At 43.4% G+C, this 225,512-nt stretch overlaps 1 protein-coding gene across 2 annotated transcripts; it reads left to right on the plus strand.

Moving 5' to 3' along the window:
* Nucleotides 1-42,495: 42,495 nt before the first annotated feature.
* On the plus strand, nt 42,496-205,014 carry pde4ba (phosphodiesterase 4B, cAMP-specific a; the record flags this gene model as incomplete). Of its 2 annotated transcripts, XM_084548893.1 has the most annotated exons (15): nt 42,496-42,720; nt 60,402-60,640; nt 143,680-143,874; nt 145,618-145,654; nt 145,926-145,996; nt 148,950-149,002; nt 184,318-184,430; nt 195,656-195,749; nt 198,598-198,884; nt 198,996-199,160; nt 199,801-199,900; nt 200,009-200,163; nt 200,261-200,383; nt 200,896-201,078; nt 201,169-205,014. In XM_084548893.1, the coding sequence occupies 15 exons, from the start codon at nt 42,679-42,681 to the stop codon at nt 201,646-201,648; spliced, it is 2,337 nt and encodes a 778-aa protein (XP_084405019.1). In that variant the 3' UTR covers nt 201,649-205,014. The 2 variants fall into 2 exon arrangements, with proteins under 2 accessions (XP_084405019.1, XP_084405020.1); XM_084548894.1 differs by lacking the exons at nt 42,496-42,720; nt 60,402-60,640 and adding an exon at nt 71,016-71,239.
* Between the last annotated feature and the right edge of the window lie 20,498 nt (nt 205,015-225,512).

Genomic DNA, 225,512 nt, shown 5'->3' on the forward strand with positions numbered 1-225,512 from the left:
ATCTGCAAAAAATTCAAACTGTGCAACCCCATTTTTCCCCCATTCCAGCTCTTGCCTTCCTTGCGTCTTCATTAAGTCTTTTCCCGCGGATAAAAACAAAGAAAGCAGCACTGAAACCCCATCAGTGCACCAACTTTTCTCCATCCCAGTGGCGTCTCCCATTAAAACTATATCCCACAGAGAATATTGTGACATTCACGGGGATGCACGTATATGAACATAAATACTGCGACACTCTGCTGTAAATATTTCATCAGTATATTTCCCTGGGTTATTCGCCTAATGGATTCCACACACAGTCTTGGACTTGTGTATGACTTGTGTGTGTGCTTGATTTCAGTAAAAGCATACTGGCTTGAGTGCTTACTGTAGGCTGCTGGAGTGTACATGCACCAAAGTGGTTGTTCCTATAGAAAAGTAGCAAAAGACTGAATATATGTTTAGTGTAGTGTGTGAGCTGGCTTTAGCAGATTCAGATTTTCTTGTAAAAGAGAAGAATTGAGAAGAGGAATAGCTCTTTGAAGTGTTGTGAGGGGAAAAAAATAATATTCTGATAGACATCATTTCACGTACGGGGTCTGGTTGTTTTTCCTGTTTCGCTGAACTATTTGTGTTTGCGTGCGTGCACCTGAACCTGTCAACCAATTGTCCGCTGATTGAAATAATGACTCAATCTAGCTCCAGGATACCGCCTCTCTCTTTCACTCTGTCTCTCTCTTTCTCTCAGAGTGGCGAAAAAAACAACAACAACAAAAAACGCTCCAAGTCAAATCTCGATTGTCTGCATACATGCATTTACATGAAGGCATATGCTTGTTTGTGCTTCTAAATGAGTCTCTTCAACTGTATACATAAATAAATGTGTGCGTTTTAACATTTACATTTGTGTGTTTTTGTGTGCGCGAGTGCTTGGCAGGCCCACAGACTAGCGTATATGCAAAGGTTCTGCTCCTTTATATAGACTGAGTTGGGGGAGAGATGTGGGGGGAGAAGCACTTTAGGCAAAGACTGACCCTGAAACAGAACTTGTTTACTGATGCATACGTTTTGAACCCTTTTATCTGAACTGTACATTGTACGGAGAGTCATATACACCGATCAGCCACAACATAAAAAATTTTGGACCTGGCATTCATTAGTGTGGATGTTACTTAGACATGTAGCACCCACCTAGACCAGACCAGGCAACCCCACCCCATAGCAATGACACTCCTTGATGGCAGCAGCCATCCCCAGCAGGATGCAGCCTGACACAGGCACACAAGCAAAAACGATATAGGAACAACTGAGAAAAAAAATAAAATTAAGAACAGCACAAGGTGTTGACCTGGCCTCCAAATTCACTAGATCCCAAACAAGCATCTGTGGGATGATCCACAGAGGCCCCTCCCCTCAACCCATAGGACCCAAAGCCCCCACTAACATGTCCATTCTCTGATGAGTCAGAACTGTTTGGGTCACCAGTGGAGACCTACACAATATTAGGCAGGTGGTCATAATGTTATGGCCGATCGGTGTCTATGATTATATATATTATTTATGACATTGAGCACAGTCACTCAACCCAATAAAACAGTTGCACACAAACACTATTTTAAAGTTTAATAGGCTTCAGTTCTCGTAAAGGTTGGCTATTACACTCGAGTCATTGGACAGAACGGGACATTTCTTTGCATACAACTAGTCTGACGTCTGACTGTTAAATTTCATCTTACTTTTATGGGTGAATGTGCATATGTGAATGAAATCTATGCTCTCAGCCCCATTTGGTTTTCTCCGTTGGAGTCATCGGAGCTTAAATTGATCACACAGTTGACTGTTTAGTTAATAAAAATTAAACAAAGTGCATTTCTTCCCCCACTTTCTCTTGTGTAACCTGCGTGCCTGTCAGTGGTCAACACTGCTGCTGCTGCTGAGTCACGTCTGGATATCATGCTGTGACGACTGACAGGTTAAATTCAAGAAGAGGAGTGTGAGATTCCACAGTGTGTAGGCAAAACCTCTCAGCACGCCTCGCTCACTGAGGAGAGCGAGGAGCATGGGCTTTTGAAAAACGAGAGATCTGCGTTTGGAGGGTTGTTGAAAGGGATTATACTGGTTTTATTTTACTGCTCATCTACATGTGTTTGAGGGAGTGATATGTGACGGTGATGTGTAAATAAAATAAATTCCAAATGGACTGGAGCAGCAGTTTAAAGCCCAGAAACTAAATTCACTACAGCTTCTTTTATGTAAAAAGCATGCAACTTAGATTACTCAATTGCTGATAATGAATTATTTAACAGCTTGTGTAGTGTTACAAGACATAGAGATACACTATATTACCAAAAGTATTCGCTCACCTGCCTTTACTCATTCTATGAACTGAAGTGCCATCCCATTCCTAACTCATAGAATTCAATATGATGTCGGTCCACCTTTTGCAGCTATTACAGCTTCAACTCTTCTGGGAAGACTGTCCACAAGGTTGAGGGGAGTGTTTATAGGAATTTTTGAACATTCTTCCAAAAGCGCATTGGTGAGGTCACACACTGATGTTGGTCGAGAAGGCCTGGCTCTCAGTCTCCGCTCTAATTCATCCCAAAGGTGTTCTATCGGGTTCAGGTCAGGACTCTGTGCAGGCCAGTCAAGTTCATCCACACCAGACTCTGTCATCCACGTCTTTATGGACCTTGCTTTGTGCACTGGTGCACAGTCATGTTGGAAGAGGAAGGGGCCCGCTCCAAACTGTTCCCACAAGGTTGGGAGCATGGAATTGTCCAAAATGTTTTGGTATCCTGAAGCATTCAATGTTCCTTTCACTGGAACTAAGGGGCCAAGCCCAGCTCCTGAAAAACAACCCCATACCATAATTCCTCCTCCACCAAATTTCACAGTTGGCACAATGCAATCTGAAATGTACCGTTCTCCTGGCAACCTCCAAACCCAGACTCGTCCATCAGATTGCCAGATGGAAAAGCGTGATTCATCACTCCAGAGAACGCGTCTCCACTGCTCTAGAGGCCAGTGGCGGCGTGCTTTACACCATTGCATCCGACGCCTTGCATTGCACTTGGTGATGTGTGGCTTGGCTGCAGCTGCTCGGCCATGGAAACCCATTCCATGAAGCTCTCTGCGTACTGTACTTGGGCTAATCTGAAGGTCACATGAAGTTTGTAGCTCTGTAGCAATTGACTGTGCAGAAAGTCGGCGACCTCTTTGCACTATGCGCTTCAGCATCCGCTGACCCCTCTCCGTCACTTTACGTGGCCTACCACTTCGTGGCTGAGTTGCTGTTTTTCCCAAACGCTTCCATTTTGTTATAATAGAGCTGACAGTTGACTGTGGAATATTTAGGAGCGAGGAAATTTCACGACTGGATTTGTTGCACAAGTGGCATCCTATGACAGTTCCACGCTGGAATTCACTGAGCTCCTGAGAGCGGCCCATTCTTTCACAAATGTCTTGTTTCACAGTCTGCATGCCTGAGTGCTTGAATTTATACACCTGGGGCCAGGCCAAGTGATTAGAACACCTGATTCTGATCATTTGAATGGGTGAGCGAATACTTTTGGTAATATAGTGTATGATGCTTTGGTGTTTAGTAAAGAATGACTATGACTTTAGTTTAATCTATGATAGCAATGTGGTTATTCTTACTGGAGAGGACAAACTTTATTTTCAGAAACAGTTTAGCTCCCGTTTCGTGGAACATCTAAATTCTTAAGAGGAAACCTGTAAGATTTACAACACACAGTAATATGTAGGATTAGACCAGGCCGTGCCACCATAATACATGAGGGTGAGAGGTTAAGGCCGTGCTTGGTGGTGGTGATGGTGGTGATGGGAGGAAGTGAATTCTGGATATCGGATGAAATGAAGAGTGGACTCTCGACCTATAGTTCCTTGGATTAGAAGACCAAAGCTTAATAGGGTGGAGGAGGGTCATGGCAATTTTGAACTAAAATGACAGTTTACAACTGCCGAGGAGAACGTATTTAAAATTAAACAGCACTGACATGACTGGCTGATTGAAATTGTTGTAAGATCTGAACGGATACGCTGGAAGCTACAGTATACCCGGCTGAACCCAGCTCCTTGAGTCCAAGGAGATGACAGTGGACATGAGCAAGGAGAGGAACCCTCATCAGCCACTGTTTATCAGGGAGCTTGAAGTGGAAAGGGTGAGCAGCTTTAAGTACCTAGGGGTCCACATCACTGAAGACCTCACCTGGACACTGAACACCATACAGCTGGTCGTGAAGGCTCAACAGGGGCGGTGCTTCCTGAGGAGGCTGAGGAAGTCCGGCGTGTCGCCTAAGATCTAATTATCTCCCGAACGACTACAAATTACACAAAAGTTATATAGGTGAGGGAACGATTGTATTTTATGCCAGAAATAAGGTCCAGGTTGTAAAAAACAGTAGTTCCTCTTTAACAGCTGACAGGAGTCTATGATCATGGACTAAAATCATGGATTACTCATGTCATTCATTGTCACTGTCTACATTCTCATTTCCACACTGATATTTGCACTAGTTATTTTATATTTTGTATTATATCTATCTTTTTATATTCTATTTCTAAGATTTTTTTATAAGAAGAATTTCATTGTACATGGAAACATGTGTCTACACTGTGCATGTGACAATAAACTCTTTGAATCTTGAATAGAGAATTGAGAAGAGAGAAAGAATAACAGTTGTGAATAAGTGAGGAGGAACACAGTCTTCCTGACTGAACTTGCACGCTTCATTGTCACACAGATCATGTTTTAAAGGTCCCACACGTGGGATTTTGTGGCATTTAGCAGTGAGCTTGCAGGTGCCTCTCGCCTCTCGCCTCCACCTCTGATCACGCAGGAGAAGATAAAGTAGCTGATTAAAACCTGTCCATGGGGACATCACGGCACAATATGTCGGTGTCCGTGTCTGTAGATGTATCCAGTTCTTCCAGCTTTACTTCTCTTCTAAAGTAAAGTTCTAAAGCTGAATCGTTGCTTGGTTGAGATGCATTAAAAACATAGTGTGTGTAGTGAAGAGGAAGTGTCGCTCTCGGCGGATATAGAGCAAGGAAAGGCTTTAAACTCTAGCTTTTGCAGTATTTCAAGATAAATAATGAATAAGACAATATAAATTGAGCACATATGCCAGATAAGGTCATGGCTGCTAGTACTGATTACTGTCTACTAACAGGTATAATTTGTGACCTTTATCACGTCATTCACGCGCAGCAGGAACCATGACTTGTAATCCTGGACAAACAACAACACATTTACCCACACTACCACAGCAAACTCACGACCGTGCTTGGTGCATCAGCTCGGATCAGAGTTTTTTTTTCTGAATCTGAACTGCCGTGCACATAGAAAACAAGATGAAGTCGTTTACGCGTGCAAAACAATGGATTATTGTTTTAAACCTGAGGACTGGGTGAACATGTTGCAGAGAAATCGAACATGTTTCGCTTGTCGATGTGATGTTTTATGAACACCTGAGACGACAGATGGTGAATTTGTTTTTCCACAAGGGAAAATTTTATAGCAGAGAAAGTAAATCAAGAGGAAGCACGGTACAATATTCATGGTAAACCACAAATCTGCTGCAATCAGGCAACAACAAAGTCTTTTGTCTCATTTGTGTATATGTTTTTAAGTCTCATGCGTAACATTAACGCAACTTGTTTTTTCGTTCATATTAATATCTATTTATAATGTTTGTATATTTCTTTATTGTTTGACTATCTGGACTTATGTTCATGTTTATTGTACTAACCACCACAACAAATTCCTTGTATGTGCGAACATACACCGATCAGCCATAACATTAAAACCACTGACCGGGAGAAAAAAATAACATTGACCATCTTGTGACAATTCAGTGTTCTCCTGGGAAACTTTTGGACCTGGCATTCATTGGTGTGGATGTTACTTAGACATGTAGCACCCACCTAGACCAGACCAGGCCCCCCCACCCCATAGTAATGACACTCCTCGATGGGAGCATCCATCCCCAGCAGGATGCAGCCTGACACAGGCACACACACAAAAACGCTTTAGGAACAACTAAAAAAAAACATGAAGAACAGCACAAGGTGTTGACCTGGCCTCCAACTGATCAAGTATCTGTGGGATGATCCGCAGTGGCCCCTCCACTCAACACATAGGACCCAAAGGCCCCCCACTAACAACATTCTTTTGCAGGACACCACAGGACACCCTCAGAAGACCCATGTCCATTCTCTGATGAGTTGGAGGCACAACGGAGACCTACACAATCTTAGGAAGGTGGTCATAATGTTATGCCTGCTCGGTGTATGTGGCCATTAAGAGAGTATTTGTCTTCTGATTTTGTGTTTATCTGGGCGTGATCTCCTGACAAAGACGGCAGTGAAGGACGTTTCTGTCTTTTTCCTTTTATCTGAATTATTTATTTCATGCTGGTGTTCTGTGCATGTGTACCTGTTTGCTTGTGTTTGTGTCTGTGTGTAAATTAGTGTGTGTGCACTCATGTGCATGTGTCTCAGCACCCCCTCAAACTACCAGATGGCAATGTTTCCTAATCACGCTTGTGTTACTTAAGTAGTAAATCCCCTGTTGAAAAAAATAAATAAATAACACACACAGACACTGATACACACACACTCCTGGCAGTCTTCCCATTCGCTCACCTTCTACGCGAGTGCATCTGCATACGAACGCAAAAGACGCACGCAACTACACCTCAAGCAGCAGTACCATCAAACTCATCATCAATCAAACCTCAAAACACACAGACATCTTGGGATTTGCGAGTTCTGGAGGAAATGGGTCAAGTGGGAATCAACAAAAAGCTGCGATCTATGCGTCCAATTAGAAGTAGAAAACACACCGTGTGTCGGAGCTTGAACGGACACAATCAGTCACGCACGCTGGCATCATCTCTCATCAATATGTCCAGTCCTCGTCTATCTGGGCACCCAGTGCCAGCATTTCACACTGTGAAGGGAGGGAATGGTGTCAGTGAAATGAGATCAGAGAGGAGGTTAAACAAATAAATACTCACTGCATCACAGTAGTTGTAGTATCCTTATCTCTGTACACAGCCTTAAGGTCTGCTTTGCATTTCATAATTTATAGAGATGTTGTAGTTCATCTCATCGTTGAGGTGTCTGAATTTGAAACTCAGTCAATCCACTAAGATAAGAGGGGGGTAGTGACTGAATTGATTTGCATTCACTTCTGTTTTCTAACATTTTCAATACATGTAATCCTTTTCTTCCATCTGCGGTTGAGAATAAAATGCAGCTCAGCTTCAGAATATAAATAGATTCATTTCAATCTGTTGTCACAAAGAGGAGACGCATTACATCCCGGCAAGCGCATGCCTCTCTCTTGTAAACATATCTGTTGAGTGTCTGACTTTATTCTTTTGCAGTATAGGAGAGATGATGTGATGCTGTGGAGGTAGCGTTAAATATCTCATCAGCGCGTGTCTGTTTGTGTATTTACAATCCCCGGCTCCACAAAGGAAAGGGTAATCACACATCCGTACGCCCTGCCCCTCTCCTCTTCTTGTACCGTGAACTGGATGGGACGGACTCACGCATGCCGGCTATACAATGCCTGCAAAGCCTGAGCCAGCAGGAAGCAAGTGGTTTAAATAGCTTTGTGTGTGCAGCTGTGTGTGGAGATGCAGAAGAGAAATGTGTGTGCGTGTAGTTTCTTTACAGGGGCCTTGAGGCTCAGGTTGAAAAGAAGAACGCTGGCAATTCCTCTGGGTTTGTGCTTACTAGAAAGACAGACCAAATACACTTCAGGCTCTCTGGCTTCAAGCAGATATTTCATGTTGGTTCAGTTCTTTCCGTATAAGCCGTTATATTCTGTAACAGTATGTGAGTCAGTATCAATTTCTCAGCATGACTTCATTTAAATCAGATAATAATGTTCAGAGAAATTTATTTCTTTTTAATGGTTATAGTGAAGCGGTGTCAAACACTCATTTTAGTTCAGGGGCTATGAAGAAGTACATAATGAAAATGTTTAAAGAACTGTCCTTTAAAAAAAAAAAAAACATTTTATCAACAACTTGAAATTTCTTAAGAAAAATAAGTGCACTTTCGGCGCATTGCTGCCATCAGCTGTTTAGTTCTGTGTCTCAGTGTTGTGTTATGTCCGCGACTGTGACTAGATCAGCGCAACCCCTAATAATATTATTATACATATATTTTCAAATATGTGCCAATTTTATTGAAAAATTTTCAAATTCATCCCATGGGCCGGACTGGACCCTCTGGTGGGCCGGTTTTGGCCCGCGGGCCATATGTTTGACACCCCAGTTATAGTGCCATGTTTAAAGGAACATTTTAACATTTTGGGAATATGCAGTAAACTTCAAAATCTACTATCTTCCTGATAGTTTGATGAAAAGATCAGCTCATGTCTGTGTGCTAAATGTGAGGCTAGATCTTGCAGATGATTAGCTACAGCTAAAATACACCTACCACCATCAGATCAGTGTCATTTGTACAGAACATAGACTGTATATAAATATGGACAACATGTCGCCACTTCCTTGCATTGGCCAAAATGACGCTATTTTCTCGGGGATACGGGCGGCGCCATCTGGCAAGTTTGGAGCCAGAGTCTGTGCAGTACGGTTCGAGAGTGGAGCCACCTGGAGCCGCAATAACTAAAACGAAACATATTCAAAAACTTTACTCTTGAGCATGCATCAACATTATATGAACTACCTAAAATGACAGAAACCATCCTTGACAGAAACCAAATTATTTGACGTGTATTTTAATGTTTTAGTTTGGTGCAAGTCCCATTCACTAACATGGAGGGGGTGGAGCTTATGACCTATACTGCAGCCAGCCACCAGGGGGAGCTCTACTTGTTTTGGCTTCCCTTTTGAGGAGCTGTTCCGCAGTTGTTCCATCTTTATACAGTCTATGGTACAGAAAGGTTTGTAGTGTTATGAGGATGTACTGTAACCACTTCCTGGTCATGTGCAGTGACTTCCTGGAGTATCACTTAAACAACCAGAGGAGGAATCAAGACAAAACCTCATGTAAAACCAACACAGCACATTTAGGGGTGCTTGCAGGTGTCTTATCAAACTGCTCATTCTCATTCCTGGTGTCAAGCCGTCAGTGAGCATCTGAGGCCCGAGTTTTTTACAGTGTGTCCCCCCACTGCTGCCTCGAGCTGGACCCCTGACGGTGGCTTTTCGGCCGATTAAGCATGTTGAATGGGAAGCGGCGAGATTGGCTTAGAGTACCAGCGCATGAGAAGAACAGCGGAAGTAAACAAGACAACAGAGTTCAAAGTTCACACGCAGAAGGCTCTTCTCCTTTTAATCTGAACAATCAAAGACAACAGACCAATTGATCAGTATGATTCAGGAGAACTGAGCTTTGAAAGATGCTGTGTATCTCCTCCTAGCTAATGGTAACAGTCCTGACTTTCCCTTGTGAAGGACGAATACACCGTTCATTACGCAGGAGCAGAACGTACTGTTTGTGCCAGCTGGCCACTGGTTGTAATGTCTGCCAGCGTGTTCAAGTGCAAGGTGACATCACAGTCAACCTTTTCTGTCAGTAGCTCTTCTAAGTCGATTTGGCATGTCTTTTACCTTGAATTTCCATTTAGTTTCACTTCATTATACACCCTAAAAAAAGAACAGTTTTCTGTTTGACTGGGGCTGTTATATAGATGGGCGGCACAGTGGCGAGGTGGTTAGCACTGACGCCTCACAGCAAGAAGGTTCTGGGTTTGAATCCATCGGCCGACTGGGGCCTTTCTGCGTGGAGTTTGCATGTTCTCCCTGTGTCTGCGTGGGTTCTCTCCGGGTACTCCGGCTTCCTCCCACCGTCCAAAGACATGCTGGTTAGGTTCATTGGTGATTCTAAATTGGCCGAAGGTGTGAGTGTGAATGGTTGTCTCTCTGTGTTAGCCCTGAGATAGACTGGCAACCTGTCACCCAGTGACAGCTGGGATAGCCTCCAGTCCCAGATTTTGTCAGTTGTTAAAACCAAGGGAAGGTGTCAGTCATCAGCAGCAAAAAAAACCAGCCTGGATACCGTTATTGCAACTGAAAGCACATTGTGGACGTACACGCTGATGATTTCCTGAAATGAAGATTCCCTGAAAATGTTAAATATTATTTCAGTTCACACAATAGACAGAAAGTTGGATTCATTCAGGAGTTTGTGACTGAAGGAAAGTGACTGACCTGAAGGCTTTAACAGCTCCCTCGGATTAATTAAAGGCGGCCAGCGGGAGGTCGAGCAGGTGCAGCTATTGTGCACGCGTGTGTTCCTGTGAATGCGACTGCTGACAGGTTAGAGCTTCTTGGCTTCTTGCTGAACAGCAAATTAAGGATGTTATTTCCAACTCCCTCTAAGTCAAACTGAATATGTTTATAGAGACCCTGGAAAGCAGCAACATGCAATAATGACGAGCAACAGCGCACCAGATGTACCGTTACACACAGACGCAAAATGGTCCAGTAATTGGCAGGATAATAAAGGCAGGATTTAAAAATTGGTTTTTCCTCCTTGCAACATCTTAACCACCTCATTTCTGACTGAAATTAAGCCTTAAACACATGATTTGCATAACTCTGCCTCAGTGCCAAGCACTCCTACTTGTTCGATCCTAAAGAAAATGCTTGATACTTAACACAAGAGGCTGCAAAAGGTCAACAGTGTGGCTGCTGGAAATGAGTTAAAAAAGATTTACAGTCAATAGGCTGCTGCTTTTTTTTTTCTTTTCCAAATCCTTGTTTTAATAGAAGCCTGTGCTCTTGGCGGTTTGAGGAGATTAGACATGCTTTGTAGAGGGACTGAGAGAAGTGATTTGCAAAAAACGGAAAGGAAATATCTTTGTGAGGGAGGAAAAGACAAAAACTGCTGCCATTATGAGCACTAATGTATTAATAAACTGGAATTACTGTCTCCCTGTTTATCTGTCCAGACGCTTACATGTACAGTATGTTTGTCTGGACTCATATAATATAAGGTATTAATGGACCCTTTGTATATACCGTATAATGCTGTCACTTCTATACCTTATCCTATTGGATATATGTGGGAAAATGTGTCACAGTGTGTTGATTCTGGATTCTAGCCAAAAACTTTAATTTAGTTTAATTGTATTTACATAGAGTCAATAACAATCCAAATTGTCCTACGATACTTATCCCCAGAGCTAGCCCTAAAGTGATGGAAGCAAAGAAAAACTCCCCTTAAACAGGAGAAAAACTTGAGCATAACCCAGTTCATATGGGAGGACTCATTAGATTGAGAGAGAGACTGAGAAGTAATGACATGCCATACGGTAGTAGGACATTGCTATGTGCCAGGCGGGCAGTGTATTTCCTTTGGTTCTTTTTTTCTCTCTCTCTCCCCCTCCCCTGTTTGTTATCAACTGATTCCACCTGAGAAGTCAGACGGGTCCTGCTGATTGGTTGGTTTGGCCCCAGATCATCCATTTATGACCCAGGGCCTACATTAAAAGGGATCCAGCTCCAGGATCCTCTCGGCTGCTCGGCTGCTCGCTCTCTCTACTCTACTCTCTGCTACTGTTTTATTGCTCGCATGTTCTTCTGATCTCTGTTACCTACCTTGTTTATCGTTGAGATGTGTGGACCTTTGAGTACCGTTTATGTTGGTTGTGGTGGAAAGTGTGGATTATTGGTGAGACTGGGGTACCCTATACACCACATCATGTATGTAGTCTTTTGTATAGACACACTAGGATTACTGGTTGGTGCCACCTGTATAGTTCTGCTTACAGCTTTTAGTAGAGAAGATAGTTAGGTACACCCTGGGCAGGTCGCCAGTCTATCGCAGGGCTTAGTTTTGGTATTACTTTCATTTATTTGGCATAAACACATGGTCCAATCCTTCCCCACTGTGTATGCTTTAAGCAGACTTTCAGTTCCTTTTTGTATTTAAATAAATTCTGCTAAATTTGCTTTGCGGCACAGTGGAGTGGTGGTTAGCAATGATCCCTCACAGCAAGAAGGTTCTGGGTTTAAATCCATGGGCCGACTGGGGCCTTTCTGTGTGGAGTTTGCACACTGTGTCTGCATGGGTTCTCTCCGAGTACTTCCTCCCACCATCCAAAGACATGCTCGTTAGGTTCATTAGTGATTCTAAACTGGCCGTAGGTGTGCATGCCCGATGACAACTGGGATAGGCTCCAGCCCCCCTGCGACCCTTCATGGGACAAGCGGTTACAGAAGATGAATGAATGAATGAAGTTTGCTTTACATCCAGACTCGACTTCATCGATTGTCCTGTGTTTGTCTCTAAATTCCCCTGGATCCTCCTAAGGACGCAACACAACATAAATGTGTGATACTTGGAGAGAGTAGAGTATAGAAGAGAGGTTCTCAATGCATCATAGGAAGTCCCTCAGCAGCCTAGGCCTATAGCACCATAACTATTCAGCTGCATGTTAACGCAAGGTCTGAACACGCATACTTAAACCTGATCTCTTGCAATCTTTGGATCTTAATTCAAGGTCTGAACAGGCCCTATGGAATGGCTTAGGGTCACCTGAGCAAGGCCTAACGTATAAGCTTTATCAAAAAAAATCACAATGAACTGTGACCGCAAGAATGTAATCAGTTCATCCTTGAGCCAAGGGAATGTATGAGCCACGTTAGAAGAAAATCCCTCAAGGTGTTCTGGAGAAACTGTGCATGGATTGCTGCTGCAGAGGTGTCAAAATGTAATTTGAGTCTCTTTAAATTAAAATCAAGGCTGAAAATGAAGCGAAAAGTATAAAAAAATCAAACGATAATATTTTAATATCTCCTCCTTAGGGATATTCTTTGCATCACTAAATATCAGTTTGTTCTTTTGGACTGCAGCTGCATGCGACTCTTGCACACGGATTAAAAAAGAAACTCATCACAGGACTAAAGCTTTTCAGACGGTTTTTGCCCACTGCAGACCGTGGACATACATAAAGAGATTTCCTTTTTCCTTTTGTTGGGTCATGCAATGTTAACTTCACCACACATGATTGATTATTTGCAACTGCTTGGATGGTAAAGCTGCTGGAGAAGCTTCCTTAAACGTATTCGGTTATTGTAGGTCAATAATTATGGGCTGCAGTGGATTCTATTGGACAAATATAATAAACTATATTTTTTTGATAGTGGACAATAATCCTTTTTAAGCTTTAGTATGGTTCAGTCTTTCACTATAGCTGCATCGTTTTAGATTTAAGGGTAGAATAGTAGAGTCTCTCAGGGCTTAATGGGTAGAGACAGACTGGAGACATCACGCTCTGGAGTAATCACATATAACGTGACCTGGTGGCACAGTGACACACACACACACACAGTTCTGTCCCAGATTTATTGTGGAGGACTTTAAGAACACGAGAACAAAGCTTCACAAAGGCATGATATATAAACTCACCAGAGAGTCATGTTGCCCTTTTTTTTCCACATTACTCTTTGTCTTGTCGGCGGCTGCGGCACAGAACCAAAGCGCAGATTATTTACCGCGACGTGGGAATCACTTCAAAAAGTCATGTGTAGTTACAAAAGGAGTAAAAAAAAAAATGTAGGCTGTGGGAATTCACTGAGCTCAAGCTGCTGAAGAGTTAATAATAGCTCCGGTGGTACTAATCACACTGAGAAACTAAAGGGGGATAAATTATCTTCACTGTATGTTCCCACAATCATGAGGCCGAGCAGCGTTTCACAGGTGTGTGTTGCTCTACATAGAAATGTTCAGGCAGCAGCTGTAAATTGCAAGTTATCTCATTTGTTGGAGATTGCTGGGAAATAATTATTATAACTTCACTTTCATTGACTTTTTACTGCAGCATCTTTGCTCCTGCCCTAGTTGCCACCACAGCACTGACTAAATCCCAAGGAACAAATTGGAACAATAACTGAGCAGACATTGCTTTGACGGGCAACTTATTAGATGTTACCGCGAATGTAGAGTTAGGGACACTTGAAACAAACAGCAGTCTCACTTGCATCATCCCTTCCATCAACCCTGACCTCCTCCCTCCCATGTGGATCAAGTGTCACCCCTTCCAACCACCAGAGGTCCTCTGTCTTTCAGTCTGTACCCAGTGACCTGTCTGCCAAGCCCACTTCACCTGCTCCCAATTCTCCAATCAGCTCCCTCTATATGTACCTATAGCTGTTCTCATTGACACAGTGTTTCAGACTCTAGTGGGGTTTCTTTCCTGCTTTTCCTTAAAAATCTCATTGCAGGTTTGTGTGTTAACCTGCCATCCTGTCCACAACCTCGCACAATAAACCCCTCTAAACGTGTTCCTGCCTTTGTAACAAGGCAAGTGCTCGCTTTGGTTGCATTCGCTGAAATGAATAACACTGTATCGCACGACCCTCAAGGTCACTTAACAATAAAATAACTGTGGGTCATAATAAGCTGCTCACACGGTTGACCTATGTGGTTGTTTTTCTTAATGGGAGGACAGTCTCAATTATGACTTTTTGACCAACAGTGGACCCTTTTGGTTCACGGCCCCATGTGTTTTCATGAAGAATAGGTCAGTTCTGGACCTTTAACACTGGTTCCCAGCAAGAACCAGATGCCACACTGATCTGAACGGGAAACATGGCGACACCGGTGCCATGAGTGAGTCTGTAAGTCGGCTAAACCGGTAAAAACAAACAAGCATGCTTGTGTGAAGGAACTAAAACTTTAATATCAACATGGACACTTGCTGAAGTTCTGAACGAAGTGCAGTTCTGCTGTTGAAATGCGTCTGTTCTCGCTACAGGCCGAGGTTTTGTGGTTCCTGAACAGAACTGGTGCACCAATATGAAGCAAACTGGTTCTCTATAGGCCTAAATGCCCAAAATGTCTCCTGGATCACACTCCTCCTCACAGGTCTAGCAGGTGTCACGTGTTGTACAACAGACAATGTGGAGGCAGCAGTAACTCAGGGGGAAACAGGGCTTTGTCTAGTTTCAAACCTCAGCCCTTCCTGTTCACATGTCAAAGACACTGCAACTTACATTGTTCCCAATGCATGTCAGTGAGAAAGCTATACCGATCAGGCATAACATTATGACCACCTTCCTAATATTGCATAGATCTCCCTTGTTGTCTCCAAAACAGTTGTGACTCATTAGAGAATGGACATGGGCTTTTTGAGGGTGTCCTGTGGTGTCTGGCAACAGAATGCTGTTGGTGGGGGCCCTCTGTAGATCATGTCACAGATACTTGATCAGTTTGGGATCTAGTGAATTTGGAGGCCAGGTCAACACCTTGTGTTGTTTTTCGTGTTTTTTTCAGTTGATCCTAAAGCGTTTTTGTGTGTGTGTCTGTGTCAGGCTGCATCCTGCTGGGGATGGCTGCTGCCATCAAGGAGTGTCATTGCTATGGGGTGGGGGTGGCTGGTCTGGTCTGGTCTAGGTGGGTGCTACATGTCTAAGTAACATCCACACGAATAAATGCCAGGTCCAAAAGTTTCCCAGCAGAACACTGAATTGCCACAAGTTGCTCAATGTTATTTACATCTCCTGTCAGTGGTTTTAATGTTGTGGCTTTAATGTCGGTGTATAGTCTATATCAGTTTGGACAAAAGAAACTAAATGCAGCACTCAGATGTAATGTGATGTGACACGTGTTTAAAGAGCATGCAGTCATCGCTAAAATAGACAATAAAGCAAGATTATTTACCTAGCTGCAGATGCTCTTTATGGAATATTGTGTGTAAATGAAATAAATTATAATTTCCACGACTCTAGTCATCAAGCTGAACATGTTTCAGCCCTCTGCAGATCACTGACGATATATAAAGGATGTTTTAAATATATACTGTTTAGTCGAGATTACAATCATATCATGCATTTTTTAATTTCAAGAAATATCATACAGTATTTTTTTTTTTTATGAAAATTATAATTTTTCACTAAAGTCAGTTTACGTATTATGAACAAACCATCTCTGACAGTAACTGCAGCCTAATGATGAAAGCTATGAAACATATTTAGTCTCCTTATAAGCGTATGTTTTGTAACTGACAGCTCCCTGGTCCCACAGCAGACTGACATGCTCTGATCGCCCCCCTCTTTTCTCTCTCTCTCTCTCTCTCCCCCTCCCGCTCTCTCTCTGTGTTTCTCTCTTTCCGTCTCTCAATTGGTCCGCACTCCTCGTCTGCTGCTGAGGCGGAGGGTGAGAGAGCTCATCGGAGGACAGCGCCGAGTTTCAGATAGATTTAATTCCGCGTTAAGCGTCCGACCAAACCCACCCCCCCTCTCCTCTCCAAAATCCACACACAGCGCCTCGGTCCTGGCTGGAAGGACTGGAGCTTGTGAATGGAGACACGATATGCGGCCGGGACAAAAGACAGTGATCAGTTTCCTCAACGCGTCAGTTTGGTGTCAGAGAAAAAAAAGTGGACAGTCAAGAAACATTTGGTGATGTGAAGGGAAACAAAACAACATAACACGACCTTTTTGTCTGGATTACCCTGCTCGGTGGAGTGAACATATCCCAGCACAGGATGGCGAAAGCACAGGCTGAAAGGGAATAAAGAAAAGCATTTTATTTTATTTTATTTTATTTTAGCAGCAGCAGTTTTATCTCGTCCGAGAACAACGCGCTGAAGGCGTCGGGATTCCCTTTGTCCCCACGTGTGGATGAGGTCTGAGGAAGACGCAAGGTAATCAGGACGCTTTTTGTTTTTTATTTACTTTTAACATTTGACTTCATCCTGAAAACTCTAGTGAAGGCTAACCGTGTTGCTTTTAGGATGTACTCTGTATTTTGTTGTTTAAATACACCGACAAGTTGACCCTAACGTCAAGCGTTAACCTCAGGTGTTTCTTTTATTGACAGTGGCAGCTGAGCCCCCCCAATCTAGACCTTTACATCATGTCACTCCTGTTATATCCGTGCATATAAATATAATGCATTTCAGTTTTTTAACTCTCAAATGTGTCAATTTAATATGACTTAAATGGCTGCAAGGCTACCATTTTATTTTTACTTAAAGTTAGGCTGCCACCGATCAGCCACCACATTAGAACCACTTACAGGAGAGGTGAATAACATTGACCATCTTGTGACAATTAAATGTTCTGCTCTTGGACATGGCATTAATTCATGTGGATATTACTTAGAGCACCCACCTAGACCAGACCAGACACCCCCACCACATGGCAATGACAACCCTTGATGGAAGGAGCCATCCCCAGCAGGATGCAGCCTGACACAGGCACACACACAAAAACACATAACTCAGAATAACTCAGAAAAACATGGAGAACAGCACAAGGTGTTGACCTGGCCTCCAAATTCACTAGATCTCAAACAGATCAAGAACCATAGGACCCAAAGACCCCCCCCCACTAACAGCATCCTGTTGCCAGACACCACAGGACACCCTCAGAAGGCCCATGTCCATTCTCTGATGAGTCACAACTGTTTTTGAGGCACAAGGGAGACTTACTCAATATTAGGAAGGTGGTCATAATGTTATGCCTGATTGGTGTATGTGCCGCTGATTGACAATAGACATGTTTGGGTCACATTTTTCCCAGCAGCATTGTTTTAAACGTCAGCTGCCTCAATACCTTGCAGAAAAGTGCTCATTATCCCCCAGAGTAGACATGTGCCTGAAAACGAGTGCATCATTTTATTGTCCTCTCTCAAAGCTGTCTGGTCGTAACCCTTGAACCCTGTCATCACTGAAGTGAACTGTGTATTTTTGTAAGACGATCAGATTCCTATTTTACCAAATTTAGAGAGCTGCCAAAAAAAAACAAACCTCTGCCTGTCACGGAGCTTGGCAACTTTATTTCCAGCTCTGCAGAGCAGCAGCTTTCCAGTTAAGCCGTTTCTGGACCTGAATGTCGGCAGCTAAATGTGCATTTCAGATCGTACGGGCTTATCATCTCAATGAGTGACAGACGCCGCATGCCAAGAAGCACATGTGGATATTTTTATTTATTTGAAGCGGTGAATATGGTCCTACGGAGAGCTCGTTGGGCTATGAAGTGAAATTGAGATGTTGTGATATAGGGTGTCCTGCCACCTCCGAGAGGCGGGGGACTACCAAAAGTGACACTTCCAAACCAGCAGGATTTCCTGCGTTGGGAAAGAAACTGTGAACAAATAGAAAAAAATCAATCTGCTGACGGGTTTGCTGGCAGCTCTGCTTCATTCTCCAGTGGCTTTCTTTGTTTTTCCCATTTCTCCCGCTTTCTCATGTAACCTTTTATCTGTCTCGGATTCTTCACCCTATAGATGCCCTTTCCATGCTCTCCATCCTTTTTGTTTCATCTCGTTTTGTGCCTTCAATTCTTCAACCTTTAAATCCTTCATCTGCTCTCGTACGCTTGCCAGCCTCAGCCGGCCTCTGTGTCTCCTTGTCATTCCCTCACTGGATGAGCGAACCATGAAACACTGTTCCTCCATGCGACTTGCGCCATCCAGAACCCAGCGTCTATCGATCTGTTGGCTTACGCTCCGTGTTTAAATGTGGAAACGCATTGATCCGCGAGAAGGGCCGTAAGTGGAGAGGCACCAGCTCGGTCCCACGGCACATGAGCTAATATATCTCAACTGTGTCAAGATTGACTCGTGCTATTTACACATATTAAATTGGTGTCATTATGGCACTGAAATTGGTTACACTCGCCCACTGTGAAGTTGTAATTGAGCTCTCCATAATGTGGCCTCACCGAATGCATTAAAAGTGCACGGGGTGTAGACTTAGGTTACACAGTGGGCTCTGCATGCACGATAAACCTTCTGGATATTAACCGGACTAATATGTACATTTAGTAATTTCTCACTCAGCATGCATGCCAGCCGATTAGCCCCCTCAGAATCACGTACGATGCATTCACCTAGTAGGAGGCTGCACTGCATGATCACGATACATCATTACTATTGCCTCTCAGGAGCTGATGAAAACTTGGTGGTGCATGGCTTAGAAATCATTCAGAGATGTTTTTCTATTCTCTCCCCCCATAAAGAAAGTGAGTCCATCCGTTCGCATTTTAATTTTGTTCATGGCAAGAGAGAGAGCGCGTAGGAGAACAGCACGGCTGAAAATTTTTCCGTTGGATTTAACCCGCAGTGAGTCAGTGCACACGTACGTTAAGTCCAGAGGTAGGCTTCTATGTTATTACGCCTGGGCGCTGCGATCCATTTTCCAGCAAGACCTAGCTGCCCTGTTCCCAAGGTCATGATTCACCTCTTACACATTCGATAGACGACAATAGCAGTGGGTAAATTGCCTTGCAGAGTCGGACAATGCTTTTCAGGCTTTTTTTTTTTTTTTTTTAATACGTGGCTCTCGGTGTACTTTCATGATGCAAGTCGTCTTGAAACTCACAAAACTTTTAGTTGCTGCCTTTTGCGACTGCAAGGCCTATTTGTTTTGTTTCTGTTTCTTAAGCTGGTATCATAGAGTGTCTGTTACCATAGAGTGTGACACCAGAGAGATGAATGGAAGTAAAGGGTGAAAGAGATGAGTAATGACATGCATCAAAGGTCGCTGGCTCAAACAGAAGAAGGGACAATGCAGTTCATGGTGGACGCGTTGACTGTGTCACCACTCCCTTGCATTGGCCAAACTTACGTTATTTTCGAGAGGATACGGGCGCCGCCATCTTGTGAGTTTGGACCCAGAGTCTGTGCAGTACCGTCCGAGAGTGGAGCCAAGCGGAGCTGTGATATTGGTGACCTGGTTTTTGTTTAATTAATAATGTGCTCTGCTCTACCTACACCAGTTACAAGGAAATGGTGGATTATATACTGTACTTTAGTGTTTCAGTTTGGCACAAGTCCCATCCGCTAACATGGAGGAGCTGGAGCTTATGACCTATACTGCAGCCAGTCACCAGGGGGAGCTCTACTTGCTTTGGCTTCACTTTTGAGGAGCAGGTCAGCTGTCCATATTTACATACAGTCTATGGGTCAATGCCTGAACTCTGAAGCCAGCAGGTTCCTTGAATGCACGGTTTATTTCCATAACCTCAGGTATATTTGTTAATGGAGTCAGATACATGTTTTCTTTCTTTTGGTAGAAAATACTAGTCGGGGATAAATTGCTCGTCCTACTTAAGATGCCTCTTGAGCTTTTCTACATAAAAATACCTAAAAATATATTGCATGTCAACTTCTTAGCCAAGGATGATTTTCTAGGCTTCCTCGAATGTCCCTTTTGGCGACACCTTTCATCCCACTCATCCAGCTGCACGCTTTCACACCTGGGAGCCGCACACTATCGTGACACTGTACCCGGCGAAGACTTGCTGACTCTGTCTGGTCTTTACCAGCAACAACCTGCTTTGCAGCTGCATATTCTCGCACCTCAAAGGTGTATATTTGTGCCGCGGTTTATCAAGAAACTCCGCTCTACGGGAGACATTACCGCACCTTCGTCCGCTGTTGATGAGGCTGAGGAGGAACCTGTCTTTTTCACTGTGACAAGACCAATTTAGACCTGTCTTTGCGCTGTCCAGCGCCACCAGTCTTTTCGTACGCGTCACATTCCGCTCTGTGCTGCTTTAATTACGTTTCACAGCACACTTTTTCATTCTGTGCTGCCCCCCCCACCCCCCAGTCCCTGTCATCCTGTCATTTTAATTGCAGTATGGATCATTTGAATGTGTCACTCAACAGCAGGGCTCAGCTCTGGTCTCATAAGGAATGTACTGTAATTCAACATCCGTTCAGTTAGCGTCTTGATGAGGGTTCTTGCTGTGCTTATATCTTGCAGGTAGATGAGGAGTAGCTGCAGCTAATTTGTCTCAGTGTGTGTTTTCAAGTGCTTGTTTATGTTGGCATGATTATTTTTTTTCCTCCAGAGACATTGTGACTATATTTGTCCTGCTTTTTTCTGAAAGTCGGCTTAATACTCTTGGCAGACAGAAAATGCATCTGTTAAATATCCCTTCCTCAAAGAGCTGCTTGAAAAAACTGTCAAAATGTGGGGCACGCCAACAATCCGTTATCCCTCATTTTGGGAGTTTACAGGATGACTATATTAGAGTAGTTACACAGTGCACACAAATCTGCGAAGGCTTGTGTTTTTGTTTATTCATCACATGCTTGCCGCTGGCTCATATCCGTGCCGTTTTTCTCCCGCGTCAAGGCCATGCGAAGTTTTGTGCATGAATCCTCAGGAGAGAGTGTTTCCTCTTGTGTGTTCTGCGTGATGCATGTTAATACTCTGTGCATACACTGCATTTACTTTGTGATGGTGCAGCCTAGAGGTGTTGTTGAACTTTAGAAGCAGTACGTTGGTGTCGATTATTTACGTGGGACACAAGTAATCCATCTCAGAGGATTCCTGTTCTGTGTAATGCAATATTTTAGTTTGCTGAAGGGGAAACTAGCAAATATTAAAAGAGGTAAACCAAAGAAATGTCCCATTATTAATGTCTCCATTATTTTGCAGTTTTTCCTCGGCTGGTAGGACGACAGTAGGGACCACAGTAGGGCGTGCAGTAGGTTTACATTATGTCCAGCTTTTTGTATTTAAAAAATATCTTCTGTGTGTAAGTTTAGAAGTTGAGATTTACCAGATGTTGTCATGTTTCACTGGCCTTTAGCTTGAAATAAGGAAGAATGCTGCTGCATGACTTTTTCTTTTATAGCTGTGAAGGAGTTTGCGCACCAGGAATGTATTTATTATATGCATTTTGCAAATCTGTTATCTCATGAAAACAGTTTTTGCAATAGATTTAGATCTAGTTGTCATAGCCTGGAAGCCAGGGCGCAGAATTTTAGTTTTGTTTGTTTGTTTGGTCTGGCGTTTCTCTGTAGGGAGTCGGTTACGCCCCGGCAAAGATCTGCCGAGGAGATTAAATTGTGGGCAGAAGAGTAACAGCGTAGTCATACAAATCATCTGAGTGCTGTGGACTTTACCCTGTTAACAACATGGTGGCTCTGATTGGACAGGACTAATGGCGGATGGTGATTATACAATAATTAAACCAAACTTTTCCTGTATCAGCCAAAATGTTATTGGAATAAAACCTGCAGTTCTGGTCATGGTTAAAATATCTCATGACTTGTATTTTTGACACTTTCAAATGCACTTTTGAAATGAAGGGCACAACACAAACCATTTCATGCAGGGAAAATGCACAGGGCGATGGCGTGTGCAGGCTGAAAAAATTGTTCTGAGCCAGGAGAAATAAGGACATGCATGTCAGGGCCAAACAGAGAAGAGCCAGGCGTAGCCAACATTGGAGTGGCAATTAGGCCGAGAGTCGGGGCCAAGCAGGTCTGTGAATCAGCAGGGACAGGAGATGTAGAGGACGGCGCAGCGCGGCCAGGGTCTCGGGAGCCAGGAATAACCAACCATGTATCACCGCGGGAGGCCGCAGAGGGACGGGAAAGAACATGACAAAGCAAAACTGGGCCAAAAGCAACTCGGCCGGGTGTTAATGCACGGAGAAAATACATGAACCTCAACTGAAACGGATATAAAAGGAAATGTGGTGGAGCTGATAAGAAATCTGATCAGTTCCCAAAGAGTTAATTAGGTTAATTAAAAGTTAGTTCCTGCAAAGATGTTTTGTTTTTCTCATTAAGTGATTCAGATTGATTTCACAACCATCGTCCTCCTCATGTGTCGCCTGTCATTCACCATATCGCTCCTCTCCTCTCCGGTTGCCCTTCTCCAACAGACCGTAATTTCCTTTCCTTCTTGTAGCACACATTTCTAAGTCCCTGGATCCATCCAGCCATTACTGGATCATCTTCACTGGGAAGTTTTTAGTGGCCTTTCACTCGTCTGATCGATACAGACGTGGCAGGATAATTCCCACAGCTTCACCGGCTTAATGGAATTGATATTTAATGGTGGATACATGGATACGCAGGAAGAGCAGTGGGCAGCCGTGTCTGCACATGCATTAGTTTTAGATTTGAGAAAGGATCGGGGTAAGAGGGTCGTCGGGCAACTGTAATTGCAAAAGCAGCCGTCTGAACACATTTCATGAAAGGAACCTGAACAGAAATACTTTCATTTGTCATTAACTTGTCAATAACTCACCTTAACATCTGAACGTTTTTGTTCCGAGGGGTCCAGCAGGAAGACAAATTGCATCAAAGCACTTTAAAACGTTTTAACATTGTGCAGTTTCTCATATTTTATTTTTATCTGCTGTAACAATACCTGGGATGGTAACCTTCTCACAAGCCATGACTGTAGTGTGCTCACAAGAAATGACGATGCCACAGAGACTTTTTTCATTTCTTGCAACTAAGCTCCCTGAGTCTACTGTCATACTGTACAAGTACACCGATTAGGCTCAACATTATGACCATCTTCCTAATATTGTGTAGGTCTCCCTTGTGCCTCCAAAACTGTTGTGACTCATCAGAGAATGGACATGGGCCTTCTGAAGGTGTCCTGTGGTGGTGTTAGTGGGGGCCTTTGGGCCTTATGGGTTGAGAGGAGGGGCTTCTGTGGATCAGTTTGAGATCTAGTGAATTTGGAGGCCAGGTAAACACATTGTGCTGTTTTTTTGAGTTGTTCCTAAACTGTTTTTGTGTGTGTCTGTGTCAGGTTGCATCCTGCTGGGGATGACTGAAATGCTGTTTAGTAGCAAGGAGTGTCATTGCTAAGGGGTGGGGGTGCCTGGTCTGGTCTAGGTGGGTGCTACATGTCTAAGTAACATCCGCACGAATGAATGCCAGGTCCAAACGTTTCCCAGCAGAACACTGAAGTCATATTGAAGAAGGTCAATGTTATTTACGTCACCTGTTAGTGGTCATAATGTTATGCCTGATCGGTGTAAGTATTGCCACTGGTAAAGAATTGGTTGTGAATAATGTGACAAGAAAATGACCAGCCAAATGAGTTTGAGCATCTGAAAGGGCCGTCACCATGAATATATGTGTTGCACTTGCAGAAAAACAGTCTTGCTCCAGTTTGCTGCAGGTGTTCTTGAGCTTTTTTCTTCATTTCACATGATATTCGTTCAGAGCAGTTTGCTCAGCTGCTGATGCCGTCGAAATATCCATTTTTATTCTGAGAACATATTGTCCGTTGCCTTAAGAGCTGAGCTGAAGCATGTCTTCTTGACCTCAAGTCGTTCAAAGCGTTTTGTTCGTTGCCGATCACGTTGTAGCTGACGGCTGCTAGTGGACGTTCCAGTCTGTGGTTGCCCAGGAAACCCTCCAGTACATTTCTGGATCCGAAATGTTCCTGAATGAAACCAGCAGGACTTAAAAACAGTGCTTGCTGCCACTGCTTCCTTGGGTGAACCCTCCATCTGGGTTCAGCCAACTCTCCAAGCCCTTTATGAGCATGCTGAATTTGGTGGTAGGAACCAAGGTTGTGTTCATGTCATATATCAGTTGCCTCAATGGCGTGACCTTCAAGTTGAAATTAAAGCTGAGAGTTCGTGACCAAATCTTTATATGCTAACCACGAGAGAAAAGAAAGATGACTGTAAAGACTGCAGCTTTTGGATACAAACACAATACACTGACTGAAAATGCTGTTTAGTAGCCTCTGTAATGTTGTTTTATTGCAGGTCATAAACTGTGTGTGGTCCATTTTTTAGCATCTACTTCAGACCCCCATTGATAGTCGTGTTAACTGAGTACTATTCATTTTTCTTTCTCTCTCTCCCGATCATTTTCTCGTCCCGGTATTAATTTAATGAGTGAATAAACAAAAGGACGCCCTCGCCCGCATCTCTCTCTCTCTCAGTGACTAGAAGAGTGTTGCCCTCACAGAGCCTGAGCTGACGGAGATGAATAGCCAGAAGAGATGAGCAAGATAATTGAGAGTAATTGCCATGCCGAGCAGCTTGTGTCTTCATGCTGAAACTGAGGAGTAGATTCAAGTACGGGATTGGGATTGGTTTTCTGTTTTGCATCAGCAAGAGGCATAACACAGCATTCACACGCTCGTTTGAACACAGAAGATATATATATACGAGATATTCTGCTTTAAAACACCATTAACCTTGGTGATTTTCTGTAAAATGACTTAAACTACCTGGTCAGAGATTCTTAAAAGGAGGCCTTTACCCTCTGTGATTCTGAGTCAGATTTTAGGTGAAGTCAGAGTAACTTTCTACTTTCATCTGCTCAGTTTTAAAACAGCCAGTCAAGCTGTGAACATACATCATTGTGTACAGTGAAGATCAAACACCCAGTAACGTTAATGAGGACCGCTGTGACAAGAAAGCAACAAAGCGCACGCATTAAGACAGAAGTGAAAATAACAAAAAACAAACTTATCTGTTCCAATTTTATCTTCAGTATTCACTTCTGTTTTTATCCACCCCTGTATCATCCATGTCAGTTGATGAATGTTTTATTTTGTATTTGGCACACCTGCGCTCTGTATTTGCTCCTGCAGACGAATGTAATCGAAGGTACTATGACTGCATTCAGTACTTCATAAAAAAAAAAAGCAATTTTGACTGTGTAAATGTTTGCTGCTGCAGGTTAGTGTGGATTTTCTCAGTGATTATCTGGTTTAAGGGTAATCTCTCACCGTAAATTCATGGTGTAGCTTAAGTTAATTTTGCAGCCTGCCAGTGGCATTGAGCAACTGCGCCGACCTCGGGCACTGTAATGCTTTGAGCTGATGTAATGCTCACGCTGAAAATGCTCAATATTTACCATGTTAAACATCTTGTATATCATGTGCACATGCTAACGTTTCCAAACTTGGACTAAGCTAAGTACTGCAGTATTATTTAGTGCACGGACAGTGTATTTGTTGTTCTTATAAATTCTTCCGAAAAACATTGTTTTTCTACGGGAATGGACCCGTACACTAATTTCAGGATGGTTATGTGAGGCAACCATCATGCTAACACTTCAGGCTCATACTGCGAGACAGAGACGTCGTGACCTACGCCCGTAGCCTACGCCGGTGCGAGCCATTTATACTTGTGTGCTCGTCAGTCTGGCTCACTCTGTAAAAACGTTAGTTGGTGCTGTGTCTTTTTTTCCCAGTCGGGTTAATTTCTGTTTTTACTTCCTGCTTCATTTTCCACTACTTTCAGCAATTGCGACTGAAAATTTCACCGGAATTTCGCAGAAATTTCCATGAAGACAACTCATCCAAATGTTTGTATCTCCGAACCTCCTCAGTTAACCTTTCCTCGATGTATCCCATCTTTATTGATCCAAAACAATCAGTTCGAAAATTGCGGCGATGAAGAAGCAGCCAGAAATACTAAAGCAGAAACATGCTACTACCAAACGGACCAATCACAGCTCTTGTGGTCTGCGTCACCGCTGCGTGTAGTTACGTTTCTGGGAAGGTACGTAGCTATGGCATCAAATTGACGCAGAAGCCTAAACCGCCTATTAATTAAAGCAGATATATCTCTAAATGGAACATAGCCACCATCGATGTAATTAATTACACCTCTGCCCCTTGCGTTTGTGTCAGTACGTCTGGGCAGGAGGAGTTCAACTGACTTGACCACTAATCGATATTCACTTCTTACTTGATTTAATATCCTGGTAATCAATACCGTGGGGAATTGCTCCAGATGTTGAGAGCCTCAAAGTCTGTTGTTGATAAAATGATGTGGGACGAACTTGTGTCAATATTCAGCCCTGGAGGGGTCAAGGCGAGTCTGACACTGGTCATTTTCGGTTTGAGAGCGTGAACATGCAGGTCTATAATCACTGCGGGTCAGTAGAGGTTTACGACAGGGTCACAGTAGGGTTGCTATAGGATTGCAGCAATATTTTCACCACAATCTGCTCCCATTTGAACGAAGGTTGTATCGAGCAATTCTGTTGAACTGTTTTAGATTTGGTCCTTGAGCTTCATAGAGAGGATTTAAGGTCAGAGCCCATGCCTAGGGTGTGTCCAGTTTGGTATCCTCAGGATTACTCTTATACCTTTTGAAGATGATATGTTCCTGCTGGCTTTTTCACTCTATGACCTTGAGCATGCAGTGTAGCGGATGGGATATAGGATTAGCGCCTCTAAATCTGAGACCATGGTGTTCTGCTGGAAAGCGGTTGTACACTGAATGGTATCTCAGGCAATTGAAGCTACACCTGCAGTGATACAGATGCTGTAATGGATTGTGAAGTATGAGCTCTAAATTTACCAGTATATCTACTTGAAAGAAAGCTGAAAGAATGAGAATGCAAATACAGGAAACAGACAGGACAGGGTCAGGATGAGGGGCTCAGACATCAGGAGGGAGCTCAGCCCATATCAGCTGCTCCTTCATGTTGAAAGGACCCAGCTAATGTGTGTCTGACATTTGACCGGGACCCCATCTGGACACCTGCCTGGGGGAGGTATTCTAGGCAAAAGGAAAGGTGACTGAAAGTCACCTGACGGATTATTGGAGTTAGTTTTGTAAACGTTGTAGAAGAGGCTTAAGTAAATAATGTGCATTTAAACATAACTATATTTTTTTCCAGTTAGTCTTGAGTTACACTGGTGCATAGTAAACAAGGGTCTGCAAAACAATGAGGAGATCAAACACCACTGTAGAAAACTGTGAATTTATTATCCCTTCTGACATTTCTCACTCCGCACATATGGGAGAACCCCAGAGCGGACCCTGAGTAAACGGGGAGGATTAACTATATAACCCTGTCTGTGCTGCATTCCCCTAGGATGTGCTGTAGGAACTCGATAGCAACACCTGGGATACTCCGCTTAGACTGCTTCTTCTGTGACCTCATTCTGGATGAGCAGTGGTGCATAATGACATGTCTCAAGGCGTTTGTTATATGTACTGATCAGGCATAACATTATGACCACCTTCCTAATATTGTGTAGGTCCCACCTTATGCCTCCAAAACAGTTGTGACTCATCAGGGAATGGACATGGGCCTTCTCAGGGTGTCCTGTGGTGTCTGGCAACAGGTTATTGTTCGTGGGGGCCTTTGGGTCCTATGGGTTGAGGGGAGGGGCCTCTGTGGATCATCCCACAGATACTTGATCAGTTTGGGATCTGAATTTGAGTGAATTAGGAGGCCAGGTCAACACCTTGTGCTGTTCTTCATGTTTTTTTAGTTGTTTCTAAAGCATTTTTGCGTGTGTGCCTGTGTCAGGCTGCATCCTGCTGGGGATGGCTGCTGCCATCAAAGGGAGTCATTAATATAGGGTGGGGGTCCCTGGTCTGGTCTAGGTGGGTACTACATGTCTAAGTTACATCCACACGAATCAATGCCAGGTCCAAAAGTTTCACAGCAGAACACTGGATTGTCACAAGATGGTCAATGTTATTTACATCTCCTGTCGGTGGTCATAATCTTATGCCTGATTGGTATATTTGTGTGTGTGTGTGTGTGTGTGTGTGTTTATATAGAATTACAGCTGTGGACTCTGTGGCAGCCCCAGGGATTAACCTGTGAGTCGTCTGGTGTGATTGGGTCAACATCAGATTGGTCCCATGGGCATAATCCCGTGTTGGAACACACGGTTTGTATTTGAAATAGTGTACACGTTGTGTGCAGAGATAAATAGACCAGCTTTAGCTTTAAGGATACATACAAAGCCCTGTTATCATTTTATTTTTCATTTGATTATAATTCAGTATAGTATGTGTGGGTGAACATTTACAACAGAGAGAACGTATCCCGTCTATCTCCCTCTGGCTCTGTAGTCACTCTTGTTTTTTTCACAATGAACATGGTTGGTGTCTGTGTTTATGTTCTCCAGTGCACACTCGACAGGAGTGCTGTCCTCATTTTGATTGCTTCACCCTTCATTATAATGACACTACTTGCATAAAATAGGGACGCCGGGCTAATCAAGTTTTTTTTTAATTGTCTCAAGAAGAACTTATCTGAAAGCACTTACTTTTCGTAAGCTGATTTCCCAGAGAATTTGTCAAGCAGGGGTTGGCAGGCAGACACGTGAAATTAGGCTGCGTTTGTGTGTGCGTGCACACGAACTGACGACACCGACACCAGGGTGTGAAAAAAGGAGAAGAGAGCTCCTGTGAAAGGGAAACTACAGAGAATAGAGACTTTGCTCGTTAGGAACTCCCTGAGCACTGGTTTTCTGTCTCATGCTGATGATTTCTGCGAAGAGGAAAATGAAGTCCCCAGACGGAGCGAGCCGGTCTCTGGAGCCTGCGCATAAACTGGTGATCACAGGTGTGAAGTTTCCCTGCGGCCGGTTCAACGTCAGGATTATGGACGGGGATTAGTTGTGTATGTTTCCAGTTAGTTTTGAGTTGATGAGGGTTTGGAAAACGATATGGTAGAAAACACAGACGTACAAATCGTGGGTGCAGTGAATATTTACACTGCTCTGACCTTCCACTCTTCCTCCTGGGATCGTTCTCCGGTACACGTCTCATGTGGGAGGCTCTCAGCGACTAGAGGCTGCAGAATAATGTGAAAAAGATGTTCTCGTATATAAAAAAATACTCTATGTTAATTCGTTATGTGGTCTTGCAAGAGGAAAAAAGGAATACAATTATTTTTAGGTGTAGTTTGGAGTAAAAAGGTGTAAGAAGGTGTTGTAATACAGATGCAGATGTTTGATTCTGCAAGATTTAAATGACGCTACATCAGTCAGGCATAACATTATGACCACTGACAGGAGAACTAAATTACATTGACCATCTTGTGACAATACAGTGTTCTGCTGGGAAACTTTTGGACCTGGCATTCATTCTTGTGGACGTTACTTAGACATGTAGCACCCACCTAGACCAGACCAGGTACCCCCACCCCATAGCAATGACACTCCTTGATGGCAGCAGCCATCCCCAGCAGGATGCAGCCTGACACAGGCACACACAAAAACACTTTGGGAACAACTAAAAAAAAAACATGAACAACAGCACAAGGTGTTAACCTGGCCTCCAAATTCACTAGATCCCAGATTGATCAAGTATCTGTGGGATGATCCGCAGAGGCCCTTCCCCTCAACTCATAGGACCCAAAGGCCCCCACTAACAACATCCTGGTGCCAGACACCACAGGACACCCTCAGAAGGCCCATGTCCATTCTCTGATGAGTCACAACTGTTTTGGGGGCACAAGGGAGACCTACACAATATTAGGAAGGTGGTCATAATCATATGCCTGATCGATTTATATTTGTTTCAGTCATCTGGATAGGATAATAAAAGATTATTTCATGGTCTTTTCCCTTTGCCAACAAGCGTAAAACTGTTTAACCCAGCACCTTTTTTGCTGTGGGGCATCAGTGCCACCTCATCAGCACATTATAAATGATTGTTTAATTAGTGTAAACATGTTTTACGATGTGATGATGATTTGATTAAAATTTTGTTGGGCTCAGACACCAAAATGACTCAGTCAGGTTTAACGACTTGTCAAGCTTTGGATTGAAATGACTAATCTGCTAGGGTGAGGGGGTCCCTCATTACTGTGTTTGCAGTAATAAACGCTTGAGTTAAAATGAATCATTCAGTCATTTAGTTTGGAATTGAAAAGGAACATCTGTGTCTTGTAGTCTGTTTTGTGGACCTTTCCTTCACTCTGATCTCCTCTTTGTAGTGAGGCACTTTATAGTAAATCCACCTGACTTCCTCTTTATTCCTCTCATTAGAATTCCTCCAGCCTCCGGACTACTCTGTCACTCCAGTGTGAACACATGTCGCCGCGGGGCACTCGCTGAAAAGTTTGTTGTCCTCCTTGTGAGGACAGTTTGCAAAATGAATGAATGTAATTGAGATCAGGCAACTGGTAGCATGCCTCTGTTTTATGAATGAATCCAGAGTAAACGCTAGGTCTCACGTAGCGGCGGATGTGTCGTCTGATGTTGTCTCACCCCAGGAGACGGGGTCACTGTTGAGTAGCAGTAGCAGCTTGGGGGCCACCAACTCTGCTGTTTTTGGAGGCATTTATTTATTAACTAAATGTGTGAGCTAAATGACGTTTTTATTTCATTAATTATAGTCTCTGAGTGGATGTCGTGCCAGTAACTGCTGCCAGTTTTATGGTGCTCATCTGAGGCAGTAAGAGGACATAACTATCCATGTGGTGACTCCCACTTGAGTCAAAATGTCTTGTTTATTTACTATTAAATAAAAGGAGATGTAACATTAAATCTGCCTCTACCAAATGGTGAACTCCGACACATGCACCAAATAATAATAAGTTTGTTTTTTAGCTCTTTTCTTTTCACATTAATGATTAAAAATGTTGTGCTTAAGTTGAAGCATATATTTTGGATGCCTTTTAATTTCACTTTGCATTTCCTAAGTAGATGCTGCATCCGCTCATTTCATGCCTTTCCACTGAGTCGACATGCATCAGAATGAGCGAATGGGAGTTAAGTGTCTGTCAGCCCATGATATCTTGGAGCCAGCCAGGTGTCAGGAAATCACATACACCGATCAGGCATAACATTATGACCACTTTCCTAATATTCTATAGGTCTCCCTTGTTGCCTCCAAAACAGTTGTGACTCATCAGAGAATGGACATGGGCCTTCTGAAGGTGTAAAGTGGTGTCTGGCAACAGGATGTTGTTAGTGCGGGGGGCTTTGAGAGGAAGGGCCTCTGTGGATCACCCCACAGATACTTGATCAGTTTGGGATCTAGTGAATTTGGAGGCCTTGTGCTGTTCTTTATGTTTTTTGAGTTGTTACTAAATTGTGTATGTGCCTGTGTCAGGCTGCATCCAAATTTGCTACGATATCGCACATTTATGGATTTGCACCACTTCTAACCAGCATGGGCTGAACTATCTCAACTATCATATCATGAAATCATCAATCAGTCAATAAAAAAAAAAAAAACAGTTGGAGGAAACTGATACGATAGCCACGGTACAGAAAGCTGAGGAATGTTCCTGCTCGGCTGAAACAAAGCCCAAAGGATATTTGAAACGGAATAATTCAAAAAGCAGCGAGCAGAGAAAAAGTAGCTTGTTACACATTTTAAATAATGAAGCTTCTTGCAAGCATTGAATATATATGAAGATGTTCAGATGCATGTGAATGCCTCATGAACTTCACTATTCACAGTCTCTCTCTTGTTGTACATTTAATAAAATCAAATGTCCTCAATGAGAAGTCAAATATGTAGCTAAATGTTGTATTTAATTCTTGTACTAGTGGGCTAAATATTATGCCTGTATTAAAGTTTGGGCTTTACAATGAATGGGTTTACACTGGAACTGCAGAATCTGAGAAGGATTAAACGATGTCCTGCGCATTTAATATCATGCTGTTCTTTAGTATAAGATCAAGAATCCTCAGCGGTTCCTAGAATTTGGTGAGCTGCTTCGTAGTGGCATCACAGTCTATGTTTCTCTCTCACACACACACACATCTCGAATGCAGGATGATCAAAAAACCCGTTGTGGTAAAAAAGATGTGGAGCAGTCTGGATATTTTCAGACATCACGCTGCAGGAATAGTAGTGGTTTTGGATGAGATGAAACGGCTGTGTTCTCTCTAGGCTCAGTAGTGGTAGATACGAGATCGTATAGGAGTTGTAAACGGGTTGGGATGTGGCAGGAAATGCAATCGAAAGATTTTTTAATTGTGTTACTGTTAGATTTGTGCACACACATACTATCTTATCATCTCTGCATGCGTTTTGTCTGCAGGCGTGACATGAGAGCATGACGGATCATAGTAGATGCCCCTCATTCTTGCTGGTTGCGATGTGCACGCTCCTGTTGCATTTGTTTTTCTCCACTTGCGCCTCAGATCTGTAATGGAAACGTAATTCTCTTTCTTTAGTTCCACTGAGAATTTCAAGCGCCCAGGCTGGTTTGTCGCACACTGTTTCGTTCTGGGTCATCACGACATACCGATCCTTCCTGTGGGTTTTAATTTGAAGTGAGCAACGCCGTCTTTTCAATAAAGTGCCAACACATCTTAGTTTGCCATGCTGATATTTGCACTGAACACGCACTACAGCTGAGGATGGAGGGATTGTCTTTAGTTTTGTCATGCAAGTTAGGGCTTGGCAATATGAGAAAAATAATATATACACTGATCAGGCATAACATTATGACCACCTACCTAATATCGTGTAGGTCTCCCATAGCATCAGTTTGGCCAATGCAAGGAAGTGGTGACGCGTTGTGCATATTTATATACAGTCTATGTTTTCTTTTTAATAATGCAATATTTCACATAGCTTTTATCAAAGTTATAAACAGATAACTAATTTAATTTTGTAAATTCATGATCCCGCTAAAGCAAATGTCAGAGGAACGTCAGATTTATGAAGACAGTTTTTGGGCTATTTCGGGCTGTGACATAAAGTAAATAGACGTCAGGTTACCTAAATGTGGACCTGAAGATTTGGCGGACTGAGCTGTAGCGGCTCAGATCTTGTTTCTCTTCCTCTGTCAGGCCTCCCACCAAGCCAGTCAGTCAACGGGATGGGCAGGCTGGGAGCTCGTTATCTTTGCTCTGGCAGGTTGACGCACAAACACGCCATGTTCGAGCCACCGTCCAGTGACGTCGGAGTGTGGCGGAGGTTGAGCTGTGACAAAACGTCTTGTCACATTTTCCCACGACACCTGAAATTGCTTTCCTCTGTGATTTTCGGACATGACATACCTGTGAAGTGCAGTCGGATGAATCGGTGCGAGTGTTTTCAAGTTTTGTGACCCTCGTTTTGTGTTTTCTTTGTGTAGGCCTAGATCCCCACAATTCATCTCAAGCTTCAAGTAGGGGCTTATTCAATATTTTACCAAGGCCTCATCTTTCTCTAGAAGAAATGAATGATTCAAGATGCCTACACATTACCATGAAAGCATTTGTCATGCATTTGTTGCCTGGAGCTGATAAAACCTGGAAAACTAATGAAATACTCCGTCACTGGATATTTTACAGATCCATTCAGGACTGTAACTGTGAACAGCTCGCAGATGAATTCAGAAATGTTTTCTTATGATTGATAATAAATAAATAAATAAAAAGATAAAGAACCATGACCAAAAAGGCATGAAATGGCATAATCAGAAACATTTTATTGAATGCAGGCATAACATTATGATAACATTACATACAATAACATTATTATCCTAATATCGTGTAGGTCTCCCTTGTGTCTCCAAGATAGGTCTTATAGGTTGAGGGGAGGGACCTCTGTGGATCATCCTGCTGGGGATGGCTGCTGCCATCAAGGAGTGTCATTGCTATGGGTTGGGGGTGCCTGGTCTGGTCTAGGTGGACGGTACATGTCTACGTAACATCCACACAATGCAAACGTAGGCTGACCCGCTCAGCATTAGGCAAATGTGCTTCAGAAGTCACATGAAAAAGTTTGTGATGGAGAACTCACCGTGATCACCTCTGCTACGTTTCCCATGTGACCGCAAGACAAATGGAAGCCTGTGTCTCACAGAGACTCCTCATTTTAGCAAAGCACAAGATAATTTAACTTGTCTGCAACCGCTCATTCCGCTGCTGATGGATGTGTGACTGATTTTACTGCCGTTCCATTAAGCACACATTGACACAGGCACCTCCAGCACTCTGCACATTTGCTGTAGTTTCACACTATGCATATACTCGCATAAGATTTTTATACCGAAGGTTTAAAATTTCTGTTGCGTTTGCGTGTCTTCTCTCTTCACACCTGTCTGTCCTGATGCTGTTAATTAGGCAGAAGTAAAGCTAATGAGGATGCCCCCAAAACACCCACACACCCACCACTCTTCTTGTTCGTAAGCACGCCCCGTCCCCGGAGGTTACAGCGCTAATCTGTGTTCGTCGACCGCTTTCCACGTCTGCGCCGCCGAGCACTGTTTTCAGATGTGCTCTGAAGCACAGGTTTCATCCGTACCCACTAATTATCTGCTGATGGTGAGAAGTGGAACTGATTGTCGTCCCCACAGGGATGCGTTGCTGCTGATAATTTCCTCTATGAATCACATATTCGAGACATATTTTTTAATGAATTGTATTATTCAAGCACTCGTTGTAATGAGCCCAACGATTGTCAGACAAAATATTATGAAATGTTCTCCATCCACTTTGAAACAGTGTAATGGTGAGAATGTCTGGCCGAGCTGTACATTGTGTTTAATGTGCCCAAAGTGAAGGAACTGATCTTAATATTGCAGATGCAACAAATGCATTTGAATCTCTTTTGGGAAAATTCATATATCATTTAGAATCAGAAGTTGCGGCGCGCGCCACAGTGGCGGCCACAGTGGCGGCGCGCGCGAGTGCAGCGGCTCAGGACCAACCCTCCATGTCTGACCATGCAATCTCGTTATATGATACTTGTATAATATAATGACAAATAAAGGCTCTTTATCTTTATCTTTATCTTTAAATTAGTTTCGGAAAAATTGAACGTACTTCAAACCATTGATATTTCAACCTGAGTTACTGTGTTTGATATGTTTGTACACATGAGTTATCCTTGAACTGCTTTCTCAAGCGGGGTTTATGTCTCTGCGGCATAAGTAGACTAGACGGCGTAACCTGCGCACAAAGCTGACGCCGGTGCGAGCCATTTATACTTCTGCGCTCGTCAATCTGGCTTTCACTCTGTAAAAACGGCACCCAAACTAGTCGGTGCGGTGTCTTTTTTGGCCAGTCAGGCTAATTTTTGTTTCCACTTCCTGCTTCGGTTTCAACAATGGCGGCTGAAACTTTGGCAGAAATACAACCAACAGACCAGTCAAAGCTCTTGTGGTCTGCCATGAGGTGGAGTTACATTTCTGTGGAAGTACACATCAGCTACGGCGTTAGGGTCTGGCCTGTCGCCGTAGTTTTGGCGTCAAATTGTCGCAGGATCACAAACCACCTGTTGTAGTAGCTAATTGCCTCTTAAAGGTGCCGAGTAGTAACACAATGTTGTGTCAGACCAGAAAGAGGAGTTCCAAATGTGACTTCACAGGTTTTTCCCTTTACTGCATTAAGGTGGTGTTATGTTATGTTATGGCTGTGGTGATTTTATATAATCATAATAGATCCTCAGGGCTTTAACTTTGCCCTGTCCACTCAGGCTGAAATATCCATCTGCATCAAGGGCATGAACTGTCTAATCATGTAACGTGACTGTAAGTCGTCTCCAAATGGCAACATGACCCCGTCGGCATAACGCAAGAATAATTCTGCATTTTGAAGAAGTTGCTTTAGGGTTAAGTTACTGCCGTGTCAGTTGTTTTCATTGTGAAGCCGCGTGGCTGTCAAGGTCAGTGGCAAAGATAACAAAGGCACGGCTACTGCTTTGCCGAATGCTCACAGATCTGTGCTGCTGAATTTGGAGTTCAAGATGATTCAGTTTGATGCCACAGAAAATGGCAAGAAGAACACGGTTGATTTTACTGGCGTCTGAGTTAAATGAATGAGTTGTTTTTTTCAACAACACATCACAGTAGAGAATACGTTCTGTGAGTATCACCAGCCTAAAATCCTGACAAACTGGCAAACAGCAAACCTTGCCGTTGCGTTATGCAAATCACGTCCTAAATTCCGAGCTACAATCTGCTCTGAGCAGTGTGAGAAGAGTGTGAGAAGTGTGTGTGTGTGTGTGTTGCAACACTCACAGATGTCTGCCACGTGCCAGCTTGAGTCGGGTTCGCATGGGTCCCAAAGATCAGATCAACCAGTCACCTTTGACCTTTGCATGAACTGCCAGATGGCTGCCAAACTACTTCCTCGTTTTTGATTATTCAGAACTGTACAATAATAAAAAAGCAGAAGTTGTTTACTTGGCTAAATGTCTCCACGGAGATGCTGCTGCTGCGTCTGTTAGAAAAATCATTCAGTGATCTACTGCTAGCTTATTAGCATTGCCGCTAAGGCAGCACCATCTCTTCCTCCGGTGATTCACACCTCATTCTTCAATCTCTCTTTGTCTAACCTCCGGCCTCTTCTCTTTAGTACTTTTTTTTAACCTGCTTGCTCGTAGCACTTTCACCTCATTCTCCGAAGCCCTCGCCAACTAATTTTGTCTATTTTTTCTCAGTCAGCTTTGTGTGTGTGTGGGTTTTTGCCCTCCAAATTCATTTATGCCGCTATTGAAGTTCACCTCCTTATCCCTCTATATACTGGAGGAAAAAGGAGAGAGTCATGGGTCAGAGAAGGAGCATATATTAGTACTTTGGGTCTTTTAACGACTGCCTGAATGAGCTCATTAGAAAGCGCCCAGTGACTGTGGATTCAAACTTATCTGCTGCTCTTGAATGATGAGCAACAGGGGAATTAAAGTGGGCCTAACCGTTAAGGCTGCTTTGGGTTTCATTAGCCGTCTTTTTTTTTTGTTAGCATGAGTTATTACTGAGAGAAAAAGAACTGTATTTAAAGGTTAGAAGTTAACGCAAAGTTACAGTTTGTGGAGGCAAGAGAGATGGAATTTGAAAGCTTCAGGTGAAGGGCCGAGGGACGCGTGGCGGCTGCTGATGAGCGTGTGCAGCGAGGGAGATGTTTCACATGCTGATGATCGTGTGTGGGATGTGTGTGCCCGCGCTTCGGTTTGCTTTCATTTGATTCTTATTACTCACCCAGCCGCGCGGTGTGTGGCAAGATTAGCATTGTGTTTTGTAAAAATATCATTTGCGGACTTAAAGAGTAGTCAGACAGCAGCAGCCGTGCTTTTCAAGTAAGGTTGTGTAATGTCATTGCATAATATATTTAAAAGGATATTCTCACAGTGGGTTAAGAGCAGAGGTCATTTTATTTTCGATTTGCTGTTTAAGTTGATAGATGGCAGTAATGTTTGTTATGTTATACACCGATCAGACATAACATTATGACCACTGTCCTAATATTGTCTCGCTTGTGCCTCCAAAACGGTTGTGACTCAGACTAGACGACTCAGAGAATGAACATGGGCCTTCGATCAGTGGGGGGCCTTCGGGTCCCATGGGTTGAGGGGAGGGGTCTCTGTGGATCATCCCACAGACACTTGATCAGTTTGGGATTTAGTGAATTTGGAGGCCAGGTCAACACCTTGTGCTGTTCTTCATGTTTTTTTGTTCCTGAAGTGTTTTTGTGTGTGTGCCTGTGTCAGGCTGCATCCTGCTGGGGATGGCTGCTGCCATCAAGGAGTGTCATTGCTATGGGGTGGGGGTGGCTGGTCTGGTCTAGGTGGGTGCTACATGTCTAAGTAACATCCCTACAAATGTCAGATCCACAAGTTTCCCAGCAGAACATTGAATTGTCACAAGATGGTCAGTGTTATTGACTTCTCCCGTCAGTGGTTTTAATATTGTGGCTGATCGATCTATTATAGCATGATGCAGAATGTGGGATCCAGTTCATGTGGTTCATAGCACTCATCTCATCAGTACGGTGGCCTCTTTAAATCAGTCTTTCTTTCTTGCCTCCTTACAATGACCCATTTGCATTGTTAGTGTTGTATGAGTCATTGTGATGTGCTGTGATTTGCCAAACATGTTGTATGTAACCGTTACTCCAGAGTACTGAAATGGTCTATATGTAGTTTGCAATAGACTTTTAATGCAAAACAAGTTAGACTATACGGAGTACTATTTCCGATAATATTTGCATCTTCTGTTGCAAAAGTCTAGATGTGCCGCTCACGTTTAGTTTTTTATATGATTCATTTAGTCCTTTGACAAGATCACCATACGCTCATATTAAAAAGCTGGAACCACTGAATGTTTCTTTCAGCTTGCTTGAAAATTACCTGACAGCTGCACACACCCGTGGTACCCACCTAGTTGTTTTTTCCTTATTTCGCCTAATTAAAACTCACCCGAGGAGAAGGTTATACCCTCTGTCATTCTTATTGGTTCCAATTAGTTTGAGAAGTTTTGTGACTTGCTGCAATTCCAGCACAGCTCCACTTAATTTCATATCCAAGATATCCCAATTACCGGTTTCTGTATCGTAAATGGTCTTCACCATCCCCCATCCCAACCTGTTACTTGACGACATGGAAGGTGTGATGTAAATCGGTGTAGGTGACTTTTAAGTTGCTAATATGGAAATCAACTCATCAGTTCAATTCATGGATTTTACTTTTGATCAGACCATTGATTAATGAAGCGCTTCAGCTCTGCAAGGGTTTAATTTACCTCTAATCTTCAAAGCAGATCATTCACGTGGAGCCTGGTCAGCTAATGCCCCTAAGATGCATGCACGCATATAAATCATCCACCCGCCTCCCAGCAGAACACATTATTTTCTCAGGTTTAGAAACCTGCACCTGATCATGCATTGAGAACATTTCTCAGTTAGGTTCGTACAGTTTACGCAATTTGTGGCGTTTGAGTGGTTCACCAAAATGCGTTGAAGTTACAGTCATATATCTGGACTTAAAGTGCAGACTCTCAGCTTTAATTTGAGGTTTTTTCGTGCCCAAATGGGAGGAAAGGTGCAGGAATTACGGCAGTGTCTATGCACAGTCTCCTCTTTTCAATGGTTGTAATTTCTGCCTTCCGATTTGGATGCGAACACCCTCAAATTAAAGCTGAGAGTCTGTACTTGAAGCCTAGTCTTTTTTGTGAGCACCAAGAAGCCGGCTGATTTATTTACTGCAAACTCTCTTCTCTCTTGGTAAAATCAAATGTCATTAACTTTCCACAACAACCTTTAATCTGTTCAAACTAAAATTTTGAATGCTTACTAATTAGTGCCTCATGAAAAAACTCACATTTTAGGAAAATAATAATAATTAACTGATATTTTTTCCTCACTAATGATAAAGGCTATTAATTCATCCATTCCTCCATTAATCTAAATGTTAATTTTCATTACCTGCCTTGTCTGACCCGTGGGTTAACTGCTGTCCCTGAGAATTTAATTGCAGTGCATGCATTATCAGACAGTCTATGCAATTACTACTCATTGTATTTGGTTAAAACTTTATATAATTTTTATTCCTGTTTTTCCTTTTGTCATTCTTGCATTACCTTGATCTTGTTTGTTCTGCAGGTTTCAGCGCTATGATTTTTCAGATGTTTGTGTGTATTGACTGAATACGTTACATGGCAACTGCTATTTTGGTTTTGTTGCAACAAGAGGATGCCACAGTTTGTCTTTTCTTGTCGCATCGCTTGTCAGAGGTTTAATTTATGCACCATCCAGCCAGACAGCCAAGCAGCTGCTGATGATTTAGCATCCTAATATTTCACTTTCTCCTGCGGTTCTCGACAAATGCTTCAACACATTCATAAACCAGTGCTTTAATTCATATTTGCATGCGATTCTGTGCAAAAACTGACACAATATTAAAACTCTCCTGCGCTTTATCGTACATTAGGGACCTGAGAGTAGATATTTACAGAGATCAACCGAAACATTATGACCTCTGACAGGTGAAGTGAATAACATTGATCATCTTGACAATTAACCTTGACAATCAAGGTTCTGCTGGGAAACTTTTGGACCTGGCATTCATTCGTGTGGATGTTACTTAGACATGTAGCACCCACCTAGACCAGACCAGGCACCCCCACCCCATAGCAATGACACTCCTTGATGGCAGCAGCCATCCCCAGCAGGATGCAGCCTGACACAGACACACACACAAAAATGCTTTAGGAACAACTAAAAAAAAAACAAAAAAAAAACATGAAGAACAGCACAAGGTGTTGACCTGGCCTCCAAGTTCACTAGATTCACTAGGCCCCTCTCCTCAACCCATAGGATCCTACTAACAACATTCTGTTTCCCGACACCACAGGACACCCTCAGAAGACCCAAGACCTACACAGTATTAGGAATGTGGTCATAATGTTATGCCTGATCGGTGTACATTGCATGTCTGCCAGGCTTCTAACCCGAATTAACATTCATGACCCCATTACACCAGTATCAGCCTCCTCACACGAGACCTCAGTACAGCATGTTCGATGATGAGATCACCTTTAAGGTCCTCAGTTGCCGTGCTTTTTGCTATATTTAGTCCTACACTAGTCTGTACCTAGTTTAAAATCCACACTCAGAGCCTCAGGACCATGAGACTCTTAAATTGCTATGACCATTTGAAACTGTATTGTTGTCTGCCTAGGTTTATCCAGTTAGTTGTTCCCATATCACATTGCTCCTCTCTTTTATTCTCGTCTAGTTTTCCTCATAATGAATTTTTTATTTGATGCCGCGCGTGAAACACCTTGTAATAGAGTTTTGAGAAGTGCTTTATTGTAATGCTCTATACTCATACTTGCACACCGGCAGTGCAGATCTAATTGCTCTCCAATCACACTCTGATAGCTGAAGCATTTTTTTGTTTTCTGCACGAACCATCTTTCGCTGGCACGGGGGACTCATAGACGAGAGAAACAAAACAAAAATTAGTCCAACGCGGGAGCGATCATGTTGTCCGGGTAGCTAGACACACTCTCTGTCAGTCTGTTATTTTTATGGGGCCTTTAAGAATATCTCGCACATTATAGCAAACCGGTACATCTTAGGGGGATTTTGGCGTGTCGTGCAGCAGTGTTATTGCACTGATGTATGTCCCTCAGAGGAGCAATATTGAAGGCGAGGATGAGTGCTTTGCTCTATTGTTTCTCATAGAAATGCCAAAATGAGTGAGAAAGGCACCTTCGTAAATCCAGTATTGATACATAGGGAGGAGCGTGTATGCACAAGGACAAAGTGTAACAGAAAGGGTGAAATGAACGCAGAAATATTGCAAAAGAAAATAGAAAAAATCTGAACTGTGGAATATTTAGGATTTGGTATAAGGTTAGTTTAGTTAGTTCCTTAGTCTAGTCTTAGTCTTGAAATGTAGCATTTAAATTGCAGTGGTGATTGTCCGTAAATAAGATTACTTTTGATCGTCTGTACCACAGACTGTATATAAATATGGACAAAGCGCCCCCACTTCCTTATATTAGTCAACTAGTGCTAGTTAACTCAGGGATATGGGCGGCTTTGGAGCCAGAGTCTGAGAGTCTCTGAGAGTGGAGCCACACGGAGGTGCGTTATCGATAACCCGCCCGCACAGTTGGCATGGCAACTCAGTAGTCATCATGATGTCACATCCTGTTTCTGTAGCGTCAAATAATTAACTAAACGAAACTTATATGAAACTTAAAAACGGACACTTGAGTATGCGTCAGCATTATATCAACTACCTAAAATGACAGAAACCATCCTTGAAAAAATGTATTTGACGTGTATTTTAGTGTTTTAATTCAACCCTAGTCCCACCCACTAACATGGAGGGGGTGGAGCTTATGACCTATACTGCAGCCAGTCACCAGGGGGAGCTCTGCTTGCTTCGGCTTCACTTTTGAGGAGCTGTTCCACCGTCCATCTTCATGCCGTCTATGATCTATATACCTCGCTGTAAACCAGGGGTGTCAAACTCATTTGAGTTCAGGGGCCACATACAGCCCAATTTGGTCTCAAGGGGGCCGGACTAGGAATAAAATAGCACAGTAACCAATGAATAACACCAACTCCAGATTCTTCCCTTTGTTTTAGTGCAAAAAAAAAGTAAATTATGAACACATTTATATTTAATGAACTAAGAACTACTTTCTTAAGAAAAATAAGTGCAATTTCGACACATGAGTTCTGGGTCTATGCTATGTCGTGCTATGTCCGCAGCTCTGACTAAAACAGTGCGCCCCTAGTGGACAAATTAGGAATATCAGTTACTTAATTAAATAATTGCAATTAATGTCTTCAGTGTAATTTTCACACTTGCCAAATTCATCCCGCGGGCCAGATTGAACCCTCTGGTGGGTCGGTTTAGTCCCACACACTGTATGTTTGACACTGCTGCCATAAACAAAGGTAAAACCTGTAGAATAACCTTTGTTTTTTTTTCCCTTTGTGTTTTCCAGATTTGCGTGTGAAGCTGCTGTGACTGGACAGAACGGGAGGAAGGAAAGATGAGGAAGAGCAGGAGTGTTCTCACAGTGTCTCCCAACAATGTAAGTCACCGCTTACATAATACACTCTATACACAAGACATTTATCAAACAACTTCCGACAGCACATGCCATCTCTGAAGTTTCTGTTTACCCTGCTGTAAAGAAAGAACAGAGGACAGAGTGCAAACGAGAACTCTTTAATTGATAGTGTTTGTGTCGACCTTTTATGTTAATGTTCTTCAGTTCAAAAGATACATAAAAACATTAAGGAGCTTCACTTCACTTCCCTCCCTCAGTCTGGGACAGCGATTGATTCATTTTGGAATTCATTTTGAGCATCATGAACAGTTGTGAGGCATTCAGGAGGGTGCTGAGGCAGGACAGAGGGTACAGGATGGTACATTTTGTTCTCAAAACTCTCAATTTTTCCGCTTTGTGTCGGTCTCCCTGTGATTTGACGGCTCCTCTCTGCTCTGGCTGTCTTCCTCTGCCTCCGCCGTGACTCGCTTCCCCAAAGTTTCTCTTTCGTTGTTTGTGTAGATCCCACCGTGTGCTCCGCTCTCCTGTTGTTTCAGTCTCTGATCTTTCCCTCATCACTCCGGCTCACAGTTGTTATATATGTGAACTGATGTATTGTTTACCCCCCTCGCAGGTTTGAGTATTTGCACGTGTTTTTTTACGTAGACTTTTACATCCCCGGCACTACACATCCTGCACCTTAATTTATTCTGCTACTAAACTCTGAACAAACTGCAACCTGATGGCTACGCCGACCAAATTAAATGTCAGGACATCCAAATATTTGGTCAAAAGAAAAGAAAGTCGAATAAAATTGTTATCATGACATACACCGATCAGCCACAACATTATGACCACTGACAGGAGAAGTGAATAACATTGACCATCCTGTGACAATTCAGTATTCTGCTGGGAAACTTTTGGACCTGGCATTCATTCATGTGGATGTTATTTAGACATGTAGCACCCACCTAGACCAGACCAGACATCCCCAATCCATAACAGGATCCCATGCAGGATGCAGCCTGACACAGGGACACACACAAAAACGCTTTAGGAACAACTAAAAAAAATACATGAAGTACAGCACAAGGTGTTGACCTGGCCTCCAAATTTAGTAGATCCCAAACTGATCAAGTATCTGTGGGATGATCCACAGGGGCCCCTCCCCTCAACCCATAGGACCCAAAGGCCCCCCACTTTTTTTGTAGTGACGTAGTGATGTTTCCTTTGCTGACATCTAAGTGAGTAATGGCACCTGCTGAAGATGATAATACCAAACAAACATGGTAACGCTACTTGGGTTTTATTTTTTCAATCTTCAACATGGAACAGATCACATTGCTTTGTAAATTTAGCAAAAAGTTTATTAAAACTAAACATAGCAGCAGGGTACATTTGTAGAAGCAACTGAACAAAAATCATTCATCATTTCTGTTTCTTTGTATCATGCATTACTTATGCATATAGTTTTATTAAAAAAAAGGTTTTTGAATCATGTTTTTTTTTTGTTGAGATTATCTCGACAGAGTAAGATAAATAATAAATCGACTCAAAAGAAATCGAGATTTTATTTCCTCGGCACACTGCCCAGCCTCTAATAATGTCGTTCAAACTAGCTCCACCTAGGGTGACCACCCGTCCCGCGTAGCGCGTGCGCGCACAGCGTTTGAAGCCCAATTCATGCGTCCCGCAAATTGAGACCGTGTCACGCATAATCATTAATCAATACTTGCTCAAAAAAAAAAAAAGTTGGTCGCTCTATATCCTCGAGCCCCAGGCAGCCAAACGAACAGTACTTGACAGTTCAACACGCTACTGCCCCACCCACCCCTCAGTTGAACTGCTGATTAGGTTGTTGTCAACTTTTTTGTTGTCATGACAGCACACGCACGTGCATACTAGACACACTAGGAAGGAACTTTTAGATGCGCACAAAAATGGAGAAAGAGACTGAGTCTGAGGCACCGCCATCATCAATCAAAAAGAGAAGGTGTGGGTACAACAAAGATTGGGAAAATGAATATTTGTGGCTGAAAGGTGTTGAGGGGGATACCGAGAGGGCTTTTTGTGACTTTTGCAAAACGTCCTTTTCCATCGGACATGGAGGGGAATACGATGTCAAACGACACAGCCGCCTGCCTTTACTAACATGCAAGTTCACCATCCTTCCTCCCCCTTCTCGTTCCGTGAACCTCTGGAGCTGTGAGTTAAGACTTTTTTTTAACTGTTCCTGTGGTGTTGAGCAACTACAATTCCTGTTAATCCTATAATTTCATATTATAATTTATTTAAAGTGAATAAATTGTAATGAAAAATAAATAAAATTAAATAGCTTAAGTAAAACGTAAGTGGAAATGCATCTGTCAACTCATTCATTGTTCAAAATATTATGAATCTTTATTTAGAAAAAAAAATACACATTGGTTGCCCTATTCATGAGCATACATCAGCAATTACGCATGTTTAGGAGAATAGGGCATTATTAATATACCATGTAAGGTGGTATGTGCTAGAAATGGGTAAACCACTATCAGTGAGTCTGCCCGTGGGGTGGGGGCACCGCCGCGCCAGGCAGTGTCCCACATTGTCCCTCGGAAACATACCCCTTGTCCCCCCTTGGGCTTATTAGCAGGTGGTCACCCTAGCTCCACCTTCAGCAGATTCATTCATAAGACTCTGCTCACTATTAATAATCTATTATGTCAAATATTTTAATATATCAGTCAGATGGATTAAACCAGTCCTTTAAAAGTAACATTACTTGCAATAGAGTTTTGTTTGTTTGTTCTTTTACACTGCTGTATTGGTACTTTCTCTTCCTAAGAGTGGGAATAGTTCCTCCACCACTTTGTAAACTACAGGAACAGATCAAGGTCACGGCAAATGCTGAAATACCTCAAATGATGTATGAGGCAGAAATTCCAAGCACCACGGCGAAAGTCGCGTCCCTTCAAAGCTCCGCAAGTTTGCCACCGCACTCCATCCTCTTAGAATTAAATGTAAAACACTTTTGCAAATCACTTGCATTTATATGTAGGACACAGGCTCATGTTTAGCACCTTTACATTTCACACAATGTGCTTATGCTGTATAGATATGCAGGTCCGTTTTGCAGGGGCTGTGGGTGTTTTTTCTCAAACAGACCCTCACTGAAAGTGTGGGTGTGCATTACTCACTCTCTGTGTCTCTCCCTCTCTCTCTCTCTCCCTCTCCCTCCATGCTAGTTTCAGCAATGTGTGCTTTGTTGCTTCATTTCAATTGGTTTACCCTGTTTCCGCTTTCTTTTTACTCTCTTTACCCTTGACTTGTAGCCATCATCTTGGGCCTGTGTTCCAGTTACACTTTCAGCATTTGCCAAAAATCCACCCAGTACTGTGACTGCAGTGGTCTGCGCTTCTCAAGTCAACACAGCTTTTGGTGTCTGACTTGGCGACCGCATCAGAGCCTGAGGCGTATCGCGGCACGGCGACAGGTTTTGGATAAGGGTGTCTGGGTGCGTAAATATTGTCCTAATGATAGCGGTTGAAATGGTAATTTAATGGAGGAGGAATATGAGCACGGGCAAGTGAATGGCTGGGAATTTGCTCTCCACTTTGCAGATGTAGCAGTTCAGTAAATTCACAATGGCACACCTTATATGCCAGACTTGAATGCCTGCTACTATAGCGCTGATGTCAATTTGTAAGTAGCTCCAGGTGATGGTGTGTAGGATCTCAGTGTGATCTTTTGGTTCTTGTGTAGAGGAGTAAAAGAAAATGGGATTTCTACTTCAGAGATGAGTTGAAAAATGGATTTTGGTGTTTATGAATGGTTGGATTTAGGGCTAATCTCGACATATAATGACATAAAGCAAAGATTAAAAATGTGTAGTTCCTCTTTAGAATAAGAATAGTTCATGTATTTAGGAATTTTTCGGCAGGCAGTTAGGAGAAAATTAAAGAGACTTACAGGCAGTTTAGTCCTCTGGGTCAATTTGACGGCGTAGCTACGGCGACAGCGCAGACCCTAATGCCACAATTCTCCACATTATTGAATAGGATCAATAACGATGGAATACACTGTGTTCAGTAAACATCTGCACAAACAAAAATGTAGAGGATACTCATCCTTTACTATTTCTTGGTTGCCCTGGCAACCATTCCATGCTGAATAAAAGTGTCTGGGTGATGGGTAACTGTTGCAGGTCAAGTATTGATGATGAACAAATGACATGAACTAATATTAATTAGTGACTTGCGTGTGTGTGTGTGCGTGTTCACAAGATTGGTCGGCTATTGCCATCTGCTTGTAGCCTTTATGCAAAGCTTTACTAATGACCTTCTCACATCCAGTGTTGGACTTAACGCCTGACATGAAAGCGGTGTTGATCTTATCATTTGATTGTAAGATTTTTCCTTTTAAAGTACCTGAACTATTGATATTGAAAAGCAGTCATGTCCTAAAACCAGGCAAACTCTATGAAGGTTCCTTACACACGATGTTTGAATGTTTACGACAGAATTCATCTTGTTTTTTTGTTATGTGCATGTGTGTGTTTGTGTGTGTGTGTTTAGCCAGGTACAACAAAGCCTGTGTGTTTACCGTCTATGTTTCAGTGAAAGTGCTTCCTGAATCAATGAGGTTAAGTGTGTTAAGGTAGGACGTGCTTATTGGATTTCTGTTGGTTTAGCCGGCGATGCTTCGCTGGGATTAGAGCTCGGTGTTAAGCGTGAGCAGATATGCCAGCGAGTGTTTGCGTTAATGGTTTGTCCCATCGAGAAAATGACATTTGGATTGGATTGCTGTGGTGTGTTGTGTTTGTGTGCAAGTGATGGTGATTAGCGTCTGTTATGCTCAGGGAGTGCATTTGACTCCAGTCTCGGTACGGTATGTTTGTGTGTGTGTTTCTGTGTTGCTGGTGTGGCTGTGGACACTTTAACTAACATATCTATTCCTCCCCAGACCTAATGACCTCATTCCCATGCGTGTCACAACAAACTAGCTCTGATCTGATCAGCGTGTCTCTGTCTTTCCACGTGTGCACGGATGGTCTCCGGTACTCGAATGCGCTTGAATGCACGCCACCATTTGTATGTGACTCTGCATATTTTATATGTTTTGAATTCATTCCCCAACATTCTATGTATGTGTGCACACACATACTTAAAGATGATCTGAGTATTTTTGCCAGTTCACATCTCACTCCCATCAAGTCATTCAACACCCTGTAAATATAGGCTATAATTAAACCTTTAAACCTTAAAGTGTCTTTTCAGTAATGTCATTAACTGAGTAAATACTTTTTTTGAATTAGAAACTGCGTTTTTATATAAATGCTTCTAAATGCAGTGACCTTGGAAAGCATGAATGTATTTTAATTTCTGTGCTCATTTTAAATGAGATGCTGTCACCATGATGAATCGATTAATTATTAAGCAAGATTTGTGAATGATGGACTCAAGCTGCAGCTGCCATTTCAAAGCCACATATCAAATGATGTAAACTCCTAAAATGTCAAATCTGATTTTTAAGTATGTGTCGATCTAAAGATCTGGTGTAGGAACAGTGAAGCTTGCAACTCTTCACTTCCTGGTGGCTTCTTTATGTGTTGGATGTTATCTCTACGTTCATGAGAGTGTGCCTTGAAGTTTGTTTTCCCTCTTAAAAAATTCATCATCATCATTTTGAAAAAAGTTTATTTCTAAGAGTAGTTTTACTCTTATAACTCTGTTACATACTCTGCAAGAAAAGTTCTCGCAACTTGTTCTCGACACATCAACCGGGCAGAATTTGTTTCTCCTGTGGTGTCCGGTTACCATTCTGTGATTGGTCAGAAAGTAGAAGTGGGCGTGGTTAATGAAGAAACACTAGTGTCCACTCTGTGAGCTTCCAGATGCTAATATCTCTCCTGGGTAGAGATCAGCATACAGTGAATGAACAGCATGATCTGACGGACACAGACGTCAAAACGTCTGGTCGACACCTGAAAATAACAAGAAAAGAGCCTCTCGTCGTCCGTCTCCTCCATCTCCCACAATGCTTAGCGTGTGTGATGTACGCTGCAGTGGGAGGGCCCTATGAGGACTTCCCCAGAGTTCGGCACTCGAGTTTCTCGTATAAATTGCTTGGCCAAAATTAATTTTGTTCTTGTTCTTGCAGCCCTGGGAGCGAGAACAAATTTCTCGCTTCTCAAGGAGTATGCAACAAGCTTTACTCTGCTACTCGACTAGTTTTATTTATTATTTTTATTACCATGTATTCTCCACATTAGATAAGCTAATGCTAAAATAGAAGACTCAGAGCGACCATTTCGGAGCCCTAAGAGCCGACTCTTAAAGGGGAGCGGAGCCAAAACAGTCGAATCTTTGCAAAAAGCTGGACCTCCCATCACAAACATAAAGACGCCGCCAGTGGATCTACCACATGATTGCATTTCATCTCTGCTGTGTGTGAAGAGTTTGCGCCGCCATGCCATAACAGTTCTTGTGTGGTCACGTGGGGAAATAGTGAGATTTGGAAATTCTTGTTTCTTGTGCCTTAATTTGTTATTTTATAAAGATGTTATTTGTTTTTATTAATTTTTTTTTCACATTTGGCAACACCAGAATTTGCATATTATTTTTCTATTTTTGTCTGATTACATCATTTCTAAAAAAATAAAAATAAATCAGACGTTACAATCAAACAGTTACTCAGTACTTGAGTCGTCTTTTCACCAAATACTTTTTTACTCGCTAGTCTACCCGCCTCTGACCGTAACAGCTTCTACAAATTACTGATAAACGGTGTTTTGATGGTGATATGGATACCAAGATAAATTTTCAAAGGCAAGAACAAAAAATGTTGCTCGGGGTTTGTTTGCAGGTTTTGTTTTCATCTGTGTGTGTGTTTTTTTCACACGTAACCTCTCTTGTTGCTTCTCCCTGTCAGTTTTCCAGCTCTCTTCCAATTCGCTCAGCTTTTTTTTTTTTTTTTCCCCTCTTCCTGTGTCATGTACTGCTCTCTTGCCCTCTCCCCGTTCTGGCTGTCGGGCTTGTATGTACAGAGAGCGAGGGTCTCTGTACATACAAGCCCAGTCGGGTGTAGCATCTGTTCATTTTCCGCTTAGATTGCCTTGGAAGATGAGGGTTGGATTTTAGCCTGCAACACTTTACCTCTCCCTTATTCCTGTCCATTCATTCGTCTCTCTTCTTAAATGGCATTTTCATCCAGTGTCCCTCCACTGTTTCTACATCCGTCTTTACATACAGCGTTATCTCACCTCCTGTATCAGGAGTCTTATCAGGAAGGAGTGATGGCTGTTGCCACAACATCATTAGCTCTTCTCCTGTGGAACCTTGGGACCTCTTGGTCTCTTCTTGTCGGTCTGTTGGCTGGCACAGTTTTGCGCTCATGCCATATCCTTCTCTATTACATGGACAGTGTAATAACACGTAACCGTGAACGCAGTCAGGTTAATTCAGCTCTTCATCTCTTTCATTTCCTTACCTTCCACCTAAATTGATCCTGGAAGTGAAAGAGACTAGGAGCGATGTAGTGACACTAGACCGTGAAATGTTACTGAGCTTGTTTCACTCAGAAACACTTGGCGTGGGAAATATACAAGAGCGTAACCTAGGCAACCACATCCTGGAACGTCCCCTAGTGACCGTCGGCTGCAAACCGATAGCCGAGGAGTCTTAATACTGAAAAGTACTTTTGAAAACTGAGTTTTTTTTTTTTATATTCCATCATCTACGGATCATTTCTTTTCAACACACATGATGGCTTTCCAGAAGCCCAAGATGATGTCTTAAGATGTCTTTTTTTTACTCTTAGGTTTTAACAATATTCAGTTTCATTTCAAAGAAAAGCCGCAAATCGTTGCATGTGAGGAGCCGGAACCAACAAATGTGACCGCCGTCATAGAAGGGGATTATGTCCAATCTTTAGGCAAAAAATATTATATTTCTCATATTTATAATATGCATATAGACCCCTACCCAAGCCTCCCATCACAGCCAGCATCTAGCCTTATCTGTATGCAGTAATACAGTATCTGTTTGTTTCTTTAGTTTAGCTGCGTTTGACACAGTTGCACATTGAAGCTCCTGCTCCGCTTTGAGATGCGTGTAGTGGTGGGCATAGCAGTGGACCTGAGTTCAAGATGTTTACAGACTTACTCACGCGATAAATAAACCAACTGTCTGTCTAGAATCTTTATATATAGATAGACTCGGATATCTCACCAAAAGAATATGTCCTAGTGGGATGTCTAAGTTTAAATGAGTCTGATCTAAATCTTACCTTACCACGGAGCTCATTTTGAGGATAACCCACAGGCTGACATCTTAAAAATAAATAAAAATCTGAACGAGGCAGTATTTTGAACGACGGCTGCAAGATCCGGCTCCCTTCAAAGAGCATTAATCCCATCTCTAACCAGTGCTGCATGTTAGCGTTACAGCACATTGCCCGAAATGTAATGTGTCAAAAATGACAGACAGCCTTCAGATTTTTGTTTCATTCGTCAAAATAGTCTCTGTGTTTGTCCTTATTTGTTACGTCTCCTCGTCTTTCCCCATCTCGCCGAAATAAAATCACAAACTGTCCGCGCAAATATACCAAATAAATGAAGCAGAAGTAATTTGAAAACGGCCTTCAGCGAATTGCACCCAGCGCTTTATTTTTTTCCCTCTCTCCTCCGACAACCTAAATTTATCACGCGTCACGCATTTTTGCCACCGAGACGGAAAGTAGGCAATTTGTTTTATCTCTTGTCTGAGACACAGGGTTCAGGCCATTTCACAGTGATAAAGAAAAAGATGATGATAAAAAAGAGAGGAGGGATAATAATTCACCAAACGGTTTTATTAATATCCTGTTTCTCTGTCAGCCTCAGAGGAATATTCCATCACTTTTCAGCGGCCCATAAATCCAGCCGAACGTTATTAGTCCTGAAATGGCTTTTGATTCAAAGACAACAACGCCGTCTCTGTTTATGCGCGGAAATCTATTTGTTATATCTGCTAATTTTAATCTTTCGGCCATTAACGCTTGCATAATTACAAAACTCAAGCTTGGGGGGAGGGGGCATTGGATTCAGTGCGTTCATCCTAAATACAGCAAAACACACAGTCACTAAATCAAGCCATGAGTTTGTTATATTCATCCATCAAAAATGCAAACCATGTGATTTTTTTTTGCACGTACACATTGTTTTTTTTCTAGAAAATACACGGTGCTGTACAATACAAGATGCATGTGCACATTGCCCCAAGCTATGCTCAGCTGTAGATGAATATGTCTTATTTCATACAATACTAATCAGCCTCTTTCAGTTGCACTCCTCCCTTCCTCCCTCCTCTTCACATTCATATTATTTGTATTGTCTTCAGGTACCCACCCCCTCCCCTCCACGCTTCCTCGCTGCCTTACTCACCCCCCCCCCCCCCCATCCCCAGCTGTTCCCGCGTTCCGCTGTCGGACCTTTGTCCCCTCCCGTCCCCTTACCGCCACCCCTTCCCTGTCTTCTCTCTCTCTCTCCCACTCCTCCTCCTCCTCCTTTCTAACTGATGGGAAGCAGGTGTTGTATTCTCAGCTCATCCCTTCACATCCTCCCTGTTGCTTTGTTGCCTTGGTGTCAAAGTGGCAAGAGTGCAGAGGGATTTGTGCGTCGGCGGCGGCGAGTGAGAAATGGGTAGGATGCCAAGGATGCAGTCAGATAAAACTTGCAATGACACCAATACAGTGCATGTTTAAGAAAGCAGGTATTTGACAAGTAGTGGTGGGGGTTTATTGTCCATGTAGCACAGTGGGAAAGCAAAGGTCGGTTTTGTCCTTGACTGGCGCTAATAAGTGAAACAAGATAGGTGGAAGAAGTTTTAAAAAAAGGTTTTGGAAAAAGTATCTCAGTTTAAAGTCATAGGCATAACCTGTGGTGGGTGGCTGTATTTAGTCAAGTAGTTGGTGGTAAAGCAGAAGACAATACACCAGATAAACCCATATACACTGATCAGGCATAACATTATGACCACCTTTCTAATATTGTGTAGGTCTCCCTTGTGTCTCCAAAACAGTTGTGACTCATCAGAGAATGGACATGGGCCTTCTGAGGGTGTCCTGTGGTGTCTGGCAACAGGATGTTGTTAGTGGGGGACCTTTGGGTCCTGTGCGTTGAGGGGAGGGGCCTCTGTGGATCATCCCACAGATACTTGATCAGTTTGGAATCTAGTGAATTTCAGGTCCAAAAGTTCCCCAGCAGAACACTGAATTGTCACAAGATGGTCAATGTTATTCACTTCTCCTGGTCAGTGGTCATAATGTTTTGGCCAATCGGGGGCAACGATTATAACTCCCTGATCACCAGTTGAACCAACACCGACACTAACAAACACTGACATTCAGGCATGTTCACAAAGCTCCTGCACCCCTGAGCAGAAACTTCTTGGAGGGGTAACATTTATGGGAGGAGGTTGGGGTGGATGGTGGGCATGATATTTGAAGCATTTAATGTAAAAGACATTTCCCGTTTCAAAACAACAGGCGGTGTAATTTACTGTGACCACAGCCTTGTTTGTGTAACTGCAACGAGGAAGGATCCAAACCACGATCTTTCCCCAGACCTAACCAAGTAGTTTGTGGCATATCTCCTTCCACTTATGCATTCCTGTGGTCATTTAAGGTGAAGCTGTTATAGAAGGAGAAAAATTATTGCTAAACAAAACCATTGCCGTTTACAGCGGACTGTCCTGTGGACCTTTTTGTCATGTTATAAAGACACGATCCTCCTCCCTGCTTTGTTTCTTTTTGTAAACACAGGTGACTTTGTGTTTCTCTGTCGAGGATCCTCATAAATCACGAGGCAGCAGAAGGTTGCTTAAGGTTGCTGCTTCTTTATCTGGCAAGGAATCCCAAAAGGTCATAACGAATGTGTGTTGTGTGATTTGGGATAAATTTAGTGTTGTTCAGAGCACTAAGGTACATTATTGTCTCTATATTAATCAAACCCGGTCCCAGCAGTCAGGTCACAAGGCCTGGGACTCTGTGTTTTTTTTTTTTTTTTTTTATGTGTGTGCTCAGGGAGGTGAATACACTGCGTTGTCATTTGTAGGATCTACGTGAGACTAATGCGTGTGTCACCGTTTTAGTACTCAGTGGTCTCAGGGAAATAAAAAAAGGCCACGGAGGTTGTGCTGCAAATGGGCTAATGGACTTCTGTGCCTGATCATTGTCCCGCCTCAGACACACCAAGTGCACAGATACAAGCCCCTCACATGCGCACACATTACCGGCAGCTGAGGGTCATCTAAGGATAGCAGGGTGTAGGAGGAATGGGTGAAAGCCTAGAAACTTAGGTTATACTGTGGAAAACTGTTTCAGTGACAGATTCCTATGTAATATGGACCAATTATTTAAGATGGGCTTTTTGCTTTTTATTTTTATTTTTTTATGCTGAAGTATCTGCATGTGCCTCATAGAAACTCCTGGTAAAATCATCAGTCCTCATTCGAAGCGATTCACTCGTTACCCATCTCCATGTAGCTGTGGACACTCCGGGCTCTGGTTGCTTTGGTTTGTTTTAATACACCCATCAGGCATAACATTATGACCACCTTCCTAATATTGTGTAGGTCTCCCTTGTGCCTCCACAACAGTTTTGATTTATCAGAGAATGGACATGGGCCTTCTGAGGGTGTCCTGTGGTGTCTGGCAACAGGAAGTTGTTAGTGGGGGGGCTTTGAGGGGAGGGGCCTCTGTGGATCATCCCACAGATACTTGATCAGTTTGGGATCTAGTGAATTTGGAGGCCAGGTCAACACCTTGTCCTGTTTTTCATGTTTTTTTGAGTCGCTTGTAAACTGTTTTTATTCTCGCTGCATCCTGCTGGGGATGGCTGCTGCCATCAAGGAGTGTCATTGCTATGGGGTGGGGGTTCCTGGTCTGGTCTAGGTGGGTGCTACATGTCTAAGTAACATCCACACCAATGAATGCCAGGTCCAAAAGTTTCCCAGAAGAACATTCAATTGTCACAAGATGGTCAATGTTGTCTACTTCTCCCGGTCATAATGTCGTGGCTGATCAGTGGAGCGTTACAGTAGAAATGAGTTGTTTCTGTAAATATGAACTTCCAGCAACTGCTACTGAGCTGACTCATGTTTAATAAGGATGTAAACTGGAAGATTTGAAATTAAAAATAACAAAACCTACCTTACAAAAACTTACAAAAAAAAAAAAAAAAAGAAACTGCAATGGTCTTGTGCTCTGCGTGGGAGACGTGAAAGGTCCCAAATAAAAGCTCTTGAAAAGCTGTGTGCAGCTCTGCAGTGGAGGTAGGAAAAGTGTGTTAACGCAAAAAAACCAACAAAAAAAACTCTCCTTCCCTTCACGATGGTGCGTTTAGCAACGTGTCAACTGGTCCTTAAGGTCTTAACTTAATCTTAAGACGGACTCAATAATAGATTTACAGTTGGCAAGAGGAATCTGTTATGAGAAATATGTATTATGAATGAGTAAAGTAACTCAAGTTGTTGTCAAACTTCTGTGTCCATGACTGTCTTTTCTCACAATAATAAGTGATTGAAACCCTGGCCATAGCTCTCAGTCTAGTGACTCATTCGACCGGATGAATTGGCTCGATTTGCTCGTAGCTCACAGCGTTTTTTCGTCACTCAGCCCATCAACTCTCTTTCTACCTTACAATTTGGTGAAAGAAGAAAAGAATAATACAGCCTTACATGAAGAGAAAGGGGAAATGACTCATTCACTCAACACTTCTTCTTGGAATCATGTCGTTTTTCAGACTTCCTATAACTGACAGACTGTGATTCATGTTGTTGGGCTGAGATCTGATTTACCATGACGGTCTGTGTGTTGATTGTATGTGCTCCTGTTTTCTCTCATATCTAATACCACCAGAGCTTCGTCCTTTCTTTGTTTCTTTCTACTCACTGATCTGCAGCACAGTTCTTATCGCCACCATATCTCAGTTTGACTTTGTGTTTTTTTTTTCCCCAGAGGTGTCACAGAGAAGTATTGTTGTCTCTTCTTCCTTACTCACGCCTCGTGTGCTCTTAAGGCAAATATCCTTCAGCAGCATTTGAAGAAGATTCAGCAGAACTTGTTGATAACACAGATCGGTTTTCACTGCTTTGTTTTTCGGTACATCGATGGTTATCATGTGTTTATGTTCTTCTAAAGAACAGTTTTCACACTGATTTGTCTCCAAGGCTCTCACAGCGATGTGTTCCTTTCTAGGAAAAGGAGTCAGAATGATGGATTGTTTTTAATTATTACATTACCTGACTGAAATGTGGAAGCTTTTTTGATTAAAAAAAGAGAGAGAAAGAGAAAGAAAACTGTGCTTAGGGTGAAATAAATCATCATGGAAGCAGATCTAACTATTGGGGTGGAATGGAGCTTGGCATTAATTAAATGTAGTACAAGTTGACGCCACTAGAGGGCAGTAAATACTACAGAGGAGCACAGGTATACTGAGGAAGAAAGGCAGTCTTCTTCTATTGGTAGGGGATTATTTATTTATTTATTTATTTATTTTTTTAAATAATAGATAATTATTTGTTTTCCAATTATTCATTTGTAGATTTACACCAATCAGGCATAACATTATGACCACCTTCCTAATATTGTGTAGGTCTCCCTTGTGGCTCCAAAACAGTTGGGACTCATCAGAGAATGGACATGGGCCTTCTGAGGACATCCTGTGGTGTCTGGCAACAGAATGTTGTTAGTGGGGGACTTATGGGTTGAGGGGAGGGTCCTCTGTGGATCATCCCACAGATACTTGATCAGTTTGGGATCTAATGAATTTGGAGGCCAGGTCAACACCTTGTGCTGTTCTTCATGATTGTATTTTTTTAGTTGTTCCTAAAGTGTTTTTGTGTGTAAGCCTGTGTCAGGCTGCATCCTGCTGCCATCAAGGAGTGTCATTGCTATGGGGTGGGGGTGCCTGGTCTGGTCTAAGTGGGTGCTAGTCTAAGTAACATCCACACCAATGAATGCCAGGTCCAAAAGTTTCCCAGCAGAACACTGAATTGTCACAAGATGGTCAATGTTATTTACTTCTCCTGACAGTGGTCATTATGTTGTGGCTGATCGGTTTACATATTAATATTTCGTTTATTTTCTACCAATTCATTAAGAGACATTTTCTCTTCATGTACTGAGATGAGAAATCTTTTACAGCCTTGCTGCAAGAAGCCTCCTCAACAAACGGGTGTGACTGATGGATTCATTTCCTAATCCCACAGGAAAACTGGTTCGCAGAAACTATTGAACATGCCCAATAATAATAATAATAACATGAATGGAAAGACACCGTCCACACACGGCAGACACCCAATTTAAGTGTAATTCGTTGAGAAAAGAAAGTGCTGCACACCAATCTGCAGAGCTTTTAGAAGTAACAGGACTCCAATATAAGGTAACCGGACAAGGCCACCAGACTGAGGGAAGTTATGTTTCTGCTGAATGCAAATCACAGAAGAGCTTCATACTCAGCGGGTGATTTTGCATTTTGTCTTCATCTAATACAATATGGCTGGAGGCGATGAGTGCGAGAGGGTCGTGTTGAGGCGCTGCTGACGTGCGAGATACTGAACGGAGCATTCAGTGTCTTTGGTTTGCCATTAGCACAGCTTGAGCAGTCCGAATCTGTCGGGCTCCAGGAAGCCCCGAGGGGGGAAGAAAACAAAAAACAAGTCACCACCCACACAGCTAAATGAACATGTACAATGAAGTGAGGTGGTAATGGTTCCATCACGATCGCTGGCAGTGTGTAGTTAGTTGGGTAATTTCACAGAAGCCACAAGTAGAAACTGTCCAAGAAGAGCTGTCGTGGGAGGCTGTATTTACTGGAAGGGGTATTTACTACTGGAGACCCAGGAGGTTTTAAGCTACAAAAAAAAAAAAGGATTCAGTGGAAATATTTTCCCGGCACTACCACCAACTCTGACTACCTAGGCCTCTCCAGTACAGGCCTCATAGTAAAAGAGACTCCTACAGTAGGACACAAGGGTTATATTTACTGCGTGTCACTTCCTACACTATCAACAAGGAGTGGAGTTTCTCTTTTGAGAGAGAATGACATCACCGTGGCAACCGCTGACAATCTTAACATCATTTACATCAGTCACATCGATTATTCGACCCAGTTGTTTGGCAATTCAATCCCCGTCTTCTCCAGATGCCTTGAGCGAGACACTGAACATGGAATTGCTTCAGATGGAAGCCAAGCTCCTCGTATGGCAGCTCTACAGCTTGACACATTGAGAAACGCTTTAAAACGCTTTGAGTGTTGTTTTTTTTTTTTTTAAGCGACTGTTTACCATAAATATCTGAAAACAGTGATAGTTTTCCATCACGGTTTCTTAAAGCCCAGGTTGGATGTATAAACAACCAGTCAACCAAATCAGAAAAGAATATGAGACTTTTACACCAATCAGCCTTAACATTAAAACCACTGACAGGGGAAGTGAATAACATTGACAATAATTCAATGTTCTGCTGGTTAACTTTTGGACCTGACATTCATTCATGTGGATGTTACTTAGACATGTAGCACCCACCTAGACCAGACCAGACCAGACACCCCCACCCCATAGCAATGACACTCCTTCATGGCAGCAGCCATCCCCAGCAGGATGTAACCTGACACAGGCACACACACAAAAACACTTTAGGATAACTAAAAAAAAACATGAAGAACAGCACAAGGTGTTGACCTGGCCTCCAAATTCACTAGATCCAAAACTGACCAAGTATCTGTGGGATGATCCACAGAGGCCCGTCCCCTCAAAACCATAGGACCCAAAGGCCCCCCGACTAACAACATTCTGTTACCAGACAGACACATAAGGAAGGTGGTCATAATGTTATGCCTGATCGTTGTAGCATATTGTCGTAACAAAGAGTTTAAAAAAACGTATTTATCTTCGAGTTGTTGATTAATTTCCTGCCAATTATTGAAAAACTAAATAAAATAAAATGCAGAAAATATGGTAAATTATTTCTTTATTCTTGACTGAAGCTGGTATAAAAGCTATTTGGACTAAAAAATTGACATCACACAAACTTACATATTCTCTTCTTTTCTAAATACGGTTTAGATCGGTTCAAACATGATCGACAAACATCGACGCCTCATAATTTGTCTGTGTTGCAGGATAATTTGCTGTCACTGTGGGTGCGCTGGGTAAAATCCACACTTTCCAGGTGCAGGTGATTTCCCCACGCGTTTCTGTGTCGCTCGGCGCATGATGTTGCTGAGCTGCCTTTATAGTTGCAGCTATTTTAGCTTCAAACCTGAGTTCCCCAAAATAAACAACATGCATCTTCGACGGGAAGGGTGTAAGAGATTTGGGAACGGAACAGGAGGAATTTACCGTATAAATTTAGGGATAACTGTGGGAGAACAAGGAACTGTGAATAAAAATGTGTGCCTCCTTGTTGAGAATGTGTACGAAAGCTTTTCTTTTATTCTCATCAAACACTGAGCATAATCGAGTGTATCCGCGATGGTTGACAAATGGAGGATTGCAGAACTGTAAACACAAGCTGATGAACCAGAGACGAGCGGCGGAGACTGATGAAAGGTCACCGAGTCACTCATCAGCGTCGTGTCTTACACGTGGATGTATGTTGTTTTTGTGTCCCAACACATGTTCCATTTTTCTCCTCCTGCCTCTTGCTAATTTGCGCTTGTCAAGATTTATCATACCCTTCAGACTTGCATGTAAATTAGACTGTGCAGCTGAGGGTTATTTATGCCCGGCAATTAGTTTGTTACAGACAGCAGAGGCTAACAAGACAAATTAAGCCAGTAAATAAAGTGGCAGAGTCGAGGCTTCAGGACAGAGACGGTTTAAGAAAAGATAACATCCCAGAATCATGTGGGACTGAAACTCATTTTATTAACAGTCAAAGGTTTTGTTTGTGATTTAATTTCTTTTGTGTTTATTTTTAAAAGATCCCTGACAGCAAAGGTTGAGGTAAGTGAAAAGAGCATCCAAGCATCTGGTTATGTAATGTGAATAAATGTTTAATAAACTGATGGATAATTAGGAAGACGGTGTTTTCTGCTCTTTGAAATATGGAACTCGAGTTCTTATTTTATGGACTAGCTTATGGCGCCACTTAGTGGACAAACAGGTGCTTGAGTGGGAAGGAAAGGCTGTGATTTGTTAATCAGACATAACATTATGACCACCTTCCTAATATTGTGTAGGTCTCCCTTGTGCCTCCAAAACTGTTGTGACTCATCAGAGAATGGACATGGGCCTTCTGAGGGTGTCCTGTGGTGTCTGGGGGGTGGGGCCTCTGTGGATCATCCCACAGATACTTGATCAGTTTGGGATCTAGTGAATTTGGAGGCCAGGTTAACACCTTGTGCTGTTCTTCATGTTTTTTTTTTTAGTTGTTCCCAAAGTGTTTTTGTGTGTGCCTGTGTCAGGCTGCATCCTGCTGGGGATGGCTGCTGCCATCAAGGAGTGTCATTGCTATGGGGTGGGGGTGTCTGGTCTGGGCTAGGTGGGTGCTACATGTCTAAGTAACATCCACACAAACGAATACCAGGTCAAGAAGTTAACCGGCAGAACATTGAATTGTCACAAGATGGTCAATGTTATTTGCTCTTCCTTTCAGTGGTCATAATGTTATGCCTGATCGGTGTATATAAACTGTTCGTATATATCTTACACATACTTCGTCCATCACCTCTTCATTTTCTTTCTTTCTCTTCTCAGGACAGCAAGGAGCCTCCAGACTGCTGCCTCAGCGAGTCTTTCACTTCTCCTTCCTGCACTCTGGGGGTCGACCTGCGCCGGGGCCGCCGACGCTTCTCGGGCAACCTGCAGCTACCCCCGTTGTCATGGCGTCAGAGCGAGAGGTCACGGACCCCCGACGAAGAGATCATGGCAAGGCCAACCTCCCTGCCGTTCGGAGCCCCTCCCAGGATAGACATCACACCTGTGGATCCTGAATGGTGAGCAAGATAAAAATGTTCTTGAAAGGTCAGCATGATGGACATGGCACATGGTTTTAACAACAGTTGGTTTTAATGAGAGGGCATTTGCCAAGAAAAACATTGTTACTTAAAAGAACTTTAGGTTTCTTATCCATCACGTGAAACTGTCAGAAAGGCGTCTTACGAAACTCCACTCTGCATCTGCCCTCTGCATTTGTGCAGCAAACATTCAAGTGGGAGAGGAATTCAGGTAAGATGTTACAGCTGAACTCAAAACAGTTGGAAAAATAGTTTTTATAAATTACTGAATAGCATCCAAGTTACATTTTGGTGATGAACTGAGGCTAAACGCTGTCGGGATTATGGTGAAACACATATTTTTCAGTGAATGAAGTGCAATGGAGCACTATGAGGTGGTCAGGGTGGATGATGGGCGTGTCAAACCCATCAAATTCAAACCATAGACTGTATAAATAACACCTCCCTGCATCAGTGACTGATCTTTCATGTCGCGTTCACCCCGAGTTGAAAGTGACACTGCCTCGTTTCATTATTTATGCACCTTGCCTTCAGACAAAGTGCATCCACAAACACACCGGGCACTTGTTCACAGCAAGAAGCACAATGTGCAGTTTCAGATAACACACACGGCAAGCGGCCAGGTCTAGGTGGGAAGCCACTCGTCCAGTTGGGTCAAATGCAGATGCGCTATTAGTAATTTAGCTAATCAGTCCCGATTGGCGCCGTGCTTGAGTGCCCTGTGTGTGATGTTGATAAAAGAGAGAGGCCGTTGAGAAACACTTTGATAAGAGGTGCCAAGTGTTTTATTCTTTAGATTAGTGCTGGAAAGGGTGGCGCTAATCAGCAATGGTTGGCCCCGCACTCAAGTGAGTCTGTCTTTACTGTACAGACACGTGTGTGTCTGTGTCCTCTCGTACAGTAACTAGCAGCAATAGTCTAGACATATGTAGGACATGATTCTGTGACAAAGATATGTTGATGTCCAAGAGCAGATTTACACTTATTACTAACGATTGGTTGGTGGCATATGTCTGTGACTCATTTTAGAAGCCATATTCACATTTGATATTTTTTTATGGCAGAAAAAATATTTAACAACTTATTAGATTATACAATTTGTCACTAAAATTGACTTGCCAAGAAAGAAAATTAAAAAATATGGTATGGATATGTTAGAGTGCTGTTTATGGAGAAATGACTGAATGGTTCAAAAGCTGCAATTTCTATCACGGCCACAAGAGTGCAGTGTGATCATGCCTGAATGGATGCACGCAAACAGACCACAGGTTAAAGGCTGTTTCCATGTAGGGACAATGATACGACTTACACCAATCAGGCATAACATTATGAGCACCTTCCTAATATGTAGGTCTACCTTGTGCCTCCAACTAATTAAAGAATGGACGTGGGCCTTCTGAGGGTGTCCTGTGGTGTCTGGGGACAGAATGTTGTTAGTGGGAGTCTTTGGGTCCTATGGGTTGAGGGGAGGGGCCTCTGTGGATCATCCCACAGATACTTGATCAGTTTGTGTTCTAGTCAACACCTTGTGCTGTTCTTCATGTTTTTTTTTAGTTGTTCCTAAAGTGTTTTTGTGTGTGTGTTCCTGTGTCAAGCTGCATGCTGCTGGGGATGGCTGCTTCCATCAAGGAGTGTCATTGCTATGGGGTGGGGGTACCTGGTCTGGTCTAGGTGGGTGCTACATGTCTAAGTAACACCCACATGAATGAATGCCAGGTCCAAAAGTTTCCCAGCAGAACATTGTATTGTCACAAGATGGCCAATGTCATTTACTTCTCCTGTCAGTGGTCATAATGTTATGCCTGATCAGTGTATATTGTATGGAACAGTTATCAATCTTTTTGACTGATAGGTGCTGATGACAGTTGAAGCTCTATATTCCTCTGTATAAGCTATATATTGACACAAAGGTGGAGTTTTCTGAGCTGTCCTGCTTACACTCATTTTAAGTGTACTGCCTGCATATACCAGGATGCATTACACCCAAGCATCTGATCTGACTAACAATTGTCTCTCAGTTCTTACAGAACTTACCCATCTCTTGGAGATGCATGTTTCAAGCCCAGTGTGGTGGCAGGCTCTCAATGCAAAAAGTAATAAAGATTCTTAAAGTAATTTAAGTCACAGTTTGACTCGAAAAAATAAGATAAACTGATACTTTATCTGGATAAAAAAATCATTGCAACTTGTGCAGATGTTTGGTGTCAGCACAAGTGTCCAACCAAAACACATTTTAAAATCCTTGGCAGTGTAATGATTCTGTTTCTGTTGACACGGGAAACCAATTTGAGCAAACGCACCCCGTGTCGCCGTAGGCTCCGGGCAGCTCAGTTTCTGGGCTGTCTCTCTGCTGGCCGTGTTCACTTGCAAGGCTAATGCAGCTGCAGCCTCGAGCTGTCTCTGCTGTATCGCTTCCCGCTTGCTCTCTGCTGCAAAAAATAAATACGCTGGCTGTCTATCAGAGTCAGCCGATACGTCGTTAAAGGCATTCTCGTCCGTAATATCCTCTGCACTGCCTAAACGGCTTAAAGTTCTTCTGAGACCCAGTGACGTCACAGGTTTCTGGGAGAACAACAGATTTTGATTCTGAGCCCCCGATACACAGAGAACATTATTTATTGAAGCGGACAAAGGGTTGTAAATCTGTGGTGCTCTTTTAAGAATATATTGTTTATTTTATTCAAAACTATTCTGAACACACTGTATTTATTTGATTTAATTTATTTTTACAGGATCTGATGATTCAATTTTTTTTTTTTTTTCTGTTAACAGCGAGTTTATTGGTGGCAGTACAGGCTGCTCTGGCAACCACAGACTTTATAGCAGGTGAGGTGTGTGTCAGTAATCAGTAACCCTGGTGATAGACACAAACATGTTTCCCTTATGTGCTTTTCCCTTCCGGGCTCTTTTCTCCTTTAGAAAACACACCGTGCCTCCTTCAGGCATCACTGCTGCTTAATGTTATGGTCAGCAGAACCTTCTTAAAGGTCCTCAAGTCTGATTGCTCTCTCCTGATTCCTTGAGCCAGTAGATATATATGTGTGTGTGTGTGTGTGTTTGTGTGGTGAATATGTTTCTATATCATCTTCCTGTAACACAGTTTAAATCATCTCCTTGTTCCCTCCCTTGATCCCTGCTTGTCGTATTTGCATTTATTTTCGCAAGTTCGTCAGTGTTTGGAAGGAACAGAGGGGAGCAAGAAGTTATTTTGGGATTCAATTATTTTTCCTGCTGATGTACACAGTTGTTTCTGAGCTCAGAGTGCCTCATAGATTGATTGTTGAAGCTGTGTGTGTGTGTGTGTGTGTGTGTGTGTGTGTGTGTGTGTGTGTGTGTGTGTGTGTGTGCGCGTGTGATCGTGCCACTGCTTGAGAAAAGCCTGTGCTGCTGCAGAGGGGAACTGCGGGGTGAATACCAAAGACTGAAAATCTGCACGTACAGTATATTTGTGTGCTTATTTAACTGTCTAGACTATATCTTATTCAGAGATATTAAGTCTTAGGCCAGATGATGCGTCTACAGTATGTGCACACTAAGAATCAGATATATGGCTGGTAGGTCTCTTATGACATGGCATGATTACATAATTAAATGCATTGTGCTTGTTACTTCATGTGCAAGTTGAAGGCAATCTTTCATGGACTTTAGGCATCTGAATAGTAGGAAAGAACACAGCATTTAGTTAGCAATGGAAAAGTTTTCACAACTACAGTATGTGTGCTTGTAATGTAAATGAAAATGGTCAGTTTTGAAGCTCAGTGTGCGTGGCACCGGATGTTGACATCTTGGCAGTGAATGACTATTTCCCGACTTATTAAAAATGGGGCTGTAAACATATTTATTTCATTTGACTATTGAGATTCATGCAGATTAACCATAGACTATAAAGACGGACCGCAGAACAGCTCCTCAAAAGCGAGGCCAAAGGAAGTAGAGCTCCCCCTGGTGGCTGGCTGCAGTATAGATGTGACCTATACTGCTCCACGACTTCCATGTTTGTCAATGGGACCTGGGCCAAACTAAAACACTAAATTACACATCAAATATATTTTTTTTCAAGGGCGGTTTCTGTCATTTTAGGTAGTTAATATGATACCGATGCATATTCAAGCGGCCATTTTTCTAAATTGACACTATGGAAACAGGATGTGACCTCATGATGACTACCAGTTGCCATACCAACTGCTCTGTAAAGGGGTGCTGCAGGATTGTGAGAGTTGGAAAAAGTATTTCCAACATTTTGTTGTAACTGGTGGAGGTAGAGCAGAGCGCAGTATTAATCTGGAGGAAGTGTGGATGGGTCATCGATAACGCGGCTTCATGTGGCTCCACTCTCAGGCAGTACTGCTCACACTCTGACTTCAAACTTGCAAGATTTTGCTGCCTGAGTCCCCGTGGAACTAGCATCAGTTTGGCTAATGCAAGGAGGTGGGGACGCATTGTTCATATTTCTATACAGTCTATGGAATTGACTTGCTGTAGGAGCCAGCTTCAAATGGCCATTCAGTGAATCACACTGGCTTCATTTTTCAACGCTGAAGTTTGCCGCTTGGCTCTGCCCTGCTTTGCATTACTGTCACCCAAATGAAGCTCTACAGTGGCCCCTAAGTGACAGCAGGAAATCTGGTGTGGAGGGCTGTGTGTAAGGGGCCGTGCACGTATGTAAAAACCTTATGGTACAGTCGGCCCACATCACGATTCTCATTTATTTCCGTTATAGAACAGGGCAGGACGCGCTTGCTCCTGGCTGTGAGCTGACTGTATTCTTTGTAACCATTTGGAGAAGCCATACAATCAGCAGGGAAGGGATGCCGCCTGACTGCAGTGAGTGCTGTTTAATGACCGAGGTTACTAATGCAATCAGATTCTGTATTTTAAACAGCTCTGTGGACTGCTGTTGTAAGCCCATTAGCCGCGCTAGCTCATGTTTACAACTCTCTCCAGCTATTTCCTGATCCCCCTTAAATTTGGCCACAGTACGGAAATGTCTTTTATTCCAGTGTTTACAAATGGCAAAAACAACTCTAGCGGATGTTGACTGATAAAAGGACAATGCTTTAAGGATTTATTGTGCTTGTACACGCACCAAGATGTTCTTTAAACCTCTATGTAGTCAATATTTCAGCATTTCTTGTTGTAATTTTGTAATAATCTGTTAAAATCCCCAAAATATTACAGGAAGACACGAGTACAATCTAGCAAATGGTCAGCACTACACTAAGGTCTATGAAAAGATTTATTTAGTTTTTACTGTAGTTTCATTTTAGGTTTGTTCTCGTACACTGAATATGCACAGATCCTCCTGGAGTACTGTACTAATAGATTCAAACCAGTGTACCAGTAGTGATGTATGGTGCTAAAAGTTCTGAGTGTGAATGAAATTTGCCTTCTCAGATATCTCCCTGGACCCGATTTAAAACTATATTTGGACATGCTTTTCAGCCAGGGTCAGTACGACACCGGTCAGATAAGGAGCTGTCTGCACTCGGTGTACTTTCTTTCCGCGGCGGGTGCGGCGTTCAGCGCTGCCCTCTCCGCTGGTGTTCCAGACGACTCTGGGTGGGTGTTAGCAAATCAACGCAGCCAGAAGGCACAAATTGGATGTTTCACTTTTTTAGCAAGCACGGAGACAAAAGACAGACAAATTAGACATAATGGTTGTATATGTGTTATCGTGCGTTTCCCAGAATTCAGTACCTGGCATGGGGTCCATGTAAAAAGGGCTCTAAATCCACAGAAAAAGGGTAATGACGCTCAACTCCACTCCAGATAAACACCAGCTGTCAACCACATCCAATATTTCAGCATGATTTTGGAAGATAATAGCATTCAGATAGTGCTTGGCTAAATAGTATAAATATGTAGAAGCCGTCTCTTCTACATATTCATCAGCTTTCAGAAGCGTTTGGCTCAGTGTCAGAGAGAGAAAGAGAGAGAGAAAAAAAGTATATTTACCTGAGCTACTGTCCTGTCCTGGTAGATTTTTGTTGCACGGCAATCCGCTCATGTGTGAGCGTGGATGTGAATTCAACCGGAGGATATTTTGGCCTGTTAAGCTGTGAGCTGACAGAAAGAAGTGTTTTTCTTCTTAACTGTCTGCTTGTACTGTACTCAAACATCCAAGGGAGAAATCCGTAGCTGCTGTCGCTCTTTGTCTGTTATCCAGGACTGTACACAGAAGAAATATCAAGACCTAAATCCCTTTTGCTAACGTTTCTTTTTTTCTTGTTTTATTTATACGTATTGTATGTAATTCACACGGATAAACTTGGTTCTATTCTTGGCACTTAACTGCTTGTGTCTTTCATCTCTCTGTTTTTTCTTCGTGGACCTTTGTGAGTCTGTTAATCTAGGCCACGATGCAGGATTGTTTTTCACTTAACCGGGAGAGAAGGGAGTAAGGAAGACAGTGTTTTTGCTAGAGATGCTACATTAAGAGCTCTCATCCCGAGACGTAAATCCATCCCGTGCAGCCCTCCCACCGCCAGCTCCATATTAACCCCACACTCACGGTGACACACGAGCGCCCCTTCCTTCTCTTCCAACTCTCCTCGAGTCCTGAGGATGATCTCGTCACCTGGCTCAGGATTTTATCGCTGGAGGCCGAAGAGTAAGGCAACGTGGGGCAGGCTGGCTTTCTGGCACGTTGTGAAATAATGGAAAGTGACAGAAGGAGGTTGGAGGGGATTGGAGGCTTATAGATTTTTTTTTTTTTACTCTCTACTCATTCAGCAAGGTAAAGATATAAGAGGCGTTTGCCAGGATTTTAATGAATGAAAGCAGTTACAATAACACTGATTCAAATCCACAGTGCTTTCCAAAATCAACGTTTATGGTGCACAAGTGTTAACAACAAAGATTTGATTTATTGACTATTTTATTCAATCAGTTATTGAAAGATATCACACTCTTGTTGTGATGCGAGAATAATGCTTGTTTACTGGGTCTCAGAAGCCAAACAGACATGCTGTATACCTCAACCCCAGTTACTGTTTTAGCAGATCCCAATATCGAGGTCCAACTTGATCCGGGAACATAACGCACCAGTGAAGAGCTGACAGAGCTTCACGGCTGGCTGCAGGAGCTATTGTCCATCTCACTTCTTCCTGTGCTGTGACCGTACATTGTGCACTTTCATTCGAGCCCTCGAGCACGGAGGGTTTAACATTTAGTTAAAATGGTCCGGTCCACTCTAATTCGGTCCCTTTCAGTCTTTCTTTCTGGAATTCGTCCTCTGCCCCTTCTCATTAGTGCATTGTCATCCCTCTTTTGTCCCCGTTCTCAGTGATGGAGATATAATCACTAATAAGAGCCAGCAATGATATTTGAAGCTTTGCCTGGATTCATAGTTCCCAGAGGATACAACCTCAGTGATCTTATGGCTTTTCCGTTGGCACCACCAGCGAGTTGACTTACCTTTAATGAATCGTCTAAACAAATACCAAATTTTCATGAAACCTGGTGAAGATGTTTGGTGCCCAGAAGATGACCTCTAACAATGTTTTTCACACTAGTACTCTACTTGTGACTCCAGCAGGGTTTTGTGGCATGTTTTGACATCTGATGAAACGATAGCATGACATTAGTAATCCATTTGACATTTCATCTACCTCCACCAGGTAAAAAAATGTCAGTGTGAACCATTTTTGGGTTATTTTTTGCCAAATTCAAGGGTTACATCAAATGAAACTAAGATGGTGAACATGTTAAGCATTATACAGTTATGAGATTGGTCTTTTTCAAGAAATGCATATATCATACTCTTTAGACAAGTTGTTTTTCTGCTGATTCGTGACCGCAATCAGTCAAAAGCTCTCTTTAGAATCTCACGGTCGACTCTCGATGACTCTCGAAGCAACTGGAGACTCCCTATGGTTCAGTGGTGGCTAGCAATCCCCGGAGAATACATCCGTGGTTTCTTCTTTGTTGGTGTTGGAATTGCAACTGTCCACATGCCGGTGCATCAAGTTACAAAGCCACTGAAGTGTCTCGTCCGCAGGCTGGTGCCTCTGTGTTGTTTGCAACCTTGTTTGCACCTCACCTGAAGGATCCAAGGTTTGAATGAAGATTAATGCATTTCCCTTTATGTTATCCTTTGGGTCCTGTGGGTTGAGAGGGAGGGCCCTCTGTGGATCATCCCACATATGCTTGATCAGTTTGGGATCTAGTGAATATGGAGGCCAGGTCGACACCTTGTGCTGTCCTTCATGTTTTTTTTTAGTTGTTCCTAAATCGTTTTTGTGTGTGTGCCTGTGTCAGGCTGCATCCTGCTGGGGATGGCTGCTGCCATCAAGGAGTGTCATTGCTATGGGGTGGGGGTGCCTGCTCTGGTCTAGGTGGGTACATGTCTGAGTAACATCCACATGAATGAATGCCAGGTCCAAAAGTTTCCCAGCAGAACACTGAACTGTCACAAGATGGTCAATGTTATTTACTTCTCCTGTCAGTGGTTTTAATGTTGTGGCTGATTGGTGTAAATTTTAGGTTAGGTTATTCCTACAACCAATCACCAACCAGTATTGGATTATACTGGGATTTATTAGTCAGCTCAAACATACTAGCTAGTTATTTAATGTTTTTTGCTTGCTATTATGCTTTGACAAGTATTAAATTTGTGTGTTTGCTGGTAAAACCAACATTATTTGTACTGGGGAATGCCATGCATCCATTCACTGGCACCTCACATTACTACAAATACTATCTTCTTTATACACGAGCTTGTAAAGACTGTTTTCAAAGGGATTCTTGGGGAAAATTTAGCGAGAAAGCTCTCCGAGGCTCAGCGGCTCAGAAGCATCAGTGACTCACAACCACAACAAATCAGTCCACGGAGCAGACGGGCCAGCGCTCACATTTCCAATACTCGTCACGCTGCCATTCTGCCTCTTCTGATGTTCCTTTTGAAAATTTCAACATCATCTTCTGTGTCTCTCTCTCTGTACCTTCAGGGGATGGCCCCTCTTCTTTTTTTTTTCCCCTCCCGAGCCCTTTGTGTCGGTTAGATGCATTTCTGGTGTTTATCCGTCTATTCATTCTTTTTTCCCTCTTTTCATAGTGTGGTGATCTCATGGTTGGGTTTATGTCATTCAGGCGGAATTATGGGCGGATAAAAGTCTGCCTGTGTCAGATTACAATGACATTTTTGGACTAATGTTGTTTCCTAAATACAGAAGTTTACAGTATGTTCGGGCATAAATGCTTTACAGTGTTTATTTGAATGAGTTAACCTTTGAGCAGTGTGTATGCTTCTCTTCACTGATGCCTATTAAGCTGTTTGCATTTGTCTCCCTTCCAAATTGCATTTTTCTTTTCGCATATATATATATATTTCTTGGCCCATGCGCACCATTTGCCTGCTTCACTAAAGGTCACAACACCATCAGCAACATTGCCACAAATCCCGGTTAAACAAAAAATAAATAATAAACCCCACAACCTGTTACTGTGCCTGCCTGCTTGTCGTCACAACCACCACCAGCCAATCCCTTGCGAGGGGGGCGTGGCCTGCGGTCGCTGCGTGCCTGCTCTGAGCTCCTTGTGTATATTCTGAATGAAACGGCAAGTGAGGCATTAGCGTGCTCCGCTCCGCTCACCGCTCACTGCTCACCGCTCTGACTGCACGAGTGAAGGGGAATCTGACTTGAGGCTCAGCATAGTTGGAGTCACTCTGTGCCACACCGGGAGTGCCTTTGGGAGAGGTGGGGGTTGTTTGCACAGAGAGGAGGTCAGTCAAGCAGTGGTTGATGGTGGGAGAGGAGGAGGAGGAGGAGAGCAGTTTCCAGCCCTTTGAATCTTTCATAAGGGAGATCCTCCAACATTAGGCTGCCTGGATGGACTGAGAGAAAGAGTTGCCGCTGAGGTGTGTGCACATAGCGGGCACCGACAGTGACAGCAGAGCGAGAGGGACACGGGGGAGAAGGAGGGGGCACTGGGGTGTGCACTTTACAGAGAGCAAGACCAGGAGAGAGGAGAGGGGAGAAAATCGGTGTTGAGGAAGAGGAATTCTGTACGTGACCCTGCTGTCGAAGCTCCTCAAAGAGCCTCTGAAGAACAGCGGACAATAAGGAAAGCCTGAGGCATGAGCCAGAGAAAAGAGAGAGGGAGAGGGCACGACGGCTGGCTGGTCATTCCCTAAATCCGTGAATCAAGGGGGAAAGGAGGGGAGTAAAGAAAGCACAGTTGCAAAGCAGCCCAAGCAACTAAAAGGGTATGTGTGATATGGCCTTCTCCTGCAAGAATTCAAGCTGGTGAAAACTTCTCCAGTCAGTTGTATGTGTCTGGCTAGCGGGACTGAATTTGTACAGAAATTGGCAATTTGACAGTGACCATCAAGGTCTCAGCCCAGACTTCAGGGATGTCATCCAACGAGCTGAGCGTTGACATGGACTCGTGCATCCGGACATTCAAGGAGCACATGCATCTGGAGCTGGAGCCCCCCAAGATGCCAGGCGTGGTGGGGGGGAAGAGGGGAGCCACGTCCCCGAAACTGTCCCCGAGGAGCTCCCCCCGCCTCTTTCGCAAGCTGATGGTCAACAAGAGCATCCGACAGAGGCGGCGCTTCACTGTAGCGCATACCTGGTAAGGCCCGTTGGCGAACGGTGTCGGAGAAGGAGGAATTAGGAGGGGGTGACAGAAAATGAGCAGGCTATGACGGATGTGAGACAGAATTAAAGTAATGGTGGGGGGGAAACTGGAGATGAGAGACGATGTGGATCACGGGAAGATGGGAAAGAGACATAACTGGGTTAAACTGGTGGGGAAGGATGAGAGCTCTCGCAAGGAAGAGTGGGTGGGTGAGAAAAAGACAAGGGGGGGGGGAAGGGTGAGAGCTGGCATTTAGACCAACAGAGCAATTTATTTAAAGATGGGGGTAAGGAGGTTAAACAGAAGAGACGTAGAGAGAAAATATTGCAAGAAAAAACTGAAAAACGGTGATAAAAGGCTGTTAAAGGAAAATCTGGTGGTGGTGGGAGTTGGGGTCAAATGTGTCACAAGGCTGTGGCGTGGGGATTTGTCAGTGGGTTTGAGGATCCCCCATCCTCCATTTTGATGTAGTGTACCTCTGCTCCTGTACCTGAAATTTGTGTGTGTTTGTGTGTATGCACATCGGCCCTTGTTTTGGGCGGATGCTGATGCAGGGAGTGTCAGGTGCGTTACACAACCCTTCATTTCTTAACCTTCTTGGTTCGTGAAACCCTGCGACCCAAACAAATGGACGCCCGCGCAACACAACGCAAGCTCAACACAAAACCCGTTTAAACATCGCAAAATACACAATCTGGTTCCGCTCACGTATTGGTGTATCTCCTAGACGATGGCGGTGGATGTAGACGCTGTAATTCTAATTTACTCAATTCAACAAGGAGCACAGGCTCAAGCTATATAATAACATACCCACATATTCACTTTCCCCCCATATTATCTGTTTTCCGCCCCATCCCCCACCCGTTCCTCGAGTCTACCCCTTTGCTTTTGCAGCAGTTAGACACTTTAGGAGATGTGAAGGGAGGGCTTGCCGTGTTATGCAATGTATGGATTAGAGGGAAAGAGCCGCCGCAGTTTGACTGCGAGAGCTCAAGGTGACTCGTTTTTGTTTAAATAAGGCCGTGGACGACACGTGCTTATTTATTTTTTTTCCCCCTTTTAAACCCAAGACGTTCGTGAGGGTGAACGTCTTCAAAGGCAGGGATTGCCACGTAACCCTCAAGCACGAACCACACAGCTCTCCAGTCTGAGGTAACATGATAAAGCAGGCTTGACACCGCTTGCATGGGGTGGGTCAAAAAAAAAAAAAAAAAAATATCTTGTAGGACAGGAACACAGGAAGAGAAGGAATTAAGATATGAATCTGCTCCGGTGGGTTATGTCTACACGCTGAGCTGTTTGTGTGATGAAAAAAAAGATAATGTGTTGTTCGTTATGTGCTCGTGTCATGTTTCTGCAGCCATAATTGTGATCATTGTGAAGGTACATACATATGTTCAAATGCATGACATAATGTATGTGCATGTGGGTGATTTTAGATGCAACATAATGCATTTGTAAATGCAAGAGTTCCTTCTTCTTTCTCTCCCCCTCCCTGAATGTGTCTCCTCCCTCCTCAGCAGCAGCCAGAATGTGGACTCATGTCTATTTATCTCATCTCTCTCTCTCTCTCTTTCTATCTCTCTCATTGTATGGCCCGTTTCAGAGCAGAGCGAGAGATTTGTGGGGGTTGGGCGGGTACAGGGGCAAAACACCAGAGGCAAAAAACAAGGAAAACGGTAATGGAGTAAGTGTCCTTTGCCTTGTTTGTTCCCATAAATCCGCAGCGTACGGGTCCAAATGGTCCAAATCCAGGGAGCTAACGACACCTGTAACACTCATCGCAGCCATTAACCACCGGCCCATCCCATTAGCAGCCAAGTTCACGATAACGTGCCCTTGAACGAGACACCGAGGTCTTACTTATGATAATGCTGCTCCGAGAGTAGGAGGTAAAAAAGCTAAAAATGGAAACAGACGTAGCAAGAAAGAGCCCAAAGGGAAGAAGTCATGTCACCTCCAAAGATGAGGCGTGGCAATTAGGATGGCAAGGAGAGAAGAAAGAAGATAATTGCAGCTGACAACCAGGACCAGGTGGTTTCAGCTCAATTTCATGCTTTTTTTTTTTTTTTTTTTTTTTTTTTTTTTTTTAAATCGGGTGCACATAATATTTTAGGATGCGGTTATGAGTATTCAGCAATGATTAATCACAGCACTCTTTGCTTTTATCCCATGTCACTGCTGTGTACTGCCCCAGAATCACCTGGAAATCCTTCAGGGTATTACTTTCCGGCTTGATTGTCTCCCCCACCTGTGCCAGACCTTGGGGAAGTAATGGAAAAAAACAAAAAAGAGGATGATGAAATCGGCTTTGTCCCGGCCCTTATTCTATTAGACGAACATTATTATCATGATAAATTATACCCTGTTATTAGTTTTCACTCGGATGTCTTAAACAAATAGACACCAGTTGTGTTTCTGAAAATAGTTACTCAATTGCTTCCCTCTTGTTGTGAGGAACTGTCACCTGAATGTGCAACTCCCGTCGGTTTAACAGCTTCTTAGTGAGTTTCAACAGCTCTTATTTTCGGACACAAAGGAGGGAAGAAGCCCCCTGTATACTAACTGGCAAAGATGTATTTAGCAACTAGCTGGTGAACGTTATGGTGGAGCAATTAGCAGCTAAAGATCCAGAAGGTTCCCCCAGTAGGCTTGAACACAGAGATAATCCAGGATTTAAATTTAAGCATGACACCAAATGGATCGTAATATTGCGAATAGGCAACTATTTTCTAACAAGTTTGTTTAATCAACATGAAAGGTGATAAAATGTGTTCTTAAAATGTTGATCTTTCTTGACCCAGACAATGGAGAGATGGTAGATGGACGGATTGGTGGACGGATGGATGGCTTTTATTGTTTCATAATGGCAAATTTGTATTCACAATCCACGCATGGTAATCACAAACACACGGTGGCATTCTGCTGATCTGAAGGTCAGGTTAGAAATCCCATCTGTGCGTGGGTTTTTACAGGAAGCGGGAAGATCATGTTGATGTATAGGGCCTGTTTGAAAAGCTCCTCCAGGGGTCTTTAATGAAATGTTAAACCTAAAAAGAAAAAAAAAGAAAAATGTGAAAAGTAAAAGCAGCATTTAAAATCAGAAAATGAATCACTGGCTTAGAAGGATCAAGTTTGCAACTTGATCCTTCTAAGCCAGTGAATACATCGCATTGTATTTGTCTTTGTGTACACTGATCAGTCATAACATTATATTCTAATCCTAATATTGTCTAGGTCTCCCTTGTGCCTCCAAAACAGTTGTGACTCATCAGAGAATGGACATGGGCCTTCTGAGGGTGTCCTGTGGTGTCTGGGAACAGAATGTTTTTAGTGGGGGCCTTTGGGTCCTGTGGGTTGAGGGGAGGGGCCTCTGTGGATCATCCCAAGGATAATTGATCAGTTTGGGATCTAGTGAATTTTGAATTAAAGAGTTTTTGTGTGTGTGTCTGTGTCAGGCTGCATCCTGCTGGGGATGGCTGCTGCCATCAAGGAGTGTCATTGCTATGGGGTGGGAAGTACCTGGTCTAGTCTAGGTGGGTGCTACATGTCTAAGTAACATTTACACGAATGTCAGGTCCAAAAGTTTCCCAGCAGAACATTGTATTGTCACAAGATGATCAATGTTATTCACTTCTCCTGTCAGTGGTTCTAATGCTGTGGCTGACTGGTGCACACAGCAACTTTAAACACACACACACACACATGATCTGCCTCAGTATTGCTTTTGAACCTGGAGTATTCTCACTTCACTAGATGAGACTAGTGCGTCACAGACATCCTGAGTTTATTAGGATTTTCCAGCCAGCCAGACACGCACGTCCCACCTTTCTTTCATTACTCCCTGACCTTCTCTTATTTTCTGTTCAAAGCCTGATTTTTTTATTTTCCACTGTCTGGAGATCTAAATGAAAATCTGTTATCAATCAAAACACGTAAACATGAGTTGTCCAAATTCTCGTGTGATCAATTATAAACGTCATCCTTCGCGGTAGCCTTGCCTATCAGTGCGGTGGACCTAGTGGCTGGTGAACTCCTGACCCACTGGCGCTCAGACAATGACTCCTCTGTTTGAGGTGCTCAGCTGTTCCCATGCATCTTTCTCGGTCCGTCTCGGTCCTTTACGTTCTCTTTGTCCATCTCTGTGTGTGTCTTTCCTAAATTTCACTCTTTCTGTCTGCCTCTTTCTTTGCATGACTCTGTCTGTCTGTGTGTTTTCCCCCTTTTTTTTCTTCTTGTCTTTCCATGTCTGTCTTTGTTTCTTTTGTAGGCGCCCCTCTCCTTTTTTTTTTTTCCTTTTTTTCTGTGTCTTTCTGTCTTCCTCTCTTTTGCGCTCCATAGCACCACATGATGTAAATGTTTGATGGCTGGGTCGAGGCGTATGACTGCTCTGTTTTCCACTCACACAAAAAGCACATTAAGGAGAGCGAGAGAGAGAGGGGGGAGAGAGGGAGATTGGAGGGAGGTAAGACACAGCCATGGGAACTGGAAGAAGGGAGGAGAGGATGGGAAAATGGAACCAAAGAAGAAGTCCTCAACGAAAACTTTTAATATCGAATAAATGTCGCGAGCAAATGTATACGTTCCGCTCTGAGCTGCTAAATAACACTTAAAGGAAGCGCATCACACTTTCAGATCTGTGAAATGCAAATCGCTTAAGGCTGTTTATCTACAGCTACAGTAGAAAAAGAGTAGAGAGAGATCGCTCAGGATTACGCCGAGCACTCCTCCCGTGTGTGACGTCCATGAGATGCTTTCAGGGGGGTGAGGAGATACTTGAGACGGCTGGGGGGACAGATAAAGAGGTGGAAGGAAGGAAATGCACATGTAGTGTATGTAGAAACAAGAGAGAGAGGGAGAGAGAGATGGATGGATAAACAGAAAAAAAGAAAAGAAAAACAGGCCTCATCTACCAGAGCTGTGTCACCCTGGCAGAAACAAATGGAGGTTGCTCTCCACAGAGGGGTATTTACTTTCGCTTAAATGTCAACCCTAAATATCCATCTCGCCGCACTATTCCATCCAGCACTCCGTCTGCTATTGATTTGTTTCTTTCTCTACTTGCCTCTGTGACTCACCCAAAATCATGTTTATACGAACGTCAGGGCAGTCTTGACGTGATTATTGTTGCTGCTGCAGTCGGTGTGTTTACGCCAACTGCTCACTCGAGTAAGAGACGGGGGGGGAGACAGACGGAGAGACAAAAGAGACATCGTTTCATTACCAGCCAAACCGGCGCTTAAATTGAATTTAAATATTGCCGCATTAAAACGTGTTATTTCGGCGCCGAAATTAGCGCGAATACTCTCGTTTCATTTGCCTGAAGAGTCTTGTTTGTTCATTATTCTCACTTTGTGTGTTGCTATTATGCAATTTCCTGCAGCTCTGTGGGAATCTTGGCCACTGTGTCACATATTGCCCCGATGAACTTTATTTTTTTTCTTGTATCCATTGTCTGCGTTTTCAGACATGGATTTAGAATCTCACTTTTTTGTGGAGGCAGGATAAATTACGTAAGCTGTGGCGCCCCGTTACAGAGGACTGACGGGGCAGTGTCAAAGATCTCCATTATTCCAATCTTTATTTGACATCAGACAAAGGGGAGGCTATTTGATTTAGCCAGTGTGCTGTGCTGCCTCTAAATGGAGCTCGTGAGAAAGATGTGGAAAGTCGCGAGCACAAAAACGCTTGCAGTTCAATTGTTAACTGCCGTATCAGCTGCAGTGCTTCCTTCAAATGGGGTCGTGTTTGCGTGTTCGCGATTAAAGCCTATATGAGCACGCCCCCTCTTGCGGTATTCGGCTAATATTTCGTAATCGGTTGTGTAGAGAGTTTCTTTCAGCTCATGAGCTCACAGTTACGACATGGAAAGTCGTGCGCACAAGGAAAATCCCGCAAACGACCGGGTGACTTAAAGTTGGAAATGCTAAAGCTTGCGACCTCTGACCTCTTTTCCAAACATTTCCCCTCGCAAGCTTGCGAATAGAACAAGTAGGAGCTTGGATAGACTCTTCTTGTTGGTGTAAACAACCCCCGTGTGAAGGCGCCAGATCTTTAGCGCTTGCTAACGTTTGCGAGCTACCTCATCCCGCTTTAAAGCAGCTGTTTTTTTTTTGTTTCTTTGTATTCAAGAAACGGCATATTAACTAAAGCGAGTGAAAGATTATGCAAATTTGGGGCGTACGTAGGTAGACTGTAATGATCAGACGGCAAAGAAAACGCTAAAGGCCAGCATTAAAAGGCACGCGAGCTGAAAGCGTTTAATAAAGCATGACGTGCCGAGGAGTTCACGGACGTGTTTTTATTTTGACAGATGGAAAAACCTGGCATAGAGACTTTCACTCTTTCGGTTACTCCGATGTTCACCTGCGACGTCTCTGCTGGCTTGTCATTTCCCATTTCTCTCACTTGTTTCCCTGTTGTCTCACTACCCTCACAAATGTTAAAAAAAGGGCAGAAAGTGGCAGTGCAGTGTGTGTTGATTGCTTTTATTCATCAAAACTGGACTTTCTATGTAAAAAAAACAAACAAACTTACTAGTTCTTCCCTATATACCAAAAGGATTGGTTTCTCCTTCCACGTAACAGTGAAACAGCCACACCAGACCCTTTTGAGTCACTGATAAAACTGGTGATGTGGGCGGTGATTCAGAGGTCTGGAACCAGTCTTCCTCCTCCTCATCCTCCTCATCCTCCTCCTCCTCCTCTTCGTTCGCTCACGCTGCATGACTCGGTTCAGCACCCTCCATCTCTCCATCTCTCTCCCTCCTGTCTCCCTGTACCGAACCAGCCGAGCAGAAACTTAACTATCACGGATGGGTGAAGGAGTGCGGTTGTTCGGGGCTGTGTATGTGCCGTGCATCTCTCCTGCTGTCGCTAACGAGTCCGTGTGCGTTTACCTTGGCCATGATTGGGTTAGAGGTGGTGAACATTAGTGGCACGTATGGGTGACCGGTTTCACTCCCTGTTTTTTTTTTGTTTGTTTTTTTCTTTTTAAACCTGTTGAGACACATGGCCCACGTGAATTCTCAAATTTCTCATTTTAATCTGATAATTGCTCAGTATTGACATTATTTTCCAGGCTGTAGGTTTACACCCAGACCCACCATTAATAAGACAACATAAGGGAGTCCTCATTAAGAGATATTTAAAAGAAACAAAAGCTTGGTGTTAATACTACTCAGATCCTTGATTGGTTCAAGCCGTCTTTAAGGCAGCATGCATGGAGTGGTAAAGAGCTGGTGGTAAGGTAAGTACTTGTTCCACTGGGATGTCCCGGTGGTTGCTTTAAGCACATATTGTACCGTGTACTTTCACTGCTGTCAGTTTGTATTGAATTGATGAAGTGTAATGCTTATAGCATCATAGCATTTCCCCCCTTTGGCACTTTGCTGTATGTGGTCCACAAACACAGCGATGCCTTGACTATAGCAGTGTAGTCAGTCATTCATTGTGAGCAGAAAATACAAATTGTTGCAGCATGAAAATATAATAGAAACATACACCGATCAGGCATAACATTATGTTATCCTGATATCGTGTAGGTCTCCCTTGTGCCCCTTCAAAAAAGTTGTGACTCATCAGAGAATGGACATGGGCCTTCTGATGGTGTCCTGTGGTGCCTGATCTGGTCTAGGTGGGTGCTACATGTCTAAGTAACATCCACATGAATGCCAGGTTCGAACGTTTCATAGCAGAACATTGTATTTTCACAAGACGGTCGATGTTATTCACTTCTCCTGTCAGTGATCATAATGTTGTGGCTGATTGATGTATTGTGCGGTTTGCCAGTGGGATTCATAGTACTGAACTTATTTTAAATTAAAGGAATGCCTTCTGTTAATCAAAATGATTAATGTCATGTCATGCTGCTTAATATTAAGAATCATGCAAAGATCACTTTGGTTTTATTGTTGTCTTAATAGAAGCACATTACTATATACATATTGAACAGTATGTAAAACAGTGGCTTTCCCTATTCAGGCGCTGGAGCTCCAGGCACTTATGGGTTCTCTGGAAACCATGCGGTTCTTAGCGCTGGGACTCAGTAAACATCAGTAAAGCCATTTGTCTTTCTAATGTTCCGTGTGCATCCCCTTTCCTCCCTCTCCTCCGCCTCTCTTTCCTCTAACCCCTTGCCCCCATCCTTCTTGCCATTTAGCCTCCAACGATGTTGTGACATTTGTAATGATATTTGGGATCATTTGCAGCTGACATTCTCAATCATTTGCATGTTTTATAATGCTGCCCAAATTACAACTTTGGAAAATGTGAGAACAAGGGTGCTGGGAAAGCTGCGTCTTCTTTTAGTTTTTTGTCAAGCCGTATCTGTTTTAAGTTAGGAACTAGTAATTTAGACATATTTTATTATTTTTTTTTGTTTGTTTCTGGAGACACAAAACAGAATCAGCAGGAGGGAATAAAACAAAAAAAGAATGAGAGCAATTAGCTGCCTTTTCAGTTCAGAGGCAGAGAATGGGATTAATGTGGAAGGACCATACGTGCATTCATGCAGTGCTTATTAGGAGCTACTGTGAATTCTGTCATTAACATATTACTCACTGTGTGACTGAGTGTGCATGTGCTTATTTGCAACACGCTCGCTGGCCTGAGTGCATACCTTTGTATTTTATATGTACACTACAGCTGTCTCGTTAACCTATAATTCATAACAGTGCACGTCTATGACGGTGTGCATTGCGTGCGCTGGTGTGTGTGAAGCAGCCGAATATTCTTCTAGTCCCGTCGAGGAAGCACAAGCGTGCATTAATAGCAGCGAGCTCTGAAGCACCATTTGTATGAGCTGAAGTAAGCAGAGCGCAACAGTACATTTCCTTTCTGCCTCGTCTCCGTCTGCCCGCTCTAAGAAAGAAGCAGCAATTATTCGCCACTTGATTGCTGTCTGTCACATTGACTGAAAGCAATTACAGCAGCATGCTATTTTTTATTTTTTTCCAGCGGGCAACAATGTGCAGCTATGCAGAGGGGAGGCAGAGCTGCACATCGTGCTTTATCTTATCGAATGAATGCAGGCTTGCTGCATCTGAAAACTCAAGTTGGTTTTGCAGATGTTATTCAGAGGTTGTTTCAGCTGAGCAGGAAATAATAAAGAAAGAGCCATGACGTAAACTTGGAAAACCATTAAAAGTTTCATCTTGATGGTAAATCCGAAAACTGATTCTAATGATTTAGCACCAGCGCAGCTGAACTAACAACCCTTTAATTTAGATTTTAATTAATAATACAAATGAGGCAATGAAAAATGGAGCCAGTTTTTAGTTTATCAGCCAGAACAGTCCAGCAATGAGTCACGAAGGTTACGACGTTCAGCCTTAGAGAGCTGGTTCTGTTTTTATAATCTTTGTGGTGCTGTTGAATTGCATTGCCCCGAGAGATGGTTTTAATAATTAGCCTGCCTTCATCGGGACAGAACTCTGATATTTCGCGTATCCCTGAGTGATTTCTTATTTTGATCCGGGAATTTGGTGAAAGGCTAACGACCGGCTACGAGAAACCTGCTCGTCTGGCAGCAACAGCAACCAATTAAAAGATGCCTTTGGAGTCGCGGCCGCATGAAAGAGTTCGGGTTTACCTCATGGCTGAGCAGCACTTAGCTCGAGGAACATGTAAGAGATGGAATTGGTGAAATTTCTTTCCTTGAAATTATTCTTTGAGTCCTGCAGATGAAAGCTGTCACAGCTAAAGACATTACTTACTAAAATATGTCTTGCCATGGGAAACTTCACCAAGAGGCTATGACTAATAAACAGGCTGTCCATGTGCATACCAAACATGTCTGTGATTTGAGTTCATCTCTCCGAGAACAACCCCAGTAATGTTTTTACACACTTCAACCACATTGTGCTTACTGCAATAACCATTATCATCACCTGATTAAAAAATGCAAACAAAAAAAACTTGGCTTATAATTGGATTTGAATCGGACGTGACAAAAATCTATCTAATTTTCGCGGTCCAAGGAAATGGTGTCTGTTGACTGTCTGGCTCCGAGGCACCCAGTCTGAATCACAGTCTTCTGGTACAATGAGATTCTCTGTGCAGCTGTCTGATAAACACGATTCTGTCACACGTTGTCATGTATTAATCGCTGCTGCCGTCACCGCTATCTGCCCGTTCATTTTCCTCGCCGCCGATGCTTTCGTTACCGCCGCTGCTCCTTCTTTACTTACTACCCGTCGGCGTCTTTTGCGCGTATCAGTACAGAGCATGTGTGGGAATGTGCGTATACATTTTACCAGCAGTGCATCTACATCATGTCCATCTGTGCCATCTGAGTGTGTGTGAGTGTTGTCTCCTTGACTCAGTGTCACCACGGTCCAATGGGGAAACCACCACCCACACACTTGCCGATGTGCAGTGTGAGATGCAGTGTGTGTCTGTACTTGTACCAATCATGTTTTGGGGACATACATTTATGGACGCAGTCGTATTGTGGAGACCAGCCTCACCTTTGGGAACAAAAAGTAATCGCCCCATTAGGAAATACACCAAGCAATAAATCATTCACTTTTAGTAAGAAGACTGTTTAAGGGTAGGGGAGGGCTGAGGAAAGGATAACCCTATCCTTAGGGTTAGGCTAAGTCAATGCAATGTTCTCTGACGGGATGGAAACATGACTGTGTGTATGCACGTGTGAGGCATGCACATTGATGTGAATAAAACTGGTCTTGTTGAGAGGCTGAATGGTTTAGTATTAGTTTGTGCTCAGGGATAAAGGGATTTGTGTGCACTGTTGTGTACTTGTCAGAGAAAACACACAGAAAGCCAAGGGGATTATTTAGAGGGGGGGGGGGGGAAAGAGCAAATAACAGATATATTGGAGTTTGGTCTCAGAAATATCCAATGTCATAATGTGTTACTTTGATGATGTACCGACATTGAAGAGTCGAGATTTTGTATAGATCCTTTAAGGTTAACAGAGCAGAGGCTACCGTTATCAGCATAAAAGATGGGATTTGTGACTCTTTGAAGGGAGCCGGATTTTATAGATCCATTCAAAAGAATGGCTCACTTTGATATTTATTTATTTTTAAGATGCCAGCCTGGGGGTAACTTATTTTATCCTTGAAATAACCACTGTGATTGGGTAAGATTTGGTCGCTGACCGGGAATCGGACCCACTGCTATGCTCACCACTATACCATCTCCGTCGTCAACACTGTCTCAAAGCAAAGCAGGAAAAAAGAACGGCTCGCAACTGCGACTCGAGTCCCGCTGTTCGTTTTAAATAGCTCCTCAATAGATTTGGTTCATTCGCAAATGTCACAACTGTAATCAACATGTCATCTTGCTTTGTTGTAAGGTGCCAGAATTGTAAGGTTAATAGCTCCAAACCTAAATTTTGTTGTATACCAGCTTCCACTCCGAATCAATAAGACAGGAGAAACCTGTGGTTAAACGCGATAAAACGAAAGGATTGGACCGAGGCGATCATCAAAAATAAGTAGTTAAGTTCATGATTGACAAATATAAGATGTAGGTTACTTACCAAGCCATGCTAGTCCAGTTAGCTGTCCAGACGTAGTCGTTAGTCCGGTTCACAAGCCTGATACATTTTTGTTGTCGGGCCTTACCGCTAGCTTGGCAGAACTTCGGCTTGCGCAACACAAAACTGTTAAATCTTTATGTTATGTTAAGTCTTGTTCATGACTTTGTTGAAGGCATCTAAGGTGTGTTGCGTTGCACAGTACCTAATCCTTTCATGATCGTCCATCCGTCGTGTTATTGAGTGTGGGTCGACCAATCTTGTCCCGTCGATTAACTTTTTCAAGTAACACTCACGGTCCTGGAGATTGAGTGACTCGACATATTCAGATAAAGCAAACTCATGTTTTCTTCGACAATTGTCAAAAACAACCCTACACAAACTGCTTGTCAGAGTTAACTAACGTATTCCTGTGGATTGTTTTGCCTCCAGCTAAGCCCCGCCCACTAAAACAATCATGTTTACTTACAGAAAGGGGTCTATAGCAGTTTAATTGGCATTATTAGAGCCGCCATTTTCTGTCACACCTGTCCAGATGAAAGATATATTATATTTACTATGGCACCTTTAAAAAGATGTAATGTATCTTTAAAGCCTTCATAGTTTAGTGATGACTGATTTGTGTTGATATATAGATGTAAGATTATCCTTCTTTTCCCTGTACTCTTATGGACTGTGTGCCAGATCAATTTCAGTACACAGACTGACATAGACTGAACGTTTTAATGGCCATACTTGCTCAAGCTCCAAAGACAGAACATTTTTATTTTATTGTAGCTTGTTAATATACTTTGTTTGCAGCCGACTGTCAAGTATAATGGGCTACAAAGAAAACAATAGATTAATCAATTTCATCTCACGTAAATTAATGTTTTGGTTTACAATCTTTTACCGTCTCTGTAAGCACAGATCATCATCTGTGTCTTGTCTCTGAATCATGACACTGTCGTCTATCTTTATCTGCGATAAGTAGGATATTCTTGAGGATATTCACGCTGTAACTATCTACACCTTTTTATTAATATGTATGATATACAAGCACATACAGTGAGATATTCAGACACGGAAAAAAATATTTATGTATTCAGAAATCAAAAAAAAGGTGTAGATGTTATTTTAAGCTAGTAGGAAAAAAAGGGCAATTTCTCTTTATCTGTACACAAACCTGGCGGGGATCTTTAAATAAAATGCAAGCTGGCATGTTTCATAGGAATAGATCCTGGAATAGACTTCCCTTGCATTTACGTGCAACAATTTGTTTTGAGCAAGTATAGCCACTACATTTGGTTTCTGAAATGTTGTAGACGTGCTTGCACGCTGGGCAATCATAACCAATACAAGTCTCTTGACTAGGTATAAAGTATAGTTCCATTTTGAAACATCTAAGCAATGAGCCAAAACGTTTCACAGCAGGATTTCACCCAATTTGTTTTAATTTTTCCCCAAGCCCCAACACTCCCCTCTCTTTTACTGCTACAGGAAATTGCTGCTTTAAAGAGTCCTTTTAAATTCTAATCTTAGAAAAATGTCTTCCAAGTTGTGTTATACTTCCAAGCAGATTTTTGTTTTCTTTGTCCTGCACAGTCTTGTTTTCTCCATTTGTACCAATTCAACATTATCAGATAACCCCTACAGGATGCAGTAATTTCCGAGCGTTTTGGATTACAGCTACGTGGCTGTGTGCCTGTTTGTTTGCCTTATCTGCAGGGGTCGCGTGTGTGTTTGTGTCATTCCAGTCTTTGGTTTAGCTTTAGTTTAGTTTATGAGCATCAGTCTAAAACGTCACATTGAGGAACCAACGCTAATTTGCCTCCATCTGCTTTGTTTGCTGCATGCTTGTGCTTTAACTAATAGAGACCTGAGGGTCACATAGTGCCATTTGGTCAGTGTTTATCCATGCTGGGATGTTGGCAGCTAAATACTGGCACTGCATTCCCATCCAAGAGTCACCCCCATCTCTTCTGTCTCGTTCCTGTTCTCCTGTTCTTTTTCAGACAGTTGCAACCAGTAACTGAGTGGGTAGGTACTAGGGGTTGCGCAGACTAGTCGACTGGTCGGTTTGTTGACTTTCCATGGTGGTTTAAGCATCACGTCGACTGATCACTGATCATGAGACAGTGGAGAAGACAGGTGAGGAGCCCAGTGGGTCATTGCAGCAGACTAGCAGCGGTTCATCAAGTGTGTGGAAATACTTGACTAAAGGTGGAGCCCATACTACCGTGACGTGTCAGTCCTCAAATACAACAAAAGTACTACTGCAATGCATCTGAAAAGCTATCCGCTAATGTTAGCAGAGGAACGGTTCTGCTGGTGAATGTCATTGTCAACATTATTAGACTTTTAGCTGCAGTCCATGGAGATAGCTTCAGAGAAATTAACACGGCATCCCATCTTACAAAACGCTGTGGAGTACTGTTAAATGCTATTGATGGTGCTGACTTGCAGCCTGTTTTTATACAGGCTATACATGTCTGCAGCACACAGTGTGTAGCACATCAGCCTGCCCAGTCTTCATGGAATCCTGCAGTTATCCACTCCTACCTGAATGAACAATTCTCCAACCTGCCTATGATTCCTCTTACATTTTCAAACTGTCATGTAACATCATCAGTTTGTATCATAAGATTCCACATGTACGCTTTAGTCAGATATGTGTATCTATGACAGATGTATGTTTATCTTGCTGTTCTCTTCTCTTCTCTCTTTGCTGTTCTCTTCTCTCTTTCTTCTGTCTGTACCCGGCTGGCCTTAGGCAGATGGGTCCCTCCATATGAGCTGGGTTCTGCTCGAGGTTTCTTCCTGTTAAAAGGGAATTTTTCCTTGCCACCGTTGCCTTCAGGCTTGCTCTGGGGGTTTCAGGCCGGGTTTTTGTAAAGCGTCTTGAGACGATTTGTATTGTTATTGACGCTATATAAATAAAATTGAATTGAACTGAATTGAATGAGTTGTTTGTTCTCAACATATGTATTCACGTCAAGAATATGGATTTCATTGTTGCAAAGCATCATTATACTTTATACTGTGTTTTTATCAGTGACGTCATCAGCGACTAGTCGGTGTCACCTTGACTTTCATCGCATAACAGTCAACTTTAAAAATCTGAAGTTGTGTAGCCTCTAGTTGGTACCCATGGGTCTGTTAATTTTGTCAGATCGCCCTTGGCTACTCTGAAATTAGCAAGTGTCCCACGTCACATCGACCCACCCTGAGCTTTCCTGTCCCCAGAGGCAACAGTTTGTGCTGATGTTCATGTTTCAATCTCAAAGGCTGGGAAATTCAGCTGCCTTTTGATTAGGGATCTAATATGGAGACTCCAGAGGGCAAAGACGTCTCGCATATGAACAGGCACGCCAGGGTTTTACCACATGAGACACGCTGACGTAACATTAGTTAAATTTTCAATCACACAGACGTATTTTAAACATTATTCAACATTGGCTTTTGCATTAATCTTTGTGCGGGATCTGCTTCGTCGAATCCTTTTAACTTCATGTCTAATTCTGTCTTTCGTCCAAACCATTTTCCACCTGCCTTCCCTCTCCCTCTCTCCCTCTCCCTCTCTTGCTCAATCATGTCCGTCCCATGATTAAGGCTCAGTTTGCCTTCAGACCATTTCTGTTCATTATCCCTGCTCTCCAGCAGGGTCTGTTTAGTTAGTGTCACATTGATTTATACACTCACAAACTGTGAGAGGCCTTCTCATACATCGGTCTCACTTCCTTAATGACCCTGGCGCCCTTCACCCTAAATGAAAGCGGCAGTACGAGTGGCACCCTTTTTTTTTGCTATATGTTTTAAGTGAATAGAGCAAAGACAGACTGTTGCATTATTATTCTTTTTAATTTCATTTTTTTTTTTGTCTTTTCTTTGATGAAGAAACAATAAACAGAACATGCATGGATATTTTAGGAATTTACATTTTCGATCACCAGTGATTACACGGCCAAAAGTCTCTTATTTGTGTGTGTGCGTATTTATTGAAGTATCTCTCGCTATTATAATACGCATTGCTAACAACATATGCAATATTTCCAGTTACCTATATGACCTAACTTTAGCCATAGTACTTCCATTCATAGCCTGATGCTGTGCGCCTTTACAACGTTTCTGGGTTACAAAAAGAAATCTGTCAGATTCTGTGTTTAATTTGTGTTCGTAGTAATAATAACAAGGTGATGCGTGTTAGTCATCCACATTCACAGATCTGGTTCACTGAGAGTACAACCAGGGAGAGACAGAAAGATGAATGCTGTGCTGTCCCTGGGTCTTTCTTTATTGGCCACCATTGCTCTTACGTGAATCCTGCAGAAAAAGACCTCTGAGATTAAAAATGTGCTGCAAGAGTTGCATTTATCTCTGTTGATTCTGAATTATTCACTGTTCAAGCTGCTTTGCTCCGGGGATGGGAATGCTGGTTGCTCACCCATTCATTCATTCAGCTGCTTTAACTGAGATTAAAATATTTCAACGTCCTACTACATGGACTTACATTTACATTTTCTTGCATTCTAATTTTTGCAGAATGAATCGTAATGACTATGGTCACCTGACTTTCATTCTAGCACAGCCATAAGGCTTCAAAGCAAAACGTCTCAATAACTATGAGGTAGATCGCCATGAAATTTGGCGCAGACATTCATGTCTCCCTTTAGAGTGATAAGCAGTGGCTTCGGTGGTCCTCCGACGCTGGGTTCAGAGAGGTTGAGCAGTAGCGCCTCTGCTCACACCACATGCTAATGTCTCTGAACCAGTCCTCAAGCGATTCTGCTCCTGTACTCTACGCAGCTGATAATAACCTTATGAATTTATAATGTAAAGCTTTTATGCGTTCTTGAATAACAACTGCACATGTCACACTTTTGGAGCGCCTTCAATAAGCATTCAATAATTAAAAAATCAGCTGAACTGAATTGAAACTGGATAGCGTTGGCCAGCGTGGGATGAATATTTCCTCATTTGCCATAATTGGAGGATTTATAACCTACATAATAAATCATTTACGTTATTAATAATAGATTACAATTATGTCTTCTCACTGGATTCACTGGTGGTGCTTAGAGAAAGTAGACTAGATTGCTTTAGATTGCGAGCTGACAACCGGTCTCGGGAGCCCAGTTGTGGGCTGCACTTACCAGGGCTTCGCTGTTCTGTCTGAAGCTGGGTTAATTCTTAAGTAGCTGGTCAAAACATTTAATTTGTCCTGTAAATTTCAATTAATTAGCACCAAGTTTACACATTCACAGCCTTGTTGTGTGTGTGTGTATACACCGATCACACACAAGATTAAAACCAGAAGAAGGAGAAGTGAATAACATTGATCATCTTGTGACTTTTGGACCTGGCATTCATTCATGTGGATGTTACTTAGACATGTAGCACCCACCTAGACCAGACCAGGCACCCCCAACCCATAGCAATGACACTCCTTGATGGCAGCAGCCATCCCCAGCAGGATGCAGCCTGACACAAGGTGTTGACCTGGCCTCCAAATTCACTGGATCCCAAACTGATCAAGTATCTGTAGGATGATCCACAGAGGCCCCTTCCCTCAACCCATAGGACCCAAAGGCCCCCCACTAACAACATCCTGTTGCCAGACACCACAGGACACCCTCAGAAGACCCATGTCCATTCTCTGATGAGTCCCAACTGTTTTGGAGGCACAAGGGAGACCTGCACAATATTAGGAAGGTGGTCATAATGTTAATGGTCACGACAGATCAGGGCCCTGCATCACTTGCTAAGCTTTGGAGTTCTTCCTCCCTCTTGAGGTTATTTTCTTACAATTTTCACAGACAATCTGATATAAGTTAATCAACACAGACACTGTTTGCATGAAACTGAAGCATTTCGGCTTGGCTTATTCTCCGCCACCTATAGCGAATAGTGAACTGAGTTAGCCCTCACATTAGTTCTGGGGAGTAAGTGGACAAGCTCGTTAAAGTCAGGAGGGGAGCTTTCCGTCCGCTGTAGCTCTCCACTCGATGGAAACATCATAACTCAGCGGCGTGTGGCAGAGACTTCGTACAGAAAAACATTCCAGTGGGGCGGCGGCGACACACACAGAGATACGCAGTCATACATGCGTTTAAACACATTCATCCTTGATCTACACTCTACACTAAGACAAACACACACACACACACACACACACACACACACACACACACACACACACAGAAAGTACACCCACATTGATGGTAGCAAGGGGAAATATATGGAGTAGAAAAATACATTTGGAGCTTCACAGAGAAATTAATGAGAAATACATTCCAGCAGAGCCCTGAAAACACACGCACACTACCACCACCACCCAAATTTTAATTGGTATGACAAACGGCTGGGTGGAATAATATTTCACAACATGTGGCCTAGAAAGTCCAGCAATAATTCCCCCCCCCCCCTCCGTATGTTTTCACTTTTTCTCACTCCCTCATATTCAAGGTAAAAATGTCAAGGGCACGTGTGTCGTTATAGGTCGACAAATCCAAATTCAGGAGAGAAACGTGACCTTTTATCAGGACTGATGGGAAACGTTGGATCGATGGTGTCTCCCCCCCGCCCCGCTATTTAAAGATCCACGGTGCACAGCCCGCTTGTTTACAGCACGTTCAGACTAAACAGCTTCCACTGACATTAGTTGGCCTCTTGAACACGCCGCACATTAATCAACGTTGCCCAGGTATACCTAACATTAGTCCTGGTTTCTGTACATCTGTAGCAGATTTCATATGAGGAGGAGCCCGCGTGTCTAAGACCAGTCTTTGGAAAAACACAACATCTAAATTTGGCTGATTCCAGTCCCTGTGTGTCTCCTCTGCCAGTTAAGCTGGCTGCAGGATCTCAGCATGCACGGTGGCCATATGGATGCAGTTAACCTTTGTTCCTCTGTTTAAATATTAAATTGTACAGTTTTATCATTGCTTAATCTATGTCGAGATATCAGATGTTGAGTTATTGTGAGAGCATAATTTGTTGCCCAAGTAACCCCTTGCTAGCATTTAAAAAAACTCTATATATACATTTAATAAAATGGTCACTTAGTAAATGTTGAATATACACCGATCAGCCACAAGATTATGACCAGAGATGATGGCAGAAGTATAACATCGACCGTCTTGTGACAATTCATTGTCCTGCTGGGAAACTTTTGGACCTGGCATTCATTGGTGTGGATGTTACTTAGACATGTAGCACCCACCTAGACCAGACCAGGCCCCCTCACCCCATAGCTATGACCCTCCTCGATGGCAGCAGCCATCCCCAGCAGGATGCAGCCTGACACAGGAACACACACAGACAAAAACAGTTTAGGAACAACTCAACATGAAGAACAGCACATGGTGTTGACCTGGCCTCCGAATTCACTAGATCCCAAACTGATCAAGTATCTGTAGGATGATCCACAGAGGCCCCTCCCCTCAACCCATAGGACCCAAAGGCCCCCCCACTAACAACATTCTGTTCCCAGACACTGAAGGACACGCTCAAGGGAGACCCACACAATATTAGGAAGGGGGTCATAATGTTATGCCTGCTCGTTGTAAGTGCAGAACGTGCAGGGAGAGGAGCAGGGCTAATGAGTTTTTGCACTGAAATCGTTGCTACAAGTATTTGGACGTATCCTCAAATTCAAAGAAAGAATGGGAAGCAGTACAAAGGCAGCTACAAGAAACAAGCCCACTCGCTCTGTGTGCAACTCTCCGGGCAGCTACCTGCTCTTTTCACCCACCGGCTCAATCTGACATTACGCAGACTTTGTACCGAGGGGAACAGGTCGAGCAAAGTCTCGTCCGTTGCCTCACAGCTCCCACAGGTGATGTCCAGAAAATGTCAGGACTGCGGCGGATGTGCTAAAGGGGGATTGTGATCGTTTAATAAATGTCGATATAATGCTTAAAATCTGTGAATAACTAAAGTATACATAAAGTGTTGCCATGGCAGTGAAGTCCCAGTTGCATCTTCACCTGCACTGGAGTCTGATAACACTGGTAGGTGGAGATATTCTCTTTTTCTTTTTTTCCCTGACTCCTGGCACTGGTCTCTCATTTATTTTCTGCTATCTCTGTGCAACCGTTGATCTGTTTCTCTCCCTCTCTCTCTTTTTTTTTTTTTTTTTTTTAAAATCTCTTCCTTTCCCCGTTCGGCTCCCCATTATCTCACCGACTGACCGCAAGTCTTCCAGGAGTTCTACCACTTTCTTTGTTTCTACTCTTGCATGTAACCTTTCAGGTTATTCCAGGAGGCACTTAGCTCTGAGCCAGCGAGCCTGGCATTTGAAGGTCAATCGTACAGAACCACAGAGGAGCCATGAAGCACTATTCGGACTACAGAGCGGACAGAAATTAATCCATTATGTGTCTCAGTAATGCGAGGAATCAAACACCAATCAGACACTGAGATGCTTTGTGTTCTGAATACCGTAATCTGCTGTCACACACTAACCGTGTTGCTCAGTGTCGTCTCAAGGTTGCAGGCAAAAATTGCGAAACAGCAGATTGATGGGAGATTGGGAATGCAGGAGCTTTTATGGTGGCATGCTTTTGTTTTTCTTTTTTTACAAAGTACTGCCAGTTTTCTTTTTCTTTAGCCGTGTAACATCATCAACGCCTGAGCTTTCTCGATGCTTTGGCACCAAACAAAGTGACGGCCATAAGGAAGTCGTGGCACGTCCTGCTCCACGTGCGTGTGTACCCGTAACTCGGAGACGATAATCTCAAAAGCCGTCAATTTTATTCATATCCCTCTTTAACGTCCTCCCCTACAACCAAGCTGCGCTCCAGATTGACTTTCCGGGCTGACGATGATCAAATGCATGCACATCCCCGCGTTTTTGAGTTCTCTAAATTGTCTGTTCTCTGTGATTTGAGTTTATCGATTATGCCTCTGGCTCCAGACTGCATTGCAAAGCTTTGACCTCCTGCAACCCGTGAGGACATCCTCACAAAAACCCAACTGAAACACGTACAAAAGGAAAAGTTTCATGTTTTGGAGGGTAGCTAAGCACCAAGACGGAAAACTGGGAAGCCCCAAGTCTGTCTCTGTATCCCAGTTTAACCTTTCACAGCATTTAAAGGGTCCTGTTTAACCATTTTTATCTCATTTGTTCAATCTAAAGTTGTCAAATCTAATTTGTGGCAGCTAAGACGCCAGGAAGTATCATATTTGGCACTACTGTTAGGGATGATTAATTTAACACTTCAACATCTATAAAGAGTTTTTAGGTGGATGCGTCTTCGTGTGATTAGTTCGTCCGGTCAGACGCTGATCCAGACCGTTTCTCTGCATGCCCCGCGAGTATTTACTCTGCCACAACTGACGGGGATAATTAAATCCTTTCTCTCTTATTTTCCTCTCCTCTCTGCTTATTCCTCGCGACACTCCTCCTCCGCTCCTGTCTGTTCGCGTTATGCACATTGCTCCCTTTTCTTCTCACCCTAGTATTTTCTCGCGGCCGGCTCGGCTCTCATGCCGCTGCTGTTCGTGTGTGTCACAGGAGCGGCAGAGTGGCATTGTAGTCATCGCTAATTCAAAGCAAACGTCGGGCCTCTGTTTTCCTCTCTGATGTGTGATTGCATCCATTATTCACGCGTATTCGCCAAGATATTTCTAATTGCTGCTGGCGTAAACGTGTCTAGAAGAATAAACCCTGCTCATCTTGCTGTTGGTGGGTGATAGTCCAGTCAATTTTTCCTGGATTACCTTATTTTATGCAAAGGCGTCCTAAATTGGAGTTCACCAATTTGACAAGGCGAATGGCCGCACAGATGCTCCAAAGACAAACAACGCAAGAATGCCTTTCCATTTTGAAGAGAGATTAAATAAGAGCATTTAAGAGGAGACCTCTTGTCTCTTCTTCCACTCGACTCCCAGAGTTCACTCAGACTGCTGGAGAGTTTAGAAAAACTGATTGCCACTCTCAAACGCATTACGTGCTTCTACTCTGCGACGGAGCCGAGACGTTTCACGTGTTCTCCCACTTTCCCACTCCATTTCCTTCCCCTTGTTCCCTCTCGGCTACAATAGGCTCCCTCCCCTGCATCGCCTCTCACTCCAATCCATCAGCACAATGCGCTGGCTCGATCTGTTCATCGACTTCTTGTCGTGCATGCTGCCTAATAACAGTTATCTTAATTGAAATCAATAGGGGGATATAGAATTGACTGTGGCCAAGAGGGACTGGGAGGAGGTGGTGGTTTCTTTCTCCGCCGCCGCTCTCTTCGTGCTAGCCTATCGCACAAGTGAGTGTTATGGCCCACGGATGAATTCAGATCAGAATCTAAAATTATTATTAAGTATTATTCATGGCTGAAGAAAGTTTAGCTTATTTGAGCTTGTTTTCTTTCTCTCTCTATCTGTTGTCGTTGGTAGCTGACAGAAGAGACAGACAGGAAAGATGGGAGGGAGGCGTGATGACATGCGACCAAGGTTGCATGCCAGATTGCCGGGTACACAGAATGCGCCTGAGTCATCTGAGCTGCCACGACACCAGCAAACCCCACGGTTTATAGCGGTTTCTTTCGGCTCCTGTAGGATTATCAGTATTATTTAAATACTCCGCAGGGTAGATGTGGCGCTCATTACAGCCACTTTCCTACTTTTTATGAAAAGGGAATTACAACATAGCCCTTTGCACCAGCATGTATTTACACAAGGGGTTTACTGATTTCTGGTATACAGCGTAATGTCTTATTTCTATATATTACAGATGCATGCTTTATATTTAAATTTGGAGCTGTTGCTAGTATGACGATCCATAAAACTGTCCAGAAACATCAACCTCCTTATTTTTCAGCGTCCACAAAGCTGAATTGGATTTTTCTGCTAGAATAAACCTCAGTTAATGCAGCAAACATAATTTGTCCCAGTCACAAATACCATCATCCTCATCTCCATAATGTCTCTGAGTGACCAGTGACCAAGTTAATATACAATTTGATGGTATGGATATGTGCCACGGTCCAAACCAAACTGCAGTTTATATTAGACCCCTAGTTTGTGTATGTTCATTGTCTCGTTCTTGCTTTGAATCTGAATCCTACATTTTAAACGCCAGCTCTTTAAACATCTGAATTTATTTCCATCGAAATTAGGAAATCCGCCTTGCAGATTACTCACTGTCTTTCATGCCACAGGTGGCATGAAAGGAGGAGGATCCGCTTCACGACTTCATCACCTCTTCTCTTTGACTTTTGCTTCCATTGTTGCCATTTTCTTGTGGCGATTTCACTCTAAAACCCCTTCATAGCCTCTTTATAATTTGAAGTGTGACAATTTGTGGCCATAGACTGTATATAAATATGGACATTGTGTCTCCACTTCCTTGCATTGGCCAAACTGACGCTATTTTTGCTGGGGATACAGGCGGCGCCATCTTGCGACTTTGGAGCCAGAGTCTGCACAGTACGATCCGAGAGTGGAGCCACGTGGAGCCGCGATATCGATGACTTGACCAACACTCACTCTGGTTTTCGTTTAATTAATACTGAGCTCTGCTATACCTCCATCAGTTACAAAGAAATGTTGGGTTATACACTGTACTTATTTATTTAATTATTTTTCGTACGGTATTTTACGGTATCACTTCATGGGGTGGTTGGCATGGCAACTTGTTGGAAACCTGTTTATAACATCAAATAACTAACTAAAACGAAACTTATCAGAAAAATGGACACTTGAGTATGCGTCAGTATAATATTCACCACCTGAAATGACAGAAAGCGTCCATGAAAAAAACGTATTTGTCGTGTGCTTTCGTGTTTTAGTTCGGCCCAAGTCCCATTCACTAACATGGAAGAGGCGGAGCTTATGACCTATACTGCAGCCAGACACCAGGGGGAGCTCTACTTGCTTTGGCTTCACCTCTGATGTTTGTGGCACTACAGGGATGTTGGTCAGTGGTCCAAAATCTGCAAATTCTACACAAACTCTATGACTCAGCTAGTGGGAAATTTCAAATATGTGGATAAACGGATCTGATGAACGTCGGGTCAAAACTAATTAAATTAGTTAAACGTGCAAGGTTGTGCGTAGGACGCTGCAGAGCCCGTGTCGGCTGCTCTGTACAAGGTGTTAATGACTGTGCGGGGTGGCGGCGAGCTGGAGGCATCTGGGAAGCGCGCAGAGGTGATAATAAAAGTGTAATCGCTATCCAGGCGCAGGCAGCGAGTCGGCACTTATCTTTACAGTAAAGTAGACAGGAAGAATCCCCCTCTCACGAGTATGGCAGTGACACTGATATTTTTTGTTGTTGTTCCATTCACTGCTTTTAATAATCTCCCTAAATTTGTATTTTCCATCAAGAATTTATGGAGATCAAGGTTGAATGGCGCCGAAGAAGTTGTTAAAAAGCCTCGACAAAATGCATTAGCCCGAGCTTCTAGTCAGGTCTGACAGACTAAACATAAACTTCCTTCTTAATCATAGCTGCCTGTTCCTGTAATTATAAGATTGTAGAGTTTCAAAATGTTTCTCATAATTGCCAGTCTTTCCGTTAAGCCCAAAACGTACAATTTGCATATTTCTTTTATTGCTTTCATTGAGATTTTACCTCTCTCTCCATATGGTTGTCAACCTGACAGCAGGAGCCTTTAATTATATATTTTTTTTAATTAAATAAAGATAGCTTTCTTTGCTTCTTTGACTACACTGTCTGCCACAAGTCGTGTAATTTTAGTGGGATGAAGATTTGATCTCCTGTTTGATATTGCTTCTGTCACACCATGATTACAGACCACTGGTACATTATAGATGGCTAAGCTATACGCTATACATAAGATATAGTCAGTCTGTAACCACTGAACTCAAAAGCATAACTGTTCTTAGCCATGCTATAAAATAAAAACATAAAGGAGAATTTCCAAATATGGAAACATTTATCATATACTATCTACACCAATCAGCCACAACATTAAAACCCCTGACAGGAGACGTAAATAATATTGACCATCTTGTGACTATACAATGTTCTGCTGAGAAACTTTTGGACTTGACATTCATTCGTGTGGATGTTACTCAGACATGTAGCTGCACCATCCACTTAGATCAGACCAGGCACCCCCACCCCATAGCAATGACACTCCTTGATGGCAGCAGCCATCCCCAGCAGGATGCAGCCTGACACAGGAACACACACAAAAACGCTTTAGGAACAACTCAAAATAACATGAAGAACAGCACAAGGTGTTGACCTGGCCTCCAAATTCACTAGATCCCAAACTGATCAAGTATCTGTGGGATGATCCACAGAGGCCCCTCTCCTCAACCCATAGGACCCAAAGGCCCCCTCAGAAGGCCCATGTCCATTCAGTCACAACTGTTTTGGAGGCAACAAGGTAGACCTACACAGTATTAGGTAGGTGGTCATAATCTTATGCCTGATCGGTGTATCACAAGACCCGAATGATACAAATGGGCATCCGGTTCTGACAAGTGAGAACAATGCGTGAAATAGAAAAGATGAGCGTAATAGCCCATGCGGAATAAGTATCAAATTTTGATAAATGGAAAAAACGCCTGAGCAGTTTTCAGATGATAAAGATTATTTTATTGAGAAACAGCCTTTTTAGCCTGCTCTAACTACTCTATGAGAGGGAGTTTTCAAGCCAAACAAAAGCATTAATGTGGACCACAAATGGGCCACTGCTATCTGTGAATGGGATCTTATTTGCTGATGGATCAGAGTCAGTCATCAAGGCACATATCACCATACAAATACGCCGAGAGTAAATTGTTGCACACCCACAGTCCAGTTAAAGCTGTGTTCTCCAATAAATGCTCATGTGGAGCACCGTTTTTTTTAGGATATTAAACTTGATGTGTGTCTCTTCGTGTGAACCAACGGTTTTTAATTGTGTAAGACACATGTCTGACACATGCTAGGAGCCCAGCAGCTAATTAAAGGCTAGCGTCCTGTTTACATAATGAATGGAAATCACCCAGTTCACTGTTTAACAACAAACCTGGTTACAGCAAAGATTAGATTCTTGTGTTATACGATGCGAGCTATTGTCCTATTGCATGAAACTGTGTTGCATGTGATTACATTAACACTCGCACAAAGAGACACGTGCGCATGTTCAAGTGTGGCCATTTATCTACTGTATGACAGCCAGCCTTCTTCTTGCCCTTTCACTCTGTGTCTGTCTGGCCCAGTTTCTTTCTTTTTTTTTTCCTTCAAAAATACAGTCTGGAAAAGTGTACAAGGACACTCCAAGTCCTGTCTTTACCTATCTCTCTCGCTCTCTTAATGTGCAGCTTCTGTCAGCCGTGATGCAGGATGTCACCGTGATTTGGTCTAAGTAAAGCCGTAGGGGGCGGTTATGCCAGCATGAGGAGGCGCTCGCTCACCTGATTTGCTCGTATTTTCATTGTCAGTTAGTTTGCAGATTATTCTCTTGCTGAGTTTGGGTCTAAAATATCTGAAAACTCTAAAAAAAAAAAAAAAAAAATGGCATTTGCCAGGTCTAATTTCCGATCAAATCTGCAGCTTTTCACACTAGGCAATAGCAGCCAGTGAATCTTGGATAAAATGAGAATGAGGCAGTTAAATTACATATTAAAATTGTAGCTTATTACATTTTCCTCATTAGACTAAAACCATTGGCCGTATGAACCATAGGCAATATAAAGCTGGACAACGGAACCGCTCCTCAAAAGTGAAGCCAAAACAAGTAGAGCTCCCCCTGGAGGCTGGCTGTAGTATAGGTCATAAGCTCCACCCCCTCCATGTTAGTGGATGGGACTGGAGGAAGTGTGGTCGGACCATTGATATCGCGGCTCCATGTCGCTCCACTCTCGGTCCGTACTGCGCAGACACTGACTCAAAAGTCGCAAGATGGCGCCGCCCGTATCCCCGGGAAAATAGCGCCAGTTTGGCCAATGCAAGGAAGTGGAGACGCACTGTCCATATTTATATACAGTCTATGGTATGAACATTGTATACACCCTCATTTCACGTTAATTCACAAATAATAAACCTTTTTGCATTTAACTCCATGCAAAAAGGTTTATTCCTTTAAGAAAACTAAAGACCACCTGTATGAAACTGGCCCGTTATCAGCCGCTTTGCATAAATGTACCCTGAGCATGTTGATCTTTCCATCTCCACATATTTTCCTGCAACATATATATTGTGTGCAGTGTATGTGTGTGTTAATGGTGTAATGAGGCGTGAAATCGGACGCGGCTGGTCCCGAGCGGCCGTGAATGGAGGCTTGGTTGTGTCACACAGGGCCTATAGACTGCTCTAGACACTAACTGCTCTGTCACTGTGTGTCGCCCAGGGGGGTGTTGGGTGGAGCATGACATAAAGTGCGGGTCAGGGAGTCGTTTTCCATACCAAAAAACGTATATCTGTATCCTTAATAAAATATCTCGCAGGGAACCATTTTCACCCTCCAGCACTCACTCGCAGAGACTCTCTTTCCGTGTCCTCTTTCCATCACTTCTTCCTGTCTCTCAGAGTGACAGGTGACAGTGATGTGTGGTCACCGAGGATTTAGGTGAGGGGACTGCTGGTTTCTGCACTGCTCTCGGCCATCCTTTTCTGTCTCTACTCGGGCGGCCTTAGGCAGATGGGTCCCTCCATGTGAGCTGCTCAAGGTTTTTCCTTGCCACCGTCGCCTTCAGGCTTCCTCTTGGGGTTTCAGACCGGATCTCGTAAAGCGTCTTGAGACAATTTGTATTGTTATTGACGCTGTATAAATAAAAATTAATTAGATTGATTGTGGCCCTTGGAGGAAGAAAAGGAGCCTTTTTTCTGTTTGTCTTGGTGACTGATGTGGATGCCGTTGCCTGCATGACGTCTACGGCGGTGAAATGCCAAGGGTGGGACTGTCTCTCCTTTTTTTTTTTTTTTTTTTTTTTTTTAAATTCTGGCCACGGAGACTGCTGCTCGGTCTCCATGGTAACGAAAGGAGCAGAAACCATGGGATTAAGCGTGTGTGTGTGTGTTGTGTTGGGATGGGATAGATGGACGTTAATAGCGGGTGATGTGTCATGATAACAGGTTGTCAGGTTGTGTCACCCAGCTGCCAGGTCATGATGTGCACCCCTATCAGTTAGTTTTTAGAAGCTTGTACATTTTTTGCTTTATTTAAATCAAAATCAAACTGAAAATCGAATTAATTAATCATCCCACAGATACTTGATCAGTTTGGGATCTAGTGAATTTGGAGGCCAGGTCAACACCTTGTGCTGTTCTTCATGTTTTTTTTTTGTTTTTTTTAGTTGTTCCTAAAGCGTTTTTGTGTGTGTGCCTGTGTCAGGCTGCATCCTGCTGGGGATGGCTGCTGCCATCAAGGAGTGTCATTCCTATGGGGTGGGGGTGCCTGGTCTGGTCCAGGTGGGTGCTACATGTCTAAGTAACATCCACATGAATGAATGCCAGGTCCACAAGTTTCCCAGCAGAACATTGTAATGTCAAAAGATGGTCAGTGTTATTTATTTCTGATCGGTGTACATTCAAGCTTTCCAAAGACAAGATGTTAAATGCATTTTAGAAATGACAGTTTAGCGTAGTACTCTTTCGAGGGTGCTAAGCCCACACATGCTCCCTGGCGTAATCCTAATGCCTTGTTAAACTATAAGAAGCTTTGACACACTCCAGTCAGTTGTGCTCCAGACGATTTTTCTTCAGTTTTGACCCAAATTTATGTCTTCACACAACAAAAAGTTGATAATCACTCAAATGACAATTCCACATTATCCAGTTCCTTTGTTGATTATGCTATATCGTCCTGCATTAGCCCGAGCATTAGCTCAAATAAAATCTGAATCTGAGTCATCTGAATCATCTGTGCTTCTTAGAACTTTACAAATCCGTTTGTGTGAATATTTTCAGCACATCTTCTTCTTTTTGTCGTGCTCATTTTCTTTAGCCGTCATTTCTATTATTCAGCAGCGCGGAGTGTCTTAAATTTGCAATGTGTATCTGTGTGGAACAATGATTTCACTCCAACAGACGTGAATAGTCATCTACAACATAAAATAATAAAAATAAATAGTCAGTCAGTCACGAGGAAAATGAATTTACGCGTTTGCGAACCGAATGGAAAATGAACTCGACGTAACCCGCATTACTTTGACTTGCCTTCATTTCCTGGAGAATTACTCTGCTGCTTCCCTCAGCCCCGGTCTAACCTTAAACACACATGTTGACCTTTAAGATTTACTGATTTACATTTTCACGTCTCGCTCCTTGTCCCCGTGAGGCAGACAAATCCCTCGGATGTTTGAAACAGGTTTAGCTCCCCACACCGTGAGGAATACTCGGAAAAAGAAAAGACACACAAACGCAATTTCCTGACTCACCCCTCAATAGCAATCTTCCGACTCTTTGATCATTGGAGGAAATTGAATTGGGTAGTTTGGCCCTTGTTCCTCGTGTCCAAACAAAATGGCCACCGCGGTTAGTGTTTCCGGATCAAGAAGCAAAATGATTGACTGGACGGCTTATTGGGGGAATTTAAAAGTAAAATAAAGGTAAGGGATTCAAGAATCCTATATGTTATATGCAAGAAAAAACGAGTGACAATGTATGCACATGCACCGAATGGGCATTAACATTATGACCACCTTCCTAATCTTATAGATCTCCCTTGTCTCCAAAACAGAATGTTGTGGGGGGGCTTTGAGTCCTATGGGTTTAGGGGAGGGGAGGGGCCTCTGTGGATCATCCCACAGATACTTGATGAGTTTGGGATCTAGTGAATTTGGAGGCCAGGTCAACACCTTGTGCTGTTCTTCATGTTTTGTTTTGTTTTTGAGTTGTTCCAAAACCGTTTTTGTGTGTGTCCCTGTGTCAGGCTGCATCCTGCTGCTGCCATCAAGGAGTGTCATTGCTATGGGGTGGGGGTGCCTGGTCTGGTTTAGGTGGGTGCTACATGTCTACGTAACATCCACATGAATGAATGTCAGGTACAAAAGTTTCACGGCAGAACATTGAATTGTCACAAGATGGAAAATGTTATTTACTTCCCCTGTCAGTGGTCATAATGTTACGGCTGATCCGTGTACCTCCTCTAAATGTTTGCTTGCCAGCTTATGTGACTATTTATTTCATGTTTAGGATGCAACGTATAAAATATAGGGACCATTTATTGAACGTGACGTGCTGCTGCAGAGTTAAATCACTCGGTGTACAGCTGTGTTTCTCGCTGTATGTTTTAATGCATCGCTAAAAATAATTTTGAATACAATATTCATGATGTGACAATAATTACGTAACATCGAGTGTGCATTATTGATGAAAGCGGAGAGCTGGAGCACTTTTACGCTGTTACGTCAGCCAGGAGCTATTTTTAAATGAGACGAAATTAAGAATCACCGACGACGTCGACGATGATAACTCGCACTGAAAACTTGAACCATGTGGTAACATGATCATAGTTTCAGAGCCGGCAAACGGGACGGAATGACTCACTTGATAACACTTTGACCTCCTTGCAAAGATATATTTTTGGTTCTGCACAGATAGCCCCCAGTACGCGGAGTTCTTTCTGTACTCGAGATAGTTTCTAATGATTAGCTCATAGTTTGCCGAGCATTGCTCATTTTGGTGGTGCACCTCTCTGACTCCCTTCGCCCCAGGGGGATCCCGCAGACTCCACTTTTACAGCTGCTGGCCTAGAAAAGTCACACCAGGCCCGGAATGAATTATAACGCTGCAAATCTTGGCTACCTCACGATCTGGGCTGCCGGTGCCTGCGAGAGCGTACACATGAGTATATGTGCTGCTCCTGCTGTCGGTTTAAGGTTAACCTGTCTGCCAGCACCTCGTGTCAAGTGTGTGTGGCCTAAAAGCCTCCCTGTAGCTGCGTGCCTCTCCTTGCCTTGCTGGCAGCCGGTGCATGGCGCCGGGGCCGCTGCCAGTACTCGCCATCTGCCAGCGTCCTTGCAGCGCTCCGTGTGAGGAGTCCAGGCGGAGCAAAAACAACAACAGACCCTTGTGGAACGCTGTAGCGCGCACTCACATCGCATGCGGGCAAACTCTGGTCCGTGCAGACATCTCACGGACTCTTCTCGCACCTCTCGCTCATCAGCATGCAGCGACTGTCGAGAGCAACGCAACTGGAGAGGACACGGTTGACTGAGGAGCCCTAATTGTCTAATGACGTTTAATAACGACAATGAGTAGTTATCCGAGGGTCATGGCAGTGATTAGATTAGTTAAGATCATTTCTGCGCGGCAAAGAGTCTCGCTTTCTCACAAAGTCTAAACTGAACTTGTGACGCACAGAAGCCCATGATATTTCAGCAGAAGGCTAACACTAAATCAGCAACGCAGAACCGCAGAAGAATCGATTTGAAGCATAGCAGACGAAATTGAGCACAGAGGCTGATAGGAAACAAAGACTTCCTCTTATCTGCCATGAATAGCTGGGAACGTTAGTGGTTCAGTAGCTCGTAGTAAACCGGGAGGAGGACAGCAATCCGCTTCCTGCCGCCAGGGAGACAAAAAGAGATGAGCTTTTAATTACAGACTTGTTTACTGTTGTCATTTTTATCACTTAAATATGCCCCTGAGGTGTTCCCCGTGTCTGTCTCTCTGACTTCATCTGTCATTACGAACCACTCAGCCAGGCCGGGCGCTGCATCTGGGGCCGCAGCAGACAGTGCTCGCCTCTGGGCTGGGTTTTACAGTCTGGGGTGGTATACAGGCATGTTTCTGTGCAAAAAAAAAAAAAAAAAGTGAGTGAGTAATATGCAACCAGATCTGGTAAACAGCGAATATGGCAGACTGTAAGATCATCTGTAGAGGTGCCCGTACTCCTCATGCTCCATTACCGCTGTCGGGCTTAAAAGTTTCTGTCTCACTTCTTGTCCAACAACAAGACCGACCACCTGCAGCAGCAATGACTCATGCATGTCTTCTTGATATGACAGATTTGAAAATATGTGTTTGAATAAATGTACTAACATGGATCTCTGTTGATTTACGAGTTCTGTAATGGTCGGTCTCCTCGTCAACTGAACTCATGAAATGAAATAATTAACCTGTTAAATGCAATTTATGAAACACAGCCACAGACATAATAAATCATATGTAAGTACTATATGTGGGGTTGTCCACATACACTAATCAGGCATAACATTATGACCACCTTCCTAATATTGTGTAGGTCTCCCTTGTGCCTCCAAAACAGTTGTGACTCGTCAGAGAATGGACATGGGCCTTCTGAGGCTGTCCTGTGGTGACTGGCAAAAGCATGATGTCAGTGGGAGCCTTTAGGTCCTATGGGTTGAGGGGAGGATTCTCGCAGATACTTGATCAGTTTGAGATCTAGTGAATTTGGAGGCCAGGTCAACACCTTGTGCTGTTCTTCATGTTTTTTTTTGTTTTTTTTTAGTTGTTCCTAAAGCGTTTTTGTGTGTGTGTCTGTGTCAGGCTGCATCCTGCTGGGGATGGCTGCTGCCATCAAGGAGTGTCATTGCTATGGGGTGGGGGTGCCTGGTCTGGTCTAGGTGAGTGGTACATGTCCAAGTAACATCCACATGAATGTCAGATCCAAAAGTTTCCCAGCACAACGTTGTATTGTCACAAGATGGTCAATGTTATTCACTTCTCCCGTCAGTGGTTTTAATGTTGTGGCTGATCGGTTTGTTAATCTAGCGGCCGCATGCGAAGGCGTTCTTCTTCTAACTCAACAGGCTCTTTTTCAAATCACATCACACAGCTGTTCATCCCGTCTCTGCAGCTTGTTGCTTATCAAAGATCTCAAAGTGATTTATTTTGTTTATTCGATTCAGTGAAATTTGTTTTTCAGCTTTATTAAGACCTGTGGATGTCAGCGAGTGAGGCGAAGGGAATTATTCCAACTGAATAAATATTTGGTAAAAAAAAAATCGAACAATAACCACGAGACTACGGCTCATCGTAAGCTATTAACAGACGTTAATGACTCTGCTTCTACCGTGGCTAAAACAGCCATTAAGCGCGTCGCACATTCATGGCGCGGCCGGTCGGAACATTTTATACGAGCCGACCACATTATGTTTTTATGTGAAGCCCCTTTCTCCACTCTCTCCCAGCTCCACTAAATCTTTCTGTTTTTGTCAGCGGTACTCTCGGCTGTAACATATTGTTGAGTTCACAGTGCAGAAGTTGACATAAACATTTAGTTTGCCTCACATAGCACTGATTTACTCCAGTTTTTCCTCGCCAGGACACCTTCAGCCTGACATAATGGCTGGTTATTACATTTGGGCTGTGTTATCTAGTGAAGTGCTGCTGGACCTTGCCTGCCTGTCCTCGTAAAAAACAGCCTTTCAGAGGTCCACATTCGGGTAATCAAATCAAACTCCCTCGCAGCAATGAGGCCATTTTCAACCTGCTGTCCGTATTTTCTTCACGCTCCTAATGTCACGGATACAGGTGATGGTGAGAGGCAGTCAGAGTGTGTGTCAGGCTGCCACTGCCTGTTAGACGAGTACACTTCTTCTTCTTTTTCTTTTTTTTTTAACGTGTCAATTCCTTTTAAATTTGAGTCTTCCCAGCTGCTCACTGGAAGCCGTTTTTAAGAGACATTCAACATGCTCTAGAGCGACAAAACATGTTCTCGTTCCCCGTTGATCTGTGTTAAAAGCACTTTTCTTTCGCGGCTGCACCTCTTTCCCTTGTTTAATTAGAACAAACCAAGCGCGAAGAGTGTGTTTACGCACCGTGGGTAGTGCCACTGTGGCTATTAATGAGGACGGCGGATTGTCTCGCACACACCGTCAAGTCCCGTGGCTGGAGTTTGGCTGTTCGGGGCCGTTAATCTATCGCCACTTTATCTCCGTGTCTCATTAAAGCTCAGAGAGGCTGCAGAGAACGGGGCCGTTTTAAATTGCTTTTTTTTCTGTAATTGATTCTGCTGCATCATGGCACAAAACGTGTCTGAGGATTGCGCCGTCTACCCCGGCGCGCTATGGATTTTGAGGGACGGCGAGAGCATAAATCCAGCCTCGTTGTGCGGCTGTTTTTGTGCCAGACTAAGTGCCGCCCCAAGGTGCTGCGTAGCTGCTGATTGTGGCTGTGTGTGGGCAATTCGTTAGACATCATTAAATGAAGAGAGAAAGTCACAACTTATTTGTGTCCGTCATGCCTCACAGCTTTGTGTCTGTTAACAAATGGACATTATGTGCAGTAACTGAATTATGAGTGATAGGGTTCAATCCTCTACTGCTGTATATATGTAGCAATAAATGATAAAATACTGCTACTTTGGTTACCACTGAGAGCTTTTAGGAGACGGGATTACTAGCAGCATCTTGCAAAAGTGAAGCCCAACAAAGTTTGTGTCCGAACCTTGTTAGGATGGAGCTTAGAAATCTGCGCCACTCATCTCTGCGTCGTGCTGATGCAGTATGTCGCATTAGCGTGCATCTCGATCCATTTCGGGCTTGTTAGACAGCGGTGTCGGTGCCAGCCCCGCAGCTGCCGTAGTGACTGGGACTGTGCTTGTTTGATAATTTATCAGAGCCTGCGCTGTGAAATGAAGGCAGGGCAGACCAGAGGTGGCTCGGCTCTGCAGTCGCTCTGCAGTGAGAGTGACTCAGCTGGGCGAGCTTTAGGGAAGATGGCATTTATTTATTTATTTATTTTTTAGCACCTCTTTCTGATCTCCCACATGCCTTTCAGTCTATTCTGGACCCTTTTTCTCGCCCAGCCTATCTGGAGGTCCCTTGCTTCCTTTTTTTTTATCTGCTTACTATCACATTTAATCCCTCTGCATTCATTTATCCTCGTCTCTCTTTCCCAAATTTTTTTCCCCCTTTCCCCTTCATTCCTTCAAATCACTGATTCCTTGCCACGTAGGGCTTAAGCCTTTGATGCAGGCTGCGAGGAAAGCTGCTGGGACGCCGTTGAAAAGCGTGCAAACTTATGTGCAGCAGCAAAGACCTGAAACAATCCTCTAATGCCAACACAGAGCCGTTCCACCACTGGGCTCGTTGGGATGATCTCCTCTCACAGAATCCCCCTGTTTTCAGAATGAGTAGGTGTGAATGCCGAATTGCCGTATGGTCGGGACACGTGTGATGGTGCCACACTGTGTGGAACAAATCACCAAAGTCAGTGATTCAGTGACAGTGTGAGAGGATGCTGTCTAAAAAGCCTTCCTTCAATTAATGTAATTTTGAGTTCCCGTTCGTCCCCTCTCTTACTGCCGAGAACAGTCCCTGAAAAGTTGCACAAACAACAAGCGCTCCCCCTATTAAATAATGGAGCATGAGAAATCCTGGAGGGTAAGGTGAGCAGCCAGAGAAGATGAGTGAGTGACAGAGAGGAGCCATGAGAAGAGTGGATGAGAGTGCAGGAAGCGTATGAGAAACGGAGAGGTGGAGGATGAGTGAGGAGCAGACAAGGGGGGGGGGGGGGGGGGGTGAAAGAGGAGAAAGAGGCCTGTTCTCTTGTGTGCTGATGCTGCTAAAAAAAAAAAAAAAAAAAAAAAAAATGGCCCTCCTTTGTCATTTGTAAACCAGTATGACGTAGGTTTACTTCCAGACCGCTCCCATGTGGTGCCGGTGTCTAATAAATTACATGGCTCTCTGTCAATGCGTCTCAGGGGCCGGTTGTGAGATAGAGGAGCCAGTGTGTGTGATAGAGAGACGGGCTATGTGAGTGTTTGTGTGCGTGTGTAGAGAGGAGAGGCTGGAATTTGATTCCTAGACTCAGGTTGCAGACCATGCAGTGTGTGTGTGTGTGTGTGTGTGTGTGGGTGTGTGTGTGTGTGTGTGTGTGTGTCTGCACCTGGGGGGGAACACAACAGCAGCGTAGAAAGAAGAGCCCTCCCTCCCTACTTCCCTGCGCACAGGATGTACACGCAAACACACATAGGTCCCTTTACATTGGTGTCGCCACTGATATCACTGGTCCATAACAGAGGATACCCTGGCTGGCCTGCAGCCATCGTATTCTCTGGCCCAGACTCATGTAGGTTAATGTATGCTCGTCGCAGCTTCATTGTTATTGTACAAACACAGCGGCTACCTGGTGTGCACAAACAAGGTAGAGTGCTGGGCACTGTAAAGCCTCCTATTTTGCGAGAAGCTGTTTGGCACAATTAAACATTTTATTATCATGTAATGCACACAGATCGTGCATAACATTATGACCACCTCCCTAATATTGTGTAGGTCTCCCTTGTGTCTCCAAAATGGTTGTGATTCATCAGAGAATGGACATGGGCCTTCTGAGGGTGTCCTATGGTGTCTGATAACAGGATGTTGTTCGTGGGGGGCCTTTGGGTCCTGTGAATTGAGGGGAGGGGCCTCTGTGGATCATCCCACAGATACTTGATCAGTTTGGGATCTAGTGAATTTGGAGGCCAGGTCAACACCTTGTGCTGCTCTTTCTTTTTTTTTTTTTAGTTGTTCCTAAACCGTTTTTGTGTGTGTGCATGTGTCAGGCTGCAGGCTGCATCCTGCTGTGGATGGCTGCTGGGGGTGGGGGTCTGGTCTGGTCTGGTCTGGTCTAGATAGGTGCTACATGTCTAAGTAGCATCCAACTGAATGCCAGGTCCGAAAGTTTCCCAGCATATATTGGATTATCACAAGATGGCCAATGTTATTCACTTCTCCTGCCAGTGGTCTTAATGTTGTGGCCGGTCTGTGTAAATAGTATATAATAAACGCTTCCATTTTGCAAATTCTTCTTTTGCTTAATGTTTTTTTTTATAGCATGACTAAGTAAAGTTGAATGTCATTGCTTGGAATTGGGGCTCGAACACTGAGCGCAACTTGAGAACCCAAGAAGGAAAGTGTAAAGCTAAAGGAGTCCAATGGTTACAGACTGGAGGATGGACTGACTACAGTTTCTGCTCTGTACGCCAAAAGCCGGGTGTGAAATGGGTTGTGGAAGCCAAGACCAGTGTCTCAGGGAGGGGTGCATCAGGCGATACCTCTAACTTTGACTAGAGACAGGAGAATCTGAGCATTCATTCATTCATCCTAGAAGCCTCTGTAGTAGTAGTAGTCAAAAACATTTGCAATAAGGTCGCATACTGTACATAGCTAGCTTATTATACATGTAGCATGTCGATAAAGGCTGAAAAGTTTGCGCAGCCTTCATTTGAGCAAGGCAGGGTATAATAAGGTTTGGCGAGCATGGATTTTCTCTTAAGCTTTTCCGACAACCGGTTTGATGTACCCAGCTTAAAAAGGTTGACTCAGAGAGGTGGTCAAGCGCAATGCAGCCCTTGCTATCCGAGTGCTTCCTTGCTTTTAAGAAAGGCCTGCAGGGTGTGCTCCAATTATCGAGGCATCACGCTGCTCAGTCTCCCTGGGAAAGCTTATCTTCAGGGTCCTGGAAAAGGAAGCTCCAGCTGCTCGTCAAAGCTCTAAATTATCTGGAGGCGCGAATGTGTTGTTTGTGTGTTTGCCCTGGAAAAGACCTGCCTTTGCCGGATGTGCGCTCTCTATCCTTACAGAGCGTGAATTAATACATAAAACTGAAGGATCGATCGATATGTTTACGGCAATAAAAAGGGATAGCGGTTGAAAAATAAAAAGGCCGGGGCCCGTGTTTAATGTGAAAATGGCCAATAATGCAATATGAATTATATATATACCATGCCATCTCAGATCGCTGAGGCTCTAAGTGCTGTTGCTCTCCTCCGAGCAGACAAGACAAGCAATACCTCTACGAAAGAAACGATGGGAAGGAAGTAAAATCCCAAATGGCCCATTTATTTGTTGTTATTTCTGGGAGGCAAACTCAGACAAGACAAAAATAGGCCAAGAGCCTTGGTTGGAAGCGATCACACGCTCATCTCGGAGACAAAGAAGCAGGAGCTGCACGCAAAAACATATGCACAAAGTGATGCTGATGTATACTGACAGGGAATGAGATAATAGCATGCACGATAAAGAAAAAAAAAGACAAATTAGACAGCAGGGAACTGAGAGATAATCAGAAACGGACTGGAGGGCAAACTTGGAAAACAAAAACAGCAAATAGAATATAGGAATTTGGGAAAGGAAAGAACAGATACCCAGACAAAACAGAAAAGACGTGTCTGTAATTGGGAAAGTAACATCGGGGGGAAAACGGAAATGGGGGGGGGGGGGGGTACAAAAGGGAAAAGAAGGGACACTGCGATGGAAAGGAGATACAGGAAGCTATTTGAAGCACAGCTTTGTTGAAACCGTCACGGCCATGGCAACCAGGCAGCAATGTTTGCTAGCAACTGCGTGCGTCACTCTGACACACACTGATAAATGCGCACACCTAGTGAGAACGCACACGCCCGCACATGCCATACACAGACTGAGACGGACGGACACACACTTGGTCTCCAACGCATGCGGAGACGGTATATGTGTGAAAAGAGACGGGCGTCGACACGCGCGGGACCGCGGGGATAATTGCATAGTACATCATTACGCGAGTTGTGGTGATGTCACTGGTGGCTTTTGTGGTATTTGTACACGTGAGGGCTTTACGTCTGGTTATAATGGATTTAATGCATCAGGGCTTCACTGGGATTCTGGCTCAGAATTTCGTAAATAAATATTTCTATATCTCTAGTCAGTTTGACGACTTCACCGCTGTGCCATGGCGCTTTAAGCATCATGTCGACTAGTCGCCGATCACGTGACAATGACAATAACAACGCAGATGCCACGAAAAACCACTTCTTTTTTATTTTCTAGTCCAATACCAAACTTCAAATACCAAAAAGTACCCAATGCCACCCTTTTGTGTTCATATATGTGCCTAATAGCTCATTGAATTCATTTCCCATACTGACTAAGAACATTTTAACCGGGATGGAACGAGAGTATAGATTTTGTTTTGGGCGTTGATGCTAAAGGTTTCGTGTCGCTGCCTTGCCAAGCATAATTCAAAGTCGGCAAAAGTGAGAGCGGAGATGGATCAATGCGTCCCCCCCGTGGGGAGCCCTGAAGAATCAGAGCCCACAGGTCGATGCCGGGGTGGTGGTGGGCCGTGACATGCATAGGCAGCCGCGGCGGTGGCAGCAAGCTGAGCAGCATCTTTTTCTCATGTTTTTTTCTTTCAGTATGTGACCTGACAGGAGGAGTAATACGAAGGGAGTCATAAATAATACCTTAACCCGGAAAGCTTCTAATTCCCACATTAATATGTACCGCTGGGATTTAAATGCACTCACTTGATTTGCTGTGTGGTTATGTTCGCTCAGATGAAAAAGGGCTGCCATTGAATTTCCTTCACTGTCGTAATACTCTATTTAAAGGTAAAAAAGGGTGAATAATACCCTGGCCTAAATTGTGCATTCAAGTGTCTGTGTGGGTTCTCTCCGGGTACTCTGGCTTCATCCCACCGTCCAAAGACATGCTCGTTTCTCTGTGTTGGCCCTGCGATAGACTGGAGACCTGTCCAGGGCGTACCCAATGACAGCTGGGATAGGCTCCAGCCCCCCCTGCAACCCTTCACGGGACAAGCAGTTATAGAAGATGAATGAATGAAATTGTGCTTTAAGGATTATACCGTAATATCTGTTGATGGAAGCATTTTCATTCACTAAATGCCGGGTCATAGTGCCCCAAAGTCCTCGCCTCCATTACATTATGATTTGCTGGTGAATAGGGTCTCTTTCATTTGTCTTCTTAATATTGTGAAATATAATCTTCTAAATCCTCCAAATCCATAACTTTTTGAGCAAATATAGGGTAGTGGTTTCAGATGCGGGACTTCCACCTCAGTAAAAAGGAGACTTGACTTTTTGTGTGCTTGTGTTTGACATGAAAATAACATTGACTGGTCCACAAATAGCAATTGTAAAGTATGTTACAAACTTATCGGGCTAGCTTACACAATCACTTATTTACTAGGGATGTTCTGATTGGTATTGGGAGATCGGTGTCGGGGCAGACTCAGGCATTTTTTAAATGATCGGATCGGAATGTTATTTTAGGTCTGCCACAAACCAAAACCAGGGAGTCGGGCTTAAGATTTGCCATGAAACTGTCTCTCACCTCAGAACTTATGCCTCTGTGTGTTTTCCTCTTTCATGTGCGGAGGATTTCACATGTCAGTAGTTTTTTAAATCATTATGTGTTGTTTCTTTTTTGTCTGTAATCTGTGTAGTTGTCGAATATTCAGCCCGGGCAATATTTTCTTTCGCTGCCTGTTTTGTTTCAAGTTCAAAGATGTGTGTGTGTGTGTTTGTGTGTGTGTGACTGCATGGGTGCATATGAGTTAGCTGAACTTTGAATCACACTCCATCTGTGAGTCTTTAGCTGTAAGCAGGAGGTACAGCTCTCGACTACAGGGGGGATGGAGAAAGAGTGATTTGCTTTAGAATTTGGGAGCCCAGTGGCAGGTTTTGAGTTGCAAACACGCAATGTGGAAACGCTGTGTGCGGTAAAGTTGTCACTTCCAGATGCATTGCTCTTTAACACGCTCCTGTGCACGGATAAAACAGACTTGTTTTATACACGTGAAGGAACGTGAAGGAAATACACGTGAAGCCTGAAGAAGCGTCTTCATCATAGGCAGTATAGAGATGGACGACCAGAGCAAGTAGAGCTCTCCCTGGTGACTGGCTGCAGTATAGCTCATAAGCTCCGCCCCCTCCATATTAGTGGATGGGCCAAACTAAAACACTATAATACGCGTCAAATAAGGGTGTAACGGTACACACAAGTCACGGTTCAGTACGTACCTCGTGTGGGGGTCACGGTTCGGTATTGTGCTCCACACTCTCCATTACTTTTCTTCTTCGTCTGTTTTTCTTCTTCTGTAGGCTAATGATGTTTGCTAGCAGCTTTTAGGCTCATTACCGCCACCTGGATTGAAGTGAGGACTCGACTTTTTCTTTTTTTTTAATAGGCTACTCACTCAGGCTTATTCGCTGTATGACTGCATGCACCGAACCGTGACACCCGTACCGTGACACCGCGGGACGAATACATATACCGTTACACCCCTAGCGTCAAATAATTATTTTTTCAAGGATGGTTTCTGTCATTTTAGGCAGCTAATATAATACTGATGCATGTTCAAGTGCCAATTTTTTGGATAAGTTTCATTATGTTATTTGATGCTATAGAAACAGGATGCGACATAATGGCGACTACCAGATGCCAAACTAATCAAAGACCACATATTGTAGCTACCACCACACACCACTCCGTTTCTGGGCTTTAAGTATTAATCGAAACCCACGTCAGTTTTAATGTGAATTACTTTTGACCCGTCAGTCAGTTCATCTAACACAAAAAGCCTTTCCCTTTCCTCCCATAGAAATTTACCCAAAGAGCCGTTTCCTGAGCGAAACCCTACACTGAAAGCCGTTGAGAGAGAAAAAAAAAAGGGCCACGTTTCAAAGGAAACAATGGCCGACCGCACGGAGCCACGAGTCAAGTGCTGTTGAACCCACTTGTTGCTAGGCAGTTTCGCACGCTGTTTCATCGAGGGGGACTTTGAATGGACTGGCGAAGTGGGCGCTGATGTGGGAACAGATTTTGTATTCAGCTGCAGGTGTTTGTGCTTTCTGAATGCTATTTGATACGTGCAGTCTCAAGTGTCAAGCTGCACATCATCCAGTAGTGTGTCGGCCTTTTTTTTTTGAAACACGCCGGTCTTGGTGTGCCTGTGTGTGCTGCTTTTTGAAAAGTGCGGATTGTGTTCCTCGGTGTGGGATGGAGTCGTCGCCATAGTGCTAATCGGGTTCATACTGTGTGCCGTTGTTGAGTGTAATCAGACCCTGCGTAGGTTCTATCAGCATGTACTGTAAATTGAGACAAACATGACTGTTGTGACACAGAGAGTGATATATAAAGGAAGTGGTCGAGTAATCCGAGGAGGGAAACCAATGAGAGTGTGATTCTATTTGCAGGTTGTTGCCAAAGGGGGTGATTACTGTTGGGCTGCTATTTGATTAAAAAGACTTCAACTGGCATTACACGACACCCGCTGTAGGCTAAGGTGAGCTAGGCATTGCAAGCTGAGGGCCTATACTGTTGTAGCCGGTTAAAAATTGATGACGCATTCTTGCTCTTTCACTGAAACGGATAAGAGCGTCTTACAGCAGCTTGTCACTACGCTGAGGCTCAGTTACAGCGTTATCAAATCTACAATCTTGTGCACGTTGTTGCTGCAGCCTAGATTAAGGCCGGCCTGACTTGAAGTTGGAACAAAGGCAAAGGTGGGGTTGAATCTAATGATTCTTCCAAACTGAAGTTGGATATATTGCAAAAATCCCAGTTAACTGAAAAAACAGTAAATTTGAATACTTTGATAAAGGACATTGGATTGTCCAGCAGAGATGGCCCATATAGGTGTATGTACGCCATGGTTACACAGGGCTGGAGGGGGGGGATAGAGATCATCCATGAAATGTGACCTGTACGTGGTCCAGCAGACGTGAACACAGGCTAGAATGAAGAACAAGCGTCAATTTCAGCAGGACAGGGACAGGCAAAGACCTGAAACATGCATCTGGACTCTCGGAAGAAAACTGTCACGGAGCTGATCCCCTGAATGACATAAAGTCGCAGGATTATAAATGTTTTTCCTTTTGATATTTTGCCTTGTCTTGTTTTTTTAACTTCTGACCTTTATTTTGGATGACTCACTCAGATTTTGGAAGCGCTGCAAATATCCTGCACTTTCCCGAAGGATGGAGTTTTTCCGTGTCATCCAATTTTAAAGCCTGCTGACCTGAAGTACCTGGGAGGTGATTGGAGTGAGCGCGAAGGCTGATTATTAAAACCAGGAGCAAGTGTGTTATTTTAGAATATCTGAAGTTGTCCGATGGCCGTCCACAGCGGGATCCCGGGATGTGACGCCCATGCCGCTACCTAAGAAGATTGGTCCAGTAATACCAGTCTTGCACTTTCGTCATCGATGAATCAAACCAAGTAAGTTATTGAGCTGAGACTCGCAAAGAACAGAAAACAAAACATGCAAGAGATAGATTTTTGATCACAAGCGTAACCCGAGATGACGACGATGAGGAGTTCGCCCAGGCTTCAAGTACCCATCGGCCCTTTCTGCCTCCGCCGTCACTCCTGGGTTTGGTATGTGCAGACGAAGAAAAAAAAAAAAAGAAAGCGGGGACCCGGCTCGGTTGCCGCCGCTTCTCGCGGTGTGGGCGGATGTGTTAGGTTGATTTTGTGTCGGCCTGAGAGTGTGTGCTCGACGTTGCATCCCTCTCTCATCGAAATTACATTGACGTAGAAGAGTTTTTCTGCTTTTCTTACTGAATGAAACATCATTTACAAATGAAACACAGAGGCTGCAGGAGCTAGGCTTCCCCCCCCCCCCCCCGAGTCCTGATAGGGGTTAGATTTGCTCAGCAAAAGTAATTTAGTTGAGGCGTTGCATAAACGCAGCCATAAAACATTTAATAATCCTAACTGGATATTAAATTACAGGAGAATTTTGGTAAAAAGTAAATGAAATCTGTTGTTAATCCACATTTTATTGGTAATTCTCATACAGTATCAACATGTAAACCTAGAATGCCGCCTAGAATATTTTCTAGATGGCATTATGTTTCCTCTAAAATACATTTACAGTTGAATATTAGTTTGACACTGTGCATCATTCTCATTAGACTCGGCCCTTTGTAGTGGAAGCTCGGCGGTGTACTCCGTGCAGATCACTGCTGGAAATTGCTGATAACACTTTCAGCTGCAAGAAAATCACCTCAGTGCATAGGAGGAAGAGCCGTGGTGTGAAAGTTGCCCTTTCCTGGTTCTCCACCGCCTTTACCCTCCCCGCTGCATCTGCCTCTCTTTCCTTTCTCCACGTCGACGCGCTAATTCGCAACTGTCCCTTTGTTCTTCTCTCCGTATTTGTGTTTACGGCTCCTAATACGGGTCTGAACAACACATTTACAGAGGGTGCTCGGGATGTACCGTAAGCTAGCCTTAATCCTGCAGTAAGTGTGTTTCTGCTTCTCAGGTTGTCAGAGTGAAATATGATACCCCAGGGTTTCATCGGCAAGAGAAACATTTCCTCCAAGGGGCTTTTAGTGGCAATCTAATTTTAGATTTCTGTAAAAGCTCGTGTACCAGAATTCACTTTTCTTTTTTTGGATAATTACCCTAACTCTTGCCTAAAGCAGGAGTAGTTATATCTTCTCTGTCACAGAAACGTTTTTATTCAGACTCCATCCTTCGTTTAGGTGCGGGTTCAAACGTGAAGCCCTTAAAACGTGTTCTGAACAAGTCTATGTCGATCTGCCAGCTCAGAGATTTCGTAAACGTTACTCATTTATTCTCCTTTAGCTATGAACCTGACGCGAGTCGTGCTTTTGAACCACTTTGCGGGTCATCACTCCTACGGATCCTATAGCCTGACAGGTGGAGATGGACGAGATAAAAAAAAAAAAAAACAGTTGTTGGAAGAGATGTTGGAAGCAAGAAGGAGAGTAGAACCGGTTCACGTGGGGCCCGTTATCTGACTCTCTGTTCTTATGTTAGGATCAAGGCCTCTAACCCTAGCCACAAGCCGTGCACCATGTTCTCAGCTTTAAGTATTCTCACCACAACACACACACAGGGGTGCGTGGAAAAAGAAAAGTACTTAAAAATAACCCGGGGACATAAACAATACCAGATAATAAATGGATGTGACGTGCTTGGCATAAAGCGGTGACGTATTTGCGTGGTTTTCTGTGCAGCGTGTGAAGCAGCTCTAAATAATTAAATGTGACCATTGAGGAAGTGAGGGGAACTCCTTTGTCTCAGTGAATAATATTTTTATTTTGGCTGACCATGACCAGATGCTACATGCACTGACGACATCACTGAAGCAGGCTATCAAACAAAGACATTTCTACCAAGTAAAGTAACTAAGAAAACACCGGTGTCATGCAAGTTGCTTAAAATGTAAAGAATGAATCTTAAAATAATTGCATTAATTGCTCTTTAGTTACTCACCCACGTGAATGCAGGCTTGCCAGTGGCTAACATTAGACTACACGTGAGTTACACACATTTGGAGCTGATGGTAGGTTCTTAATTCATGTTTTTTTGTGGACGCTAAACGCGTCACACCATCTCCAAACACCATCCGTATCCTGCACCAAGTTAGCACTCTCTGCAGCAGAATCTCCACAGGATGGACGAATGAGACAAGACTGGTGCCTTCATCAAACTCTCAGGAAACTCTCAGGAAAGCTCTCATCATAGCGGGATTTGAAGGTCAGAGGACCCTCTCGAGAAGGTGAAATCATGATGCATTCTCATGCTTCTTGGATGGTCTCATTTCCTGAGTTGGGAAGTCGTTTTTCCAATCGTGCTGGGTTGTTGTGCTTGGAACGATGAAACAGTTTGGACACTATGAACAAGATGTGGTTGCGACATGCTGTGTCTTAGTGACGGCAGAGGAAACTGATCAGGGGAGTCACGACTTTATAGCAGTCAGTATGTTCACCGATCAGGCATACCATTATGACCACCTTCCTAATATTGTGTAGGTCTTGACTCATCAGAGAATGGACATGGGCCTTCTGAGGGTGTCTTGTGGTGTCTGGCAGCAGAATGTTGTTAGTGGGGGCCTTTGAGTCCTATGGGTTGAGGGGAGGGGCCTCAGTGGTTCATCCCACAGATAATTGATCAGTTTGGGATCTAGTGAATTTGGAGGCCAGGTCAACACCTTGTGCTATTCTTCATGTTGTTCCTAAAACGTTTTTGGGTGTGTCCCTGTGTCAGGCTGCATCCTGCTGGGGATGGCTGCTGCCATCAAGGAGTGTCATTGCTATGGGGTTGGTGGTACCTGGTCTGGTCTCGGAGGGTGGTACATGTCTAAGTAACATCCACATGAATGAATGCCAGGTCCAAAAGTTTCCCAGCAGAACCTTGTATTGTCACAAGATGGTCAGTGCTATTTACTTCACTTGTCAGTGGTTTTAATGTTGTGGCTGATTGGTGTATGTCATCATGAAAACAAAATCATGGTGTTAGGTATTTGTGAGAAAGGGATTTGAAGCTTGCAGCCGACAAAACTATCATTTGCCAGGTTTAGGTTAAATCACTTGAGTGCTATGTCCGCCACATTTCTTTGTACCTATTTAACCTTTAACCTTTATAGGAGTTGGTAGTACAAATACATAATTTGAATTGAATGTGTAAGCTGACTGTCTATTCTATTAGCTTGCTACCTTGGATAGATTTATAAATTTATTTTTCCCGTTATGACATTTTTATTAAATAAAAATGAATGCAATGGAAAACAAAACGCATGGGAAAATCATCTTTTGACTAATTCTCCAGCTTTTGCGTGACGCCCCACGTCACAGAAGCTTCCCGGCCCGCCAGCGTTGACAAATAAATGTCACTTTAAGTAGCGAACAAGAGAACCCAGCAAAATGTCAAAGTAATTGCGTGTTGCTGGGGTTTGTGAAAAGTAATCACCTTCCAGGAAAATGTTCAAAATAACACATTACTTGTTACCGCGAGGTCCATTCAGGAGCTGTGGTGAAGCTTTCCAACGTGACACACAATCTTCCTCAGCCAATCGCCCTGGTCATGAATGTGCTACGTGCTGAAGCTTCGAGCCAGGATTGATGAACATTTTCTGCTGAGGAAGGTCATATGATACATTTAAAATCTCCAGGACAGCTACAGATGCAATTTGTAGCCTTAAACATACACTAATCATTCACAACATTATGACCACTGACAAGAGAAGTGAATAACATTGACCATCTTGTGACAAGTCAATGTTCTGATGGGAAACTCTTGGACCTGGCATTCATTCGTGTGGATGTTACTTAGACATGTACCACCCACCTAGACCAGACCAGGCACCCCCACCCCATAGCAATGACACTCCTTCTTGGCTTCCACAACCCATTTCACACTCGGCTTTTAGCAGAAACTGTAGTCAGCCTGTCCTCCAGTCTGTAACCATTGGACTCCTTCAGCTTTACACTTTCCTTCTTGGGTTCTCAGGTTGCGCCCAGTATTTGAGCTACAATTCCAAGCACTGACATTCAAAAGCATAACTTTACTTAGTCATGCTATTAAAAAAAAAAACGTTAAGAAAAAGGAGAATTTCCAAAATGGAAACATTGATCATACTCTATACTATCTACACTGATCAGCCACAACATTAAAACCACTGACGGGAGAAGTAAATAACATCGACCATCTTTTGACTATTCAATGTTCTGCTGGGAAGCTTCTGGACCTGGCATTCTTTCGTGTGGATGTTATTTAGACATGTAGCACCCACCTAGACCAGACCAGGCACCCCCACCCCATAGCAATGACGCTCCTTGATGGCAGCAGCCATCCCCAGCATGATGCACACAAAAACAGTTTAGGAACAACTCAAAAATAACGTGAAGAACAGCACAAGGTGTTGACCTGGCCTCCAAATTCACTAGATCCCAAACTGATCAAGTATCTGTGGGATGATCCACAGAGGCCCCTCCTCTCAACCCATAGGACCCAAAGCCCCCCTGTTACCAGACACCACAGGACACCCTCAGAAGGCCCATGTGCATTCTCTGATGAGTCCCAACTGCTTTGGAGGCACAAGGGAGACCTACACAATATTAGGAAGGTGGTCATATTGTTATGGCGGATCAGTCAGTACATCAACATTTAATTTTAAGTTGAGAGAGTTAGTTTTCTACAAATACAATAAAGATAGTCTTTGATCGGTGTAAGTGAATAATTAGTGACTGATCATTAGAGGTAAGACAGATCTTCATTTTTTTTTTCTGTCTTTTTGTGGTGAAATTGTGTTTTCCTGTTCAGTTTTTGCTGGCAGTACATGCTGGTACTGGTGTTACGCTGTGCGCTGCTTAAAATTCACACTTTTTTTTTCTCCAGAGTTTGCCCCCTGGTTATCACCACGGGGGAGAGCGGCTGACGTCAGATACGCTGGCGCCAGAGGAGCACTAACTCTGCGAAGGGATTAGGTTAATCACAGGGGGGTGGGGGAGTGACTGCAGTGCCCTCTTTTTTTTCAGAGAGGGGAATTAGATTTCTACAGAAAGCGATAGAGAGGGCGGAAAGCGGTGTTGTGGCAAGACAGACACCCGTGGGTCTTAAATGTATCCCCCTATCTGACGGCCGTGGCGTCGTGGCAGCTTGTAGAAGGGAAGAGCTTATTATCTCTCTTCTGTCAAGCCTCTTTGCCTCTCTCCTCTATTTGGTTGGATGCCACTGGAACCTATAAATGATACGTTTAGATTGATGCGTCGTTCATGAATAAGCTCCAGAGAGCTCAGAGATTTTACGCCGTTCACACGTCAAGGTGAGGTTTCCGTGGCAACTCAGTGATTGCCTTACCTGTGACGCTGGAAATTTAAACAAGCAATAAAGACATGCTAGCAATCGCCGCTGAAGTGTCGCTACACGTGAAGTCCCGTCCAGTTTTACTGTGTATGTTTAACCTGTGGGATGCCCTGCCACTCTTTACCAGATTCAGGAAGGAAGGGGCCGTCGCCATGGCTACAGATTGACACCTTTTGCGTGGTAATTTGATGCGCTGATTGCTGTTTTGTTGCACGAGACCGGTTGCTCCCTACTGTTCATTTAAGAGTGGCAACAAATTAAAGCTTGATCAGGCTTGATTATGATATCATGTGATCACATAATAACGAACCAATTCGATTTAAGTCAGTCAAATGACTTTCGCTGACCTGAAAAGGCAAAATTAACTTTTTTTTTTCCTACTTGTTTATTTAACATTCGTCACTATTAACAGTAATTTATTTCTCTGTGGCTCCCAGTGCCCTGCTGTTGTGATATTAAAAATGAAATCGTTTGCCTGGGATGCTAGCAGAGAAAAATCAGGGCTTAAAGTGGAATTTTAAGCTCTAACAAATCAGATTAGTGTTGATCAGGGGATAGCAGAGTGTTTCGAGTCGATGCACATCCACTGTTGGGGCTTTTTAGAATCCGTATTCATGACTTGGCTTCACAACCGGTGGCCTCTCCACCGCCCCCTTCCACTGGAGCGGGCTCTGGAAGTTGCTCACGATGAGCTGCGATTTTATTACCACTGTTCTCGAGCTCCACGCATCAGTTTCTCTGAGGCTGATGAGAGTGCAGGGATTTCTGGGGATCATTCGCACCTCGATGTCCTCAGAGGTCAAAGGTCGATTGTTAGGAATTCATGTGCAATCAGCGAAGACCGTGCCAGTTTAATCCACTTTCTCTTTTCATGCTGGTTTTCTTCCACTTCTACCGAAATCTCGATCTCGACGCGTGCTAAAAATGGCTGCACCTCCTTCCTTTCTTCAGCCACTCCTCTGGTGATCTTGTCTTCCTACCAGTCTGCCCCTACGAACCCCACGTCTCTGCTTCTCTTCTCTCGGTTTATATTTAAATAGCTTTCAGGGATCGTGCCTGTCGTTTGATCCTGATTCGATATGAGCCGGCTTTCACGTCTGAGGTGAAGCTGTGAAGCCTGTCAGGTTCTTTCAAACACATCTGAGACTCCACTCTCTGTCTTTCTTTGTGGTTCGCTGAGACAATAAGTTGTCTTGTTTTTTTTTTTGTTTTTTTTTGTTTTCCTCATCTGCTCTGTCATATCGATTCAAACCGCGCGGCCGAGCCAGAGGAGCGGCGACAACTTGACAGGCTACGTTTAAGCTGTCGAAGGATGGATGCCCGGTTGATGTTTAATTACGGCTCTCTGCTTTAATGTGAAATGATGAATAAAAAATAAAAAGACCGCGTGAACAAGCTTTTTTTTTCGTTCTTAAATCCAAAAGTAGAAAAAAAAAGAGCTTAAGGAGCTAATTGGAGTAACCTGCATCGTGATTCATCAATAGATAGATTCTTGTGGCGTGATTGAGGGTTTGCAGACATGCACACATGAGTTCTCCACACCCTCCTATCACCCTAATTCATAATTATGGGTGTGTATTATTGTGGGATCGCTATCACTTCCCCTACAGCGCGGCGAATTACTGCAGAGCCATTATCCCTATCATTTTGATCCGGCATTAAGTAATATTCCAAAGAACTACGCTCGTAAAGTGTGCAATGCTGGCAGTCAGTTCTTTTCCGGAGGGCATGGCTCATCTTGAACGCCACAGCGAGTTTTGTGCCTTGCCCTATAACTGGAGGCCAGTTGCAATGAACGCACTGCCATCTTGTGGATGCTGATGCTTACAGCCCGCAAGCCACGGAGGCCTTGTTTGTTTTTCAGGGGAGTGAAATGGCGCCCTCTGGTGTTCAGAGAGGGGTACCGTATGGTACTGTTCCCCTCTGAGATCCAGGAGGTAAAAAGAGGCCAGAATGAAGAATATCTACTTTAATCGGGGAGTTGTATAAAAAAAAATGTTTGAGAATAAAAACAGGTGAGCCGGCTGAGAGTAGATACTACTGACAGGTTTTTCAACACCACATCTGACAAACTATAATTAGAAGTATTTGTTTTGTTGCCAAGGTTGTGTTTTGGTTATGGCACCGTGTCTTAGCTTGACGATTGAGTTTCATTTATTTTATGAGCAAATGAAAGGGAGCAGACACAAAGCATATAAACACAATCAGACAATTTACACAAGGTACTGTGGGGGTTTTTTTTTTAGTTTTTTTTTTTTTAAGGTTGCTATTTGCACCGATCACGTATAATGACCACCTTCCTAATATTTCTCAGAATTGCATCTACACACGAGGGCCGCAGAGACAGCACAAAGGGAACTACGAGTACGGTTACTGGACGACTTGGACTTCCTGATTTTACCGCAACAAGTTGCTTTAACGCGTTAAGGAAGTAGAAAAAGTGCGATCAACAAAGGTTACCTACCTCTACAGAGCTCAACATCACGCTGCATCGCACTATACACCGATCAGGCATAACATTACGACCTAATATTGTGTAGGTCTCCCTTGTGCCTCCAAAGCAGTTGTGACTCATCAGAGAATGGACATGGGCCTTCTGAGGATGTCCTGTGGTGTCTGATGTTAGTGGGGGGCCTTTGGGTCCTATGGGTCGAAGGGAGGGGCCTCTGGATACTTGCTCAGTTTGGGATCTAGTGAATTTGGAGGTCAGGTCAACACCTTGTGCTGTTTTTTTTTTTTTTTTTTTTTAGTTGTTCCTAAACCGGTTTTGTGTGTGTGTCTGTGTCAGGCTGCATCCTGCTGGGGATGGCTGCTGTCATCAAGGAGTGTCATTGCTATGGGGTGGGGGTGTCTGGTCTGGTCTAGGTGGGTGCTACATGTCTAAGTAACATCCACATGAATGAATGCCAGGCCGAAAGGTTTCCCAGCAGAACACTGAATTGTCACAAGATGGTCAATGTTATTTGATTATCCCGTCTCCAGTCATAATGTTGTGGCTGATCGTTGTATGTAACTGTTTTCACTACAAGAGTCTCTGGTTAACCTTGTCAGATGTATTTGGATTTTTGGGTCCTTGAGTTTGACAGGTTACGCCTTGAAGCTTAAAGCAGGCGTCTCTCTAATGTTAAAAGTGGTTTGACTGCGTGATGCCACTAAATTATGCAAGACCAGAGAATTAGAGAGGGTGTTTTTTTGTGAATTTTATTCTTATTTAAATATCAAAATTATCTATGACTTTACTTGTTTGATTAAAAAAAAAAAAAAAAAAAATGAACAGGTTTCAGTATTTACTGTCAGTTCCGTCGCGTATCACAGACGATTCCCTTCTAGGTTCAACCCTCCGGGATCATTAAGGAGGAATGTCGTCGCGTTTGTCGAGCGGTCTACACACAGCCCCGTGGCTACCATATCTTCCACTTCTCCCGTCCTTTGTGTTTGATAAGCAACTTGGCGAGCTCCAGTGTGGGAACGTGGTGGTGATTCAGTTCTGATCTCTGTTGTTGTAAGGTTCTGTCTTACATGCCATCATTCTGATTCATGTTTCTAACAAGTGATAAGGAATGAAGCATACGTGTCCCGTCAAGACGGCAGTTGGTAGAAACACATCCAGATTCGGGAGGGTTTTTCCTTTGGATTTTCATAAGACTAATTTTCACTGTAATTAAAGAACCGTAAACGTGCTGAGGAAACTGTCGTCTGGTGACGACCAGAAACCATTACACAGATTTTCTCCTTCTGCACTAAGATGTGCCTTAAATCTTGATTTAGTTAAAGTTTAATTGAATTAAAGCTCCTGAATTGAAGCTGAATTAGATTATTTTACTTGATGTTCTATTTTAATAATCACATTCAGAATGTATTTATATTCATTGAAGTGTTCATTTGGTCAAAGGTCAGGATTTCACTTTAGCCCCTGATCACAAGCAGTATACACAAAAGCGCATGGGCCAGGAATCACCTGAAACCCTCATGTCTTGTCATGTACACTGATCAGGCATAACATTATGACCACTGACAGGAGAAGTAAATAACATGTAAATAACAATAACACCATCTTGTGACAATTCAGTGTTCTGCTGCTAAACTTTTGGACCTGGCATTCTTTCACGTGGATGTTACTTAGACAGGTCAGGTACCACCCACCTAGATCAGACCAGGCACCCCCACCCCATAGCAATGACACTCCTTGATGTACAGGGACTCACACACACAAAAAACGGTTTAGGAACACCTATATAAAAACATGAAGAACAGCACAAGGTGTTGACCTGGCCTCCAAATTCACTAGATCCCGAACTGATCAAGTATCTGTGGGATGATCTACAGAGGCCCCTCCCCTCAAACCATAGGACCCAAAGCCCCCCCCCCCCCCCCCCCCCCAACAACAGACACTACAGGACATCCTCAGAAGGCCCATGTCCATTCTCTGATGAGTCACAACTGTTTTGGAGACACAAGGGAGACCTACACAATAATAGGGTGGTCATAATGTTATGCCTGATCGGTGTATATATACCATGCAAGCAGCCCTAAGAGGACAAGATGAATTAGTAGAAACAAATAACCTATTTAAGTTCTTATATTATTAATTTTGTAATCATTTTAATTTCCCAAACAACAACAAATTACATTATTATTATTATAATAAATACATTTCCACATCTGTGACAATTAAAGCTTGACAACGCTTGAAATTTCAAGCCTAATATCCACGTGCACTCTCACACAGAGAAAGAAAGAAAAAAAAACCCCTTGTGGTTTCATTGTCACTTTATTCCGGCGTACGTCCGTTCGGCTGCACATTTTAACCCCTCGCGCTGACATTTTGCGCGTGCTGCCATTTATCACAAACCCTTCCTGCTGACGGTGGTGATGATGAAACAGGGGCTTGGCTGTCAGGATACTGTACGGTGCCAGCGGGCTCTGTGGAACCCCGCGATGACGGCAGATGCCACCTCTTTCTCACATAGACGTACGCTGACAGTTAAGGTAGACCAGGCGGTCGGCAAAATGGGGAACGAGAGGCTCAGTGTTTTGGTGCCAGAACAAACTGTATATACATTAGATGTTTTTTCTTATTGCTTTTTTTCTCTTTATGCCAGACATTAGAATTAGAGTATTTCCCAGGAGTTATAGCAATGAAGATGTTCTGTATTTAAAGTAAGTTATAGGTGCCAGCATATATACAAGTGTACACTTTTTTTATACTTATTTTGCAGTATATTGCAAATAATATATTACAGGTTGTATATACTGATATTTATAAATGCAAATAAGGCACCTTAAGTCATATATATATATATTTTTTACTATTTCCTGCAGCAGTGTGCAGTATGCATGGGTTTGCAAGATCATTTCCTATAATCTTGAAGCAGATCCAATATTTTACAATCAAATCTGTATCCCTGCACTGGCACCAAATTCATAAATCAGTGAAGATTAAGAGTTTTTGCGCATATTCCAGCATTTATTGATCTATTTCGTGGAAGGCTAACCCCCTTAATGCGCAAGTCTACTCACAGCACAGGAGTAAATGTGCGTGTCTTGTGTGCTTCTGCAGGTTTTCCTTAGAAACCCGGCTTGATTAAAACTAACCAGGCCGTCAGCAATGAGTGAGTGACGGACGGATTATGACTCCACTCCAGTGACTCCACTCCAGAACTTGGAGGCTTCTCCTTACGCTGCTGGGAAGCGCTGAAGGGAACAGAGCTCCATACACACATACTATATATACACACACACACACACAGAGAACCACACACATACCCAGCATGGGGAGGAAGTATAGTCTCTGACGAGGAGAAGAGTCTGAAAGAGAGAGAGAGAGAGAGAGAGAGAGAGGAGTGTGTCACAGTGTGGACGAGGGGCCCGATACAGTTCCGTGATGTGACGCATGGACTGCTGCTGCTGCCCATATTATTGTAGTGTGTGACATGAGATCAAGTGTGTGGACAAGGTGCCTGGATACCTGTTTGCTGCTGTTATTTGTCCCGCGGCGAGGCTGGCTGATGGATGATCTGCTGAGTAACTTTTTGTTAACAGAGGCTTTCATAGGTAACGTTGCTTAAACATGTTCAGATATAGCAAAGTAAATTGTCTAATGTGTGTGTTTGCGGTTGTTTAACTTGTACAGATTGCTGCTCTAATTAGAGTCTTCGTTACGTCTGTAGCGTTTAGTGTATAATAGTGCTGTGAAGTGTGACATTCATGTGCTCGGTGCATATTTGACACTAACTGGTGTGCTGTGATGTGTTTGTGGTTTGCGTGTGTGCCGGGCCAGTGTGTGCATGAGTGCATGCGTGTGTCGGGGACATGTACCGGCGTTCACCCTGTGCCAGAGGAAGGGTTCATTTTGACTTCAGTGAGGAAGTCGTCAGGAAACTCCACGCCGCCAACCATGGCCATGCTCAGAGGTTAGGACATAACCACACACAAACACACGCACGCACTCTTCATCTTGTCACGCTCTTCGCTTCTCACTTAAACTTGCCTCTGTCCAGCTGCTGAAGTAACTCCTCCATTTAAATGAAAATATGCTCCACTGAGGCTGTTCACGGCTTACCCAGAGTCCCTGAACGCCTCCTTTTGTTGTGTGTTTATACGCTATGTGCACTCACTTCCTATTTCCCATACATTAAGCAATCCACCCATGTGTTTCTTGTCATTATAGTAACACTCAGCTGGAATGTGCACGTCACATGGTTAGAAAATCCAGCTCGCATAGACGAAATGGTTATGGCGGGGGCTGCGCTTTTTGCACAGCAATGTTTGCAGTAGCTTGCGTGCTGTGTTTGCACAGTTAAAGAGAGTCAAGTACTTTGCCATGCAAATCGTTATGGAAGTGTTGCGATGGATTTGTTTATTATCATGACTCTTTTTTCTTTTTTTTTTTTTTTTTGGCCACGGTGTAAATATAGTCACGTCTCTGTGGCCCTCTGACGAACGAGATGACCCAAAGGATATAACCATAAAAAGAAAAAATGACATTGAAGGGTCTGCCATTTCCTTAGCCCGTAGCAAGTCTGGTAAATTCGACCTTGCTGTCATGCAGGATTTCTCTCCTGGCCTCTGTTCATTGTTGTTGCACGCCCTTAATAATCCCACCGTCTTTACACATAGTTATTACTGGGTGAATCTTCCTTGGCCGACTACAAAAAAAACATTTTCTTAATCTGGGGATCATGAGTGAATATGAATAAATCTGAGTTGCAAAATGATGATACATTTTTGCACAACGAAAGCAGTCTTTTACTATCTGACCACTTTTTGACGCGTCTCCAGAGAAACACAGTTCCTTGTAAAGACTGTTGATGTGTTAAGAGTCACACATTACAAGGAGACATATTTTCCCACACGTTCAGACATCAAAACACAGAAACGATCGTGGCTCAACACCATGGAGGGGTACTGTAAATAATAGTTTTTTCCATAAAACTTGGCAGAACTGATGACTTCAAGACTGTAATGTAATAGATTACAGAGCAGAGGGAATCCGGTTTTAGTGACATGACGCCGATCTCCGAAATTTGAACAGACAATCTGAAGAGCCTGCATGGACTTTAGCCAACTAAACATTCAGGGCCCTTTTTTTTTTTATTATTATTATTTACACTTGACACTGAGTAAATTTACATGAAAGAATCGGTAGAGCAAGAGATGCAACAAATATCCCTTGTGCCACTGCGGAAAAAGGGGAACCTCTGTACTTTTGCAATATGTAAATTAGATACCACAATATTTGTGTAATTTGATTTGAAAAGAGTCAAGCTTATGTAATCTTATCTTATATAATGATTTTCCTACATAAATGACATAATGACAGGTGAATAACATTGACCTCCTTGTGACAATTCAGTGTTCTGCTGGGAAACTTTTGAACCTGGCATTTATTCATGTAGCACCCACCTATACTAAGGCCAGACACCCCCACCCCATAGCAATGACACTCCTTGATGGCAGCAGCCATCCCCAGCAGGATGCAGCCTGACACAGGCACACGTACAAAAAAAAAAAACATATGAGGAACAGCACAAGGTGTTGACCTGGCCTCCAAATTCACTAGATCCTCAACTGAGCAAGTATCTGTGGGATGATCCACAGAGGCCCCTCCCCTCAAAGCCCCCCCACTAACAATATTCTGTTGCCAGACACCACAGGACACCATCAGAAGACCCATGTCCATTCTGTGAACTGTTTTGGAGACACAAGGAGACCTACACTATATAAGGAAGTTGGTCATAATGTTATGCCTGATCAGTTTATGTATGTTATAAATTCATAATTTAACTAACTCTGCACTGTTGCATGATGTTTATTATCATTTGATGAGGAAAAAACTTCCAGCCACGTGCTTTTGCCGTGTTGCTTGCATAAGCTTATGTTCCTGTTTGGTCAGTTCTGATATGTCAGACAGTACAGCTTTTATACAGACACAATCGTCCCTTATCGCTGCGTCACTCCAGCGTCACGAAGGACGGCTGTTGTGGTGTCTGTGGTGTCATTTGAGGAGAAAAAAATCTAAACGTGAGCGGCAAATAAAGTCAGAAAAGAACGCGCCAGTGCATGTTGTCTGCAGGCTGTTTCTGGGAAGGAAATAAACCAGTGTGAAAAACTAGGCTGGGTCTCACCCCTGGGGGGCTGCTGTGGGTATTCTGGCTCAGGCGGAGACCCATCAGGCCTGCTGGCTGGGGACTGCTGCGGAGAAGAGTGTGAAATACTGAAATGAATACAACTGAATTAAAAATAGATGCTCAACTGAAGCTGCGTCAGAATGACCCTCCACCATTACTTAAAAAGTCCAACAGCTGAAAGTTAAGTGAGATATGTAAAAAAAAACTAAAAACTAAAAAAAAAAAGGGTTGGGCATTAGGAGAAGGGTGATTTCTTTAATCTTTTAAAATAACACGACGACAGAATTGAATGCGTAATCATGGATGTCTGGAGAAGCTGAGGTCTGGAGACATCCACCTCTGGTTGGGTTGGGTTCCACCTCCATGACTGAGGGTTTCCTGTGGAAAGTACTGGACTATACTAAAGAAAGGAGAAGTGCACAGATGGTGTACTGTACTGTGCTGCAAGTCTGAATCATTAGACAGGTAGTCGAGGCCCACGTGAGCACAGGGAAATAATAACTCCATGACTGCTTCCTCACACGGCTCTGAGCTGTGAATGTACGCACTTTTTTATTATTTGTCGATTGCTGCTGTGTTTACAGACATGGCCCGTGCCGTTTAGACGTTAACGATGATGGGTGTGTATGAAGTAGCCCACGTGCTGTTTCTCAGGGATTGTTTCTCATACGTCCAGCTAGAACAGATAATCTCTTGGGGGGGGAGGGATGGTCAGTGACCCGGATTCCTAAATAACAAAGATCACCGCAGCTCCTTTCATCTATAGAAGTTATGCAGGGGGCTGCTTCCTGCTTTACTTTCAGACTCACTTGTACAGATCAGCAAGGACCTGCATGTTCTCCCTTTTAAAACCATGTGATAATTAATAATGGCCATGCTCATTTAAATGGACATAAACATAAACAATCAGCGGTTCACTGTGTTATCCACTGTCAACACCACGTTCAGTTAAACAAAGCCTACCCTGAGGCTGCTCCCTCCCTCCGGCTTATATTTTATTACATATTAAATACCTATAGCTTTTCATCCCAGATCTCCTTTAAGTCCAGTGACACATTTAGCTTGCAGCGCAGGAGTTTGAATGAAAGAGTTTTGTGCTTGCTTGTTCATGGGTGGGGTGCAGCTCCGTGTTGTAGAGCTTGTGGTTTTAACAGTATGACATGTTACTCGCAGCTAATAACATGTTGTTGTGGACGATGCATGCACGGAAGAAAATGTGGCGAGGACTTTTGATTTCGGTGTGCCTCGCCGAACTTGAAATTAATCACTGCTGCTGCTGCTGCTTCAAGTAGGTTTGATGGAGATAATGGTGATTATGTCATTTAAGATAATGACAAGGATGATAATAAGTGATAATGGTGATAATGGTGATGGCTGGGAGGATCAGAAGAATTAAGACAATGGTGAGTTTGGGATTGGTGACGGTGATGATGGCTGGATCGTAAATGATAAGATGATGGTGCTAAGTAGTTATCCAGGAAACTGGGATACTAAATAAATGCAAATTTATAATTAATGCTTCCGAGCGGCACAGTGGTGTGGTGGTTAGCGCTGATGCTTCAGATGCAAGAAGGTTCTTGGCTCGAATCGCTCGGCCGACCGACTGTTGCATGTTCTCCCTGTGTCTGCGTGGGTTCTCTCCAGGTACTCCAGCTTCCTCCCACCGTCCAAAGACATGCTCGTTAGGTTAATGGGTGATTCTAAATTGGCCGTAGGTGTGAGTGTGAATGGTTGTCTGCCTCTCTGTGTTAGCCCTGCAGTAGACCCAATGACAGCTGTGATAGACTCCAGACCCCCTGTGACCCTCCAGAGCACCAGCGGTTACAGAAAATGAATGTATGTAAGGATTAATGCATTCACCATTAGTGAAGTAGTGGATAACTGGTGTTTTAATGTAGTCAGTCAAAGGTACGAACACCAAACTGAACTACCGGCAAAGACTGCGATGTCCCTCCATATGAGCTGGGTTCTGCTCAAGGTTTCCTTCTGTTTAAATGGAGTTTTTCCTTGCCACGGTCACCTTCATGCTTGCTCTGAAGGTTTCAGGCTGAGTTTGTAAACGGTCTTGAGACTGTTCTGGTTCACTGAGATGAACTTCCTGTCTCTCTGACTGTCTTATTCTGATTTAACAGGATCGGCTGAAAAGTTGCCAACTGGGGGTTTGACTAGTGGACCGCCGGCATGTTGTGTCACCACCTTTAGTTCATATAGTTTCCAAATTAATGGAAAAACTATTTTAAGTAGTAGTAACTCCCCCTCTCTGGTTTGACCTCGGCATACAACATCTCTCCAAAGACGCTTCGCTTTCCCCCAATTTAAAGTAATTAGTTTAATTGAGTTCCTGCCCACATTTAACTGTGTAAAGAGGAAAGAGGGGTGCTGTGTGGGTAGCCTGACTCTGTATAGACTGGAGAATGTAATTTTTAAAGGGACACTACTCCGCAATGTACCAGCCCAGGAATGTTTTTTTTTTTCATCAAAAAGCATCTTGCTCTTTTTCGTGTTTTTCAGTTCTCACTCATACTCTCTTTGTCTTCCTCTAGAGATTTCGTGCAAACGTAGGTTTCAGTTCCTCTCTTTCGGTTCAGATGTGCCCGTCACCTTCTGCTATAAGTAATCTCTCACTTCAGTCGCACATTTGCACAGTCACACACTCATTCAAGTTGCCCTTAGCCCCCGTTCTCTCACCGTTGCCACTGTCAGGGCACTACTGCTTCGTGCGTTTCCTTGTGTGACACGAGGCCTGCGTATTTAGACTGTGAATGATTATACATGTGTGCATCTGCTGGATGACTTTGTACCTAGTGTACGTGTATAATTAAGTTCAAGGTTCAAGGTTTAAGGTAATTATGATTACATTCGTGCCCTCATTTCTATTGATAAGTCCAGTATCTAGTTGGATTCCTGAGTTGTCTTCTTTTTTTGTTTGGCCTCAGATGACAAAAGACAAGAGGACGCATTTGATTCTCATAGCGTTTTTTAATCAATGTATCGTATATAGAAATTAAACTTGAGCACCACCTGTGTTTTATGCAAATTTCTCAAATATTTTCATTCATGTGCTTTGCAGGTATAGTCAACCGATTCCTAATTTAATAGTACAGGCTCGTCACAGTTTACAATATATACCTTTTTCCATTTTGGGTCTGTGGGGAGGTTTGCAATGTCAGCAAAGAGGTGTAGTTTTACATTAAACTAGTGCTGAAGTTGCATTTATAGTTAAGTATTAAGGAAACCACAACAATGGTTACTGGACGGCTTGGACTTCCTGTGTTTACAGCAGCACGTTGCTTTAACACATTAAGGAAGTAGAAAAAACTTCCGGATATCTTCACTGGAAATCATCTGTCCGTTCTGAATGGATGACTTGGAAGTCATCTATTAAGTCTCATGAAGATATCTTTAAAACCAGTTCAGTATTAGAGATATCTACAGAGCTCGCCGTGCAATGGGTTGAGGGGAGGGGCCTCTGTGGGGTGGGGGTGCCTGGGCTGGTCTGGTGGTACCTGTCTAAGTAACAGGAATGCCACACAAATGCCAGGTCCAAAAGTTTCTCAGTAGAAAATTGAATTGTCAGAAGATAGTCAGTGCTATTTTCTTCTCCTTTCAGTGGTTTTAACGTTGTGGTTGATCGATGCATGACGTAAATGAAAGAATACAAAGATAGTTCAAGCAATATAATTAAAAGAAGACACCACAGTCTATTTGTGTCATTGCTGCTGGGTGTATACTGTAGATGGGACTACTAATAACATCCTCCTGATCATATCCAGGGTTATATGCTTCATATATTTAAGATTCTTTTTTATGGAAATGCAAATAGTGCAGATCATTAAACCAGGTCAAAGAATCATTTTGGTGTTGATCATTTACCGGTATTGTATGAATTTTACTGATATTCACTTATTGTAAGGGGGCAGGAATTGAGCTGCATTAAGTGTAAAAAGTTAGTAGAACTTTAGTTGGAGGCGATCAGCTGATGATCCGTCATTGGCTGGGGTTGGGCCGTTTTGCATCTTCTCAGCCAATTGAGCATGTTCTATAAGTGCTGGAGCACGAAGGTGAGAGAGATCGCTCTGATTTGGCTGTTCGGCTTTGGGAACCAGTGCAAAACAAGAAGTTACTAGAAGTTACGAAAGTAAACAAATTACTTTACGGGCTGATTCACTCAGAAGGCTCTTCTTGTTTTTGTTTTTTCTGAATCTGAATATTCCAACATGTGCACATTTTCACATCATCTAGACTGAGTACACTGTAGACCAACTGAATGGTGTGATTCAGTTTCCCCTTTTGAATGACGAACGCAGACTACTGCCACCTGCTGGTATGGAGAATGATTACTTCTGATTCAGCTGGCCGTTGGCTGTGGCCTTTGCGGTGTTTCAAGTGCAACTTCCTGGTCCAGATGTGAAGTGTAGTGTTGCTGGTATTGCTATTTCTCATGTAGTTCTAGCTGCCGTTGGCTGTGGTCTTTGTCGTTTGCCATGTTCGCGCCTTTTGACGATGGTGACAAAGTGACCATCGTGACTTGTCGAGTCCTGGTTGAAACTCTTAGCTCTAGTAGAAGCTCGGATGTTGGGAAATGTCAGCTTCATTATCTGCATGTTTAGACCAGCTCCTGTAAATAGCCTGCTTTTATAAATTCCTTCTGGAGATTCATGGAAGAATATCTGACTGTCATCTTCAGAACATAAAATTCTGCTTCTATTTTTGCTCGGTCTGATGGGATCACTCAATCAGCTCATAAATCCTTCTGGGGCATTTCACTGAGCCGGCTGGTGAGACAGAAAAGACTTTTACGATCCACTGTCTGGCCCAAGCATTTTTCCACTACTAATACTACTACCACCACTTCTTCTTCAGCGCTCACTTCTTCTAATATCGTCATGAAACAGATGTCTTCTTTCTGGGATTTTTTTCCAGGACAAGCGTTTGTTAACAGTGGCAGAATTGTTCGTTAAATGACGGCGCATAAGCCAATTCGAGAGCGAGCTGAAGAAATAATATTTGAACCTTGGCTAACACTGAGACAAACAGGAGGTGTTGCCATAGCACCTCTGTTTGCACAGCGCGACAGACAAATGGTCACTGGTTTCCCCTCTCCTTAACACACAGGACGGAAGAGATTAATCCAAAGTATGGGAATGCTGTCTCTCCCCGTCTGCGACACTCTGTGGCTCTCTTTGTTAAAAAGCACAAGTCTCCAGTTCTTCTTTAGAGACTGTCTGCACATGGTAGTTTAAGATGTGGGACAGTTTCGTCTTTGGATGTTTTTCCCTTCAGTACTTAAATGACTATACTTGACTACACCTCTTATAACAGAGACTTGTAAGTCTTAACCTTAGATGTCTTTTGTACTGCAAATCACATTATTGTACACTGGAACTTATTTACAAACTGAAATACTGAAAAACGTTAAAGCAAGGCAACTGGACGTTTTACCACTTATCCGAGTAGCTTATTAAAGAGGAATTACTGTTTTTTACAACCTGGACCTTATTTCTGGCATAAACTAAGATTGTTTATTCAGCCATATAACTTTTGTGTCATTTGTAGTCGTTCGGGAGATATTTAGATCTGCGTATATCCATACAATGGGAGTGACTGGGGCACCGAAACGCAGCCTCTAAATAATGCATTATCTGCTGCGAAACTCGTTCATTTCACTAATATTTTGTTATCGTACGCTAGTGAGACGGTCAGCTTGTTTACCTGTAATTTGCTACTGCTATGGTTCGTCCACAACCTCAGAATCAGAAAAATATTCAGCCATGCTGCAAAAAACTAGCAGTAGCAAATTACAGGTAAACAAGCTCAGAGATGACATCATCCGGGGTCTGTAGATTGACCTACAGAAGCTGGATGATGTCATCTCTGAGCGCCAGGTAACTCCAGACTCAACAGGTAATATCACTTGCATACAATAACAAAATATTGGTGAAATGAACGAGTTTCGCGGCAGATAATGCGTTATTTAGAGGCTGTGTTTTTGGTGCCCCAGTCACTCCCACTATATGGATATACGCGGATCTAAATATCTCCCGAACGAAATAAGGTCCACGTTGTAGAGAACAGTTGTTCCCCCATAACTTTTAAGGGAGCGGTGGGGAGTTGAAGTTTTGGGATACTCCATGACCTGGATGACTGAGAACCTTCACAGACTGAAAAATGTTCTTTATGTTTCCAAGAATTATCTTAAAACTGTAAAGTTTCAGGAGTCTTCTCTAAAGTATCCTAATTTATCACAGTTTATCAATGTCATGTCTTAAAGTTGGGCATTAGCGACACCACTGTCATAGATCTTTGGAGAATTATCACGGATTATCTGCACAACTGAGCTTTGTAATTAAGGCTCTTTTTAGGGTACTGCGGGACATAGGCGCCGTAACCTACCCACATAGCCAACGCTGGTGCAAGCCATTTAAACTTGTGTGCTCGTCAGTCTGGCTCGCTCTGAAAAAACGCCACCCAAATGCTTGTGGGCGTTATGTTTTTTTGCTTTTTGCTTCTTTTTTTTATGCCAGTCTGGTTAATTTTTCTTTCCACTTCCTGCTTCACTTTCAACAGTGGCGACTGAAGATGAGTCATAGAAATGTTTGTGTCTCCGAACCTCCTCACTTAACCTTTCCTCGATGTGTTCCATCTTTATTGATACTAAAGCAGGAACATGCTACTACCTAGCGGACCAGTCACAGCTCCTGAGGTGCACGTCAGCTATGGGCGCTAGGGTCTGCTTATGGTCTGCTTATGGTCTGCTTATGGTCTGCGTAGGGTCTACATAGTGTTAGGGAGGAATTTGTGGTGGTGCCGATGAGGAAGAAGTACCAGAGTCCAGTATGTCTTATGCTGAAGGAGTTTATTTAGGCTCGATCGAGGAGTAGGCTCGATCGAGGAGAACAGAAGCTTCGTCATCACAACATAAGTGCATGAGTCCACCTCAATTCTGAGAGTCAAACAGTAAAGCTCAGATTCTTATACTTGAAAGGTGGGCCGAGGCAGCAAAGGGGAGATGTGTTAACATCCAATTGGCTATAGTACATAAACATGAAGATAAGGATTCACACCAGCTAGGAAATTCAAAGTGTCCTCCAGTGACAGAGGGTGTTATCATCTAACTCTACAACTATGTCTGTATACAGCCAGAGAGTGAGACTGAAGACGCCAAAGGGGGACCTTGGCCGTGGCATATTCCTCAAAGACAAATAGGGCAGATAACTGACGCCAGCAGTAATCTAACATTAACTACATTATGACACAGATGGATTGACTATTAACTACACAAACTATCTATAGGGAAGAGAAATTATTCTCTAACACATAGGGTCTGCGTATGCACTGTGCTGTCGCCGTATCTTCGGCATCAAATTGACGCAGAAGCCTAAGCCACTTATTAGTTTCAGCTTTTTGTTTAACTTCTCCAGCCAGCAATGTTCACTGTTTGTTCAGCTTAATCCATAGCAGCGGGTAGTTTACCTTGCAAGATTTGTGAGATGCCTGGCTTCTTGCAGTTGCAGACCGGCCTTCATTCTGTGAGGACTTACCGGCTGTGTTTTAGGTGTCACAAAAGGTCTTGCATGTCCAGATCAGCCTGACTGAGACTGCATGGATCATTAACTGACCTGCTGTGAAGCTTCACTGACTGTTTACAAGCTTTCAGAGCTCGTCAGGCTGCAGTTTATTGTGTTTAGCCCCTGATACACCATGATAAGGAGATTTCTAAGGACTGGTTTGACAGTTGTTTATAAAGACGTGAAATGCACTCAGCCAAAAAGATTAAAAATAGCTGTAAAGTTTTGTTAAGGAATTCTTTGGTTGATCTGCAGATGATTGTTTTGGTGATCTGATGATTAAGCATCCCAGCTTCTTATGTGAAAATGCAAAACATCTCCTTGTTATTTTAAACTGAATGGGTTAAGATTTTTGGAATGCTGCTCGGACTAGACATGATATATTGAAGATAATGAGTTTAATGAGTTTTTTTTTCATATTATTGACTAATGAAACAACTATGCTCCAGTCAGGCATAACATTATGACCACCTTCCTAATATTGTGTAGGTCTCCCTTGTGCCTCTGAATTACTTGTGACTCATCAGTGAATGGACATGGGCCTTCTGAGGGTGTCCTGTGGTGTCTGGCCTCTGGGTCCTATGGGTTGAGGGGAGGGGCCACTGTGGATCATCCCACAGACACTTGATCAGTTTGGGGTCAACACCTTGTGCTGTTCTTCATGTTTTTTTTTTAGTTGTTCCTAAAGCGTTTTTGTGTGTGTTCCTGTGTTAGGCTGCATCCTGCTGGGGATGGCTGCTCCCATCAAGGAGTGTCATTGCTATGGGGTGGGAGTGTCTGGTCTGGTCTAGGTGATTCCCAGCAGAACATTGTATTGTCAGAAGATGGTCAGTGTTATTTACTTCTCCTGTCATACTGTTGTGGCTGATTGGTGTAAACAGATTACTGTATCTCTGTGAATCCTCATGCACCTCCACTCAGATGACTCGACAAACAGGATGCTGGTTTGTCTTGCTCTAACCGTAAATGAGAGTCATTCCACTGTTCAGTGACTATACTATCAACTTAAAACAACACCATTGTCTTGTGGGTCAACTGGGAAGTGGAGCAATTTCCTTAGAAAAAAAAAAAGAATATATTCCACCTATTTATTACTGCCTCCACTTAGCGACATCGTGTTTTGTTGCCACAGCAGCAGCGCCTCAAACTTCCACCAAATTTTAAATCCACCCTGTCAAGAACAGTTTCTGTGTAGGACGGGTTAACCTGTGTCAAGGAACTGGCTTCTAATGCCTGTTTTGTCTTTTGGACTGAACTACAATATGTCCTAAAAAACAGTTCATTATACATAGTTCAAATCTATTCATTATCTACCCTGTGAACGATTACAACTATAAACTTAATGGATCAAGCTGCAATTTAACACCAGTTATATGATAAAACAATTAAATTAATTCGTTTTTAATTAGTGTTTAGTAGTTCAGCTTCACAAGCAAAAATATACCATGTTTACATAAAATATACATAATTTAGAGATAAAATAAACCAGATATACTTTCAAACTGAGCTTTTCTTTCAAGAAATGTTCACAAAACAGCAAATGGAAAGCTGAAAAAACAAGTATGTAGTACGTAGATACATGACTATACGCTTTCTTGGCTCCAAATCCTCACACTTGATGTACCCAAAACAGACTCTGACTGTTTGAATATATATTTTTTCCTGTCCAGTGATGTCTATTTTGTCTTTTTATTCAATTTGTGGACAATTATCCATGAAACATGTGGTCACTTGTTTTTTGTCTGTGCTCGTGGTGCATCATTTGCCTTCACTGTAAATTCTAACTAGTTCAGTTTACTTAAAAAAAAAAAAAAAAAAAAAAGTCGGGAAACCGATTGCCTCATTTTTAAAGTAAACTTCCAAGCCAAATTAAAGTTAAACTAATAAACAACTAAAAGTTAGGTGAACAGATTGTTTTTAAGTAAGTTTAAAAATTTCAAGTAAGCTTACCGAATAACTACAAGTAAGTTTACTCTTAGACCTTCATTTATCTTATTAAAGACTAGCTATGGTTACTTGGATAAAGTGAGGCAATTGGTTTCCCAACTTTTTTCAAGTAAACTGAATATGTTAGAATAAGTAGCCACAATTAGCTTCAACTTTCAGTGGGTAAGCAGTCACAAAGTACAACCTTGAACTTTGACAAGAGTTTATTAACAAACCCATATGCGTAAACAGATGCATACGTGAACAACCTGTGCATCAGGATGAAAGTCCAATCACAGTAATAAAAAAATCAAAAATCAAAGAAGTAATAACCGTAATTTGAGTCATTTATTGACAATGGTAGTTGTGTGTACTGATTCACTGGGGTATTTTGTTTAATGATCAGGATCCCAGGAAGGGCCGTTTATTTTTAGATCTACTGAATGTTAGCTGCGGTTCGGTCAGGATGGTGGCGTTATTACCGTGGCGGCGGTTTACATTCTTTTTTGTCTGGACCGTTTGGAGATTAGCATCGGACAAATCCAACAAAATAAACCGATGAACAGATCAACAGTGAGAGAATGTCTCCCGCGTTCGTCTCTGTCACTCCGTCAGGGAGCTCGTCAGTCACGCGGATCATGGGAAAGGAATGTCGTGTCATCCTAGGAAATCATTCTCGGGTCAGAGAGGGCACTTCCTGATTGCCTTCGTGAAACACTAAAAACACGCCTGAGTCAGCCCCATCATAGTCGTGATTAGATTTAAAACCTGCCCCTTGTGCCGGTAACTCGGTGCCGCCTGGGGTTCTTTGGAAAGTTACAGATGACGCTGTGTGAAGAATAAAAAATAAATTAATGTAAAAGAATCTCAACGTGGCCGGTGATGCTTTGGATCCTTTTAATTACTGTTCACACATTGTTCTTAAAGTCACTGTAGCTTGATTGATCATTTCCCGTCTTCCTAGGAAGCTCATAATTGGAATAAAAGCATCTGTGGGTGTTCTGGATCTCCGAGCAGTTTAGATAAACAATCCTAGTTCTCATCCTCTGTTGCGGATAGGCCTGCTTCTGGTCTGCAAAGGAATGATTGAGATTTTAACATTTGGTTCAGTTGCTATTCAAAATCAAAGGGTTGATGTCAACTTCAAAGATAGAAGATGGGCAAATGGCGTGAGGGTGTTTTCCTCGTCAACTGCGCTGTTCCACTAAACCACCAGGGTCCCCCTTTGCACAGAAAACCATCTTTGTTCCCAAGGTCTGTCTCTGCATTATTTTTCGAAGGCTATCCCATCTTTGTCCCGTTAAGCTGACGAGTGTGAAAGCACAGCCATGAGATCAAGAGGCTCAATTTTTTCTGTAATTATGTGAGAGGGCAATTACAAAGCAGTCAGATAACCCTGCCTTTGTTTAGTTTAAAACCACAGTTGAACTCGGAGAGCATGTGACTTGGCTTGCTTTAAAGCCATACTTGGTAGCTTTGAGCTCTGAGCTTTCAACCGCATCTCACAGTCAACATTGAAGGGTTTAAAGTTTTACATGCCAGAAGTCACTGGGGATCTTTTAGGATCAAATAGTTAAACATGTTTAGCTTTCCCTCCTTCGTCCGTCTCATGGGTGTTTAGGGCTGAAGTCGGCGCTACCTGGGGACCAGGCGAGAGACAGACGTTGGCATCGGTCGAGCAGATGGTCACAAGAGAGTCACAAGACTATTTGTGTAAAAATGTAGTTTTCTACAAGAGCATGGGGCAGTCCGTGAAGTTCACTTCAGTTCAGGGCTGCCATGCATTCTGAATTAACTGGTTAAAAATCTTATTGCTAAACTTTATTTGTCAGCTCCTCTGACAGGAGAAGTAAATAACATTGACCATCTTGTGACAATTCAGTGTTCTGCTGGGAAACTTTTGGACCTGGCATTGGTGTGGATGTTACTTAGACATGTAGCACCCACCTAGACCAGACCAGGCACCCCCACCCCATAACAATGACATTCCTTGATGGCAGCAGACAAAAACGGTTTAGAAACAACTAAAAAAAACATGAAGAACAGCACAAGGTGTTGACCTGGCCTCCAAATTCACTAGATCCCAAACTGATCAAGTGTCTGTGGGATGATAAACAGAGGCCCCTCCCCTCAACCAATAGGACCCAAAGGCCAGACACTACAGGACACCCTCAGAAGGCCCATGTCCATTCTCTGATGAGACCTACACAATATTGGGAAGGTGGTCTTAATGTTATGCCTGATCGGTGTATAATGTACTAGTTGAGAACATTATCAGTTTGCTCCACCTTTTAATAAGTGTAAAGATGTCCCAATCTAATGACTAACTGATAATAATTATGCATAATTAATGAAGCTTCTTGTTGGGTGCAGACATCTGAGTATTACAGTGAAAAGATGTTGATGGTTATTGATGCTGAAGATGTTCATTACATCATGCACACAGTCCAACATATCAGACAACACTATATTTGGTTTACTGTACTTAAAATATAGTTGATCTGCACGTATATAGCAAAAAACATAGGGCTAGCACTGACGTATAATTGTGTGTGTCGTTGGTTACGTAACACAATGGCCGTCAGCTGTTTCCGCTGAGGAGAGGGAGGAGGGGACGTCCCCACTTCTTGTAGAGCTACCTCATAACACCTCTACTGCGTCGGCTCCCTTCTTGCATGACTCACATAACTGTAAAGTGTTTGTTAGGAGATGTGACTCAGATGAGGTCGGCCAGGCGCTAGTGCTTGGGTTGTGTTGTAACGGAACACTTAAAGCTCCAGTTGGTGACATGTTAGCTAAGACCTGATGGAAAGGACAGTTGTTATTAAATAGTTGAGTCTTTATCTGTATTCTTTTCAGTGCATTTACTTATACTTGTATTTTTAACTGTTTATTTTTGCTGCTTTTTATTGTTTGATTGTGTTTCTTCTATTTTTGCACACATTTAGCTAAAAATACAGACTGATGCAGATTTAATTGGAAAGGCTTTTTGGACGAATGGGTCTCAGAGGCATTTCTGAGTCCTGTTATAGTAGTTTTTTTGTTTTTTTTTGCATTTCCTTGGGACTGCACGTAAGCAAAGTTACTGTGAAGCGTTTCTCTTTAGCTGGAAAGGAGTAGACGTTTGCGAGACGTGGCTGAACTGGCTCCCATTTCCATGGCTCCAGACTTAGACGTCTCTGCACGTGATCGCACAGAGCGGCAGATTTGACCCGAGGGCGGAGCAGTCGAGCGTTCAGTGCAGGGTGCATAGTGCAGGCATGCGTGTGTGTACATGTGAGAGGCGCACACATGTACACACACTTTACAGTTCTAGTCATTTTTTTTTTTTTTTTTTTTTTAATTAATGCACCTGTGGGATGTGTTTTAGATGCAAAGAACACCCTGGGGGTACACCCTGGACGGGTCACCAGTCTATCACGGGGCTAACACAGAGAGACAGACGTGTTGTACTTGATACCATAAAGTGAATAATCTGGCCTTAGTCAGATACTTTACCTCCACCTTTGGTCGTTTAATGTTGAGATTACTCACTTTGGCAGTGACTCACCAAAGCCACACCAAAGCTAATCTGAGTTTCTGTCGGTGTCTTTCTTTTTTTCTTTCTCAGGCTGTAAAGCTGACACAGAATTTTTTTATAATTTTTTTATTATCTGAGGAATCAGAAACTTATTTTGAACGCTTCCTACATTCTTGTTTTACTCTTTCTGACGGACAGGGACGGTGAATTCATAGAACCGTAGTTACATTCATAACTTTGCTAGACACTGTATGCTTCACCATCACCATTGAGACATTTAGTCCCCTGTTAAGCCAGTGAAGAAAACTTACTTCACTGGCTGACATAAAATGCATCGCTGCTAATTCACCAATTGTAATAAAATATATATAAAATATACTTAATATACCTGATGCTGAGTAGCTTAGCCCGCCATGTGTGATCTTTTTTTGCAGCCAACTGCTATGCGGCACATACGTTCTCCGTCTGCGTGAAAGGAAATTACCCTTCATACCAGCAGGTGGCAGTAGTCTGTATTTGTTTGTAAAAGCTACTATTAGCTGGGAGGGCAGGAAGCCAAACACAGCTGGCTTCTCCTGATACTGATCTGTTGATCTACAGTTTATTCATTTTAGCTGATCGGGATGTTTTGAAAATACTTTCTGAACCTTGTCAGTTTGACTTTTGTCCGACGGTGCGGGACACGCCACAAAAAACTAGGCTCACAGACGTTCACTGATGCCCTGGCACTGGCCAGCGGTCCCAACTCCAGCTATATTAACTGTTAGATAGTCTTTATTCATCCACAAGGGAAGTTGCTTGGTCACAGTAGCTCAGTTGCACGTAATAAAAACACTCTTGAGAAACATAAGAAAAAAGAAAAATAGGTGAAGATAGTTAATTGAAAATAAATAAATAAATAAATAAATAATAAAATCTGGTAAAATAAAATAAAAAAGTAAGCAAAAAATGTACAACATTTTCATGTGAACAAATGTACAAGAAATGGAGACAGAGATAAATATACATTATAAACATAAGAAGGATTAATAAGGTGGAATAATGTGCATTAACATGAATAACATAGAGTCATCTGTTACAGAAAGGTGAGTTGTTGTACAGCCAGACTGAGAATGGTGTGAACGACGTCATGTGGTGTTCACTGTGGGAGCGGAGCTGAATCAGTCTGTGTGTAGTAGTAGTGTAGCGGGTGTGACGGATTGTCCATGATGGAGAGCAGTTTCTCCAGCGTCCTCCTGTCCCTCACTGACACAAACGTCTCCAAATCTCTCTTAATACACAAATCAAACAGACCGGTCGTTACTTCCCCACAAAACAGAACATCGGCGTTAGTGTCTTTTCTGGTTTCTTAGTCTCATTAAACACCTGTATTTGCGCACATTGGGTATAAATGGCTACTGACACATGTGGGATGTCTTTGAAGACATGATTTGTAACATAATTAAATTAAAGCCAAAATGTAGTCTTGCTGCGTCGAATAATAAAACCCAAGTAAAGTCAAAAAGCTTTCCGCTCTTCACTAATCTAGAGCTGTGTTTCGAGTTTTAGCATCTCTCTCTATACGGTCGGCCTCCATGAACATCTTTATTTGCCCTCTTGCCACTAAGAGAAACCTCAGATTTTCCAATGCTAAACGAATACTAAAAACTACTCAAGACGCTCAAACTTTGGCTCATGTCGTCCAACAGGAACCAATTATGTGCATGCCATCTATAACCATAATTCCCTGGCTCTCGTCTCTCAGCTCTAAATAGCTTTAGATCGAGTTTGTCCACTCTGAGCTATTTGTTTGTCTCATCTTATTTACTTCCTGTTGTCTATCTCTTCTGTTGTGTCTGCTGCTCTGTTAAATGCTACGCATGCAACGTTGACTCACGTGGCATCAACGTGTTTTATGTTTTACAGCTCGCTGGCGTCGCTGCCACGCTTTTAATTGTTTTTGTTCGGATGCAGATGCCCATCTTGCAAATAAAAAGCCGCCTTTAACATCTCACTTTCTCTGTGGGGATTAACGGAAACATGAGAACTCGGTGGATTTTATTTTTATCAAATTAAAACAGTGTGTCAGTGTTCAGGGTCTAATATAAGAGCAGTGTAATATCTTCACGCTCTCTGGTCAGTCTGTCCTGTGGAAAATCTTGTTTTTTTTTTTTTGCATAGCCAAACTGATTCCATTCCAGATTACTATAAACAGACGAGGGACTGCATAAGAGTGATGACACAAGGAAAAAATACACAATACAGCTGCTCCACAAGAAAAAAAAACAACTTTACGACCTGTCCACAAACACTGCATATTCTGCTGGAAGAGCATCACAAATAAATCTTTTGAAGGTTTCCAGTTAACGCAGTTTGTCGTGTAACCAGCACCTCCTCTGCTGGCGCGTGTTTACTAGACAGACGAGGCCGTGGCGGCGGAACAGAGCAATAAAAGGGGCCGACTTTTTAGAAAGTCAAACTGCAGCGGAAAAAAAACGCGAGGAAGCAAATGTCACACGCAGACTGTTTGTTTGGGACAGTGTCTGGGAAGATACACCGCAGCCATAAAAAACAACCCCCCACCCCCCCATCCCTCGTGGGCCGACGCCGCTCCCGAGCTCCTCCCGCCTCCGCCGAGATCCACCTCGTCCTTCCCCGCGTTTCCCACCGCCTCCTCAGACCTCATTCTCACCGATTCACGGCATCGAGTGAATGAGCGCGGTGCATTCTAGCACGCCACTCAAGTCAAGTCTATTCATGTATGTGTGTTTGTCTAAATGATTATGTGGGAGTGGGTGACTGCAGCTTATCTGTGGAGGGTAGGCTGACATGTGAAAGAATTCCTCTTTCCATTTCTTTCCATCATTAAAACCTTATTAGAATTTGAAGATAATGAAACTATAATCAGAACAAGAACCTGCTGAATTTCCAGGGAGCTCTAATTTTAGTGATGTTTCTCCTTTTTGGGCATTAAATCTTAAAGCCAGCTCCAAGAATTTCCTATCAAACTAAATACATTTTTTTTTTTTTTTTAAATGTTAAAAATCTATTTTTATCTGCTTTATTTGTTTCCAGTTTCGATGTGGAGAATGGCCCATCCGCCAGCTGCAGCCCTCTGGACCCCCAGGCCTCCCCGGGCTCGGGTCTGGTCCTCCACACCAACTTCCCCGGTCACAACCAGAGGCGGGAGTCCTTCCTCTATCGCTCTGACAGTGACTATGATCTGTCCCCCAAATCCATGTCACGGAACTCCTCCATCGCCTCTGAACTGTGAGTGTAAACACCGGGAAATGAGCACAGTGGGCACGCAGATAAAGATTAAGACCGGGGCGGACATACTGATCTACACTGACTCTTTACTGTCTGAATTTGAGCAGCTACAGGTTTCAACCTGACTTGGATTCATTTATAAATTGCATCCACTAATCCTGCAAACATTCTTGTTACCATACTATTCCTATTTAATGTACACGAACACAAACTTGTCTGTACATGTACTCCGTGTCAGGTATTTCTTAGCATCACACCTCCATCGAGCCATAGCTGACTTCTGTCCTCTGTTTATACTATTTTGGAGAAGTCTGCCTGTCTATTTTGTTCATTCCCTCGCCCGTTCTCATTTTGCATATCTGTCTCTCGGTGATGGTCACGGTGAGAGCCAAGCCAGTCTGCAGCGGCACTGTACCAGAAACAGTCACTGTTCTCTTCGCGATAATAATGCTCGCCTGTGCTGACCGCTTTGCATGCGCCAATGTGTGTGTCATAGAATAGAGGTGTCAGTCAGCATAGCACAGTCAGCAGTGTAAGAAGTAATAAAAAGAACTTCTAAAGGAAGATGCATATACAGTATATGAAATACACCGATCAGGCATAACATTATGACCACTGACAGGAGAAGTGAATAACATTGACCATCTTGTGACAATACAATGTTCTGCTGGGAAACTTTTGGACCTGGCATTCATTCATGTGGATGTTACTTAGACATGTAGCACCTAGACCAGACCAGACATCCCCAGTGACACTCCTTGATGGCAGCAGCCATCCCCAGCAGGATGCAGCCTGACACAGACACACACACAAAAACACTTTAGGAACAACTCAAAAAAAAAACATGAAGAACAGCACAAGGTGTTGACCTGGCCTCCAAATTCACTAGATCACAAACTGATAAAGTATCTGTGGGATGATCCACAGAGGCCCCTCCCCTCAACCCATTGGACCCAAAGCCCCCGCACTAACAACATCCTGTTCCCAGACACCAAAACGCCACAGGACACCCTCAGAAGGCCAGTGTCAATTCTCTGATGAGTCATAACTGTTTTGGAGGCAACAAGGGAGACCTACACAATATCAGGAAGGTGGTCATAATGTTATGCCTGATTCGTGTATATACAGTACCTATATATTTTAAGGATTGATTGAAATTAATATTTATTTTTTAGAATAATTAGAATTTGGTTCCAGTTTGCTTGGAGTCATTAAAAGCAAAATAACTGTGTAACCCAGTTACCTAGAGTCATGACCATATGTTTAAACCAATTGCACATAAAATGGTTTCATGTGATACAGTCCCTGATGCCCCTTGTTGTGTGTGTAGAGCAATGGTCTTTAAAAAAAATTAGCAGACCTGACACTGCCACTGTTGACCACCATCATTACATAAAAGTTGAATAAACACTTTGACAAACTGATTTGATTTTACTCATATGGGTCGCCACAGCTCTCCTGCTCAGGGCATCCTCACTGACCACTGTAGGACTTCAGGCGTTGCCAGGTCTTGCAAGATTGTCATGACAAAAAAAAAAATATATATATATTGCCCTTGATACAAAGACTCCTGTTTAGAATTTGTGACCGTCCTCCCTACAACTCCTCCCTCAGACCGACCCCCTCTCTCTATTTGTTAATTAAAAGAATGAAGTTCCTTGTATGATTGTACCTCTTGTGTATCCAACAACAATCTGACATGCATGTTTCTTATTGTATTTCTCTTTCTTGTGTGTTTTGTAGACATGGTGATGACTTGATCGTAACGCCTTTTGCTCAGGTAAGTTTCTCATTTTCAACCAAACCATCCCTTACATAGCCTATAATATGTTATCCCTAAATTTCTTAAACAGCAGGGTAGACACACTCTGATTAAACAGAAACACCAGCGTCCAAACTGTAGACTTGAAATGAATATGCACTGTATAAATGTATACAATTATAAAGACTTGCCCAGTATGATTGCACATTCCTTGCACTCTGCACCAGACACAAATAGTAAATGGAAGTATGAAGTATGGCACTGATTACCTCTCCTTCTGCCCATTTAGGTTCTGGCAAGCCTTCGAAGTGTAAGGAATAACTTCACTGTACTCACCAATGTCCAGTGTGCCTCCAGCAAGTAAGTGCACCATTGTTTTATGTAGCTTTCTCTCTCTAGAAGTTGCTCTAGAGAATCAAAGTCCATTCAAAAAGTCCTTTAAAAAGTCAAAAAAAGAGAGAAACGTGCACTCAGTCTGCAGCTCCACCAACTCGTCACTAGGCGGAAGCATTGAGCTTTAAACGCTCAGAGACCAGCCATCTGACATCACAGCTGTTTCCACCAATCACGATTGAGCAGCTAAACTAGACCAACAAACAAATAAGCCTTGTGCAAACACACATACACACACACAGTAGAGAGTTTTACAGTGGGGACGTGATAAGCACAAAAACACTGCCACAAATAGTCACGCGGATGGAATCAGTTTCATGCATTTAAACTATGCACCGTGTATCACTGCATGATGCAGGACAAAAACCGTGTGGAACAAACTCATCAAATACACAGATAAACAAATCCGGCCTTACGAAAAGCAGTGCAGTTTGTTAGAGCTGCAGCAGCAGCAGCAGCAGCAGCCGTCACCTTTAGCGTCATCACTCCCAGTAGAAGTCAGACAGCCCATGTAGAGGTATGTAGGTCACCTTTCCCTCTTTTCCTCACTTCCATGACTTATGTGCGAACATCAGTTTCTAAAAATGCTAAGAGCCCTCTGCTCCACCACTACCTTAACATTCGGATTGCCGTATTGACTATTTGAGGCCTATTCGACCTACATTTCTCTTCTCTGCATTGATAGGAGCAGAGGCCGAGAGACACACAAGTGCACAGACGTGCGCTGCAATTTGATGTTTTTTGGACTTAGACTTTTGTTTGCAGGGTTGGATAAGAGGATCAATTACACTCCCATATCCCATATATGTGCTATATACATGAAGCTGCAGCCTTATGTTGGTATAACTGAGCATAAAGACGGGAAACATTAGGATGTAGCTTGGCTCTGTTAAGAGTTATTAAAATCTGAGGTTTTATTGGGGTCAAGTGTCACCATCGAGCCAGGCTAGCAGTTTCCCCTTGTTTCCAGTCTTTAAGCTAAGCTACGCTAACCATCCACTGGCTGCAGCTACATACTTGATGAACAGAAACAAAAGTGTTGTCAATCTTTTTGCTAAACTTTCTGCAAGGGAGCAAACATATACTTAAATATAAGCCTTTATTGAAGGCCACCTCTGCCCCTGTTCTTCACTTCCATGACTTATGCGTGATTATGTGCGACCGTCAGTTCCTAAAAATGCTAAGAGCCCTCTGCTCCACCACTACATTAACATTCAGGTTGCCATATTGACTATCTGTTTGACGTACATCTTGCTTCTCCGCATTTATAGGAGCAGAGACCGAGAGATACACAAGTGCACAGACGTGCGCAGCAATTTGGTGTTTTGGGAATAGACATTTGTTTGGATGAGAAGATCAGTTACACTCATATGTCACATGCTATACACAGAACATGAAACTGCAGCCTCACGTTTGCATAAAGACAGGAAATATAAGGTAGCTTGGCTCTGTTAAGAGTTTTATGGAGGTAAAGTGTCACCGTCGAGGCAGCCAGGCTAGCGTTTTCCCCTTGTTTCCAGTCTTTGAGCTAAGCTACGCTAACAGTCCACTAGCTGTTGGTACATACTTGATGAACAGAAACAAAAGTGTTGTCAGTCTTTTCGCTAAACTTACGTCAAAGGAGCAAAGGACCCAGACACACACATAAATGTCAGCCTTTTTTTGACGGCCTCCTTTCCCTCTGTTCTCTGTTCCCTTTGTGGTAACGTGTATGCGCATCAATTGCTAGATAATGGCCCTCTGCTCCACCTGAAGCCTGTTTGACCCACATTGCGCTCCTCAGCATTGATAGGAGCAGAGACAAACAAGCACCAACATGCTAATGAGAGAATACATCGAACCACGTCCACCCACTTCCACTCGAGTTCCTGCTGAAAGGAAATGTATTGATACGCTGTCAGCTGCCCGCTCCCTGCTCCCTGCTCCCACTGGAGCACACATGGCCGGCCTTTCATCCCTTCTGATGTCACCTCTCCACTTGAACTGGTTAATGTTTTTAGGGACAGGACATTGACCAGCGCCATGCAACGCAATTTACTCTATTTATAGTCCAAGCTGGTTTGCAGTGCTCAACCAGTCGCACAGCTCAACCAGAACACGCGTGCAAAGCCTATAAATAGATCAAGAGTGGATTTTTCTTTTAATGTTTTATTATCTGACGTATTAAAACAAAGCAGATTAAAAGTTTTATTTAATCTGTTTCTGTTGATCGGCGCCAAAAAAGACACCCTTTGATTCATTTCAGTCAGGACACTTGGTTCTTAGTTATTTATGCCAAAGATAACACATTTTATTATAAGTATGTTTATTAATATTCTCGTGTAGTAACAGAGGGGGCTGGTGAGTTTGGTAAAGCTGGAAGCGGTGACGGTGCAGATATAATGAGCAGCACATGTTTGTAAGGACGATATAAGCCGCAGAACACGTGACTAGTAAACCATTTCCATGTTGCTCTACCACAAGGCTCAACTGCAATAAAAAAAAACTATTAATAATTAATAACCCCAATAAAAGATGCCAGAGGACCTCAATAGCTCGAGTTTAAACCGTTCCCAATTGCGATTAAAGCAGTAATTTGTTCAGGTGAATACACTTTTGCAGAGTTGGATTCGTGCGCTCATATGTGTGATAGACACATGAAGCTACACCCTTATTTTAGTATAAATTAGCTTTAAGACTGGAAAATATGAGTGCACAATGAGTTTCTGAAGTCTATGCTAACTGTCCACTGGCTGCAGCTTCACACTTAATGAACAGAAACAAAAGTGGTGTCAGTGGTGTTTCTGCAAGAGAGCAGTCGACTGTTCACCCAAATGACCAAACATAACTCACTTATATGACTTATACAGTATGGGTTTTTAAAGATTATCTGCAGGATGCATGCAGGCTAATCTTTCTGTCTTCCTTTTTCTACTTCCAGGAGGTCTCCTGCAGCAACCACTCAGCCTCCAATCACCAGAGTTTGTCTCCCAGGTAAGAAGCTCAGAGGAACCTCCTGCTGCGTGTCTGAATTCTGTAAAGTTGTATAAAGAGATTGCCTTTCTTTATCTGGTTTACATCTTGCACAAACATCCATCCACCTCCAATTGTTCCTTGTTCTCATTATTCTCTCCTCTTCCCTCCCTCTCTCCCTCCCTCCCTCTCTTGCCATGAATTTGCCTACGTGACGACTTTCACTTTTTTTCAGCCGTCTGTCTTCAGCTCCGGCACTGTAGTCCAGACTATTTTGTCACCGAGCTCATTAACCTCCTTCGAAAAACAATTAAACAGGCAGTTTAGACAAGCGCCTGTGCACGCGGGGGCCTTAAACTCACACACTGAGCGAGTCTATCGTGGCGGGCTCGCTCAGAGATACCAGCAGACCTCCTTTTTCTTCTTTCGTCACATTTGATTTTCGGCAGCTGTGCGTGTATGTGTGCGTATGTGTTTGTGTTTGTGTGCAAAGTGCGTATTGCTCGTTGCTTGCAAATGTGTTTATTCCTTCCTGTTGCTCTGCTAAAGCCGCTTGATGCACGAGATAACCACAGTCACCCAGACAAATGCGCTATAATCAGACAAATGCGTGTTTAAAAAGCGTTTACATAACAAATCTAAATGCAGTTGCATTCAAGTCCGCGTGTCACGGCTTTAATTTGATTCTAATTGCTATTATTTTCTTATTAATTACCTTGAATTATACAAATTACTGTATTTGAAATCCGATGGTAACACTTTTAATGGTGCAAGAAAGCTCCTGTTCTTTAGATATAAATAACTAAAATAAAATAAAATAAAAATTTAGTTTGAAAAACAAATCATCATGCAGAAATGCATTTTTGAAACGAGATGTATCGTGTGCTGTATTAGTTGCACACAGTAGTAGTAGTAGCAGTTTGCTTTATTCTAATTTAGTCTGAGGCACTAATCGAGGAAAAAATTTAATTATTTGTCAGGACGAAACTCAAAAAGAATCAGACCGTGACCCTGACACCTGTGGGCAGATGTTCCCACACTGTCTAAGCAGAACATTTAAAAACACCAACAGCAAATGTGTTGTTGTGTAATAAAAGAGGTCGATGAGCAACAGTGAAACTGAGAACTGTGAAGCGTAGTTAACCATCACAAAACCAACACGATTTACATGAAACCGACTCGAGACAGGTACAACGGACCGGAGCAGAACCAGTGAAAATGAAGCCTTCGATGACTATTGTCGTATAGATATCACTTGTAAAGACCCCTTCAGTCGGATCATGTATCGTTCATGTTGTATTTTCATCAATGCACAGCTGATTAAACCAGTTTCTGTAATTCCCCGTCATATATAAAATCGTTTCATTGTTTTTCATTGTTTTTTTTGTTTTTCTGTTATTACTTAAATCTCAAAGGTCATGTTGATAAAAATCTTAGTAACACGTTGCACCGCTTGTGTGGGCGTGCGCTGAGTGTTTGTGTATGATGTGTATGTGTCTGACTCGGTGACGTGTGTGTAAGTGAATATTCTGTGATGGTTTTCTAAAACTTTGCCTGTGCCATTTTGCAATCGCGGATTGACAAGGTGACTGCCTTGAATGAGTGTGTGCCGTGGCGTATATGTATCACTGTGAGTAATGTGAGCCTGTGTGTGTGTGTGCGGTGTGTGTGCGCGCTGGGGGGAGGTGTTCCTGTGGCTCTGATTGACGTCAGCACGCCTGTATGTGGCTTCTGTTGACTTCCTGTCAGAGCAGATGGACTGAGTTTTCGCTTCCTTCTTCAGAACCGCAGCTCATCAGGTGCTCTGAGTGTGTGTGTGTGTGTGTGCGTGCGTGCGTGTGTGTGTGTTGGAGAGTTTGGGGAAATGTGTGTGTGTGTGCGCGTGCGTCTCATAAAGCAGCTCTATAACGTGCATCGTGACCTTTCATTGTAGGGTCGTCACTAAATTACCAGTGCGTGCTATAGTCAGCTTTGTGTTTGAAAGAGTTTAAGTAACACTGACGGCTCTGCAGTCGCCTACGGGCTTACGTACATGTTTTTTTTTTTCTTAGTATTTTGGATTTTAGATCATATCCTGTGAGAGAGAACATTATTCTATCTTTATGATCTTTCTTTTTTCTTTTTTCTTTTTTTTTTTGCAAATCCCTTGAAAATACAAAAATCTTCTTTAACTGCTTGTCCTGTGAAGGGTCGCAGGGCCTATCACAGCTACAAAACCAACTGAATGAATAAAAAATGTCCAAAAACATTAAAGGAGGGCAACTGGACTTGTAGAGTTTCTTGAAGAAACTCACCCCAGTAGCTTCTTCGACTCCAAAGGCCTGAACCAAAAATATATTTTGTGCCAACTGCAGCAACAACCACAGTCGGTAAAGTGTGCTCCTCTAAGCCAGGGGTGTCAAACTCATTTTAGTTCAGGGGCTACACGGAGCCCAGTTTGATCTCAATGGGACCGGACCAGTAACATAATAGTGTATTAACTTATAAATAACGACAAATGCAAAGAAGAACTTTATAAAAATGTTTGCATTTAATGAACTGCACTATTACAAAACATGTAACGAACAACCGGACGTTTCTTAAGAAAAAGAAGTGTAATTTCTGTTTAGTCCTAGGTCTCAGTGTCGTGCGACGTCCACTCAACTCTTACTAAAACTGGGTGAACCCCGGGAATAGCAGCTGCTTTTATGGTAAAAAAAATGGAGTTAATGTCTTCAGTGTAATTTTTGCAATTTGCAAATTCATCCAGCGGGCCAGATTAGACCTTCTAGCGGGCCGCTTTTGGCCCGCGGGCTGCATGTTTGACACCTGTGCTCTAAGCATATTAAATTAGAAATGTTAGTGCGTTGCATTGTTTCTCCTCTGTCCCTCTCTCTCGGCGAACTCCTGAAAAAAATTATTTAGAATCGTTTTTACAGTTCTGGTAATATGACTCTCCCATTTTTAGGTTTCATTTACTAGTGGACTTTTTTACTTTTAGTATTGCTATTACACGCGAGTCACCGGTCTCCGTTTCTGTCAATGAGACTTGAGCTGAAACAAGAATTATTGTAAATACATTTCATATAGTCCCAGTTATCATCCATTCACCCATTGGTTCCAGCATTTATATGATGTCTGATATATGCAATACAATATTCAGTGATATTAAAAAGTATGTATTTTTCTTTTGGACTGTTGCTTTAAGAAAAAAAAAGTTAATTTCTGATATTTTACTGAACATATAAATGATTAATCCAGAAAATGAATCAGTGATTGTTAACTGTCATACAAATATTATGGCATATGTGTGAGAATTTCATTTAATATATTCATTTCATGTCAGATGCTTGTACTTGCCCACCACGTCATCTCCCCTCAGCTCAGTCCCATGAGCCACGTCCTCACGGAACGCATCTACAGTGCAGACGCATCCATCTAACCCTCACCCTGCAGTCATCATTCTTACACATTTCCAGACTTTTTTTTTTTTGTCAACAATTCCTTTTCATTTATCGGTTTCTCTCTCTCTCTCTCTCTTTGTCTATCGGAGGAGGGGGCAGGAAATGTGGGGCAGGAAGAGAAGATCAGATTGTTCCTGTTTTGCTGTCTCTAAGCTGTTGTAACTTGACGGAAGCCAGGAGGAACTGTGTGTAGATGAGGTGTGTGTTGTGCATGTGTTACAGCTCACTGGAGAAAAATAGGATGCAGAGAGACAAAGGCCTATTGTCTGTGCCCACACACTGCACAAACATGCACATGCTGACGCGATGATATAACACGTAAATACCTACAGTGGCGCTCGCTGCGCCGCGCTGCACACAGGTGAACTCGTTTCACCTTTCACTGGAGTGCAAAATCAAGCATTTTAATTCCCTTTGCAGACGAATAAAATAAAGCCAAAACTGAAAAGCTTGCATAACTCGAATGCCATTTGTGAAGGAAATTCAATATGTTTTGCATCTGGTGTTAAGTCATTAGATGCAAAACAGGCGCCAGCCCTCTGACTGGAACCTGTGGTCTGTTATCACTAACACCATAAATAACCTTGGCTCCAATCACACATTATTGCATTATTTGCATAATTGATTAATCTAATTTATGACGATCTGCCTCTAAAGCTGTTGATATACATTGTGTGTATGTGTAAAGTATATACTTTGCACTGCTATTAACGGCCAATCTCCTGCACAGCTGAGGTATAGGTGTGAGTTCTAAAATGTTACCAACACTTAATTCGCACACTTGCCACCCGACCACCAGAAATGATTCACGGTTCAACTTTGTTCCTCTTTGACAAATTGATGGGCAGGCGCGATTTGCTCGAGACTGAACCTCTAAACTCTGTGGTTACTACAAACCTCTCGACCACAGCAGCCATTGATTACATGACTGTCATTCGCCGTATCTTGGGTTCTCACACAAAAGCAAGTAGTGCAGCACTTTGCGGTCAGGCATAACATTAGGTCCTAATATTTTGCAGGTCTCCCTTGTGCCTCCAAAACAGTTGTGACTCATCAGAGAATGGACATGGGCCTTCTGAGGGTGTCCTGTGGTGTCAGGCAACAGGATGTTGTTAGTGGGGGGCTTTGAGAGGAGGGGCCTCTGTGGATCATCCCACAGATACTTGATCAGTTTGGGATCTAGTGAATTTGGAGGCCAGGTCAACACCTTGTGATTTTCTTCATGTTTTTTTGTAAGTTGTTCCCAAACCATGTTTGTGTCTGTGTCAGGCTGCATCCTGCTGGAGAAAACTGCTGCCATCAAAAAGTGTTTTTGCTATGGGGTGGGGGTGCCTGGTCTGGTCTAGGTGGGTGCTACATGTCTAAACGTCCACATGAATGAATGTCAGGTCTAAAAGTTTTCCCAGCAGAACACTGTATTGTCACAAAATGGTCAATGTTATTCATTTCTCCTGTCAGTGGTCATAATGTTATGCCTGATCGGTGTATTTTTGTCTAATTCAAACTGGAGTTTAGCCTGACAAGTCAGCAAAAATCTGAAAACACAGATATCCAAGCGCCAATATCCAGGACTGGTGCCAAAAACCGGAGCCGCCAGTATAGTCGTTAAGTTTCGCTCCAGAATAGAGTCGGTCCCCATCGACCCCGCGTTAAAAATCCCAACTTTACAACAGAAATAAACACATTTACAGCCTGGAACAAAAACAGTTTTGGTCTCTATGGCTAATTCACCCTTTCCTGACAACTCCTCGGAGATGAGTCTTTATATTACAGGCCCATCTAAATTGTTATAAGACTGACAGCTAATCCTTAATTAGGGGAATGGACGCTTTCAGTGACGGTCTCATCTCCGCTCACGCTCCACATTTTTGATCGGTTTTAAATAAGCTGGGTGTCAGGCTGAGATGGCGACAGCCAGAGCTGCACACAGTGAGCTTTATAAATGCTCCGCATCTCAGAGGGCTTGTCCATCTTTCTGTACTTTCCTAGCAGGTTGCCAAGAGTTCCTAGGTTATTCAGAGGTCTGAGTACAGACCGAAGAGTTCTCAACATTTGTTAAAACAACAGCTGGATTTTCACATAAAGAATGGCAGGGAAAAGTACATGTAAATCCAGTGCAACGTTGAAAAGGGACCTGGGTTTATCCAAATATTTCTCGTTGCTTGCTGACTTGTTCAAATAGCGTGAGGACACCCAAGTCTGCAAAGAGGTAGAGAAACTGTAACACGACTTCTAAAGTTTCCCAGGTCTGTGGTGCTCTGCGAGTGTGTGTATTGAGTTATGCAGTGCATAACAGCAGTGCATGATGTCCCTCCCATAACCTTATTCTATCGAGCGTTGAGTGAAAACGTCCACAGAGCTGCAATCATTTTTGCCGGCCCTTTATATTCTGAAGTCATACGGTCACAGTTTAAAGCCAACTGTAACGTTGTCTGGACCGTCCTATGTGTTAAAACCTAAAGTCAGTGTGGCGCTTCAGTTGTGGCCGGTGCCTCTCTAACCACACAGTGGCCTGTGGCATACTGGAAAACTACAGTGCTTTTTTCTCACGGTAATAGGGTGGAGATGCCGGTCTATCAGATAAGGACTGAGATAACCGATAAGTGATTTGTGTCGTACTTTAGGTCGGACACTTGGAAAAAAAGAAGAAGAGATTAGGTGAGTAGGAACTGTGACTGAGGAAACATGAATGTCACTTGCGATTTAATTATTGCAGATCTAACCCTAACCCTAACCCCAACCCTCTTTTTTTTTTATTGACGCGTTATGCAGCAGCGTGCACATTTCGTTTGCCCGTCCTTCAGCATGGCAGTTATTGAGTATAATAATGAAAGCTGCACAGGAGGCCCATTGTTTTCACAGAGCCGTCATCGCGTCACAATCACAAACAGGTTAGCGAGGTCCGCTCGCACATGTGCCAAAAAATTTCCACATCCACGCCATCAAGAAACACTGACCCCTCCAGCAGCTGTTCTGTGTCACGGCGTGTCAGGAAATATTCCGTCCCATTTGCACGACGTTTTTTTTTTGCTGTGAGAACCTCACGAAGGTATGACCCGGCTTCCTGGTCAAGTCGACCTCCGTGATGAAATGCTGTCATACAGGATATATGCGAGGCAAAGGGCTCTTGAATTCTCTCGACCTTACTCACACACGGGCTGTTTGGCCGACTGGTTGTGTGGAAAAGTGTCAACGAGTTGACTTTTTAAATCCCATTGTGCCTTTTCCATTGTGTTGGTGTTTTCGTATGAGGCCGGCAGGACCCTGTGACATTTTCCCGAAAAGGAGACGCACTTGTTGTTTTGGTTAACTCGAAAGAACAAGAATGGGTTAAATGCATTGGTGAAAGGTGTTTAGAGAATATGGATCTGTTACATAATAGGGTAAAAAAACACCACACACACATTTTTGTACTCTATGGTATAGTCTACACATGGGCATGGCTTTCAAGAAACTTTCTCTTTGTCTTTGACCAGGAAATTCTTAGCCGTAACCCTAACCCTAACCCTAACACACAAAGGCGGCTTAAGATAATGCTGCTGCTGTACTTGGTCATCAAAGCTTCGCCTGTACACAGAATTCATATCGGTTATTAACCCTGATGAAAAGTTTGCGTCAATTCTTTACACAACAATACTTAAAACCCTCTTATGTGTCACTTCCTTCTTAACCAGTAGACTAAACTGTGCATCATACATTATGACCACCTTCCTAATATTGTGCCTGTCTCACTTGTGCCGCCAAAACATTTGTGACTCATCAGAGAATGGTCATGGGCCTTCTGAGGGTGTCCTGTGGTGTCTGGGAACAGAATGTTGTTGGGGGGGGGGGGGGGGGGGGGGGGGGGGGGGTTGAGGAGAGGGGCCTTGGTGGATCATCCCACAGATACTTGATCAGTTTGGGATCTAGTGAATTTGGAGGCCAGGTCAACACCTTGTGCTGTTCTTCATGTTATTTGGAGTTGTTCCTAAACCGTTTTTTTTTTTGTGTGTGTGTGTGTCTGTGTCAGGCTGCATCCTGCTGGGGATGGCTGCTGCCATCAAGGAGCTATGGGGTGGGGGGGTGCCTAGTTTGGTCTAGGTGGGTGGTCCATGTCTAAGTAGCATCCACACGAATTAATGCCAGGTCCAAAAGTTTAAATTAGATTATCACAAGATGGTCAATGTTATTTACTTCTCCTATCAGTGTTCATAATGTTGTGGCTGATCGGTGTAAAACATAAACAGTTTTATTCATTTCATGAGCTGTTAATCCATCTAATGAGTCTTGCCTTTAAAACTTGACTAAAACTTTTCCTCTGATAGGAGATATCTTCCTGCCTGCTCTGGTAAGACATCAACACTTTCTTTATGTTGTTTTGGGCTGCAGGCAAGAAGAAGAAACATCATCATCCATGGAAACTTGTACAAGATTTGTTTTGTTTAAGGCTCTCAGTGAGCCAGCGGGGCTTCGTGGAGCCGAGCAAAGGGCAGTGAATGAAAAGTACCTCATCAGTCTCTTCATGAAAGTTATTTAACTCGGGCCTCAGGCGAACCTTCACTCCCTGCGCCGAACAGTGGCCCAGTGCGTGCAGGAATGCGCCGAGGAGGTCACACAGAGGAGGACAAGAGAGGCAGAACAGGAGGAGAGATGAAAGGAGAGGACGGGGAGTGATGAGGTGAGAGGACGGGAGAGATAAGGGTTTTTCTTGGGGAGGGAGGAAGAATAAGCAAAACGGTGCCAGAGGAGATATGATGCAGGGAAAGGCAAAAGACGGAGGAGGATTTATGACGAAAAATGAACTCTCTCTGGGATTCAAATATTCTCACTGTGCCCGATAAAGCCGTCGTCGGCGCTTGGTTCGTCGGTTTGTTTTTGTTGACATTCGTGTGAGCGTACAGCAAACGCAAAATGGCGCTAGGAACGACCTGAGCTGGATCACTGCAACTCTAAAAAGAGAACAACAACCGATGTAGCCAGCTAGCAAGATGGAGAACTAGCCTCTGCTCTCTGATGCTAATGAACGTTTTACCTTCAAACCTGAATCTTGAACTTTCACCACATTTGTTGAATCCTTTCTGGAGACAGGTTTTAGCTGACGTCCGGGGCTTTGGTTGCCTTAGCAAGCCTTGCACCCCACAAGTGAAACAAGTAGAACCTGAAAAATATTGCTAACTGAGCTAGGTCTTCACATTGTTGCCACTCTCTCTTTGAACAAAAAATCCAGTCAACAACACCGCTGTTCCATGTGGGTTCACCTAAACACTCCAAGTCTGAATTGTCTGAATCTGGTGTCGTAGGCGGCGTTTGCATCAAATGAGAACTTTGTGTTTACATGACTCGTCTCAGTTGTTGCCTCTGGTTGTCGCCTCCAGCTTTAGATAGATTCAACTTGATACCCGCCCACACACTTTGCATCGCAAGTGTGCAAGCGGTCTATCATCCCGACGACTGAGTTGCACTCCATCGTGGACGCCACATCCCTGCTGCAAGTCGCTTCCTGTGCGTTTGCTCCTGAAGCCCTGCATGAATTTAATAACAGAGGTGCAATATTCCACGGAGATTACACAGATTGGTCTTGAAAACTGTCGTATTTGGTTTCGTAAAAAAGTTTCTTTGAAGCAAGCAAATGTTAATTTTATTTGTTAATGCCCTTAATACAGTGACTCAGTTGTACATAAATACTACTAATAATAAAAAACACTCTTGAAAACCACTAGTAAAAAGAAAACTTGGTGCACGATAGCTACAAAAATTTGATTAAAATAAAATAAAATACAGTAGTATAAGGTAAAAGATTTGCATATGTACAAATCCACATCAAAGCCATAGAAATAGAAGTAAATATGCACTACAAACAGGAAAAAAGCAGACACTATGCATCAATAGTTAAGTAATATAATGAGATTTCCCCAATATGGGTCTTTAGGTTTCACCTTGTCCTTCAGCTGCAGGACTACGTGCTGTCAGTCAGCGTTTTACTTGTTGATGGTTGAAACATACAATACATGACACTGAATGGCGATCACGTCAGTGTGTTTCATGTATGGACACTTCTCGGAGCCATATGTAATACTACGTTTCTGTGTCCACACACACACACACACACACATACAGAAGCACTTACTGTATTTACCAGGCTCTCGTAATCAGGTCATCATGTGACACACTTGGCTAAAACCAGAGGCTCCAGCAGTAATAACTCCCCCACAGTAGTGCACCTGTCTGGGGGTTCTCATTGACACAGCCCTTCGGCTCCAAATAGAGACGAATGTCTGCCAGGGTAGGCCAGGGTGCTCATCTCTTTAACCCAAGAGCGCGTGCAGGCGGGAGAGAAAAACATGTTTTTAGGTTTTGGGTAGAAGTAAATCACAAAGTTAAAAAGTCTAAAGCTGTCACTAAACATCTTACTGACTGCTGATCAAGATCAAATCTAATCTAGAGTCTTTCTGGCATTAATTCGTGTGTTTTGAAATGTGGGACATACCGTAAATGACCTTCTGGGCCTTTTCAGAATTTAATGAACAACTAACGGCATTAGGTTGCAGGAATTTGGCTGATTCGGTCTGATATAAAATTACCCAGAAAAGTCTTTGTGGAAGTCTGTGAGAGTTTTCCCGACAACACAACAGACTTCTGCAAGCTCAGTTACACAAGACAGAGGAATATGCTATCGGTTTCATTTTATTTAGCATTTTACACCGATCAGTCATAACGTTATGACCACCTTCCTAATAGGGTGTCCTGTGGTGTTTGGCAAGAGGATGTTGAATTTGAATTTATTGAGGGATAGCCCCTTGAGATGTAGCATCTCATTTTCGAGGGGGCCCTGTTGTTGGCCTTTGGGTCCTATGGGTTGAGGGGAGGGGCCTCAGTGGATCATCCCACAGATACTTGATCAGTTTGGGATCTAGTGAATTTGGAGGCCAGGTCAACACCTTGTGCTGTTTTTCATGTTTTTTTTTAGTTGTTCCTAAAGCGTTTTTGTGTGAGTCCCTCTGCATCAAGGAGTGTCATTGCTATGGGGTGGCGGTGCCTCGTCTGGTCTAGGTGGGTGGTACAAAGTGGTCAAAGTAACATCCACACCAATGAATGCCAGGTCCAAAAGCTTCCCAGCAGAACATTGAATTGTCACAAGATGGTCAATGTTATTTACTTCTCCTGTCAGTGGTTTTAATGTTGTGGCTGACTGGTGTATATCAGAAACAACACTGCAGGCTGTAAACCATCCATAGTTAGTTCAATAAGGGGATGTTCTTGACTAAATGTCACAGAATGACCTATCATTGTGCTTCTGAGTGTTTCTATGACCCACCTCTTTCTCCTCCTCTTTGTTGCCTCTGCTCTCTCAAAGAGTCCAAGTATTGAGAAACTTATTCTCAGCCCTGTTTTCCCGTTGGTTGGTAGCTTATAGGTCTGAGTATTTCTGTCGCTGGGTGTCTTGTGTTACCTGTCCTCTTTACTACTTCCCGCTCCTGGCTAATTTAATGGCCCCGGTTAGGCCCCCACAGCAGCCCTGGCTACTGTGCCAATACACAAATATTACGTTATACAGGAGAACTGAACCCTCACCTCATGTCATATATGAAAGTTTAAGGTCAAATGTGAGATTTTAAGTATTTCCTTTTCAACACCCCCTCTCACGGCTTCAGGTATCCAGGCAGGCTTGTCCCGTTACTTGGCAGGGCGGCGAGGTGAAACCTTAGAGAAACAACTTTTGGGAAGGTGAGAGGGTTTGGGTTTCTCTGACGGGAACTGTTTAGACAGCTGACAGGAAAAAGGGTTGTGATATGTAAAGAAAGAAAAAACTCCCCCCTCTGATTGACTGAAACTGCTCTTGAGTTGTGTGTACTTGGATCAGGCAGCATGTTTTGTTTATCCGTGCCTGAGTAGCTGCATGAAAGGTCCTCATGCAGGCAGTGTGTGTGTGCGATATCGTGTGAGTGTGCGTGTGTGCCGTCGCACGTCTCCGGCAGCATGCAGGTAAACGCTGCAGATAAAAGTCTGAATGAACGATTGCAACAGCCCGGACAGTTCAGCAGAGTTCATGTGAAACAAGGGTCATATTCATTTTGCAGCTGGTGCAGTTCATTCACAAATAGCACGGCATACTTTTTCCATTTATTTCCCGCAGAGGTTGGGATCCAATTATACCGGGTACACTCCGTTTCACCGCTCCAGTTCAATCTTGTGTGGGTGATTTTAATTTTCCCCAGATTACTGGGGTTGGCTCACTAAATAAAAAAGGCAAAGTTCTCCTCAGTGTTTTTTTAACTAGTACACTTGACTTAGGGAAAAACACCCTGCACCCAATATAACAAATAAAACTATAGCTTTGATTTGGCACGAAATTTAAATGAAGTATTAGTTCTTACAGCGTACCTAAATGTGAGTTTACATTTCTTTTTCAGTGGGAGAAGCTTCAAGAAATCCTGGATCCTTTATTAGATCATAATTCGTTATTACACTATTTTATTTTCAAGAAAAGTCCTACCCCAGACTAAAATATACACCAATCAAGCATAACATTATGACCACCTTCCTAATATTGTGTAGGTCTCCCTTGTGCCTCCAAAACAGTTGTGGCTCATCAGAGAATGGACGTGGGCCTACTGAGGGTGTCCTGTGGTGTTAGTGGGGGGCTTTGGGTCCTATGGGTTGAGGGGAGAAGCCTCTGTGGATCATCCCACAGATACTTGATCAGTTTGAGATCGAGTGAATTTGGAGGCCAGGTCAACACCTTGTGCTGTTCTTCATGTTATTTATTTATTTATTTTTTTAGTTGTTCCTAAACCGTTTTTTTGTGTCCTTTTTGGGGGGTGCTGCTTCCATCAAGGAGTGCCATTTCTGTGGGGTGGGGGCGTCTGGTCTGGTGTAGGTGGGTCGTACATCCACACGAATGCCAGATTGTGTGGATGTACTTCTCTTGTCAGTGGTCATAATGTTGTGGCTGATCGGTTTACATTCAAAATATAGGTATGTTAAGATTTAGTTCAGGGACTTCATGTTGAAACACTTGCCAAACACAGTTAGGTGATCAATAGTGAGCTCAGGCGTAATTAGCCTTTATTCATGTGATGATGTCTTGAGGTTCCAGGACATTCTGCACGCTCCTGTTTTCAATAAGGGATATGATGAAGAATTCTTCTACCATTTGTATTTGTATTGAGAAATGCACCGAGAAATGCGTCAAGAGCAGCCTGTGCACACGTCTGTATACAGATTACATAACAGAAATTGTGAATACCATGCAAAACAAAAGGTGTGACCAATATATGAATGTTCATGAATCATCCGTATGTGTGTCACACGGACACCTTTCAGTCCATGGAAGGAAGTCTAGGCCGAGCAGGATTGTGACACTAATGAGGAAACGGGCCAGTAGGACGACAGTGACTTCCTCATACTTTCAAGGCAGAAACACGCACAAACACAAACACACACTTTCCCGCAGGTGTTTAGACACCACCCGCAGGCTCTTTTGTCTATAACAGTTCATCCATCTTTCAGCGGGGACCAATGAGTTCCTTTGCTGTGACATGGAGACAAAGAGCAGACAGAGCCTGACCTGCGTCACAGGCCTCACCGTGAAAACCCTCCTTTCACAACTCATTCATGCTTTTCCTGGCTGATTTCAAGACTGGTCTTGAATGGAACCATTTCTTCATGTTAAGCTGTACTTTTTATGACAATAATAATAATGTGTTTAGATTTTTAAATTAAAAATTAATTTACAGTTTCTCTACATTTTTTGTCAAATACGCACCGATCAGGCATAACATTATGACCATTGACAGGAGAAGTAAATGACATTGACCACCTTGTGACAATACACTTTTGGACCTGGCATTCATTCATGTGGATGTTACTTAGACATGTAGCACCCACCTAGACCAGACCAGACCAGGCACCCCCACCCCATAGCAATGACCCTCCTTGATGGCAGCAGCCATCCCCAGCAGGATGCAGCCTGACACAGGAACACACACAAAAACCCTTTAGGAACAACCAAAAAAACATGTAGAACAGCACAAGGTGTTGACCTGGAACATGCCTGATCCACAGGGGCCCCTCGCCCCAACCCATCGGACCCAAAGGCCCCCCACTAACAACATTATCAGACACCACAGGACACCCTCAGAAGGCCCATGTTCATTCACAACTGTTTTGGAGGCACAAGGGGAGACCTACACAATATTAGGAAGGTGGTCACAATGTTATGCCTGATCGGTGTATGTCCACTTGCTTTAATATTCAGTTCAGATGTACATTTTCTTAGCCGATAATTTGTTGCTTTGAAAGAAAACGTGTATTTTCACTCAGAAGTAAAATGTTCACGTTGCCTTCAGCCTCAGTTGTACTTTGTGTAGCAGCAGTTACTGTAAACTTTATTCATACCTGACGTCTGTTTAAAAGGTGGTTAAATAGCCTGGGGGTCAGCTAATGGCAGGAATTAGTCTTTACTTAATTTTTCAGACAAAACAAACGTTGACATTTTGGGAGATACAGGCGAAACAAACGGATACGATCGGTTGACCTTTCACCCCCATCATGCAGCAAAAACAGTTGGTTCGCTGCTTCAAATCGTCTGCTTCCAGTGAAAGCTTCTTATACTCTGAACACACTATTGATGGTGCACAGCATGTGTCATCGAAAGTTGTTCTTTTTTTATCAGATGCAGATATTATTTTTGTTTGGGTCTCTCTCCACGGTGTCAACAGCTGTCATGAGTGACATTTCTTAAACTTAATTTTAGATCTATTTTTTTCGCTCCTGCTTCTCTTTTTCGATGAAATCACCAAACTGGTTTCTACTGATGTACAACACCCCCAGTTTCTGATTTTCACAGCTTTTTTTCATTGGAATTTTTATTTTTCAAAATGCACGGTCTTGCAGTGGAGCAGTTTCATCATTTATGTATTTAACCATTCATAAGATGACGATATTAACGCTCCGGTACTTTCGGCAAACATTGCATCAATGTTTGAAGAACAATTAGGGTGAGAAATGATGTTGAGGTGGGACGTGACTTATGTAAGTACATCGATTGAGGTTGAGTACTTAGCTTGCATTTTATAGCTCATTGTCAGTCAGGTGTACAAATTGGCACACGGAGTACAGTACAAAATGTGCACGATGTTGACCGAGCACACATTGCGATGGCTTTCTCATGCCTGTGTAAACACTTCAAAGCCATAGTTTAAACAGGTTAAGTGCTAAGTGGTGTTGGGTTGCGCAAGGTGTCCCGCTGGTCACATAGAAACTGCTTTTGTATCGAGACACTGATCAGTGTACAGGGAAGAGTCTGTTCTTGGCGAGGGCAGATAAGACTGTTTACCGTCAGTCTCTTTCTCTGAGAAAATGACAGCCCTTCGGTGTTTGCCGTACACTGGAATGTGTATGTCCGACCCATGAACCAGTTAATTTACGGCGCATGTAGATGATCATCAGTGATGCTCTTCAGAAGTGCGAGTGCTCCACAAAGCTGCTTGCTTTTGTCTGGCTGTTTAGTGTCGTGTGTTAGTGTATTAAAGGTGACAGGGTGGCATCATAAAGTCCATTACCCTCATCAAAGTGAGTTTTTCTTCCCTGATCGAAAGATTATGCCTGGCACAGTTTCTTTCAAAAGGTTTCTTTGTCCTGAAACTTATTACCATTATTACTGGTCAGCCCACAGCACATAAACTGGAAGGATTTAAAATTTGACAAACAAGTATGAGTCACGCTCTGTTCTGATGTGAGACACCACACCGAACGTGTCGTAACCACAACATATTTTCCCTTTTAATCCAGCGTCAAACTATTTTGTGGTCTCTGTAGTGACCCTAGCCCACCATATCAAAGAGTCAAAGCAAGTATTTGTCTTATTGGGGCAGTCCGCCCAAACCGCAAACAAAGTGCTCCATTACCTCAACTACGACAGTCCAGCCATAACCGGTTTGTTTTATAGATGTGGTAAGATGCACCAATCAAGCATAACATTATGACTTCTGAGGGTGACCTGTGGTGTCTGGCAATAGAAGGTCTTCTTTTCGATGGTGCCAGATCATCAGTGACCGTCTGTGAGCCTAGCCTAGTTTTTGCAGTGTGTCCCGCACCAACGCCACTTGTCGGGAAAGCAATTGACCGCTTTTCAGTCGTTGCGGTGTGTTCAAGTACAACTTTTGATGACGTGAGGCGAGGTCACAGTTGGTCTTGGGTAGTTTGGTTTCTCCGTACCTTCAGAAGAAGTAGAAGAAGTAGTCATTAAAGCGTATAGTGGCGCAAAAATGGTGGCTTGTAAATTGTTTCTGACTTTCACTTGATATTGTCCAGTGTTGTGTGAACCCCAAATGGTATTTTCAGAAACAGATGTCTCAAAACTGGAGCCCAATTACTGTTTAATTCATAAGTTAGGTGTTTCTTTACTAGTAACTAGTAAAATCGTTTTTTTTTTTTTGTTTCAAACTAAATGAGTGTTGGGGGTGGAACAGTGGTGTGGTGGTTAGCACTGATGCCTCACAGCAAAAAGGTTCTGGGTTCGATTCCATTGGCCAACTGGGGCATTTCTGTGTGTGTTTCTGTAAATTAGCCGTAGGAGGACAAGCGGTTACAGAAAATGAATGAGTAAATGAGTGTTTGAGACGCCTACAAACCTGTTGCTTTTCGTAACTTGAAATTCTTAAAAGGCAAGTACCAGTTTAGCTTGTTCTTTTTTCTTGTTGTTGTTTTGTCTGTTTGTCTGGACACTCGAGTTTAGTGTGTGATCTAGGAGAATGATGCATCCTCATATGACCTCTTACAGTCCTGTACCACAAAGCAGACCTAGTAAGACTGCCGCAGACTGCCGCAGACTGGTGTGTGTGTGTGTGTGTGAACAGCGAGTGTCATGAGCTGCAGCATACATCTCAGACTTGCAGAACTGAAGTGTGGGTTAGTGTTCCCTCCCAAAGAATCTAGTGGAGAATAAATGCCTTTATTGCTTTGAATCAGCTCAGCTCCTTTAGCTATTATTACCACTGACTGTGGAACAGCCACCAGCGTCGAGAACTAATCTTGCTTCAAACTAAAATGTTAAGATGTGGAAACAACAAAAATTAATCAAGATCTTAGTAGAGCCTGGCTCTGCGGAGGATTTGTGTTTTATAGTGCTTCGAACTGTGGTTAATAAAACCGGATCATCTTCTGCCACTGACTAAAGGACACTTCATTCTTCTGTCGTAAGTTCCCACCACTTCAGTTTGAGAAGAACCCTGGAGGCTGTCTTGTTCTCCAACAGATGTATTCTTAATAAAATCAAAATGTCCATTATAGTAAATTGGAATGAAAGTCTTGTTCAACTTGTGGCATCTTTAATAGATCTGGTTACTAGAAGTATTGGCCAGTACGTTGTGAACAAACATCGTAAGTGCACATTATGTCCTGGGAGGGGTGAATTACTGCAAGTTCGAGATGCAGAAGAATTAAAGAAGGATTATCATTTCATAACTTTAACTTAATAGCTTTTTAAATCCATAGTCTGTACTTGACCAAGAAAGTTTTTTTCCTAAGCCTAATCAAACTAAGTTACATGAATCTGTCAGTGCATTGTTATCCTGCTTATCTCAGATTTGGAAGCCAGTGACGTATTTTGTCTTTTGGTCTAGCGAGACATTGTTTTCCGCTGATGCCGTGGCCTGGACAATTTATGTGCACTGGACTGTGGCACATGCCTGAGAAAGAAAAAGAGATGACGAGAGAGCTGGCTACTTTTCCTTTTGTTTCCATCCATCACGGCCCTTCAGGGCAGCCGCGCTGCCTGTCCAAACATTACTATCATCCTCTCCGCTGTGTGTCACACACGAAGCACCGGCGAAAACACGACCGGCATTCAGGAGAGGAGTGGGAACCGCTGCCCGGCATTAAACCACAACAGTCATCAAGCTGTCCCGTCGCTGACTGCCAATAACACTGACCTGCTACTTTGAAATGTAATGTGTATAACAACCTTGGCTCGCATCCCTCCGTGTGTTCCAGTCCACAAGTTTCGCGTGTGTTTACTTGAATCGCTGTTTGCCTAAACGGCACCTTGCATCATCAGCTGAATTGTCTCCCTGTGTCGGTGCCGTGTGGAAGTATGAGCCTGCCATGAGTGTGTGCACTCTGTGACAGATGTGGGCAGCTGTATGTTTGCTCTCAGAGAGGAGGTGAGGAATATCACGGCCCTCCACCAAACCGCCTGCTCTGCCGCTCGGCTCATATCTCACTGTTGTTTATACGATCGGGACTCTTGGAGACAAGGTGACGTCATGAATAATGTTTTTCTGCTCTGTGTCATGCAGACGGTACAGTAAGCGCAAGTGTGCAAGGTCATATCGGTCCTCTTACTCACAGCATACGGCATATCACCACTGTGTCAGCGGAGATAGAAAAGGAGCTTGTTTTTGCTTGTTGTGGAGACCGAGCCGTAGTGAAAATTCTTCTTTTTTTTTTTTCTTTTTTTTTTTTTTATCGCACGCAAAGATCAAATTAACTGAGGGGGTTGTGGTCACGGATGTAGAGCACGACAGTTCGACTGAGCCCCATATGCTTTTAATGGCGTGCAACTGGCTTCTTTGTTTCTTCTGTTTTTTTTTTTTCCCCCTGCATGTACTTGAGGGCGCAGAAGAATGTCCATAGAAAAATGTGTAAATTGACCAAAGCTGCAGCTGAGATGATGAGCCTGGCGTTTTTGTGTTGTGGCAGAATATGTTTGACTTTTTCTTTGGAAAGAAACGGTGTTTTCGGGGGGGGGGGGGGGGGCTAAAATAACAGTTTGGGTCGAAATGCTAGCTGGGATCACAGTTAAACGTCTGCAAAGCAGCCGTAATAAATGAAGATGGAGAAAACGTATCAGTCCGACAAGCAATCAGTGGAGATATTGTGTGTAGTTGGCGTGTATGTGGGCGATTCTTGCTATCTCTTCCAAAGAAACACCTTTACACTGTGGTCACCATGGACCGCTGTCGCATCTAGAACACACCTGTGGCTGCCAGTGGTTCTTTGCATAACCCTGATTGATCTGAAGAACTGTGGTTTGGCTGCGAAATGCAAAACAAGACATATCCCCCTGTGAACCCCATGATCTTGCAAAAATCCAGCTGCCTCTCAAGCCACAACAAATAGATCTGTCAAAAGAAATACTGAATGCGGCGATGTCCATTCGATTAAGTATCCTGGTTATGAGCCTTACTGAGCTGCCGTTTTATCCGAGTTGCAGACTGATGCAAGCACCTATTTGTGCAGACACCTGCACTGCTCAGAATGCTTCGCTTAATTTAATTCAACTGTGGCTATTATCCTGATTTGCTCCACTGTGCATGTTGAGGAGAAAAGGCGCCTTGTAACCTTTCTCCACGGACTTGAACGGATTAGCATTTGAGTAACGTCTCCCATTTAAATGACAGCGTACTCTATATTTAACTACAGGCACAAATCACCTTCTTAACTTAATCCAAACGAGACCATTGCTTTTGTTACATCACTCTGCTGAACGTGTATTTCTTTGGGAGTGCTGCAGCTAACATATCCCGTTGTTAAGATCAATTTATCACTTGACCCCGTTAGAGCTGGAAGTTACTGTCACGGTTTGCGTTGCTGCACTGCATTCCTGCTCACATCCTCGAATGCTTTTGATTGGACTGCGGTAGCAATAGCAAACCTTCACAATGAAAAAACAGACGGATTGATGTGTAAACTAATCCGCTAGCTGCGGAGGAAATACTCTGCGTTGAGCTTCTTCTGCTCGGGAGGCAGGGAGGGGAGAGATGCAGAAGGAGCCGAACGTGATCGTGCCCTGCATATTAACAGAGGTTCATCTGTTCGGTAGACGGAGTCGTCTTTTTTTTCTTTTTTTTTTGCAATTGCAGAGGAATGATTTCCCTCCTGGACAGAAAAATAACACTGAAAGATCAGTGTGTCTGTCTGCAGATGTATGGAGATAGAAGTTATTTATATACTTATAGTCATAGTTTTTCTTTATTTTGGACAGCCGAGCCCTGATACTGACCTGAAGGGGTTACACAACCGTCGTAAAAATGAAGCACTTCGCTCTCCTTCGCTCCTTTCCAAGAATTTTCTTCTTTCTCATTTCTTTGTAGCGGGTGATTGATGAGCGGGCTGTTTCTCAGACCCTCTCAGACAGGGGGAGAAAGGGAGAGAATGATAGGGAGGGATGTGTGCGTCTGTTTGTACACTGGAAATTCGTTGCATAAGAGCTTAGCTCATTACCACAGCGTGATGGAAAGGCATGCTCATATGTCAGTGTCATTGCGATAACGTCTTTGTCATTTGGACACCTCTGCGGTGTCGCCATCGTGGTTTGCGGCTTTGTTCGTATCACTGTTGTCGATGGCGGTGCCCGTGTAAGATTCAGTTGAAATGAGCTGATGTGAACAGTTTGAGAATTTTGAAAATGTTTCCGCGAGTTGATGTCTTTTTACTCTGACCTTATCGGGTTTGCAAATAAATGATATTGCCTCTTGTGTTTGACAGCTATAAATTTACGCAGTATAAATCGGTAGCTGTTTTACCACTGTGCTTTTATGATGCCATGCCATTAAACCCTATCCACATTAAGCGTTTCATTCTACGCCCATTACTTATTAGCTGGACAGTTGGTGGTTAGTGGACGTTTCATGCTCAGATGTTTCCGGGTGAAACAAGCAAAGCAAATATTTATAGTGTGTGGATGGAGCCAGCCTTTCTCGCTGGCAAACAAATTGTCAACACTCCATCGGGGTTCACCTGATACCCCCAACCTTGCTATCAGCATGGTGGTAGGAACCAAAGTCATGGACAGTGTTTCATCACAGGGAATGTTTGTGTAACTCTGTCTTTGTCCACCTACCCTATCAGTCACTCTGACTGGTTGTCTCCTCAGTTGAGTTGCCTCAAAGCTGAGCTTACTTGAAGGTAGAACCCACCCACTTTTCATCACCATTTATTTATTTTTTACTTATCATTGTTACGTCGCATCTTGTCTCTTCTTGTCTCTTCTTTTACGTAGCCCCCGTTTGCCCTCGTATCTAGATGGGTTTCACCAGGTTTTTGTCAATCCAAATATAGTTCTAAGTAGTTTCAAACTACAGCAGTAGCTTAAAGAATCAGGTTGCACCAGAATAAAACTGACAAGATTCTCTAGTGTGTACACTGGTTGCTAGGAAACGTCTGTAGTAGGATCAGCATAGGATAGTAGGATAGCATTCAACAGTGTAAACAGGAAGTTCTTGGAGCGTTGCAGACTTTCGATGCAAATTCAGGTTATAACATTTTATTGGTGATGTTATATTCAACGTATTCTGTCGGTATTAAGATACATGGATCAGGCATAACATTATGACCACCTTCCAAATATGGTGTAGGTCTCCCTTGTGTCTCCAAAACAGTTGTGACTCATCAGAGAATGGACATGGCCCTTCTGGGGGTGTCCTGTGGTGTCTGGGAACAGTATTTTGTTGGTGGGGGGTCCTATGGGTTGAGGGGAGGGGCCTCTGTGGACCATCCCACAGATACTTGATCAGTTTGGGATCTAGTGAATATTTTTTTTTAGGTGTTTTATTTATTTTTTTATTTTTGTGTGTGTGCCTGTGTCAGGCTGCATCCTGCTGGGAATGGCTGCTGCCATCAAGGAGTGTCATTGCTATGGGGTGGGGGTGCCTGGTCTGGTCTAGGTGTGTGCTACATGTCTAAGTAACATGCACATGAATGAATGCCAGGTGCAGAAGTTTCCCAGCAGAACAAGATGGTTGATGTTATTTACTTCGGATGTCAGTGGTTTTACTGTTGTGGCTCATCGGTGTATATTAATATCTAAAATGACCAATATGATGTTAGCTCTGTTACTATAGTATTTAAAGACCGCTAACACCAATGGAGGAACTTGATTGTGTGGCGCAAATAAATTTAACTTACTGAATCTGTGTCTCAGTAAAATACTTGTAGGTTATTAATTAGGTTGTATCTTGAAGTTCATGGCAGAGATCTGGGGTAAAACAAAGTTGATATGAGGACAGATGAGAAACTGAAGGGTGAATGGTACAGTAAATATCCATGTCTGGCTAAATTGCTACTAATCTGATTGTATTTGATGCCTTTTTGGACTTATACTGTAGGGATGTGTTCCTTAATCTTATAAATTAACTGGAATCTAAACTATAGCTGCAGCCAACTTGAAACAAGCCAGCATTTCCCTATTAAAGATACAGCATCTCCACACTGGTGTCTTTATTAGTTATACAAGCTGCCACAGAAAGGGCTGTATTTGTGTGTGTCAGCAGTTGTGTAGACTCAAATAAGATATCGAAAAGCTGCCAGCTGACTGCCAGGCCTTGTCTGGCATTAGGTCACATTTCACCATCCCCCTGCCCGCCGACTCTAGAGTGTCAGTCAGGTGCCCTAAGAGGGTTAAAGAGGGTTGGAGGTTTCCATCCAGACTGGCTGGCTGACGTCCCGGCGGTTTCAGAATAGCTGGCGCGGCCCTCTGATCTGCAAGTTTCTCACCGAAGAACAAAAAGCAAACACTTCATCAAAGACTGACCTCAAAAAGTCGCTTTATCTCCAAATAAAATTTTAAGCGTCGGACATGAGCTTCTATTGTGGTGGTCGCGGTGGTGGTGGTGAGCTCATGTTTTAATTGAAAGTGTTGAAATGGGGCCAGAATTGACAGGCCTGGTCTGCTTTACGAGTCTCCGGTGTCATAAACAAGCTGCCGTGCCAAGCATTTACCCGACTCGGAGCTCTCTATACCCGCTGGCACGGATTCAGGCGGCGTCAAGCCAAGGGAAATCTAGAGCTTAGTTTTGGGAAAAGACCCGCTCGCTGTGTATGCTGCGCATGTAGACGGCCGGGGCAAGTGCTGGTTGAGTCATTGGGACGATTTCTCTTGGAAATAGAAGACAACATGCTTTATTGTCATTGCGGAACGCAGGTTGTAGAACGAGATTTGGTTTTCAGCTCTGAAAGATGCTCAGTATCAACAGTAAAAGAGCAGTATAAATATAAATAGATAGATCATTCAGTATATCAGAGTATACCTTAAATTTAGCTTGTTGGTTTGCGTCTTTATGACTTCCCCTTTTACGATATATAGAGCTGAGGACAATGGCAAAACATAAATAAATACACATACCAGCTCTTCACTGATTAAATTCAACTTCCTGCCCTTTGTTTGTACTCATGCTCGCCAGCAAAACGAGCTTTATGTCAGGGGAAAAAAAACTCCAGTTTCTCCAGAATCTGCACTAGATTAAGAACACACATCTTTCCAAGCACTGTCATGTGGAGTTGGTTCAAAGATTTACCAGGATGCTCATCATCATCATTACTCTGGTGTTGGCTTTGTGTTTGTATAATGTTGCAATTTCCTCTTCTCCTTTTTTTTCCCTTTTTTTTTTTTAAATTGTGAGAGGGAGGGCACACTTTGTGACTGTTTGTCCGTCTGTCTGTAGTCATCCAGGGCTCCGTTCGGTTATGTCATCCGACAATGTAAGTCATGATGTCATTCAAACTCTGCAAAACAATCATTTCACATCTGGGTCTTCACAAAGGTTTCCCAGAGAAGCAGAAGTGCCATTAAGTAAAGCCGAAATTTGGCCACAATGAGCCGGATTAGCTTTCAAACAGCCATTCAGTGTAATTTATTATAAAAAGGAAAGACAAGAGGAACATTATGACCACCTTCCCAATATTGTGTAGGTCTGTATTGTGCTTCTAAAACAGTTGTGACTCATCAGAGAATGGACATGGGCCTTCTGAGGGTGTCCTGTGGTGTCTGGCAACAGGATGTTAGTGGGTTGAGGGGAAGGGCCTCTGTGGATCATCCCACAGATACTTGATCAGTTTGGGTTCAAGTGAATTTGGAGGCCAGGTCAACACCTTGAGCTGTTCCTAAAGCATTTTTGTGTGTGTGCCTGTGTCAGGCTGCATCCTGCTGGGGATGGCTGCTGCCATCAAGGAGTGTCATTGCTATGGGGTGAGGGTGTCTGGTCTGGTCTAGGTGGGTGCTACATGTCTAAGTAACATCCACACCAATGAATGCCAGGTCCAAAAGTTTCCCAGCAGAACACTGAATTGTCACCAGATGGTCAATGTTATTTACTTCTCTTGTCAGTGGTTTTAATGTTGTGGCTGATCGGTGTATATTTTCATTTGTATATTAAGCTTGACCTTTTTCTTAAAAACACATGTGTTCAAACACATGTATCAGGCTCCAAATAAAGATTAGTTTGTAAGTTTTGGATTAATCTGATTAATCACATTTGATTGATTGATTGTTTTTTAAAAAAAAATTACATATAGTTATACCAAAGAAGTTTCATTTAAACTTGTGTTGGATAAAACTGTGTGTGTGTGTGTTTGGCTTTGTAAGTGTGCAACATACACACACACCCACACACCCACCACCCCACACACACACACACACACACACACACACACACATTGCTACGCACTTCCCTCTTTTAGGAAAAGAGAATAGCTCTTCATAGAAAGCGGTTTAATTGATTTCAGTTAAGTTTTCTCCTTCCTGTTTCACTTGTAAAAAACAAGCCGGTTCTTGCTAATAGGATAGGATTTTTTTTCTTCTTCTTCTTCCTTCGTGCGGTTCAACTTTTAAACGTCTGCCCTGAAGTAATATTTCACCCTCTGTTAGCGAATGTTACACTGAACTTCCACAGATGTGTCAATCTATCACTCAGCTTTGTGACGACTGAAGGCAGAGCAAATGAATACCTTGTGGTGTTTTTTTTGTTTTTTTTTTCGTGCCACTTCAGCCCTACGTGACTCCGCTCCACTTGTTGTTTTGGCCTCTTCGTTTTTACTGGAGTCCGACTCCATGCCGCGTTTTGGCTGCGGCTTGCCACAGAGAGCGAGAGCAGGTTCAGAAAGCTGGAAGCATGCACTCTGCAAGTATTTGAATTATGCCATTGACGTCAGCACAGTCATAAAGTAGACGGCTGCCCTTCCCCTGAAGTATTCCCTTGCCAGCAGGCCTGTTCAGCTCTGTGCAGATGGATTCAAACGCTCTATGCTTCACAGACAGGCCCTTTTGTTTGGGTATTTGGGAAGCTTTGGGACTCGCCAAAAAAACACCAACTGCGTCGTCTTTGTGGAAAAGCACGGAATGGCGTCTTTTGAAAATTAAGCTAACGATAAAATAGACCACATCAGTGAAAATCCTCCTGATTATTATCAACAACGAAGCAAAACAACCAAATCAGGGTTAGTGTATCATTATTCTGTGGCAACGTGGCTGATTTTCTTGGCAGAGTTCGGATCCAGATTGTCTCTTCTGAAACCAAGAATGCCACATGCCTATTTAGCTGTTACTCTGGGGTGGGGGGAGGGGTCGGGGGTGGGGGGGGGAGGCTTGTATTTAATCTTGATTCAATCAGGAAGTTTCATTTATCCAATATGGACACACACAATCAATCTTCTCTTGCATGCTGACCTGTGCCAATAGTCTTTATTGGCTCAATTTGATTTTCTTATGTGGTCTGGGAGGCGCACATAAACACACACAGACTCAGACACGCCGACTTGGACCACGCTTACCCGTCATAAGGAGGCATGCCGTTTGAGGTCATTTGGGGTTTGTTTCAGCTGGTCTTCATATGTTACTAGAGACACTGATCCTCCGTCGCACGCAAACCCCTTCGTCACAGAAACCCCCTCCGGTCGCCTTTCCTTCCCCGGCTCGTCAAGTCTGCTCCGTCTCGACCTGAGCCAGCCAGGCTTCGGCTGCGTTTCAAGTTCCTGTGCGCTAAATATGGTCAAGATAATGTTAATGAGACCGTCATGTTTTTCTTGACAACAGCTCAGCAGCAGCTGGAAAAGTGTTGAAAACGATTTCTTGCTTGGCCCCGGGAAAATGTTATTCAGATTTCAAAGCCAAGAAACGGGAGAGGCATGAGAGATGAAGAGGGTCTGTCTAGTCAGGGGCCATATTGCTTCACGGGTGTTGATTATTTGAAATTGGACCCTGATTTTGGAGGCTCAGAGAAGCTGCTCCTTCCATATTTTCTGGGCGTGTAATGACTGCGCGGATAGCACCTGGAGAAAAGGCTGTGCATCCTAACTACGGGATTTTGTCTAGTTTCTCTCACCGGATTATGTGGTTACGCCAACATCTCTGTATCCATGAAGGATTCTTTCTTCTGCAAGACATTAATGCAGTTCTGTGTCTGAGGCTCCCCTCCTCGTCTCCTCTGCTCTTTGACCCGTCCTGTGACATGGGTGCGTGACAGTAAAGCACTGTGTCTCATGGGAACATCTGAGGTAGAACTCCAAATTCCTAAAATTACATAATCCCTATTCATGAAGGTGCAGCTCACTCTATTTCCCAAGCTCAGATCTCACCCTGCTGAAAGCATGCCGCCATGTTAACACAGAATAAAATCCCAATTACCCTGAACGCCTAAACGTCCATGTCTCCGTTTATGGTGTTGCTGTTTCTCACTAAGTTTGTTTTGTTGCTTGATATTCAGAAGAATAATTTGTCATCTGCTGGGAAGAAGTGTACTGACATTCTTGACAGCAATTAGATGATCAGAACAATATGGCTTTTCACTACAGCCAGCAGCTGGTTAGCTTAACGCAGAGGAAAGTCTGGATCTGTCTGGAACATTAGTTGATTGTATGTTTTTCTCATGCACAAAGCAGAATCTTTCATTTTAATGCTTTCCAAATCCATATACTCCTGTTACATAATCCTCACATATCACTGGGGAATGCTCAATATGTTGTCAATTCAGCGTCTGAAGCAAAAGGCTTCAGACCACATGGCGTAAATAAGAAATATCACTTGGATTATCTTTAAAGGAAGGAACAGCACATACATAAATGCCTGAATATGCAGGAAACTCAAAAAGGGGATGAAATTCATAAGAATTGTTATGATCATCTAACTGCGTAGAAACTGAGACCAGTCCACCAGCAGCAGCTTTGATGATTTTCTCCCATCAATCCACCCCTGCACCAACAGTAACACTCTGTAGCTCCGACTCTAGTCACTGCTTTGAAACTTGAAAGACAAAAAAAAAAAAAAAGAGCAGCATCAACAGTGACAGAAGTCTGGCTAAGCAGGCTTCACGGTCTCTCTGATCCATGCTAATCAACCCAGAGGGGTGAGTGCCAGTCGGCGCTACAATGAGGCCCATTCAGGCCGGTCGGTGCTGTCACTTCCAATGTGGGAGTTCAGCTCAGGTAACGCAGACAGTCCTCGGCCTGTTGCTGCTGCTGTGTTTGTGCGTTTGAACGTATAGGAGACGTGAGCGAGGCAGCGTGGTGAGACGAAGCAAAGCATACGTGAGAGTTGGTTAGAGTCGAAGCAGATTGAGTGATAGTCGCAGGCCTTCTGTGCAGAGCAGCTGATCGGATAATCAGCCTCTTTGACATGCATACGTTTTATCTGAGAGGAAACAATAGATGCAGATACTAAACTGCGGCGATATTTTTGCTTACGTCAGAACATGCAGTGAATGCTGTATGTAAGACTCTGAGACAGACCTCTCGGATCTCAGCTCTCTCCTCACCGTGCTCTCCTCGCGTGCACCTCCAACATGCGCATCACCCTCTGCCGGGACAACATGCACGAGTGTGAATCATGTGCATGTTTGCCACAGTCTAATGTGCAAAGCATGACTTTGTGTGAGAAAAAAATATAGTCTGCAGTTAAGTAAAACAAGATAAGCAGATCATGGTTAGAAAACTTGGGTTTCTGTTTGGACTGAGAGCCAATTCGGAACAGATTTTAAAATATGTGTCATACTGTTACTAGAGTCTGAGCCGTTTGTAGGACTAGAGGAATAAAAAAAAAAAGGAGTTGTTTTAGTTTTTCAGTCGTTAAAAGTGTCTGCTTTTCTGTGTTTCATGCCAATGTTTAATATATAATTAATATTTTATGCATTTAATTCTACAAACAGACAGCACAGTGGTGTGGTAGTCTGGGTTCGAGTCCATCAGCCAACTGGGGCCTTTCTGTGTGGAGTTTCCATGTTCTCCCTGTGTCTGTGTGGGTTCTCTCCAGGTACTCCAGCTTCCTCCCACCGTCCAAAGACATGCTGGTTAGGTTCATTGGTGATTCTAAATTGGCCGTAGGTGTGAGTGTGAATGGTTGTCTGTCTCTCTGTGTTAGCCCTGAGATAGACTAGAGACCTGGGTGTACCCTGTCTCTCGCCCGGTTACAAAAAATGAATGAACGAATGAATTCTACAAACAAAATGGGCAATTGGTAAAAAAAAAAAAATAAAATAATAATAATTTAAGTGTATAGTAAAAGCAGAAATGAATACTCTAGGCCTCACTTAGGGAGCAGTACTGTAAAATATCCCAAGCACACAGAAACAAAACTGCCTTTCTGTCTTACAAGCCAACTGCCAAAAAACCTTCAGTTTTCAGGTCACACCTGGATTCAGACGTCTTGATTAACTCAGCAGAGACTCTCCGCTGTTATTCCAGTAATTCGACAGGGGATCTGGTGCTGCTCTCCACCCTTTGGGAGTCTTTGGAGTGCTACCGAGATTTATCGTCTTCTGTGCTCCTTTGTCACTGACTTCCATAGTAAATCTGGCAGGAATGTGTACATTATGGGGAGAAACAGGGAACACTATGTCCTAGAAGGAGGGGGGGCAGCAGTAAAGGGGGTCTAGAGCACGCCTGTTACATGTGATCCGGTCAAAGCTGTTTTTTGTTAGATGCTTTGTGGTGTGCGTTGACTAGGAGTTGAACCGACTAACCCACTAGTCGACTTTACTGCTATGCCGTGACGGTTTAAGCAGGAAGTCGACTAGTCGCCGATCACGTGACAATAACAACAGGGACGAGGAGCCCAGTGTGTCATATCAACAAACTAGCAGCGGTTCATCAAGTGTGTGGAAGTGTTGGAAATACGTCACTAAAGATGAAGCCCATTTCTACCGTGACATGCAGAATATGTAAGTCAGTCCTGAAATACAACAAAAGTACTACTGCATTACACACTCGTCTGAAAAGGTATCCGCTAACTAACACTATGAACGGTCCAAATCCACTGGACAGCAGTCAGTAAATAACTTCACCAAACGTCCTGCGGTAGCAGAGAGAAGGAGGCTGCACACCAGTAATTTGCTGGTGAATTTCATTGTCTAAAGTTATTAGACCTTTAGCTGATATACGCGGAAAAGGTTTTGACGATATCCTTTTTTTTAATCTCGGCTACATATTATACAACACGCTGTTAAACGTGAAGGTGCCAATTTATATAAAGTACACATATCCGCACAGTATTGAGAAGTACACGTGTTTATGTTCAGTTCTGTTGTGTTTTATTAGTTAGCATTGTTGCCGTGGTTGTAAGTGTTGTTTTTTTTTTTCGGTTTATGGTTGATGTGGGCTTTCGGCCAACAGCAGCCCGTGTTCAAGCCTCAATTACTTTGCAGAAAATCCTCTGTAGACTCTTTTCACAATATGTGTTCAGGTCAAGATTGATTTCATTGCTGCAAAGCATTACTTTCTACTGCGTTTTAATGTGTGACGTCATCGAATAGTCGACATCGACTCGACTTTCACCATAGTAGTCGACTTTGAAAAATCCGAAGTCGTTCAACCCCGAGCGCTGACTATATGTCGGTTTAAATCCAAAAAGGCGTTTAAAGAAAGGCAACTGGAGTTGTATAGTTTCTCGAAGACGTTTCGCCACTCATCCGAGTAGCTTCTTCACTTCTAAGGGACTGTTGAGAAGTTGAGGTTTGAATAGGAACATCTTTGATGGTCCCTGTCCTCTTTCCCTGTGAATGGTGCTTTAACAACCCTTTGCCAGTCAGAGGCTCTCTCAAGGTGTGAATGGGGTTGAAACTTCTTGGATCGGAAGTCAGAAGGACTTTATTGCAAATGGATTGCTGATTATATCTCAGTCCACCTCCTCTGTTTAGAGAAGGTTTTTTTCCCAACCTGACTATAGATGGCTTCCTTTACTCCTCTTTCAAACCATCTGTCTTCTTTGTCAGTATAAAGAAAGACACGCAAAGCTGAGTGTGAACATGCACGACGGGATATCCTACCAAGCGGAACCGCATTGTGCTTTGTGCAGTGCTGTTGCACACATTTCCTGAATGCTCATAAAACCACTCTTAATTTTTTGCAAATGTGATTAAATTTATTCATTCGGTATGAATTCTAAAGAATATGTACAGAATTGATTATTGATTGTTATTTTTCCGATTTAACGTCAGAGGCCTAACGCAGATTAAATCACAGATTAAATCACAGATTAAATCACTGATTAAAGCACTGATTAAAGCATGTGTCTTTTTTCAGAGACATGAAAGCTCTCTCTTCATGCATTGGTGACAAAAGTGGAAGTTTTGACACATCAGAGACAAGCATGACAACAGACTCTACTATTACAACATAAGAATTCTTAATCTCTGAGACAGCATCCTAAAAATGGCCCAGTGCTGCTTCTGGGAGAGCCACCACATTAGAAAAGGCACCCGAGTTTTTACCGACACTCCGTCCCAGAACGACACATTTACCCGTAATGGCTCCAATTAAAGCCTTTTCCACTATTGCAACAGAAACTCCAGTCAGTATTTCTCCTGTTTATAATCCGCGACCACAAGGCGAGTGAAACTTCAGTACCATCTATTGAGACGTAATTTGTAACGCCGCCTCCCTGTAAATCACACAAATGGTCTCTAATGAAACACAGGCTCATGATGTCATTTTTGTTGCTTCTCAGAACCCGGCTTACAGAAATCATTGAATCAATAAATGCCTCAGGCTCATGTAACAAGCCCCCAACACCACAAACTCAGCCACCACTGCCGCTGCCGCCATCCTCCCCTTTGTTCTTCTTCTTGTCAGTGACATACGTGTGCATGTAATCGAGCTTGCAGTGGAAGACTGGAGCTGCAGCATCTCCCCCCAACCCCTCTCGACATACCATCTCTGGTCTTTGTTAGGAAGTGTTGCAAAACCGCACGGTGGGTTTCAGATCAACAACGCTCTCTGTTTCTTGTAAAGCAGATGCAAAAAACGCTAAAGAATCTCTCTCTCTCTCTTTGTCTCTCTGTCATTTACCAACCTGGCACCGCTGCCAGCCTACCCACGTCAGAGTTTGTTTTGTTTCTTCGTGTGTGGTCTTTTTACGCCAGTTCTTTGAAAATGTGGCACGTCACCCTCCAAAACCAGGATGTTTACATGGTCGATTGCTTGGCCAGTAAATTCAAACTAAGAATTAGTAAGAGGCGAAGACCAAAAGACACATGAGCGCGTGTCTCAATGCCTGTGGGTCACCGCCGCGCCGTCATTAAGGCAATCTTGTCCGACGATAATGCGCCGCAGCCCTCCTGCTCTGCTGCGTCGACCATCACCGGCAGGAAGCTGCCTGCGTCCCCACTAGAGAGGACAACAGCTGTCTCAGATTCCTGTATTCAGGCACAGAAAGCTGCAGTGATTGTGGTCTCCTTTGGGACAAGTGGCCCTGACGTAACCTCATTTGGGTGTGGGTGCACCTGCTGCAGAGAATAAATCCCCTATAAAGTCAATAACTCAACAAAATATATATGTTTTTTGTTTTGTTTTTTTTAGATGGAAGTGAATGGTGTTTTAAATTAAACTGTAAAAAAATATTACCTGAGATCAAACTATATCATTTTAATCTCTTGCAGCTGCTATTTTGGGTCTGCATTTCTCAGTAATATTGCTGTTTTTGTATATTTTTTTTTTATCGGGCAGGAAGCATCACGCTGGTGGGCCCTTACTGAACTGAACTGAACATTGATTTGAAACAAACACAGAACGCGCTGACCTCATATCCCTCCCTAACCCTCGCTTGCCTCTGCAGCCCGACGGGCCCTGCGCCTCTCAGCTGGAAAGTACATGTGTTGATGTTGACGTGTGTGCGTGTGTGTGTGTGTGAGCGCACTAATGAGAGCAAACATGTGTGTGTGTGCTGGTGTGTGCGCCTGGGCTGTCCACGTTCATCCGTGTGTGTGTGTTTTCCAAACTGCCCCTGTAGGACACACACACACACACACACACACACACTGTGGGTCTGAGCGCTGATCAGAAAGACCCTTGTGTCAGGGTGGAGGCGGTGGAAATCCCCTCTTATATATTGCATTGTTAGTGTGTGTGTGTGTGTGTGTGTTAGTAGATGCTTGGATTTTGAGCCCATCCAAGTCTTCTCTAGCAACCATGCTTCTTCCAGCTTAAATATAATCGCTAATATTTGCCGCAAATCACGAAGGGACTTTTGAACGGAATTGCTAAATACCTTTTTAGCTTTGCGAAACTTTTATCTTTCATTTGCAGAAACCGTTGCAAGTCAAAAAGGCATCGGTGTGAAAAATAATCCGCCTCCAGAGTTTGCGTATAGCCCGTTTCACGAAACCTATCGCTCCAATTTGACTAATCTTCTTGTATTTGATCGCCCTCGAGACGTGTTTACAGTTTCGATGATCCTGTTTGTACTTCATTATCTGGTCTCACTGTCCGACCGTGTTCTTGTTTTAACCTAGTTTATGAATTCGCCGTCAAGCCGGCTTTGTTATTCCACCTCTAAAGAGAACGGCGCTCTCAAAATATAGCTAAAATAACAGCTTTAATCAAGTTTAGGATTTATGTTATTTGACTCCACTAATGATGCTGACTGAGGTTGACTTCTCTTTTAGTTTTGTTTCTTATAGTTGAGGCCTTTATTGTTATATTGTTGAGGAATCCATGTCAAGTGCTTCGGCTTTAAGCGCATAAATCTTTTCTTTTATTTGACTGCTGGTAAACTGGGTTCACTGGTGGTATTGGCCTTCCTTGCCAGCAGGCCACGGATCAGAGTAACACTGTTATACAAGCGTTTTAGTTAAGTGGATCTGGCACCTACCTAGGTATTGGGTTTAGTGTGTGGGGACCCACAAGAAGTTGGCCCTGTGAACGGTTTTGGGTCTCGACTCACTGAACCAGATTTAAAGACCCAGTTTTGAGATGAAATTCCTGGAGGTGCTTAAGGATCCAATCTGGCCGTCGAGTTTTCTCCCTGACGCAGCCTCACTTCCACAAACAGACCTAAACACATCTGTGTTTGTGTTGCCTGTGAGCGTCTTTGTTGATCAGTGCACACATTATAAAAATATACCCACTGACAAAATGCACCAATCAGGCATAACATTATGACCATGTCCTAATATTGTGTAGGTCTACTTGATCAGTTTGGGATCTAGTGAATTTGGAGACCAGGTCAACACCTTTTGCTGTTCTTCATGTTTTTTTTTTAGTTGTTCCTAAACCGTCTTTGTGTGTGTGCCTGTGTCAGGCTGAATCCTGCTGGGGATGGCTGCTGCCATCGAGGAGTGTCATTGCTATGGGGTGGGGGTTCCTGGTCTGGTCTAGGTAACATCCAGGTCCAGGTCCAGATGTTCCCAGCAGAACATTGGGCCTTTGAGTAAGGCATCAGGCTTCTGAGGGCAATCATTTGGTGTCTGGTAGTGGGGGCCTTTGGGTCCTGTGAGTTCAGGGGAGGGGCCTCTGTGGATCAGATTTGTTCGAGGAGTTTGGATGCCGGGTCAGTGTTTTTGATCCGTTCCTGAAAACATTTTGTGACGAGGCAGGCCGCTGCCATGAGGGACTGTCGTTGACGTGGGGGCTGAGCCTAGCTGGTCAACAACAACAACGTTTAGGTGCGGGCGGTACATGACAAAGTACATCCACGTAAATGCTAGGACCAAAGGTTTTTCCAGCAGAACATTTACCTCACCTGCCAGTAGTTTTAATCTTAGGGATGAATGGTGCATTTCCATTCAGTGTTATGCACCAAACATATATGCTTTTCCTTTGCCTTGGTGGAGTGCAGCTCTTGGCTCATCACTAACAGTAAAGCTTTGTGATGTACCTTAATCCAAACTTCCAGAAATCTTCGAATGTAGTTGCGCTTCTGTTGTGCCGATGTTCTTCTTCCTTTGTTGTCTAAGATGTTCTCCTGCAGGCTGGAACACTTTGCTCTGTACAAAAAAAAATCCCGCCCACATTTAATTTTTCATAGAATTATGTAATTACAGCACAGGTCAAAGTTTCTTTTAGTCGTTTTTTTTTTCTTTTTCTCTGCAGAGGATGGCGAAATTGCCTAGGTCAACAAACAGTGAGGCGTATCCAAAGCAGCGAGCAGGTTTTCTTGCTCCAGTTTAAAAGTTCGAACGGGAAATCTCTTACAGGAAAAAAAGGACTTTTCTGTACCCTTCGAAAAACACCAACCACCTCAAAGATGGTGGAAATACTGGAAAGCAACATCTCGGATGAGCGTAAACCGTTCCAGCATCAGACGCTTGTGGCGTTAAACCAAACACGCGCACAAACACACATACACACACACACACACATACACACACTCCTCTTTCTCCCACACTCCCCTCATCAGAGCGAGGGGAGGCTGTGGGCAGAGTGCCAGGTGCCTCTCGTGTTTGGGAGAGCAAACCGGCTCGTGTCTTTGATGGCGAGGAGATCAGAGCCGGGGACACATTCTACGCGGCTGCGCTAAGGTCACCGCAGTGCACGCCCCCGCAGCCATGTTGTGCTCCGCAGCTAGGAGACCTGGAATATACACACAATGTAGGGGCAGCAGACGTTTACGTGTATGTGTGTGTGTATGTGTTAGTCCAGCCCGAACCAGCCAAGTCATCGCACATCCCCTTTTCTTTCCAAGACGGCCTCTCTCCAACATTTACGTACTGTTGCAGTTGTCTGAAAAACAGTCAAACCACAAGAACAGGGTTGGAGCACCAACTCTTAGATCATGCAAGAATATTTCTGTATTTTGTTTTGTATTGTAGTGTGTAGTGCTCTTCATCATAATAACACTTTAAGATATTTGACTTGCACTTTGTAGATGTGTGTTTATTCCAGTCTTTTAATAACTTCCAACATTTTCTTTATTTTCATCCTTCATTTTTACTTTTTAGCTCAACTTTTACGCTTTACTTGCAGCTGCAGTCACTCTTTGATGCATTTTTCTGCGTGAAAGACCCACAAATGTGCATTAAAAAAGAATGATCCATTGTATAAGAAGATAATCAAGATCTATATTGCAAGATCTGCTGCTGTTCTTGGTGGGAACAAGGAAAATGTACGTTTTGGTGGCCATTTTTAACTCAGAATGATTAACAGATGTAGTAAGACACTGTACACCAATACACGATACACATGCGCTGAAAAAAAAACTATGCCAAATAGCACCTGAAACACGCCATCGCAAACGATCAGTTGCCGGACGAGAAATATTCTGAGCAAACTTCTGTTGAAATTATTACCTAAACCAGTTCCTGTAATTGTATCTCTGAGGTACATTTGTGTCAGTGCTGTGGTCGGCCCTTCATCCTCCCGCGTGCTATCTGCCAAGCAACAACCGCACTTTAAAGCAGCTGTTATCGCTTTTAGCATTTGTTGCGTGTGCGTCTTTGTCATGAGGGGACCCCCCACACACCCACTACAGATACGGGCACGGCTCTTGAATGTTCTAATCTGTCAACAATCACAAGTGATTAAATAATGTTATTTAATCCTTTTTTAAGTGCGTACGCATTAGTGTACGTACGTATGCCCGCAAATCGTAAGACGAGCTTTTTGATCATTGCTGAGGGCCTCAGGCTGAAGAGGGGAGGGGGCGTTGCGCGCACGTAAGCGCAGGGAAAGTGTGCGACAAAGGTCAGGAACTAGTTTTCTGACAGCTGCGAGTTCCACCACAGCTACACCTCCTCACGATGAAGGAGCGCTGTAGCCCCGGTGCCACCACTAGCAACTCCCCCTCTCCTCAGTGGCAGCAGCAGTAGCAGCAGGCACCCCAAGCGGGACCCGTGGGTGGATGTTGCCTAGGAGTGGCCGGGCAGCCCTCGGGCTCCATGTGCGCCGTCTGTTCTGACTGTGTGTCTCTGTGTGCCGGCTGTTTGTTGACAGATGAGGCGTACCAGAAGCTGGCCACGGAGACAATGGAGGAGTTGGACTGGTGTCTGGACCAGCTGGAGACCATCCAGACCTACCGCTCTGTCAGCGACATGGCCTCCAACAAGGTAGGAGAGGCTGCGTCTATTTCTTTTTTATTTATCCTGTTCCACTATTAGTGGAGCCGATGGCGACATGTTTTTGCTGTCCATGGGTGAACTCTCAGATCTGAGCAGCAAAAAGATTTATGCAAGGAGCATTTATCCAGGATAATAAACACATGAACAGTACACAAAATCCAAAGATCCTGCAGCTGGACTTAGCATGACCCCGGCAAAGTAAACAGTATCACTAGTCTGAACGTACAGTCGCAGAGGAGGAGTTAAAAGACTGGATTCAACTGGATGTTACTCATGGGCTGATTTCTGCCCAAACAAACGCGAAGCTCCGTTATTCAGAGAGCGTGTCTCCGTCTTGGGCCCGCTGTGGCCCCGTTTCCATCCGCCCTGTCTTACATGTTTTCACCTTCCACTGGTTATTCTGCGTCACTGATCGTGTGTGATGTGCAGCAAGGTTCAGTTCCTGGTTCTTTATATAAGTAACCTCTTAACCGTGTCACTCAGTGACTTGGCAAGACGCAGCAACATTTGACCCTAAGGTTTATTACTTATTACACTAAGCTTGTATGAAAGGTCAGAAATAAACTTGTTCATGCAAAGAACAAAAAAAAAAAGAAACTTCCTGATGGTGGCGCTGCAACAGCTATCGGAATATGCCAAACATTAACCTTTAATGCTGTGACTATTGTAAGATTATGATCCATTTTAAGCAAAAACCCTTTAATATTAATGTTTTATGCAAAGTAAATGCTGCTATTTGCACACTTTTGCTGCATATGTGGTGCATAATAGTCAAAAAGAAGCGGCGGCTTTAGCACCTCCTCTGATTTCTGTTGCACTTGCTGCTCTTGCACTTCACCTGATTTGCAACTTCTCCACCGTCCGCTGGTTATTCTCCTCCTTCTGTGTCACTGACACTGTGAGTGATGTGCAGCAAGGTATAATTCCTGGTTCTTACATAAAGAGCCCTATATTCAGCTCGTGGGGCTTTCTCTTTTATCAGTTAATATTCCTTGTTTTTGTGTTGAAGGATTAGTGACTTGCACTCTGGCTTTAAGCTTAGTCATTTCTTGTTTGACGCTGTAGCATTTAGCATTACCTTTTAGAAAAAAGCAGTAACGAAAGATGCACATCACACGCACGAACCAACAGCTTCTTACTTTCCCTGGTTAGCTCTGGTCCCACTTCTGTATTGTGTGACGCACTAAACTTTACTGTTCTGTTATCTGAGCCTGCAGACTTTGCATTGAGATTCATTTCATGCGTATCTGAACACGTTTTGCAAATGTTCTAGTGTGAGGATTCATAATACGAGGAAGGAACTGTTTGCTTTTCACAGAGTGTTGTCTGTTTTGTAATAGAGGTTGATAATTAATGCATTTTGTGGCTTGGCATGCGTAGCCTGTAACGGTCAACTAGATCCTTATCAAGCTCTGTAGGACGTCAAACCCTAGTAAAGCGGCGCCTTATACCATCAGCCACAACATTATGACGTCTGACAGGAGAAGTGAGGAGAAGTTCATCACAAGCAATTATGCAGCTTAACAAGATGAAAATACTACATAAATATAATATTAATTAACAAGGAAAATGCTTGTCTTACAGGTCTGTAATTTCCATACAATTATTCTGAATTTTATTATTATTATGAAGACTGTTTTTTGATATACACAGATCAGCTGCAACATTAAAACCACTGACAGGAGAAGTAAATAACGTTGACCATCGCGTGACAATACAATGTTCTGCCAGGAAACTTTTGGACCTGGCATTCATTCATGTGGATGTTACTTAGACATGTAGCACCCACCTAGACCAGACCAGGCACCCCCACCCCATAGCAATGACACTCCTTGATAGCAGCAGCCATCCCCAGCAGGATGCAAACAAAACAAAAACGCTTCAGGAACAACTAAAAAAATAATATGAAGAACAGCACAAGGTGTTGACCTGGCCTCCAAATTCACTAGATCCCAAACTGATCAAGTGTCTGTGGGATGATCCACAGAGGCCCCTCCCCTCATAGGCCACCCGCTAACAACATCCTGTTGCCAGACACCACAGGACACCCTCAGAAGGCCCATGTCCATTCTCTGATAAGTCACAACTGTTTAAGAGGCACAAGGGAGACCTGCACAATATCAGGAAGGTGGTCATAATGTTTTGCCTGATCGGTTGTATGCTGTTATGAAAGCCGGCGACCGATAATTCCATTTTTGTGGTTTTTATGTTTCACCCACTGGCAGCTGTGGGTAACAGAGCCTGAAAAAAAAAAAGTGAGCAGAGAGGAAAAACTTGTTATTCCTCCTAAAACTGGACAACAGGATGCGAAGGATCCCGCAGTGGGTCAAACACAATAAACTAGAGAGGAAGAAGGAGAACATTTATGTGTGTGTGTGTTGGGGGGGGGGGGGGGTTAGATCTTGCAGACCCCTGGGCAGAGTGACTCTCTCTTCCTGTCTCCTTCCTGATCCCCTCTGCTCTCTCTCTCTCTCTCTCTCTCCAGACGACAATAGACATCCCATTGTACCAGTTTGAATGGCTAGTACTTAATAAGTTTATTCATCAAATTGCTTTCGTCTTGTGGACACACGTCCGGAGCCGACAGTCAGAGGGGCCCGGTTGCACTTTAGACACGTGAGGATGATTGAATCAGAGAATAAACACTGTAATCACTGTTTAAACAGAGACATGAGCGCTACGGGTGCGGCCGTGACACCGGTATGACACTGGTGTATTCAAACCAACGGAAATAAATTCATCAGACTTGGAATAAATTAAGTAAACTGTGCAGTCTTCTGTCACACCTTGCGTATACTTCAGTCTTATCCAACACCAGAGTGTGTTTTTAGCCTTTTTGCAATCACAGAAAATTTGGAATCCGCTATTTATAGTGTTGATGGATTTCAGGAGCCTCACAAACTTGCGAAATTCCCAAATATCCCGATTAGGAAATAACGAAGGAATATTTCTGTCCTGCTACGTTTTTTTTTTGTTTGTTTGTTTGTTTCTCTTCCAGAAAGTGTTACAGAAACTTACCCACTGATCTGCCAAGATAATCAGATCATAACACCGTGCAACAACGTGCAAAGCTGTCGGTATGTCCACTTGAGCAGATCGTTCTGATGGAGAGATGCTAAATTATATCGCTGTGGGGTTTTTTCCATTTAAAGTCAACAGAAAATCTAAAAGAAAAATTGTGAAATCAGATTTATTACGCTCTGATAATGAGTTTTTTGGGGGAAAGCGGCTGAGAGTGTTGGTCAGGACGGGTCTGCAGTTGAGCCTGCAGGGCGGCACAATGTGCTTATTGTGCAGTCGGGTCCCTCTGTCTTCAACTTTTGGTCGTGAGTGAATGCGTCCTGACACGTAACCATCTGTGGATGAGACGCTGATAAGGAGCCCTGCGTCAAACCTGTTTGTGGCGTACAGTATGTGTTTATTGCACGTGGTCACGTTGTTTTTACTCTAGAGTGAAGTAAAACACTACACATCCCCCTCTTAGAACAGTCCTGGCTTAATTAATTAGACCGTACCAATCAGCTAACGTGACCCTCCCCCTGCTACCCACCGCATTTCAGATGGAAAAACTCTTATTCAAGCTGACGGGGGGGTATGAAACACGAGCACGAGGGACGGTGAAACCTAAGAAGCTGCCGCCGTACCTCCAAGGTGAAGCACAGAGGACTTGCAGTACGTGACTGTCCTCTCTCCGTTATGTATGGATGGCAGAAATGGGTCAAGGTTTGTTGTGAGTAGGAATATTCTTCTGTGTCAGCGCAGTATATCCTGTGTTGGGTCTAAATAGAGCTAATGTATGAATATGAATTAGTTAGACTTAAACTTGGACGGACTTTTCCGATCCACAAGGGAAGTTGCTTGGGTCGACAAAAAAAACAAAAAAAAAAAATACTAGTAAAAATAAAAATAGGTGTAATAGTTAAAAAAATAATAATAATTAAAATAAAATAAAAAATAAAAATAAAATAATATAAATAAAAAATAATAAAATAAAATAGTATAAATACAATAATAAAATAAAATAATAAATAAAAAAATATAAGCAAAAAAATTAAATTTTATTTATATATAGCGTCAATAACAATACAAATTGTCTCAAGACGCCTTACTAACCCTGGTCCGAAGCCCGGCCTGAAACCCTGAAGGCCGGACAGTGGCATAGAAAAACTCCCCTTTAACAGAAAGAAACCTTGAGCAGAAACCAGCTCGTACCGAGGGACCCATCTGCCTAAGGCCGGCCGGGTAGAGACAGAAAAGAGAGAGAAGAGAGAGGATAGGAGGAACGAGTTAAACATACATCTGTCATAGATGTGTGATGATGATGATACAAAAACAAGATATAGCTGATGATGTTACGTGACAGTTTGAGAATATGAGAGGAATCATGGGCAGGTTGGAGAATTGTTCATTCAGGTTGGAGTGGATAACTGCAGGAGGCCATGGAGACTACAACAGATGTAGTATGGAGACACAACTCCAGGCCTGAGACACTCACAAGAGGATGGAGAAGGAGGGGACACACACGGCTGTTAACATGCTATACAGTAGTAGTACAGATTTTCTGTCTCTGTACATATGTACAGGAAATAGACAGAATATCTGTCTATCTGTCTATCTGTCTGTCTAATATATGATATATTCCTAGTTAACATCTAGGGCTGCTGCTTTTATTATTTCTTCATCTACTCATGGTTTATACCTCATTTGAGTGATGAAACAGAAAGAGGGAAAATTCCCTGTATTTGAGCACAGAGTGACGTCTTTTGTACAAAACTGAAACCCCCCCTCCTAAAAGTATTGAGTTCACTGTGACGTAAGACCCTGAAGAGCAGCCAAGTTTCACTATGGAGAACCTCGGTCATTTATGTTTGTCATTTTGAGAGAGGTAAAAAAAAAAAAAAAAAGAAACGATCAAAACTGTCAAGATCAATTCATTCTTATTATCTGATTGAGAAAAACCGAAACGCGGCAACTGTCATCATTTGACAGTTGATGAATCAATTGATGAATCAATCAGGGCGTACAGGAAGCGCTCTGGTCTTAAAAGTGATCCTTGAGATACTGACCCCCTCATAGCTGTGACTGCCAGCTGCAGGAGCAGGGAACTGCGAGCATAGACGAGCAACGAGGCTAGAGGCAGGACGGCCCCCACGAGGGAGTGTGCATGAGGCAGAAGTCTCTCTCTCTCTCTTTCTCTCTCTCTCTCTCTCTCTCTCTCTAAAACACACACACACTCTCGGTCGTTGCTCCACATGCACAGGGTGTGAGGTAAAGCCTAGTCAGACCTCGCAGCCCAAAGTGAGTCACTAGAGCTGTGGCGTTTCCCGGCGTCAGAGAGCACAGGCTTTGGACCTTTTACTCATGCTTGTAGTCAGACCGAGACAGACACTTAAACGAACGGCAGCCCCGCTCTGATCTGCGCTCCACTCCACGCACAACAACATGGGCGCCTGCTGCTTCAACAAGAAAGAGAGGAAATTAGGGAAGTTGAATGGTTGGAGAAAGGTGAGTTTCTTGAAGTTTATGTTGTTTTAAGTTTTCTGCTGTTTGGCGAGAGGCTCCTGTGAGGCTTTGTGGACATTTAAGTGCTGAATTTTATATAGTAAAGCCTGTTTTAAACACGCGGTATTTAAATATATCTTTTTGTTTTAGTTTTTTTCATGGTGTTTAAAGTGGAACTTAATAGGACTTTTAACACATTCCACTGCTGCTGCTGCGGTGGATGCTTTGGCGTTTTCGTCTTCATCTGAAATTGTGTTTTTCGATGTTATTGCTTCTTCCGTGTCTTCAAAGTGAAAAGCGTTCACTTTATTTGTTCACTTTTTCCATTCATGCATTCATGCATGCATCACTGGAGCTCTGTGCAGCGAGTAGCAGCCGTGCCTTCTGTACATTCTGCGTTTCTGGATTTCCCAGCATCGTTTCGCAAGTTGCTAGATTTTACGTGTGTTAAAGATTGCAACTGTATTGTGACGCAATACAGAGGCATCTCTTCACTCTTGAACCCTACAGAAAAAAGTTGAATCCAGTGCTGATGAAAACTGGACAATTGGTCATTCTGGATAAGACATGATTGGTGATTTGTTCTTCCTGGCACAGTTTCACCGTTCTTTTCTCAAGTGATCTGTAGTTGACAGCGGCCGGCGTTCAGTTGAAGTGTGCAGTTCCCGCTTGAAGTATCTAAGGAACAAAGAGTATGCATGTTTGTCTGCTTCTGGTGGCTTTGTCTGAACTGAGCTGTTAAGCAAAGTGACCGTGGATTTAAATCACAAGAGGCCCAGGCTGGAGCGCGGAGACGGCCTTTCTATTTCTAACCGAGGCCGGACACTCAGGTCATCTGGGGTGAAGGAAAGAAGCAGGGGCGATGCAGTTGAACGCTGCTCAGTGCTCAGTTTGTTTAGGCAGTGGATGGACGGGGGGGAAGAAACTCTCTCTGTGAAATTGATGATTTGAGAGAAGCATCTCTTGTTTGTGGTGTCGTGTGGTGTTCAACGCGGGGCCGCTTTCTGCTTTCGAAGCAACCTCAACCCCAAGTGCAGTTGTGCACAGCCTGTAAGCAGACAAGCCTGGTGTCGCGGACCGCATCCTGGCGGCGGCGCAAAACAAGGCCGTCACAAGTCCCCCCCCCCCCCCCCCCCCCCCCCTTTCTGCCTCTGTTTTTTTTTTATCTCCTTCTCTGAAAGCTGACCATTCTTTCTGAATACGTTTCACACTGTGGGTTCAGGGAGACATGAATACCCTGGCTCAGACAGACGCATGCTCGCATGAGGGTGAGTCAAAGGAAGTGAGGGGTAGTCAGACCGTCTCTCAGAATTGTCTGCACCTCTACCCAACACGCACGGTTCATACGTAAGCGGATTCGCTGATCTTCACTGATGTCACTACCCATCCTGGCCTTACTGCCCTTGTTACCACTTTGCGTCATTAGTTAGAAAGAGGGGAGTTAAAACACAACCACTGCAGGGCATAATTGGAAATGACTACAAAAGTCACGATGGGCAATGATGCATACTGAAAGTGTAAGATTATACTGAGGAACATCATAAATGGGAGAATAAATCTAACGCCAGCGGAGGAGTTATTTGAAAGAAGATGATGCTCAGGTTGGAGACTTTCCGAATGAACTGCTCTGCTCTTCACGGTCTGATCATCGTTCATTTGGGTTGGGTTGAGAGTTGCAGGTGACTCTTACTTGCGTGTCGCACGGGAGACTTATCCCCAAGTCTGCACCGCTGCAGGGTGAAGTGGTGGACGCGGAGCAGGTTTCTCCACAGCAGGATGAGCACAGTGCGCCCACTAGTGGCTCAGAGACACAACTTCGGCCTCAAACGCTTCAAAGTTGGGTGGTGGTGAGTCCAAGCAAAGAGTGTGTGAAAAGAAGGAACTCTACCCTTTGGACTTGAGAAATGCTGTTGCACTAAATAATTTGCATTTCCAATAATAAAGTGAGCATAAAAATGTCACTGTGTCAGGTTTATAGTCGGATCAAATATTGCACAACGGTCAGTAGAGGAAGAAAGTGCATGAGAGTCGGTGTGCGGTGTGCGCTGCTTGGTCAGATCATGGAAGCATGGTGCCGTGAGCGCATAAGCTCAGTCTCGTGTCGGGAGGGAGACTCCGTGTCTGCCTTCCTGTCTACCTGTCTGCCTGGCTGCCCTCCGCAGTCAGCTGTCCGATGGGATCACGTCGAAACGGAGGAGCTCAGGGCTCCATTCACCTTCTCTGCCTCCGCCACAGCTCCTCACTGCTGAATCAACTCAACCCCCCCCCCCCCCGAAACGGAGATGGAGAGGGGGAGGGAGGGAGAGGGAGTGAAAGGTTAGTATAGGGAGAAAGACACCGAGATGAATGGAGGAAAAAGAGGACACGTTTGAAGCAATAAAGAAACGACGTAGAGGGAGAAGAAGAAATGAAGAAGCTCCAAGAGGTTAATCTTCCTCTTCCCCAGTGCCAGTAGGAGACAAAGAGGATCCCCCTTCTGAATGAGCACTGGCAAAAACACACCCGCATAAACATGAGAAACATGTGACGGCAGCTTCAGCTGCAGATAACGGCGTGTGCTGCTGGTGCTGCAGCTTCGTGCATTTCTGCCGCCTCTAAGGAGGCATAGGTGCAGAAAAGACATCCCCCGTCCGCTGTTATTTCTGGTTTCTTTATATATTATTCAGTGAGCGATTACATAAAGGGCTGCCTCTGCACTTTTTCAGCTTTTTTTTTTGTTGTTGTTTATTTTCTTGTGTCCTCCCTCCTTGCTTCTGGTTCTTTCCCTCCGTGGGAGGATAATCCGGAATCCTCTCGGGAAAGCTTTACCCCCCTCCCTCCTCCTCCTCCTCCTCCTGCTGCTCCCCTCATCTTTCCAAACTTGTACGCGCGCACGTCGGACTGCTGAGGGGTTCTCTGGGAATGTCTGTTTACCATTTTTTCAAGCTAATGCAAAGCAAAGGGAAACTGACAAAAGCACACGCTCGCCTCAAAAACTGATGTAGCGGTGTATTCCAGTCAGGTGGCCCTAGCCTTGTAGGATGCAGTGGCATCGACACCTGCTCCAAGGACGCGGCATTGATTCTGCCGGCGAGGCAGACAGACAGAGAGATGGATGACTGTGCCGGCAAGTGGCAGCCGGGAGAGAAATTGACATGTAAGCAGTGAAGAGTGAGGGATAGACGGAGCGGGAGGGAGGGAGGGAGGGAGGGAATGGCGGTAGGGGAGGCAGTGCTCGGTCCGTGTTCATCGGCGTCGTGTGTGGTGTGTCCTCGTGACGGCTCAGCAGGAACACCACATGTCTGAATCGGAAGGACGAGGGGAAGCCTCCTCCTCTCCTCCTCCTCCTCGCCTCCTTTTTCAAAACGGCCGTGCACTGGCCACCTTGACGCTGTTGCCATGGCGTTGTGGTGTTCTGGTAGCTGGTAACAATCATTCACAATCATTCACAAGTAAAGAGAGAGAGAGAAGCTGTGGGCTGACGTCCCCCAAATTGGGGAAGGATGCAATTATCGCCCATCTCCCCTTCCTCTGTTTTTATTATTATTTTTTTTTTTTGTGGGTCCCCTTCACCGCCGTCTCCCAGAGTCTCTGCCTGTGTCTTGGCTGTTGCAAAAATAGCCGTCCACAGACACCCTGTCAGCGTCTAATATTATTAGGGGATGCGGATAATGAACAGGCTTATGAGTCCTCCACAATGGCTGCCGCGCTCGGATGTCAGGAGACAAGAGAAGACTCGAAAGAGGGAGTGGATGAGGGGCGAGTGATAATGGAGATAATGGCGATAAAAATACAGTCGGCGTACATTCACATTCACATTCACCCCCCACCCTCCCTCCAGTTCCCTTTATTATCAGCCCTCATTGTTTTTCCTGTAGGGGGGAGGTGTAGTTTTACAGCTCGGTGACATTCCTTCACAATGGCTGACTTCATAAGAATGGATTTAAGGGGGAATTACATGGGATGGGGATGGAAGAGGATGGGAATTATGTGCAGTGGTTGAGGAAAAGTTTCATCTGAAATCCAAGTCTGGATATTAAATATCAACGCCTCATACACGCTGCAGAAACTTCACATATATACACCAATGCCAGGCTGTAATTAGGGCTCCCCCTTCTCCCCTCTTTCTGTCAAATCATGTGTTCTGTCTAGAGTGTGTTGCTGGGGCTGGCAGACTACAGCAAAGGGGGGGGGGGGGGGATAAAAAAAAGAGAAGAGGGAGGGAGGGAGGGGAAAAAGGGAGAAACAGGGAAAGGGAGAGAGAAACGCAGGGAAGGAGGGGAGGGAGCGCTACAGCAGCGAGAGCAGTGAAGCAGGACAAATCCAGCGGAGGAACCCCCCCTCCAGTCAGATGAGCATCGCTGCCTCACTCCCTCCTCCTACACAGCCGCCGCCTCCTCCTCCTCCTCCTCCTCCTCCCATCTCCATCGCTGTTTTTTTTCCCCTCCTCCCATCCTCGCTTCTTCTCCATTATTCATCAGCGCGCCGAGAGTGCCCAGCTCACAGCTCTCAGCCGATTCCACCGAGCCCGCTGGATCCCCCCTCGTCGGTCGCCTGCTTTCCCCCCACCGCTCACGTCCGCCGTCTGCGAGCATGGAGACTCAGAGCTGGCCCTTTGCTGCTGCCGAGAGGGAGAGTGAACCATCATCAAGCTGCTCTCTTAGCTGCTGAGAGGAGAAAACACAAGGAGGAGAGAAGAGGGGATTTTTTCTTCTGGTGCTGAAAGGAGTCCTGTTCGTCTGCCTCTATTTATTTTTTTCCCCATTGGATTACAGTTCTGGCTTTGTGTAGGAACGAGAAAACGGGGTCCAAAATGCCTGAAGCCAATTACCTGCTGTCGGTGTCTTGGGGTTACATTAAGGTGTGTGGCGCTTATCTACGTAGCATGTCGGGATGCCGCGCTCGGCTCATTGTACCTCTCTGTGCTTTAATATTAGGAGCTTAATCTGCAGAAAGTGAACATTTGGGTGACATCATCTGTTTTTGCAGGGCTTTTTTTTTTTTTGTCTAATTGCATTTAAAAAAAAAAAAAAAAAAAAAAAAAAAGATTTCCATCATAGTGAAGGGGAATATGGGGTGTTGGGTGGGTGGGTTCTGACAGAATGGTGTTTTGTGGCTCAGGCTCCATCTTGAGCCCTCTGCAGAGCCGTGTGTCTGTTTGTATGTGTGTCAGGTGTACGCCCGTGCACGCGCATGCATCAGTCCGTCATAAACAGCTGCTGCTGCTGCTGCTGTTGCTGCTGCAGTGCCCGGGTCTCCGTGTACTGACAGATGCATCCGTCTAGCGAAAATCGTGCTTTGGCCGGTTTTGTAAACTGCACATAGTGTTATTAAAAGAGAGGTGAATGTCGTGAGAAGTGTGCAGATGCTCCTCTGCATTAAGAAATTCTTGCACAGTGGTTCACGTAAAATGTCCAAAATATGTCCAAAATAATGTGTAATTTCATGGGTATTAAATGGCAGCACATATAATATCCTGCATCATAACTGTAAGGAAAATGGGAGGGAAAATACAGCATCTCCCCCCCCTCCCCATTGATTGCACACTGTAATTAAGTAATGTTCTTGACCTGGTGGATTAAATCTGGGCACTGCTGTATTTTCCATGGACTCTTGTACCATAATTTCTCCCAGGTTCCCCCCCTCCTCATTGGAAACTGACGACATTTTTCTCTCTCTCTCTTTCTCTCTTCCCCACCCCTCCTCCTTGTCTCTTTCTCTCCCTCTCGCAGTTCAAGAGAATGTTGAATCGGGAGTTGACGCACCTATCTGAGATGAGTCGGTCTGGGAATCAGGTTTCCGAATTCATCTCCAACACCTTCCTAGGTAAATGAAAGTCTCGTGTACATGCACTCAAAATCACAAAAAGTGAAAAAACAAATCACCTACTGTGTCTTTTAAAATGTGCCCAAAATCACCACAGATTCCAGGTATGATTTATGACTAAAATATATGTGGCGGCAAAAGGATTCCCACTTCCCTGACGCTTTGCCGCATTATTTTTATGGAGGTTTGGTCTTTCTGCGTGATGTTGAGCCGTGCAAGTTGCTCTGGCTGGCTTTCCTGTGGGGGCGTACCATAAAAAACTGCGCCATTAAGCTCTGTCTAGATGCTCGTGGGATCCAGCTCAAAATGGCCATTAAAACTGAATTAAAGGACGTATATTTCTCAGAGAGTTGAGAGGAATAAAGGTGGTTTGGGCTGCTTCGTTAAAAGGCTCTGTTTGACTGGAAAGAAAGCTTCCTAGCCTGAATCAGAGCATGTGAACTGTAACGGGGTATGCTGCGAGCGTGGGTTGGACGCATATGAGAATAGACGGATATAAGATGATTTAAATACGTGTATTTAGTAGCACTGGCTCTGTTTTTTAATTTTAAAATCATATCATAGAAAAAACGCAAGTAAGACAAAAGTATGGATTAAAAAATAGGTGCCAGACAGAATGCACATAAAGGCAGTTAAGAGTATTTATAGACGACTGTGCTCCGGATCGATTGCCGTGCCGATCCGGTGTTGTGTTATTGGAGGATCCCTCGCCTCACCGGATCATCGGGAGCGAGTGGAGGGGGGTGAGGAGAAGAAGAAGAAGTAGCAAACGAGCGAGTGAGGGAGGGCTATGACTGCAGTGAAGAAGAAGGAAAATAAATAAATAAATAAATAAGAGGTACAAGAGGAACCCCCCTTTTGCTGGCAGTGAGATGAGCTGGGTGACTCATTCCCGTCTTAATGCATCTTTGTCAGCGGGGACACCTTGTTGTCCCCTTACCTCTCCCTCCCCCCTCGGGCTGACCCGAGATTCCAGACAGAGATGACTATCACTGCGATAAAGAACTGAGGATTACCCTGTTTCCGCTTCTGCTTTTGCTGCTGCAAAACAGGTTAACATTAATGAGAAAGGGGTAAAATAAATGGCTGAAGCAGCACAGCTGGCCTGGGGTGGCCTCAGTTGACCAGCAGGACTGTTTAATCCTTCCATCCATTAAGATAACTATCACATCCGCGATGCGCTCGTTTCTGTTTTATATCATCAAAGCGTCCGTTCAGGATCAGAGAAATTACGTTTTTATGCCACACGCTTTGTTCTGCAGAAGATCCACTGCAACTCCGTGAGGCTGACTGGCAAAAATACTGTATTGCTTGCAGAACTGGACTGATTCCTTGTTTAAATTGGCACACCAGATTTTGTTGGGAGGGATGGTTTTAGGTGAGAATTACCGACCTTCCGCTGAGCACTGCCGGCCGACAGCATGCCGGCCTTTCACGTGCGCCTGTTTTCCGCCACAGCTGTCCTCACAGCATGGTTCTGCCATAATTCCCCCTTTGATCGGCCAGCGGCGGAACACACCTAGTTTTGGGAATACGCTGCGTCAGACGGAACGGAAACAAACGTGGGAGGTGGAGGAAGATCTGAAAGGGAGACGGATGAGAAGGAGAACAGAGGAAGATAATGCGGATAGACATTTGTTTCCTCTGCTTGAATCGTTTTCTCGGTGTTTAATTTGAGGAAACCGTGAGATGGATGGCAGAAGGCAGAGACTGCGCGTGTGACGCTAATCTGTCGGATCACGGAAACCTCCGCCTTGATAAAGCAGCTTCATTGTTTTAGCACTTAACGTGGAAGCGCATTATAGAAACGAATAAAACTTCTGTCTGGCAATGCGATCTCACGCAAAAACACCCCACAGCGGCGGTGATAATGATGACTTGTAATAAATTAGAGGGCAATGTATTGCTCCTCGCCTTGTTTCCGACTCAGCACATGTCTGAGAGTGCTTAATTGCCCATTCTCAATTACCAGTGGAGAACTGAAGAGAAAGAGACGGCGAGGACGGCGGAGGAAGGGGGAAAAAAAAGTGCGAGAGAGAGGAAGAGAGCATGAGAGTGAAAGTGATTATTTGAATTACAGCTGGTAATTGAATAACCCTCCACGGGGGAAGGCTGATAGGGCAGCGATGAGCTGAGTCGAGGTTTGATAGATGTGTGCGCGGCTCACATGCGTGCCGATAGCCCGGTCCCTGCAGGATTCCATTCGGATCTTCGGCGATTTGAATAAACACAGCCTTGTGTGGTTATTAAAAGCAACTAGGCGCGCGTCCTGGTTATTTTTAGTGAGTATTACGCGAAAGCCTTGTGCGATTTCAGTGTTTATTCCTGGACTTCATATGTTGCCAGAGCGGAAAGCAGTCAAATAGGAGTCCTGAACATTTAGCACGAAACCCTCCCCCTCCACTGAGAGATGCAGCAGATTACTGAATCGCCGACCTTACCGAACTTCCTTAACTGTGAAGTCCCAGCTTTCAGTTTGTCAATGGACTGACCTATGAGAGTGAAAAGAACAGGAGATGAGATGTGAGCCACCTGCTGTGAGACCAGGGGGAGGGAGGGAGGGGGGGAGGGGACGCTGAGAGGGTGGCTGAGAGACGAATGAACAGTGGGAGCTCGGAGAGAGAGAGAGAGACTGCAGGTGGACGACAAGGAGCATGAATGAACAACTGAATGGAGGGACAGATGATGAATGAATGAGCGAGCGAATCAATAAATCCCTCAGGTGTTTTTTTATTTTTAAAAGTGCACCTGGATCCCAGACAGCCTACTCACCCCGTCTGGTTTTTCACTGCTCTGCGAGTCTCTCACGCGCTAAATCCACGCTCCATTTTCTTTCCTCCCCCCGCAGACAAGCAGAACGACGTGGAGATCCCGTCGCCGACGTCCAAGACGCGGGAGAAGAAGAAGCAGCAGCAGAAGCAGCAGCTGATGACACAGATCAGCGGCGTCAAGAAGGTCTCTCACGGGCCCTCGCTCTCCAGCAGCTGCATCTCGCGCTTCGGCGTCAAGACCGACAAGGAGGAGCTCCTGTCCAAGGAGCTGGACGACCTGAACAAGTGGGGCCTGAACATCTTCACCGTTTCAGAGTACTCCAACAACCGACCTCTTACCTGCATCATGTATGCCATCTTCCAGGTGCGGATTGCCCTTCCTTATTCTGTGTTATGAATATTTATATAATGTCTGCTTCAATTATCCGCATATATTCTATATCTAAATGTTTTTTTTCCCCCACTTCCTTCTCAGGAGCGAGACCTGTTGAAGACATTTAAGATCCCAGTGGATACGTTCGTGGCCTACATGATGACGCTGGAAGACCACTACCATTCAGACGTGGCCTACCATAACAGCCTGCACGCTGCTGACGTAGCCCAATCCACGCACATCCTCCTCTCCACTCCGGCCCTGGATGTAAGTCTTAATGTAAAGTGACATGCCGTAGTCCCGGGTTTTAGTCTCAGGCATCATTTTTGCTCCCCGCGGTGCATCCACAGAAACGAGGGAAAACTAAATTAGTGGAGTGAGCTATTGCATCACCAGCACCATGTGCCACTTTCCTGGATTGCCAGAGCAGCTTTGAACGGCTCGACGGCCTTCCATTAAATCATCCGTTTTTTTTTTCCCGTTCTCTCTTGCGCCAGTTTACTCAAAGCGTACAGCTCTCCCCGGGTTGGAGACGCTGGTGAGAATACAGTCGGGTCACAACGTCCCAATCTTTAGATCATGATTCACTCCGCTAGGTTCTGCGTGTTTCATTTATTGTAGCCAGCAGACATCGTATTATCCTCTCTCACGGTGGATTTTCATAGAGAGGCAGGCAGTTTATTTTGGTTGAGGAAATACTTCAGACTTGCCTCGCATGGCCTTGACTGTCTGCTGCTTTCTTTAAAGGCGGAAAGTGACAGGAGCGACTGGATTTCCGTCACATAAGCAGAAAATTCTGATATTTTCATTGCGCATTTTCGTGCTTGACCTTCGGCACAATCATGGCGTTGGCGTGCATGAATTAACTTTTTGAGAATTTAGTTTAACATCTTTCTTCCTTTCACAGGCCGTCTTTACAGACCTTGAGATCCTGGCGGCCATCTTTGCTGCCGCTATCCATGATGTCGACCATCCTGGCGTGTCAAACCAATTCCTAATCAATACCAGTAAGTCAGACATCTCAGTTTTACACGATCCGCTTTTATGTCACATGAGAATGTATGCAAACAGAATCTATGAAACGGCTAACTAAATTGCTTTGACACCCCGTGCAGACTCTGAGCTGGCGCTGATGTACAACGACGAGTCCGTGCTGGAGAACCATCACTTGGCCGTGGGCTTCAAGCTGCTACAGGAGGACAACTGCGACATCTTCCAAAATCTCACCAAGAAGCAGCGGCAGTCCTTGCGCAAGATGGTCATCGACATGGTAAGACGCCTCGACTCGCGTTGTTACGTCCTCTTGACGCAAGTCGCCTTTCCAAACCGTCCTGGTGCTTATTTCTTTTTTTCCCTCTTTCAACCAGGTTTTGGCCACTGACATGTCCAAACACATGAGTCTGCTGGCGGATCTGAAGACGATGGTCGAGACTAAGAAGGTGACGAGCTCTGGGGTGCTGCTGTTAGACAATTACACCGACAGGATACAGGTATGTGTGGCTTTCTGCACAAATAGAAATATATCAGTCTACATTATGTGCACTGTGTGTGTGTGAGAGAGATTTAACAAACTAAGCCCTCCACTTCTATTTTACCTGCTTTTAAGAGCTGTGATCGATAGACGGTCCTCGCAAAAGGTTGCTCGGCCGATGATCATTAGCCAGCCTCCTACATAGCTGACCTCTGCTCCCACTGTCATTCCTTTTCTCACTCCATCCATCTTCCTTTTACCTCTAAGTGCTCCCACTTTACCTCTAATGGTCTGCTAAGGGTTTCTTCTTTATTGGGCTGTTGTGTAGATTTACCTCCTCCTTTCGTTGCAAATAAAACCAGCCTAGGGGAACATGCTATTGTTGCTAAGGTTGCGTTGCACAGCTAAAATCTAATAGAAAAGATTCCATCTAGTTCAAAACATGATGTAAATATTGTTTAATTTCAATGGCGAGCCTGTTACATGAGATGGAGGCCTTTTACTGAAATTGCAATTGTGTGTTATTTATAGGTGCTGCGTAACATGGTGCACTGTGCCGACCTGAGTAACCCCACTAAGTCCCTGGAGTTGTATCGTCAGTGGACTGATCGGATAATGGAGGAGTTCTTCCACCAGGGAGACAGAGAGAGGGAGAGGGGGATGGAGATCAGCCCCATGTGTGACAAACACACAGCCTCAGTGGAGAAGAGCCAGGTAGGTGACCACAGACAGGAAAAAAATAAGTATTTGTTGCACCGGAAAAAGAAAATTTGGACTTATTTCCAACTCATTTGCATCTTTCAGGTGGGTTTCATCGACTACATCGTGCACCCTCTGTGGGAGACCTGGGCCGATTTGGTCCACCCTGATGCCCAGGACATTCTGGACACCCTTGAGGATAACAGGAACTGGTACCAGAGCATGATCCCCCAGAGTCCCTCCCCGCCCTTCTACGACCAGGGCACGCACGGACACAGCGGAGGCACTGGAGGACAGGGAGGCGGGGAGAAATTTCAGTTTGAGCTGACCCTGGAGGAGGAGGACTTGGACGGAATAGAGAAAGACGGCGAAGGGGAGGATGATGAAGACGAAGAGGAGGAGGAGGAGGAGGAGGAGGAGGAGGAAGAGTTGGAGGAGGAGGAGGACAGCCTAGGAGATTCTCGGTCTCCTCCCCCGGACTATTTGGACAGTCAGGAGCAGGAGGAGGAGGAGGAGGGCGGCATGACTGAGCCAACAACGGCAATAGAGATTGTAACGCACGAGGCGTCGCCCACAGACACATAGGGCTTCCATCATCAGGCTCACGTGGTGATTTGAAAGTTTTTTGGAAAATAAAGAGGGCATATCCTCTTGCAGCTGTGCTTTTTAAATAAGCCCACAGAAGCAGAGGGGCTTGGTTTTGGCCCGCACGGGGGCGTCTTGCACTTGGGTGTTTGAAGCCGGACACGGACGGACAGTTTCAGTGAAGCGGCTTCAGAGTTCTCAGGAAATAATTACTGCGAACATTTAAGTCTTGATGGACGGGCGAGACTGAGGGTGGAACTTGAAGGATTTCAGTCAGTTTGGAAAGTGATTACTTTTCTTTTCTGGACTGGCACTAAATGGACAATGACACTACTGAGAGAAGTTTTGTACCTTAAAGACTTTTTTTTTGTTGTTGTTTTTTTTACATATATGATCTAGACGTAGCATAGAGTAAGATCTACTGACGGTGACACATTTGTATAGCAAGAGAAAGCGTTTACTTTTTTCCTGTACCGTTTGTCAGAGGACTTTTGTGTGCCTTTTTTACTATTGTCTTTATATAGTTTTTTATTTATTGAACACTCTAGTATGTCTGTGAAATGTTTTTTTTTTTTTTTTCCTTAACTAAAAGAGCAATTTTTTTTTTTGTATGTTGAAAAGAGTCTTCCATGTATTGGGCAATAGAGAAATCCAAACAAACGTTCGACAAACAACTTTTGGACAAACCCATCTAAATAAGAAATCATAAAAACATCCGTATTTGTATTTTATTTTTTTTAATCGAGCACATTCAAAAGCTTACTCATGATCCATGTCGCATGTTTGTTTTTTTTTCCCGTATCAGACGTACGTCAACCAATGTTGCGCTTAAATACGTCACCTCCATTTTCTTCCTCTCAGTCGCTTTTTCTTTGAAATCAGCTGCACGCCGCTGGGCTCTCCTCCAGCTTCACACCAAAAAAAAACAAAAAAAAAACTCGACTTTTAATGCGACGCTTTCAATCCTACATCATTGGCTAGGTATTCCTGCTAACTGGCATTTGCAGTTGTTTGTTGCGTTGGTGTGAAATGGAGGTTAGCTCAGTTCAGACCCTCATAACCTACAACCAACTACCAGATAAAACAGGCCGGCCTGAAATGAAAAGCTGCGAACGCGTCACGCTGCTCGGATCAAGGACAGAATCAGAAATCAAGTCATGCACGACGGCGCTGAAGCTTATTTTTAGCCCACAGGTATGCTACAGCCTTAATAGTGCTGTTGCTCGGAACAGGTTTTGACCCGAGACCTGTCTGATGTAACCCCCTCCCCCCACCACCAACACCACCACCCTTCCCCCTCCCCCCTTCCCGCCCTTCCCGCCCTTCTGCAATCAGGCCCAGACCAGATGATTAAAGGTGCTCTTACAGCTGCCTGTCTGAAAGGCGCTCTCAGACCCTCATCAGCGCCCGTATTCACATGGTTTACAAACCCCTCTGGGCTCAACTGACACGACCCCCCCCCAAAAACAATCAGGCCGGCTATTTCTTCCTCATGATAAAAAATCCCTCAAGTGCTGCTTCTGCTCATTGACGTCAATTGACTTTTTTTTTTTTTTTTTTCTTCCCCCGTCCCTCTGCCGTATCAGGTTTCCAGGACAGTTGGGTTGTTAGGATTTGGAACAGGCGGAACTGCTGGATTCAGCAAGGCAGGCCATACACTTGTGAAAAACAAATTAAAAAAATAAAATAAAAAAGAGGAATAATTAGGTGCTTTAATTTTAAACTGAACCAAAAAAAAATAATGTTTTGTTTCATCGCTAATGCGTTGGTTTGGAAATGGTTTGCATGCGTCACATTTTCCGCTCCCGGGGGCTTTCACGACTGATTTTTCTGGATGTCCCAGTTGCGTCTGTGATCACGACTCTCCATTTTCATACAGGTTTACTTATACTCACAGGTACTTCATCTGATTTCACTAAAGCATGCTGAAGTGGCAGTTGTTCGTGTGCAAGTACGTTTGTACGTTTCGTGCGCTTGTCTGGATGAGTTGACTTTGTCATCAGGCCTTACCCCTCCCACCCCGCCCCACACACCCACCCGCCTCCCATCACTCCACACCTTTGTCTCTACTGTTTGTCGCTAGGAGCTCAAGTTGGTCCTTTTTGCTGTTTATAACAGTGTGTATTTATTCTATACTTTAAGCTTGTAAATAAGAAATACTGATTCAGTGTAAAATCTATTTTAATTTATATGCACTTGCATTACCTGGAAGTGGTGGTGTCTAACGTGTAGAAGGCTCTGGATTCAGAGTCTTTTTATATATGTATTATATATTGTTTTTATATAAATATATATAAATATATCTACGTATATATTCGCACAATGTTTTTGAGTGCCCAGCAGAGCAGCAGCTAAAGAGACATGTTGCTGTTGTCACATGAAAACCTTGTAGCCCCCAAAACAGCCTTTTTTAATTTTTGCCATTTGAAGTTAAAATTGCCTTTTAACGTCATGGCTGAGACGAGAACGATTATTGATATTATGCATGAACATTAAAACCAAAAATGTTGGCACTTTGTTTTTCTGTGTTATGTTCTATAGAGGACTTGTACGTCCTTATTTTTCCTTCTCATATATATCTGTATATATATGAATTTATTTTTCATTACATTTCCTTACAAGGTTTTCATCTGACATCGGCAATTTGGTAACCCAGAGGTGACATAGAGGACATGTTAAACTGCATAGGCTTGGATATAGGATACTTACAAGCTACATAGCTAAGACAAACCGAGGTTTAGTCGACGCTTGGTTTCAAATAGGTTCTTTTCTCTTGGCTCGTCGGGCGAGCCAAGCTTCTCCATCCATTTGATTGCAGATTGTTGATACGCGAGGCCAGATAGCGGGTTCGACCGGCAAACACAAAGCGACTGTCTCCTTTTACACTTAACGCACTTCATGTAAAAGTAGATAACATGGGGACGCTATTGGTAGCATGCTACAATACTCCCAGCACTGGCGTGAATCGTTTTGAATTAACAGCAAATCATGATCTTATGTAAACTGATTGTGCTAATGTGTGAACTCTTTCTGACCAAACTTGTTAGCAGTTTTGAAATTCAAATTTGTCAGTATCAACATTGTTTATCTACGTTCGAGTTTTTTTTTTTGGTCCTAGTTGTGTCCAAATGGTTAGCCAGACTTAGCACTATCTGCATGAGAGATGGTTTTTCTTTTCTTTTCTTTTCTTTTCTTTTTTTTTTGTTTTTTTTTACTGTCAATAATATGTTCAAGTCCACCAGTTGTTGCCGGTGGGTTATTAAATAAATGTTTCACACAATGTATGGTATTATATTGTATATTGTGTTCAAAGATAAATCTGAAATACTTTTTCTATGAAGTGATTAAAAGCAAAGCATGAATATATTCCTTCTGTTTCTGCCTTTTTTTGTCCACCATGGGTGTGAGCAGCAAATTGGGTCACAGCCACGCTTCTGGTGGGTTCTCACGTGTATGTCGTGTTTCATTAGGCTTTCTCGCGAAACAGGACTGTATCTACAGAGCACCTGGGTCCTACTCTGTAAAAATAGCCTCCGATGTAAAACAGTATCGACATTGGTCTAAATAAATCCTCGCTGGCGCCCCCTGGAGGCCCAATTTGCGGAAAGGGTAACACGAATACCACAACACGAGAGGATACAAAGCTGCAGCACCGCATCATTTATGTACACAGTAATAGCGCAGATGGTTTTACGGCTTTTTAAGAGGCCGTGAGAATCAAATCTGACTTAGTGGAACCATTTTTGACTAACAGAAATACTACATGAGAGTCAAACTTAAGTTCCCACAGTTAGACAGCCATAATCTAAAACACATAACAGCAAAGCCACTAAAGGTCAGCGGCCCCTGGATTGTCCTGAGAGACGCTAACTAACCGTAAAGCCCGAACTTCAGCCTGTACCAAAGTGACGTGGAACAAAAATGTACGTGCCTGTCCTACGTTACTCTTCATCCTCTCTGATGTCCCTGAGTTTGCTGCATCATCACGGAGGTTTGGCTCTAATGTGCTGAGACGGGAACACGGTGTGACGCAAGCTCAGCACCACGGCCCACATACGATCTGACAGGGCTGTCCTGACATGACATAAGGCCTTCACACGCAACACACAAACAGCGTGCTCTTTTTTGCATGTGTTAAAAGCGCACACGCACACAAAGAAGCACACTGCAGATATATGGTAGAAGATTATGTCACGTATCTACAGAGGTGACGATCATTCGTGGCGTCAATCGGGATAATAAATTATACATTTCATGTGTTAAATAACAGTGGAAATGTGTTTTTTTTATATGGCATCACAGTGTCTCCATGGGGAACATGTACAGTTGTGTAAGACTGTATTAATTAGAATATATCTCAGAATCAGAAATTTTTTTTGCCCTTGGTGTTTGTTGCACACAGTATGCATTACATGCACATATGCATACAGTGGGCTAGTGGTGGGTTTGATGTGTTCATGGGGGGGGTTCAGTAGACGCACATGCGAGTGGTCCTGCACTTGATGAATCGCAGCCGCCTGCCAGACTAGAGTCTGTTAAATAGTCTGTGTCCAGGGTGAGCTCAGCCACAATCTTAGCTGCACGCTTCAGAGTCCTGGAAGCCTACAGCTCTTTGAGAGACTTCAACCTGCAGCCGATCATCTTGTCTGCTGAGCGAATGAGCAGAGGCTGCAGCATACCAGGTGGTGATGGAGTTGGTGAGGATGGACTCAATGACAGCAGTCTAGAGGTGCACCATCGCTGTCTTTGGCAGGTTAAATTTCTTCAGCTGCCGCAGGAAGTACATCCTCTGCTGTGCTTTTTGGATTAGGGCACTGATGTTCAGCTCCCATTTGAGGTCCTGGGAGTTGATGGTGCCCAGGAAACGGAAGGACTCCACAGTGTTGACTGTAGAGTGGTCCACTGTAGTCCACGATCATCTCCACTGTCTTGGCAGCGTTCAACTCCAGGTTGTTACGGCTACACCAAGTCACCAGGCGGTCAGTCTCCAGCCTGGAGGTGGTGTCATCTCCATCAGCCCGATGAGGGTGGTTCGTCCGCAAACTTGACAGCCTCATGACTGGAGGTGCAGCTGTTCGTGTGCAGGGAGAAGAGTAGAGGTGAAAGGACACAGTCCTGAGGGGAATCCATATCTAAACCTATCAACATATTTTACTGGAATTTAGTGTAAAAGTTGGGCAACAGAGGAGCAGTTTAAATTGGTTGCAGATAGAACTACTGTGTTTCAGTTTAGAAAACACTTTTGTTTTCATTTGAATTATTGCTAAAATTTCTCTGTCTTCCTGGAATTCACAATGAATGTGGTTATGTGGTTCAGCCAAAGTAGATCTCATGCCATTGTTAATGACGCAAAAAAAAAATTTTGTTGTTTTTTTCCAGCACTTCCTCTAATGCACACCAGTTACCCGGAGAGAACCCACGCGGACACAGGGAGAACATGCAAACTCCACACAGAAAGGCCCCAGTCGGCCGATGGATTCAAACCCAGAGCCTTCTTGGTGTGCGGCATCAGGGCTAACCGCCACCACACCACTGTGCCGCCCCTAGCTAAAAGTTACTTGACTAAACAATGACTGTGTTTGCAGACTGGTATTTGCCATACTACTGGTAGTCATTTGAGGTGGCACAGTGGTGTGGTGGTTAGCACTGATGCCTCACAGCAAGAGGGTTCTGGGTACTCCAGCTTTCTCCCACCGTCCAAAGACATAGACAAGTGATTCTGAATTGGCCATAGCTGTGAGTGTGAATGGTTGTCTGTCTCTCTGCCCAGGATGTACCCCGCCTCTCATCCAATGACAGCTGGGGTAAGTTCCAGACAAGCGATTGCAGAAAATGAATGAATGAATAAATGATGGGCAGATATGGAGCTCCATCATCCTCAGTGCAGTGTATCCTGAAATTCAACATAAATTAATCTGTACAATAACTTGTCAGAATTGAATTTTTGCTACTGGACATCCAGATTAAAAAAAAAAAAAAAAAAAAAAAAGATTTCTATAAATTTTTATTCAAATAACAACAATTCAGGAAAAGTGAGCAAAAAACTGTTATAGGATCAACTCTAGGTATCGACCTGACTGTGTTGCAACACTTCCTGTGGCGACACCCCACTGACATTTACTGGAAAGGATACGGATGCAGACGGTTAAACAGTTTTATTGCTGCGTTATTAATCTGGTTTATAGAACATGTGAGACTGTGTACATAGCAAGGGCGAGGAGGCAACGCCGCTCGATGAAGCAATATTTCCAGGAATGTTCCATTAGCCATTAGATGACTGGTTCGGGGGTTTACAGACGCTAAACTGTTACAGGAAGCGTCCCATGAAACCCGGCGTTGCGCTGCTACTAATTGCATTTTTAATGTATTTATTAACAACTTCTGTCTTTAATAACATAATAAGGTCACTTCTGCAAAGTAGTTGCAGGTGTTGAAGCTTTACGTTCTCTCTCTAAATGAGTTCTCAGCTGGTTTTCTATCTAACCACAGGCATTTTTCTAAGCAATATTCTACACATATTCTTTCAAACACTGTGGCTGGTGGTAATTTTACCACGGTCCCATTTTTAAAAATAATAATAAGAAGAAGAAGAATTACCACCACTGCTTACGGAGAAATTCTTCAAATCTTATCTAGAAACTTGAGAACATTGTTAAGAGGCTTGTGTAATGTTCATCCATGACCCTTCATACCCAATTTGATAGTGACCGACGACAAGAGGCTGTCTGCCCTTGCGTCCGCTTATATCCAACGACCTTGCTTTTAAAAGAGAATCTTGAGTGAATTGTGTCACCATCGTCTATCACCTCATCTTCCCTCCTCTGCTTTCATCCCACTGTTTAATTTCCATGTGTGCCGCGCCTCATTGAATATTTTCCATTCATTATCCGCAACCGCTTGTCCTCTCTAGAGGGTCGCGGAGGGGAACGGAGCCTTCCCCAGCTGTCACCGGGCGAAAGGTGGGGTAAACCCTGGTCTATCACAGAAAGACAAACAACACTCACTTGCACACCTACGGCCAATTTAGGTTGATTCACCAATTAAGAAAACCCTCGCACTCGTGGGGAGCGAACTGTGCAAACCCAGAACCTTCTTGCTGTGAGGCCTCAGCGCTCCTCACCGCTACACCGTCGGCAGGAATATATTCTCAAGTCTCCTATTATTTCCTCCACCTCTCTGTCCTATATTTCCCACCGTGGAAATCTCTCCTCTGACATAACCTAATAACAACGGAAGCGATTTGATTCGACGAGTCTACTTGCGTATATATGACAGACATATCGGACAAGAGGCCTCTCCTGTTAATCCTTTTCAAGGGCATGGAGTTCCAGTGGGACGGCTGAGTTATATAACAAAGCCAAAGACGGAGCAAAGCGTTTCCCACCAGTCAAAGGTAAATGACGTCTCTACACTTCTTCGGAGATAAGAGGGAATTGGAATTGAGATGACTCTAAGACAGCCGAGTCAACCTTTCGCTTTGGGGGCTGTGGTTTGTATTACTGTTGAATTCTGTTGTACTGACGCATGTTATCTGTTATCTATAGTGACAACCGCACTTTAGTCACTGGGTGAGGCAGAAACCCAGAAATCTATTCATAAGAATAAGAATACGAATAAGAAAAACCTTTATTTGTCCCACAGTGGGGAAATTGCAGACAATGGGGAAATTGATTGTGTTTAATTCAGTCCAGGTTAACGCTACAAACTGCATTCTCGAAAATGATCATCCACTTGAATTACCAAATTTCTTTTACTGTTTCAACATCAACTGAACACCTTAACAGCCAGGAAAGGGAATCAGTGCAAGTGAGTGTACCCCGATCAGTCACAACATTATGACCACTGACGGGAGAAGTAAATGACATTGACCATCTTGTGACAACTCAATGTTCTGCTGGGAAACTTTTGGACCTGGCTTTCGTGTGGATGTCACTTAGACATGTAGCACCCACCTAGACCAGACCAGGCACCCCCACCCCATAGTAATGACACTCCTTGATGGCAGCAGCCGACCCCAGCAGGATGCAGCCAGACAAAAACGGTTTAGGAACAACTCAAAAAAACATGAAGAACATCACAAGGTGTTGACCTGGCCTCCAAATTCACTAGATCCCAAACTGATAAAGTATCTGTGGGATGTTTCACAGAGGACCCTCCTCTCAAAGGTCCCTAGAGCAACATCGTATTGCCAGACACCACAGGACACCCTCAGAAGGCCCATGTCCATTCTCCGATGAGTCACAACTGTTTTGGAGGCACAAGGGAGACCTACACAATATTAGAAAGGTGGTCACAATGTTATGCCTGATCGGTGTATATCCAACCTGTAAATGAATGATATAGAGAAGCACGAACCTGCTCACAATTTTACAGAATCAGATGTTATCCAGTTTTATAGCAGCTTGTCAAAGTTTAAGATAACTTCTTGTGTGTCGTCGGTGGAAGATAAACTGCGCTTTAAACAACACCACTGGAAGAACATTTAAAAAGCCAAACGGATGTCCGTGGCTGATTAAGAAGAAGGCCTGCAGAGTAAATTTCATAATATTCCTATTAATTCAAAGTCTACTCATACACACACGACACACACATATATATACGGGGGGGTGGGAGTGGAGGGCAGCTGATGTAAGAGGCCCTTTAAGCTGAATAGACCAAGGCCCCAGCGGAATGTTGGGTAATTCAGTTTAAGGTTGCAGAGCCCACGTCTTGTTATTTCGTCTTGTGTATTCCTCTCTTTTGTTAACCTACAGTATGCGTAACGCTGCGGAGTTTTTCAAAGAAGTCCGAGCTTTGCTTCAGTGAACACGTAAATAAACAGTCGTCGTCATTGTTCCAAGAAAAAGCAAAGTATAGTGCATTTCAACCACTCTTCTGCAACTTAAAAAGGTTCAATGTCAGAAACAAGATTTCAACGTTCATGTCAGAGTCAGAGTTTAAATAAATACATTTGTGAGGCATTTGTGAAGTAATAAAAAGATGTTATATATTGCTGTTTATCGGGGGTTTGTGACGCCCTGTGGCAAGCTTTCCACTTCTGTGTGTGTTCAGAAAGATAAAGAAATTCACACGGCATTTTTTAACTTTCCACAGAGTAGCTAAATTAAGGATTTTGATCTAAGCGAGAGATCACACGTACAGGGTGTGTTCAGTGCCCAGTCTTTTTAGTGCTGGCTGCGCGGCAACGCACGGTTATCATGGCCACAGAGGGTTAAATATCTTCTCTTTTAATGCAAATTATGTGGCCCCTGCTTTTGCGTCATTGTGGTTTTATAGCTGGCTGTAGGGCCAGCTGGGTCAAATACTGCTGCAGCTGCTCTCAGAGGAGCACACTGATAAAAATGACAAGCCTGGAAATTGATTTTAATTTGCATTAAGCGGTATCTCATGTCCTTAAGGATATCATTTTCCAAAGAAACTAATATATATGCAATATATATGAGTGTGAGACAAAAATCAGCAGTTAACGTTTGTCAGTTTTTGTTGTCACTGTCGAGGGTCTCGGGGAAAAAAAGCAACACAATTCCCCTTTTGGGTCCCTTGAGGCAGCATTAACCTTGTAAGTAAATCAGTCTCGTGACGGATACATGTGGCTATTTATATCCCTCGAGCCAATTAGAGGAGAGATGATGAAGTGGCTGAGGGTGCACAGAAACACCGCTGACAGCCTGTTTTAAAGAACCTCAGCAAGTCCTCATTGCAGGGCTTCAGACTGCAACTGATTAGTGGCGTTTCACAGCCAGTTCTATTTAACGTGTGGGATTTTTTTTTTCTTCTTCTAAGGATGCAGTTATGCAACTACAAAAAGAGCAATTTCCCCAAAATCTTAGCTGTGGTCTAACTTCACTTAAGAACTGGCAGCTATGGGAAAACATTTTCACGGAAACTGTTTGGCACTTTAATACTAACAGTTAGGCTTGGAAGGCTGCTGGTAACATTTGTCAGTGTGGGCAGTGATGAAATGTACCATTGAATCTTAGCTTCCTGCGCTGACGGTTAAGAAGCTATAAGACGATGCTGAGAATGCAGAGGAGACAGGTGAAGCAGGAGAATAGTAAATAGTGGTGAAGCATGCGGTGGCACGAATCGCAACAGGCTAGACAAACTCTGAGTAAAAAACTTGTGCAGCACAATGGCAGCATGTGGAATAAGCAGGGGCTCTGGCTCTCATTGTGCCAGAAGCAGCCGCTCTTCTCACAAGCCTTCGGCACAAAGGCAGCGATAGCCGAGTGTTAGAACTAAAAATGCCTCTGCACCTTTTCCCTTTCTATCTTTCATCACTGAAGACAACAGAGACGTCTCCAGCAGAGATTGTAAGATAATTTACTTACATTTTCATCAGAATAGAGTTGAGCACGCACACACATTGTACACTTTACATCCTAGAATCAAAGTTTTAAAAACCCTGAACAATAACTGACTATAGCCTACTGTATTCTCTATATAATAATAAAGGATGATACACTTGTGTTTTGTGTTACACAACAAAATAGAAGCAGTTTCACTCGGGGCCTGTTCAGACCTTGCATTTAAGGTTCATTTAAGCTACTGCGGAGATAGACGCCGTAACTTACGTACGTAGCCTACGCCAGTGCGAGACATTTATACTTGTGCGTTCGTCAGTCTGGCTCGCTCTGTAACAACGCCTCCCAAACTCTAGGCGGCGCTGTGTCTTTTTTGCACAAGCCTCTTTTTGTTTCTACTTCCTGCTTCACTTTCAACAATGGCGACTGAAATTCTCGCTGGAATTTCACCAAAGACGAGTCTTACAAATATCTCCGAACCTCCTCAGATAACCTTTCCTCGATGTGGTCCATCTTTGTTGATCCAAAACAATCAATTAGAAAATTGCGGAGATGGAGAAGCAGCCGGAAATGCTAAAGTGGAAAACACGCTACCAAGCGGACCAATCACAGCTCTTGTGGTCTGCGTCGCCGCAGCGCAAGTTACATTTCTGGGGAGGTGCATGTCAGCTACGGCAGCTAGGGTCTGGGTACACTCTGCGGTGACGCCGTAGCTACTTGAAGTGTAAATCTGGGCAACCCGATTGCAGTGTAAAGTACCCGTGTGAACACCCACAGGAGACACTGAGATCGCCTTTGAGAGATCCGACCTCTGACCACATTTGGAGGTGGTCTGTGTCCACATTTGTCCACATTCCTCTGATAGTGCGAACACACAATGCGTCCCGAGCCACATTAAAGACCACCTACTCACTACTCACTAAATCTGTCCACTTGACATCAGATTGCCCATGTCGGATGCTAATGCAAGAATCAGCAGGTACAACCATTGGGCAAACTTGGCTGCACCATTGCAGCATTTTAGTGGTACCTTATTGGATTGGCTAAAACGATGAAGTGAATACAGCCGCCAGGTCGCTTTTTCTAGATTGTATACAAAGCTCTGTAATGTTTACAGTGACGTTCAGAGGTGCTCACAAACATGTTTACTGTAGTCACAAACTACTTAGTATAGTAAAGGTTGTAACAACATCTGCAGCCCAGATTTATGGCCGAAATCAAAACGCATCTAAGTCAGTCACCTAGCACAGTGAAAGGCTGTGATGTGACCTGTCTGCCCGTGATCAGCTCACCAAACTGAACTGTCCGTCCATTAGAACCCTTCCTTTGAATCCCTGACAGGAAGAGGAAAAAAATTGAGAAGTTATTCACTCCACTGACGAACTAGGGAAGAAAATTACTAACTGAGCACCAGATTGAGGAATGTGTGTTTCCCCGTAGCGTGACCAAGTTCACAGTCGTTTCTGTTTCGCTTTGCTTTGGTTCTTTCACAGCTGTGTCACTGAGCCTCTTTGGTTCTAAACTGCATAAACCATTTGTTGCTCTCACGCACCCTTGCCAAATCATGGGGGTTTGCTGCACATGGGAACAATTCGCTGGCTTGCGTGAGAGCCCGTGTGATGACACATGTGTGTGTCTTTCAATCATTGTTCTCATGCAATGCCATTCCTTCCAGTAATCTCCTGTACTTCAGATCATTTATAGTTAATGGCAGGCACACATAGGTCAGCTTCAGGGCTTGAACAAGGGTTATCTTGTTTTAGAGCAAACCTACGATCAGATAACACATGTTTAATGGTTTTCATACGCTTTACGGAGAAAGGCCACTGTTGCCCAATAGCATCATCCTGATGGCTCCTGACAATCAGGTCAAATCTATGTATATAAGGCACAGGTTTGTTGCAGGGGACTTTACAGATGCTTCAATGATGCCTTCAGGTTAAGGAAAACATATGGGAGAAAACTAGCAAAGAGCAACAGAGGAGAGATTTCTCTTCCAGACATTGATAAGAGGCGGCTGTGGCTCAGTAGGTAGAGCGGGTTGTCCACAAACCAGAGGGTTAGCGGTTCGATCCCCGGAATGTGCCGCATGCTGAAGTGTCCTTGAGCAAGACACTGAACCCCCAGTTGCTCCCAGTGCGTGGCACTGGTGTGTGAACGTGTGTGTGCTTGTGTGAGCGAATGGGTAGATGTGTCTATGACCGTAAAGCGCTTTGAGTGCCAATAGGTAGAAAAGCGCTATATAAAAGCGAGGCCGTTTACCATTTACCATCTCTTTTAGGGCTCATAATTCTCAAATTTGTCTCAAAACTTTCAAATTCATCTGTTCACAAGATCTCATCTGTTTCTCCCACTTCTCAAGTATTGCTCAAATGGTTATCTCAACTTTGTCTTAGTGATGTCTTGTCTCTTTTTGCTGCTATCTCTTGCTCCTAAGGGTCCCTTAGGAGAAGCAAATCAGAAACAAATGATCACAGAATGATACGAATATGAGAAGCTCAAACTGATCTCAGGAGACGAGATTGAACAACAGATGAGCAATGTATTTTTCCTATGGGTTTGTATTGTTCATCAAAGCAATAAACAGTAGAAACGCAGATTTATGAGCTACAACAAACACATGAACAAAGAGAGGACATTTTACAACAAAACTAAATGTAACTGATTTCACCAAACAATTTTGAGAATTGCTAAGTGTACAGTCAAAGATTGAGTCAAAAAGTCCAAAAACAGTTGGGCAATATATAAATAATAATCTTCCAATTGTGTAAAGCAACTTGCAACTCAACTGAATGAGCAACTCATTTCTGCTGCCCCCAGGTGGCCAAAAATATCAGTCTCTTTTTTAAAGGGATAATTTGGTTTCTTCGAAATGGGGTTGTATGAGGTGCTTATCCACAGATAAAAGTTTAGCCACCTAAAACAAGGCCCACCTATATTTTCAATATTATCATCACACCACCAGAAAGTTACCTTGCCATCACACAGCCGTTTTACAAAATGGAAACCATTACAACAATCTTTGCATTATATACTGGCAAATGACATTGGAAAAAAAATGTAATTTTACCAAAACATGGGAGTTTTAGGTCTTCATCTGTAATTTAATGCACTGGATCCAAAGTCACACAATAACACATAGAAACTAATGAATCAGGGAAATAATGAACCAGCAACTACAGTGTCTTGCAAGGTAAAATTGCTGTTTTTGTCAGTGGAGTTTGGTGGCTTTGGACCTCTTCTATTCCCACCCTGTTACAGGAGGCTCTAAACCTTTTCCAGCCGGTTTACATGTGCAATGGCCCGGTCTAGCATCACAGAGGAACGAACCCAGGTTGGGGCTGAAGACATCTTGGATCTCGTTTTTAAACACTTGAGTCAGGAATGGATAACGGGAAAGGAAAGTTTGGTGCACATGAAGTGGTGGATTTCATGTATTTAGCAGCAGGATCATTATCAGTGTCAAGAGTTTTTAGGAAAATAAAGAAAGGACTAAATTCAATGCAAACAGATGCGGGGCAGGAAATTGCAAAAGGGCCTATAACCAAGAATTCACCAAAATAAACACCTAAATCAACAAATCAGAGTCTTGTGGATTTCTTGTTTCACTTTATATAATGTTATTGTTATTCTGTGTTAGAGTATTGAGCTGCCTCACTGGGTTTAAGCTGTCCTAATGGATAGTCAGTGTTCTTGCCACAAATTGATTAGAAAGTGTTTTCACGTGTTCTGTGCAAGTGCGTGTAACTGAATAAGCGCACGTGCGGCGATGATGCGAGAGAGAGTAAGAGAGGAGGGAAAGCCAGACAGAGGACGCAGTGAATCTGGATTTGAACAGGGTTTTTCTCTCACACTGCATCACAGAGACGACCAGGTCCTCTCTGTCGATCAGGTTGCCACAGCAACTGGGCCAGGGTTGAATACCGAGAGCCACTCTCTAGAAATGGCTATGTGGGATAACATCGCCAGTCACATGCAGCGCCTTGAACACAAAGTACTGACACAGATGAACTCTGACACACACTCAGATACACGCACGTGTGAATTACAACTGAATATTAACATGTACTTCAACTACCTCTAGGTTGAAGGCCTGTGGATCAGCAGACTCTTCAAGTGCTGCAATCCAGGGGTATGTTTGGTAGACAGTTTTTTTTTTTAATGTATCCATTATCCATTATCTTACCAAGTAAATCTTAGTTAAATCTTAATGGCGTTATTTCCCAGTGAAGACCAGGCCAGAAATTATAAAGCTGAAATATGACATAATCAGTTATATCTTCGATATTGAATATTCTCAAGGCTCAAGCCTCTCATATTAAACATTTGCGAATGTTCTTCGTCCTTCTTTTACTTTTGGGTATGAGGCTCTTTTTTTGTCTGACTCAGCACATTTAAAACAAACTATCCCTATCAACGTGAATACATTTTAAACTGAGAAAATTAATCAAATCTAAACATACGTGTTATATTGTGGACTAAAAGGGCCCCCAGAAAGACAGTGATCAGGATTTACAGATGGACTCAGCAGGTTCTCCCTGTCCTGCCCTGCCTGCCTGCATACAAACAAACACGCCCATTGCCTCAAGGGACGGTCAAACCTGCACCAAAACAGAAGGCTAACCTGCTGTCACAGAGGCAGCATTCATAAAACACTGCACTGAAGCAATAAACTGACAGCCTTTATTCATACCGGAAAGAAGATAATCACCACGTGGATGAGGTAAGGTTTGCATGCTCGGACAAGCTTGTGTCACGCTGTTAAATTAACATTATTAAACACTTTTAGAAAATCCAATACAGGCGAGCAGGGGAGGGCTTCCTCATTACATAACGCTATTGAGCTGCATGTCAAAATATTGTGATTGGCTGGAGGAAATAACTTTCCTAGATGAATGTGATTATTAATCAAGAGTTCTGGGTGAGCACTGGGACTACAGCATGACCAGGCGCATAGATCATCAGCCTAATCAGTTAAATGATCTCCACACATTTCTTTACACGTGGCTTTTAAATAAATCTTCTGCTTAAACATGAATGTGAATAAACAACTGGCAAAATATTATACACACAACTGGTTGGTGGTTTAGCAGACGTTTCAGTCCTTGTGCTTGGGCATACTGGATATATGTTGTTTGTTGCTGTAAGGTGTCCTTGAGTGCCATGAAAGGCGCCCCAAATAAAATGTATTATTATTATTATTATATACAGTATATATGGACAAGTTTAATTTACAGACAGCTTTACTTTCTGAAAGGCTAAATGAACCCCCACATGTTTTGAAGACATTGCCAGAAACAATAAAAAGAAAAAATTCACATATAGCATGTCGAATAAATAAATAAATAAATACAAAAAGTCCTGACAGACTATTAACGGCTGAACGGTAACCGGAAGTGAAACAAACACGTACTTTCCTGCATCCATTATAATATAATAGTATACTCCAAATTATAAAAAATATAGCATATATGTATTAAAAAATAAGTTAAATAAGTATAATATAATTTTGAAATAATAAAATTTTACAATTTCACGAACGAGACAACTATTTATGTCACTTCCGGAAGCCATCTTTGATTGACTGCGATAGTCAACGTGTGTGGCGTACATTTCTCTATGGTGCAGGAGTTTATGGAGACTTTCCAGATATCTGTAAGTATTGTATTTGAATTTTCTCAGGGTGACATCAAACTTTGACTCAAATGTAAACAGTGCAACGGTTTTAACTGCTAGCTGTTAAAATCGTGTTCCAGCTACATGCCTAAACAAGTTTTTTTTTTTTTTTTTTAACAAAATTCATTTGGACTGAATAATTAAGAGGATAGTTGTTTTATCGGTTTACATGTCACATGCTGTGCAAGACCTCACCTCAGGTAATGGGGGGTTGTATAGCTGTATCGAGTCAAACCATGCTGCAAACACAGAAGTAAGCTAGCTTAACGTGTAGCACTAGTTTACAGGTGGGAGGATGCGCATCACTTAGCAACCAGCATTATGAATAACAGCACAGTCATGAAGTCAGAAATTAGTATTTTTAGAGAAGTTGGCTTTACAACAACTACCATTAGCGTCACAAGTGAGAATTAAGCTTGGCGAAACATGCTGGAAATGGTTGAACCTAAGACTCAAACATTGTCTGTGAGTAAGTCGCGTTAACCCAATCACAAACCGCTAACTTCCCAACACATGAGCACATCAGTAAACAGTGAAATTGAATTTGAGCTCTGTCATTTGTGGTAAATGATATCATAGCTTGAGGCAGTAAATTAAACAGCCAGGAGGACTTCACTTACAGTAACCGGTGTTACTTCCCACCCTGCAGCTGGCCTGTGTATTTTTGGATTTGAATAATGCTCCCGTAACCATGGAGACTCCGGGTAGAGCATCTTATGGCCTAGAAATGAAACCGCAAACTGGCCCTGTTTCTTTCATGTTCGTCACAGGACTTATTGTTTATCATACACGTCTGAGTCAGTGATTTTCTGGAACATGCAGAGATTGAGCCACTTGATCAGAATGTGTGAGTTGGAGCGTTTTAGTCTAATCTGATAACACGTTGAAATGCTGTTAGATGTATGGTCTGTAATCCTGTAGTCAAAGGTAAGTGTTTGTAATTGACTCATTTGATAGTTAGACCTTGCTAGGTGGGAATTACATCAAGGTTAAAAATCACAGTAGATGTGAAAGCAAGAAATGTATTTGTCAGTTAACAAACTCAGACTGCAGAAACTGTAGCAATGGCCTTTTGGCAAGCCATATTTTTGCAAGCCAAGTGTTAGCATTTTGCTGAGATTTATGTGAGATTAAAACACGTGGAGTGTGAATACAAGCAACGTTTTTTTTTTTGTTTTTTGTTTTTTTTTCCCCCCAATAATGAATTCCAAATGTGCAGCCTGTATCTGATTTCTCATTATGGCTTCTGTAAAAATGAAGCGAGTTCCTTTGGGCTGTCATGCTGCTGCAGTCTTGACTAACATTAGGGCCTTGAAAACATGGGACCCCTGACGGTAATTAAAACTCAAATGTAATAAAGTAGCACTTAAAGCAGTTCATTCAAGTTCATCACGCAAAGTTGCACTACAGAACGTGGTGGGATAGGGCTGCAATGAAGATAGGAGCAGGGGCACAAGAGAGTTTTCTGGCTCAGTAATTGTTTTTTTTTTTCCCGTTGATTCGTACTGGTCGATTGGCCCGAGCCGACTGCATCTTGAAGTTTGGCTGAACTGGACCGTAATTACCATTTGTTTGGGTACCATTATGTGTTTGATTAATTAGATTGAGTATGTTTTCAAAGAACTGCTGTGTTTATGCCTGGGGAGTGTTGAAACAAAATATCAGAGGCTCGAGTGTATGCCATCAGCAGGTGTCCAGTCAATGCCCAAATGATTCTGGAGTGCAGCCCTTCATTTTGTTATTTAAATGGAGCGCAGGTGTTGTTGCTCGATGGTGATTCACATGGAGCTGCACCTGAGTCGTGGAGCTGGCTCCCATTCCAACATTTCGATCGTGTATCTGGTGGTGGTCCTAACAAAATCAACCACAGTCTGATTAATGGAGTCTGAGTCATTTTCAGCACATGGTGCTCACTCTTTAGCCACACATCACACAATACCTAAATACACTTGAGGGGAATTCGTCAGGGCATACTGATTCAAACTAAATACGACTTTTGATATACAAATTAAGACTGCGCCAGAACACTTTAAAGATGTTCCAGATGTCTTGAAACAAAACCTTTTTTGATTGGAGCTCTTTGGGATATCATATCCCAGTACCCTACTGCACATGGGAGTGTTGAGGCAGTGTGAGTTCAAGTGGAGGTTATTGAAATGTGGGAAAAGCTGTGGGGGAGAGAAGGAATTGCCAAGCTCGAGCATGATGAATGAGAAACACGGTTTCAATTTTGGATGGACTCTGCCTGGGAATTCAGCCTGGGAAAATGTCTGATCCCCATTTCCTGTTTTGAGCAGTGAAAACTCTTAAATGCAGAGTTCAAGGCAGTATTACAAGACAGTATAGAAGACAATTGGGGAAATCTGTCTTAATTATTCATATGAATACTGTAAAATATATTCAGTTATTATTTGTGTTAACTATGATGGGTGGAGGACCTGTTCACACATGTTGGAGGTTCACTTTTCAGAATGGCAAGACTTAAATAACCGAATATGAAATGAGATATGCCTATTTCATGAGTCTATTCAACAAAAAACATTTATTAACTTCTGAATCAATTGAATGAATGAAAATTAATTAATGCCCTCATGTGCATTATTTGTTTTTGGTATTCCCAAATGAATTCCCAAATGAACACCTCTAGAAAAGGCCTATGCTGGTAAAGAAAATTAACTTCAAGTGTGCTACTTAGTATGTTTTTATTTGTGTATTTTTTGGCGGATCCCCAGAATATTTGAGCAAATAGAAATAAACTTTAAGCTATGCCTGTATCCATGGCTGACTTGCATAGTTAAATACAGAAAGTGTTGTTTTTGCTGCTGGAGAAGGAGTGAGTCATTCTTGCAGTATCTGCCATAGATATTTCATGGGGGAAGCCTTTTGTGCTAGTGTGGAGGAAGTGTTTCCTCAGAGTGTCAGTCACGGAGGCCTGTGTGCATGCTCAGGGAAAACACCAACCAACCCATCAGCTGGGTTATAATTTATTATTCCATGCGCAGGGATCCTTCATTTGACTTGCTACTTGTTTGCTGACAGTTCAAAACACATCTAATGTCTGTATGGCTACATCCTGGTCACCAGTGCGTTTGGGTGCGTGTTCGGATAATGTTAAATGTTTTTCTTTGTTGCAGATCTAAATGGACACTGCTGTGAAACAGTAGCCTGCTAAAAGCAACTGGAGAGAAAAAAAGGGAGAACATCCGGAGACAACAAATTCTTGATCAGTTAATAAAAGAATTTTGATTTCCACATTGAGGTAGGTTAAATGTTTAAATGTATTTTGGCCTAGTGAAAATGATAGGTGCAGTAGCTGTGTCTCTGTGAGCATCTTCGGTGCTCCTTATTTGAAGGCGGAGAATTTACCAGAAGTGTGCGTGACGAGTTTGGGGGAGCTGTGAGTGTGTGGGTGAGCTGTGGAAAAGAGCAGAATGTATGCTTTGGTGTTTGACTCAGGAATTTCTACAAGTCAGCAATGAGTAAGACAGAGCGAGGCATCGCTCTACCCACTGGGTAGATGTTCCTTGGTACATAAATTATATAAGATGCACATGTGTGTCTATTTAATATATCCAGTTGCACATCTTGATGAATCGTGTGCAGCATGGCATATTGCAGACTTACACAGCCGTACACAGAGTTCACGGACGAACTTGATTAATGGTTGTTTTATACAGTAAATAGTTGTTCCCTCCATTGTTTTCAGTGACATTCCACTGAGGCCAGCAGTTGTGAATATGCACATCTCTCTTTGCAGCAGCTGTCGGCATTCAAGATCGAACTTTTTTTTAACTTATCAGTGTGGCTGGTTGTGTAGCCGTGGCAACCACAGGGAGGGAAACGGTGTAGGGGCTGATTTTATAGCATCTGAGTTTCCTGAGTTGCGTGCATCCTCACTAGCAGAGAACAGACAGATCAATGAAGAGAAACACTCTCACGGCAACGTCCGCTTCGATGTGCTTTTGGACTGTGAGCGATTCCCGTCGCCCGGCAGCATTGGTGTTCTGCATTAAAAAATCAGCGGCAACTGGGCACGAAGCTGTGACTGCAGCCCCAATTCAGCACTTTCCTTCTATCTACAATTCACTTTTTAAAATAATAATCAGAATGTTGGAGTGAGTTGCAGCTTAATAGTGGATAGATAGGTTTTATTTGTCACATGCACAGTTATACATAGTACAATGCACAGTGAAATGTATTGTTGTACCTGCAGCCAGTAATAAAAAAAATATATAAGTACTACAGTAAACAGTAGTTTGCACACAAGGTAAGCAATATAAGTGTAATGTACACCGATAGAGAAATAAAATATAAAAAAATAAAATAAAAAATAAAAATAAAATATGGTATGGCGTGATTAATATTGGTGTGCATGTGGGTCAAAAGCAATGCTAAAATAGACTTTATTTTTGTGCAGACATTCATTTTAATTTGGGGATTACATCTGTTCTCTGTAAATCAAGTTTGTTCAAACATAAATTCCCCTTCTTTCCTAAACCTTGTGACTGTGATAGAATACAGTCACATCTCAAAACCGTCAGCTGTTTTGGGGATAATCTCAGGAGGAATCCCATGACTGGCTTGTGTTACCGAGGCACTTGGTGTTATCCGATGAAATGAAATGAAATGAAATGAATATAAATATATATTTAAATTTAACTTGACATTACACATCCACTTCATCCTATCTCGGGAAATGCGGTGATCGTGACGTTTGCGCTCCTAGATGGAGACTTTTAGAGTGGGAGAAGAGGAATACCACAGACCATTTAAGAACATTCACTTCCTGCACCATGTCTTTGAGTCTGCCTCATGACCTGTTATCGTAAGTCAGTGGGCAGCTTTATTCCTCTCATTCTACTTGGAAGGGGTTTCAGATCCGGAAGTTTTTCAATCTATAACTCTATTTTAACATACTTGTGAATTACGGGTCCGTTTAAATGCGTCACTGGGAGCCCTATCCGAGCTCCTATCGGCACGTCACAGCGTCTACACACCATTGCACACGTAACCCATATTAGCAACATTCTTGTGGGTGTCCAGCCAAACTACAGTGAGCCAGTAAGCGAGCGTAGGCACTTTCCTTTGGGCTGCTGGACTATGTTTTTTTTTTTGTTTATTTCCTGTGTGAGTTATGTGACATAGCTTTGTGTGATTTTTCTAATTTCCACCTTAGCTTTAAGCTTGGTCTTCCTTTTGGGGGCCATTCACCACTTAAACCAAACATTTCAAATCCGATTCATATCGGGTTAAAAATGTGTTCAAGCTATTTATTTGAATTATCCAAAGGAGCTCTAAGGAGAGTATAGAACTCATGTCTGTGCTATTCCTGACGCCTTTAAAATACTCTTTTGAAACTCCCTGCAGTGAGTTCATCTGGCTCCATTCTGTCATCTCGGCCTGGCCGTCCAAGCAAACTACGGCACTCTTGGGAGCGGCCTAATTTAAACTGGCCCACTGTTTATAGATATAAGCTGATTGTATAGCAAGTTTGCTCCGTGTTTATTTAGGCCCGGGCCCTGCGTGGAAATGGTAATTGGTGTGAGTAAGAGGGAGGACATATTGGACTGGTGTTGACATCCTGGAGACCATTAGGGAGACCACAGAGCAGGCCGGTGCAGTATCAGGGGAATGAGCTCATCTTTTCCACCCCTGGTTCTAAGGCTGTAGGGAAGTACTGGGGTTTCAGAAGGGGCACGCAACAGTGGGTTGACTCTGGATGGGGTTTGGGGTCAGAGAAAAATCCAAGCTTGACAGTCATTAAACTGATGCTACAGGGCAGGGAGGCAGTGGGAAGGCTGTAATTTAGCTTTAGCCTTTGAGTCGCAAGTGGATATTCTCGAATTGACCGTTCCCACTGTTAAATGTTCCTTTGGTTGTTTGGCACATAGAAGACAACACTTGCTAACAAGCCTAAACTAACTGACCAAAGAAAACTAAACTCACTCTAAAAAGCTAAACTAACTGCAAGCCCAAGATCAGAAAGCTGTGAATTAAAATGATACCCTCAGTGGCAACAGACTAAACTTGACAAATTTACCTATGAGCTGGCAGTCAGCCACTTCAGCATCACCAAGTAATTAGGAAGTGGATGCTAATTATACGGAAAACATTTGTTTAGAGTGTATGTGTGCCTGCCCGCCTGTGGTGATTGTCTGGCCGGCGATGCTAACAGGCGGAGGGCATCATGAGTGGCTGGATGGCACGTAGGCACACAACATGGCACCTTGCCATCGCCACGCCTTATCGCCCCGAATGCCTCCGTCTGCCACTGAGCGTAATGGTGTTTTAGTTTGACTGCACTCACTGCTGCCTAATCGGCCGGGGTGGGTGTTTGCCTGTGCATTTAACGGCTTAATCATCATCCCTCATCAGGCCACTGGAGTGGTGGGGAGAGACGGAGTGGGGTGGAAGTCTGCGAGGGGTGTTTCTTCGGCGGTGTGTGCAGGAAATGGCACTAGGCCGTGAGACGTGACAATTGCAACATGAGCCCGGGGAAATACCGGGACAGTGATGGCATTTGCTGAGACGCATGGTATCTGTGAAATTCTTACTTTGTGTTGACATACCTCAGCTGTGGCTGTGTACTCCAGGTAGGTGAAAGGTGACAAGAGTGTGCTTGTGTACTGGTGCCTTTTTGTTGGGCATGGATACAAAAAAAAAAAAAACGAATCAAAACCGTGATTTCCCCCTTTTAATGACTTTCGTCTATCGTTTTTGATAAACGTGTTGCGTCCCAATTGGGACACGAACTTCTCATAAATTAGTCATAAATCCCCCATAAATAACTTATTCATGTGAGTCAGTGTTTTCTGGAAGAAAATCTGATGATCTGGTAGAAGTACAATAGTCACCCTTATGTCTTCCTGTTAGCTTGTTTCACATCCCTACTCTTCCGTGACCTGTTCTCGTAATCACATTCAGGATTCCGCTCTCCTCGATAGAGCTGGGAAGAGATGGAACATTGCTCAACTGGTGTCAGATGTTTTTCTGTTTTCGTTATTGCACATTTAAAAGCTAAGACACACCATGTAGCATCAATCTCCACTTTGTTCACTTTGCCTTGAGTTCTATAGCCAGTCTGTCTGAAGGGCCATGAGCTGGAGATTAACATAAATCTCAGCTAACTAATCTTACAAACCGACAAATGTCCAACCTACCGTTTTTCTTTTATTAGAAAACCTAAAGTTAATTTACCAGTAAAGAATAGCAGCATATTCATATTTGAGAGTTTTTATCAAGGAAAGATTTGAAATTTATAAGTAATGAAATATACCAATTGAAAATGATGTATTAATTGTTAACAGCTGCTAGTATTGTTCAACACTAGCAGCTGTTGATGCAGAGGTAAAAGTTCAGTATGTACAACATTGCTATTTTTGTTTAATGGGGAAAATAAGGATGGAACTAGAACACATTTGATGAATGATCAGCAGTTCAGGGACCTGAAATTACATCCCCATACTTCATCCTCTACTCCCTGTGGTTCCATACTTTCCAGATTAAAGCGGCAGCTCTCTGCTAAATGCGGCTCTCTCGTGTTAACGGTATTCATACTGTGCAACAACAGTAATGGCTGGTTTGAAACGGTCCTGTGGCCTTTGCTGGTGATTTAAAAAGGGTCGGACGCTCAAACAGATGGAGAGAGAAATCTCTGATTAGAGCAACACTGCACTCCACAGGCGAACGGCATGAGGAAAGGTGGATAGAAAGTAGGTCAGAGGGAGGGATGTGGAGGGTGTTTGTTGGTAGGTGGTGGTAAATAGAGACAGATGCAAGGAGAGAGGGAACACGAGAGGTATATACACTGATCAGGCATAACTTTATAACCACCTTCTTAATGTTTCGTAGGTCTCCATTGTGCCTCCAAAACAGTTGTGACTC

Source organism: Chelon labrosus (assembly GCF_963514085.1).
Source record: "Chelon labrosus genome assembly, chromosome: 7".
NCBI classification, from domain to species: domain Eukaryota; kingdom Metazoa; phylum Chordata; class Actinopteri; order Mugiliformes; family Mugilidae; genus Chelon; species Chelon labrosus.